The sequence below is a fragment of the Thermobia domestica genome, chromosome 7, assembly GCF_964235325.1.
Source record: "Thermobia domestica chromosome 7, izTheDome1.hap1.1, whole genome shotgun sequence".
NCBI lineage: Eukaryota > Metazoa > Arthropoda > Insecta > Zygentoma > Lepismatidae > Thermobia > Thermobia domestica.
This window is the reverse complement of record NC_137460.1, coordinates 294,992,846-295,281,203: the sequence shown is the minus strand read 5'-3', so window position 1 is coordinate 295,281,203 and position 288,358 is coordinate 294,992,846. Positions and strand designations below refer to the sequence as shown.

General features: G+C 36.3%; 4 protein-coding genes and 1 non-coding gene across 5 annotated transcripts in view; 3 read left to right on the top strand and 2 right to left on the bottom strand.

Annotated features, from left to right (window-relative positions):
• Positions 1-68,442: 68,442 nt before the first annotated feature.
• On the bottom strand, positions 68,443-113,281 carry l(2)dtl (WD40 domain-containing protein denticleless). The gene is made up of 8 exons (XM_081766727.1): positions 113,083-113,281; positions 108,257-108,490; positions 97,111-97,299; positions 93,041-93,157; positions 92,236-92,359; positions 87,919-88,124; positions 81,833-82,035; positions 68,443-76,063 (listed from the first exon to the last, which is right to left on the bottom strand). The coding sequence occupies exons 1-8, from the start codon at positions 113,123-113,125 to the stop codon at positions 75,131-75,133; spliced, it is 2,049 nt and encodes a 682-aa protein (XP_081622853.1). The 5' UTR covers positions 113,126-113,281; the 3' UTR covers positions 68,443-75,130.
• A 38,719-nt stretch (positions 113,282-152,000) lies between these two features.
• CCT4 (chaperonin containing TCP1 subunit 4) lies at positions 152,001-222,775 on the top strand. The gene is made up of 14 exons (XM_081766725.1): positions 152,001-152,251; positions 163,560-163,612; positions 168,549-168,638; positions 170,786-171,037; positions 172,925-173,020; positions 180,313-180,474; positions 187,477-187,616; positions 193,544-193,640; positions 197,781-197,888; positions 205,349-205,479; positions 212,595-212,693; positions 215,743-215,878; positions 218,350-218,463; positions 222,548-222,775. Exons 1-14 carry the CDS (start codon positions 152,140-152,142, stop codon positions 222,563-222,565), a joined length of 1,608 nt encoding a protein of 535 aa, XP_081622851.1. The 5' UTR covers positions 152,001-152,139; the 3' UTR covers positions 222,566-222,775.
• On the top strand, positions 197,285-197,356 carry LOC145691135 (small nucleolar RNA SNORD58). Its single transcript, XR_014132347.1, has one exon. It is a non-coding gene; the product is annotated as a small nucleolar RNA SNORD58 (small nucleolar RNA).
• Bka (FCF1 rRNA-processing protein Bka) lies at positions 222,760-265,690 on the bottom strand. Its single transcript, XM_081766726.1, has 7 exons — positions 265,532-265,690; positions 261,758-261,840; positions 259,060-259,131; positions 253,408-253,556; positions 244,725-244,885; positions 231,377-231,471; positions 222,760-222,890 (listed from the first exon to the last, which is right to left on the bottom strand). Exons 1-7 carry the CDS (start codon positions 265,532-265,534, stop codon positions 222,842-222,844), a joined length of 612 nt encoding a protein of 203 aa, XP_081622852.1. The 5' UTR covers positions 265,535-265,690; the 3' UTR covers positions 222,760-222,841.
• A 3,988-nt stretch (positions 265,691-269,678) lies between these two features.
• Positions 269,679-288,358, top strand: part of LOC145691067 (uncharacterized) — a 28,238-nt gene continuing 9,558 nt past the window's right edge. The window contains exons 1-2 of the mRNA XM_081766724.1: positions 269,679-269,815; positions 287,478-288,358. The exon at positions 287,478-288,358 is cut by the window's right edge and continues 371 nt beyond it. Coding sequence (XP_081622850.1) covers positions 287,549-288,358 — 810 coding nt within the window. The 5' untranslated portion in view covers positions 269,679-269,815; positions 287,478-287,548. The remainder of the gene's footprint in view (positions 269,816-287,477) is intronic.

The window sequence follows — 288,358 nt, the reverse complement described above, 5'->3', positions numbered from 1 at the left end:
GTGCCCTTATTTCCACGTTTTGCGCGTCACCACAAGTGTGTCAAAATGGGCCTCCAAAGTGTGACGAAAATGACTCACTCCTCCGCCACTACCGAATTTCGAGGTCCTTCCTTTCGCATTGACTAGTGCCTGTTTTGTTATGTTTTCTGCCCCTATTTCCACGTTTAGTTCGTCACCAGAAGTGGGTCAAGATGAGCCTCCAAGGTGTGACGAAAATGACCCACTGTTCCGACACTATCGAATTTCTAGATCGTTCCTTTCGCATCGTTTAGTGCCTTTTTTTAAAAGTTTTCTGCACCTATTTCTCGTCTTGTGCACCACGCGAGGTGAGTTAAACAGGGCTTTAAAGTGGAAGTTAAATGGCTCACTGTTCCGCCACTATCGAATTTCGGGGTCAGTTCTTTCGCAACGTTTAGTGTGTATTTTGTACCGTTCTGTTCGCCTACTTCCACGTTTTGAGCATCACCAGAAATGCGTCAAAGTGATCCATCAATGTGTTTGGAAATAGAGCCATTGTTCCGCCACTATCGAGTTTGGAGGTCGTTTCTTTTGCATCGTATAGTGCCTGCTTTGTACTGTTTTGTGCTCATATTTCCACTTTAGTGCGACAACGAAAATGGGTCAAAATTGCCTACAAGTATAGCGGAATATCTTAATGCTGTTCCGCCACCATCAAATGTCGAGGTCGTTTCCTTCACATTTTTTATGCCTGATTTGTGTCGCTATGTGCATCAGTGGGAGAGGGTCAAAATGGACCTTGAAAGTGGAATGAATATGTCTTTTTCTGCCATATTTGTAGGTCGTCTTTAAACCACTTTCGTTGGCCTAGAAAACGTGAAAATAGGCGCAGAAACGGTAAAAACATGCACTAAACAATGCGAAAAAGCAACCTTGAAATTCGATACTGGTGGGAGAGTGGATCATTTTTCTTCCTACATTGAATGCCCATTTTGACCCACTACCATTGATTCACAAAACGTGGAAATAGGCTTACTAAACAGTAGAAAACACGCACAAGACGATGTGAAGGAAACGACCTTGAAATCGTTCCTGACGGAACAGCATTAACTTGTTCCGCCATATTTGTAGGATAACATTGACCCATTTCCGGTGACGCAGAAAACGAGGAAATAGGCGCACAAAACGACACAAAAAATTTCCATGTAATTAAGCTAAATTTCCATTTAAGTTTGTAAGCTTAATTATATGGAAAATTTTATACATTTTTCCTTTACGTTGGTCTACTTTACGTTGATTTGTTACTTTTAAATTTAATTCAGTTTTCCACTGAAAAGTATTTATAATTCAACAAAGAAATAATTATTAATTATAATTATAATTATTATCTATATAATTGAGTTCATTGTAATTTATTCCATAACAAACACTTTACCATTTCGTACTAGCTGTTATGCCCGTTCTTCGCACGGATCAGATAAAATATCAATGTAAACAAACTGAACACCGGGAGAACAATTAAGAAACATTTCTAAAATTGGATATATTTTGTATGAATATATATCCAACAACGTGCATGTGTTTTCATTGGGAAAGGCCGATGGGGGCTGAATTTCAATGCAAACACTATCGGGGGTGTCACTATACGTCTGAGCAACCCCAATAAATATAGATTCGACACAAATTCTACTACTTTTACATGTCCCGGTGAACCCCCCCCCAGACCCCCTTGGTTCGTATTGTGAAAAAATCTCCTCTGGCCCCCACCAACCCCCAACCAATACCGCGAAAACTATGAATGTGACACTAACATCTGCCATTTTCTACTACTTTTTACATATGCCGGTAAAATTCTCTTTAATCCTTTGGTTCCAATTTTGAAAAGAACAATGCCTTTGGCCTACACCCGATGGGGGCTGTATTTGGAAGTCAACGCCTGTGGAAGTATCACCATTCATCTCAGCGACAGCGAAACCTATGGATTTGACACTAATATCGGTCACTTTCCATTATTTTTACATGTCTCGCAATTCCCACCCCCGGTGACTTCCTGCCCGCATACAATGGTAGCTAAATTTGAAAATCATCGCTAATGAAAGTATCACCATTTATCTCAGCCACCGCGAAAACTACAGATTTGATATCGGTCATTGTGTACTATTTTTACATGTCTCGTGATCCCCTTTATAATGCCCCCCTTTCTTAGCTGATGGGGGCTAAATATGAAAGTAAACGCGGTCTTGAGTTTCACCATTGTGCTCAGCTATCCCGAAAACTATGGATTTGACAATAATATCGGTCATTTTCGATTATTTTTACATGTCTCGGAATTCCCCCCTCTGGTGACCCAAGGCCCGCATACAACGGTGGATGAATTTGAGTCATCGCTAATGGTAGTGTCGCCATTGATATCAGCAACCGCGAAAACTATGGATTTGACACTAATATCGGTCATTTTGGATTACTTTTACGTTTCGGTATCCCCACCCCCTTGTTGATTCACGGCCCGCAGCCGAATACGGTGAATTTGGAAGTTAATGCGATCGGAGTTTCACCATTGATCTCAGCGACCGCGAAAACTATGAAATCGACACTGATATCGTTCATTTTCTACTATTTTTACATGTCCCGGTAAACGCCCCTCTGAGACCGCCTGGTTCAAATTTTGTCGAAAACGCTTTGCCTTGGTGTGGGACCTGGACCAAGGTATCTTTGACCAAAATTTGGTAACTCTCGGTCGACTTTTCTGGTCCCCAGGCCGATCCCGGTAAACGTCTCCTGGTGACCCCCTAGTAAGAAATTTTAAAAAAAAACGTCTTGGTCGGGGGCCTAGACCAAGCTACCCGTGACCAAATTTTGAAAAGTTTCGGTCCACTCGTCTCGTCCACAGGCCGCACAAAGGTAGACAGACAGACACACGAACAAACTCTATTTTATTTATATTAGAAAGGTCAGATCCGCCGTTATTGTATTAGTGCTGTGCTTGAGCGATTGATCGTAGAAATTCAAACTCCGATGAGTGATAATTTCATAGGCTTGTTTTTATTACAAGTTTAAACTCTTTGGTCAGTAGAGAAGAGGGCGTGAATCATGGGTCAGAGTTGATGACAATGGGTTTTGGTGGGTCTGTGGGTCAGTGGGTAAGAGTGGTTTATGGTGGGTGGTGAGTCACAGTGGGTCACGGTGGGTCGTGGGTCACGACGGGTGGTGAGTCAATTGGTCGTGGCTAAAGTTTTCACTGCCCCACGCCCTCTCTGAACTACAGTGTTGAAAATTAATCAATGAAAATCAATTGCAATTGATCAATCAATTGAAAGTAATTGCTGTGGAAATCAATTGCAATTGAATCATTTGCCAATTAATTTCAATTGCAATTGAATTACAAAATTCAATTGCAATTACTTTCCACTGCAATTACTTTTAATCGATTGATCAATTGCAATTGATTCTCCTTTATTAATGGCCAACTGCAATTAACAATTAACCATTACTTATTTCAATTGTTAATTGCAATTAACAATTAAATTTACAGATTAATTGTTAATTCAATTGAAATTTGCCCAACACTGGTTGATACTAATTACATTGTTGAAATGTTAGTAAGTTATACCATTGTAAACGGGAGATCTGGCGACATAATGCTCTCTTATACACTGCACGTTTCAATATTGATATATATGAGTCAAGACACAATATTGAAATATATCAGTCAATACACACACACACACACACAAAGACTCAACAGTAAGGCAGCTTGTAATGTGTCGACTTGTCAAACATTTATACCAAGTATATACTTCCCTAATAAACCAAGCTGTAGTTAAGGCATCCTTATGTATAATATTGTACTTTACCTCAACTTCAAGTTCTACAGCTGTTTTCTCAGACATAAGTTGACTGGCATAAATTACTCTCATTTGTTCGTATGTAGTAGGAGAAGTAACTGAAGACTTATGTAAATATGGAGCAATCTAGAACAGATGACTGGAATTTTTCTTAGGTATTCATCTAGCCACTTCTATTACAAGGCAGATTTTCTGTCTTCGCTATTTCAGTAGTAATTGTTATATCATAGGTTAAAAATCCAGACTTAATATTTTAAGTAAATGTGAAACATCAACGAAGAAGTAAAATCATCTACCTGAATCAAATGGATGCGACACGTTAACTTTATTGATTGAATATCTACCTACTATAATATGATGATAACTGTATATGCTCTGATTTTTGCTTCCCATCTTCGAAACAACACGGGATATGCGGCACTCTCCATCTCAAAAATCCCAGTCTTTATAAAATCCCACGTAGATTCCTTTGTAATGGAAGTCTCATTTGTCAAACGCAGTCCTATAATTTGTTTCCATTTAGTAGAGATACCTTTTGCAGGTATCACCAAACTTTTGTTTGCCCAATTACTATTATTTCCTAGTGTTACGTTACCGAAAACCTTTTCCTTCACCTTATTCTAATTTCTCCTGTATGTCTATTTCACCAATGCTTAGCACACTTAATCCGGAAGGGGCGCTCTTTATTATTGGAACATGAGAGAGCGGCCAAGGCTCCACTCCTGAAACGTGTGAGAGTCCCGTAAGTTAAAGCTCTTGTTAATTTGAAGGAGAATTTGTGTGATTTCAACTCAAAGGTACTTGGAACATCGTTATAATAGGATCTCACTATGTACTGCTGAGGTTCATGAGACCCCTGCCTATCGATGTATAGGATCGACTCATTAGCTACCCTTATTCTGACTGAGAAATCTCTACGGGGGTTGTCACAATGTTTTCGCATTCGCTTTGTGTAGTTGATCAAACACACAAGACTACTTCTCTTCAGAGCTGATATCCCGCAATTCAGTTAAACCATATTCTATTCAACCCTGGGGAAATGAGATTGTTTTAATTTTGTCTAACAGACTGTGGATGCAGATTTCACAGTTTGACAATTTTATTACAAATTGTTGATTTCTCTCAGTATAATACTATAACGCTGAATGGTGGCCAATGCTGTCATGAGCTGATTTTGTAGTTGCTTATTCAGGCAATGTTGAACAGAAATTTTCATATCCACTTCAAACATAAACAATAATATAAGGAACTACTTTGTCCTATTTCAAATACAATTCATATTTTCTGGTCGGTGCCAGAAAAATTACTTGCTATTCGTGTGAGATGGCAAATCATGTTATTTCAATATCTACCATAATTCCTCCCGAAAAAAAAAAAATCAAACTGCAATTGTTGCAACCACTCATATGTCATTGATGATGTAGTGGAGAAGCTATTATTTTCTAAGTTTCATGAAGTTTCAAATGATCCATCATTGCAATGCTGCTCCACGATAGGGGCAGGTCAGCATTAGATGCATCGACTATGATGAGCCGTGTTCACCGTATACTGCCTTGCCCCGCGTAGTACAACGCGACTACGGTTTATCATTAGCCGGCGGTGAAGTATCGGCCACTGGACTATCATTGCCCCAAAGAATTGAACTATGTTTCCGCGCTTCCATGGATCCGCCCGATTCCATCGGCACCTAAGTGACTACTCGTGCTTACTCTCGAAGAGAGTGTACTTCATTTTTTAGATATGAAATTTCATGAACAAGATTCTCAATCATAGATGTTTCGTATCGATGTTCATTTGTTTCACTTAATGTTTTGCCACCTGCATCCGCAAATTTCGTGTGATAATCTTTCTGATTTTTACCACTGTGTTTTACCAGATAAATGTTTTTTGCAGCAGATAAGACTTGTATTTTCGTTGTATTCTTGCATCTTTATTCTCATTAAATCTACTTTCTTTACATATCTGTTGTTTTGTGACGCACGACCTTACAGTACACCAACTACATTCTGCCATCCTGATCGCAGCTTCGTATGACTTCCACCACAGAAATCACCACTTGAGCACTACCGGTACATTCCGTATGCACTACTTTTTTCACTTACTTCCTAGGTTAACATAATGTGATTATTTAACAGTTTTCGTCATATCTTATTTACAATGATGCTCACATTTATGCGTTTATTCAAGCAAAGAATGGTTAAGAGTGTATGCTTCATGAACGGAATTGCATTCGTGTCTACTTTTATGAATGTAGATTCAAAGTGAAAACGAAACCGTAGTATAACTATATATTGATACTGCCTAATATGTTCTACAGATACGATACGTTATAAAATATATAATTAAACACAAAATGTCTTATATAACAGAACAACTGTTGATACTAATTACATTGTTGGAAATGTTAGTAAGTTATACCATCGTAAACGGGAGCGGTAGAGGGAGCAGTTGAAAGGAGGCGCTGTAATTCCGTGAATATGATAAGAAGCAAGATAGAACAGGCTTCGTCAGGTGGAAAGAAACCTTGCCGGTTGATGGGATGATCTGGAAGTAGTGTAACCAGCGTGACCATTTCCTAAAATGCGCTAATCCATTCTGCCGTAAGAATCGGAGGTGAGAAGTGGTGAGAGAACCCATCCATGTTGGTTCTGATGTAGTGCCAGAGCTGTCGAGGGGTGGCAGATAACGTAAGGCGATGACAGTTTTAGGCCAGTGTTTTCTTTCTTGGAGTGTTGAATACGGCGAAATTGGGCATGTGCTTCTTTTATCGTAAGTAGGAGTCTGGTTCGAAGACGAAGGAACTCATGTTGTCAACGTCGTCGATAGTTGCAGCTGCGTTGACACTGGACATCCCACCAGGGCGGGTTGCGAATAAGTGTGCGTCATGTGCGAGCCTTAGATAAAGGAGTCGTCTGGATCGAAGATGTACGGCCGGCAGTGACTATAGTATCCTAGAGAGACCGAGCAGCAGGAGGAAGAGTAGCCGGATTCCCATCCAGTGTGGTCTCTTGGAACTTCTGGACATATGTGTTTTTCCTAAAATGTAGAGGCACGTGAGGTGTGTCATATTGTAGCAATTGTTCGAAGTCAGGCTGTCGGTGAAAATCCGGTGACAACTGGTGAGACAGAAGCATCAGAAAGTGATCATTGTCATATGTGTAACCATGGACCTGCCAAGTATGGAAGATATGCAGCTCTGAACTAAATAACGTAATATGAGGAGCGCTAGGCAGTTTCCGTGGTGAGGGCAGACGGGTATAGATTAGGGATGGCCGGATCCGGATCTGGCCGGATCCGAAGATCCGGATCTGATTGGGTCCGGATCCTTTGGATCCGGATCTCGGATTTCGGATCTGGATCCGGATCTCGGATCTGGGTCCGGATCTCGGATTTCGGATCTGGGTCCGGATCTCGGATTTCGGATCTGGATCCGGATCTCGGATCTGGGTCCGGATCTCGGATCTGGGTCCGGATCTCGGATTTCGGATCTGGATCCGGATCTCGAATCTCGGATCTGGATTCGGATCTCGGATCTGGGTTCGAAATTCGAATCTGGATTCGAAATCCGGATCTCGGATCTTGATTCTTATCCAAACCCACATCCCATCCAAATTATGATAAACTTGAATATCTAAAATTCGCCGAAAGTAATTTCACGAAGTCCTGACAGTGAAGAAGAGAACAGAAAATTAAGACGAATATTGACAAGTCTATTTGTTTCCTTCATTCTACTCTAAAGATCAAACGTTTGGCTTACTTAAGAAAAAAAAAATGATCCGGATGAGAGTTCGAATGTCGATCTAGTTCCACTCGGTTGCAGGACCGAGATGAATATTTAAAATTCCTCAATGCACCTATTTCATTGACAGTTAAGAAAACATAAACAGTTAAGACAAGTATTGACTACTTTTTACGTATATTTATCTTGCTCAGTCTGCTCAAAATATCAAATGTATACCCTACAATTAGATTTAATAATTATTTAGTAAATCACAATATGAGCACCGAGAATAAACTATGAATTTTGGTGCCTCTTATCTAGATTTGAAATTTCGGATTCATACATAGAATCAGGCTGAAATATAAATATTTGAGATCTGGAAACCGAAACATGTGCTAGTTCCAAGATCGTAGCCGTTTGTACAGTGGCGTATTTACGATTTTGTTTCGGGGTGAGGCTTTGCTAACTTTCGGGGGGAGGCTTTGCCTGAAAATGTGAAAATTCTGCAAGATATTTCATATAGTTTACTATAGTAAGTAAGATTTCGGGGGGGGCTTAAGCCCGGAAGCCTCTCCCCTAAATACGCCATTGCGTTTGTACCTAGGTAATGCGAGCGGAAGGCACTTGCACTAATTCCGCATGTAGTTTGAGGAACACGAGAAATTTGCGTTTGGGATCATGCTTCGGTGAACCTTGACTATCACCATCAGCAGCTATTAGAGAATCAGAACTTATTTCTGTATTAGATAATGTGGGTAACTATAGCTTTTCGTCTATAGAAGTCGGAGAGTGTATGGTATTATCGCAGGAAATATTTGATACATAAAACTTAGATTGTCAGTATTTAGGAGCAACTTTTAAAATAATCAGTTACTGTAAATGTGCTACAGATTAGCCGAGAAAACCCGACAGCCATAGTCGAGTAGTCTGCAGCATTAGGCTGTGGATCCTTTTACTGTAAATGTCTTGGATTCAAATCCCGCTTCAAATGAACGTAAGCCCGATGGTAGGAACCAAAGGACTGTCGTGCCAAGAATTTAATTTGTTTTAATTATCATAAATGCCTTCTTTATTATTAAATTTTATCCAATATTTTCTTTTCAACCAGTTTGCGAAACTCAGAGCTAGCTACTTGTTTTCTTTTTAATTCATGTTCATAGTTAGCACAACTAATCACTAAGGAAAAACAATCATTTCAATAAAATTCGCCTCGCGTCTTTCGTAGCTCTAAGTTATTTTCAGCTTTTTTTAAAAAGCTGAATGGCGTTTTATCACTTTCCCCTCGCTTTCCCTATTTTTTTTCTAATTTTACCTATGTTTCTTTGCACGGATATTGCGCCTATATGCACGTGCTTAATGTGTTCGTTTACAAAAGCGGGCCATTTTTCTGCCACTATAGAAAGTAGAGTGCCCTGTATCAGAGAAATATTAATTGACGTATGTAAGTGAATATATCTGTGATGAAGTCATAATTTCTCAGTTTTTGCATCGCACATAGTTTCCTCATCCTCATTAATCTCTTCACCCCCGCTTCCTGAATTCCAGTTCTGGTATTCTTTCTTAAGCAAGGCCTATTTAATGGGAGACTGATGTCTCATGTAGGCTTATTAACTATATCATCAGCAATAAAGAAAGTAGTGTTTAATTTGCACTAATTTTAGAACATTACGTTAATTAAATAATAATAATAATACGGAGTGAGCTCAGGCTACTTGTTAGGATTCTTGCTTCGCAATTGGATTATACCGGGTTCGAATTCGGAGACCAGCTATCCTGACTGAGGGTTTTCCAGGGTTGTTCCTCAGTTATACTGGGCAAATGCCAGGTTAGTACCTTGATCTAAGGCTCTGGAGACCTTCCTTCCATTCCTTTCCCAATGTTTTCATCTGTTGATTATTACAGTGTAAAGTGGCCTCTGAGGATGTATCTGGTAGCTTATAGTAAATAAACAATAACGACTTAATATATCTTCACGAAACGTGTGGGTTAATTTAACTATAGCCTTACAGTCCCAATAGATAGCTAAAGTTTTAATATTAATTTCCTGACTTTTAAATACTATTTTCATATTGTTTCAGCTTTCAATTTTCTTATGTATGTTCCACCGAGAATTGAACCTGAGATCACATGAACAAATGCGAATATGTTAAATATTTTTGAACACTTTAATATACAAAACACAAAACGCTTCAAGGATACGATGCATGGATATGTTTTGGTTACGTCCTGCAATGTATGATTAAAGAAACCTGGAGGGTGAAGAAGAAATAACAGAAATCTCTTTTATATTTACTCCTTCAACAAACTCCTAACCTCAGAAGGGCAAGCCATAAGTTAGGTAATAAAGTCATACAACGAACACTTCTATTAATACTAATAATACTACACAACCATATCGCTCTCCTGAAATTCTCGTGTGTATGTTTAAAGATCTACTGTTGTTCCACGCCAACCAGTCTATATTTTTTGTTGTACCTTCGAAGTGAAAGATTTGTTGATGGTTGGACTCTAGTGAGTCAGAAACTACTATTAATAAAGAGTTTGTTTTGTCCAGTATTCCTGCGATTAGAAGGGTCTTATCTAAAAGATATTTCATTTGTATATGAGAAAATAAGAAAGTTTATATAAGAAAGTAAATATTGCAAGGTTAAAATAACATAAAGAACAAAGGTAGCACAAACGTGTTATGGAAACATTTAAAAGCACAGCATCCTACTATATTAGTGAATCTGAAAAAAGTTGTGACGAATTTTAGATATTCAATTTTATCATCACAATTTCAGATGTAGGTTGGGATACGAATCAATATCTGAGATTCGGATCCAGATCCGAGATCCGGACCCAGATCCGAGATCCGAATTTCGGATCCAGATCCGAGATCCGAGTTTCGGATCCAGATCCGAGATCCGGACCCAGATCCGAGATCCGAGTTTCGAATCCAGATCCGAGATCCGGACCCAGATCCGAGATCCGAATTTCGGATCCAGATCCGAGATCCGGACCCAGATCCGAGATCCGAATTTCGGATCTGAGGTTCGGATCCGAAATCCGGATCTGAGATTCGGATCCGAGATCCGGATCTCACTGGATCCGGGATATCCGGATCCGAAAATTTTTGGCCATCCCTAGTATAGATGCCGTCGTTTGCTATTAAGTAGAAGCTAAATCTTAATGCAGTAACCAGTTCTGTGCCTGTGTCATTGATGATCTCATTCCCCATAAATGTTTTTTAGTATTTTGATGATAATTAACCGTGGAAATTGCTGGAAGAATTGAGCCCAATATGCTGTTGGCTGAGGGTGGTTCGGTGTGGGGTACATATTCAGAGAAGTAGTGTCACCAATACGAACTCCTTGAACTTTATTATATAATGATGTAAGGCGGGGGAATCCAGTGAGGGACATATAAGACAACTCTCTCCGTATCCCTAGGACTATTCCACCATAACAATCCTGACGGTTCTTCGGTATAATATAACCTGGTAACTTGAGATGAAAGTTCTGAAAAGATCATACTTCTTGTAGCATGATAACGGTACATTGATAAAGGAAACATAGACGCAGTAATCTCGCAAGTTTTTCTCGTCCTTGTGCTTGGCGGATGTTCCATTGAAGTACTTTTGTCTATTTTTGTTCTGCCATCCTAAAATACACGAGATTGTTCAACGCTGATTTAGGTTGGCGTCACTTAGGAGACTCGTACTAACGAATTGCTGAAAGAGAACATTAGGGATACTTTTGTACTGATTCGTGGAAATAATAGTAGTGACAGGTTTGAAGGAAAGGTGTGAAAATAGAGAGTTCAGTCCGTTGCAGCGCTCCAGGTGCACGAAATCTTCAGGCGATTTACGGTGCGATTAAGAAGAGGTAATCCTTTATGGAGGAGAGGGGACTAAGAATGAAGAAAAACCCTTGCATCTCGTTCTAGATTGGGTGTCTCGGGAAGTGCCAGTTGCAAATATTCGTCCTGCAGCTGTTTACATGAGGTCGCTGGTTGAGATGTTCTCGGAGAGGTCGGTGGTGGTCGCGGAGTAGACATCTAAAAGATTGGGGAGCGTGGGTGAGCACTGAACCCAGTATCCAAACAAGGAGCACCTTCTACTTGTGCGTAGGAGGATTGTCGAGAGTAGTTATCTGGCTTCATTATAAGAGATCTTGGATTTGACCATAATGTCCTGGAGACGTTGCTGGTGCTCCCGCTCAGGATACACTGGGTCATTAACCACGTTTGCCGCAGAGCATTAGAAGACTTGTCAGAGGCATGTTCTTGGTCACATTTGCGGCATCTAGCGGCCGATTTACACGTTTTGTCCAAATGACCGTATCGAAGGCAGTTCCGGCACTGTTTTGTCCAAGGGACATAAGACGTGATCTTAAAACGACAGTAATAGAGGGAACACTTCAAAGGCAAAATGTGACTATCGAACGTCAGAAGCACAGTAGTTGTGGGAACTCGAGTAAAATATTGATGCGGGGAGAGGTGTAAAAGAGGCCGACGGTGGGACAGTCGTAGCTATGGAATCGGTTTCAGAGCATTGAGGTCGCACCAGACATTCAATACGTCTGACATGTGTAACCAGTACGCCACCACACTGTATATCGTACATAAGGTCCCTCATGGAAAGATGAGTAGGGACACCTATAGAGGTCCTACTCCTTCCATTCTTGTTGTAACAATTCATTTTGTAGTAAGACAAAAAAAAAAAAAAAAAAAAAAAAAACATGAGGGGGTTACATGTGACTTTAATGTAGAACAAATTAACTTCATAACTAAAAGTAGCGAATAAATCCATCCTCCACATGTTTGGAAGTAACAGGAGAAAATACCACGGAGTTGACAAAATTTAGTTTACAAACTTTTCAGTCGAAAGTGTTCATAAATTCAGGTTCATCTCAAATAAAAAACTTCTTCCATTTTTGAAGAAGGGAAGGAACTTAAAATGCTGACCGCATTACCTCTCTGTATTGCTAAACTAATACGCTGAAGTAAAAATTGTGCACTTCTCGTATCTCCCGTCTCGAGATTTAAGTTCGACCCAATTTCCTTTAGGAAGTTCCTAGCTTCCCGGCTAAAAACTCCCATAGTTTCTGTAGCAAAGGCGATGAACATATGATCTTTTTTTAATTTCGAATATTTGGTGTATTCTCGTCTACAGGCTGTCTCAGCAGCATTTCCTGCCTCTTTACATGACGAAGGTAAATGAGAAGGGGCAAAAGTGTCAACACATGACGTCCCATACCAGTCGTTGCCCCATTTTCCAAGGGATTAATGTTACTCCATCTGGTCGTTTCCCATCATCTCGGGATATTCCAGATGGTTCTAAAATACTTGGGACATCAATGCTGGCAAGAGCTCGTCTTATTATATTATTCAGTTTTCCATGACGAGAAATTCGACCTCCACTCCTAGAACTACTTAGCGCATGTAAGCCTTTTTCATCAACTTGTTCCTGACATGTGCATTTGAAACTATGGCAGATATTTAAACCGAGACCTAGAGCGATACAAATTTGAAACGTGTTGTTGTCCAAAAAAGTTCCAATATTTTTTGACTGTAGCCTGTAGCCATGCACCAGATTCTTTTCTTTGTAAGGATTTAAAACGGGCTATATCCGATGTATTTTCAGGGACCAATTCTTTATCAATTATTGCTGTTAATATAATTTTATCCCAATTCTGTTGAGAGTCCAACACGGCAGGAGTATCATTATTGTAGATACCATTCCATATCTCCAATCCCTCCGTCAGGTGATGAATTTCCACTTTGTCAACTGGAATGTTTAGTATGTTGGAGACAAGTAGCTTCACTCCAAAATATGAGGACAGGAAAGCTGGAAGGCTGAAATAAGGGACTTTTCTTACGCTTGAATCTCCTAAGCGAGTTGGTAAGCTTTCTTGAGTCCATTGATTTTCATTCAAAGAATATATGATGATTGACTGTAATGCATATTTCAAGCAATTATCAAGCTGAAGTACTTTGGAAGGCATGGACCATGTGGGAGTGGTGCGTAAAAAATAGATCAGTTTCGGTATTCCCAGGCAGTTCTTAAGTAGAAAAAAGGCAATATGCGCTGGTAAAGTCTTCAGACGCTGAGTTATTGTTTTTAATCTATTTAAATGCTCATCAATATTTTCCTCATATCCATCATCAAGGAGAGGTGACTGTGGCTTTAATGAGATTGCGCCTTATAATATCAAAGTGCTGAATGCCGTCTACATTTGCTTTAAATAAAGCTCGAAACTCGTCCCAGTGCTATAGGATGTGTTTTGCCAACAGGCTTAGAAGCGTCTTGAGCAGTTATATGAATTACATATGGGCCAAATTTGTGCTTTTTTATAAGTAGGTTCAACTGACGGGCAGCAAGTGGAGAGTGGGAAGACTCGGCAACTATAGTAACTTTCATAGCAGGACTGGGCAGTTGGTGTAGTGCAGATAGGAGTAAATTCGGTATCGTGGGTTTGTGCTGAGTACTCAAGTCGTGACAACTAGGGACAAGTATAGTGTCTCTTACCCCCCTCCCCCCCCCCGACTGGGCCGCCATTTTTTCTAGTTGCCTCGAAAGAGGCGAAGTCACTAACACCGCACTATGCACTCACAATATACAAAACTTCACCAGTAATAACACACGAGAACACCTTCACTTGCCTCACAATGTTCTTTACAGACTAACCCATTTTTTAAACAAATAAGCAAACATTCACTGTGCTGCAACTTCATCATCTATTTGTTACGTGTCTTGCGTACATGTTTCAGAATTTGCATAGGCTGTGACGATAATCATTTGGGAGTACTTGGAATATGTTTCAAATACTTTGATTTGTAGATAGTTTCTTTCAATCTTTTTCAATGTTCAGCTTTATTGCCCATAAGTGAGAATGGAGTGTCATTACTTACATCTAACATCTATATGCTCTGTTCCAGACATTACTGACGCGCCATCATACGTCTGCGTAATTAATTTCTGTAGGGTTTCTCCTAACCTATGTTTTGCAATTTCTCTTAACAGGCACGACGGCAAAGTTTTTGCATTGTATTTATGAGGTTCGAGGAAAGTCCAAAATCTTTCAACTGGTTTTTCATTCATTCTGTACCGATAAATGACGGCCATTTGAAAAGTATTATCCAAATTACTAGTTTCGTCTGCAATCACACCTAAAAATTCTGATTCTTTTATTTCTTGTGAGATTTTATCTTGGCGAACTTCTAACTCTGAATTGGTTTGGATGTTCTCTTAAGCACAGTAGCTTTCTCCAAATAAGTTTTCATGCGTATATCAAAGTCTGCACTAAATTCAATGAGGCCACGAAAACACCTGAGTTTTAAGATCCTTCTGCCTCGTCATGACCCGCAATCCTAATTCAAATGCACCATAAAACGTACACAATTAATGGTAATATTTAAAATGTAACGATTATGTTTCACTCTTTCGTTATGCAAAACTATATTGCGCCTATACTCATTGTCTGCTTAACTGTATTGGCAGTACCAAATAAACCTGTGATACATGTTTTATGTGGATGTTTGTAGCCTGGAGTGCTGGGCTCTGAAGTGCAGGCTTTTAAAAAATTATGTCTCAAAATCTAGAAAAGCTAAAATAATAGACATGCACCATTTGAAAGTTTAGAGCTTGCTCTTTATTCTTATATATAATATTCTGTATTCTAGCCACTAAACCATTACAAATCACAATTAATATTTACATGTAGTGCAATTAAAATGAATGCGAATATGAGAATTATTATCTCAAGCTTACTTACCTGACATATCTGATATTTCTGTTGCTATATACTTTTAATCATTCTCACAGTCGTCCAATAACTCTGCTTCAAACTAATGACCATCACTGTCGCTCAGTTCCGTTTCTAAACTGAAGCGTATTGAATCGTCCGACAGGCTCTTTCTCGCCATTTTGACGGTGAAACAGTAAGCATATGGTTTTTGAACCCTGGCGGTAACAAGGTGTTAATTAGGATCTTCACGCTATCTATTGACGAAATTCTCAAATACGAAGTCCAAGATATTTCAAAACTGCTGACTCCATATAATAAAGGAGCAAAACCATTGAAATACATTTTGAATCACATCACGTATAAATACGGAATCCGCAGTCTACAAAAGATCAGTTACTCCGTAAAAATATGGAATTAGCACTCAAAAGTGTGAATTCGTTCACTCAAATGATTAATATCTTTTATGTCTATTTCAGTCCAAGGACGTTCATCTCCAAAAAATAAACAAGGAAAACAAAAGAAGGCAGTTTTTTCCTCACAACCACAAAACCGGTGTATGTTGTTATAATAATCAATTTTAAAAGAGCGCTGGAACACTCTTACCTGTTTTGACTCTTTGATTGATTGTTAAGATTGATGTTGGATGTCCTAATCTTTTTATTTCAACCTTCTTTTCCATCGGCCTACGAGAGAACGGGGTCCCGAGAAGACTGCAAACTGGATTCATTTTTACAGTTTTCTGTTACTGGAATATATTTTAATATTAAAGGTATTTCATTTCATTCACAGGTTAAAAATAAAAATACTACCACAATCTATCTATCTATCTATCTATCTCTCTCTCTCTCTCTCTCTCTCTCTCTCTTTATATATATATATATATATATATATATATATATATATATATATATTAACGTGTGCTACAAATTTCTAACTGGAATGATTTAGTATCTACACGGTGTAAGAAACTTTTTATACTTTGGGGTAGAGCGTAGCTCATCTGAAATTTGTAACACCGTGTATTTAGGCAACTCAAGGATGAATTTAAGTAATCATCTTAGGATAAGAAATGAAATAATCAATTTCTTTTGGATATTTTTGACATCACACCACAAGCTATTAGGACTCGAAATGGTTTTAACTATAGAAATCTACTACATCGTAATGGCACAGAAACTTAACCATTATGATTATCCAACATCGTAAATAGATGCAGTACTCACAGGTTGTTCAGCTCAGTTCAACTCCAAACGATGTTCTTCCACTATCCGATCTTAATTACAACTCCCCGAGTCTACTCTCCGTCCTCAATCACCACAACCCCTTTCCGGGATTCAGGTGCTTCCTGGTTGTGGCGTAGAGCTTAGCTCAGGACTCTTTCTGAAATCTCTTACTTAGTTATTTCCGTATAGGTAAACTTCCTATAATTGTGGTGTGATGCCGACGTTATCTGTTTTTATTTTTTCTAAGCAGTTTGAATATCACTTCCTTGTTTTATAGTAAACAAAATAAATTTTAAAAAAATACATGTAAGGATTTTGGGTACTTTACATTACCCCTGCCTCGAAATTTTGAGCACGATTCTATGTGCCAAAAGAAAAAGAAAATGGATTACTGTCCACCTGTATAAACATGAAAAGAAAATAATAATTAAATTCGTCCATTAATCTTCGAACACTCTGTATATGTAAAGTTTTCTTTTGACTCGTATGTATGTATATAAGTTCCACCACCATTATTGTCCGTCACCAATAATATGAATATATGTTGTTTGTATTACATGAGTATTCTGCTGACAAAGTAATATTACAATAAATGTAGGTTAATGTCACTGCATCCTGTCTGTAAGGAAGAAAGAAAGAAAAAAAAACATTGTCACAAAACACTTCACACTCTGAATGAAGCAAAACTTCACACTGCCCTTTAGTTTATTTCACTTAGTTATGTGTGAGTTTGTATTTTTAGTAGTCTGTTCCTTGCTATACTGGAATATATGTTACTTGGAGGTATGTATTGTCATATGTATTTAATTGTCATCATTGAAGTCCTCACTTCGATAACTGGTAGTATTTAATATTCTGTAAGCATAGATTCCTCAGGATCTTGTTGTTCGGCTCAGTCCACGTGGTCCATTGTTGCTATGTAACATTGGAGATAAGACATCTATGGGAAAGTGCTACTGCTGCTGTTGTTCTTTTGTTGATGATTTTTATATGTTGTTGTGTAGGCGTGATCATTTAGTGTTTTTGTTTATAGTAATAAATACATTCATTTACAGATATTAGGACAAGCACAACTGTTAAGTCTGCACCATTACTTAGAAGTAGTGAAATAAGTCACTTTTTAATGTTAGAATAACATGAAGTTAGAAGAAATTATTGACATACCATTAACATTAAGAACTATAGTAGGCGTAGAAGGCTTAATTGTTGGATATTCATTTAATGTATCATCATAGAGGTGTATCGAAGAACAATCTGGGGTTATGTGTGAATCTGTTTTTGAAGAAACACATTTGACAGATCGAATATGTGAATTTGAAACGTTATTTGGGGTTAATTTAATTTTGAATAGTTTGTATATTATAAATGACAAAATTATTAAAATGAATATTAAAATAGTAATTATAGGGATGACGAAAGTATAATATGATTGCATTGTGGAGCGTACCTAGAAAGGCAAAAGAAAAAAAAAGACTCAGAAATATTATTAATCGTTTTATTTCAACCTTCTCTTCCATCGGCCTACGTGAGAACGGGGTCCCGAGAAGACTGCAAACTGGATTCATTTTTACAGTTTTCTGCTACTGGAATATATTTTAATATTAAAAGTATTTCATTTCATTCACAGGTTAAAAATAAAAATACTACCAAAATCTATATATATATGCAATAAAACAGCACAACCGGCTTTTCGATTATGCATTAATTCTAAAATTCACTACACTCAGAATCGAACCCAGAACCCTACAGGTTCATTAAGACGCTTCCATCATGTTATTCTGTGAAGAATACTAAGTACTGGAATGTCAACTGAGAGTCGAACCCTTGATTTGTAGGTTCTCAGTGTAGTAAATCCATGTTTGTCTATTTCTTACAAAATATTGCGAGAGATAGACAAACATGGATTGAAGAGAGTAGGAAACTAATAATTGAGTGATAAAGAGGTTTTAATTTCATAACTTACTCTTATAACGTGTATAAAAGCTGTGGTTGAGATACGAAACAAGGAACCTTGAAACTATCAGAAAAGGTTGATATGAAAAGACACTTACATTGTATTTCTTGTGGTGCCTGAAGTAAACCTCGAAGGTTTTTTCATTTACGTAGCTTATAAACGAATGACAAGTCCAAAACTGAAGTATAGACTTGAAGCGTGTGTTGACTGAACGTAGATGGTCCTTTTATATAAAACTGCAGAATGCAGTCCGCATGCCTTCATATTTTCTTGTCTGGAAATTCTATATGTATATCTGATAGAAGAAATTAAGCTTTGGCCTTATTTCAATATACCTGATTAGATTTTGGAAACAACCCTTAGTTAATTCATTCAATTCGTACGGTTGGTATTTTGTATTCAAGCCAGCCTTGAGTTCTTTACATAATTTTAAATATTTATAATAATTTCGGAGTTTCTAAATTTGATATATTATCAATATTGCATGCGTTTGCAACAGATATATTTGACATATTCGTTTCTAAATTTTTCTGAATCTGTTGTTTACAAAGAGCACAGAAGAAGAAGAAGTTACTGTAATTAGTGGTAAAGGTGTTACGTCTCTAATAGAAGTGTTTCTAGTCTGTTCATGTAAGTGTATAATGGGACAAAATAACATATGCGTGGGTTGGAAATTGTGTGTAACAATTTTGTGTTCACATGGATATAGTAGAACAAGATGGGGCAGTGTCTTCTATGGTGATGTATCATTTTGTTAAACAAAGATAAAAAGACAGAAACAAGAGTGGGCAATACCTTTCAAAATAATAGAAATAATGGTAATATTTATAATTTTGTACGTTTTGATTTAATACGTGTATGTGATAAAAGTGCACATTGAAAATATTATATGAATTATGAATGTGTTAAGCTTATATTGTCGTTATCTTTTGGGTTTTGGAAAAGAAATAATTTGAATCATGAATATTTTTAAAGTTTATTACCGTTATGTCTCTTAAATATAGAAATTATCGCGCAATACTTAACATTATAGAAGTCCGTATAAACAGTATACCTACATCAAAGGAATCGCAGCGCCAGAAAGGGCCTACCCGGTTGCCATAAGGACCAAACTGTGTCACGTGATCAGGTCAAAAGTCACGTTGCTTGCTAAATCGAGTCTGGAGATTCTGAATCCATATGTGAGATTTATCAAGAGAATTACTCAGTGCACCCCATAACCTCCGCATGGGTACACTGAGTAATTTGCAGAAGAGGCATATACTTTCTATCATTATTATTGATTTTACTCAAACAATTTGACTTTTGACAATGTTCTATCCATATTTACCTTACGTTCTATATATCGTTTTTAAGCTTTTTATTATGTCTTTGCAATAAGATTTCAGTTAGCCATCTCCTTATTATGATATTCGAGATATGTGGACGAATTGCAATTTTTTTCACTGATTTTCCATTGACATTTATGTTCATGTTTCGTGATTTTTTTTAATATATTCCATCCATTTTAGGACAATTTGCTTTAGAAATAAGAAATATACATAATCTCTTCTACATTTGAGCTGAATTTCAGCCATTTCCCTCGAAATCTATTGACATCATTGCAACCGGATAGGCCTTTTAATTATTTATAATATTTAAATGGCTATGTTACCTTCAATTGATGTAGTATTTGCTTTATCTCAAATAGACTTAGGCTCAGTTGTGACTGAAAAAACATTATTCTTAATTAGTTCTGCTAAATCCTCCTCCTTCCTCTTCTTAATTTTACTTGTTTTAAGATTTTATTTATTTACTTTTTAAGTTGTTATCCGATTCTAATATATCTTCTGTTAAAGGAAAGGGTTACTTTTAACCTTAAAGCCAGAACTTAATACTAAAATGTCTTTAATGTTGTAAAATTTTTATTTCTCCCCTGTTTAGTGACAAACGTATTATCAGTAAAACAAAAGTATTGGCATTCAATTAAATCCATTTACCACATAAGACGAGCATAATTTCCATACATTCACAGATAAAACGTATCGAATACAAAATAAAAAAATAGTTCAAAAAGGTTAGTATTATTTTTCTCTTGTAATTTACGTGGTTAAGTTATTAATATAAGCTCTTGTTGAAAAAAGGAAAGCCATGAATTGTTATCCATAGATGCATTTAAACTAATGATCGTCAAACCGTCGATCGTGAGCTACTAGTAGCTTGCGTTAACGCTCCGGTTGACTAACCTTGATTCGTCCACTGAGCTGACGCTAACGGTAAGGGACGCTTGTAAAGAATGGTTTTGGTCAAATTTATTAGATATGTAAATTTGACCTCGATTCCTGAATATGAGCATGTGATAATTATTATAATGACATGCATTATGCTCGGGTTCGCCAGATCTGAATAAATTAATATGTAAATTTATATTTGCCTACCAAGGCTGGGCTTTTGATGGTTTGTTTCCGAAGATTGCACCGGTGCGATAGTAAGCTAAATCATGGAAAGCTGAAGTTAACGCCGCGGGGTTTGAACCTCAAGTCTCCAAGTTTAATGTTCAATTAGCGATTCACGAAACGTAGAGAAATTTAAAGGTAATACTTCTAATGATATACAGATCTTGAAGTCCTACTTTTCCCCCAAAACGATATTACCAGGGCGCTAGGAAAAAGTAGTTGCGCAGCTAATTAGAATTTAAGCAAAACAAAATAAAATCTGTTTTATGCAACCTCCACAGAACGGTCACACGCTGCAAAGCTGAAAGAAAATTTTCTCACTAAAGCGGTTTTTATGGGACAGACTGTGCTGACTACCACTTGGAGAAGCAAGTGAATTTTTGAATAAAAATTCAGTTGCTGAATGCTGCAATAGATTTTTGATTTATTTAAATAAAAGATATAATGGAAATAAATCAAATCGAAATAATTCGAAATAACTCAAATTAATTATGACTGTGGTGGTCAGTTCAGGCATCTTCCAAATTACTGGTAATGTCAAGACAAAGACAAAAAAAAAAAAAAAAAAATTTACCATGTCTAGCAGGGGTGAGAAATTTAAATCTACTTTGCTTAAATAAAAAAAAGTTACAAAAAAATTTGGTAATAGCAATAAAATTTTAATTAATTAAAAAAAAGGTAGTTACTAGTGAATGGAATAACAATTTAGAGTAGTCAACAATAAAAAGAAAGTTAAACAACAGAAGAAAAACAAATCTTTTCAACAGGAATCAATACCATTGTTTGATTTTTGAAAATATTAATATCAATACCTGAATTATGTTTATGGAATCACACGGATTCCACCAGAGAACGTTAAATAGAGAATTTTGTTACCTCAGCATACAATTATGTGATTTCCTGAATCATTTCATACTTCTGATTAACAGTTCTTTTTATTAATTTCCAATTAAGGCTCAAAAAATATAATTAATCTGAATTGCTATCATATATGTTTTTGAATAATTTCTAACAGTAAATGATATTTTAATTTCTCTGCTTATAACTAAACAGGGCAAACAGATTGTTATTACTTGAATTGAAGTTTATTTATCACCTCCAGATATTATTAATAAGGAAGAATTTTTTAAAAAAATAGAATAGAAAAATGAATAGACTGTAGAGAAGTAATGATTGGATAATTTTGATTTACTTTAAAGTCATGACTTGCTTGCGAATGCGAATGGAAACGTGAAATTATAGAAAAGATACATTAGGATAGAAATGCACTTGTGGATCTTAATATTCATATATATACATATATCATATAACTAAATATTCATACATATAAACATTCAAATTATTATTCAATTTTATCTAATCAAATTACCAAAGAAAATCAATGTTAATTACCATATAAACAAGCAATAAAATAAACGTATAATATTGATACAAATTAATTAGGATATCAATTGAACATTACTTTGAATCAATTAACTTTTTGTCTTTAGTAATGAGAGTTCGTCTGCGCAACGTGTCAATTAATTAGATACTTATCGATGAATTATTCAAACTTTTATGTATATTATCTCTTCTACCGATAGACCGAAACTCTTGCTTTTACAAAAACCTTTACAGATGTTCAACTACAATTCGTTTCCGTTTACGAAGTGCCTATCCAGACAATTATCATCGAACAACTAATAGTATTGAATTTATATTTTATTCAAAGTGTAACTCCCAAATTTGCATTTCCACAGACATGAATATTATTTTAAATATTAAGACTCGATACAAATATGCTTCTTGTTCTGACCTTTCGTCATCAATTATATAACAAAATGTCATAGTATATGATGGGAAGTTAAGAACTCAAAATGTTATGCAATAAAATGTATTAGTTCTTCAATAAAATAAAAATAAATCGATAAAATAAAATGAATCACTGACATACTACTGAATTTGTGGTAATTGTATAAAAATTAGGGCACGCTAATTGTTCATTTCGTATGGGAACGGAGAATCAAACAATACCATCAGTCTCGACCCGATTGGGGAATGAAGTAACGAAATGGACGGATGACACCTGCCAAAATAGTCCGGCCTTGAGTCATAATGGAGAAGAAATAAAATAATTATATTTCCTACCTTCTCACCGCAACTGGTCGCCATTTCTTTTTATGACTGCTCTTTACCAGGCACGTACTTTCTTCCTTGCGTTATACTTGTTAAAATGTATCAGTGGCACTTAGCTTCTCCTGCTCCTTTCCATATGGGCCATGCTTCCGTCACAGTTCCATGGTTGAGTCCTTGGTTCGGATCCCGACGTGTGCATGTCATGGGCTGTATACTCGGCTAGTTGCTCATTAGCCTCTTCACAGAGCATATGCTAGGGCTTCCATGGGATGTAGATGTTTGCTTCTCTTCTCCTATGGATTTGTCTGACACTTTCCACTATGCTGTCTATTCAAAACATGTGCAGCCTTTTCTATTGTTACTAGAAGCACAGACATTCAGCAACCGATTACCAACTAGAACCATAGGTAGTTCGATCACCGCCGCTAACAACAAACCACTTCTGGTTTTGATAACACTTTTTCTTAAAAGAAAGTAATTCGAAAAATATTTATCAATGTAGTCTACAGCGTTTGAACGAAATAGAAAAAATATGAAGTGTTAGCAAGTCGGCTCCTAACCAGCACCACGACGGCGATGCACTAGCACATAGTTTTTAACTAAGAATCACTTACAAAAATAAGTTCGTCGATATTTGTTAGAGAGAGAGTGTATATATATATATATATATATATATATATATATAAAGTTCGACGAATGTATTGCAACTGCCGCAGCTTCTTTCGGTGTTAGGGCGCGTACCTATCTATAAACAAAAAGATCTTTCTTTTCTTTCAAAAAATTTTGATATTCGCAACTTCGTTTGTTGTGGTGGCGGTTTTCGTTGTTCTCTTAAAAAAAAAAAAAAGTTCGTTGTAACGTTTCAGGTTGAGTTTATGACATGCTTACAAAGCTAAAGGGTTTCTGAATATCTCCAATGTAAAAAGAATGTTTTAGCAGTTCCTCCGAGAATTTTAACTGTTAATTGCTCAGCCTGTGTGTGGGCCACGAGGACAGAAAGAAACGAGATCTATTATTGTCCAGAAAAGTTGGCCTTCCATTATCCGCGATCGAAGCTGGTTGAATCGCAAAGTAAAGATGTTTACTTTTAAAAGAGAAAGAATATTGTGTTTTGGCTAACTCAAATTTTAATGTGAAGTTGATTGCACATAATTTACATATGTAATGATAATTGCTTCTAAGCCATTGTCACACGCTGACAATAAGAACTACTTGTTTCTCCCTCGCAACTGCCATTGTCAGACTTCTCTCACAGTTGATTGTATACGCGTGGGGTTGTGCACGTTACGTTTATCGTGTGTATATTAGATATTTGCTAACTTGAATAATTTGATTTCATACAGTGGCGTATTTACGATTTTGTTTCGGGAGGGGATTTGCTAACTTTCAAGGGGGGGCTTTGCCTGAAAATGTGAAAATTCTGCAAGATATTTCATATACTAAGATTTCGGGGGGCTTAAGCCCGCAGCTCCCCCCCCCCCTTAAATACGCCACTGATTTCATATTTACTAGAAATGTGAGTTTATACGCAATAAACAAATGTAAGATTTTTTAAACAAAAGTTGGTTGTTCTTTTGGTTGGTAGCTCACAGTAGGATTTAAAAAAGGTATGGTAGCTCAGAAGCTTCCATTAAATTTGGCGAACACTGAATTTTAAGCAAACCTGACTATCTTTTGGCCAATTAAAGTTTTCTTCGAACCAATTTAGTACAATTTCCTACAGACTGTTGCTAGATTTTATTATATAAAAATAAAATTACATACACGTAATAGTGTAAAAGGCAAAACAAAAAAATATATTTTTTTAAATGTCAGAACTTCTTTTACAAAGTATATTAAAGTATATGCAATGGAAACTTATGAATCTTACAAAGGAAAGGTATTATTCTGTTGATAACTGTTTGGAACATGATTCCATTTGTACATGTTGTAATTGAAATATTGTAAACAAAAATGTATATAACTTGTTAAACTATTGTGGTGCAGAGTAATTCTCACCGAATTCATCAAATATAGAAAAGCTAGTGGAAAGGAGATAACCCGAATATATTCCGCTACTTCGGTATCAACACTAACTGTAAGTTTTAATGTTCGTCCAGAAAAACGTAAGCGAACTGCATTTTGAATAAAAGAACTGTAATGTTGCGTATTATATTGTGAAAAGCAAGTATGTAGAGTCTTGTTCAATAAAACCTTGCCATTCAATTCTTCTTAGAAAGAAAATAGCTCTGTTCTCATAAACATATTTAGGAAAATTCAATCAAAAATCTTAAGTAGTCGTAGATGATGTGCATTTGTTCGGTTCAGTACCTTTGTGGTGAACAAATACCTTGAGTGCGGGTTTTTTTCCGAGTTCTTCCACTTTCTCTCGCTTTCTGCATCATTCTCTTCATCACGGCCCCCTTTAACCTACACAGCGTAGCCGTGGGACGTAAAACTAAAAAACGAAATTTTTCATTCAGTTCCTTCCATAGATGAGAATGCAGATCTCTTCAAAGACTAAAGAAGACTACCTTGATTATGATTACATTTAGTTATGTATAGAGTAGTTGATAATGCAGGAAGTTCTACTATAATTGGACTAAAAGAGTAGGAAAAGTATTTTGTCTAAGACCGAAATCACCATCATAAGAGTAAGAAGTGTCCATTAATTAAGCGTGGAGGTCAAGCACATCTAGTTCTCTATTGAGCCTTTTTCATGTTGTAAACATTTTTTACATATCGCATCCGCAGAATAAGACTGTCCTAACTCAAAATAGCTTCTAGGTTTTTGTTCATTTTTAATGTGTAATAACTGCAATTTGCATGTATTTAAGAAAGCTTTTCTCTACAATAATTAATACTATACATATTGAAATAATGTTACAATTCCCAAAAACAAAACAAATAAGGAGACTTCGAAACTACGGGAATTCAATACTCAAAGTTGAAGTAGTACATTTATAACTACTGGTTGCAGTACATTGATAAGATCAAAGGTATAACCTGTTTCTCTCTGACTTTGAATCCATATCAGAAAGCCATTACTCACTATGCTCTGTACGATAAACGTTAAAATTGGAAATGACTAATTTGAAGCACTTCCGGTTTGAATAGAGAGCTAACGGAGGAGATGGAACCTATCCTTTAAACGCTAAATCGATTACCAAAAAAAAAAAAAAAAAACTCGTTATATCTAACCGTTTTTGCTTTCATATCTGTGCAGTCTTATTCTGGCAGTGCAATATAAAAGTTTTAAACCTCGTATATCTCTGTTGTAATGTTTTGTAGAAAATGTTCTCTTGTTCTTTATTATAAGAAATAAAGCAGCAGTTCAGCTCCACGTTAAGAGTTGATCCTTTTGATTGCAATTCTCTTCGGATTGCAGTGTTGTCGAGCGCATCTTAAATGAGAACTATTCCCTTGTATGTTAATTGTTTCTGGGTTTTTACTTTTCATGCGTTATATTTAAAGTGCTTTGTCCTGTTGTTTATGAATAGAAGTAGTCGGTGAGGAATAATGTTGTTACATAATTAAAAATAGTTTCCTTTTAAATCATTTTATTTATTTATGTTTTTATGTGTAAATATGGCATTTATAATGTATAAGGAGTACTGCTGTTTTGAACGTGACACAACGATAAAAATATTTCTAAATTTTTGTACGTTTTATAAAATGATTTTTCATTGTACTGTTAAAATCTTGTAATAAATAACTGTTGTTTATAGTTTTGTACAGCGATTGTTTAAAAGCTGCAGAGAAGGCATCATGTATTAGGCACTAATAAAAGGAACCAGCTCACAAAGTTTTTTTTTTTTATTTAAGTAACGAAGTAGGAAGACCCATATATGAAGGATAAGGGGAAAAAAGAAGGAATGTCACAAAACTGTATTTTCGAGAAAACGGCGTTTTAATATTGAAAACCGCGTAAAAAAGAATAGGGTTAGTCAAATCTTTTGCCTTTTTTTACATGAATATTTTTACATCTACGCATACATACATATACAGTCAAATAGTACTAACAGTCACCAACAGATAAAACAAACTACACGATAAAGCACAAACATGGACATTCCTTGTTTTTTCCCCTTACCCTTCATATATTCTTTACACCTTGAATGTGTTTTTATCATTTCTTTAAGTGTTGCGTCAAAGTCAACATTCTGAATAGAAGAAAATGAGGCGCTCTCAAAGTACAAATCACATACCGCAACTGCGCTGAATCGAGCAGTTGGACCCATTTGCAAACAGAAGACATAGAAGTTCAGACGGTTCGTGTGAGTTGCGATAATGTTCAAAAAAATCCACGCCACGTACATAAAAGTCGTGCCATGTGACTTTTGAATGCATGGAATGTTTCAGCAGCTGAAATTCGCCATCGAATTGGTGAAGTGTATGGTGAACGAATTATGAGTGCCTCAACGGTGCGGAAGTGAGCGCAAGTTTAAAGAAACAAGGAACAATATGCATGATGAAGAATACTTATAGACTTCACCTGAAAGACATTTCCTCATCATCCGGATAGCTTAGGCCTCACCCCAGCTGGTTTGATATCCCTTCTGCACCTGACAGCTTTCCATGGAGGCCAGAGCTTCCAAAATGTAAATACAGTGAAACAAGCTCTTACCATTACGTTATCATCAGCGGCGACACCGTTCTTCGATGAGTGTCCTGTTGTGATAACATCTCAACTGGGATAGCAAATACGTTGATAACTATTCCAAGGCCCATATTTCAGTGTTTTGTTCCTGAATATCTCATGTACATCGTTCGGGCCTTCTGGACTGGAGTACGTTTGATGCGATATCCTGGTAATTTGTGGACAGTAATAGGAAAACTCAGACTGATCATGCATTTACTAACAATTATAGAGACTTCCAGTCGAAGAAGAAAAAAAAATCCGCCTTTCAGGAACAGTTCTCTGGATAAACGTTTGTAACATGGTTCTTTGTGACTAAATAGCTAGTTCGCGTTCTTTCTATCATGTGGTCCCGAGTTCGATTCCCGGTAGGAACGCTTGCTGTGTGCCAACACACACAATGGTTCGAATCCTTTTGTAGGCAGTGGACCCTTGTTAGATAGACTTTGTGCTTAAAAGGAGCCAAAGGAGAACCTGCCGTGTTTAACGGCAGGAACTAGTCAGTCTGGAACAGAAGCCTCTTCGGACGAACGCCATTCATGTATCTTGTCTGTTGTGTTGTTAGAAATAAACAGAAAAATGATTCATTGAATTAATTATTGTTTTTCAATCGTCGGCTGTCCATTGTTTCTATTTCAGTTTTTATTTGACCCAGCCCGCACTAAATCTTTGTACACTATTTTCCATTTGCCCATCATTGTTTCTCTTTTCTCTTCCCATTGTTCAAGGTGTTCTTTAACACATCTGGATATTGCACAGTAAGTGTCAAAAATATCATATCACTGAATTCCAACGAACTGTCTACATGTTTTACCTGCTCATAGAAATATGCAAACGACTCCTGAAATTCTTCATAGGTTACTGATGTGTCAAGTAGTAAATCTTTCATCTTGTTTACTTCTCCGAGAAAACGTTGTAACCACATCTCTAAGTATGTTATCACTTCAAAGTAAAACTTTCTTGACACTGAGTAGGCATATTCCTCTTTTATATTCCCTTCTTTTACAAGTTTCGATAGTAAATTTCTAGCAGAACACGGAAAAAAGTTTTGTTCAATTCTATCTTTGTATTTCCTCAGAAGTTCAAAATATTCAACAGAAACTTCAATCGCTGTTATATCCTCCCTCTCAATTTTTGTGTCAGTGAACAAGATTAGCTGAGCATGCAGGAAATACAGCCACAACTTACTTGTTTCGTCTCGAAAGAAATTGGCTGTAGCTATTGGAGCATTTGCATCACTCAAAAAGTACCCCTTAAGTGGTTCATACTGACATATAATTTTTTCTACACACGGAAGCAGAGACAAGAATCTCGTCTTTGAGTGATACCGACGACACTCATAATGACAGCCAATGAACTCACAAAAGTTTTTCAAATAATCTGTCCTTACAGTAAGAATACTGAAATGGTTGTATATTTTAAAAACCAAATTCTCAACATCGATCGGTATTACTCTCGAACACGCCACAGAAATTCCATTGTGAAGGATATGAGCCCCACACCCGATAGGCAAAACATTTTTCTTCAACCTGCACTCTAGTTCGCTATGCACGTTTCCTGTTTTATTTTTTATGCTTCCAAAATTTGCTGGTGCATAACAGCTACAAAACCGATTACCTTATTTTCCAAACAAATCAGTCGTAATGTACCCATTAATACGTTCGACACAGTTTCCGAGGTTTCATTTGATATGCTATGAATTTTTAGAAGACATGTTTTTACATTAATATCAGTATCTACTTCACAGTATCGCACTAAAACAGGCATGAGTTTGGTTGCTTTACGATTGGAAGCATCACAAGCAACAACAACGAAAGGAGCCTTTTTAACACTATTACTTAAAATATTTTTTAAGCACACTCCCACCACATTTGTTAACAAAGCCTCCGTTTTCGTTCTCGCACATGTAAATTTTTTATTCACTGTTTGATTTCAAAAGTGCGAGTGCAGTCCATGCTTCTAAAAGAGTGGTTATGTTTAAAATTATGGTATGACCACACAAGTTCTAGTCGAAATAAATCTAGCTCTTCTGAAGATTCTGTGATGAAAAAACTATCCAACTTACCTGCTTCGGAAGTTGATGAGCATTCAATGTGCGACTTAGATTTTATATGTTGTTCTATATCATATTTCCCTTTATTTTTTATAGAGAACTCCTTCTTACATACCGTGCACCATGCTTTGTAAACATCGTTACTGCGGGCCCTTTTAATGCAAGGAGAGCTTATTTCAAACGCTTGATTATACTGACATTTTCCTCGCGACATTGTTAATAAAATAAATCCTTCCAATCCTCGAATAATATAATTGATTAAGTGTACCTACGCACGTTAATTAGAATACTAATCACTGCGCGATTCCCACTACCAAGAACTGACTCACTTTGAAAGGAAAACAAAACCCCGTGCCATGAACTGTAGGAATACCAGATATAAATTCCGAAAATATAAATCATTCCAGGTACTCAATCAATTTAATTATTAAAACGTTGAAAGTTTGGAAAATCAATCACTTTAATTTTGCCGTCTTTACTATAGTTTTAGTACTTACTAATAAAAGTTTAGTTATATTATTTTTTTTTCTTTTTCAAGAAGAAAATCTGACAACCCTACAATGCAACAAGGACGAGAAACGCAGCGGTGTCAACGTCCAAGTTTTTACACACAAAAAAAAAATGCGATTTTCAATGGGAAAATGCATTAAACGTTAAATGAAATTGAAAATACCACAAAAGAGTATAATTCGATATTTTTGGGAAGAAAAAAGAGTATAGAGTATATGAACCTCGAAACGGGAGAAACCGAAGAAAACCAACAGACACAAAGTCCACTTGGTATGAGCTGAAATGGAACTAGGAACCTCTACCACGGAGCCACCGTGACTCCTCAAAGAAAAAGAGCAAACAATATTGAAAACTCAAAATATACAACATTGTAAGGATCCCCACATCATAACAGAAGCACATGTCAATACAACATGTGTTATTGATTACAAACAATGAAGCAGACGAGAAGTCAACACGGAAGACACCGAGGGAAGCCGAAAGGAAACAGACCTCACGAAAGGACCCGAAGAGGACAAATAAAAGAGAGACCACCGAGGGACCTGGCATCAGTCGACCAACTGATCAACTAACCAACACCTGCTCCGAGGTCGCATTGGACTAGGGGTCCTCACTACAACCAAGTCTCACGAAGCTGCCTTGGGCTGAGGGGGCTTTCCTTCAAGACTCACCAGAACCTTGCAGATGCCTTGGAGAGTGCTTTCCGAGAAGGGGCACCGTGCAAAACACCAATCTCCCTTCATCTGGTCAATAAGAAGATAGACACTATTTACTCTTTGTAATCAAAGACATTTGTAATTAGAACTGTGTAATACAATTGGTGAAGGGAAAATATTCGCCCGGACCGTCATTTAGTCTCTACCTATAAAATCATTGCGATATCTATGAACTATCAGGGATCATCAGACACGGCATGTACATAAGGCAAATCGGGGAACCGCCTGAGGGCCCGCACTTCCGAGTACTACTATTTTTTTTAATATTCCTGGTTAAATGCGGAATTTAATAAAAGCTAACGAAGTTTACAAAATGCTAATCAACCTGATTACGGTTCTGTAAGTATCCCATCCGCTACGGAAATTGTCTAGGGCCGGAAAAGAAAAAAATGAACATTCGGATCAGTTTTATTAGTGAACAGCGCATCACGGGATGCAGTAATGGCGGCTGAGAAGCCTCCGGCCATAAAATGCTTAGAGCCGGAAGATGCTTGAGCCCGACAATTCCTTTCTTTACCTGTATATTCAGTATATTAGTGAATCGTTGGCCTTCAATTTATTCTGTAGTATTCTTATAGGTAGATGGATAGGGATGTAAAATTCAAATTGTATTTTCTGCTCACCCTTGCGCAATGTGACAGCTTGGACTCATCGTCACAATATTTTCTGTCAATTTCAATTTTTGTATCTGAACTTTTGAGGTACCCTGTTGTTTGGACTCTAAAACCAACGGGCATTATTGGATTTAAGAAATACGTTCTGCTATGGGTGTGATATGGACTATTTTTATGCGAAAATAATACAAAAATAAAGAACTTTGTCTTTCTTTAAAAAAAAGAAAAGAAAAAGAAATAAAAGAATAAAGAAGAGACATTAATTGTGAAGAAAAACTGAAAAGAAATCACTTTGAAAAGTAATAGAGATGTTTTGTATAGAGTTTTATGTATTTATACGTCAATAGTCAACTTTGTACCATTGCGCTCTTCCTCGTGGCTGGTGCTTTGCTTTCCTCGCGCCAGAAGCTAGGAAGAATTGAACGTTGCCTGAGGTGCTATCTCGCAGCACCGAAGGAATCCCAACCGTGCTTTCTGTACTGCCACGTCAACGAGTTGCTGTATGCATGTTTGAGTGGGTGTGTTTGAAATCTAAGAGGGACTTATTCAAATTGAATTCATTGCTGTTTTTGTGGTTTTTGCTTTTACATCGCTTGTTACTGTTATCGAAATCTTTGGACTTTTTGAATCATTTTGATTATTCATCGTTTGGATTTATTTCCGATTGAGAAAGATTGTTTGCTGTAATTTCTATTGAGAAGAAAGGAAAAGAAAGCCCAGCAGTTAACGTAATTGCGGTAAGTGAAGAAATATTATTTTTGTATTTCTTTCTCTCTGTTTTTCTTTTGGGTTGTTAAGTTCTCTGCTTTTAAGGAGTGGATTTTTCACAGTTCGTGTTCAATATTCTGTTTGAGGTACTATTGACTTTGGTTTAGTTAGTTGAGTTAATTTAGCGTCTCCATTTAGTTGCTTCAATTACTGTTATTTTTGGTTAATTAGTTTAAAGATTGATTCAATTTAGCGTCCCCATTGAGTTGCTTCAATTACTGTTATTTTTGGTTAATTGGTTTAAAGATTGAGTTAATTTAGCGTCACCATTGAGTTGCTTCAATTACTAGTATTTTTGGTTAATTGGTCTGAAGGTCGTTTTAATTTAGCGTTCCCATTAAGTTGCTTCAATTTCTAGTATTCTTGGTTAATTGATCTTTAGATTGATTTAATTTAGCGTCACCATTGAGTTGCTTCAATTGCTAATATTTTTTGCTCAATTGGTCTGAAAGTTAATTTAATTTAGCGTCTCCATTTAGTTGCTTCAATTACTGTTATTTTTGGTTAATTGGTTTAAGATTGATTTAAGTTAGCGTCCCCATTGAGCAGCTACAATTACTAGTATTCTTGGTTAACTGGCTTAAAGATTGATTTAATTTAGCGTCACCATTGAGTTGCTTCAATTGCTAATATTTTTTGCTTAATTGGTCTGAAAGTTAATTTAATTTAGCTTTCCCATTGAATTGCTTCAATTTCTAGTATTCTTGGTTAATTGGTCTCAAGGTTGATTTAATTTAGCGTCCCCATTTAGTTGCTTCAATTTCGACTATTTTTGTATAATTAATTGGGAGGTTAGTAGTTCTAGTTTCTCGTCTCATTTGTTTCAGTTTCAGGGTCTTTGTAATTAATTAGGTTTGAAGTTCGGTTAGTTTACTTTAGTGTCACAATTAATTCTTTTGATTTTGAGTAATCTTCCGTTAATAGTCAATTCTGTAAAAGTTTTTTATATTTAGCGTCCTTTTTAGTTCTTTCAGTTTTGAGTAATTTTGTCGTAGTAATTTAGTTTGTGGATAGTTTCTTTATTTAGTGTCCCATTCGGATTTTAGTTGCTAGTACTTTTGCGACGTCAGCCTTATTGTTTGAAGGTTTCTTTCATAGTTGGTACATTGGATTATTATTAAAGTTCGGTACTGTTGGTTTATTTGATCTAGTTGAATGAAGCTAGCTTTCAAATTAAAATTACGGAAGAATAAATTCGATTCAGTGCTTTAACGACATTTCTTGTTGTTGGGGTTTATTTCGTATTCAATTTGGTTTTATTTAATTGTTAAATCAACCGTCTGAATTGGTTCATTAAAAATTGTTTGTTACAATTTTTAATCCTAATTTATATTCTTTGAATTTATAATTTATCGTTTGTTTGCAATTAATTTTCCGATTGGTGTTAGAGTAGCAAATTTTATTCCCAGTTCACGTGAGCTTTTTGATTCGAAGTTTAGCTTAGTTCCGTAAAATCTTCGGCAAGATCTAATAGTTTTCTTGGATTATCATTCTTCTCTGAAACTATTTATTGGGAGTTAGCTCAGTTCTGAAATTGTCGGATTCCTTTTTTTTCTGGAGTTTTTTTGAAACTTAATTATATTGCTTTAGGTTCTGTTTAGGGTCTTTCGCATATTATTGTTTGATTAATCTGTTATTGATAACGTTTCTTCTGGAAGTTCTCGATTTAGAAATAGCGTCCCAAACTAAATATTTAGGTTTGAACACCACTCACTGAAAAAAAACTCGTTGATTAACTGTAACAATCTAGTCTCCGAATTATAGCAATTAATTATTTGATTCAAATCTGTTTGGTTCATTTAATTAACTTTTGTTGAGCTTTAAAATAATTATATTTATAATCTAATTTGGTCGGTTGACTATTGGCTTACTTATAAATAATTCTATCAATTTATAATTTGATTAGTTGTAGAAGTTTGTGATTGACGGTGTGACCAAATTAAATCATTCTATTTAATATAAGAATTTATAATAGAGTTGTGAACTTTCAATATTTATTAATTTTTGGAACTGTTGTTATACTACGGATTGAATGAGATCTGAATCATATATAGGGTGATTAAAAAGTAATATTTGCTGTAATATTTTCTTCTGGTTTTAATGCAAACTGTTAAAGAAAATAAATTGTTAAATTGAATTTCGTTGATTTTGAATTAATATATTGCTAGTGTAATTATTTAAGATCTTAATTCTTTAATTGTTAATTCTTGACTTTAGGTAATTTACTTAAGGGATATATATTTATATATACAGAGACTGACAATTTTTCAGGAGCACGGCTGTGATTCTTAAAGCACCCCACTGTATTGTGATTTGCCGAATCGTCCTTGCTTGTAATTCTTATTACCGAATTTTTTTGTGGGATCGTTGGACGAACTAGATGGTTTTTCACTTTTAAGCGCGGGAGCGTTATAAAGATTCTTCCTAGCTTCTCACCATATTATTTTTGTCTAGCATCTCACTATTTGTCTTGCTTCTCACCATATTATTTTTGATTAGCATCTCACTATTTTTGTCTTGCATCTCACCATATTATATTTGTCTTGCACCTCGCCATATTTGGTATTGGAATTGAGGTTGGATTGGTTCAGTTAGTTTCTCATTCTGTTGTTAGGTAATAAATTGTTTATGTATATGAATATTGAGAATTGTTTCTATTTTGCTGACCACATCCATTTAAGATAGTCTGTTAAAAAAATAATAATAATAAATAAATAAATAAATTATATTTGGATGAACGGAAGTTTGAATGCATATAAAGTAGTATATTTATGAAAGCAGCTTATAGTTGAGAGTAGATCTATTTCTTCTTTAGTATAATTAGTAGTAAGTGTAGTGACTAGTAGCCTGTATATTAAATATTGATGTCATTTATGTGTTATTATTTGATTTTTGATTATTGAATTGATTTTTTGTCAATAATTACTACCTTTTTATAACGGACGGGTAGGACAATGCCTCATGATCATAGATGTTTTGATAGATTGCCGAATAATTTTTCTAATTATGATAATCATGTTCAGAGTAATAATGCAGTTGTTAGTACCACTACGCATTACATAAATAAATATTTCTTTCAGAAATCTATTGAATGTTTTGAATCGAAAATAAAAGGGTTTAAAGTTATTGATGGTAGAAATAGTTTTATAGTTTTTGATATATTACTGGTAGTTGAAAAAATATTGGAGCAATTTTCTTGCCCAATGACAGTGATCTATAGTGCTTTGTTAACACGTAGTGAAGGAGATTTTCAAGTGGAAGTACAACATGCCATAAATAATAACTCTTCATGGGAGTTATTTAAATGTAAAATACTTGATAGATTTGTGTCAAATACTGTAAAACATTCTTTAGTATCTGAAAGATTATTCAGAAAACAAAAGTTAAATGAAGCGGTAGATCAGTTTGTGGAAGATGTTTATTACGCATCTCTTGTTTTGAGATTTAATTGTAGTGAATCCCAATTGATTAGTATATTGTTAGATGGAATGAATCCATCAGTTCGATATAGAATGCTTCAGAGGCATGTGCCAAAATCACTGTCTGAATTAAGAGAAATTTGTAGTGATTATTCTAAGCAATTTAGAGAACAACTTGAAGATATGAAAAAGATGGGTGCTAAATCGGGGGCATCAGTAGCAGCTGTTAATAAAGGTCAGCTTTCTTTTAGAAATAATTCGGAAAGAAACATTAGTAAATCTAAATTTAATCAAAAGGATTTGGTCGGAAATAATGTCTTGGCTTCTAAACGAATTTCGTCTACGGGTCCTGAACATCGTTTTGAGTATCGGGCTATTCCCTCGCAGTCTGATGAATTGATTGCTTCTTTTGTTGATGCAATTATTAATAATGTTAAAACTCGGGTTTCTGTGGACAGTGGCTCCTCGTATAATTTAACAACGGAAAATTTTGTTAAGAAGTGTTCTCTGGAGAACTATTTGGTAGAGACTGAGCCTGAAAATATTAGAGCTCCTTTGGGAACTGAATATTTAAGCAATATGGAGATTAGTTTAACATTGAACTTATCCGGGTGGTTCGAAAATGTGAAATTCAGAGTGGTGCCAGAACTTCCTTGTGATTGCTTGGTTGGTATACCCTTCTTGCGAACAACATCGTCAGTAGTTGATTATTCAAAAAATAAATTAATATTACGTAATAATAGAAAAACATTAGTTTTGCATTATGGATTGGAAGAGGCCTCGTTAACTGATACTTCTGGTCAAGTGCAATCTCGAGTCAGGTTTGGAACTCGTTCTGACCAATGTTTGAAATTTCCGAATACTGAAGGAAGGAAAAATAAGAGAATGTCTTCGTTGTTTTTTAGGATGGTTACAACTCCAGTACTTCGTAACGATTGTGGAGTGCAGTGCGATATTGATCTATTCACTATAGAAAAACAGTTACTTGAAATAACGGTTCCTACTGATAAACAATTAAATCAGCTTCGAGAAATATTTGATAAAACTCATTCCACTTCCGGGATAGTTAATGATGCAGAACGAATTGAATATGACGGGAAAGTTATTTCTATTGACCGAGGTTTGCAGGTGTGTGTCGATTCTGATCCCATGTTGTCATCTTTTGTTGAAAGTAAACCTATCGATCTTGGAGATGTACCAAATTTACCGAGTTCTTGTCGAGTGGATCTAGGACTGATTTGTAGTGAAGTTTTTGATGGTTGCCGTACGGAAGATATTAAATTGGAGGGAGATTGTTTGGATGGAAGTACCTGCATCAAACCTAGGCGCAAGAAGAATAGAAGGAAAAAGAAAATCAGGATTTTCTACATATCGGGATAGTCTGTAAGTTTGGAAATGTGAATGCAGTCCAAGCTGGAGGAGCGGCTAAAGATATCTTGTGTTCTTCTGAGAATAGTGTAAACAAGAAGAGGCACTGCAAATCTGAAAGGGGGAAGGCAGTCCATCCAGCAGGAGTAACTACAGATGATATCTTGTGTCCTTCCGATAATATGAAGAACAAGAAGAATAATATTGAAAGTGACTCAGAAGTTTCAGACTTAGACATTGAACAATCTAACAAATTTTATGAACTCGTTAGGAAAAATAGCAAACCTTTCCCCCAAAATTGCCAACATAATAGTGGAGATTTGAAACCTAATTTAATCCCTTCAGCGTGTGAAAAATTTTCGGATGAAAATCGATACGCGGATAATGGCGTTCCGGAATTTGTGGACGAGCTTCGTGAGGAATTTCAAGATGTTATTTCTAATGAAATTGGGTGTTTAAAAAATTTTGAAGGAAAATTATACTTGAAAGAAATTAAACCTTTTAAAGAAAATCCGTTTCCCATACCCAAGGGTAAGGAAAAATATTTGATAATTGTATTGATGAATTGGTTTCTCAAGGGATACTTGTAGAAGTGGACCACTCGAATTTTGGTAGTAGCTGCTTTTTGGTTAAAAATAAAAACAATACGTATAGAATAGTCGGAAATTTCTGTAAAGCAAACAACTTAATTATTGATGACGTTTATCCGTCTCCTAATTTAGAGGAGTGTCTTACCAGTCTAGCTGGTAAGCGTGTGTTTAGTTCTTTAGACTGGAAAAAGGCTTATAACCAAATTCTCTTACACAGACTCCCGAGAAATTACGACTATTGTCACTCCTAAAGGCAGCTACCAATATACGAGGGTCCCAGTGGGAATTAAGACTGGAAGTTGTCTTTTGGCACGAGCCATGGAGAAAATTCTGGGGATATGAAAAATCAAGGTGTAAGAGTATATTTTGATGACGTTTTACTGGCGTCAGACAATGTTGAGGACCATAAGAAAACTTTAAAATTAGTACTTGAGAGACTTAGGGAAAATGGTGTTACTACCTCGCCAGATAAAAGTTTGTTTTTTGTAAGAAAATCAAATACCTTGGCTTTGTGGCTGATGGCAACACCATAGAAATCGATCCTTCCAGAATAGCTGCTATTCAGAATATACCCCCTCCTAGGAATAGAAGGGGAGTAATGAAGATTTGTGGACTATTTAATTATTTTTCCAAATTTGTTAGTGGTATGCAAGAATTAATGGCTCCCATTAGTGAATTACGTTCCATTCGGAAACCTTTCGAATGGACAGTAGAGCATCAAAAACTGAATAATGTGAAGAAAATGTTGATAGATAATGTGGTTTTAAAAACTCCTGATTTGAATAAGAAATTTTTTGTGCACTGCGACGGGTCAGGGAAAGCCATTGGAGCTTGTATTTCTCAGTATGACGACAATAATCGTCTTCTCCCAGTTGCCTTTTTTCCAAAAAATTAACAGAAGCTGACAGACATCGTAGTATCTACGAGATAGAATATATGTCTCGTAAAAGCCATCAATAGGTTCAGGCACTAACTAGTCAATGAGTTTGAAGTCTTTACTGATAACAAATCATTGACTTGGATATTAGGGAATTCAAAACGTCTATTAAAATATGGACCATTGGTAGAAACATTGTGTCAGTTCTCATTTACTGTTAAGCATATAAGATCCCAAGACAATTTGGTTGCAGATTTCTTAACCCGTATGTATGACCCTTTTGAGTTTATTCAAGTGGATGGTCCTGTTGGACTCGCGATAATGAAAAAGAATTTGCGAGTTGCTAATTCATGGTTTCTTCCACTTGTTAAAGAGCCCATAGATATTTTACGACAAGACCCAGAATTAAGAAATCTTATCGAAAGATTAGAGTATGGAGAAGGTATCAGAAACTGTTCTGAATAACGGGATTTTAACGAAGAAGAGTAAGGCATTTAATTATCCTTACAAAATTATGATTCCCAAAGACCTGCAAAAGGTAATAATCGAATATTTTCACGATCATGCTTTGTCCGGTGGTCATACAGGGGCTTATAGAACATTATCTAAAATAATGAAAAGATATACGTGGGACACTATCGTAGATGATGTTAAAAATTATGAGAACTTGTCCACTTTGTCAGAGGATAAAGGATAATAAAAAGAAAATGGGTCTATTGTCATCGAAATATTCGACCAGAGTTGGAGAAAATTATATGATAGACGTTGTTGGCTCTATTCCTGTTTCTAACGGGTTTAAGTTCATTCTTTTAGGTGTCGACAATGCTTCTAGGTTTGTCTTTTTAGAGAAAATGAGAACCTTAAACTCAGGGGTAATCTGTAATAAATTATTGGAAACATTCAGTAGAATTGGCTTTCCGGAAACAATTTCTACTGATAATGCTTCCGTCTTTATTTCTCAGCAATTTAAGTCTTTTCTGTTTTCCCATGGAATACAACATATTAAAATAGCTCCTTATCATGCTGAAGCTAACATTTCTGTAAGATTCATTAAAACCCTTAAGTATTCCTTAAGAGCATATTGCTCCAGCAAACAAACAGAATGGGCTCAATTGATTCCGGAGATTCAATTTTCTTTAAATATATGTGAACATTCTGGGCTTAAATCTGTTCCTGCGGAATTGTTTTATGGACGTCCTGTATCAACTCCTTTAGAAATTCGTTGGAAAATTAATAGTCCTGATTTCACTACTTTTAATAAATCTAAAACCTGGGATTACGCCCTTCAAAATATGGAGAAGGCTTGGAATCGAAGGAAAAAATTGCTATCTAAAATCAGAGGACCTGTAGTTGTTAAGGTTGGAGATCAAATATTGATTAGAACACATTAAATCCTCTCTGGCTGATAAAATTTCGAAGTCTCTAAGTGACAAGTGGGAAGGTCCGTTTGTTATTAGACGATTTTTGACCCCAAATACAGTACTAATTTCGAACCTGGATGATAGTAAAGATTCTTACAAACGAGTGCACGTATCAGAAGTTAAAAAGTATTTTCCACGTAGAAATGTCGATTAAAATAAAAAAATCTTCAACAAAGAAATCTAAATGTAATTATACAAACTTCCGTAATTCTTAGAAATTTTAGTAATACTTTAAGTTTCTTGTTATAATTGGAAACTTTGTAATAATTAGAAATTTTTGAGAATGTTACAGTTCGAAAGAAATATTTGTTTTGTGATATAAATTTTAAAATTGTAAGGTGAGGTAGCAAGACAATTCAAAGTAAGTTTTTAAGTAATTTTTAAAGTTGATAAATTTTAAGGTGTTTCTTAGGTTTTATTGTTACAAATATTGAGAATTCTTCAATTACTATGTTGAAATTAAGTTAAATGAAAAGATTGTATATTGGCTAGCCAAAGAAATATTCCACGTGGTTATTATTTGTCTCATGTGAATAATTTATATAACAAATCATATTTAAATACATTTTTATTTTAAATTTTTGTTGTGAGTTTTTCAGAGAAACTATTTGGATCCTAGTACAAGAAAAATTCTATTCGAATTTTTATTTCGGCCAGGGAGAATTGTGACAGCTTGGACTCATCGTCACAATATTTTCTGTCAATTTCAATTTTTGTATATGAACTTTTGATGTACCCTGTTGTTTGGACTCTAAAACCAACGGGCATTATTGGATTTAAGAAATACGTTCTGCTATGGGTGTGATATGGACTATTTTTATGCGAAAATAATACAAAAATAAAGAACTTTCTGTCTTTCTTTTAAAAAAAGAAAAGAAAAAGAAATAAAAGAATAAAGAGACATTAATTGTGAAGAAAAACTGAAAAGAAATCACTTTGAAAAGTAATAGAGATGTTTTGTATAGAGTTTTATGTATTTATACGTCAATAGTCAACTTTGTACCATTGCGCTCTTCCTCGTGGCTGGTGCTTTGCTTTCCTCGCGCCAGAAGCTAGGAAGAATTGAACGTTGCCTGAGGTGCTATCTCGCAGCACCGAAGGAATCCCAACCATGCTTTCTGTACTGCCACGTCAACGAGTTGCTGTATGCATGTTTGAGTGGGTGTGTTTGAAATCTAAGAGGGACTTATTCAAATTGAATTCATTGCTGTTTTTGTGGTTTTTGCTTTTACATCGCTTGTTACTGTTATCGAAATCTTTGGACTTTTTGAATCATTTTGATTATTCATCGTTTGGATTTATTTCCGATTGAGAAAGATTGTTTGCTGTAATTTCTATTGAGAAGAAAGGAAAAGAAAGCCCAGCAGTTAACGTAATTGCGGTAAGTGAAGAAATATTATTTTTGTATTTCTTTCTCTCTGTTTTTCTTTTGGGTTGTTAAGTTCTCTGCTTTTAAGGAGTGGATTTTTCATAGTTTGTGTTCAATATTCTGTTTGAGGTACTATTGACTTCGGTTTAGTTAGTTAATTTAGCGTCTCCATTTAGTTGCTTCAATTACTGTTATTTTTGGTTAATTGGTTTAAAGGTTGATTCAATTTAGCGTCCCCATTGAGTTGCTTCAATTACTGTTATTTTTGGTTAATTGGTTTAAAGATTGAGTTAATTTAGCGTCCCCATTGAGTTGCTTCAATTACTGTTATTTTTGGTTAATTAGTTTAAGATTGATTTAATTTAGCGTCACCATTGAGTTGCTTCAATTACTAGTATTTTTAGTTAATTGGTCTGAAGGTCGTTTTAATTTAGCGTTCCCATTGAGTTCCTTCAATTTCTAGTATTCTTGGTTAATTGGTCTCAAGGTTGATTTAATTTAGCGTCCCCATTTAGTTGCTTCAATTTCGACTATTTTTGTATAATTAATTGGGAGGTTAGTAGTTCTAGTTTCTCGTCTCATTTGTTTCAGTTTCAGGGTCTTTGTAATTAGGTTTGAAGTTCGGTTAGTTTACTTTAGTGTCACAATTAATTCTTTTGATTTTGAGTAATCTTCCGTTAATAGTCAATTCTGTAAGTTTTTTCTTTTATATTTAGCGTTCTTTCTAGTTCTTTCAGTTTTGAGTAATTTTGTCGTGGTAATTTAGTTTGTGGATAGTTTCTTTATTTAGTGTCCCATTCGGGTTTTAGTTGCTAGTACTTTTGCGACGTCAGCCTTATTGTTTGAAGGTTTCTTTCATAGTTGGTACATTGGATTATTATTAAAGTTCGGTACTGTTGGTTTATTTGATCTAGTTGAATGAAGCTAGCTTTCAAATTAAAATTACGGAAGAATAAATTCGATTCAGTGCTTTAACGACATTTCTTGTTGTTGGGGTTTATTTCGTATTCAATTTGGTTTTATTTAATTGTTAAATCAACCATCTGAATTGGTTCATTAAAAATTGTTTGTTACAATTTTTAGTCCTAATTTATATTCTTTGAACTTATAATTTATCGTTTGTTTGCAATTAATTTTCCGATTGGCGTTAGAGTAGCAAATTTTATTCCCAGTTCACGTGAGTTTTTTGATTCGAAGTTTAGCTTAGTTCCGTAAAATCTTCGGCCAGATCTAATAGTTTTCTTGGATTATCATTGTTCTCTGAAACTATTTATTGGGAGTTAGCTCAGTTCTGAAATTGTCGGATTCCTTTTTTTTCTGGAGTTTTTTTTGAAACTTAATTATATTGCTTTAGGTTCTGTTTAGGGTCTTTCGCATATTATTGTTTGATTAATCTGTTATTGATAACGTTTCTTCTGAAAGTTCTCGATTTAGAAATAGCGTCCCAAACTAAATATTTAGGTTTGAACACCACTCACTGAAAAAAAAACTCGTTGATTAACTGTAACAATCTAGTCTCCGAATTATAGCAATTAATTATTTGATTCAAATCTGTTTGGTTCATTTAATTAACTTTTGTTGAGCTTTAAAATAATTATATTTATAATCTAATTTGGTCGGTTGACTATCGGCTTACTTATAAATAATTCTATCAATTTATAATTTGATTAGTTGTAGAAGTCTGTGATTGACGGTGTGACCAAATTAAATCATTCTATTTAATATAAGAATTTATAATAGAGTTGTGAACTTTCAATATTTATTAATTTTTGGAACTGTTGTTATACTACGGATTGAATGAGATCTGAATCATATATAGGGTGATTAAAAAGTAATATTTGCTGTAATATTTTCTTCTGGTTTTAATGCAAACTGTTAAAGAAAATAAATTGTTAAATTGAATTTCGTTGATTTTGAATTAATATATTGCTAGTGTAATTATTTAAGATCTTAATTCTTTAATTGTTAATTCTTGACTTTAGGTAATTTACTTAAGGGATATATATTTATATATACAGAGACTGACAATTTTTCAGGAGCACGGCTGTGATTCTTAAAGCACCCCACTGTATTGTGATTTGCCGAATCGTCCTTGCTTGTAATTCTTATTACCGAATTTTTTTGTGGGATCGTTGGACGAACTAGATGGTTTTTCACTTTTAAGCGCGGGAGCGTTATAAAGATTCTTCCTAGCTTCTCACCATATTATTTTTGTCTAGCATCTCACTATTTGTCTTGCTTCTCACCATATTATTTTTGATTAGCATCTCACTATTTTTGTCTTGCATCTCACCATATTATATTTGTCTTGCACCTCGCCATATTTGGTATTGGAATTGAGGTTGGATTCGTTCAGTTAGTTTCTCATTCTGTTGTTAGGTAATAAATTGTTTATGTATATGAATATTGAGAATTGTTTCTATTTTGCTGACCACATCCATTTAAGATAGTCTGTTAAAAAAATAATAATAAATAAATAAATAAATAAATTATATTTGGATGAACGGAAGTTTGAATGCATATAAAGTAGTATATTTCTGAAAGCAGCTTATAGTTGAGGGTAGATCTATTTCTTCTTTAGTATAATTAGTAGTAAGTGTAGTGAGTAGTAGCCTGTATATTAAATATTGATGTCATTTATGTGTTATTATTTGATTTTTGATTATTGAATTGATTTTTTGTCAATAATTACTACCTTTTTATAACATTTGATCAAATTTTGTCTTGAGTTAAAATTGAAAATGTTTTCGCGAGAAGAGTCAGCTCGTATTGATAATTCAGAAGATGATCTACGATTGGTTACTATAGATCAGACTGGGCACTTGACAAATATGTCAAATGATAGTTTAGGTAAGGCTACAATGAGTCTGACACCCCCTCGAAGTCAATTTTTCCAGTTATATGATCGTGACAGAGACAATTCGAGAATTTATAGTTTAGAGGAACCTTTTCCTCGGAACTTTAGTTGTCTTGCTCAACCTCCTACACGAATGCCTGCGGAGACTAATCAAGTTACAAGAGAGAACTTAGGTTTTCCTACAGGTGTTAGTCAAAATTCATCATTTAGTCCTGTTATGCCTAGGCAAGTGGGGTTTCAATTTTCTGAGAACAGTTCAGAGTTGCCAAATCGTGATAGACCAACTAACAATTATCAGCGTCTTTCTGATTACTATAAGAGGGTGTCCTTAATTAAAAATTCGACTCCTATAGGCATGTTTCGGACGGGTAGGACAATGCCTCATGATCATAGATGTTTTGATAGATTGCCGAATAATTTTTCTAATTATGATAATCATGTTCAGGGTAATAATGCAGTTGTTAGTACCACTACGCATTACATAAATAAATATTCCTTTCAGAAATCTATTGAATGTTTTGAATCGAAAATAAAAGGGTTTAAAGTTATTGATGGTAGAAATAGTTTTATAGTTTTTGATATATTACTGGTAGTTGAAAAAATATTGGAGCAATTTTCTTGCCCAATGACAGTGATCTATAGTGCTTTGTTAACACGTAGTGAAGGAGATTTTCAAGTGGAAGTACAACATGCCATAAATAATAACTCTTCATGGGAGTTATTTAAATGTAAAATACTTGATAGATTTGTGTCAAATACTGTAAAACATTCTTTAGTATCTGAAAGATTATTCAGAAAACAAGTTAAATGAAGCGGTAGATCAGTTTGTGGAAGATGTTTATTACGCATCTCTTGTTTTGAGATTTAATTGTAGTGAATCCCAATTGATTAGTATATTGTTAGATGGAATGAATCCATCAGTTCGATATAGAATGCTTCAGAGGCATGTGCCAAAATCAGTCTGAATTAAGAGAAATTTGTAGTGATTATTCTAAGCAATTTAGAGAACTTGAATATATGAAGATGGGTGCTAAATCGGGGGCATCAGTAGCAGCTGTTAATAAAGGTCAGCTTTCTTTTAGAAATAATTCGGAAAGAAACATTAGTAAATCTAAATTTAATCAAAAGGATTTGGTCGGAAATAATGTCTTGGCTTCTAAACGAATTTCGTCTACGGGTCCTGAACATCGTTTTGAGTATCGGGCTATTCCCTCGCAGTCTGATGAATTGATTGCTTCTTTTGTTGATGCAATTATTAATAATGTTAAAACTCGGGTTTGTGTGGACAGTGGCTCCTCGTATAATTTAACAACGGAAAATTTTGTTAAGAAGTGTTCTCTGGAGAACTATTTGGTTGAGACTGAGCCTGAAAATATTAGAGCTCCTTTGGGAACTGAATATTTAAGCAATATGGAGATTAGTTTAACATTGAACTTATCCGGGTGGTTCGAAAATGTGAAATTCAGAGTGGTGCCAGAACTTCCTTGTGATTGCTTGGTTGGTATACCCTTCTTGCGAACAACATCGTCAGTAGTTGATTATTCAAAAAATAAATTAATATTACGTAATAATAGAAAAACATTAGTTTTGCATTATGGATTGGAAGAGGCCTCGTTAACTGATACTTCTGGTCAAGTGCAATCTCGAGTCAGGTTTGGAACTCGTTCTGACCAATGTTTGAAGTTTCCGAATACTGAAGGAAGGAAAAATAAGAGAATGTCTTCGTTGTTTTTTAGGATGGTTACAACTCCAGTACTTCGTAACGATTGTGGAGTGCAGTGCGATATTGATCTATTCACTATAGAAAAACAGTTACTTGAAATAACGGTTCCTACTGATAAACAATTAAATCAGCTTCGAGAAATATTTGATAAAACTCATTCCACTTCCGGGATAGTTAATGATGCAGAACGAATTGAATATGACGGGAAAGTTATTTCTATTGACCGAGGTTTGCAGGTGTGTGTCGATTCTGATCCCATGTTGTCATCTTTTGTTGAAAGTAAACCTATCGATCTTGGAGATGTACCAAATTTACCGAGTTCTTGTCGAGTGGATCTAGGACTGATTTGTAGTGAAGTTTTTGATGGTTGCCGTACGGAAGATATTAAATTGGAGGGAGATTGTTTGGATGGAAGTACCTGCATCAAACCTAGGCGCAAGAAGAATAGAAGGAAAAAGAATAAATCAGGATTTTCTACATATCGGGATAGTCTGTAAGTTTGGAAATGTGAATGCAGTCCAAGCTGGAGGAGCGGCTAAAGATATCTTGTGTTCTTCTGAGAATAGTGTAAACAAGAAGAGGCACTGCAAATCTGAAAGGGGGAAGGCAGTCCATCCAGCAGGAGTAACTACAGATGATATCTTGTGTCCTTCCGATAATATGAAGAACAAGAAGAATAATATTGAAAGTGACTCAGAAGTTTCAGACTTAGACATTGAACAATCTAACAAATTTTATGAACTCGTTAGGAAAAATAGCAAACCTTTCCCCCAAAATTGCCAACATAATAGTGGAGATTTGAAACCTAATTTAATCCCTTCAGCGTGTGAAAAATTTTCGGATGAAAATCGATACGCGGATAATGGCGTTCCGGAATTTGTGGACGAGCTTCGTGAGGAATTTCAAGATGTTATTTCTAATGAAATTGGGTGTTTAAAAAATTTTGAAGGAAAATTATACTTGAAAGAAATTAAACCTTTTAAAGAAAATCCGTTTCCCATACCCAAGGGTAAGGAAAAAATATTTGATAATTGTATTGATGAATTGGTTTCTCAAGGGATACTTGTAGAAGTGGACCACTCGAATTTTGGTAGTAGCTGCTTTTTGGTTAAAAATAAAAACAATACGTATAGAATAGTCGGAAATTTCTGTAAAGCAAACAACTTAATTATTGATGACGTTTATCCGTCTCCTAATTTAGAGGAGTGTCTTACCAGTCTAGCTGGTAAGCGTGTTTAGTTCTTTAGACTGGAAAAAGGCTTATAACCAAATTCTCTTACACAGACTCCCGAGAAATTACGACTATTGTCACTCCTAAAGGCAGCTACCAATATACGAGGGTCCCAGTGGGAATTAAGACTGGAAGTTGTCTTTTGGCACGAGCCATGGAGAAAATTCTGGGGATATGAAAAATCAAGGTGTAAGAGTATATTTTGATGACGTTTTACTGGCGTCAGACAATGTTGAGGACCATAAGAAAACTTTAAAATTAGTACTTGAGAGACTTAGGGAAAATGGTGTTACTACCTCGCCAGATAAAAGTTTGTTTTTTGTAAGAAAATCAAATACCTTGGCTTTGTGGCTGATGGCAACACCATAGAAATCGATCCTTCCAGAATAGCTGCTATTCAGAATATACCCCCTCCTAGGAATAGAAGGGGAGTAATGAAGATTTGTGGACTATTTAATTATTTTTCCAAATTTGTTAGTGGTATACAAGAATTAATGGCTCCCATTAGTGAATTACGTTCCATTCGGAAACCTTTCGAATGGACAGTAGAGCATCAAAAACTTTGAATAATGTGAAGAAAATGTTGATAGATAATGTGGTTTTAAAAACTGATTTGAATAAGAATTTTTTTGTGCACTGCGACGGGTCAGGGAAAGCCATTGGAGCTTGTATTTCTCAGTATGACGACAATAATCGTCTTCTCCCAGTTGCCTTTTTTTCCAAAAAATTAACAGAAGCTGACAGACATCGTAGTATCTACGAGATAGAATTTATAAGTCTAGTAAAAGCCATCAATAGGTTCAGGCACTATCTAGTCAATGAGTTTGAAGTCTTTACTGATAACAAATCATTGACTTGGATATTAGGGAATTCAAAACGTCTATTAAAATGCGGACCATTGGTAGAAACATTGTGTCAGTTCTCATTTACTGTTAAGCATATAAGATCCCAAGACAATTTGGTTGCAGATTTCTTAACCCGTATGTATGACCCTTTTGAGTTTATTCAAGTGGATGGTCATGTTGGACTCGCGATAATGAAAAAGAATTTGCGAGTTGCTAATTCATGGTTTCTTCCACTTGTTAAAGAGCCCATAGATATTTTACAACGACGAGACCCAGAATTAAGAAATTTTATCGAAAGATTAGAGTATGGAGAAGGTATCACAAACTTTGTTCTGAATAACGGGATTTTAATGAAGAAGAGTAAGACATTTAATTATCCTTACAAAATTATGATTCCCAAAGACCTACAAAAGGTAATAATCGAATATTTTCACGATCATGCTTTGTCCGGTGGTCATACAGGGGCTTATAGAACATTATCTAAAATAATGAAAAGATATACGTGGGACACTATCGTAGATGATGTTAAAAATTATGTGAGAACTTGTCCACTTTGTCAGAGGATAAAGGATAATAACAAAAACAAAATGGGTCTATTGTCATCGAAATATTCGACCAGAGTTGGAGAAAATTATATGATAGACGTTGTTGGCCCTATTCCTGTTTCTAACGGGTTTAAGTTCATTCTTATAGGTGTCGACAATGCTTCTAGGTTTGTCTTTTTAGAAAAAATGAGAACCTTAAACTCAGGGGTAATCTGTAATAAATTATTGGAAACATTCAGTAGAATTGGCTTGACGGAAACAATTTCTACTGATAACGCTTCCGTCTTTATTTCTCAGCAATTTAAGTCTTTTCTGTTTTCCCATGGAATACAACATATTAAAATAGCTCCTTATCATGCTGAAGCTAACATTTCTGAAAGATTCATTCAGTTGCTTCAATTACTGTTATTTTTGGTTAATTGGTTTAAAGATTGAGTTAATTTAGCGTCCCCATTGAGTTGCTTCAATTACTGTTATTTTTGGTTAATTGGTTTAAGATTGATTTAAGTTAGCGTCCCCATTGAGCAGCTACAATTACTAGTATTCTTGGTTAACTAGCTTAAAGATTGATTTAATTTAGAGTCACCATTGAGTTGCTTCAATTGCTAATTTTTTTGCTTAATTGGTCTGAAAGTTAATTTAATTTAGCTTTCCCATTGAATTGCTTCAATTTCTAGTATTCTTGGTTAATTGGTCTCAAGGTTGATTTAATTTAGCGTCCCCATTTAGTTGCTTCAATTTCGACTATTTTTGTATAATTAATTGGGAGGTTAGTAGTTCTAGTTTCTCGTCTCATTTGTTTCAGTTTCAGGGTCTTTGTAATTAATTAGGTTTGAAGTTCGGTTAGTTTACTTTAGTGTCACAATTAATTCTTTTGATTTTGAGTAATCTTCCGTTAATAGTCAATTCTGTAAGTTTTTTTATATTTAGCGTCCTTTTTAGTTCTTTCAGTTTTGAGTAATTTTGTCGTAATTTAGTTTGTGGATAGTTTTTTATTTAGTGTCCCATTCGGATTTTAGTTGCTAGTACTTTTGCGACGTCAGCCTTATTGTTTGAAGGTTTCTTTCATAGTTGGTACATTGGATTATTATTAAAGTTCGGTACTCTTGGTTTATTTGATCTAGTTGAATGAAGCTAGCTTTCAAATTAAAATTACGGAAGAATAAATTCGATTCAGTGCTTTAACGACATTTCTTGTTGGGGTTTATTTCGTATTCAATTTGGTTTTATTTAATTGTTAAATCAACCGTCTGAATTGGTTCATTAAAAATTGTTTGTTACAAATTTTAGTCCTAATTTATATTCTTTGAACTTATAATTTATCGTTTGTTTGCAATTAATTTTCCGATTGGCGTTAGAGTAGCAAATTTTATTCCTAGTTCACGTGAGTTTTTTGATTCGAAGTTTAGCTTAGTTCTGTAAAATCTTCGGCCTGATCTAATAGTTTTCTTGGATTATCATTGTTCTCTGAAACTATTTATTGGGAGTTAGCTCAGTTCTGAAATTGTCGGATTCCTTTTTTTTCTGGAGTTTTTTTTTGAAACTTAATTATATTGCTTTAGGTTCTGTTTAGGGTCTTTCGCATATTATTGTTTGATTAATCTGTTATTGACAACGTTTCTTCTGAAAGTTCTCGATTTAGAAATAGCGCCCCAAACTAAATATTTAGGTTTGAACACCACTCACTGAAAAAAACTCGTTGATTAACTGTAACAATCTAGTCTCCGAATTATAGCAATTAATTATTTGATTCAAATCTGTTTGGTTCATTTAATTAACTTTTGTTGAGCTTTAAAATAATTATATTTTTAATCTAATTTGGTCGGTTGACTATTGGCTTACTTATAAATAATTCTATCAATTTATAATTTGATTAGTTGTAGAAGTCTGTGATTGACGGTGTGACCAAATTAAATCATTCTATTTAATATAAGAATTTATAATAGAGTTGTGAACTTTCAATATTTATTAATTTTTGGAACTGTTGTTATACTACGGATTGAATGAGATCTGAATCATATATAGGGTGATTAAAAAGTAATATTTGCTGTAATATTTTCTTCTGGTTTTAATGCAAACTGTTAAAGAAAATAAATTGTTAAATTGAATTTCGTTGATTTTGAATTAATATATTGCTAGTGTAATTATTTAAGATCTTAATTCTTTAATTGTTAATTCTTGACTTTAGGTAATTTACTTAAGGGATATATATTTATATATAGAGACTGACAATTTTTCAGGAGCACGGCTGTGATTCTTAAAGCACCCCACTGTATTGAGATTTGCCGAATCGTCCTTGCTTGTAATTCTCTTTACCGAATTTTTTGTGGGATCGTTGGACGAACTAGATGGTTTTTCACTTTTAAGCGCGGGAGCGTTACAGAAAGTGACACCTTTCGGCAAAGGTATAGCAACATAAAACTAGAACAGCAAGTTTATTTTCCAATACTAGTTCAGGTTACTTTAGTATAAAGGGAATTGAAGGGAAAAGAATCTCTTTCGAAGCCATCAAAGTTTGCTGAAAGTTATTTTTTCATGGCCTATTAACGTGCATTCAGTAACTTGCAACCCAATTAATAGTTAAGTATTTTGCCTTTTGGGAGGTTCTGGGACTTTTTTTTCTTCCTGAAAATGTTTTTTCCACGTTTCTTCATCTTTAGCTTAAGTAGATAGCGAACCTCACTTCTGGGCCAAAACTCCAAGTTAACACATTTCGTATATATTTTTAACCAGCGCAGAAGGATCCAGCTAATTATACAGTTACACGGCCCAAAGTATTCCCATAACTACAATGTTAAAGTGAGATCACATAGGCTTTTATGACATTTGAAATCATAAAACTTACAACTTATAGTGCTGTCTTTGATTGAAAAAATAGTTTTTGTTTGATCGAAATCGGTTCAGAAATAGCTGAGTAATACGAACTTAAAGTTTAGTATGTCGCATATGGTTGTTACATGTATATATACATGTATATATCTATTGAATGTCTTATAAATTGCATAACTCTAAGAATATAATTATAAAAAACTCAAATAAATCCCTTATTTATACATATATCTTTCAAATTCAAATGATATTATGTTCTATATATCCAAAGGTCTTAGTTTTTATAATCTTGAAACTATAAAAACACTTATACACTTAAAACATACTTAAAATTACAAGTTCGGCTATTGATAATAAAATCATAAAAACACTTATATACTTATAACATACTTAAAATTACAAGTTCGGATATTGATAATGGAATCTTCTGCAAACTTCGTTCTCTATAGGAAACAATGACTTCTTAAACTCTGTCCACTGATCATAATTCAAGCTGAATAGACAGACGTTAATATCAAAAACTATTTCAACTTCGGTTTGCACATTTTTCACAATTACATTAAAATTATTAGTAAGTATGAATTTCTTTTAGGGATCCATTCTAACCACTCCATTTTTTATTTCTGAAGACATATTCTAGTCATTTTTATTATTTTTTGGATTCACAAAACCGATCCTCATTTGATATTTACATACAGAACTCAACAGTTGGATAATTATCTTTTAAACCAGTGTATTTAATTTTTATTCCATCTTTAACGATCCCATCAATCATTTTATCTGTTAAGTGTTTTGTAAATCTAGGTGGAAGAAATACTTTAAACTCTTCACATTCAACTAAAATGCTCTTTCCAAACTTAGTTTTAATCTTTTCCATTTTCACAATCTTATTCTGTATTTAATTCTAATTCTCTTAATCCAATAACCTGTTTTTGTTCAAGACTTCCAAGTTTATTTTAAAAATCAATGTGTTGAGCCATCTTTTATTATATAGGAAAAATCGATGAGATTACAATCCTGACTCATTAATAAAAACTGTGTGGTTGTGAGTTTGAAAGGGGTCTTGAAACGAGACCCCTTGTTCTATATAGATTATTTTATCTTCTTCATCAATATTTGTTCTAATTTTTTTCTGTAATTTTGTATTTGAGCTTCTTTTTTTGTTTCTAATAGTCTCGAATTTCATTAAGTATATCACTGATTCTATTAACAATAACCTTTACATTTTAATCTGTTAATTCACCATTCATTAACTTAATTACATTAAGCTCATCTTTAAACAATTCAATTTGATTCACCATATTTTTTATAATTTTTCTTCGAAGCTATATTAAACCGTGCTGATAGACCAGTGATAACAGCAGAAGCCGAAGCAAAGGCAGTTGTAATAATTGAATATACTGTAACAGGAATAAACACATTGATGAACCCTGTAGAAGCTGATAGTAGAATTGATAACGTAATAAGAGTAGTATAAACACATTTTATTCTCTTAAACTTCCTTTTGTTTTTCATTAATAACTTCTCAAGATTTAATATAGTATCTTCAATTAACACAAATTCTCACGTGGTATGTTATCTGGAATATTCATTTATTAAATAAGTTTTTATATTGTCATCAAACACTTAGAAACTAAACAGATCTAATAAACATATAATTGATTTATATTTTCTCAATTATTTTTTCTTTTTGTACATCGTATTCTAAATTCTTATTAATCAAAACAACATAACAAATCGTTTTATCTGGTACATCGCTTTCAAAATTAACAGTTTCAAATTAGTTCCATCACTTACAGTTACTGATTTATGTTTGCTTGTATTAATTACAAACAACGGTCTATTTTTTAAAAACTCTTTAGGATAGTAATACATCTCAGTGTTTCCAATTGTAGCTCTCTTATATATCGTATACATTTCGTAAGCTTTCAAATACTTATGTTTCGCAAAATCTAAGTTTAAAGATTCTAATGGAAAAGATTCGTTTCTAGAATTACGAAAATGGATATTCTGAACTTTACAATGATCAAAATAGCTTGAATCTCTTGATTATCATTTCTGTCAGTTTGAAAAAAGGCAATCACAAAATCAGGCATATCAAATTCACTTGAGTTAAATTGTGTGGTTAAATCAAACTAAATATTTGCCACTAACTGATTTCTGTAAACATTGATATGTGTTGAAGGAAATAGGAATCTTACCTTCTTTTAACATATTCAATTTTAGCAAGGTAGCATAGTTAGGTTCATAATTAACAACAGGCATTCTTAACTCCATATTTGTAATCTTAACTTTAAGTGGATGTGGTTGATCATTCTCATATGTTCCATCTTCCTTTTTTGTTTTCCAAATAGCAAATGCATTATCAGAACCACTTTTAAATATATATTTTAATCCACCTTTCCACATAATATCTTTATAATCAGAACAAAAGCCTGGTAAAAGTCTTAATAGAAATACTATTTCGTCATCTGTTCTTCGCCATATAATTCCTTTCCATCCACATTCATCATAATGATTTGCCTCTGGTTTTGAAATCGTACATGTATTTACAGCTGTTGAAGTTAAATCAGGATAATCAATAATATCCAATATCTGTCCATGCTTATAACTTGTATTTGAGAAAACAAATGTGGGAAGAAGTTATTAATAAGTCTAATATTTTGACCAGTAGTATATTCACCATTAGCATCTCTACCTCTAATTTCAAAAGTTAAATAAATATCAGCATAATAAGAATGAACAAACCCATCTCCAACATCCATATCAAACTCAATAGATCTATTCGGTTTATTTAAATTTTCGATGGTTTTTTGATTAGGTTTAAAGGATTGTAATTCATATGACTATTTTATCCATTTATTATAAAGAAAAAGTATTTGTAATCGTTTTATGAATTAAACTCATAAAACAACTTAAATATAACTTCTCCAAATATCCTTATTCCTATTCACTTGACTAATGATTTTTAGAAAACTATACCCATTTGTAAACATTTTTAACACTATAATGCATAAATGCCCACAGATTACCTCGTTAAAATGTTGTATACGGCTGCTATTGTACTCTATATTATGACCAAGATATTTTACGAGTGTTTTTGGTGGATTACCTCCAAATGAATCAAACACATACTTTCTATTTCCTTCTTTCCAATAACAAATCCAATGCGTTCTTATATTATTAGACGTATCAAAATTAACAATACCACATTCATTCTTCCTTGGTTGTTTAGGCAATTCATCACTCATAAATACACCTCTAAAGTTTTTTATCTTAAATTTTTTAACAAGTTGTATTAGGTCTAAATTGCTTAAAGGGTTAATTTCTTTTTTTTTCTTTACTGTTTTGGATTTTACGTTTTTTGAAAGCTTACCACCTTGTTTTTCTTCCATTGCTAAATTATGTCCCTTTTGTTCTTCTAATTCCTGTTTATTCATTTTTACATCATCTACAGCTTTTACAATAGTAGCTACACCTCCAGCAGCAGAACCAAGAGCGCCTATTAAAGCTAAAATTGTTGGCTCCATAGTGAACTTTATTATCGTTCGTCTTCATTTCTTTGTTAATTTTTTTAACTTGTGGTATAGAAAGAGATAAAGACAAACATTTTTCTTTATTTAGTTTCTCTTCTTTTTGTTTGAGTTGTTTCTTAGTTAGAATGTGATCAATATTTAATTCTTTAAGTTCCTCGTGAGGAATAGTAAATGTAAAACTTTTCAACTTCATATTTATTATATAATTAAAAATTTTTGTGAAAAAATTTCCATAAAAAGCACATATAAACCTAAATCTAAAAATACTTATAAACCTAAATCTAAAAATACTTATAAACCTAAACCAAATCTTACTTTTGTGTTCATAGCTAAAGCAGTCCCTAAAGCTGGTAAACGTTCTGTTATCAAGTTTGCATCTTTCGAGAAAACTCTTTCCCATGCTTTATTTTCTAATTCTTTGTCTGCAATATGTCTAGAAGATGTATCTTTATTATCTCTAGTAAATATCATGTTCTCTACAAGCCACATCTAGTGAGTTAATTCCATTGTCTCCTCTTTCTAATCTTTCTTGTAGCTTAGTTCCTGGCAGTTAACCCTCCAAGTTTCCCTGAAGACTGGACTGTATCTTAATGGATCATAGGAGTTGGTCAGACCCCTCACCACCACACCCGTTCAGTCTCTGAGACGGCTCCATATTAGACTGACCATTATATTTGAATGTTGCATAATTCTTTCCATACAGTTTTAAATAGCTTCTCTTTACTTCTTCGTTCTCTCATTCTAAGTTTATTTCTTTCTTTTTCTTTTTCATGCCAAATAGGATCTTGTTTATGTCGATGATAATAAACCCTTCTTACTGCTCTCTTTTTATCCAAATCTCTTGTTTTCTCTCTGTTAAATGAATAAGCTCGAAGAACATTAAGTATAATATTTTTATCAAATATTTCAAGCTCTTGTTGTTCTCTAATTCTTAAATCTTTTGTTGAAGAAACAGTTACTATCTTAATAGGTTCAATGGAGAATTTATCTATTCCAATAGTTCTCATGTATTCGCTAATATGTTTAAGATTATTATTTCTAGCATCATCCTTATGAGAACCCATTCTTTGGGATAATCTCGTTGTACTTCCAATATAAATTTTATCATCAATGCTATTTATGATTTTATAGATAACACCTTTCATTTTTATTTTTTATTTTGCTAACTAAGGAGCTCGCCTGCGGATTATCCAATCCTAATCGTTATTACCATTGTGTTCGGTCATTACCCGAGTTCCCCCTAAGTTTCCAAATAGAGGTGGTAGATTAGGCTCTAAGGACGTTCCCGCAACAAGGTGTGTGTTGCCATGCTCTTTTCAAGCACGACAGCGGCCCAATTGACCGCAAAATTCGTATCCTGGAATATGTAATTCAACTGGAAGTTTATTAATCAAATCATTTAGTAGTCCTTTTCCATACTTCTCACTGTTCCAAAACTTTGGTGGTAACGTATTCAATATCTTTATCAAATAACCTATACCCTTTGGATCATAAGGAATAAATTGTGCAAGTTTAGAATTAATCATACCCACTATGCCTACTTTCTCATTGTAAAAGTTATCATTCCCAGCTTTTTCTTCTCCATCTATAACTATCAACCTATCAATTAACTTTCTCACATCATCCATCCATATATATTCTTTAGGTAATTCGTTATATATTTTTATTCCTTATCCTGACTTTGGTGTTTTCTTTTTCGGTGGTGTTAGTCCTAATGTTGGTTTTATATATTCATCCCAAATGGTTTTAATGATTTCTAGATATTTTTACCTCTGTTAGACCTTTGTTTTCTTCTACTTGGATCGCTATCTTGAAATGCAACATTAGAGTCAATAACTATCTGTGTATATTTTTGTAAATCATCCTCACCATAATTTGTCGGATTGTTTCTTGTCAACAGTTCCCATAAACCTTCTGTTCCTGTATAATGTCGATTGTTTATTATTAAATCATCACCATTTATTTTAACTTCTTTATCTCCAATCATATTTATTATTTTTCCATCCTCATTATATGCTTGTATTCCGAAAATCTTATCATCTCTTGTATATTATTTTGTAGCAACTTTACCAAATCGTGTCCCTTTTTCAATTGGTTCTATACCTTCTACTTTATCTTTAATTTGTTTTCTCATATGCTTAATTTCTTTAGTTACAGGTGAATCATCCTCACCTATTGAACTATCATAGCTTGTTCTTGAAGGTGTTTCAAATAAATCAGAATCTAATCTTGCACTTTTCTTTACAACCGGAACTAGCTCTTGAATTAGATTTTTATTTTCTTCTGTTACTTTTGCTATATTTTGTCCTAAGCCTTCAATCGCATCTATAACAGGCTGATCTTGTTCTTTATATTTCTCATATTTACCTGGATTAGTTCGTTTAATTTCCTTAAATCTTTTCACAAGTTCTTCTTTTAACTTTATATATTTCTTAGCTTCAGCAGCATCTAACTCGCTCATTTATTATATAAAAAAATAAAAACGTAACATAACGTGCACGTTCACCTACGTTGAATCACGTTCTCTATACTTTTAAAAAGTCTTTAATTTTATTTCTGTAATTTCCATTATTCGTTTTCCTAGTCATATCTATTGTTAAGAAACCATGTTCTTTCCGACACCTATTGCAGAGTGATTGTAATTTTTCAAACGACATATCAGATCCAACAAATTCATCATATATGTTTTAAATTTACATTGTCCTGTCTAAAAATACAAAGAAAATTTAAGTTATCTCTTATTAGCTGTTTTGGTACTTTAGAATATGTTTGTCCAAGATAGAAGCAGTTTAAACCTTTATGCCTACCTCGAGTAAAATATTCTCTAACGTGGTTTTGTTGTTCTAAAATGAAATCATCAAACACAACTACAGAATCCTTCTCACACTCATCTAATGGAATAATCTCTTCGTTGTTTCCTTTTACTATTGCAATTGTCTTATTAATATCTCCTTCTACGTCTTGGAAAAGTTGTATTAACCGTTGATATTTAGGTTGATGTAGACTTTTAGAATAGATATAAACATTCGCATATTTAAGCCAATCTGGCGCTAGTAAAAAATTATCAATCATTAACGTCGTTTTTCCACAACCACTAGGTCCTATAATTAAACATCTTATATCATCAGGTAACAATATACCATTCTTCTTTTTTACAGTTTGATCTAATAACCTTACTTGAATATCCCATTTATTCATTTCAACTTTTATTATATAATAAATGAAACTATTTAATTTAAACGGTTATTCATCTGAACTAGGCATGTATTTACATTATGAATTTGAAAACGATTTAGAAGTAGCAGTTGCAGGATTTTACACAACATACTTAACTCCAAACATTACAGAAAAAAATAAGTTAACAATTTGTAGCAATAGTCCTGTACTTTCAGAGCAAGTCATAGTTCAACCTGGTTAATATAGTTTAAAGGAATTAGAATAATATATTAAATCAAATCTTCCAAACGAATTCATATCTAATAGGAGTATTAAATTCACCGAAGATAGAAACCCAATAGAGTTAAAATACTTAGCAGTTTGTGTGATATTGCCTTAGATACTATTAACACTGTATTAGGTTTTAGTAAGAAGAAGTTAGCTACAAACTTAGAACATGTTGGAGATAAGCTACCAAAATTTCATCCATTTGATACTATAAATATTCACTGTGATTTAGCAGAAGGTATGATTTTAAAACATAATGAAACAACACACAACGAAACAGATTTAATAGCAACGTTTAGAATAAATGCAGAGTTTAGAGAACCAATTATATATTAACCTAAAGAGAAGATATTTTTCCCAATACATCACACCAAATTTAATAATATGAAAGTTTCAATTCGAGATGAGAATGGTGATTTGATTGATTTTGGTGGAGCTCGTATAACTGTTCTTCTCGCTGTTAAATAGATATAAATAAATTTTGTATATAATAAATATGGATATCTTTGGTAATGCTACTAATAGAGATCAAAAACCTTAGTGATCTGGATAAAGTTTTCACAACAAATAATAGAACATGGGTTGATTTTAAAAACAAAAGACCTGTTAATGTGTCTGATGCTATTGACCAACAAGATGTAGTAACTTTTCATCAGTTTGAATCAATAAATAGCCAATTTGTTACAAAAGATTTCCAAACATCAAACAGAGAAGCAAATATGTTCATTAATAAGAAAGAAACTATAAATCTATTATGTCGATTGAGAACTAAAAATGTTAAAGACCCAATCTTCAGGATATTTAATCTGTCGAATGGTTATAAGTTTCTCTATAATGGGAAAATAATGCATATGGAATTAAGTATAGATAAATACTACCTACCTATATTTTTGAACGATACTGTAGTAGAAACTTTGCCTTTAGACATTAAGAAAGGTAAAACTTTTCCTTTAGACATCAAAAAAGGTGATGTAATTACGTTTCAAGCAAATAAAAATTCAGTTTTTTAAGAAGGACAATTATTAACTGTTATTATGTACATAGAAAGAGAACTTAAATGATTTTCTATATAATAAATAGGATGTATTGTGTTAAGTGTAAGAAATCAACAGATACAAAGAAAGATACCATTAGGATAGAACGAACAAAGAATGGAAAAACTTTAAAGAAAGGTATTTGTTCTGTATGTGGTATTACTAAATCTCAATTCGTTAAAAAGAAAGATTGACTAGAAGAAGGTAAAGGTATTAGAGAAGACATTATACACGAAATTCACAAACCTTCTAGAAAGAATTATCGTAGGTCAAGTGTTATTGTTAAAGGTATAGATGACTTATGGCAAGCTGATCTTGTAGAAATGGATAGTGGTGTGTTAAAAGGAATCTCTAAGTTAAATAAAGGCTATAAGTATTTGTTAACGATTATAGATGTATTTTCGAAATATGCATTTGCTGTTCCCGTTAAAGATAAGAGTGGTAAGAATGTTACAGAAGCGTTTGAGCCAATATTAAAAATTAGAAAACCTAATAACTTACAAACAGATCAAGGTAAAGAGTTTTACAATAAAGAATTTAAAAAGTTGATGGAGGTAAATAAGATTAATCATTACTCAACCTATAGTGGTAAGAAAGCTTCTGTTGTTGAAAGATTCAATAGAACACTTAAACAGAACATGTGGAAGAAGTTCACAACACAAGGAAATTATAAATGGTTAGATACATTACCAACACTAGTTAAAGAGTATAATCATCAAATTCATAGAACAATTGGTTTAAAGCCTGTAGAAGTTAATAAAAAGAATTAGCAAACAATATTAGAGAAAGTGTATCAAAAAGAATATAAACGTGTTAAGCCCAAATACAAATTAGGCGATCATGTTCGTATAAGTAAATCGAAAGGGTTATTTGAGAAAGGATATACACCTAATTGGTCAATAGAAGTATTTGTTATTAGCGAAGTTATTCCATCTAATCCACCTACCTATAGAATTAAAGATTTAAAAGAAGATGTACAAGGTAGATTTTACGAACCAGAACTATTAAAGACGAAACACAAAGATGAATACTTGGTGGAGAAAGAGTTGAGAAAGAAAGGTGATAAAGTATACGTTAAATGGTTAGGATTTGATGAATCACATAATAGTTGGATAGATAAAAGTAATGTTGTAGTGTAAATATATGTCTTTTATGGTTATTATTACATAAAAGGTTAGTATGAATAGTGAATCATTCCACTTGTGTTTAAGCTAAGATGAATGATGATTGTTTTAGTTGTAAGGGAGTACCAAACTCAATCAACCTTCTAAATAAAGTAAAAGAAAAGTATGATTGTCATGTGGATGGAGAAGATGATGAGATATTTATAAAGGTAAGGGTTATGTAAATATAACTTTTATGATTATTGATCATACAAGTTTAACATTAATCTACACTAACCTAATTCTTCATAAAAACGTGCTATCAATATCTAGAATAAACCGGGTTATCAATTATTATGTATAACCGTTCTACACAAAGGACAAGTGTTATTTCCTAACCAGGTAACCATACACTCAACACAGAACACATGTTCGCATGCTGTTTTACACAATTGAGTTTTTGTTTCTTTGCATATTGGACATTCTTCTGTCTTCTATTAAGCGTAAACCTAATGAAAGTAATATTAGTTTGTTTCTAAGGCTATCGCTAACATGTTTATTTACTCTTAAGAATTGAACTATATTGATCTTGTCTTTGATTCTCATTATAAAGCTTTCAGAAAAACTCCTATTCGAACAAGTATATGCTATCACACTTAAATTTAAACCTTTGCTTTCAAACTCGAGAATGAATTTTTCGCTTTTATCATCTAAGCTAATATTTGGCCAATCAACTCTATTTTGGTATTTTCTCACGTGTTTTATCTAGTTGTGGTGTAATAGCTCGCCAATTGATAAGAGAATTAAATTCGCTCAAGAAGGTTGTTCTTTTCTTTCAATATGGCACTCTTTAGAAACTGCATCCCAACAGAGTTTATCTTAGGAACTCAAGTGTGAGCAAATTTGTAAGATAAGAGATTATTTCCCATTGTAAGTATTCTCTGAATTGTGTACAAAAATTAATAGCTTGTTTCTCTGTATACTTTCTCCAGTTATTTTTTTCAGTGAATGCAGGCCAATCAATCTCTTTAAACTCATTAAGAAAATCTTCTGTCATTTGTCGAGCATATTCATCAGTGTAGTAATGCCATTCTATATGTTGTCTTACATGTTCTTTATGTTTTAATACGAATTCTGGTTTTAAATGAGGATAAGACCTTAATCCATACTTTCGCTCACACAACTTATCCCAGAAAAGCATATCACCATACTTATTAACAATGCTTTCGTGTTGAGTCAGATCTTTTCTTCTTGATAATCTAACCCAATCGATGTGTTCTTTGTGATTTTCAATAAAAGAAAGTGATAGATTATGCATTGATGTAACTGAATACCAATTTATCTTGCTTTGAAAGTATGTAGAAAGTTATCGGATAAATCCTTTATTTCTGAAATTTGTCTCCATTCTTCGACATTTCGATTATTAAGTACATCTATAACTATATTTTTACAAAGTGGATTTTCAAAGTAGTTTACGATATGTTCAGGATTTAATTTTTGAGCCATGTCTTTTATAAGTTCAGTTAGTTGTTGTGAACTTGTGGTAGTTGTTCTGTGTTCGTTGATTAAGGTTATTAGTTCTGCTTTTGTAAGCTTTGAATAACCTCGTATTCCCTTTTCTTTACATAAGTTTTTTAATTCAGCAACAGTATGTTTAATTAAACTCATAATTACTCTATCGTTTTATATATAAATTTTAAAAAATAATGATCATTTTTGCTAATTTTCTATATAATAAATATGAAGACACATTTTGATTTATTACATGATAGACTTAAACTAATTCATCATGATCTTAAACTCATAACAACACTACTAGAGAAGCAAATACTGTTAAAGGAAAAAGAATTATTAATAATGCAACAAAAAACATCTGATTTGGATAGTGATGATGAATATAAATATGGTAGTGATGATTATGACGATGATGAGTAAGTTTACAAAAATGATTTAATTTTAATATGTGTATATGTAACTTTGATGGGTTATTCCCATAAAAGTCGTGTTCTAATACAACGCGTAATATGTAGACAATGGCAGGAGTGTACAATGTTAAGTGTTGCATTAGGATATATGGAAGTAAAAAAAAGTACAAAAATGACTAGAAATAATCCGGCGAAGATAAAAAATTGAGTAATAGTAAGATTTTCTATATAAAACGATAGTAATTATGAGTTTAATTAAACATACTGTTGAATTAAAAAACTTATGTAAAGAAAAGGGAATCAAAAGATATTCCCGATTAAGAAAAGCAGAACTGATAGACCTTCTTAAACAATATGATGATGAACAGATTAGAAATATATTCCCATTTAAACAAGAAGTAATTGAAGAACCAAGAATCAAAGTTGAATCAATACCAATTGATGTAAAACGTCAGAACATTGCATTAAAATCAAGATTAGAAACATGGAGATTTACAACATATTATAAGTCACAAGATCCACTTGAACAATATATTACTACAACATCTAAAGCCATATTAAACCGATTACAAATTAGCTTAAGTAAACATAGTTCATTAAAAGCTAATCTTTATATAAGTTGTACATATAAGAAAGGTAAAGAAACTCAAAACTTCTATTTTAACACTGAAAACCAAAAATATATCAATCAAGTAATTTAAAAGAAGAAATAACTAAGATGAAACAGAGATTAAGATCAAGAATGGATGAGCTCCAAGCTAGAGGTTCTGGCTGGGCTCTTATAAACATTAACTTTTTACAACTAGCAATCGTCAAATATACACCATATAGAGGATCAACATACATAGAATTACCTAAACAAATTCAAAACAAAAAGGCAGTAATTAATGTAAAGAATGAAGATGAAAAATGTTTCTTATATTCATTATACAGAGCCTTATATCCTACAAATTCACATCCTGAGCGAGTACCAAAAAATAATGAACTTTTGTTAAACTTTGAATCTAAATTAAAAAATATTCATTTTCCTGTAAAACTAAGCGATATTCCAAAAGCTGAAAAATTACTTGATATTTCTATAAATGTTTATGCATATGATAAAGACTATTCAATCTATATACTACATCACACACAAAACAAGCAAGAAAATCATGTCAATTTATTATATATAAAAGAACAAAATGAAGATCAAGTTAAAACACACTATTGTTGGATTAAAAATTTAAGCAGACTAGTATGTGCACAGTTAACTAAATGGAGAGCTCGAAAATATTTATGTGATAGATGTTTGTTATACTTTTACTCACAAGACGCTTTAAATAAACATGAGCAAGATTGTTCGTTAAATGAAGCAGTAAAAATAATAATGCCTGAAGAAGGTAAATGTGTTGAATTTAAAAACTACCAATACACAATGAAAATGCCGTTTGTGATTTATGCTGATTTTGAATGTTTGTTACATAAAGTTATGGGTTGTGAAGAATGTTATCCAGATAACGAGCCATATACGAAAAAATATCAACAACATAAACCATCTGGATTTTGTTATTATGTAGTAAAGAGCGATGGAAGTAAAACTAATCCTGTTTTGTATAGAGGTGAGAACGCTGCTAATAAATTTATAAGACTGTTAACAAAAGAAGCTAAACACATATCGAACATATACAAACAAAATAACGAATTACCATTAACAAAAAGTCAGAGAAAAGAGTTCAATGAATCTAAATGTTGTTATTACTGTAAGCAGGAGTATACTAAAGAAAATCATAAAGTTAAGCATCATGATCATATAACAGGAAAATTTGTAGCACCTCTATGTAATAACTGCAATTTAAAAGTCAAAGTACCAAAGTTTGTACCAGTGATCATACATAACTTGACAGGATATGACTCTCACTTGTTTATAAAAGAGCTTGGATGTAATAAAGAAGAAATAGATCTAATACCCAATAATGAAGAAAGATACATATCATTCAGTAAAAAGTTGGAACTATTAAATTGAAATTTGTAGATTCATTTAGATTTATGGCTTCTAGTTTAGACAAATTATCATCAAACTTGAAACCTGAGCAAATGATACATACACAACACTTTTATCCTAATCAAGAACAGTTTCAATTTGTAATAAGAAAAGGTGTTTACCCATATGATTATGTTAACAATTGGGATAGGTTTAGAGAAAGAAAATTACCGTTAAAGGAAGCATTCTTCAACAAGCTTATGAACACACATATAAGTGATGGAGATTATGAACATACAAAGAAAGTATGGGAAACGTTTAACGTTAAGAATCTCGGACAATACCATGATTTATATTTGAAAACAGATGTATTATTATTAGCAGATGTGTTTGAGAACTTTAGAGAAACATGTCTTAAAGCTTATGATCTTGATCCTGCTTGGTATATGAAGGCGCCAGGTTTAGCTTGGGATGCAATGTTAAAGATGACAAATATAAAATTAGAATTGTTGTGGGATTATGATATGGTATTAATGGTAGAGAAAGGTATAAGAGGTGGGATTAGTCAGTGCTCAAAAAGATATGTTAAAGCAAATAATAAGTATATGGAAGATTATGATAAGAATAAAGAAGATTCTTACTTAATGTATCTAGATGCCAATAACTTGTATGGGTGGGCAATGAGTCAATATCTACCGTATAAGGGATTGAGATGGTTAAGTGAAGATAAGAAATAGATTTTACAAGTATAACTGATAATTCTGATACTGGTTACATATTAGAAGTTGATCTTGAATATCCTAAAGAATTACATGACTATCACAAAGACTATCCATTAGCTCCTCAAAATATGTCCGCCTGGTTCAAAACAATCGAAGCTATTAACAACCCTATATGACAAAGAAAAATATGTAATTCACTATCGAAACCTAAAACAGTGTCTTTCACTTGGATTAAAACTTAACAAGATACATCGAGTAATAGGGTTCAAACAATCAGATTGGTTAAATAAATATATTGATTTAAATACACAGATGAGAACAAAAGGAACAAATGATTTTGAAAAAGACTTCTATAAGCTCATGAATAATTCAGTATTTGGGAAGACTATGGAAAATATTAGAAAGAGTTAATATCAAACTTGTAAGTGATGAGAAAAATACCAGAAACTTGTAGCAAAACCGAATTATAAGAGTGCTACAGTTTTTACGGAAAATTTAGTAGCAGTTCACATGAACAAGGTTAAAGTGCAATTTAACAAACCGATTTATGTTGGTATGTCAATTCTAGATTTGTCAAAATATTTAATGTACGATTTCCATTACAATGTGATGAAACCAAAATATCAAGACAAAATAGAAGTATGTTATACAGATACCGATAGTTATATATACCATATCCAAACAGAAGATGTGTACGAGGACATGAAAAATTACATTGATTACTTCGACACGAGTGATTACCCTAAAGATAACAAATATAAGATACCACAGGTTAATAAGAAAATACTTGGTAAGATGAAGGATGAGATTAAAGGTACAATCATAGAAGAGTTTGTGGGTTTAAGAAGTAAGATGTACAGTATAAAAGCACCTCAAATAGATTTAACAGATAAAGACTTTAAAGGTAAGTTCGATAAAGAAAAGTGTTGTAAAAAAGCTGTGTTAAGAAGAGTGTTGTGTATAAAAAACTTACATTTAACGAATATAAGGACTGTTTGATTAGCCAAAGAGAATATTATAAAAAGATGAATTTAATTAGAAGTTATAAACATGATTTGTACAGTATAGAAGTGAATAAGTTAGCTTTAAGTTGTGTAGATGATAAAAGATTGCTTTAAAGAATGGGATAGATACTCTACCATGGGGGCATTATAAGATAGAAGAAAAATAAAATATATACAATTCATTTATATAATAAATGCCTAAACAAAACATAATAAAATTAGACTATTTTCGATATTATTGCACAACATGTAAATCAATTGCAACGCAAACTGAAAAAGAATGTACAAGTGACTTCTGTAGCTTTGGTAGATGTAGTAGATGTGAAGATTATGGATATGATTATATTTGTAAATGCGTAGAATAATTTAGTTGTAGTTTTAGATGTAAGTTTTTTATGATTTTAAATGTCATAAAAGCCTATGCGATCTCACTTTGGGCTATGCAACTTAGTATAGTTTCTTGGGTCCTTCTGCGCTGGCTAAAAATATATACGAAATGTATTAGCTTGGAGTTTTGGCCCAGAAGTGAGGTTCGCTATCTACTAGCTTACTCTTAACTTTCAATATATTCTTCTATTTTTCAATCATCGATCCGTTCTGTTCTTCCTACTCCTCGCTTTCCTTCTATGGCGGTATGAAGAAGAGAATTTCTTCGCAAGATGTGTCCAATCCAATTGGCCTTTCTACGAAGGATGGTGGCTAGAAGCGTCCTCTTCTCTTCTATCTTCACAGAACATCTTCGTTTGTTATTCTCTCTATCCATTTCCCCATCTTCCTTCAACACCACATTTCGAAGATCTCTAAATATATTTTCTCTAACTTCCTTTGAATGAGCTGCTAAGAAAATTTTCGAAACAGCTTTCCCCGCTGGCATAGTGGTTAGCGCATGCGCCTTTGATGCAAGTGGTCTCGGGTTCGATTCCAATTGGAAATACATTTTTAAAAATTGTCTTAATACATTATTTTTTATAGAATTGGTGGAATGAGAATATGGGAGGAAACGGGAGAGCCCACGGACATGATGTTGGATGTTGTCCACCCCAAACTAACTTGGCTGCGGAATGGACCAGGCGGCCCCATTCAAGGTTTTTTTTTTTTTTTAACTGTAATGATTGGAGAACTTACAAAATACAAGCATCAAAATCGAATAAACTTCATAAAAACTGTCGCTGAATTTGTATTATTCTACTTTGTCTTACTTTTTCTGTTCTTGATGAATTTAAACCACGTAAAACTTTTTTTTGTCAAAGAAACAAACAAAAAATGTTTTATTAAAACAGCATAACTTTGACAGGGTGTCTACTAAAATTCCAAAATGAAATTTCGTGACTTTTCCGTGACCTTTTCTTTACCAAATCATAAGATTTCCTAACATTTTCAAGAGCGAATTTGGGTGCGAATTAGGCCGAATTTTCATCCATGCTATAGAAACGTACTTTGCTTGAGATTTGGTAGCGTCTAAAGCCGGCCAGACATAGACATTTTTGATGGTGAATTTTGACGTTTTATAGAACAAAATATTCCAATCTGTACTTACATTTGCACAGTAAAACAAAACAAACAAAAAAACAAAAAAGTGACCCAAAAGCTAAATTTCGTGACTTTCATGACAGTTTTCTGATTTCGTAACTTTTTCGTGACCGATAGACACACTGAAGAACGTTATTACGAAACAGAAATGGCAATACAAAAATACGGGTTGAATCAAGTGATTGAACCTTGCTTTTAGCATTACTTGAAGAAAATTCAAGCCAATATTAGAATAAATATAGATGTACCACAATAACATTTTAAAACACATTTTTCTGACCAGAACAAAATGAATTATTTAATAACTATACGATTTTTGTTACAGTTTCAAGGACCTAACGTCCTCTTCATCAGACATTTAGAAAAGACAGATGACAGCAAATCTTATATCTTCCTCAGCCGTTAGTTAGCATTTGCATTTATATAATTTTAATTGTTGTTTTTATATATATATAATTTTAAATTTGTAATATGTAACAAAATGTAACAAAATGCTAACTAACGGCTGAGGAAGATATAAGATTTGCTGTCATCTGTCTTTTCTAAATGTCTGATGAAGAGGACGTTAGGTCCTTGAAACTGTAACAAAAATCGTATAGTTATTAAATAATTCATTTTGTTCTGGTCAGAAAAATGTGTTTTAAAATGTTATTGTGATTATCCAGAACTATGGAGTATATTTATTAAGATGTACCACAGTGTATGCAAAATCAGCATAATTCACCAACTCATTTCAGATAGACTTACTTTAGAAATAATTACTTTGGGAGTGAAAGATATACAAATTGCTGAAAGATAACGGCTCAGTAACACGCAAATAAGGTAATAACATTAATTAAACAAGAATAGGTCTGATTTTCTGTTAACTTTATTTTTTTAAAAAGTATGAAAGACACGACAGCGTACAATAAACATGACTTGACTGAATATTTTACATCACAAGATAACAAAGTTTATATTCAACAAAAAATACAACATACACATTAAAATTTCATTTAAAAATAAATAATACTTGCAAGTACACATTTATGCACTTCATGTTTATACAAACATTGCTGCTTGTGAAAATTGCAATACCTAGAAATGACAACATGCATCAAAACTCTCGAGATCTGCATTACATTTGTATGACGTACAAACGATTACAATTTCAGTGGGATAGCGCATGCGAGAATACAGTTTCGTCCAGACACGGTATCGAGTCTGGACTAATCTGTGTCGATTGAGTCAGCTGAATGCTCGACTGTCGCCAAACATGCCTTTCCTCTCCATCGGCTTCCAATAATAATGGTCGATGCTACAATGGACTTGTGAACGCCGTGCTAAGTGGTAGACAGTCGTGGTCTCGGATGAGTTTCGCTTCAACCAATCCCACAGTAATGGATATATACACGTTAGATGACGGTATCCTATTAAGCACAATGCACCACCATTTCGGCTGTTGCGCAGTGCAACGTCACCAGTGACAAATTCTAGAGACCGAGATCTTCAACTTCTTTCAAACATCGGACGCCATGTATCAACAGGACAGTGTCCGGTCACATGTATAAGTCTTCTCCGATGAATGACGACCGCCCGTCGAACACGGTCGAGGTCTTGTAGGCTCGCATAGCAGATGGCATGCGATACCATAACAACACATCCAACGTCTGTTTGATTTGATGCCGCGCCATAGAAGCTCCTGAAATTGTAACCATTTTTATAGTCATCAAACGAATCTGTATACATTTCATTCTGCTCAAAAGTGTCTTTCTTGGTATCGCAATTTTCATAAACAGGAGTTATCTTTAGAATGTTGTACCCAGATATCCTTTTTGGAAGTCGGTTTCGCAGTTATACTTTACAAAAATAAGATTGTGCAATTATCAATAATAACACGAAAATTAATCACGTGGTAGTGTAAGCAGTGTTAGCTGACTAGGAAGGCCACACTGAAAACAAACATTGAAGTGTTCGAACCTTTCTTTAAACTTCAAGCCAAAAAATTAATAAGGAAATTATGGAACGAGTGGTGCTTAGGAAATAGTTGTATGGTTATCGTAAAAAGCACGAAAGAGAAGGTTGAGAAAAAGTTTCAAGTTAAAATTTTATATATATATATATATATATATATATATATATATATATATATATATAGGGTGTTACAGAAATGTGGCACAATATTTTGGGAACAGATTCGTCACATCGAAATCAGAAGAAAAAAGTCCTCTTACATATTGTCGAATTCTTCGTTCTGTAAGAGTGACAGGGTTGCTAATTTGGAATCGAAAATCGAATCGTGGCAATTGCGACGGAACAGATAGATGTGCACATACTTCAAGAGGTGATTAGTAACATCAAAAAAAGACCAAAAATCCTCTTGCATGGTGCATTGATATGCACATCTTTCTATTCCGTTCCAATTGTCAGATTCGATTTTCGATTCCAAGTTGGCACCCGTGTCACTCGTACATGATGTGGAATTCGGTAATATGCAAGGGGACTTTTTTCCCCCTCATTTTGTTGTGAGGTATCTGTTCCCAAAATTTTGTAACACCCTTTATACTGTATATGTGTATAAAATTACGTATGGTTATTGTATTAAACTGTACGTTTCATTCATTCCTTCCGCTGCATTCTAGTACTCTGTTACTTTCCTATTTTCCACCTTAAGTTTTATCCTGATACTTGGATACTTCAATATCTTCCGATGTAATGGCTCGCGGATGGATATTGTTTCATTCAAATTTTCAGATCAATTTTACTTAAATAGCACTGGAATGGAGAAAACTGTCAAAATGGATTGTGATTTTTGTTAAAATTTTAGTAGAAAACTTTTCCTCTATATATATGCACATGATGTGAGGTAAGTCTCTCGATGTAACATCATACTGAGTTAAGTGATCTTTTCAGTCTGCCTACAGTATATGTAGTTCTACAGATATAAGGCTTACAAGAAACTTTCGTTGCCCAATAATTAGTTTTTGAATCTGAAGCCACAAAATGTTTGAACGTCTCCTAAATCGAGTTTTCGTATTTTCTACGGAATAAGCACATCATACTGAGTTAAATGATAGTTTGGGTTTGGTTACACTATATGTACTTCTCCAGATGTAAGGCTTACAAGAAAATTTTTGATTGAAAGATATTGGATCTTTTGATCCAAAAAGTTCGTGCAAGCATGTGAAGAAAAGTGGATAGTTTTGGCTATCCAAAAGCGTGAAAATTCATAGCAGCACGAGTTATTTCAAAAACAAGGAACCGTGGAGCTGGCGTTCCCTGAAACTTCTCATTTCCCGCCGAAAGCATTCTGTATTCACTTCTGTCAAGACTTACTTTTTGCCTACGTTGAGCCCATCTTTAAGTCCGAGCGTATCTGGTAATTCTATTGGGAGCATATGTGAAATTATGCCCTGTGAGGAATCCCTTGTGCATCCTTGCACACTATTTAAATATGTGCTTTTATACGGCGTATCTGTAATTTTCTTTATACACGATATGTACCGCCATTGTACGGTTTCCTGTGCTCGAATTAACTTGTATGCAGTGTATTTTTTCCTCACTCCTGGACGGCCCTACCTCTGAAACTGCACTTTTCTCCAGAGGTCCATATGAACTTTTCTCTTATTTTGATATAAGAAATCATACCTCACCGTTTGTTGGTATAGTTCATTAACACCCCATATACGAAAAATTAACAGTTAAAGACTTCGTTAAATGCGTCATCAGATAGGAAGGAAAAATCGAATAAAGAAAAACGGAAAAAAGAAAATTGTAAAGCGTCTACTAGAGTGCCATATTTAAATCGCTTTCCTCTCTGATGAAGCGTTCAGCGAAAGACCTTCCAAAGCAGTAGTTCCCAACCGATGTAGCGCATAGTCCCATGGAATTGTTACCAAATTTTAGAAGTTAAAAACGATGGAGCAATAATAATTAGTATCAATCAACGCCTTCAGCAACATTAACAATGCTCAGCATTTTACAGTCACTACTTTCTAGAAACATAAGATTACACTATTATATTATTAAAAATCAAACAAGTATGTTGCGATGTCGTCAGTGTTTTGTAGTGTGACGTCAGTCAAAGAAGGTTGAGAACAACTGTTCTAAGTTACCATTTTTATTGTATGTTGGACTAAGTTTTCTATTGAGAGTTCGGCAAATTATATTTTTAACCCTTTTTAGTATGAAGCTCCTTGAGAATTGCATTTCAGTCAATACGTAGTAATACTGTACATGCAATTGATTGATAAACAATTTCTGTTCGTTTGAAACAAAATAAAATGATTATTCTTAACTATGATCCAACATTCTTACTCATTGATTAAACCTTTAAAAAAAATCAAAATAAACCTTGAACAGACATCCAAAAACATTCTTTTTAATTTATTCCATTCATTCTCCGATTATCGGGAAACCATGCGAACAGACAGGGAATCTGATGCATCGGTGACAGACAAACAAAACAATAACATCCACCACTCATGGATTTGTAACTACTTGTACACTATCATTATCTCCCTTCTACTCATTCCATACACACAGTGAGGCAATTAAAAAACGAGACTGATGGTCTGCATTAGGATATTTAACCTTTGACTGTTTTGACACTGGAACAAAAAAGTTAATATGAAGTTCTGTGCACGGATAGGGAAAATTCCTCGGAAACACTTGAGATGCTGGAAATGGTTTATGGGGACAATTCTCGTTGTCGTGCTTTTGAAAGGTATAAGGGGTTCAGTGTTAGCAGGGAGTATACGGAAAATGAGAGCAAGGAAGTTTGTCAGAACAACTGAAATGACTCGCAAATTTCGGGATTTTAAATGACCGACATCCAAGTCAAGTCTAAGGATAATAATCGCTTCAATGCGGTGTTCGCTAGATAATAATGGAGGATTTAAAGATTGATTGACATTTAGTGGGGACGTCAGGATCAAGCCTATTTGTCGCCGTCACGATCTGGAAAACTTAAAGAAAACAGCAGTGTCCACGTTTCGTGCTCAATTCCTTAACGGAGAAGCAGAAACAAAAATGGCTGTACTGTTGCCAGGAATGTCTCAGACACAACACAATGATTGTTCATAAGATTTTCGCGAAAAAAGAATAATAATAATAATAATAATAATGTTTATTTGTCAGACCTGCTCCCTGCGGTGTTACCACATCTTGTATACTTGTTAGAGCTGTCTCCCTGTAACTTTCTTTTCCTGAACTTAAAGGCACTATTGAAGGATTGTGTTTCCGATTATGTTTCCATCATCCAGAAAGTAGTGACGCGAACCTTTAAGACCATAACAGGTTAATAGATCGTGTAGTGTAAAACTGTGTGTGGACTAACGACGTTCCATCTTTGCATAAACCGAGACAGTTGATTCCACTTTGTGATTCATTTATTCTTTTACAAACTCAGTATAGTTTCCTAACTGCCACACTTTGTATATCATGCCTATGTTCTATAACCTTTCCTGATTTTTTTTTTTTTTTTTTTTTTTTTTTTATGCTACCTCCTTGCAACACAGATAACAAAATTTAGCTTTGAACAAATAATGGTAAAGTCATTTCGTCGATGCTAATGTACATGAATGATTCTTATTTTTCAAAATTTCCCAGAACTTGAGAATAATATAAAGTCACAAGTTGCGTATAATGAGTAATACATTTTCCCTTCAATACTATTATACAAATGCAGTCTTGTTTTTTAGAAAAGGAGAGAAAATAGCAGCAACCTTGTTCAAAGCTCTTCCTTCGAAAAGAGATTCATACAATGTGCAAAAGTTTATCTGATAGAAAAGAGAGAAATTAACAGAACGTGAAGTTTCTTTTGTTTTGCTTGTCTATTGAAGGATAATATCCTTCTTCAGTACAAGCAGGGATTTATTTGTAGCCAGGGAAGCCTGGGAATTTCCCCCCTTCTGAATTTGACTTCCTTGTGCCTAGGTTTAATCCAGTCTTCCCAGCCTGGGAACATATTTTCCCCCTTTCGTAGGCTATATAATCTGTTTTAAAGTACAATAATTCAACTTCATGTTTTAATAATGTAGCAACCCTTTATAAATATTCCCCCCTTCTACAAAATCCACAAATAAATCACTGAGTACAAGGGGAACCTACAAGGCACGTTCGGAAAATAACCTCGGATTGGTTACTGTGCGTGAATTAGTGGGGGCAGCGCTACTATCTCAGTCTGCATCCAACCGTGGTAGAGTGAAGGTTGTCTGATCACTAGTTCCACTTCTATAGAATCTCAAAATGTGTGGTTCCAATAGAAAAACCCGCCAAGTGCGAGGTACGAGCTGTTATATGTTTTCTTACAGCTATTCATCAGGAACTTTCTGCCGTATATGGACCAAGTGTGATGAGTGAAGGAGTTTGTGAATGGGTTCGTTCATTTAAAAGTGGACGAATAAACATTTATGACGAAGAGAACAGTGACAGGCCATCAGTAGTCACTGATCAACTCGTTCGGAAAATTGATTGAAAAGTTTGTGAAAATTGACGTTTCACAATCTCTGAGCTTGCCAATGAATTTCCACAAATTTACAGGACTGTTATATGAAAAGTGATAAACTAGTGCTCTCTAAGCTAGTGCAGAGTTATGATAAGTGCTTGAATGTTTATGGAAACTATGTTGAAAAATAGAGGAAAGAATTAGTTTTCAGCTGTATATAATAAATTATTCTTATTTACTTTGGTGTTTCCTTTTTTTTTTTAGCCAATCGGAGCTTACTTTTCAAATGGCCCTCGTACAATTTGAGGTCAAATCCAAACCACTATAATGTGTTGAAATTTCTGGGACCCCGTACACCAAACGCGCGCGCTCTTCTAATTTCAGTTAAATGAATATAATAGCTGCTCAGTTGCACTGCCATCCGTTGTAGGTAACATTTAAAACGTGTAGAATGGTCAAAATCAACATAAAATATCACTTTTCTATCATAACAGTTTCATAATTCGTAAAAGAATTACATATTAATCTTTCATTCAACACAATTATTAAGTTTGACGTTCCATTTTGTAGGACATCAGGATTCGAACCCAGTAACGACTCTAACAGGAAGTAAAACTCTTCCTTAACTTTACATCTAGAGCGTTGAAGTAATACCAATACTGCTAGGACTCAATGTAAAAAAGAAAGAAAAAATAAAAAAACAGGTAATGGTACGTTCCATTCTTTAAAATCCATGTATTTAATAAGAACTGTGTGCGTGGTCGTTGGTTTGATACGCGACGAGACTTGCTTTATGCCATGGAGAAAAACTGCCTTGAATTAACCAATGAGCTGCTTAGTTTCGTGCTGGCCACGCCATGTGACGGCAAGTTTAAATAATTGTACTTGAAAGCATAATACGCAACGTCTCTGAACACATAGAATAAGATAAAGCCTGATTGAAGTGTGGGTTTTGTTGCACACAGTCTTGGTAATTCTTAAGACTTTCAAAACTAAGGTTGCTAACATTTTCTTCCATGCAATTGTGCGCTTAGAAAACACTTAGAGATTAACTATCTTACAAACATTCGTAAAATTTCTGAAAAACAAATAATAATGCCATACCTAACGGTTATGACCTTTTAGTGAAAAACTGCAGGAGAGACTCAGTCTTGGCTTTTTTCTTGCCGCTTGAGCGTCCAGGGCGTCGGGGAGTCTTTGATGCTGCTTCCTCCGTCTTCACCCTTTTTCGCTCGCGATTCATTTGTGTCAACCAATCCACCTGACGTTTCTTTTTAGTGCCAGAAGCACAGCGATGGTGAGGCAGCGTTCCGTCTATCACAAAGTTCGGAAGATTAGAAGTCGGAGAAAACTGGACAGAATCTCTCGCTCGCCTCTCATCTTCCAAAGTTTCGGAAATTGAACTAACGCCTAGAAAAACTGATTTCGCGTCTGTCTTCCCTAAATCATCATCATCATCATCGTCAGTGGGACTTCCCCCAAACAGGTTTCGCCCTCGTCTCACTGTCGACGATATATTCCCTCCCAAATTCATTTTCACTGGAGACAACACTTTGCGCATTTGCCCAGAATGACCCTGTCCCTTATCGACGGAGCCCCTGCTGTCGTCCGAGCTCATCTGACTAGTGCTTTCAGGAAGACTGTTCTCGATATCATCAAAAGACACTACGTTCTTCTCACTGCTCCTTCCATACGACTTCCGCTCCTCGAACCCATTTATATATCCTTTGTACAAGAACGGAGAAAACGGGGTGCAAATCGATGACTGCGCACTGGTAACAGTACTGCTGCTACTATTACTGCGGCACGAATCCTGAGAACTCGTGTCAATATGGCTGGCAGTAGGGGTGCGTTCCTGATTCTTCACTCGATGCTTCATCATCTTTGGAGTTTCCAAGGTACTCGGGAGATCGTTACTGGCCTCCTCAGCACTCAACGTGATAGGTTCCGCCCAGCCCCGCAAAAGGGGTCTTGTGCCATCCTCATCTGGATCGGCACCAACTGTCCAGATTCTGTGGCGGAAATCATCCGAACATGTCACTACCTGCAACAACAAGAGGAAAAATGCATTAAGTTTTGCAAATATATATTTATATACACGCATCAAACAATGTTATTCAAACAGTGCATTTCAATATCTCACAACTGATTTCTCGGTTTTTACGACGAACTATTTGAGTTTATATTTAAAGCATAGTACTTATAGAACAGAAACTAACAGAATTGGCAAATGAAAATTTTAAGCTTTTTATAAGTAAATACAAAGTCAATCATTTTGAATTGTTATGTCCTCACATTAGCTTCATCAAATCCCACGACTTAACACCAAAGTGATAACACAAATGAAATATTATTGAGTTTGACTTTTCAAAGAATAAGTATTTTAATTTATTTTGATTAAACTCTAATTCAACGCCTAATTAAGTTGAACGCATTAAATGAAATGTTAGTATAGTGGTTAGCGCACTGACATGGTATACCGGAGACCTGGGTTCGATTCTAGACCCAGGTCATCCTTCAAGTCTTTTTTTGTGTGTGTGTGTGTGTGTTTCCTCCATTTCTCATATACTAAGTAGAATAAAATCTGAACAACGGACATGAGTTTTGTAAGAACCGTTCTCGCAAAGACAAGAAATGGCACCATCAGGAATCAATCACTCTACCATGATACGTCATTATGGACGTGTATAAAGACGACTCAAGAAAGAGGATTTTCCATATGAAAATAACCAGAGAAAAAAGACACGAAGAAGGAATCTTCAGGGGGTACGGGTGTAATTCGTTACATCAAATTGAAGACATTTGTAACAAAAAGAGGTTTCAAAACGTCCCTGTATACGACTTAGTTAAGAAGTACGTCATAACTTTAAAATGAGATAATGAGGTACAATAAAAATACAAGCAACAGTAATAGGCTGTGTATATATAGGGGGAAAACGGGTAATGGCACGCTGTGTATAATTGCACGCATCCCTGTTTATAAAGAAGCAGAAGGCCTGCATGATGCTCAACCCTATCAACAATGTGCCCAACGAACCTCACTTGAGTGGGAGAGCGCTGCAGAGAACGTACTGCGGAGTATGACCATACATTGAAAATCTTTGTTTTTCTTCAAAAATTTCACCAGTTCTCTTTGGTGGTTAAGTTCAAACTTACTTCTGGGGTACGGTATTTTTGTACTCAATATGTATGAATACTCAATTTAGAATAAATCTAGGGTTAGTATTTTGTTATTTTCACGCATGTCAGTCAAGAACCCAAAGAAAAAAAAAAAAAAAAAAAAAAAAAAAGATGGCCTGATTTGGGGTAATAGCACGCAGAACACAAGAGTGCGTATGGTTAAAATGCCTCATCAGGCTTTGAAAACTGTGGCACGTTCCCCATGAATCCAAAAGTTTTTATAGCTGCTGATTTTGCTGCAAGTGATCAGTGCTGTAGTCAGACTGAGGAGAATATGGAAACAGACCTTTCTCATGATGCAATGGACTCGACGAAGCAAAAATTTAGTGACGTTTCTGAACTGTCAGTCGCTGGACCATCAAGGGAAGTCACCAATTCCGAAAAGTTCTCCGCAATAGTACCGTTAATAGCAATTTCTCCAATTCGTAGGCAAAAACCATCGTCAGAAGAGAAGGCACCAAAGCTAAGAAACCCTAACACCAACATGTCTTAAGGCTCTTCTGCAAGACAAAGAGCGAAGAAAGCAAATACATTTAGGGAATATCCTCATAAGCAAGCTTTAAAAAATGAATTAAACTTAGAACTCAACTGTTGCGTGCTATTACCCTCAACTGCAGGGCAACTGCACGCAGTCTAAGGTTTCAAATTTCCGTGTGCTATCTTCTAACGGAGAGTAATTACGCAATAGTTCTGAGTTATTTCATAGTAAACATACGTAGGTATGTACAGCACTATTCATTAGATTCCATGGTGCTCTCTCATTGCTGTTCTGAACAATTAAAAAAGAACGCGTGGCATTACCCCCATATATCTATATCTATCTATCTATCTATCTAGGTTTCAAAAATTTGTTACAATAATTTGGAAATGGATTCCTCAAAAAATAAGAAAAAAAAAAAAGTTCATATGGACCTGTGGTCGGAAGTGCATAGTTTCATAGTTATAGGGGGCCGGAAACGTGAAAAAAATAAACTTTAAAGGTCCATAGTTCCTCTATTATAGGACCGATCGTAGTCGCGTCAAGGCATTACTGAGAGCTAGTATGTGAACTACTGAAATATCCATGTTTAAGAATCTCCGGTATTTGCACAATCACCTTTAGAGAGGCTGTTTAGGATTACTTGAACACTCTGCACCTACCTCTCTAAAAATTGGTGTGCTCTGACTACGATAGGTCCTATAGTAGTGGAGCTATAAACTTTTAAAAGTTCACTTGTTTCACGTTTTCGCCAGCCTATAGCTCCGAAACTATCCACCTTTGAGCTCAGGTTCATATGAACGTTTTTTTCTTATTTTGATGTGAAGAACCTGTTCCCAAAATATTGTGACATATTTTTAACACCCTGTATATATAAATTGTGAAAAATAATCAATCGCATTAGGTTTTGAAGATAATGTCATTCAAATGTCCTCCTTTCCTTCGGGTAGGTCCAATTTTGCATACATATTGCGTGTAAATGTGAATGGTGGGTTCAATGTTTCTTTTGAGTTCAATTCAAGTTGTTCGTGCCTTATTCTCGTAGCCCTGAGATTTAAGATAACCCGAGGGAAAATAATCCAGACGGGAAAGATCATGTAATCTGGGCGCCCACTTCACATCACCATTTTTTTGGCAGAATGCGTCGGGGAAACTTTTGATTCAGTAAGACCAGAGTACGATAGTAAATTCGAACAATTTGTATGCGTTGCTGAATTGTGTGTCTTTCCACGCTAATTTACTACAGAGTACTGCATCTCGCTAATCCAGTCAGTCTTGCCAGAACACGATTTCAAAGTTAGACGTTCTTACTGGTAAACCCTACATAGGTAAGCTGTTGAAAAAAAGGTTTAATCAAATGCTTAAAGCAACCTGATAAATATGAGACTAAAACAAAACGGACTGAAAATTGGACACTAATATCTATGTTTATATGTTTGTCATCAGTTACCTGCATTACGAACTCAAAACTTCGGACATCTTAACTACCAGGTAAAAAGCAGCATAGGTTACCACTACCCTGACACTCATCCATTAGTTTTACTAAGGGAGTGCAGCGTCAAGCCCTTGCCCACAAATGAATGAAAAAAAATGGAAATCCTTCAATTTATCATCCCACGATTATGTCCTTTAAGGCTAAAGGAAACGACGATAAAAGCATTGATAGAATGTGAATGTGGGAGGAAATGATAGAATGTAAATGTAGGAGGAAATGGAAGTACTTCGAGAAAATCCACATATACGATGTTCTCCGCCACAAATTTACTTGGCCGGGGATCGAACCATGACTTCCATACACCAGAGGCACTCTACCACTGAGCCACCGTGCTTTCACTTGCTCGCAAATCATACAGCTGAAATTGGCCAGAGCCAAATTTGGCCCTCTTCTATAGTACACGTCATTGGAGCCAAAATGAATTGTCAAAGCCAAAAATCTTTCAGTTTAACCTGCCACGCTTTTGCCCTTTAGGCCGAGGGAGAGAATGATTAAGAATAATGATGGAATGAGGATGTGAGAGGAAACAGGGGAAAACCCCGGGAAAACCTACGAACATTATGTTCACTACAAACTTACTTAGGCAAGAATCGAACCTGAGACCTCACGCACAAAAGGTAAACACTGAGGCTACCACCATGCCCCCTCCCCTCCCTAGATTTTAGAAGAAAAATGAATCAAGCATTAGGAACTTCGAACTTCCAAGCATTAGGTGCTACATATGGAACTTCAAACACCGTATTTACTTAAAATATAAACCGATGCTAACTGAAAGCCAATCCACCAGAAATCGATAACGACAGTATTTTTTTTTTTTTTTTTTTTAAATATGTAATTTATTGATAGAGCATACAAAGCATACGAAATAAATTTTCTTGCTAAATGCTAATGAACTCTGCTAAATTAATATGCAAAATAACAAATAAATAAATCAGAGACATTTATCTTTATTGCTGCAAATACTTGAAGTATCTGCTAAATCCAAACACACCAGTAGAAAATTTGCATTTCTTTATTGATTAAAAAAAAAAAAATTAAATCCACTACAATTAGAAAAAAAACACTAACTGTGCAACACTGAGCGTACGGAATTCCAAAACCTTACTTGTGGCGGTTTCTGGAGAAATGTTTGAAGCATTTTTGTATTTCGTTGCAACGCCGTAACTTAGATTTTTTCTGGAGGGGCAAGCAGTAATATTTGGGGCCCCCTAGGAAAAGTTGTTTCGGGCCCTCCCGCAAAATTCTAAAATAGACTCCTTCTTCCCATCTCTCTCTTACTCTGGGCTCCTGGAGCCTGTAGGCCCTTCCGCACGTCCCTGTACCCGTTCCATAAATTAAGAGGACAACATTCACAAATCTGAAAGGCATACGAATAAATATTATTTGTAGAGTTCCTAATAGTAATGTTTTATTGAAATGGGCCCACGACTCATTTTTGTTTTTTACTTCTTGTGTGCGGTTTTGTTTATGTAATGTAGCGAAGCTGTTCGATGGTTCATTTATAATTTCATGTTCGTATCGTACATGAAGTTAGAAAATTTTGTCTTAAAGTGGGCTCCCTAGAACGGCGGGGAGCTTCTCTGGGGAGAGGGGAAATTGCCCCTCCTGCCCCCCCACAAGTTACGGCCCTGTTCCGTTGATAAAGAGTGTCGTTTCTTTACCGGCTGATACTGATTTTAAGCCAAGTGACTTTTTTTTTCAAACTAAGCTTACAATTATGTTTTGCGCTGACCTATAAACATTATACTAGAAAAACATACTACGAGAGGGAGTCCGTAAATCCCTTTTTCCCCAGGAAAGCAAACAGCAGCAATGGTGGAAATTAAATCCTGTCCACATGTCGCACCCAGCGACTTCTATTTGTTTCCGGCTTTGAAGAAAACTCTCGGCGACAAGCGCCTTGGAAGCAACCGAATGCTGAAGTCACAGCAGCTGTTCGACGCTTCTTCCGTATGCAGAGCCCTGAATTTTTCCTGGAAGGGTTTTTGAGGCTTATAGACTGGTATGACAAATGTCTCAATGTATGTAGTACTTATGTGGAAAAATAAAGGTTCGTCTGATCTTTAATGTCACATGCTATTTTTAGTCTTGCATCCCCACCTGTATCCACAGTCGCCTGGGGAAACATTTTCGGACTCCACCTCGTATTATTCTTTAAATTTCCTAAACTAGGCACACGAAACTCAAACCTAAGGAAGGTAAGAAATATTGTTAAACTAAATACAAGAACACACTGGGCAAAGCTATGTGATAATATATAAAAAATACAATCACGTAACAGTTTCAATAACTGTCTTCATCGGACTTCCACTCATTTTGGTAGTCTGATGAAGACAGTTATTGAGTTGAAACTGTTACATGGAAACAAGGCCTTACAGAACAGTTATAAATAATAAGTCCGAAAACAAATGTAATATATACTATTTTCATTTATATTTGTGTCGAAGCAAAAACATAACCTTGCAACTGATTTAAAACAGGAGCTGGCAGAACTTGGTAATTTATCCATTCAAGACGTTGCTCGTTTACTCATACTATTTACTGCCTTAAAAATCGTCTTTTAGCCTCGTTTTCAAACGTTTCTATTTGTGAACAGAACACAAAACGACGGACTTGTTTCTTTGAAACATTCGTCCAACACGAATAAATCAAGTACATACCTTAAGCCTATCCGCCGGAGACCAAGCAACGCACGTGACCTCTGCTCCGTGACCAACCAGTTTGGCAATGGGTCGCCCTGGCTTTGACGTATTCCACACATACGCATTCATGTCCGTGGAGCCGCTGAGGAGATATCGGCCGTCCGGGCTCAGGCAGCACTTCACATAGAACGTTGAGTTCTGGTGGCCGTAGTATCTAGCAACTGTGAACAGGAAGCTATCCTTATTTTTCCTTATCATAAATATCGAAATGTTAAATATTATTTTACATTTATTGGGATTGCTACTAGTTTCCAATATAGCATAACCAACTAAACTTAATTTTCGATATACATTAGACACAAACAGCAACACACAACACTTCTACAGGGTTCCCACAAAAAAGTAAAGATCGATTTCCCTGACAAATTCTTGAATATAAATGGGAAGGTATGGGGTAAGTTCTATCATACACTTTTTCTAACGGCTTCCCCCATCCTCATACCCGTCCAACACATTCCTTTAATTACTATTTACATATTTATGTTCAATATGAGTAATGTTATTTACACAAAATTTATCATGTAAATATAAAATAATATATGTATGATACAGTACCACATACCTTGACATTGCAATTTAGACTCTTTTCTTGGTTGAAAAAGACAATAAAAGTAATATAACATGCGGTTAAGAATATATTGCCAACTCTCTGAAACCTAAAAGTCCTAAAACGAAATTAAATCAAATCTTTAAGTTTTACGTCCCACGTTTATGTTGTCTAGGCTAAAACAGAATGTGATGATGGCAAATCAATGAAATGGTGGAATCAAGAAAGTGGAAGGAAATTGGAGAACCCCGAGAAAACCCACGCACAGGTATTTGTCCATCACAAAGTTCAAACGGATCGAACCAAGGACCTCATGAACCAGAAGTGAACTCTACCACTGAACCACGTCGCCCACTATCAGTCCTAATACTGCCAACTCTCAGATATTAATCCTCACATTTACACTTTTAAACATTATATTTTGCTTTCATTTTTGAATTTGTTCTGCGAGAGCGTCTTATTCTTGTTTCTACCTTACTTTCATTTGTTTTTTCTTTGCTTCCAATTTCTTAACTTCAGGACGGTTTTCTTTTTTCACCTTTGATTTAACTTTTCTCTGCACTTTTAATTCGTTCTGTTTAAGGTATTCATCACAGCCTCTCCAAACTGAACGAAGCATTCTTCAACCAACAGAAACAAATTCTACACCTCTACAGTACATAAATGCATTATGCACCCGCCTCTGTGCTACCAGAGATCTTCGATTTGGTTTTCTACAATAAGTGTCTTATTTGAGAATTCGCCCTCCACTGAGGCATTGCTTGGAATGAAATTAAACATATTTTCGCAACATGTCACAAATCAGAATATTCTTATTTCCTGCACATTACCTGTGCAAAGAAGTCATCTAACCTGATGCTGCCCATCTTCTCTTCGTATTTTCTGAAGTCAACTGCAAGAGTCTCCTGGATTTCAGTACAGAAAGACAAACTGATATTTTGCTTTCTCAGGTATAGAATTAGATATTCTGTTGTGCTCATGCTGAGTTTGTAGGATGCGTTTCATCCTAGTCTGAGCAAGTTCTGGATTGTTTTCTTGTAGCCTGGGGTCCAAAGCTGACAGAGCACGTACTAGTTTGTACTTCAGGGGGCTCCTTTCCACAATCTTCTTGATTGTGTCCAGCAAAAAGTTTCGACAGTCAAGCCTTAAAGCTAGTTTATCTGATGCTTTCAGTCCTTTCCGTAGTTTCTCTGTCTTAAAACTTATGTCCACGAAGATGACAAGTCATACTTCCATTTCTGCTTTTACATGATCAATTACCCCCTCTCTGTCTCACACACAAACACACACAGTACCTCACTCCCTCAGCACGAAATAGCAACACTGCATCACTGTCATCATGGGAATGCTATATCATTTGGTCCTATTCACATGTCAATCTGTACAACTGATAGAGAGGAAACAATGTTAGATTTAAAAAAAAAAAGTTACACTTGCACACTTAGGTTTCCTGACATGTTTTCAATTTCCTGACATTCCCTGATTTTCCAGAATGTGGAAACCCCGTTCTAGTACACCGTTGATTTGATATTTTTATTCATTTGTTGTTAAAATGAAGAAAAAGGTAGACAGACAAGAATTTTCAGTCAAGCAGGAGTTACATCCTCAATATTAAGGAAAAGACTAGTAAAAGCAGAGTAGAACTTAAAAATTTGATTTAAACTACTTGCTGAGCAAAATAATACGTTTATTATAAAAATATTAACGTGTAACACCTTCGCCAAGTATCTTGATAGAGTCTGATAAAGCCAATTGGTTAGTTGCCGAAACTGTTACATGTTAATACGAGGGTCACTACGAAAGTTTTGAGATACGCATTGTTGTGGCGCAGTATTTGAATTCCAACAATTGAGTTCGGTAGTGGTATCCAGAGCGAAGAAGCGAAGAAAGTTTCAACTCGCCTCGCTTATCGGCGTGGCAGTATCGCCTTCAAATGTTTGTTGATGTGAGCAGTATTCGGCTATCTAGAATGGAGCTCGAAAGGAAACATTTTCGGGCAATGATCCTTTACGATTTCAAAAGTGGTTTGAACGAGACACAAAGCCTTGACCGTTTGCAGGGGTCATTTGGGGACCTTGTTCCTTCCCGTGCTACAATTTTTCGGTGGTTTGGTGAATTCAGAAGAGGCCGGACATCGCTTAAAGATGAAGAGAGAGCTGGACGTCCGGCAACAGCCGTGTCAGATGAAAACATTGCGCTGTGGAACAAATGATTCGAGAAAATCCTCGAACAACTTTCAAGGGCATTGAATCTACAGTGAACATTGGATCCCCAGCAGTAACAAAAATTCTTCATGATTATCTTCGGCTCAGGAAGGTTTCATCTCGTTGGGTGCCTCACACTTTGACTGAATAGCAGAAGCGCATGCGTGTGGAATGGTGTGAAGAAATGCTTGAAAGATTTGATGAAGGCAATTCTCGACGCGTCTCTGACATTGTTACTGGTGACGAGACTTAGATCTATCAATTTGACCCTGAAAATAAACGCCAGTCTACAGTTTGGATCTTTCCAGACGAAAATCCACCCACGAAAGTGAAGCGACCGCGAAGTGTGGGGAAGAAGATAGTCGCAGCTTTCTTCTCCAAATCTGGCCATGTTGCAAACTGTTTCACTTGAAGAACAAAGGACTGTTACTGTTCAGTGGTACACCACTGTTAACCTAACAAAAGTGTTCCAGAAGCTTCGGGAACGGCGTCCAAGAACTGGATTGCGTGGGATCCTGCTTCATCAAGACAACGCGTCCGCACACACGGCCAACATCACAATTCAGTTTTTAGAATCTACGGAGGTCAAACTTATGACTCATCCGCCGTATAGCCCTGACCTGGCCCCGTGCGATTTTTTTCTGTTCCCAAGGATCAAAGATCGCATGCGTGGGAAGAGATTTTGCAGCCCTGAAGAAGCTGTAGTGGCTTACGAGAATGAACTTTCAACACTTGAAGAAAAAGACTGGCAACACTGCTTCCAAAAGTGGTTTTCGAGGATGCAAAAGTGAGTACAATGTAATGGTGAATACTTTGAGAAAATGTAAGTGTTAAATTGATTTTAAGTTTAAATCAGATTTAAGTCTTCTAAAACAAAGTTTATGCAATGGAAAATATTACAGATGGGAAAACTACATGTATTATGCGTGACAAGTACAAAGAGTATGGAGCGTATATGGTCTATATAGATTGAAACTCCTGCTCTTTTTAACACGGTCGCGACAAAAATTACGGGAAAGAATTTCCTGATTCTCCCCAGCTTTCCAGAACATTTTCTTTCAAATTTTCCCTAATATGTAAATTAGCCATACAGATTTTCCCCAAGTTGATAAGAAAACATGACAACGATTATATATATATATATATATATATATATATATATATATATATATATATATATATATATATATATATATATATGATGAAAATAAATGTTAGAAAGACAAAAGCCATGGTGATTGGAACGAAGGGGTCTGTGTCAAATATAAAAGTAGGAGGGGAGAAAATAGAACAAGTGAATAGTTTTCGATATCTGGGTAGTATTCTTAGTAATAACATGAAGTGCGAACGCGAAATAAAAGCAAGGATAGGAATGGCGAAAGAAGCCTTTAGGAGGAAGAAAAGTCTGTTTTGTGGGACCTTGAATAAAGAGTTGAGAAAAAGACTCATAAAATGCTTCGTGTGGAGTGTTGTACTGTATGGGGCGGAAACGTGGACATTACGTAAAGGTGATGAAAATCGACTGGAAGCCTTCGAAATGTGTGTGTGGAAAAGAATGGAAATAATTAGTTGGGTCGAGCGGAAAACGAATGAGAGAGTGTTAGAAATGGTGGGTGAGAAAAGAACACTTTTAGATATTATTAGGAAGAGGAAGAGAATCTGGTTGGGACATTGCCTAAGAAGAGATTGTATCATGAGGGACGTCTTAGAGGGTATGGTGGCGGGAAAGAGAGGGAGGGGGCGAAGGAGACTACAATTAATGGATGATATAAAAACAGAAGGATCATACGCGAAGACGAAGAGGTTAGCGGAGGACCGTGGAGCTTCTCAGCTGCGGCAAGTGACCTGCCAATAAAGGCAAAATACCTATGATATAAAGTAATATAGTTTTCCCTAATCCATCAGGAAAATGAATAACATAAAAACAAAAAACATATTTTATTATAAAATTACAATACACTTACCTAACAGACATTCCTGTACAGAGTAACAAATTAAATATCTTCCCTGAAACTTTAATCTCTAATTTTAGTTAAGTGATGAAAATTTCGTTATATGTGAAACAAAACTTTCAGTGAGCCATAGTGAAGAAAAATGGCTGATGTGTGTACATAAAACTGTCTGTTCTATATTAATGACACATTTTTAGAAAAAAAAATCAATAATATTGAGTAACTTCGCTTCAAATGTTTTGTTTCCTCATCAATATTGAGCATATCTTCCATTATTTTAGTCTTCTTAGCTTCAAGCTCGTTCTGTATCCCATTCATTTCTTTGTATTCGACATCTGTTTGTTTCTTTTCCTCTCGTAAATTGCTTTGTTGCTTCTGCAAAACGAGTACACGGACACTTCGTGTATAATGAATCACAGATTTCCATACGGATAGTTTCTCAAGACCACCCGAAGAAGTTCTGAATCGTACACAAGCCTGAATTTCTTCTTGTGCATTGACCTAAAATTCTCTTTCTAATCTGAATTTTCATGAGAAAATCAGCATTATTTTACCATCTTTAAATTATTTTACTCAGAAGTATCGAAATTATTTTACTTACAGTTTTCTATAATTTCTGAATTTTACGAGTTCCAATCCCTTGACTCTCCTCTGGAGGTTAAAAACAGGAAGAAAAAGAACAAACATCAAGGAATAAAAAAGGAAGAGCTATGTTGTACGAAAAACACGTTGTCAAGTACCTCAACCAGCAACGGTTGAAAATGATGGAAACTAAAATATGAACAAATTATAAAATATATTTTAGTGTCAATCATCTTCATCTGGTGATCACTGACGCACGTGACATGTGTTTCCTACTACACAGCTCTTTCCTTGGTAAGTCCGTTCAATTTTCCTTCTTGATGTTTCTATTCTTTTTCTTCCTGTTTTTAACGTTCGTGACCAAGACTCCAGGAAGAAAGAGGGGGTCGAAAACTTGAAAGCTTAAAGGAAATTCAGGAATTACAGAAATCTGTAAGTAAAACGATAGTTACAATTCCTGAGCGTCGTTTTGCAACGTCTCTATCCAAAAATAAGGCAAACAATGACCAGTTCCAGAATGCTGATTCGAAATTGTTTCACAATTTGTATTCGCACAAAATTCTTCAAAGCTATAATATTGCTTCAGAACTCTATCTGTCCTATAGCCAGCTAACCAATCATTTTCAACTAGTTCATTATAGATTTGAAAAGGCCAGAATACTTTCACCAGAAACAATGTATGATGATAAAAAGAGTGGCATTTAACAAAATACGCATAAGAAATATTTTCATAGAGTTGGTAGAAACTTGTATACGTACCTGGCTTTTGTTCGAAGGTAGCAATATTATAGCAATAGATATTGTTATCCATGCAGCTAGCATAGAGTTTCAATTTTCCTGGATCTATTTCCATACATGTAAATCCGTTTTTCGTTGTTTTGCCAGGATACAGGAGTTTGTGCTTTGGCAACGGATCCCCTCTGTACGCAGAATAATTCTTTCTCAGGTCCCACACTTTAATTATCCTAGGGAAAAAAATAATAAATTTTAAAACACATGTAGTATGTACAAAACTTATTCAAGAAACTGAACGTACAAATACCTTACGTCCATTATGTTCTCCCATAACATTTAATCTCATAAAAAAAATTCCTGTTTTCTTCAGTATATTTTGAATGATTAACCCTTATCATTCCTAAATGTTTCAATTTATGCTGAATTATACAAATGTTGTTCCAGTCAATCGGGTTCTATTAATACAAACAATTCTACGTTTAGGATTTTTTTTTCTTAGCCAACTTTTCTATTTCTTGAATTATACGCAGCATTTTCAATTACATGCCCTAGCTATTATCTTCATCAGGTGATGAGGTTATGTATGCCAAGAAATCTAAATTAGTTTTATAAAATGTATACACACAAAAATAAAGAATTTCGTTCACACCCAATTATCTTCAGTTTGTCTCTTCTTTTCCCGAAAATTAGAACCTATTTTAGGTGTGCCCCTTATGGCACTGCTGTCAATGTGTGTTTTCCCGTATCTCCCTCGAATGAGTAGGGAAAAGTTGCTTTGACTGAGGTCCTTCAGTAATTGGATGCTTACAGGGTTGCCACAATTAATTATTTCACGGACTTCGCTGTGCACTGTCTTGAAGCCATTCTAAGTAGTCTACGATCTTCACTCGTCAAGACCAAACGACTGAATGACAAACTTCCAAAACAACCGACGTCATTCACTTCTTTTTCCTAAGCAAAGAAAGGGTTTTCTCCGTCAGAGAGTGGTGGAGGTGAGGCCGAAATATGTGTCGCATATTTTCTGAGGACACACCTGAAATAGACAGGCTCTAACAAAGGAAAAACTAAGTCAGCGTTTCATTTTTGTAAAGCAGAAAATAAAGTCAAGACAATCCGGCATAAAGTTTATCATTTTTTGTACATATACATATATGTCCGTACGTCCGAAGATGCTGATAGATTATGTAAGATAATTTATCGCGAATTATTAAGAGAAACAAAGTAATTGAACGCAAAACTTCTTTTCATTAAACATGTGTTCTTCGTGCTCAATCTCAAACTACGTTTCGAGGTTATACGGAGTTCATCTTCGAGATTTTAAAAGGGAAAAAGGAAATAAAAGGAAAGCCTACATGAATCCATTCTACATAAACTAAATACTATTCTGAGTTTCTTTTCCTTTGAATGATTACTAAACGTCCTGCTTTCTGACTGTCAACAGCATCTAAAGCCACGTCTACGTTGCAGTCTATTAGACGGGTAAGTTGCTCTTTTTCTCTCATTTCATAAAACGATTTATAGATACAGGCCCCGAGTTACTTAAATTCGGCTTACAAAAGAAATGATTAGAATTAGGAATTAGATTTCTGGGCTTTCGGCATCTACGGCCGTGTTAGCCTGTCACGTATGAGAGATGACGTCCCTCGGCGAGCACACTATCCGGGGAAAGGGAAGGAAGGAAGCGGCCTCCGACCTATATGTTAGATACCATCCCGGCACTTGCTTGTTGTGAATGAGGGAAACCCAAGAAAACCTCATTCAGGATGGCTGGTCTGAAAAAGTTTTTTTTATTATTTTTTCGACCGAGCGCCCCCACCGGGAAACGAAGCATGAAGTTTATCATATATATCAGATGGTGATCAGAAAAATGGAAACACCTGTAGTTGGCAACACGTCAGATGTATGTATGGGTTAGTAGTGGGCCGTGGCGCCCGCAGCGCCGGACCGCTGGTGGTGGTGTGTTAGATCGGTCTCCATACTACTTCAGGCGCAGTGGAACAGCAGTGTCCAGTGGCTGCAGCAGACGGAGGTAGTGTAAAATGGGAAACCTCTCAGATTTTCAAAGAGGGCAAATTGTAGGTGCGCGGTTATGTGGAGTGAGTGTGACGGCAGTGGCTACTGTGTTAGGTGTGTCGCGTGGGACAGTGTCGAAGGTGATGACGGCCTACACAACACACGGGAAAACCACATCGGGGAAGCGGAACAGTGGGCGGAAGAAAAACATGAGTGACAGGTCACGCCGGGTATTAAAGCGCGTTGTCACGCAGAACCGTCGTGCCACTGCGGAGCAAATGACGGACGAACTCAATCAGCACCTCCCCCACCCTGTTTCGACAATCACAGTCCGCCGCGAATTACATGACATGAACTTACGGGGTCGTGTTGCACGGGCCAAACCGCTCATCAGGGACCATAACGCTTTCGCACGCCGCAAATGATGCCGCGACCATGCAACTTGGACCGTTGAGGACTGGAAACGTGTAATATGGTCGGATGAGTCATACTTCACCCTATTCCCAACCACGGGCCGTGTTTATGTGTGAAGAACGCCCAAAGAAGCTTATGATCTGCAGTGTCTCCGCCCAACTGTGAAACATGGCAGCGGCTCGGTGATGCTGTGGGCCGCCATATCATGGTTTACATTGGGTCCTGTGGTCACACTTAGCGGACGAATCACTGCCAACGATTATGTCGCAATTTTAGGAGACCACTTGCATCCTATGGTCCGGATGTTGTTCCCGGACAATGACGCCATCTTCCAGGATGATAATGCAACCATTCATACAGCTGGCGTTGTTGCAGCGTGGTTTGAGGAACATCGGGATGAAGTTCAACACCTCCCCTGGTCCGCCCAATCCCCAGATCTCAACATAATTGAACATCTGTGGTCCGTCTTGGAAACACGACTCCGGCGACGATTTCCACCTCCATCCTCTCTCACAGAACTGGCCGATGCCCTGCACGAGGAATGGTGTAAAATTCCACTTGCTACCATTCACGATCTCTATGCCTCCATCCCACGTCGCATCAAGGCTGTTCTGAAGGCGAAAGGTGGCTCGACACCATATTAATCTGGTAAGTTGCAAATTAGTTCAGGTGTTTCCATTTTTCTGATCACCATCTGTATATATATAATTATACTTGTTGATAATTCCCACTTAATCACCCGAAGAGTGATGGGTTATGTAGGATAATTTATCGCGAATTATTAAGTGGACAAAGTAAGTTACGTAAACTTCTTTTATTAAACATGTGTTCCTCGTGCTCAATCTCAAACTAGGTACATTTCCAGGTTATAAGGGGGTTCATCTTCGAGATTTTGAAAGGGAAAAAGGCAAGAAAAGGAAGGTCTACATTAATCCACCCCACATGAACTAATACTATTCAAGTTGTTCTGAACCATTAGTAAATTTTCTTCTTCCTGGCTCTCAACAGCATCTTACGCCACGTCTGCATGCAGTCTATTAGGTGCTCTTTTTCTCTCCTTCGAGGAATTATACAAGCAGGCCGCGAGTTACTTAAATTCAACGTACGAAGAAATTTGCTATATTAGTAAAATTACGAACGATACTTACATCTGAAGTAATATTAAAAATTTCTAAATTCTATTTTGAGAGCCAATTGATGAGTGAGGTATGAACTATGTGCTAATTTAGTAACGACGCACTTGTCATAAACTGCATGAAACAAGCTGAGTTCTGTACCCTTTTATAAAGCAGGTTAAGTAACTGAGTTTCTGCGTTGCAGCATTATTAAACAGTACTTTTCCGTATTTTTCATGCGTTTTTGCGGCGAATCTTCCGAGTTTATGATAAAAATTCGACTTAGGAAAGTTGTAAAACAATCTATTTACGAAAGTCGAGGACTGTCTGTATATATAAAACTTCTGATCAAAAGGAAAAAAGGGATTTAAAAAAGTAAAATTAAAGAACTAAATGATAACTGTGAAGTGCCCTCATGTTGAAATGCATGAAATTGCCAGAAAATGGTGAAAACAATCACATACACACAAAACTATATTTTCGGCCCAGTAGCACCATCATGTATGATCTTGCATTCAATTAAATAATAACATCTATGTTTCAAGTTGAGTTGATCTTAAGTTTAACGTCCCGTTCAGCAGCCAGGCAATATGAGACGTGAACCTACTTATTAACGTGGAATCCGAACCACATGAGCTCCCGCCGGGAACATTTGTTTTGTACAATCCGCAACTAAAATGTATTCCTGCACGTATATATGGTCAATTAAAATAAAACTTTTTAAATTCGTTTAAATGTAACTGAAAGAAGACCATGAGTGGCGTATATGTAATATTAACAGCGACTGCAATATGCTTACCCATCTCCAGCGCCACAGGAGATCAAGTTGTTCTCATCTTGAAATGCCAGGCCTGTTATGCTGTTACCACAATTCGCACAGATGTTATTGCGGTTCCTTTTAGGTTTTGGGTATAAATAATCGGCTAAAAAGAAAGAAAAAAACTAATTAACTAAATTAAATGCACACGTTTCTGAAAAAAAAAAAAAAAATACATTATAGAGTTTTATACTTTATCTTAGTCTTTATACGACTGATCAGAATTTCAACATCCAACGTCGTGGCTATCTGAAGATGGAATTTACTGTTTAAACTGGGATCCGGATATATATGTAGTATATCATATCTTTTCCCGGATCACTACTCAGGACTCTATGTTGGAAGAAAAATGTAAGCAGTGAATCACACTGGACTCTCCATTTCACTGCGTGCAATGTACGGTTGCATTTGGCACACAGTTCGTTGACCGTTTACAGTAGTTTTATTGATATTCAAGTAATTCCATGTCCTTTTGCTCGTCCATATTTTAAAAGTGAAATATTCTGAAACCAATGTAATTAATAATTACCTTATTATCTTTTATTATTATGAAGCCTTTTCTTCGAAGTAAGTAATAATAAATCTTCAAATGGAAGAACTGGAAGTTTCACGTTTATGGTCTAACAAATATAAGAGAAACTCGAAAATACTCACGCACTTAACCATAGGCACTGTAAACAGATGGATTAAGATTAAACTAGGTATTCCTGTACCTGAGATGAGCTTTTCCCCACTCGTTAGCAGTCATTACTACACAAAATGTGAAGTACAGAATTTATTGTTTTACCTGGAACATCATGAGCGTTCGAAATGAAATTATCAGGCTTCGTTTGGACTCCCGTGTGGTTGCAGCGGCTGTCCCAAATCATTATCATTCCGTCCCTCGCACCAGTTACAATAACAGCTGAAACCAGATAAAGAAACAAATAGAATTAATAACTTTTACAAAGCAAAACTCACATTTCAAGAAAAGTACTGCAGAAAGTTGGTTGACGTTTATGGTAATGAATTTGATCACTGATAGGATAGCAGCATGGGTGAACACGCCCGAACAGTTTTTGCCTGTAGTCCAAAATTACTGTGTGTTTACTTCCAGGGATGACGGCTATTCTGTGTATAAGAGATCACATGGCTCCAAAAATTACAGCGTTTTCGGAGGGTTACATTTGTGGCGCTTTCATATTGATTATAGTAACAGACGAACACGTAAATACTGTATGACGAAAGGTTTGTGTGTGCCAAAGAAAGGTATCATAGCTATGGAGAATCCCTATTGTTGATGAGCAGTTCACTATTAACTATAAGATACCGGGGCATACTCACGATATGGTGCAAAAAGTCTTCATTGATGTGGCGTGAAAAATTACCGCCTCAGAAAATTGTAGCAAGGGCAATACAACGTTCCGCCGTGACCATAAACAGCATAACTGCGTGGAGTTGACATGCTCTATCTCTCATATTATCTTGAAGAGGAAGGCTCCTCTTCGAAAGCTGTACAGACGCCTTGCACAGGGACATGGCGTTTCTAGTGACCAGATAAAGATGGGTGTAACTATCGGAACGTAATACAAAGATGGTCATCTTCTATCATCCTCATGACTCCAGATATTGTTCTGACTGGTTACGTGAATCCGCGGTAAGTTTCGCACGCAGCTCTACAGTTGATCATGATTACTGCTATAATGGCAAACTTACTATGCAGAGGACTTAAGGCTATAATCTATGTAGCTTATTAGTGGACGAATAATTTAGTCACTATATTGTGATAATATTCCATCCTTGTAAGGCAGCGACATATCTCGGGTTATCGTTACCAGCTTAAGGTATCCAGCCATACAGCGAAGACAACAGTAATGTACATGGAGCAATAGAACATAGAATGGGAATTGCTCTTACAAACATTCCTGTGAAATTTTCTGTAGCATACACATTTCATTTTTGTGGGTTGCCGTTAGGCTGTCGATAGCTGTACACTCTTATTGATCTTTGGAAAGTTTTCCAAGAGAAATGCAATAGATTTGAACCAGCTATGCTTCAACACACTCCCTCAGTAGAAACTGAGATATAAAGCGATAGTTAACAGACAAGGCTTCCACATTCAGCACATCATTTACTTAATTATACATATTTGTGAACATTACTGGCATCTATGGCCTTAAGCCCTTCATATGTGAGGGATGACGTCCCTACACAGGGAAGGGAAGAAGGAAGTGGCCTGGGACATGTATCTTATGCACCATCCCGGCATTGGTGTGAATAACGAAAACCCAAGAAAAACCTCATCGGGATGGCTGACCTGAAACAGCTATTACACCTTTCCGATCAAGTGTCCCCACAGGGAATCGAACCTGGGATATACACAATGAGCACCACCAACCGCTGGTGGCGTCCAGGTATATTTGTTTAGCCGGTAAGGATGCAACCTTCTTTACCATAAACCAGAAAAGACCTTCTACATATGAGAAATGAGAGAAATTTTAACATATTCTTTCTTACATCACATTCTTTACAGGCACTAAACCAATGAAAATTCAGAAAGTCAAACAAGTACGACAACCATGAATCGAGCACAAGTCTCCAGCTTACCATGCCGATGCGCTAACCACTGCTTGCAGACCGGAGATCCGGATTCAAATTCCTTGCTCAGTCGAACTCTTTCACTCTGAATTTTCAAGAAAAGTAACCTGCTTCTCATTCTCACATTTCAACTAAGAAAATTCTACTATTCAGAACATTTCAGTTTTGAAAATCTCCTAAAGGGAAAATTAATATTAAAACAGTTAATTTCTTCTAAATGGCGCCTAATGATATTTTTATTTAAATACAGACACGGAAAATTAACGTTCTTTCATGTTTTGCTAACAACTATAACTCGCACGTGAATTTACACATATTCCCTCTTTAAATGATATTACAGGATTGCCAGATTTTACATTTTCCCATAAGTTTTATGGTTTTCTCACGTTTTTATTTTCCCCGTAAAATTTTCTTTAGAAAAGTTCTTAACACTCTCTAGTACCTTAGTGCAAAATTATATATTAACTATTTCTCACATTTTGTCAACAACACAACTCAACAATGTAACCGCATTCGGAGAGAAAATGCAACAGGTTGTGTTGTTACTCTTATCTAACTGGGATCCCAAACTTTATGTTTAACAACTGGTTTTAGCATCTTAACCTTCCGTCTCGATCATATCGCAATTTCCTGTAATTGACGTCAGAAACAGAAGCTAGTATGAATTAATAAAAGCAGACTAAGTTGTAAATTTGCATAGTCCTGCAAAGTTTTTTTGAACATTATAAAGACGTGGGACTGCTGAGAAATGCAGTCTTCATTAGATACAATTACAAGGTAACGAAGTTTTGTCTACTCTTTCTTTCTTTCTGTGTGTGTGTGTGTGTTTTATGTGTTGCAATTATTTTTAATGAAACTACCCATTTCCAATTAACATTATGTTACTTTACTATGTGAAACCATCCCGTAATAGTTTGTTCATTGTAAATTTTGAATATCATATGTTCCTTTCCTTTTTTTTATAATAATTATTAAACTTTTTTTTCTTTCTCCGAAAAAATTCTAGCAACTCGATAATACTAGGTACTTCCAATTATTGCAAAACACATAAAAAGATAAAACCTGCTCGAATCACAGGAACAATGTTCCTGAATCACTTATCAATAGGGGCACGAGTTTTTCGCACTAAGAATTTGAAAATTTCGTGTTTCGTTTTTCATATTTCACATTTTGTCGCATTTTCCAAATAAAGTTTCCCATTTTGTAGCTCTTGTGGAAAAGAATTCTCTGACATTTTTACAATTGTTCCTTTTATTCATAGATCACTATAAAAATAAACTATTAATTACCTAAAAACTAAAAAAAAAAAAAAAAAAATTACACTGATTATTTCACTTGACAATGTCAATTTCATTTATAGAAAATTATATTTTTTCAAATCAAACTGAGGAAAATCAGTAACTAAACTTCTATGAGTAGGAAGGTTTTGCTGTTTTCTGAAAACACATAGGCACAAGTTACATTTAAGCTTTAAACATAAGCATGTTACATATTTCCACATTTTCCTCCTTCATTGTTGTACGTTTGTCACTCATCACCACTCCATACTTGGAAAAAAACTGTCACAATTGTCATTGCTTGTTGGAAGCCACACATATGTAAGTACATTTATAACAAACTTGAAACAATCATCACTTCGAAACTCCCCATCCTGCTACGATGGTAATAGTTAACGGGCAACGATGTTCCCTATAGTCGTCTCCTAATCACCCAAAATGCACAGTTCATGCCACGTTCTACCATTTCGTTAGCGAAAAACTAGCGTTTTTAAAGTAATTAAAGCTTACTTTTAAAATTTCGCGTTATATCGCGTATTGTTAGAAATTTCGCGCAAAACAGCATATTTCGCGTTTTATCGCGCAACGGAAACCAACGAAAATACACACAGAATATCATAAAACGTCAAGAAACTGAAAATTACTTGATTCTCACGCATTTCATTTTATCGCGCATTGCGAAAAACTCGTGCCTGTACTTATCAACGAAGTCAACGGAATAACAAAGTTTCTGTGTTTGTTAGTCATTCTCTCAGCCTCAAGTTGAGATGTAAACACGATCATAGTATCAAAATGAAGAAATTTAGTACTTGAAGTATTGATCTCTTAAAACAGAGTGGTATTTGGTGAGTATTTTCCTTTATAACTAGCACTGAAACATGTTTTACGGATAAAACAATTAACGAACTATTATTTGTGAATTCCTTGTTAACAAAAGCAACTGACTCATTAATGAACACAAGCAAACATCACAAAACCTTCATCCAAAGACTAAGCTTCTCACCTTTATCTCTAGGTCTGAAGACGGCCGTCTTGACGCTACGGGAGTGCGCCTGAAACCTGATGATAAGTCTGAAGGGAAAACTGGCGGCGTCCCAGAGGACAGCTGTCTGGTCACCAGATGCTGTTACTAGCTTCATCTCATCCTCCATCCACGCCACATCGAAGATTGCATTGTTATGGGCCTGCATACCTGTATCCAGTAAACAATACAAAACATTCTTATTATACAACGAACTTCTGATATCCAACCACCTATTGTGATCCCTATTTTCATTAAGGAAAAGTTTGGCCAATAGTACAACCTTAAATTAACAAGAAATTGGCTACTTACCAATGAATCCTCCCTCGGAAAGCCTAAATATTTTTCAGACGTTTCGGAACTCAAAGCGGTTTCCGTCCTCAGTGGCAAGGTGAAGAGGATTAAAACAGATAGGAGATAAAAAGTGTAAAACAAGGAATACATACCACTAAATAAATAATTGTAACTTAAAGAGTAGATCGTGAAATGTGACGAGCACAGCGAAGTGCAAAAGGAGTGATCAATCGAAGATAGCGTGGTGTCTATGTTACGTCACTATTGCCAGACTCAAAATATGCATCAAAGGTAGGGAATCAAATTATATCAATGTTGCCAGTATCCAGATTCAAAGCAGGTTTGTATTTATGAATAAAGAATGATTCTTTAATCTCCCGTTGTTTCTTTGTTTTTGCTGACCCTATTACACTAACCTGCTTTATATTATGTGTATGTTGTTTTAAATGAAGCGCCAATCCTGACATGCCCTCCTCTTGTGACTTTTTTGATCGTCTAATATTTTCCCTAATTCGAGTGTTAATAACATTATGTTTCGTTTGGCCTATATATAAGGAGTTACATTCGCATTGAACGCGGTAAATGCCTGACTTATTTAGTGAATCAACAAAATAATTTTTAAATCCTGTGAGATATTTTTGTAGACTCTTGGGGGATACTTGAAGCAGATATGTTATGCTTTGCAAGAATACGTTGAATTTTTGTAAATAATCGTGGAAAATAAGGAATTCGTATCTAAGTTTTTGCATCTTTCGAAGTAATTGTTTTCGGGATTTGCACTGATCTACGTGTTTGATTAAACCACTTTTGTAAAGTAAATAACTTTTTTTTTTTTTTTTTTTTGTCCTATTTTGTATAAAAACTGTATTTCGTCATTAAGATCTTTTGGATTATCACAAATTAATAATGCTCTGCGAAAGAAATTCCTCCAAATATTGGCCTTGTACAGTGGTGGATAAGCTGACTGTTGAGTAGTGCCTGCATTAGGTTTTCGATATACTTTTGCTATAAATTTGTTATGTGATCGGGTAATCAGTAAGCGTAAAAATGGAAGACATTGCTGGATTGTTCAAATATTTGTAAAAGTGTATTTTCGTCACGTACAAATAGTAAAATGTCATCAGCATAACGGTAATATGCAATGTTCTTAAATATATTCTGCTGTAAAATACAAGTTTCAATCCGATTTACAACAATATTGGACACTATCGGGAATAGTGTGTTGCCCATGGCTAAGCCATCATTCTGAGAGAAGTAATGATTTTCAAATTTGAATACATTGGTTGTTAGAGACCTCAAGTAATTGTAATAAAAAATGAGTTTTATAGAGTAATAAAAATGAGTTTTATAGACAGATGCACCATCTTGTAATAACCAGGATCGTGTACTATTGATAGTAACTTCCAGTGGTATGGACGGATACATATCGACAACGTCTATGGAAGCAAGTAAAATGGTATTGGCATTTAGAAATGATGATAATTGTTGTTTAACGCCCAGACTGTTTTTCACATATTTGAAGCCACTGTTGTAACCATTAAGTTTTTTATACAACCATTTTGGATGGTAAATAGGCTGGATGATTGAAACCTGATATGATCGGGGAAGGGGAATATCGGGTTTGTGCACCTCCGAAAGGCCATAAATAATGCGAAACTAGGTGCATGTATTTTTATCATATCTTTTTCAAAGTCAGTTAAAAGTGGAGAAGAATCAATTGTCGACTTACCGTCCTTATAACCTCTGGTAATGAAGTACGGGGATATGAAACAAAATTGAATTTTTCTGCTACCTTTAAAATACCGGAAGCATATCTCTGTTTTGACATAACAACATATTGATTCCCTTTATCAGCCTTTAAACACCAGATTTCATGTTTATTACGAATTTTTTTAATTGTATAATAAGACCTTGTACAGTCCGCAGCAAAAAACCTGCAATATGAGCATGTAAGTTTATTGTGAAACTACGCCTAACAGCGCAGGGAATCAACGTAATTTCTAAGTGGCACGAGTCACGCAAGAAGAAACCTTGTGGTCCTCCCCTACACACTTATGTTGGGGCAAAAGACTTCGTAGTTTCACAAAAAGCTTACGTTGCAGGTTTTATGTTGCGGACTGTACATAGCTGATTTTGAATACGTTAGATTTTCAACAGATAATTTGTTCTGTTGAGAAAGCTATTCACCTTGCACCTGGCATAAATTCCGCGCAATCCATTAGAAATGAATGTTTGGCCAATATCAATACATTTTTATACGCGTACAAAAAGGTAGGTCCACATTCAAAATGTCCTACTTTAAAATAAAACCTTTTTATTATTTCAGTCAAATTTCGATGACCAATGGTGTAATCTATTCCTTAATTATATAAAGTAAATACAGGACAATTATTTCATAATACAGTCGACTTCGATTTAGCGGAGACGGCTTCACCGGTGCTCACAAAGAAAAGAAGAAATTTACATCTATGGCAAGAATCATCAACATACACGCTAAATACAAAGAAAGAACAGCAATCGATATGGAATTTGACAGATTTGAGTTGATAACGACTTTTCAGGTCTCCCCCCCCCCTTCCTGTTCCTCAAACTTCTTTTTAAAGCAATATGAGTTCATGAGGTGACAATGATTGGAAGAGCAGTCAGCTGAAAATAAGGCCACACACCGAGATGCACTTCATCACGTCGAGTGCATTCTGGACTACTTGCAAAGGGGGAAGGGGGGGAACAGGAATTAGATTTCGGGCTTTTGGCATCTATCGCCATGTTAGCCCGTCACGTATAGAATGTCTCTCGGCGATGGCACTGCTCAAGAAATTAGAGAAAGAAAAGTGGGAAAAGAAGGAAGCAGCCTCGGACCATTATGTGAGGTACAATCCCAGCATTTGTCTGGTCTGAATGAGGAAAACCTCGAGATAGCTGGCCTAAAAAAGTTTTTACATGTTCTCGACAGAATGCTCCACCGGGAATCGAACCGGGGACTACTCGCACTATAGGCGAGATCTACGTGGCGTCACAGCTATTACTTGAAAGGCCAAGAAAAGTCTGCTAAGTGACAAGATGACACTACGCAAGATAAGATCAGAAAACTCCGGAACAGCAAGTTTCGACCAACGTTTTTAGACGAATTTGAACTCTCAGATTTTTTTTTTTTTTTTTTAATTTCTGTTTGTAGATAGAATTGATTTAAAATTTTATTAAAGCACACATGAATTACCATGTAGCATTTTTCTTTTCACTAAATAGTCTTTATTGTCTCCTGCCTTTGGATTAACAGTGATTCTGAGTTAACCGTGGAAATGTTCCCCTCTATTATCCCAGTAAATCGGGAGTCACCTATATTACGATACACGTGGGCATTTACGTTTAATTATTGCGACTGAAAAGTCTAGAACAAAATTTAACAGCCATTGAATAACAGAAATTGCCCTTTCTCAAGTACACAAGTAACGTGAATCTATTATGTAAATAGAAAGGAGTAATGGAAGTCCGTTTCTGGTGAAGCATTCTAATTACAATGAAAGCTTGAATAACGGACACCAATAGAACATGGATATTTGTCAGTAAATGAGAGATGTTCATTACAGAGACAGTATACAAATTCAGAATATTTACAATCTTGCAATTGCATATATTAGACACTAAATACAAGTTATAAATGTAAATATAGCCTGTTATCAAAAAACTGTACTCGCTGTTCTAATTACTGGAGGGCAGAATCCACCTTGTAAAGAAAGAAATTATCCCAGTTGATTTATATCAGGGTTTCTCAACCTGGGGGTCGCGAAGACAAACGGAAGAGAAATATAATTAGAATCTACTACCGGAATTTTTTTTAAATACTATTTTGAATTTTGTTCTGATAGACATATATTTATTTTTATACACACTGTTAAGAACAACAAAAAATAGATCTGCTAAACATTTTCAACAGTTGCAGAGTTGTTTAAAAATCAATTTAAATGAAAGAGGTACGATATGAAACTAAAGAGAACTGCATATTGAAATACCAGAAAAATACAAATGAAACAAAACTGAAATACAATTAAAATTGAAAGCTAATGAGATACCTGAGCATGGTGTGATTTCACTAGTGTAGCAATATCTGGTTCAATCTTCATGACGCACATTATCAGGTCATTTAAAATACTCAATAACTTTTTTAACAACTGTCCAAGTTTTTTTTTAAAAAGGAAATTGCAAATCACTTTATTTTTTTATCATATGGCCCAAAATTAAGGCAGTTATGAAGTCTTAAAATTTTCAAACGGCCTTCATTTTGAAACACTGGCAGATCGGATTCGATAATTGTAATATGGATGAACTGACTAAATTTGGTTTTAATTCATTCGCTTTTAGGGACGTTACTGTATCCACTGTATACAAAAAATGAATTTTACTATTATAGAAATAGATGGATATCGTGACATCTCCGCAAAGGGTATATTAAAAATCCCACACAAGCTTATTATAAATCAGAAATTATAAGGAGGTCGCTGGCAAGAGAATGTGATAAAATGGGGTTCGTGGTACGAATTAGGTTGAGAACCACTGATTATATGGAAATGTATTTCAAAACAATGCCTAGGTGATAATTTTGTTCTCAGGTACGTCATATCTCTATAAAACCGATTTATTCTCTTATGTAACACAGAAAGAACATGTCATATTATTTAAATACTGAAAATGTAGAGAGTTATGGAATAATATTGGAAGAAATATGCAATAGCTGTCTTCCATGTAATCTGGCAGACACAAGCTTCTGATTGAATGTTGCTTGTTCACCTGAAAACTTATTCTTAAATTGCAGAAAGCATTCTGTGCGCTATTAATCCATGTACGAGTTTATGGTAATCCCTGTGCATTACGAGGAGGTCCCTAAACTGTTTGGGGTGAAAGAAGAGTCCTTGTTTATATTTGAGTGTACCTGTAAAAGGAAGTTTTGTCTCATAATAGCACATATATGTTTCACAGGGCAAAAAAGCGGGTCCATTTTATGAAAGTATACGTTAAGAGAAGTCTGACTGTTTATTGTTACAACACATTTGCTGCTAGCAAACGATAAAGACCTTTCAACTATCCATGAACAGAAACAAAAGATTGAAGACGAAATCACTGCTCCCCCCCCCTCCCCCCACCTCAAGACATGCTACACCGAGCATTCCGCAGTTCCCATAACAGGCTATTAAAATGTGAATGCCAAAAGCGAGCATATCTATCCGATGTCATCTTTGATAAGTAAAGAGACAGTTTGTGACATTTTGTACTGAAAACATAAATGGCATATTGTATGTATGTACTTTCGTCAATAAAAGACGTCTTTCCTGTGTTTACTCGTGCAAATTACGTTACTTCAAAATTTCCCGTTTCCGTGCACCACCCTGTACTATTTTGTGCGGCCACGAAAAACACGTGATTTTAATATCTAAAATACAGTATTAAAAAAAATGTTTATAATGATTCCACATTCTAAGCAGGTAGCCAACTTCTGAACTGTTTACTGCATTATAAAATAGTTATTATTTCGATATTAAGATAATTTTCCTTATCGCGCCATGATGTTTAGGATACCAAATATTGCTGAGTATTTTAAGTACAAACCCAGTCACAGGAATTCAGTAATTATTTCCAATGTTTTGGAAAATGCTTTGCATAATAATTGACAAGAAATTTGTCTAGTAAAGATAAGTAATGTTAATGAATATTTATCGTAGGAAAGCAATTAACGCAATTTCAATACTATTAAAAAAAAAAAAAAAAAAAAAAAAAAAAACAGTAATATAATGCACCTTGTTTATTGCGTTTTGAAGAATTTATCTTAAGAGAACAGCAGCAGGCGACATGTCGCAGAAAGAAAATGCGGGCTGCAGAAAGATGGTCTACATCTAGACGAAAATTACTGCCTCAGAAAGATTGTCTATTCTATAAATAAAAATTATGGTTACAGAAAGAATTTTCTTCTCCGTAAATAAAACACGATTCAGGACAATTCAACGTTTGATAGTCATAATATACCGATAAATTTGAGAGGCGCGAAAAGGAACAATAAGCGATACCTACAGTCGCCAATATAAGCGCTCCAGTGCATGCAGACAGCTGTCCTGTGGAGGGATGTTTGCTGAGCCATTGCGCATTGCTTGGTAGAGCAGCCGTCGAGGTTATGACATGATTCTGGTACTTAGAGAATGGCCACCTCAGAAAAATTTGTGAAAGCTGAGGGTCTCTAATTAGCAATAATGATGGCTAACCGCCCTGCAGCCAGTGATTTTTCTTTTGACGAGATTGCCACAACTAATACCTTGGCTTACATCCAGGTAAATGTATAATCTGCTGGTGACAAGGGAAACAAAATTGCTTTATGTCAGAAATCGAGTAGTCAATACTACAACAATTTCAGAACCTATTTCTGGAGATAAATTAATGTGTAAACAGGTCGCATTCAAAGTTATAAGAAGGATTCAAAGAAACTTAAATGAATCATCGTCAGGTTTCAAGAGTAAAAATTAAATAAGAGACTGTAATTCTATTTGAGTAAATATAACATGGGAATTTCTTGATTGGCTACTTATTCAGTTATTATACAGCCCTATACGCTCTTTGTACATTTCTCCACAAATAGTTTACAAAATTATAAATAATATTTTGCTTTTATGCGCAAGAAAATTTTGTTGTTGTTAATTTACTAACCATTACTGAAATGCTTGCAAAAAGTTGGAAAATGTTCTGCTCTGGGGGGTGGGGGGGATTCACTTACTTATAACGTGATCTTTCTCAGAAGTTAAGTGACTTTTATGAGAGACAGACCCAACGAATAAATTGGATTCAAACTAAATTTTTTAAACACTAATAATGGCCTAAAAACTGATCCTTTAGTACCGGTAATATCAATCATAATACTTAGGCTATTAGAGAAAGCGTTTTTGATGCGTTACCCCTTGTAGCGAATGCGGCCAAGGTGGCTATTCAGTAATTTTACTTTCACCACAGTTGTAAATCATACTGTGAGCCAGTCAGGGTTTCCGGGTCTTTTTGCCAAGTCCAGGTGTGTAATAGCAAAGTTCCAATACTCTGCACAAACCATCTGCAGATGTTTCTTGCTACAATCCCTTTGCCTGGCAACACGTCTTTCCTTTTTTCCTTCCTTTTGAAATCTTTTAACCCTTGGATGCATAAGCAGGGCCTCCGAGGCCCTATGTAGTTTTGTTTCCTTAGTCTTTGAAATATTTTATTGTGTAAAAGGCTGTGGCTTTGCGTAATCTTCGGATTGAGGATGTACATTGTGTATTGTCTTTCTGTACCAATTAGCTGTCAACGCTTTTTAGTAATTTGCATTTATTCATTTATACCCTATCAATGCATATGCAGGGCCTGCGAGGCCCTTGACCAGATTGCGTTCGCATTGCATTATTTTCAAACTTTTTGACGTAAAATATATATTTCTATAATATTTTCAGACCTGGCATTGAATAACTGGGTGCTTTTATACATTTTAAGATTGTCAATAGATGGCACTACGCACGTTGATAGTGATTTTCTTGTAGACTTTTTCCCCAAAGCATTTTACATTGTAAATTCGCAAAGAAATAAAATGTGTTTAGTAAATTGTATCCAACTTATATCAATTTTGGAAAATGTAATAGATATTGAAAAAGAAAGCATCAGACGAAAATGTCAGCAGTTTTGTGCGTATGTGTCTTGACGAAGAGACAGTGATATCCGATAGTAGTGCGACCGACTCTGAAGTTGAGGATTTTCTAGTATTGCTCGGCCTATTAGTGCTCGTGAGGAAAGAGATCAGGACTATTCTTCATCATGTTCAGGGTATTGTAGTGATAGTGAGTGCATACAACAAACAAAGAAAGATGATACCTTCATTAGCGTAAATGGAACAGTATGGAAGAAGAACGCTCCGTCTACTTCACGTACCCGAGCTCATAATATTGTAAAGTGTACCCCCGGTGTTTCAAGGGAAGTGAAAACACCGTGTCCCAAAGACGCATGGGATTGTTTCATAACCCATTCAATAATAGAAGAAATTATACATTGCACTAATTTGGAAGGGAGAAGATTAGCAACGGAAAAGTGGAAGAACGTTTCCGTTGAAGAAATGAATGCGTTTTTCGGTATTCTGTTACAAGCAGGAGTTGAAAAGAGTTGGGATGTACCTATTCGTGAGCTATTCCTGGACGAGAGGTCTAATCCTCTTTACAAAGCAACAATGTCTGTCAACCGGTTTGAAGATATCCGTAAAGCACTAAGATTTGACGACAAGCGTACACGAAGTGTTCGTCTGCAAACGGACAAGCTTGCACCAATTAGTTATGTGTGGAATCTTTTTGATAATTGCAGAAAAGTAATTATTCCCAGCGAGTTTGTAACGATTGATGAACAAATAGTGCCATTTCGCGGAAAGGTCAGTTTCATCCAATATATGCCGAAAAAAACATCCAAATATGGCATAAAGATCTTTTGGTTGTGCGATGGCAAATCATCATACGCTGTTGATGGATGTGTATATACACGCAGGAAACCAAATGAGCCAGTTCAAAGAAATTTGGGAGCAAATATTGTCAAAGAACTCACTCAAACCGTGAAAAACTCTTCAAGAAACGTAACAATGGATAATTATTTTACCAGTGTTAGTCTTGCAGAGGATATGCTTCAGCAAGGAATCACAATAGTGGGAACAATAAGACAAAACAAACCTGATATCCCGAAAGAGCTGAAAGCATCCCCCTCAAGAGAAGTAAGATCTTCAATTTTCGCCTTCAAAAATGACGTCACTCTTGTAAGTTACGTACCCAAAAGGAACAGATAAGTAATTATGCTTAGTACAATGCATCATGACAAATCTATTGTTGAAGACCATCCGAAGATGAAACCGGAAATAATAACTTTCTATAACTCAACAAAGGGAGGTGTCGACGGAATGGACCAGAAAGTTGGTTTTATACTTCCAAAAGACAAAGTCGAAGGTGGCCTTTTGTATTATGGACGAATATGATGGATGTTGCAGCTTTAAACAGTTATGTTGTCTTCTCCACTCAACATCCAGGCTATTTTCCTAACAGAACAGACAAACGTGAAACCTCAGATGATCATGAAACTTCCAATACCTAATCTCTCAAAGTCAGTTCAAGATGCCTTGAAAAGATGTGGAGTTTCCAAGCCAACCGAAGAAGTCAAAGCTCAAGAACCAAAAAGGAGGAGATGCGGATTCTGTCCTTACGATCTTCACAGAAAAAGCACCTTGACATGCTCCAAGTGTGGAAAAGACGTTTGTAAGCAACACAGTAAGTTAGTTTGTAACTCATACTTCTCATAAGTGAACAGTGTTTCCTGAACTACTGAACTTTGCAAACTGGACAGCACATGCTTAGAAAAGTTAATATATTGTGATATAGGAACTAATGTTACTTAAGTCATTGTAGTGATAATATAAATGTCATAAAAGGCTTATAATCCCAATAATAATCAAATCACTAAAGCTCTTGGTATACATGCTGCATAGTTAGAGTTCAAAAGCTTTATATATATATATATATATATATATATATATATATATATATATATATATATATATATATATATATTATAGACTATAGTTCTAATAAAATACATGATTACAAACGCCATAGCATGTTATTTAGGTGAAATGATTTAAAAGCGTATTTTTTCCATTGAAAAATCTACAGGGCCTCGGGGGCCCTGCATATGCATTTATGTATAATTTTCATACCATGAATCTAAGGGTTAAACAGCAGGCGGTCTATTGTTCCGAAACGCACCAAATACGCTCGAGCTGACGTTTTCTCCGCGTTTGTGATTAACCTTCCACATTTGAATACATGGTCAGCGTATTCCAAGCGTACGCATGAGCAATAAATACGCTTTGTGATCGCCTCAAATAGCCGGGTACTTACCATCACTATCATGAAAACATTTTTAATTTTCTACAGGTATCAATAGGTAGTACAAGACTCTAAAATGTCCTTTCGAGACTTGGTTTAGGCTTCAAACCGATATAATTAATGTAGTTTTCGAGATTTTGACCAAGAGTGCGAATTCATACAAAGCACCGGAACTTATTATTTATTTATTTTTTCACGGACTGTTACATCCTGCAAGTTTGCTTCTTTAGATTTATGTCTCAAACTGACAAGTCTATATTTCGGAGATATCACGGTTGTAAACGCAATGTGAAAGTTACACCACAACTCAATCCTTTCTACAAATAAACTATTGAAATTTTATAATACTCTATTGAACTTTGTTCTGATTAATGAAATGCACTGCACTATGGCTCTCATTCAGCAAGATCACACGTTTCCGATTCACTTGTACTAGAGGCAGGCTCTCAAACTTTTGCATTTGTCAGTTATTCATTTTACAATTATGTTGGGAGCTTTTATTTTTAACTAACACAGCTTAAACTCTACTAAGAGAGACATTTTCAAGTAAATTACAGAGAAATTCTAATATATATATATATATATATATATATATATATATATATATATATATATATATATATATATATATATATATATGCATAAAGAAATCGATTGTACAATTGATAATAATTTAGATCAACTTCTAAATGTCTAAAAGAAACCGAAGAAATATAAGTGTCAGTGTTAATATCAAACAAATTCAAAATAGGTTGGAAAAAGTATTGGTAAATATCAGTGTCCATTTGCCGATACTGATACCGATATTCCCAAAAATGGCCGATATTACCGTTACCAATATATCGGTACATTCCTGAAGTTAGTTCGAGTAAAACTCTTATATAGAAATTTAATATAATTCCACTGGAAAGTGTTTACCTTACCTTCTAAATATTCGTTTTTACTTTTCAGCCTCGTGTCCTGAAGAGCAATTTTCCCATCTTCATTGGCCAATGCGAGGATATGTCGAGTGGCTGGAGCCGATGAAAACTTGCACGCGTACATTGGAGGCTCCGCGGTGAAATCCTGGGCTCCGTAGTTCGGCGACATTCCTTGGAACTCGTCCTCCGAGTAACATTGCAGGCGTCGGATAGCGAAGTCATAGTCCTTCGAGATCTCTGCAACAAAAAAACAAATTTAACTGAGTTTCCTTTTACATCCTGAAACTACGGTACATTTCCAAACTACGCTGAACGCTGAAACAGGCCATAGCGAATCAGTAACTTCCCGTTGTAATACAGGAATAAGTTTGGTTTGATCTAGTTAACATTCCACGCATATGCCTGCAACGCTAAAGGAGACGTGGACCTACTGACTATAGTGAAATCCGAACCACTTTGGTCGTTCAACTGTACCTCCACCGGGACCACGGAACAGAAGTCAAGCGTGCTAGCCACTAGACCAAGCGGGGGATTCTAATACAGGAATAAGACTAGAGACAAAACTTATTCCTGGGACGCTGACGAACCTGTTCTTGCTATATGAAGACTGATATTCAAACTGAAAATCTTAGTACATTTCTACATGGAACTCTCGGGTGCTTAAGCGATTGCAGAAAACTGCTTCCTACTGGTTTGCTTTTGGCGCCCCCTAGAAAGAATTGTTGAAAAATTATAATTCTTTTACTAATTTCCTTCTTATTACCCCTAAAAGGTTTCCGCTGGGTGACGTGAAAATACCTCCCTTGACATAGAAATAATTCAAGGAGCCTACCAGAACTAATTGTTGAGAAGATTTAATTCTCTTACGATTTCCACATGAATACGGCTTCCGTATGTGTGACATAAAAACCAGTGCTAAAACCACAAACCAACATGTGCTACGTGGTCACTAAAAAGCACGAATGCTACCTAACCGAGTCGGTGGGATATCGCGGTAGCGCGTCCGAAGGGAGCAGGCGTGTCAGCGATGGTGGGTATACGCTAGCTGTACACTGTCAAGAAATATACCACCTATGCAAAAATAGCATCTAATAAAGCCATCTTTCATATGCACTCATATTATCCGTCGTCAAGCACTTGTAATCCTGGAGACGATGAATGATGATGGAGAACTGGTAGAATGAGAAAGTGAGAGGAAACCGAAGTATCCCGAGAAAACACAAGAATATGATGTTGTCCACCACACACTTACTTGGACCAGGATTGAATCAGGAACCACACGCACCAGAGGTCCCTTCCCCCCGAGACTACGGTAATACTTTAAAATATTCAGATCAAAACTCCTGCATTCCATCCAATGCTGCTAGAATCAGGGTTGGCAAAAAACATGGTTTTTATTGAAAAAAACAGGTTTTTTTTTTTTTTTTGGTTAAATAATTTGCTCTATGTATTTATATCACATATGGACAGAAATAGGCTCGTTTCGCCTTGGTGTTAGTATGCAACAACCGAGTTATGCTGGAAGGGGTCACATAAGCTTAAAACGGAATCCAAACCGCTTCTCGGCTTACATCCAAGAGAAATTGTCCTCCATTTGAACTCGAAACCGGGACTAATTGGCCACAGATGCGATACGTCTGCCAGCTCACTCACGAAGGACTCCTAATAAAAATACGTTGACTGATCTTTACACATTTGTTAACATAATCATCAAGAGTCATTAGGACAGAAGGACAAAAAGATAAACAATTGCACAAGTGGAACCATTATACAGAATTACATATGGACAATTTCAAAGTACTACAGAGTACAGAAGAACTAATTTAGTCCAAGTCAGTTCACTACGACTTTTATTAGTCCAAGTTAAAGAAATATAACGACTTACTTTGCATGTCAGTAAGAAAAGTGAATCAAGATACGAATTATTTGAGTCCACTTTGGCTCTGACTCATTTATACATAAATAGTCACCAAAGATCCTTGTTATTTTAATAACTGCCTCTCGTGGGGTTTGTACGACCCCCCTTCCCAAAAAAGTACGGCACTTCGATGCATTTTATCAATACTAAACATTATTAAAACGAAACAATGTTTAGAATTTTCCTTTGGTTGCATAACAATAACAAACTATTAAAAAATCACAAAAGAAACATACAAAAAGTTACATAAAAAAGTTGTTTTTGGAATATAACCTCTTTGAGTAAAGAATGGGGAATTTAGGTCTGAATATAGTACGAATGATATATGGGAGTGAAACGTGATAATCCACAAAAGTGTGTTTATCAAGATTTTACGAATAGTTACATCTTTACGAACATTTTTCGTTTTGGGGTTTAAACCCTGGCTAGAATTATTCGAATTGTAATAGCACACGTTCACTACCTGCTTTCCCAATCCCGAAGGAAACCCAGCAAATCCTAGAATACGATATTTAAAATAATCAAATGTTGACACCTCAAATATTCATGTTCTCCGTATAAAACACACGAAAATAAGCCACAAAAAATAGCCCTCGCACATCATTTCTACTATCCTTGATCCCAACACTTCATTCGCGACAGGGTGATACGACGGTACATCTTCAACTTTTCTTGATTTCGGCACAAATAACGGATGATTCAGCTCCCCGCCATACTGGCTGCCTTCACACAGACATATTTAAGAGGGACAGGAAGAACTCTGAGCCAGTGTGCAACGAGTACAGATACTAAGGCCCAGGGTTGGCTGGTTTAAACTGTTTCAAAAAAAACAACTCTTTAAACAAACAAAAAAAAAATAAATAAATAAATAAATAAATAAAAAACAACGAAAAATGCTTTAAATCCTATGAACTGCATGGTGACGTTTTCACATATCAAACCATCTGCATTAGTTTTATCTTCTTTTCGTCTTTTATTCAAGGTGTCCCATGTTCAATTCTCGATCGAACCACAACCCTTCTTTCGAGTGTAAACCAAGTAGCGGTTCGAATGTCACTTTAAGTGAGTCTTCCCTTTAATAAGCTAGGTATTACATAAGAATGTTAAGTCTAAACATACGATACGAAACCAAACGGTATATTTCTGATGCCTGCTGTTTTATTTATTATTATTATTATTATTATTTAAAGAAGTTGCTTAATTATACTGATAGAAACTGGCAGAATTTATCGAATGCCTATGTAGCTTCCAACATTACCTTGGATTAGGCTTTCAGTTTTAATTTAATTGAATGATCTCTACATACTACATTTGTAATTTAATACCTTAGTTTTAGCGTAGTGATTATGATACGTTGACCATAAAATTTTACATGCCAAGCAATAACAGGATTTCTCCGTTATTGGTTTGCATTTAAACTAACAGGATTTTCCCAATGGCTAAGGCGGGAGTTTCCCCATTTATATATAATTCTGTATAATAGTTTCATTTGTGCAACTGTTTATCTTTTGTTCTGAAATGACTCTTGACAATTATATTAACAAGTATGTAAAGATCGTATATGTAAACAACGTATTTTTATCAGGAGTCCTTCGTGAGTAAGTCGCCAGACTCATCGCATTTGTGGCCAATTAGACCCGATTTCGAATCCAAATGGAGAACGATTTCTCTCGGATGTAAGCCGAGAAGCGGTTTGAATTCCGCTATAAGCTTATGTGACCCCTTCCCGCATAACCCCGTTGTTGCATAATGCCACGAAGGCGAAACAAACCTATTTCTGTTCATATGTAATATAAATAAATAGAGGAAATGATTTAAACCCCAAAATAAATATTTAAAAAAAAACTGGTTTAAACCAAAAAACCCGTTTTTTTTGTTTTCAATAAAAACCATGGTTTTTCCAACCCTGCTAAGACCTAAAAGAGAGGCATGTTGGTAACTTATCAATATAACTGTATGAGAGAATGAACTGAAACCAGCAAAATTGCTTCAAAGATACATCGTATTTATTTAAAATTTCGAAAAACCTAGCTTGTGTTACAGAACAAAAGAAATTATAATCAATTTAAACAATGGTTTGAAGGAATGTTTAAATAAAAATTTGTGGGCATTGTCCCGCAGATGAGAGCAATAATTAACCTTCCCTAAGCTAACTTAGAAACATCTGGCTCGCCTATGGAAAATATCACAATTTTCTTATATGGATACCATCTTCCAAACCTATGCCGTTAAGTGTGTGTACCTTTAAGTCAGGTCAGTAGGATGCTCAGTACATCTAAAAGATTGGATACAGTAGGGTGATAGTAATCATGTTGCAAATCTTTGGTGAGATAACCTAATTTGTAAAAGGTTAATTTAGTCCTTGGTGAACTGAACGTTTCCTGTAATGGATTGAATGTGTCCCACACTCGAAATGTGTTGCAAATGGACGCGAAGGATATATTTACACAGAATTTTACTTTATTAAAAACTGAGGTATTTCTATTGAAATTCAGAGTAAGCTTGGGAAGACGACAACTCTAACAAATGTAGCTCCCGAAATAATTTCATGCAATATGTTAATATGAAAAAAATACACTACAATAAAACTTCCGGGTTAACTTTACAACCGGTATACTCACTCAGAAACGAGAAATTACACTCTCTTAATTTTATGGAAATGCGTCAGAACTTCGCTAACCTTAAGCTAAGCCGTCTCTCCTCTGCCCTCCTTACTTTACTATATCATTTTAAAGCGATCCTACTTATCGATGCACAGCTTAAGCGTGTACTGTAAAGTTTACCCAAACTTCCTTCTCTTTAAACAACACGTCCCTAGGATATAGTGTACGAGCTTGCCACATTTTCATAATGAACAAATACTGTTTCAATAAAACGAACTCATTTCACATTAAATAAAAAAAATACTTACTTCCAAACAACTCTCGCTGGTGCAATAACCTCAATGAAGTCATCCTTATAGAACAGCAGTCCCAATAATTAGCTTCAATTCTTTACAATAAAAATCAAATATCTTGAAACATCCTCCAAAATAAATCACATACACACAAAAACACACTACATTCCACAAAGCGTCATTCCATTGGGGACAGCGTCGGATTGGAAATTGCAATTCGCGCGGGAAACAATTTCGACTTCGATCTATCGAGTAAACACATCACGAAAACATAACAACAATTGAAACACTATATTAAAGTAAAATTATTATATAAACTTTAATAAAACTAGATTCGCCACATTGTGCCTCTCATTCCTTATTGGTTAAAATTAGGCAACATAAAATTTACTATTACCTTTCGATAATTCACATAGCAGTTATAATTAATTTTTTGCATTTTTCGCGTTGCGTTCCAATCAGAAAATTTAGCAAAGACTCATACGGAATGAGACTAATGGGATTATTGTCACTATAAAAATAATCTCATACTTAATCTCACAGTTTAAAATATCTCATACTCAAATAATCTCATACTCAAATAATCTCATACTCAAAATAATCTCACAGTTTAAAATTGCTTATCCTATTAGCAACTTCCCGTATAGACATTAGTAAAGGTAGACATGAGTATACCTACCTCAAACCTGTTTATTATTTTCGATGCCAATGTTTCCTTTCTGCTTACCTTCACGGACCCCCATAGATATATCAAGAGGGACCGCGCCAAGGTTGGACGACGACAAGGTTGGACGACGACAAGCCTGGACACTTTTTGTGTCCAGGCTTGTCGTTGTCCAACCTTGTCGTCAGCGACCCAAAATGAGATATGCCAAAGCATCTCTGGGTCGATCCCGACAAGCCTGGACACCTTCAGGAATGTGTCCAGGCTTGTCGTTGGCCAACCTTGTCGTCAGCGATCCAAAATGAGATGTGTCCAGGCTTGTCGGGATCGACCACGACAAGCTTGGACACCCCAGGAATGTGTCCAGGCTTGTCGTCGTCCAACCTTGTCGTCAACGACCCAAAATGAGATGTGTCCAGGCTTGTCGGGATCGACCGCGACAAACCTGGACACCCCAGGAATGTGTCCAGGCTTGTCGTCAACGACCCAATTTGAAATGTCTGTTCCAACAAACTCTACCAGTTAAGGCGTTTACAGTTCATACATACATGCCCTTCAACAGGGTGCGAAATCATTTGAAAATGGGGGTGGGGAGAAGTTCAACGATCCACACTAATGCTTCGTGGAGCCTCCAAAAAATTGAAATATTAATGGATTATTATTATTATTATTATTATTATTATTATTATTATTATTATTATTATTATTATTATTATTATTACTCTGCTATAAAATGAATAGAAATTACTACTCACGTAGTTATGAATACTGGTGTCAATTTTGGGTATTGCAGGCATTGAGCGACAGGAAAAAAGTTATTGAAAGAGATTTTATTAAGAAATTACTAGACAATAGCTATCATAGTGAATATTGCTTGCATAATATAGGTATAAGGGTACCAATGTATAATACAAGAAATCAGTGGCGTAGCACTCTTTTGCGGGCCCCCCCGCAAAGTATAGAGAAGGGGCCCTAGTTGTAAAGCCGATAGAAGTAAGATTGAATTTCTACTTCTTTAAATCTTTATTCATACCAAGACTTCGGGGCCCCCTATACCTCGGGCCCCCCCCCGCACTGCGGGGGTTGCGGGGGCAGCTGCTACGCCACTGCAAGAAATATATCAACATTAGTTCCGTTGAATCCGAAATCTGTAATTTTAAGAAGACTGACCAATTCTTTTAATTTTGTTTAATTTATTTTTATCAGTATAAAAACATGAATTTTTGAGCTTGACAAATATTATTGTTACTATTTATGACGACTATTTTGATACTTAAAAAAATGGTGTTAATTTGACAAGGAATTATTAATCCGATATTATTTTACTTTATTTTATCGTTATGTTTTATTGTTTCAGTATATAGCTTACATTGTATGTAATATGTGTTTATATTGTCTGATAAAGTGCTGTATTTTTGCCGTTAGGCTGTTCATGGCACAGAAATAAACATTATTATTATTATTATTATTATTATTATTATTATTATTATTATTATTATTATTATTATTATTATTATTATTATTATTGTTGTTGTTGTTGTTGTTGTTGTTGTTGTAGTTGTTGTTGTTGTTACTACTACTACTACCACTAATAATAATAATAATAATAATAATAATAATAATAATAATAATAATAATAATAATAATAATAATAATAATAATAATAATAATGATCAAACTAGTCGTCATTGTTATTTAAAAATACTATAATGTTATTTATTCATTTACCCAAAATTGGTAACTTATCTACTGCATTTAATATATACTTCGGTGCATATGGTCCAGGGTTAGACTCTCGTGGAAGCACAGTACCCTTGTGTTTACCATCATATTGAAGACTGCATTCACGAAAATAGCGGTAGAGATCTATAAGTCAGAAATAATAGTCCCTGAGAACCGATGTCCTAACCAAGCATTGGAACTACTAACTTGAAGCGCTCCACCTGGCCAACCATAGAACCTCATGAGCTGTAGAATCAGAGTATAGTTTTTATTATTTTTTATGAAATTCTCGTTTCTTCGCTACGTACGTAGTGTTTCAGTTTGGTCGTTCAGATATACGGTCACCTTTGTAAGTCTAAATAATACTATGTATCTATATTGTATTATTAGCAACAATATATTATTATAAATAACAGATATGATTTCAATACAAATACTTGATAGACAACAAAAAGGCGTGTTGCCTCAGTGGTAGGGCGCTCACCTCAGGTGCGTGGGATCAATGGTTGGATCCTAGCTCGCACCAAATTCTGCTTGTGGTATACAAACAATTGTGTTGGGGTTTTCTCGGGGTCTTCCCGCTTCCTTCTGTCTTAATCCACCCTTATAATTCATCTCATCATGACCGTCTTCCTTAGCCTTACTGAATATTCGTAGGACGTTAAACTTTAGAAAATAAAAGCACAAACACTATAATACGATTGATTTGCTGATTTAAGTTTGATGACCCTTTTCTGCAGCGAGGCAACGAGATGTTGACTTACAGTTCAAGGTGGAATCCGAACCATCGTAATCGTTTAAATTTTTTAAGGCGCTCCCACCGGGAATCGAACCCAGGACCCCGTGCACCGAAGTTGGTGCGTGCGTGCTAGCCACTAGACCACCGAAGAGAGCCACAATAATACGAGTATTGAATGATTGTGTTACTGTATATATAGACCTAAAATATGGTTTGCAATAACGTATCTTACATTAGAGAAACTTTTTAAGATTAAACTTCACTTTCTTTCCGTGTGTAACGGGAGTTGAAAATGTGATGGCCAGAAGAAACTCACGTATGAGCAGCAGTAATAGCATCCCATAATTTTAAAGGAAACCCACTGAGTTTAATTATCAATAAAGATTTCAAGGTACCCGCCAACATACGGTTTCTTTCGGAACTTTTAATATGAACAACACTGAATCCACGTTCACAGGCAGCAGTTGATAATGGCACAGAACGAACTTTCCGCGTTAAGGCTTTAAGAACTTGAAAATTATTTACCGACTTAGAAATTGACTTGTACTCTCTCCATTCTGACACTGTAGAACCCCCGCTTGGTCTATTGGCTAGCACGCTTGACTTCGGTTAGCGTGGTCCCTAGTTCCACGGTGGGATACAGTTGAGCGACCAAAGTGATTCGGATTCCATTATAATCAGTAGGTCCACGTCTCCTTTAGCCTAGCAGGCATATCCGTGGGACGTTAAAATAAATCAAACTAAATCATTCTGACACTGCAGTATCAAGATTCAATCCAAACAATTAAGCTGCTTTATGTACGCCTACGTTACCGTATAAACCATTCAGGCTATTACGATCTTTATTTTCAAACATTGAAAAGCACTTTAGCATATCTTTAAAAGGAAACCTTCTTTCCACTTCGTCTATTAAACCCTGGATTACCTGCCCCCTTATTTGATCAAACTCACTATCATCACTCCCTGTATCAGATGCTTATCTGCAGTGCACTAAATACTTATCTTTACAAAGACTTTGGTTGACATCATCTTTCATACGCATTTCTCTCAGAGCTTGGATTGTAGAGCCAATTTTTTCTCTATTTCAGTGTACGAAACTGCTTCCTTTTGCATCATTTTACTAATATTAGACAGAATGGACGCAATATTCAGAAGAAAAGCGAGCAATAGAATGTTCTTTTTCCCAGACAGTTTATTATTATTATTATTATTATTATTATTATTATTATTATTATTATTATTATTATTATTATTATTATTATTATTATTATTATTATTATTTGTAAATACCACTCAGTTTAAAACTGTCTCTGTTGAAATGGTCAGTATTTTCATACTCCAAAAGTAGGAATTGCATTATACAAGAAAATTATGTAAAGACTGCCAATAATGCATCCTTCTCATTTGAAATCCAACGTATCTGAAACAATCTTTTGATTTTCAGCAGTCCTGCGACATCTGTGACTGTCGTGATACTTTTAAGTGTTGCAGATGTAGATGACTTACTGAACACCTTGTAAAGTTCGCCTAACAAACATTTGAAGTTGTGAACAGCATTCACAACACCAAAAACTCTTTCAGAAACAAGATCAATTCGATGTGCCATGCAGTGTACGCTAATTAGGCACGGATTGACATTTCTTCTAATTTGAGCAACAACACCTTCGTTTCTCCCAGTGTACACTGCATCCCCGTCCGAACTAAATCCAACAAGTTTTTCTTTAAGATTAAAAATATCTATACCATCTTCGGAAAATGCTTGAATAATTTTCTCTTCAAGGGATTTTGCATCGGCATTTTCTACAGGAACTAATTTATAAAAACGACAACAAGGTTTATTTTCTTCGTCCACATATGTTCATATAACAGCAAGTGCTTATCCGCATACCTGTTTGTAGATTCGTCCACTGAAATTGAAAAACAATCTGTTTGTTTGAGAAATTTTACCAATTTTGCATGCAACTGGTACGCTAGAGAATAAAGGTCTTCATCTCGTCAACAACCGAACAACCGAAAAAGTTAAACACCTGATCCTTTTACAAATAAACTACGTTTTCTAAAACAGCATGCATTTAAAATTATTGTTTGTCTGAAAATTTTCATTATAGACCTACTTATATTTTCCTATTAAGGTGTCCCTCCTTACAGATTTTGGTGAGGGAGAAACGCAAGTGTAAAATTTTTGGTGGTGGGGAAATCCCTCCCGTCTCCCCGGGATTTCGCACCCTGCCCTTCAATATAGAGTTGCATGGCTCGCATCTATATCGCTATTGGCTGATTCTCGCCAGTCAGCTACTGCCCTCTACTAGAGAATTTTCGAATTATTTTAAATTTATTTATCTTTTATTAAAAGAGATTATTATTATTTACAAAATTTACGTTTTACTTAAATAATTACAAGCAGTATTTAGCAATCGTTGCAATATTTCCGCCAAAAAATCATGGTAAGTACGGACCGTGCGACTCTGCCGTGAAAGCCACGTTTCCATGCACCGCTGACTCTAGGAGCGCGTTCTTAAACACCGATCAGGTTAAATGCTTTCTTTGATCAGGTTAAATGCCTAGTGTTATGAAATTCTTTTCGTGAAAACGCTTATTTCGTTATGGAAGGTGAATCAATTATTAGCGTGAGTAAGCCTACACTTCGCAAAAAAAAAAAAAAAAAAAAAAAAAAAAAAAAAAAAAAAATTGGACTTATTTGATGAACAATTATGGAAGTGAGTTATTTGGGGAGATCATCTGATGAGCAATCGTAAGCAAATTAAGTATATCTGGTTTCTGGAAGACTATCTGATAGAACAAGGAATATCACACATTCAGTTTTAACAAAGTTCCCTTTTTTCGCGATTTTCCTTCCTCAGATACATGATGGAGACATGTGAATGGTACCGTTTGAAAGACTGTTTTGTTCTAAAAAGAATGATGTACGAACCATGATCCTAGTATAAATAGAGATGTCTCAGGGATTTTTAACTGAGATCCTTTTTTATAAGGGAGTCTGGAATATTGTAGAGATATTACTTTGGCGGGCTTACTTTTGCACCTAGAAGATTGAAATTTTGTACACACATTTAGTACAACCCTTAGTATTTTTCAGATTGGTTTCAGATCTCTGCGTTAAAACAGAGGGGCAAAAAAGTACAAAGAAGGAATATATTTTTAAACAATTAATCCATTTTCTCATGATTTTCCCACCCCAGGTACACTCATGTCCAAAATGATTGTCGCATATCTATAACTGCCTTCTTGTAAGAATATAATTTGATAATAATTTTGCAGGGTACTTTTAATACTGATAGTATGTGTATAATCGGGAAGTGTATATTTGTGGTGAATAAAACAAAATATTGCTAAATGGACAATAAAGTTTTATTTTCGTTTTATTGTTCTTATTTACTGCTCTTTTGACATGAAATTTGATACATACATGTATTTGCTGATTACACAGATGCTAACATTATGAGAAATACCGGGTGAATTCGTTATCAAATTATAATTCTACAACAACATATTTATAGACATACGACAATGATTTTGGACATGAGTGTGCATGATGAAGACATGTGAGTGGTACCGTTTGAAAGTATGTTCTATTCTGAAGGGAATGATGTACGAACAATGATCATAGGATCAATAAGGATGTCTCAGGAAAATTTTATATTACATCCGGTCATCTGGGGCATTGTGGGAATGTTCTTAGCTCATTGGTAAACATTTTCCCGCACTTAGTTTTCAAGATAGAAGCTTGAAATTTTTTATACACATTTAGTACACCCCTTCGTATTTTTCAAGGGGGGTCCAGAGGGGATCAAAGTTTGAAAAAATCAGGAAAAATCCAGATTTCCCTCAAAATTTCCCACCTCAGGGACATGATAGGAAAACGTAAATGAAACAGTTTGAAAGATTGTTCTATTCTGAAGAGAATGAGGTACAAAACATGATCCTACGATAAATAGGGATGATGCTGTAGCTGATTGACTGAAATTCAATAATTTACCTTTAAAAAGCCATAATTTAAAATGGTTAATGTACGGTATATAGTTTCATTTGGAAATATAAAGTTTTTGCATATATTACTGGTTCATAGAAAAAAATGGTACCATATAAGACAGCTACAGGAATTGCGTTTTAATTGCAATTCAAAGGAATTAATATTACAATTGTGTTGTAGCATATCCTTGTATTTACTGTCTTTCATTTTCTAAGAGTAATAACATACATTTAATGGCAAGTGTGGAATTAAAAATATAAGTTGTTCATTAATCCCCAGTTTCAATATAACTTCTACAAAACAAGCCTCATTATTCATTAGTTTGATTAATAATATCCTTTCTATTTATTTGTTTTACAAATATGTTGTTAAATAATCTGATCACACAATTTTCCAGACAGAATTTTAAGATGTTCATGAGTAAGGAATCAAGGGTTAGTACCAGTGTGCGTTGCTCTTGTGAATTTATTTAATTAAATATGAAACACGATATACGGCATTTTAACTGAAAAAGATAGTATCCTATTAGTTATACAACCTTTCTTCAAAGTGTTAGAAACAACCAGAAACACTAACATTGATATACACATATTCAGATCATATCTTGCCCCCCCCACTTTTAACGTCCAATCGCCGCCACTGTGTATATTCATACCAAATTTAGATTCATCATCTACAACAGTTTGTGTGATCCAATAAGAAGATCAAAAATGTTGATATTTATTGGTTAAAATGTAAATACTTTGCCATGCACGAAAGTAGGTTGTCCTATAATCAGGGCTCGACTCGGACCGGAGCGGACTACAGCGTTCCATAACTTGTAAATTTCCATTTCCAACCCTGTCCATATGGGTTGCTTCCACAATATTATTTTCCATTACATCATCCATATATTTTTATTTTTTTTTATTTTTTGTATCCATAAAATATTTTATACAACCCAGATACTTCATGGATTTAGAAGCAAATGTATTCATTTGAATCCTACCTTCATAATAATGTCTAGACTAATGATAGGGTAAAATAGGACCTGCAAGAGATAATATATGTCATTACATATCAAAACATGCCTTAAAAAAAAAAAAAAAAAAAAAAAAAAGTAGGCCTACTGCAGGACTTAAATAATTTATACCATGCATGTCTCATAGTTTTTTGTGGAAATACAACTATTATAATAATTTCTTGCATTGAAGGTTCCTGCGCCGAAACTTCCTAGCTATAAGTGAGAAGGATGGGTTTCTCAATAATTTTGAAGGGATGTTAGGGGGAGTTTTGAGGAATATAGAAAAATCCCTGCCCTGCAGATCTTATGGTAATGCTTTATACCTTCAAGCGGGGTGAATACGAACAAAACTTTCATTTTTTTTAATTTGTTCACTCTTAGGTTTTATAAATGCAAGAGAAACCCTATATTAATTGTTTGAGGTACTCTTCACACTCTAATCTTGCTATGCATGCAATAATAGAATTGGCGACTTGCTTTAACATTTTTTCTCTGCAACTATTTTTAGCTACATTACTGTTGACAATTTTTGACCGAGCTTGCGAAGTCTTCTAGTCGAAAGTTTGGCATTTGTGTTGTCTGTCTGTCTGTGTGTATGTCGCACGATAAAAGTCGAACGCGTGAACCGATTCAAATGAAACTTTCACAGATTGTTTATTTGTTCAAGTTACAGATCATTCGTTGGAGAACAAAATCGAACCAAGGGGAGGGAGTGGAACCCCATTAAAAGTGCAAAAATGTAGAAAAACACAGAAAATTAAAAAAAAAAAACGAATTTAATGGTCTATTTTCTGTTGCAAGAGCTTTATAAATCAGCAAATATACTTCGGGGATCTGGAGGTATTTCTTCGGAAAGGGGGGGGGGGGTAAATCGGACAAGGGTGTAGCTAAAAAATTACAAAAGGGGGTTATCTAAAAGTGAAAATTGACAAATACGAATGAAATTTTCGCAGGTTTATCACGAGGTCTATTGTTCGTTTCACAGAGTGTTTATTGGTTCAAATGACAGGTCGAGTTCGTTGGGAAACAAAATCGGACCAGGGGAAAGGGGTGAAATTCCCTCTTAATAGTGCGAAAATATAGAAAAACGAAGAAAACCACAATTAAAAACGAATTTGATGAACTACTATCTGTTATAAGAGCTTAATAAATAAGCAATTATGAGCTATTGATTCGGAGGAAGGGGAGGGGGTAAAAATCGGATAAGGGTGTAGCCAGAAAGTAGAAAAGAGGGTTATTTAAAAATGAAAACGGACGAATCAAAACGAAATTTCCACAGGAAATGACCAAACATATTTCGGCCATTACCTGTTACTTCGCAGGTGTGGGGGGGTCGGATAAGGGTGTAGCCAGAAAACGGAAAAGAAAGATCTAAAAAAAAAATTAAAACTGACGAATCAAAACAAACCTTTCACAGCAAATGAGCAAAGATATTTGGGGATTACGGCCTATTGTTTCGGAGGAAGCGGGGTAAAATCGGATAAGGAATAAAATCGCAAGAATACAAAAACGGGGGTGATCTAAAATTGAAAACTGACGAACCAAAACGAAACTGTCGCAGCAAATGAACAAACATATATCGGGGATTACGACCTTTGTTTCCGGAGATGCATGAAATCGGATACGGTGTAGCCAGAAAATGAAAAGGGGGTGATCTAAAAATGAAAACTGACGAATCGAAACAAAACTTTCCACGCAACACACAATGTATAATATACGTATATTAAACGTATAATAAACATTCTAACGTGTATTAGACGTTTAATATGCGTATATTATACATTATGTGCTGTGTGGGTTTCACAGAAAACGAGCAAACGTACTTCGCGGATTACGGCATATTATTACGGAGGGGGTGGGGGTAAAATAGCTAAGGGTGTAGCCAGAAAATGAAACAGGGGTGATCAAAAATGGAAACTGATGAATCGAAACGATACTTTGACAGGAAATGAACAAATATGCTTGGAGAATAACTTTTGTTTCGGAGGAAGGTGGAGGGGGTGGTGAAATCAGATAAGGATGTAGCCAGAAAATGAAAATGAATTATCCAAAAATGAGAACTGACGAACCTAAGTAAAACTTCCAGAAATTTATCGCGAGGTCTACTGTTCAAAGAATCTTAATACTAATTAACTTAGTTTAACTTTGTTCACTCCAAAGGTGGCGCTCCAAGCAATTTGACTTGTGGGACTTCAAAGAATTTGTTTTTGACTGCATTTCGATGTTTCATGTGCAAAACTAGTTTTGAAATTTCATAATTTGATTTAAAGACATTTTTATATATTAACAACAGCATTTTTGAGAGTGGCACGTGAACAGGTACGTAATGTCTTTAAATAAACCATAACCCCGTGCCAAAAAATATCGCAAATACCCAAATGACCTAACTGAAAAAGCTAAAAGGGCATTATGGTTAACAAACTAACGTAAAAGATGTGTTAGTAAAAAATATGACATACCCAAAACAGTTTTACAGAGACATGTAAACCAATATAACGTGAAGTCTCAAGATCGAATACTGTAAAAAAAAAAAAAAAAAAAAAAAAAAAATACAGAAGAAATGATTTTTGATAAAATTGTGGAGTGTGCAGAGTAGGGTTATTCCGTACAAGAGTATGACATAACACTGATGTTCAAAAGATATCTTAACAAATAAGGGAAAACATTTCCAAAGTTCAAAAATAATTTGCCCGTAAGTTTTCTTCAACGTCATTCCGAAAAATCTCAGATATCGATTTCGTGTGTGGCTATCCCGACGTTCCAGATGTGTTCGATTTCCATTTTGGGCAGGTAAAAAGGAAGCTCTCGCAGCCAAAGCCTTACTGTAAGGAAATGATGATAATTCATGTCAGTTGCAATGCAATAGGAAAGTAACACCAAAAAATTAATGCTTGTTCCTATTCACCCCACCAGTTGAATAGAAAAAAACAACATTTAAAAATTAAAAATATATAACTAAGGAAGAGTATTTTCATTTAATATTTGCAACAGTTTCATTGCCTCAATAAAGACTGTCATTTTAGACCAAAACTTTATTTTCATTGGCCAACTAGTACTAAAATAATTTGGTTTAAAATTTGCGCAGTGCTGACCCCACGGCCATCACTCAGGTGGAAATAATTGCACATGATATTGGGGCAGGCTCAGGGCCGCAAGGTCTGTCACGCCAGTGATATATATATATATATATATATATATATTCATATTAAAAAGTAAACTGCCGATGTGTCTGAAACGAAAAGTTTTCAATGAATGTATTCTTCCTGTTTTGACATACGGGGCTGAGACATGGACACCAACAAAATCAGACATTCACAGTCTGCAGACTACACAAAGGAGCATGGAGAGATGTATGCTCGGAATAACCCGAAGAGATAGGAAAAGAAATATGTGGATCAGGAAGATGACAGGAGTGACGGATATTATTGCGAAAATAAAGGGACTGAAGTGGCAGTGGGCGGGACATATCGTAAGAAGAACTGATGGCAGATGGACAAAAGGCAGTTCTCGACTGGATACCTAGAGACAGGAAAAGCCCAGGAAAGCGTCGTAATACAAGATGGAGTGACGAAATGAAAAAGCACTGTAAAATAGCATGGAAAAGAACAGCAGAAGATAGATGGTTATGGAAAAGAGTTGGAGAGACCTTCATCCAGCAGTGGATAGACATAGGTTGAAAATGATGATGATGATGATGAAATTATATATATATATATATATTTAAAAACTATTTTGCACAAGAATTGCTAGGAATGATGGATTGCTGATACAACAGGTCCAGGGTCTGGAAGCGTCCACCTTATGTCCAGGGCCTGCACCGAACTTCCCTACACCGAATCTTCATATCCCCGCAAAAAATACCCTTTCTTGCAATTTGTCCTATTTTTAAAGGACGGTAAAGTCCCTGGACCTCAGAACCTTCATATATATTTCTAGGTCAAATGGCTAAAGCTAGAAACATCAAAGACAAATGTTGATTATGATGAATGGGAATGAGAATGAAAATTAGAAATACGAAATTTGATATAAAAACCTTTCACCGAACGTGTATACTTTCTTTAAAAAGTTCATGAAGTCGCCATCCTGAATCCAATATGGTGGATGAGAATGTATTTCACAATCGCTGGGGATAGAAATACCAAATGAAATACACATATTGATTATCAAGATGTGATCACGAAATGATAAATAAAGTGTGAAAAAGTCGTTGTCTTTAATCCAAAATGGCCTCCTATAATAAAAATCGAAGGTACTAAATTTGGTAGAAATATTCATGAGAATGGGCAGGTAAAGGGAAGAATACCAAATGTAGAAAAGTTCCCATCGTGGATCAGTATGGCGCCCTGAATAAATAACGAAAGTATATGCACAACCCAATAAATGGATGAAGGCAGAAACACTGAATTTGGTATAAATGTGCATTATGATGACTACGTAAATGGGATAATATGAAACTTTGAAATGGTTTTCATTTTGGATTCAATATGGTCGCAATCACGAAATAGGAACTTTTCCCTGTATATGACTTTAATCGAAACAACTACTAATTGCCATCTGAATTTAACCAACAAAATGAAAATACAGAAAAAAAGCGAAGATGTCTGAAAAGCCCTCGAAAAAGTGGACGAAAACAAACTACGCTTACATTGTACGGAAATGGTGGCTACTTTGAAATTGTATGTACGGTTGCCGTATTGAATTCAAGATGACAACATTTTCAAAGTTTCCAGTGATGTCATCCTAAAATTTTAGGTGGGATACGCTCTGACATTTATTACACACTCTACAGATGCGGTATATAGACTTCATAAATTTTAGGTAGCCATACAATGGTGTCTCAAAATTGAAGGTGAGTATACGCCGAATATCCTCGTATTCCCTCCATTGCATTCTTGGTAATATCCAATTTACCTAATGGATTTACCAATTTATCATAATGCACATTTATACCAAATTCTGTGTTTGTATAGCTTCAGCCATTTGGTTTGTGCATATACACTCCTTATTTTATTTAGGCTCCAAATAGGATCCACGATGGCAATTTTTTCAAAATTTGTCGTTGTTTCCTTGACTTGCTCATTCTCAAAAATATTTCTACCAAATTTGGTACATATAACTTCAGAACTTTGACTGTACATATAGCTTTGATTTTTATTTTAGGAGGCCATATTGGATTCAAGATGATGATTTTTTCGTACTTCATTGCGTGATCACATATTGATAATCAATATTTGTGTTACATTTGGTGTTTCTATCCCCAGCGACTGTGAAATATATTCTCGTCCGCCATATTGGATTCAAGATGGCGACTTCTTGAACATTTTTATTATTCTTTTAATGCACGTTTGATGAAAGGGTTTTATACCAAATTTCGTATTTTTAGGTTCAGTAGTTCGGGCTGTGCATATACTGTGCTATCGAATTACGAGGGGGAATCAAATGAAAACCATAATTATTTTTTTAAATATTATTTATTGGTCACACAGGGTACAGAAGTAAATCACTTTTCAACATAGTCCCCTCCTCGTTCAATGCAAGTCCTCCAGCGCTTCGGAAGAGCCTGAATACCTGCAGAAAAAAAGTCTTTTGGGCGACGGCGCAACCACTCGTGCACCGCGTTGCGTACCTCTGTGGCTGTGTCCGAAACTTTTTGGGTTTCAGTGATGAGGAGTGGCGCCACTCCTTGCTCGCTCGCTTTGTTTCAGGCTGATGGTAATGCACCCATGTTTCGTCACCAGTGACGATTCGTGACAGGAAGGCATTACCGTTACGTTCAGCACGCCACAAAAGGTCTTCGCACGCATCAACACGTCGCTGTTTCAGTTCAGGCGTCAGTTGTCGGGGCACCCATCTTGCAGACACCTTATGAAACAGGAGAACATCATTCACGATATGATGTGCCGATGATGTGCCGATCCATGATTCATGTGTACACATGCTGCAATTTCGTCTATTGTCACACGGCGGCTTTCCAAAACGATGGCTTCAACGGCTGCAATGGTCTCTGGAGTCACTACGCGCCGAGCCTGGCCGGGGCGTGGAGCATCGGCCACAGACGTAACACCATTTGCAAATTTTCGGCACCATTCATAGATTTGTGGCTGTGACAAACACGCATCTCCATATTGAACCTTCATTCGCCTAAAAATGTCAATCGGTTTCACACCTTCAATTCGCAAAAACCGAGTCACAGAACGCTGCTCCTCGCTGGTGCATGTGGCTAGTAGGGCTGCCATTTTGGAACTGTTATTGCGTCGGTGTTTGTGCATCTGCCGGCTGCTGCCACCTAGGAGACATCCGGCATACTATCGTAAACAGGCATGCCAACTTACAGCTCACTGGCGCCATATGCGCATTTTTATTTCTACTTTTATGGTTTTCAGTTGACTTACCCTCGTATATAGGAGTGACTAGTGTTTTTTTTTTTTTTAACTTTTATGGTGAAAATGTTTTCAGTAATATTTAAAATTTTTGGCCTCCCCTTGGTCACTGTTAATCAGAGCCGTAGCTAGAGATTTGGGCTCCAAGAACGAAGTAAAATTCGGTGCCCCGTTACACTGACGTTACCAAGCTTTTTTATATTTTGTTGTTATGCTACGATGATTTTTTATCAAGCTGCTTGAGCAGAGGATTGCAACAGCCAAAAGCGATCATTATGCATTCTTTTACAAATAAAAAGTGTTTTTAAGACGCTTATTTTGGATTATTCGTTAAACTTGACAAAGCAGCCTTTGGTTATATACAAATCTACTTGGAGAACAGTTATAGAAATTTACAGCAATTTAAAACGTTTCATACTATCGATAAGAAATGAAACTTCAATACACTTCAAACTATGTGTTTTTAAAATATTTGAAGTGGGTGATAACATTAATTTCCATTGATAATTGTAAACTTTTGAAATTTTATTCTGTATGTGATCACATAAATAACAGTTTAGTTTCGATTGTTTTACAGTAAAAAAAAAAAAAATTGTGAAATGTAACGGAAATTCAGAAAGAGTCTTCTTTGCGAATTTCTAACTATTGATCAATAGAGGTGTAGAATTTGAAATTATAGTAATTACATACTTAATTTCTTAATGAATGATTATATACTTATTATTAATCTTATTATTAATTAACATATCAAAAATACATATATATACATACAAATATATATATATATATATATATATATATATATATATATATATATATATATATATATATATATATATATATACAGGGTGGGCCATTTTAATTAATCCACGGAAATATCTGAAAAATGATAAAACATAAAAGAAATGTTTGAAGTACACGTTATATACTGCTAAGGGGGAAAACCAATTCCGCCAAAAGTACCCCTCCTCGCCCCCCGTAAACGGGGGTAACGGAGGGTAACTTTGAAATGTCAAATGGGAACATGGGTCGAGTAATACCTCGTTCGAAAGGTCTTGGAAAACTAAGTAACGCTGTACCAAAAGATGTTTCATATTGTGCACCAGTTTCAAAATGGCCGCCATGATATGGTTCGGAAACTCCAGTACCCGTAGTATGAAAACCATGGAAGGTAAATGAATGGAACAAAATGGAAATACGTAAATATCATAGGATGATCCCTGTGATCCCAGTGGCCTCCCTGAAGGGGTCTTGGGGGCTAACTTCAAAATTTCAAAGTCCGACCGGACAACGGTTCGGGCGTACGCTTGACCTACCCAATGCTGTTTGGAAGGCAGACTTCATGGATAGAGAATTGGTGCACTGAGTTAATGCGGATGGCCACAGTTACATTTTGAGTAACTATTAGCGGCCTTTTGAGAACACTGCCATTTCATTTCAATCGTTTTCTCCTGCAAGATGTTTGATTTTGCAAGATTTATCGAACGAGGTACCACTCGACTCATGTTACTATTTGAAATCTTGAAGTTAGCCCCCAAGACCTCTTCAGGGAGGCCACTGGGATCACATGGATCATCCTATGATATTTACGTGTTTCAATTTTGTTCCATTCATTTATCTTCCATGGTTTTCATACTACGGGTACTGGAGTTTCCGAACCATATCATGGCGGCCATTTTGAAACTGGTGCACAATATGAAACATCTTTTGGTACATCCTTACTTAGTTTTCCAAGACTTTTCGAACGAGGTATTACTCGACCCATGTTCCCATTTGACATTTCAAAGTTACCCCCCGTTACCACCATTTACGGGGGGCGAGGAGGGGTACTTTTGGCGGAATTGGTTTTCCCCCTTAGCAGTATATAACGTGTACTTCAAACATTTCTTCTATGTTTTATCATTTTTCAGATATTTCCGTGGATTAATTAAAATGGCCCACCCTGTATATATATATATATATATAATGTGTATATGATTGTATGTTAGATAAAAATATCACACAACTTGATACGTATACACAAAAAATATCCTGGCTATACAAGTAGTTGATGGAGAAATGATCCCAATAAATTCCTTCAAATTGGAAGCATTTCTTGTTCAATGGAATAAAGAAAATCAGTCTTTGAAAAAGACGAAATTCGTTAGGTCCCTATTCCGAATTTCTGACCCCTTAAGTCCCTATTCTATAGCTGCTTCAAGTTCGAAAATGTTATTATTCCCTTTGTTTACCTTCATTTTTAATATTCCCTAACAAACAGCGGCTTGCGTGTGTCTCTTGATTCCTGTCGTTTTCATACCCTCGTTCTCACCGTCGTGGTTATTCCGACTTGGTAGAAAAGCAAGATTAACTAAGGACACTCATCACCACGAAAACGCCGAACACGTATTTCAGATTTTAACTGTTTGATTTCGATAATGTTCCTGCGAACACTATAAGTCATTACTCGGCCTTCTATATCACATCGTCATTAACAAATCATATATTATAACTTTCTTTAAGTAATAAGTAAAAACTTGTAACTTTTATTGAAACGTTTGGGTTGCGAGAGAAGCGACGAAGATTTTTTTCCTTTGCAATCCGTCAACAATATTGATTTAATAGGGCGCCAATACTCTTCGGGGCATGGCGTCGTTAATTCATTTCCAACACTTTCTTTCTTCTTGCTCGTTTCTCATTCTATTGATATCGCTCGCCCCCTAGCTACAGCTCTATTGTTAATACATGACAATGAAGAAGTGTTGCATTTGTTTAAATTATAAATTACTTCTCATGCTTCATATATTTAGTTGTATATGCATCCGGAGCGCCTATGAAGGTTCATGCCACAGGTGCGGTAGAGGAGATGTGAAGTAATCAAGCTTTTGCAGATGATTGTACAGTTGCAAAAGAAAAATGGAGGATTGAACATTACGTCAGATCAGTCAATGTCAGAGAAGAAATTACTGCCTTAAAAAAGTTTTAAATCTGCATTTTAAGACTTTTCAGCATACTTGGTCCGAGTGACACTTCAGACTCCTAATTTTATTGTCGCGGGAGGGGGTAGTACGTACATGTGAGTGGGCACCCTAGAAAGTACATTTCCCGGTGGGCCCTTGTGTTACAGTACGGCCCTACAGTATTTCCAAGGGACTCTTCAAAGGGACTGTAAAGTCGACAGTGAATTGATTGTTGGTTCGTCAGTCCCTGTGGAAAATCCCTTGCCCATACATTGCAAAGCTTTGAAACACGCATTTACAAGTAGACCAGGTACTACTACATATTTATATGAATTTCCCAGGATTAAGGTTATTGTCTTTTCTTCTGTTTGGTTAAACAATATAATTTTACAAACAATATGCAACTTAAAAATATAAATGCTTTTAAAATATGTACCTTAAAAAGGTATGCTAAATGATGTGCTTGTATGTCAAAAATAAAAAGGTGATCATGTGACCAACATTTTACTTTTCTGAGGGGGCCCCTGGCCAATGTCGCCCCGGGGCCCCGCCTGGCCTTGTTACGCCACTGTCAAGAACTCTGTTATAATCATTTCACAGCCTAAATATAAATATAATTAATATTACTTATATGTTATTCTGTCGTTAGTAAATAAATAAAATTAGAATAGAATATTGAATATTTTGTACTTCAAAATATTGGGAGGGACGCGTCCCCTTCGTCCCTCCCCCGCCGTGGATATGGAAGAAGTATGAGAAATTTACATTAACTGGGGCTTTCTTCCGTAATGGTCTTCGTAATATCAGAATATCACAGAGCAACAGAAAAATTTAAAAGTAGAGTTGTAAATAGAAAAAACACGTATGTTTTCTTTTAAAAACATGTTTTTGGATGAAAAGATCCATTATATTTGTCAAAAATTTTGTTATGGAATCTTATATCCGGAGAACTACATATAGTGTAACCAAACCCAAACAATCAGTTAGCTCAGTATGATGTACACTCTTGTCCAAAATGATTGTCGCATATCTATAACTGTCTTCTTGTAAGAAAATAAAATGATAATGATTTTGCAGGGTACTTTTAATACTGATATTATGTGTCTAATTGGGAAGTGTTTATTTGTGGTAAATTTCAAAGGAAAAGAATTATAAATACGAAAATTAGAATGAGTAAAACAAAATGTTGCTAAATGGACAAGAAAGTTTTATTTTCGTTTAGTTGTTCTTATTTACTGCTCTTTTGATATGAAATTTTCCACATACATGTCTTTGCCGGTTATACACATAATTACATTATAAGAAATACCGGGCGAATTTGTTATCAAATTATGTTCCTACAACAACATAGTTATAGACATGTAACAAAAAAATAATGTTGGACATGAGTGTACTTATGCCGCAAAAGAATATAGGAAAACTCGATTTAGGGGCCCTTCAAAAAGTTTGTGGCCTCTGATCCAAAAACCAATTATTGCCCAAAATCGCGACTTTTTAATGCATTTGTTGATCATTCCTAAAATTGTTTTAAAAAAGCTTCATGAGTCGCCGTTTTTCTTCTAAAACAATTTTTTTAAGTAAATGTGAAAAATTGTGTATAAAAATAAATAGAAAGCAAAATGATGCTTAGAAAGTGCTAAGCTAAGCTTCTAATGTAGATTTACAAATAAAGAGCAATAAAATTTGTACTTTTCACCAGGGACGTAGCTAAGGGGGGGCATGGGGACACCAGCCTCCCCAAATCTTTGCGTGGCCCCCTCAGATATTTATTTAAAATTATAAGTTACAAATCGTTTTTATCCGACAATAAATGAAAACTTATTCACAGTAAACTGAAATTAATCATACTTCTAAGAAAACGTTATTTTTAAATCAATTTTTAGGCTCTTTCTTAAACGTTAAGTGAACAGTAATAAGAATATAAGATCAGTAACTTTTGGGGACGGGCGTCATCTTCCTTAACATTGCGATGTTCTTCCAACCCTTAGAGTGATTCCAGCCTTATAGTCGCCTTGAGGTACTAAGAGCTAAAAATGTATGCAAATGCACTTTTTGTAACCGTCTTAAATAAAATTGAAAGGTCGATTTAAGTCAGAGGCTAGGAAGATGCTCCCCACTTCTCGTTGCTCGGTTTTCAACAAAGTATTTTATATTTTAATTCTTTTACGAGAAGGTTTTGAATGTAGATTTACATACTTATTTTTATTATGTTCAACAAAGATTCTGGCAAAACAGAGAATAGAATATGTCAACTATTTAGACTCTTATCTACACTGCGGCTGAGAGGGAAAGGGTCCGCAAATTATCGAGATTACACTATATATATATATATATATATATATATATATATATATATATATATATATATATATATATATATATATATATATATATATATATATATATATATATATATAGATAGATAGATAGATAGATAGATAGATAGATAGATAGATAGATAGATAGATATGTGTGTGTGTGTGTGTGTGTTATTCCATTTGCAAATATGCCCCCCCAAACTCAGAACTCTGGCTACGTCCCTGGTTTTCACCCTATATTTTGTGTAATTAAATTAATGAAAAAGTGATTACTTACATTGTATTTTCATTTTAGTTACATTAACCATTTGTAGTTCTTAAAATTATAATAGAGCAATACTGAAGAACAAAACACATCATTATTTCTATTGACTTACATTTTTGGCATTTCAGAAATTGTGTACAGTGAATAAAACAAAAACTCATTTTAATATAAAAATACATTTTTGAAGTATCTAAAAGCTCAAATCAAAAATGAAAACATAGTATTCATTATTTCTAGATTGATTTTTAGAAATAATACCTATAAGTGAAATAAAAAGATACTACAGAAATTTAAGTTACTATCCTTCTGGAAACTAGAAAGACATTTGCAACAAATAACTATCGGATTCAGTTTGCAGAATGTTACAAGAAAAAAGAAAGAAAATTAAGATAACAGGATACTTCTATATTTTTGTTCCATTGCTTGCTGGTCAAAACAAATGAACAGCTATTTTGAAATGTACAGTACAACAGGGACCTTAATGGTGTTTCGCTGCTAAGAGAAGTGAGACAAATATGGATGTTTTGAGTACGGTATCTTATCTGGATCTATCGTCATATATGGAAGGGGGAAAAGAATAAATAACTTGCTGTAACGTTTCGTTGCTAATTACCATGCCGAAGTGAAAAAAAAATAAAAAAATAAACATCGTATGCGAATTATAAACCAATATTCATATTTATTATATTCGATATTCTTATATTTATGTATTACCGGTACTATAGTGCAGTAAATGAAGCTCAAATTTTAATGAAGAAAGGAACAAATTAGTAACAAGCTGAAATTTGGTACAGATGTTGGGAACGACGTTCTAAACAACATACTAAAAGTCCCCTCAAGTCCCACGTGACCTTCGCCGCCATATTGGAAAATGGACGCTGGAAGTGTGAAATGATCAATACCCAGATAAAAATAGCAATATCTTCGCTATGGTTGAAAATAAAAACATAAACTTAGTGTCGTTTTATACAACATAGATAACACAATAATTTTCATAGAGAAGCAATTTTTCATAAAACGCATACTTTTAGAGCCCTAAATTCTAAAATTCACAAAACTACCGTCAAACTGATTTAAAATTTTATTGAACTTAGGAAATGATTATTACATACTAAAATCCCACAATTTCTTCGCTCGCCATATTGGAAAATATCCAAATGTCGGAAGTAATTGAAAGATGATATTTTGTTAAACGAAATACAAGATCTGCACCGGACTAAATATTTGAGAAAGTGTAAATACAGTAGATGCGGAGTCAATTGGGATCAATGCTGGTGCAAGGGGGGGACATTATGATGTGTCTAAAGTTGTTGTCCGCCATCTTGGAATCAACTTATTTTAAATGGCAACATGGTCGTGTGACATATTAAACAATATCCTCGTTCGAAGATAAACCCAACGGTAAGGTTATTTTTCCAAAACCTGCAAGTTTTGAAGTTGTGAATAGATTTAGGATATGTTATGTGTGAAATGCTGTGAAAACTGCTGTGCGAAGTTTCGAATTGAATTATAAAGTAAAAAACAAGCTTTGTAACATCTCACATCGCGTATTCTTTAATAAGCAGAAAGAAAGAGCAAACACACATAAAATAAAGAAAATCATATGACATGTTTCAACATGCCCACCGTTCTGTTCTATGCACGTCCTTAACCGTGAGACCCAGTGATTGTGCATTCTGCAAAGCATAGTTGGTGATATTTGTTCACAGGTCGTAATGATTCTCCTTTACAGGTAGCCAATGTCATTTATTTTCCACTGGTAGGCAATAGCTTTAAAGTGCTCCCAAAGATAGAAATCCAACGGAGTTAGGTCGGGGGACTTTGCTGGCCACTGAATAGGTCCATGCCGACCTATCCAGAAACCGGAAAAATGTTCATTGAGCCATCGATTACATTACGACCATAACGCGTCGGTGCCCCAATATTGATGAAATCACCCATCCTCGTTCAACAAAAGTGGCATAACAGTGTTTTCATGCATATTTCCATATTGTGCAGCATCCGAGGTCCTATCAATGAAAAAAAAACCAATAGGTTTTTCGCCTCATATTCCACACCACATCAGTACCTTACCTGCACCTTGCATCATTGATGCATCTTCCACAGTTCCTGTTTTACCAGTCTGCCCAGCCTAAGAATTCCGACGTCTGTAATAAGGTTGGGGCGCCCAACCCCTCGACGTTAGGACGTCGTTTCCCCTTGGTTTCGCCACTTGTTGAAGTCACTTATCACAGCACTCTTCGAACACCCGAGAAGTCTTGCAGTTTCCGAAATTCTCGTGCCGAGTCTCCGAATCATTACAACCTGCTCTCGGTCAAACTCAGATAGATCGCACCCATTCCTCATTCTATACACGGCCAGTACTTCACTAATTAAGTGAATTGAGTTGAAAATTAAATCTTGATCTCGAAATATTAACTATAAAGTTTATGCGTTTTGTACGTTTCTAAAGTAATAAATGAGGCTGTTTCTGAGTGAATACTTTCTTCAAAATAATATTAAAAATTATAGAAAGATTTTCTAGACATTCGAGTCGAGAGATACGTTTGTCTCGACTCGTCACGAATTTTACAAAGTGTGTCTCGACTTGAATCTCGATTCGAATCCGAGTTAAGTCGAGTCGAAATTCGAGATATGTCTCGACTCGTGCGCATCCCTAACCCTTTACAAAAACAAGTGAAAGACGTCTTGATAAAAATCGGCAAGAGTTACCATAAACGGGATTTTTTTATTATTTTTACAGTATCTCCCATCATTTGCAAGATTAAACCTACTTCCGATTGAAGTTTCTAATTCATGTATGACCAGTGTTTTCCTTCTTCTTGCATGCAGTATGTAATAAGAAATACATTACATACTCAATTAATTATAATATCGTGGGGCCGCGGTGGCTCAGTGGTAGAACGTTCACCTCTGGTGCTTGGGGTCCCGGGTTCGATCCCAACTCTCGCCAGTGAACTTTGTGGGGGACAAACACATTGTGTGGGGGTTTTCTCGGGGTTCTCCCGTTTCCTCCCACTTTCTTCATTCCACCATTTCATTCATTACTCATCATCACCGTCTTCTTTAGCCTAACCGGCATAAACGTGGGACGTAAAACTCAAAGATTTCATTTCATCTCATTTAATTATAATATCAGAGACATATATGGTGTTTATTGGGCAAAACACTCCAAACAATAAAGATTCATTTTAGACTGGAGAATAAAATGATTATTCTTCGGTGTTCATTATCATTATGAATGAAACAAACGCCTAACGGATATACAACCCCTGTATACAAATATGTGGTGTTGGAATGTATAACTCGTACCATATGATGCTTTACTGTTTTAAAATTTCAACACTTTCAGTGCACCTATAAAAAAAAGTAATAAAGAAATAGTCTTTTTTAAAAAATATATTGAATTAGAAGTGAACAATCAACACAAAATTTGGAATCGACCAGTGAAAACGACACGTTTCTAGCACTTGTAGTTTTCGATCTCATTGTTGAAAGAATTGAAGACAAACATAAACTTTTCTTTGGAGACATACATATGAACCTAACATTTTATTGTGTCTCGAAAGTGATTACTGATTGGTAGAGATGACAAATGATGTAATGTTATTTATGATTTCAGTTGGAATAGTAGTCTGAAGAAGGAAGTGATATACTTCCGAAACTGTAACATTTCTAGTTAATTTATAATAAAGATTATAGACAGGCTTGTAAGAAAATATATTTAGCTTGTGTCTAACATTTTAATATATAGATAAAAAAAACTTGATCTGTTCATCATTTGGCTGCAATATGAGTCAGGAAATTAGCACTTGTATGAAATTAAGTTATTGATTTTATGTTATAAAAATATAGGCCCACCCTGTGGACTGCTTGCGTACCAATTCCCCGTTTCTTGACGCATTTCGGTTTCAGCTCTTAATATAAAGTTCTATGTGGACACATTCAAAACCCAATACATATTAATCAATCTTCAGAATGACAGGGTTAGTACTTGGATTAGATTTCAGTTTAGCATTCCGTTCAACAGAGAGAATATATGAGACAGTGACCCACAATTTAACGTTCGATCCGAACCATATGAGCTTCCGCCGGGAATCGAACCCGCGTCATTTATGCCAAAGGCATGTACGCTTTCCACATAGTCATTAAAAGCTATAAAGGTAGTATATGTATGCCATTTTCGTATCGAAAACGTTCATTTGCACAGCCAAGTAAGGAAAACGAAAATAGGCAAAATCGAAGTATTTCTAAGCTTTTGTCGTGTAGTATCGGACACTATACTTAACTATAGTTAAGTTCGTAAAACATAGAGCTATGCGTTTCTAAGACATTGATTCACAGTTCTTGCGTACGTAAAGATCTGGACAATGCTCTAGATTTGTACAGTTTTGATGAGCACACCCACTGCAACGGTAACATTGTATCCAATCTTCTTCAAATGACTCCCCACAAATTATGCAACGCATATCTTCGGCCTCTTGAGCTGGTTCCTATGGTTCTTTCTGGGATCCATTTTGGTTAGTGCGTTCTTATTTACATTGACTTGTTTGGCTCAAATAGATGGCACCACTCTAAAGTTGGAAACTTTTTCCTGTATACGGATATACTATCAACTTTTACTTGATAATAGTGTAAGATGTTATGTAGAGACACTAGTGTTGTCAAAACTCGGAACATCATTTCTTGCTGGTCGATGCCGATCTTGTGGTCCATTTTATAATCTCTGGTATACGGTGTTCATGTTAGTAGTATAGTAATCAGTTGGTCCAACTTTTCTGCTCCTGGGTCCTGGTCCAGGAGCCATGAAACATGGTAACCTAGGACCTCGATGGCAGAACTTTCTTTGTCTTTCTATGATGAGCTTTTGTAAGTGAAAATTTTCTGCAGGAATTCCAAAATAAAAAATCAAGATGTTTTTATTTCAGCGTTACACTAAGCATGGTAAAGTGTTTTCAGTGGTGTCCCTAGTTCGAGTTACAACCTGTGAAGTCACCTTTTTTGAAAGAAATTTGCTAAAAGAAACAGATTTAAAATATTTATGATACGATATACCATATTTTGTAATGAGAGCAACTTTAAGGAATTTTCTTGTTTTTTTTTTATATATATATATCCTGATGAGGTCCATATAGGATAATGTATGTAAGGTGGTTTGTTATTCCTGTTGCTGCTGCCCTTTTCTCCATCACATTAGTAACCCACTGAACCCCAGCTTTCACATATCGCCTCAGACAATCGTATACTCAAACAAAGCATCATTAGCTTTACTGCAACAGAGTATTTTTCTCGGAAATCTGTTACTGCAAATTAAACAGGCATGTTTTTATACTTTTCTGTTGGCTATTTTTTTCCTCTGGCAATTTTTCTGCACAGGCGCGGTAAATTTTTTGCGATCACATCGCAGATCGCGGCGTGTCAGGCCTAGGACTAAACCTTGTAAATTTTGGCAATGTATATGTTGGCCTACCATTTCAAATTTTGAAAGAGTGAATGAAAGCACATTTTACATTTTTGCAAATTACTTAAATTAAAATTTTGGTGTCGTAGTATAGAACCGAAGTAGGGCCTATGTAGCTTTGTGCGTTTAGTTGATTAATTTCATTCCCTTTCACAGGTTAACAAAAATTTCAATTTCAGAGAATTTGTTCTATTTTATCGTCTTCGACGAGCCTTTATCACGTTATAAAACTATATAATTAACTATGGATGTGCATTCTCTTTTATAAGACATATATATATCAAAACATCATTCTAAAATTTGAAGAGAAGTACAGTATATTGACCCACCCCTTAATTTTGCAACGTGTGAAAATGACAAATTTGGTAAATGTTCTCTAAATCTTGAATATTTGTAAATATAATTTCTGCAAATTTGGTTGGTACTGTTTGTTTACTTTATTATTTAAAAAAAAACCTCTTAAAAGTTGAAATTTCGGGCTTTTAATCTATTATACCCTCTTTGGTGACGCTTTAGTATATTACATGGTTATATAAATGAGTACAAGAGTCAGTTCTCTCTAGTAAGACATGGATACATTGACGCCTTTCTTTTACAATTTGTGAGAGGGTATATTTGTTAACGTGTTAAATTTGGGAATTGTACGTTATATCTTCTCTACGACTTTCTATGTATTAAATTTGAGAACGTTAAATGCAATGGAACTATTTTAAAACCTCAAATGATATTAATGTTAGGGTATATATTTATGTCTTAATTTTGAAATAGTTTCTCTCCTGACTCGATGGATGTAACTAGTGCTCTCAACGGGTCGGGTCGGGTCGGGTTGAAGACCGACCCGACCCGACCCGTGACCCGAATTGACTGACCCGACCCGATGACCCGACCCGACCCGACTGACCCGAACCGTGATCCGATCTGATTGACCTGACCCGATAACCCGACCCGAGCTGACCCGGTTGACCCGACCCGACAACCCGACCCGAGCTGACCCGATTGACCCGACCCGACAACCCGAATAACCCGACCCGAGCTGACCCGACTGACCCGACCCGACAACCCGACCCGAACTGACCCGACCCGACAACCCGACCCGACAACCCGACCCGAGTTGACCCGACCCGACCCGACCCGAACTGACCCGATCCGAGTCGGGTCGGGTCAACCCGACCCGTTTGAGAGCACTATGGTCACGACACTGGGTGAACGCCAAAATGCACTCACATTGGGAAACTAGTTTTAAAAGCATAATTTTAGAAAATAAAGCATAAAGCATAATTTAAAATATATAGCACAACTAGCAGCGTTCACCCCGCTTCGCTGCGGTCACCCCGGAACGCAATAAACTTTGTTACTTAGATAATTTTTACTTTTTCGCTTTCAAGTGATATGATAAAAACCATAGAAGATTGCAGTAAATCTTAACATTATATCGCCTGTCATTTATGTTAACCCGCCCCGCTTCGCTGCGGTCATCCCGGTGCTGGCATATTGTAAAAGTGTCTGTAAAAATAAGCAAATCAATTAAAAAATATTAAACAGAAGATTCAAGCTATTTTCCGCTGTATATCGCCTGTCATTTATGTTAACCCGCCGAGTGACACGGTCATGCGGGTTGCATATAAATACGTTTATTTTTACCTATGATGAACTAATAACAAAGGATTTGTACGTTATGGACACTTGAATGGTCAATTATCTCAAGACACTGGTAATTAAAAATTAAAGTGATATGATAAAAACCATCTAGGGTCCAAATCCTAATAACCCCCCAAAAATGAAAGAAATTGGTTCAGCCGTATTAGCGTGATGAGCGGACAAAGGATTTTGTACGTTCTCTTTTATATATATAGATAGATAGATAGAAGATAGATTCTTGGAAAGTTCTCTTTAACTGAAAGTTTAACATACTGTGTTAATATTTTTTAAAGCCGATATTTACAATGCAAAATCATTGAGAACATACCAATGCAACAATGAAGAGCTTATTTTCATTTCTGTAAACTTTCCGGTGCAATCCTTTGATGTGGAGAAAAGAAAGTAAAAGAAATTTTTCCGCCAACAATGAATAGTATGCAAGAACTTCATACTATATTGTTACAGTGACGACGCCAGCTTTAAGTTCTTAGGAGGGCAAAGGAGGGGTAAATACATTTTCGGGGGGCGGCTATTTGCCATACCAAAAATGACATATTTTACATTACATTGTGTATTTCGTTGCTGTTTTTATGTTAGATCTATATGATTATAAATTAAACTTACTTCAAATAAAATTTGTAACTAACAAAAAGTAACGTCTGCGCATGAAATATTTTTCAATGAAACTTTTGAAGCCTAAACATAAATTGAATTACTTTCGCGTATGCTACAAGTAACACATTCGTCTATATGCTACGTATCTCTCTCTCTCTCTCTCTCTCTCTCTCTATATATATATATATATATATATATATATATATATATATATATATATATATATATATATATATATATATATATATATATAGGGGAAGGTAGTACACAGTGGATCAATTTTTAAAACTTTCAGCATAAATCCATTTAATGCAACTATTACTGGAATTTGTTTACGGTAGAACATGGACACATGTCTCCACTACATTCGTAAGTAATTTATTAATATGAAACACTGCTCTGTATTTTACAGTTACAGTTAACGCTAATGCTTGTAAAGTGATTCACTGTGTACCACCATCGTACACAGTGGATCATATATGCGTACACAGTGGATCAAAGGAACAATGTATTGAAAGTAATGAATAGAAACCGTATGATAGGGGCCCATCATCTGAAAATCTCCAAATCTACATAAAGTTGTAAACATTATTGTCAAAATCTTTATTACTCACAATACAAAATAAATTTTAAAATTCTAAATGAAAATTAGAATCGAAGTATTACAAGCATCTTAATAACATAGTATTAATTTCAGAAATTGATTACCAAAATAAACAATACAAACGACTGTTATAAAACAAACTTTTTAGACAATTAAATTGATATCTTGTACAGAGAATCTTTAATTTTGGATTAGTAAATTTAGTAGTTATGCACAATAGCATAATCAATTTGTTATAAAATGGAGAATTTAACTTTCTGTACTGAATTCAATTAGTCTGATTATGCAAATTATTAGTTTCACTATGACGACAAAAATATATATCCAGCTCGACAATATCATCCTTTGAAACTTCAAAAGGTTAGCGGAGATCAATTCCATGGAACTCTACCGGGAACCTGATATTAACAGACAGTATTTTATTCTTCACAGTAAGAGGTTTTGGAAGCCGTCTTACTATTCAAATATTGTGTGTGGGTGAAATATCTGGATTATTTGGGTGGACGAAACTTTCGTGTATCTTCTCACTTCTTAGAAACGAAATCTAAAAATCATTTTCTTTATTTTATCCGTTTTGCTTCAGATTGCTGCTGAATTTGAACTCCTTTTATTCACTGGCTTCTTTCTCTGTTATTACTTTCTTGGATGTCTGATCTGTTCTAGTTCATGTCCAAGTTGAAAATACGTGAAAGACTACAGAATTTGGGATATTTCGTAGATAAATTACGTAAATTACTAAAGAATGCCTCAACATTATGTTTGTTGAATGACATCAATCTTGAGAGTCTAACATTGACGCTATTCAACACATCCTCGGGATTTCAAATACTAAGATCTTTATTACGATTCATTCTAGACCTGAAATTTTGCTTTTTTCCCACTAAGCAGGTATCGATATATTGTTGTTCTTGTCAATTTCATATGCCAAACGCCTCACGGCAACGTAGACTAAGACATCTTGTTGCACATTTTTATGTATTTCGGAAATAAATGCTTCAACTCTGAAGTGAATATTTGTCGTATAGAATAATTTGATTTCATTTTAACATTGTCACCTGGTACTTTCTTTTTTTTTTTTTTTTTTTTGACACATCTGCTCAAAGTTGTGTAAGCAATGTTCTTCAATTTACCAACGCTGCTAATAGAATCTCCCTGCTCCACCACTAATTGCACTGCTTCTCTCATCTAAATAAATGTCTTTCATGTTGCCTTGCGTATATTTCTTTGTGGTTAAACCATTAATCTGTAACGTGTAACATGATATTAAAAGCTCCGTGAAATGCCAATAATATGACTTGTTTCTAAACGAGTATGCCAAATACACTGACTTCTATAAACACAATGAGGTACAGAGGGATCAGTCCACTGTGTACCACACCGATGTGATCCACTGTGTACCACACCGATGTGATCCACTGTGTACTTGTTGGTGTCAACCCAAACAGTTTCCCACAACAAGGAATTATTAAAGTAGAAGAACAAAATAAACAATGCTATATTACAAATACATTCTTACCTACCTCCTGTGTCCGTGATATTCTAAATTACAAGATAAATCACAGCGTCAGAGCATTCACTCCTATTACTTCATTTTTTACTTCAGCATAAGGAAAAAAGATTTTTCACTTCACCACAAATGAGAAGCATCCATTGTTGTTGACATTTCGTTCATAAGTGTGTAATGTGAAAACAGAATAACTGACATGCGCTAGGTGAATTTGTGCAATAAATAAATGAATAACGCCTTCTGATCCACTGTGTACAATGATCCACTGTGTACTACCCTCCCCTATATATATATATATATATATATATATATATATATATATATATATATATATACGAGGGCTATCCAGAAAGTAGATTACGTTTTCGTCTGTGTCCGCTAGGGGCGGGGCTAGCGCGGCCATCTTGGGGTCAGAGCGTTGCGCAGCTCAGTCGGCATCTAGCCGTGCTAGTGAGAGTTTCGTGCTGTGCTCCGTTAAGATACTGTGACGGTTTGAAATGTCTGCGTTAATTGAAAATCCCGCGAGCTGCGAGGTGCGTGCAGTAATAAGGTTTCTGACAGCAAAAAAATGTAAACCGATAGAAATCTATCGGCAGCTGTGTGAAGTGTATGGGGACAACATTATCACTGAAGGTGGAGTGCGACAGTGGGTCATAAGATTTAAAAATGGCCGAACCAATGTTCACGACGAAGATCGAAGTGGGAGACCCAGCAAAGTGACTGCCGAACTTGTCGAAAAAGTCGATGTTAAAGTCCGTGAAAATCGAAAGTTCACAATAACGGAACTTTCTTTGAGTTTTCCACAAATTTCGCGAAGTTTGTTGCACGAAATCATCAGCGAAAAGCTTGGTTACCACAAGTTTTGTGCAAGATGGATTCCAAAAATCTTGACAGAGGACCACAAAAATCAGCGAATGGCTGCAGCGTTGCACTTTTTGGACGCCTACAATAAGGATGGTGACTCTTTACTCGATCGCATCGTTAGTGGTGACGAAACATGGGTGAAACACGTGAACTGTGAAACGAAATTGCAATCAATGCAGTGGGGGCACACAGGTTCTCCCCAAAAACCCAAGAAATGCATGCAAACAATGTCGGCAAGGAAGATGATGGCGACTGTTTTTTGGGACAGAAAAGGTGTGATTTTGGTGGACTTCCTGGAAAGAGGCACTACAATAAACGCTCAAAGGTATTGCCAAACTCTGCAAAACCTCAGAAGAGCAATTCAAAACAAGCGCAGAGGAATGTTGAGCTCTAAGATCGTGTTGATTCACGACAACGCCCGGCCCCACACGGCAAATGTCACGCGTGAAGTTCTTGAATCTTTTCAGTGGGAGTTGTTTCCTCATCCGCCGTACAGTCCCGACCTGGCACCGAGCGACTTCCACCTCCCAGCAATGAAGAAGTGGCTGGCTATGCAGCGTTTTGATTCGACGAAGGAATTTCCAAGCTCGTACATCGCTACGATAAATGCCTTAATTTGAATGGTGACTATGTCGAAAAGTAGTATTTGTGTGTGGCTTTCATCTGTATATAATAAAATTTGTTTCCTATACTTTGTTGATTTTTTATTCCAAAACGTAATCTACTTTCTGGATAGCCCTCGTATATATATATATATATATATATATATATATATATATAGAGAGAGAGAGAGAGAGAGAGAGCGAGAGAGCGAGAGAGAGAATTTACGAGGAGCTGCTGAAAATGTCGTAGTCCAATCCAGAAGGAGTGTAGATACTAGGTAGAAAAATGAAACCGTACTTTAGAAAAACATATCTCTGTATGTACAAATATAAATTTTCATATTAATAATGAAATTCTTATTGTTTCTCAGGCCTCTGAAGTGATTGTGTGTGCCCAAACAGATAATTTCACGAACATCCAGATCCTTACTGTTATAACATTTTTGTTCCACCAAGGAAAGTCACCGAAGTAAATTAATTAGGAAATCAGTGAAACACCGCGGGACTCTCCTCCGTTATATATAGTGTTGAAGAAGTAATTGGCTTAGTATAAACGTAGCAATTTCTCAACAAATTATGCTTTACATCCAGGATGATTAAAAGCACTCTTCCTGGAACCATGGATGCAATTTGTGACATTATTCTTGAAAATTGCAGCATTTCAGCCAGTGGTGGATATAGCCCGGGGCCGGAGGGCCTAGGCCACCCCAGTTTTTGTGTGACAAAAATAATTTAAGCTATTTATATTTATTATAGTCTGAGGTCTGCACCCCGCTTTCTCAGTTTTTACCTTCTCAGCAAAACTTGTGTCAGGGATTCTTGGCATTTCTTTGGAACTCGTCGGTAGCATAATTCAGAATGGCTTGGGTATGCGCAAGTTCTCGGCATAATGGGTTCCCAAAATATATGTCAGGAGAATAAAAGGGTAACGACATTAAGAGAAGTATTCTTCCAATTTGACCGTAATGCTGATCAATTTCGCTGACGAATAGTAACCATAGATGAAATATAGTTGTACCACTATGATCCTGAACAGTCAATGGAGTAGTAGCACTCATTTCTCCATCGCCCCAAGAAGTTCAAGACACAGAAGTAGGTTGAGAAACTGTTTGGAACATTCTTCTGGTATAAGTATGGAGTGCTAGACTACCTCTTCAATGGTCAGATATTTAATCCAGAATCTCTACATTACTTACAAAACTGAAAGAAAAATTCAAAGTTCAACGCTGCGGAAAATGAAAAGAAAGGAATTCTGTTCCTTCAGGAGAATACACCTATCCATCAAGCCCCTGCGAACATAACTGACATTGCATAATCTAGGATTTCAATGTCTAGATCATCATTCTTATTCCGCAGATTTAGCTCCGTCTAACTATTACGTGTACTTATTTCCCAAACTTAAATAACACTTGAAAGATGCCATTTTAGATCTGATAGGGGTAGTGCTACGAACAGTGGTGCGAGGAAATCTAGATTTTTTAAACTTTTTTGCAAAAGCTGGAGCACTGTACAAGGTAGTATATTGACTCTCGGGGGAAGAGAAGAAGAAGTAAAACTTCACCAATCCACGTGCACTCCTTCTGGGTTGGGCTACTAATTTTTCAGCAGTTCCTAGTCAATATGGTAGACGTCACGTCAGTACTTTGCAGTGGTGCCCACCCCCCCTTATGTCCATGACGCACCCCCCCAATTGTCTATCCGTAGGTGTTCTTCCATGAAAAAATCTTCTTTTCGATTAATTTTACCCCCCCCCCATCAAACATATTTATATGGATTTTTAACCCCCCCACAATATTTCAATGACGCAGTTTGCGTCATAGCCCCCCCTTGTGGGCACCCCTGGTACTTTGAAACAAAATAAGTAAAGGAGCACTAGTATAAACCAATTACTAACTAAAGATCAGCACTCTGACAATACATTTTATTGGGAATCAATTTCATTCCATAATTTTATTATTATCATTTGCAGGAAGGGAAAACACAACTCTTTTTATCTCCTTCAAAAAACTAAGCCCTAGTAGTTGCAAACTAAGCTGTTATAAGCACATCCTCTGAATATTGGAAGCCGATAATAATGTTTCAGAAAAAAGAAGTTTTAAATAAAACAAAATACGAAACTGAAAACTTCAAACCTGGACAAATACAAACAAGTTACGTAACTGATTTTACCTTTCTTTTGTTTCCAATCGAAGTTGATCCAATGAGAAGAAAACAAGTCGACCAAATCTACTATTGTTCTCTAGGCACAATTATTAAAAATCATAAGAAAGAAGTATAACTAAAATTTACCTCAAAAGGGGCTAAATTAGAAAACAGAAATATGCGTGCATACCCAGACGCTCAAAGAAGAAAGCTTGAGGATTAATCTGCCACATAGTAAATTCATGGAAAGTAGACTACAATTTGTCAATGAGATTGGTTATGATACTGATATATAATACTACATGAAGAATGTTTAAAGATTGTACGAGTCTGGGGGGCAGTCTAGGCTGCAGTCAGGGGGGCAGAAGTAGCTACTAGGGGGGCGCTCGCCCCCTTTGCCCCCCTCTGGCGTCATCACTGTATTGTTATGTTTACTTTTTGAACTTAAGCACTTTCTGTACTTCGGTGGCATCTTTTACTTTCCCTTTCTGAATATATGTACCTGTAAGGCGCACACAAATGATAGAAAAAATTTATTCGAGCAAAGCACCTCTTTACAATGAATTAAGTAGAAAGTTCATTAAATATGAGAGAAACTAGTTGCAAAAAAATATCAATAAATAGATCAAGATATTTAGAATATTTGATGTATAATAAATATACATTATACACGATTAATGTAAAATAATCATTGAAATTAACAATAAAGCATAATTTTAAAAAAAGCATAATTAAACAAGAAATAAAGCATAATGTGGGTTGCTCTAACAATTAAATTGTATGAAGACGAGAAGAAAACGAAAGCTGATTCCTTAACAAATTTCGTTGATCATCTTTGTGTCTACAAAAACGCATTCCTAGAAACCTACAAGCTAGGTATCATCTCTGTGATTATATCAGTTTCTAGTGCTACATGTGAAAGGTCATTCTCTTCTTTGAAAAGATTAAAGACTTGTATATGCAAGTCAATGACTCATGATAGGTTGAAAAACTTAGTGTTACTTTATATTGAGAAGAAAATTGCTAAATCGTTAGATCTTTAACAAGTTGTGGATATGTTTGCTGCTGCCAACACGAATAGAAAGATCCTCTTCAAGTAGAGGCATGAACCTATAAGTTATTTTCTTTACCTGTAAAAGTGTATTTGCTTCCACTTAAGTCAACCAGCTACACATATTTTAAACGCCATGATTAAATAACTATTTACTTATATTAGAAATCAATTGCATTAATGAATCCTAGTTGTTTGAGGTACTAAATTCTTATATTTTCACTGTTTTCCAAAGAGTAAAATCATGAACAATAAAGATGGAAACATTCACCTTGAATACACACACACACACACACACACACACACACACACACATATATATATATATATATATATATATATATATATATTGGAGATGTCCCCCTCAAAATCCTCTTGGGCCGTTCATTGCCCCCCTTTCCCCTGAAAAAAACTCTAGCTACGCTACTGGACACCATGCACCAGAGATGAATTCTCTACCACTGAGCCACCGCGGCCCTGCTTGGGCTTGGTCGTCCATATCCAATCTCTCTTTTGGCGTTGCTTAAACAACTTCTAGTTTTGTTCTAAATCCAGACTCCATATTGGCGTAGATATTAATATTAGAGTCGATTGGTAAAATCAATCTTCCACATTTAAAAATTAAAGTACACACAAGTAGAAAAATAAGCATTTATCATAAAAACACTAGCTGCAAGTGTTCAAAATAGATTTATGGTTTCTATAAAATCAATTGAAAATTGCTATTTTTAATTAGGCAGCTAGTGAAAAACAGCAGCTTTCGACTTTAGCCGAGTTTAAACTCAACCTAAACTCAGTTGAGCAAAGTGAACTGACCCGACTGACCCGACCCGACAACCCGACCCGAGTGACCCGACCCGATAACCCGACCCGAGCTGACCCGATTGACCCGACCCGACAACCCGACCCGAGCTGACCCGATTGACCCGACCCGACAACCCGACCCGAGTTGACCCGATTGACCCGACCCGACAACCCGACCCGAATAACCCGACCCGACAACCCGACCCGAGCTGACCCGACTGACCGGACCCGACAACCCGACCCGAACTTACCCGACTGACCCGACCCGATAACCCGACCCGAGTTGACCTGACCCGACCCGTTTGAGAGCACTAGATGTAACTCTATTCAACATCGTCAAATTACTATAAAAGAGCGTAATTACAATTATCCTAATTTTGGCATTTTTAGAATTGCCATAAATGACATTTTCTTTTTCTGTTAAATTGATTAACAGTAAAAGATTTTTAGTTAAAAGTGTAGTTTCTTTCTGTGTTGCATCAACATCAAGTACTTTTTTCTCACAAGTTTTGAATAAGTTGGGGAGAGAGGAGTCACATCTCATTTTTGACTGATTTCAGCTGTACACAGAAATACGCAAATGCTTCTTTTCTAAATAAGATTTTACAGTTCAAAAACTGATCATTTATAAAATGTGTTAGGCATATCTCTTTTTTACAGGTGGCCAAGTTGACAGGTTTCACTGTATATAACACGTGGATGAGAAATTGTTCATGATTCTCTCTTGAAGGCAATTTTGAAATCTGGCTCCTGCTCTATTTCGCTCAGTACCATTGTAGTACATAAATCGAAGGACTTGTAGCAAAAACAACCCTTGTCGAAACAAGATTTTTTTTTCAGAAAAATGAATAGAAAGTTGCATGTTTGTGCATGTTTTAGAAGGTATCAAAGAAACGTATAAAGAAACAGATTTGCAGAGTTTATCATATTGTGTATTAGGGAAAGCTCTCTTTTTATTCTTCAGAGAAATTTTGTGTTTTGACAAGGGTTATTTTCCGAAAAGCCCCTCAATTGATATTAAAAATAGATATTTTTAATTAGGTTATAGACAGACTTAATCATCAGGATTATATACTTGCAGGCAGACAAGATAGATATAGATAGATAGATAGATAGATAGATAGATAGATAGATAGATAGATAGATAGATAGATAGATAGATAGATAGATAGATAGATAGATAGATAGATAGATATAGTTATATAAAATATTAATCATCATCAGCTGCTAATATCTACCGTTTGTAGGAAGCTAACTCTTGGGCCGCACCGTGATCAGTTTCGCACACGACAGAACAAAGTCGCTTATAATTCAGGCACTATTAATCCTACACTTACGTAACTATACATTTTTGAAAGAGCATAAAATGATGAAAATTTTTAGAGGAAACATTTTTCCGAATTCGATCTTGTAAAGAATCTGTGGCTCAAAAACTGACGTCACGCGCAAACAATCTGAGAACAAATGAAAATAACTAGAAAACCATTATATTTAGCTCAAAAATGTGCTAGAATTAAATTATAGAAGACAATTAGACAAACAAAATTTAAAAAGTTTGGATGCTCTAGCCCCAATGGTTACGGAGATATAGTGAATAATAGAAACTGCTAAAATTTCCGCTTTCTCCCTCTCTCCCACCCCTTCAGTGAGATTTTATTTCCGGCATCTGGCATTTTTGTGATCAGTGATCGGTATATATTAAAAATTATCGGTTGCCAAATTGTTACATGATTTGCCCTTAAGCTCGAAAAGGAGAGCACTTTTATCAAGTAGACGCCAGAGTGGAATAACAATAACAATGACACTTTTAAAATTTACTTTCAATGCATAGTATATTGCGTTTCTCAAAAAGTAGTCCGTGGGTCACTGGTGATCCATAGTGTGGTTCCAGGTGGACGATACCGAGCACGATCATTTTCCAGTAACATCCAAAAAATGCATGATAAAGCATTAAGTATAAACTAAGAATTGAATTTTGTTTTACTTGAAATAGTGTTGAAGTGATTACTTTTTTATTAGTATAGGAATGAATATTTTATTTGAAGCAAAAAATAAAATATAGTAATATATGAAATTCGATTACTTAAGGTTTGTAAAACAATTTCTGAGAAATTATTTCAGTATCTGCAACTTTCACAAAATCGCTGGTAAGATTCCTATTGAATGTTTAATATCTAAGTAGTAGTATTTCATGTTAACACTTTTAATCCTACTTTAGTTCCGGAACTACAGACCTTAAACTTTAATTAAATCTGAGTGCCGTTCGGGAACAACACAGCCATTTAAAATTTAAAATACCCACAAAAGAATGAATTTTGCATACTATTTTATTTGAGAAAGGAATTTTGAGAGCTTTTTGAATTGTCTACTGGCGAACCTAATCAAAGAATGCCTTTCAGTGATTGTAGAAAGAGAACTAAAGAAGGTATATCATTATCATTCACTACACTCGCGCATTATTACTTTGCAAGAAATAAAGTTATTATTTGCAATGATTATTCACATGTTATTATTTGCAATGATTATTCACATAAGTCTTGTACGGAAACCGGCAAGCCTTCTAGTAAATTGATAATATTTTTTTTTTTTTTTTCATTTCTGAAAGTTTCGATTATTTAGAGTAGAAACTTAGGAAGGCGTGAATTTTCAAAAGAATCCTTATTTTCCCCAGGACACAGTATTTTGTCAATTTAAATACCTCTAGGATCGAAATGTTAAATTAAAAAATAATTAAACATTCTTTCTTTTCTCTTTTTAAGTGGCTGCATGTCAAGTGCAGAGCCGCTGTAGCGTAGTCAGTGAGGGTCTTAGATTCAGTCCCTCTTCAGAACGGGAAATTTTTTCCCATGCTATTCTCGTCACCATGTTCTCCTGAAGTTGACCCAGTCTTTGTTAAAAAAGTACATGCAACGGTGCCGACATTCCAAAATTTCTGTGGGTGCATATCAATGGCAAGACGTGGTGCCGGGGCCCTGGAGTATCCACGTATTCAGCGCGCATGTTTGCTACAGTACATTTCACGCTTTGACTTCTTTCTCATTAACATCTATTACTTCCATTTTCCAGTTATAAGTTTCATAAAATACTTTTCAGTTGAAAAGAAAGTTTTAAAAAAGTAACTCCATTGAGCAAATATAATTTAAAGTTTAGCATTATAAGTTAAAATCATTATTATGTCTTTCCATGTGTTGTACAGCCACACAATTTGATTTAGTGTGTTCTCAGTCAATAATTAGCAACTCCTCGGCATATGATGGGACTTCATTTCATGTTTCATTGTGTTGCTGAAAGCAACGCTGAAATGACGGCATGGCCGTTAGTTAAATCTGGCCATGGCTTTGTCCTTAGTCCTTAGCCTATTGCTGTGTAGGCCTTTTTCCGTAACAGTTTACGTCTATGTAATCTGCGTTCTAGTTGGCGATAATAGACATTTCAGTTATAATTGTTTTTAGCGTTCTGTTATTCGTTTTGAGAATTTTTGCGACCGCTGGTTCGGAATATGTCTGTTGTTCAAAGTAACCTTACTCCGAGATTCCCTATAATACGTATTCTGATGACTCAAAGTTCTGCAAAACAACTGTAATACTGTTGATATTAAAGTCAAGAGAAGCTGGCAAAACTGTTGGCACCGGAAGTTTCTCGAATGTTGTGAGGCGATGTTGGAGGATGGTAGTAAAAGTGTGGAGTTAAGTTGTTTTTGAGATATCGGGTATAATCCTTTGTCATACAAGTCTAGATCAATTCCTTTTTTGAATAAACAAAAATGACTATTCCTGCAGGTGCAGGTGGTGATGGGCGGCGTGCCCAGAGTAGTGCATATAAAGATAAAAGTAAACCGGCTGAAATTAGAAGTAGTAACATTACGGCCGCTAAGGGTAAGTGTAAATATTGTAAATTCGAGAGTAGAAATTCATTTAAAACTAAACAGTAAAAGAAACTTAAGTCTGGAAAAAGTTACGTTTCACAAATTTTATATAAATTAATAACTTTTTGTAACAGTGGAGATGTGAATTATGAACAGGTGCTTGCTTCGTGGGCGTCACATGTAGGTGATTCAGTTTGAAAATAGCGATTTAATCGGAATCAGTTTTCCTACGCTACATTGAGAATAGGTTCTGCTTTATAGAATCATTACTTACATGGTATCTTTAAAGAGTTAGGCCTACTTAATACTATAATCATATCGACGCTGCATTTCTCGGTGCAGATATACTCTAGGAGGATAAGCATTCGAAAATGCTGCTTTTTATAGTAGAATGCCACTAACTCACGACCCTTCATTGCTTCCGCGACCCCCCGAATTTCCAAAATTGAAACTTTGTTATTTAACAAGAAGTGTAAGGTATGAATTTTTTTCTTGCAGTTTCCAGTATTGATTCACAGTTTGTAAAGTTGAATACAACAGAGCTCCCTTGTGGTCGAGCGGTTAGCTTACGCATCTTTTACCATAAGAAAACCGGGTTTGATTCCCAGTGGGGCCTCGTGTGGTTCGGATTCAAAGTTTCATACACCCTCGATTCTGAAAGGGACTCTAAACTCAAAATAGATCAAATCGAATAAAATTCCGAACCAAAATAGATGATACACCATATTACAGCGCCTGCCTTGGTGGAAGATTCGGATATAGTATACGAGAGTGCCTCATCATTTAGCGAGGACTCACGAAGTGCAGTCTTTTAAGGATTATTCATTGAGGATATAGGAACTTGAAAATGAGGTAAAAATGCGACTTTCATTTAATTACTGAGTAATATAAAATAAAATGTACGTCGGTTTGCGTTGCGTTTCGTTGTGTTTTATGGTATGCGAAGAATAATAATGTGCCCTTGTACGTAATGTATGAGTATATGTGGGGGATTTGAAACACATATCGCATGTCACGTGCACGTGGATGCTTCTTACTACTTCTAAATGTAATAAAATCATTTTTATACGTAGTGCAACAGTAGGAAGTATCCACGCGCACAGATCATGAGGCACTGTTGTATACTATTACCCTCAGTAATTTACAATGGCAAATTTATCAAACTGGAAAAAAACACGAAGCAAATTAAATATAGATTAAGAAATTAGATATGCTTAAAGTTAGATTATAGGCTATAAGGATATCTGTGTAATTCATAAACTTCCTCTTGGCTATGTGGATAGCGTACACATCTTTGATGTGGAACCTAGGTTCCTCGTATACTATATCCGAATCGGTAATAGTTAAGAACAGCTACTTCTCATCTCCCGTGCACGAGAATACATCTTACTGTTGCACTACCTAAACACCCTAAGTACAAGGGCAAGAACTCAGTCTATTATCTACTTTTTAACATCCTAGATAGTCATTGAATAATTCCTGAAAGTATGGCGTTTCTCGTCCATCCCTAAATGGGAAGTACGGCTCCTTAACTATAACCAATTATACTCCTTATTATCTATGGTTATGTTAATATATCTTATTCACAATTACTCCTGTTTTTTAAATTTTTCATTAGCCACATATGCATCCTTTTTATATTACTGTGCAAAGTAGTACCTTTCAACTGTTCTATTGCACTCACTCATCGAAAACAATGGATCGTTGGGAATATAAACTTGTTTCCTTACCTTATCTTTGTAAGGGAGGATGTAGCCTGACATGCAAAAGTTACAGTGCATGAAACACGAACCAATTTACAATTACACAGACCAACGTGTGGTTGCTGACCACTGAAAAGCACGAATGCTGACTAGCCGAGTTAGGGTACGAGCGCAGCAGGATCCGCGCGGGAGGGGGGTAGGCGTCCGTAGGGAGGAGGCGCGTCAGTGACTTCTATCACTTTGTACAATGTCTTCACATAGCCTTTCACTTTGTCATATCTTATTCAGTACAAGTATAAGGAGCACACTTTGCATTTCGTATTTCTAACTTTATACATCCGAGGGACAAGATCCCGGTATGTTTTACAAATTTATGCCCCCCTAAAATAGGATAGCAGAAAGAGTGATATGTTACAAGGGACATCGAGTGTTGCCAGGGTTAATTTGACACCTTTCTCTTCCAAACTGTATCTCACACTTCCTTGGTTGGTTACTAAGACAGTAGATTCAACATATTGACCAGGGTTTGCCCAAGTGGGCCCAGCCCGAAAAAACCCAGCGGGTTTTTTCGGGTTGGACCCACCTGAAAAAACCCACCTTAAAACCCACCTGGGTTTTTGAGCTTTTTGTTAGTATATTATTGGTACAACTAAGGTGATCACATTGAAAGTTATTTTTATCAGATTTTGAACTTTCTTTGGGCGAATTAGATGCTCTCATTTTAAGGTAGACAACAACATTCAACATAAGACCTTTATAAAGTTCTGAATAAACTGAATGAATGACTAAAAAAACTCCCCTTAGCTTGAGATAATTATAGAACAAATTAATGTGTGGATTATGCTTATAGCCTGTTTGAAGTAAAATAAGCAATTCTATATTTTAGAAAAATACTTTCTGTGAATAGTGTGCTTGCTGACTCGGCGCCGCCGAGAGACGTTATCCCTCATACGTTGACGGGTTTAAGGTCATAGGTGCCGGTACTAACAGTAAATATGTAAATACATTAGTAAAACTATTAGTATTATTCCTTACCTTTGGTGGTAACAAAAGTATTCAGTAAAATTTGGTTTTCCAACAACAGTCATTTGTTGCTACCCTTCAAATAAGCATTCTGTAGAACAACACCAGCAATAGCATAGATTTCTTGTCAAAATTAAGAAACTTAATGCTCGGAGTTCCCAAGACTATGTAACTGTTACTATTTCAAGTGCTGAATTCAAACTTCAGTATTAATTGAAGTTTCGATGTACAGTAAAGCAAGCTTCATTTTCAGGGAAAACCTGTCGTGAAAGAAGTGTTCGGAAAATTCCCGCAATGGAATGCGCAAAGCATCGGAAGTGAATACTTCAACAATAAAGCTATTTATTTTACGCTGGAGGATATTTCATTTCGTTTATTACATTTTGAAACATTTACTTTATAAATTATAAATTATAGGCTTATCTTTGTTAATTGTTTTAAATTAATTTTCGGAAAAGAATAGGGTTGGTTTTTCACCGACCTGGCCGGAAATATTGCTGTTATTTTGATTAAAGCCGGTGACCGGTGCAAACTTCGTACCAGCCCATTTATGACCGGTTTTTTCAAACGTGTATCTAGTTCAAAGTATAGATTTAAAAAGTAACTTTTATTCTGCAAATCCAAAACTCACCTTTCACCATCTATCAACGATTAATATATTTTGTTTCTGCTTACATAATTTTGAAGAGATGACAGGGACTGTATCACGGAAAATTTGAAATTTATTTGTAAGGAACTCTATACATTTATTGAGGGTAAAAGAAAAAAAAGGACTTCTTAAAGCAATTTCCTGTAGTTGATGTGTAAGTTTAAAGAATAAATTTCATTTTCCAAATCCAAAATTGTCACGTAAAGATTAATTTATTCATTTGTTTCGATAATTTTAAAGAAGTGGTGATAAATACAAAAAAAAAAAAAAAAAAAAAAAAAAAAAAAAAAAAAATGATCAATGCAGATTTCAGTTTCTCATTTATAGTAAGGATGGCCAATTCTGGAATTCGGAAAAATTTCTGAATTCTGGAATTTTCCGAAATCCGGAAAGTGAAATTTCCGGAATCCGGAAAATTTTGGCCATTCCTAATTTATAGCATTAAGCTTATTATTGAATGTACTAAGGATATGCAGAATACAGGTGCTAATGCACTGTTGTTCACGATAGTATTTTCCTTCCCATGGGGGAAGGGGTCCGAACAGAGATACGTTACACTTAGACCTATATCATAGGGAATTTTGCGGGGGTGCGGTTTTTCTACTTTCCATAGTTAGCAAACACTAGAAAAGAACCGTCTTGTAACAAGTGCTCGGGAAATTCCCGTAATTGAACGCACAAAGCATCGAAAGTGAACTTCAACAATAAAACCATTTATTTTACGTTGAAAAATATTTATTTCATATAAGACATTTTGATGAATTATGTCTTAAATTAATATAGCTATTTGGTATTCATATTTGCCGAACGTCACTCAGGCTCCTGGGATGATCTACATTTGTTCGTTTGTCTGCCTGTACTACACAGTGTTCAACTTTCTGTCTTTTAAATTTTCAGGATACAAACTGGAGACACTCTAAATTTTCTGCATGGATTTTGGCGGCATACGAACGTAAAATTACAAAATGGCTCTTTAAAAAAATATAGCGGATATCCACGCTACAAAAGGCAGTTTTCGGTCTTTCAAGTTGAAATTTTCAGAGTAAAAGAACGAGAGACTAAATTAGCTGTATATATTTTGGCGGCATAAAATTTCAAAATGGCGGCCATTATTTAAAATAGCGTGTATCCATGCTACAGGGTACAATTTTCGGACTTCTTAAGTTCAAATTTTGAGGGTAAAAGCACGAGACATTCTAAATTTGCTGTATAGATTTTTTTCGGCTATCCAATAAAAAATTTCAAAATGGCGGCCATTTTTTCAAACCAGCAGAGAATAGAAAAATGTTGCAAGTTGTGACAATGACAATCTTGAAATGTAAATCATATTTTAACATTTTTACCCCAAAGACATTGAAATATTTCGAAAAAACCCACATGGGCCCAGGTGGGTTGGGCTTTTTCAAAAATACCCGGGTTTTTTCAAACCCTGATATTGACACATTATGCTCTATTGCCGGTTTACATAAAGCCTCACCACATACTTTCATATAGTCCAAGATTAAACTTCATTTTTCTCTAATTACTGTTTAGTGCTGAGCTTTTGCCTTTTTAGTTTGTCTGATGACGAAGTCTCGTATAATTCTATTAACTCCTCGTATTTGTAATTTTATTTTATTTTTTCTAGGGGGTATGTGAACCAGGATGTTTTAAGCTACAAGTTGTTTGAAAATGTAATGAAGAAATCTTAACTATGTTTGTTAGATTATTGTAGATTAAGTTATGTTACGGCTCACGTCTGCGGAAACTAACCCCGTATTTTATTTTGGGACCTACGCGTCAGGCACGTATTTCCAGTCGGTATGGCGACCTGGTACCCAGAATATTTTTGAGCCCTGGTTATATGTAATGCTTTCCGTAGCAGTATTTTGATATTTGTTACGGTATGTTGAAGTCGCGATATACTTACCTTGCATACTTGAAATGATCTCTTAATAACTTTGCAGCAGTATTATTTCCATCTATGTTTATTTTGCGCTGTAGCTATTTTCAGCAAAGCGCTTTGAATTGGTGTATAAGTTCCATTTTTCTTATATTCCAAAGCAAAACGTTTCTCAATTTTGTGCGATTGGTTACGAATGTGCGATTGGTTACGAACAAGTCAAAAACATTCAGCAAGCATTTTAGTAATCTATTAAAATCCTACAGTAACAGATAGCAGCGCCTGAGCTCCAACCTATAACTTCAAAATCTTTCATTTACGGTTATATGTGATTTAACGTTTAACTTAAATATTTTAAGTGTGTATACTTTAAATAAGTTATTTAAATAGATCTTTTTCATAAAGTTAATGATTTAAAAATACTGTTCAAATCCTTTGTATTTTGGTAAGCCTTCTCCAGAATCAATGCAAATGAATTGTGCTGCCATCTTTGGAATTCTTTTAGACTATATGTTTGTGAACGTTTATATGTTTGTGGCCATTCCTTTCGACAATGAGATCTTGGAAATTACAGGCTCTAGAAAGATGACGTTTTCACTGATCGATTGCAAATTTTGCGGAGATTGTCCAGTTCTAATTGAATATTTAAAAAACATGGCAATTATTTCTTGATTACATTTTTACGGGTATACTGGAAGTGTTGGAATTAAAAGCAAAATCCTAAACCATCATATCCTACGCAATCACATCCTACGCATTATACATTCCAACATCACATAGTTCTATGTTGGGGTTGTATATGCCTCAGGCGTTTGTTTCATGGCCAAATAATAATGAGAAAGGAAGAATAACCATTTCTCCAGTCTAAGACGAATCTTTATATTTGGAGTGTTTTGCCCAATGAACACCATATAGAACTGACATTATAATTAATTGCGTATGTAATGTATTTGCTTATTACATACTGCACGCAAGAAGAAAGAATACACTTGTCATACATGAATTAGAAACTTCAACCGGAAGTAGGCTCAAATCTTACAAACGGTCCGGAAAAAGTAATCGAAAAAATCTCCCCTTTATAGTATGATTTGCCGATTTTTATCACGTCTTTAACTTTTGTAAAGAGACATGTACAAATGTTGTGAGGAATGGGAAGGAGATTCATGCTCATTTGCGAATGATGCACTATGTAGAGAGCGCAAGTTCAGCCAGTAGAATAGTAAAATTATAACTTACAATTTTCAAGCACAAGATTTTTTATAATTATTTTATGAATGGAGAAATATACAGGGGAGTATAGGGCTGTATAATAACTGAATAAGTAACCAATGGAGAAATCCTTGCATGTATTTACTCTAAAAGCATTTCAGATTTTATCATCATCTAAAACATGGGCTTGAATTAGAGATGGCCACAAAGTTCCGGTTCCGCGAGGAACCGGTTCTCGGAGATCCGGTTTTCAGAACCGGTTCCGGACCTGGATACGTAAACCCGGTTCCAGAACCGGATCTTAGGAACCGGTTCCAGACCTGGATCCGAAAACCCGGTTCCAGAACCGCATCTTAAGAACCGGTTCCATTTCTGGATCTGAAAACCCGGTTCCAGAACCGGATCTTAGGGACCGGTTCCAGACCTGGATCCGAAAGCACCCAAAGACCCGTAAAGGAGGCACAAAGTTCACCTTCAAAAATAATGCAAAGAGGACCATGCGCTTGTGCCTTCCCCGCCCAGACCCGCTTGTGCCCCCAGAAAAAAATTTTGGTCCACCAGTGGGTGTTTAGCCAAATGAGTTGGCCAGTTTGCCTGTTTAGCCAATGAGTTTCCCAGTTACCGTTTATTTAGCCAAATGAGACAAGCTGCCGCCGCCGAATGTCGCTTCCACCATTTCATCTAGCATACTGTTCACAGCTTGCCAGCAGCTCGCGTTTAGGTAGGGATGGTAACAAAGTTTCGGTTCCAGCGGAACCGGTTGTTTTCAGAACCGGTTCCAAACCTAGATTTGAAGAACCGGTTCCAGACCTGGATCCGAAAAACCGGTTCCGGAACCGGATCTTCTAGAACCGGATCCGTTCAGACCCGAAAACCGGTTCCACCAAGAACCGGTTCTGGCCATCCCTAGAATGAATCATTTCTCTCCAGAAACAGGCATACTCAATAATGACTACCATATTTCTGACATCAAGCTAGTTGCTAAAATTTCCTGTTTTCCTTGTAACCAGCAGTGATCTGTTTTACTTTTCCATTTATCTGAATATAAGCTAACATAAAAGTTGTGCCAGTATTTTCAAACGAGAAATCAGTGGGTGCAGGGCGCTTAGTCATAATATTGCTAATTAAAGCACCTATCTTTTATAAATTGCTTCAGAATGCTGGATGCTGGGCAACCATTTCAGCAATTGGATTTCAAGATTATGGTCGTGTTGAAAATCCGTTACTGCTTGCTTGAGTAGATATAAGAACTCCAGTATGTCTCCATTTGCTCTTGCAGAGTTCTATTTTTCAAACATCTAGAGCAGCACTTGATTGAAATAAAAAGAAAAATAGTTAAATTTTATCATCAGTTGTCAAAAATGACTCAAAACCCCTGATAATGTCGAAAAATGTAGTAAAACAATCTAAACTTCCCTCTGCTACATTATTTCATGGAAATGAGGGAGACATCGTAGTTGGACTTAACTTCCGCGTGGTCCCGGGTTCGATTCCCAACCGATGCTTCTCAATTTTCGGCGTCCACCCAGCGTCATGAGGCAAACTGGGGAGTTGGTGAAGGTGTCGGTTTTTGGTTGGTTTTATTTGTTGGAAATATCAGGTGGTCCAAAATATCTGCTCTTTTAATAACTGTGATGGACTGATTGTTGAGTTTATTTGTACGCAGGTAAGTCTGGCATTTCTTCTGTCAGTGACGCTAGAAACTTCAAGAATTGAACGTTTTACAATTTCATGCACTACTTCGTTGCCAGTTGCCTAAGTTCATTATCAGTATATTATTATGAGTATCAAACTTTGTATTGTTCTGAATCATGCTTTATTTATAGAGAAGAAATATCTTTCTGTAGCCATAATTTTCGTCTACAGGTTAGCTGATCTTTGTGCAGTCTGCATTTTCTTTCTGCGTCATTGTCGCCTGTTCTGCTTTGAGTCATTATTATTATTCTTATTGGTTATAGTTAAGGAGCCGTACTTCCCATTTAGGGAAGGACGAGAAACGCCATACTTTCAGGAATTATTCAATGACTATCTAGGATGTTAAAAAGTAGGTAATAGACTGAGTTCTTGCCCTTGTACTTAGGGTGTTTAGGTAGTGCAACAGTAAGATGTATCCTCGTGCACGGGAGATGAGAAGTAGCTGTTCTTAACTATTACCTTATTATTTAGTTGTAACTCATAACTTGTCACTAGGTGACTGTTCTTGAATACTTGTATGCTGTGTGCGTTGCAATGATGACCCAACTTAGGACACCTCTGAAAGGGTTCTGAAGGAAAATTAAGCGATTCTTAACTGAGCAAATGCACCAGCAGTGAATTGTGTGGACGTGATATATAGGTAGTGTTCTGTTTTCAATTACAATGTGGTCCTTTGCAAGTTGTCTTGTTTACAATATAGGAGATAACTGATAACAGGTTTATCTTATTTCCCAGTACGAAAGAAGATTGATTTGGGAATTGAGGAAATTGGGGAGTACGGAGAAATTGACGTTGTAATTAAATGTACGCTTGATGTACAAGGTAGTTTAAACCTTAAGACCTAAATTCCCCATTCAGTACTCAGAGATTATGCTACAAAAGCAAGTTTTGTTCTTATTAGTTTATGTATGTTTCTTTACTATGTGTGTTTTTTTTAATAGTTTGTAATTATTGTTATGCAGTTTCAATCAAAGAAAAGTTCTAAATATTGTTTCGTTTTAATAATGTTTACTGTTGATAAACTACATCGAAGTTCTGTACTTTTTTTTTGGGGGGGGGGGAGGATAGGGTCATACAAACCCAACGATAGGCATTTATTGAAATGGGTCAGAACCAAAGTGGACTCAAATAATTCGTATCTTTATTCACTTTTCTTACTGATATTCAAATTAAGTTGTTGTAGTGAACTAACTTGAACTAGATTAGTTCTTTTGTACTGCAGTATTTTGAAATTGTTCATATGTAATTCTGTATAATGGTTTCATTTGTGCAACTGTTTTTTTATTTTTTTTTTAAATTTTTTTTTTTGTGTCCTTCTGAAATGACTCTTCACAATTATATTAACAAGTATGTAAAGATCTGTACAACGTATTTTTATCATGAGTCCTTCGTGAGTGAGTCGGCAGATGTATCGCATTTGTGCCCAATTAGTCCCTGTTTTGATTTCAAATTGAGGACAATTTCTCTCGGATGTGAGCCGAGAAATGTTTGGATTCCGCTTTAAGCTTATGTGACCCCTTCCAGCACAACCCGGTTGATGTATAATAACACAACGACGAAACAAACTTACTTCTATCCATGTGTGATACAAATACATCGAGCAAATTATTTAAACCAGAAAAAACTGGTTTAAAAAAAAAAGTTACATAGCTTGATGCGAGAAATCGGTTGATACAATTCTCTGATTTCTAAAAGTAACTGCAGTAACCTTGAAACGCTGAAAGACGCAACTGCTGCATCAAGGCTTTAAACCGTAATAGCTCTGCCCCAAATTAAGATACAAAGATAAATTCGATAGCAATGTGTTCTTGAAGGATGAAGCTAGCTGCCGAAATGCATTTTATGTATGTAGGTAGTACCACGGCTAGAATGGGGAGAGTAAATTTCGTTATTTTTTTGCATCGGGCTTTTTTGGGAGGGAGCATTCCTCCTCTTGGGGGTACAGACATAAAAATTGGTATGATCCATTGCAGTAGCCCACGACACGCTAATAACCTACAAAATCACTTGTTGTTTATATGGGGGATTTGAGGGGGGGGGGGAAGACAAGTTTGGTCTTTTTTTTTTTTTTTTTTTTAACGTAAATCACATTTATTTTCTGGATGACTCCATATAAGACGGGAATTGCAAAAGTGTTACCTCATTGGAATCTGTGATCTATATGCTTTGCAACGATGTATGCATCGTGAGTTTGTGATAATTATGTAGGTTACCAGGTCCCCCAACGTGAGAGAGCCTATAATTTCCTTCATATCAATACCCGGTGTATAACAGTTAAGTGAAATCGAGGGTCAAATAGTTGGAAGTTCTCGCTACGCTCTCACACGAGTTTCAGGTACCGGTTGCGTGACGGAGGTCGAAAAAAGATCGTCCATGGATCTTTCCTCCCTCATTCCACGAGTTCTTTCGAACCGGTATGTAATCGAGCAGTCTGAGGTGTTAGGCTGACCATCGTGAGACTAAACTCATTGGGAATTGGTGTTGGTCTAAAGAGCATGCGCGTTTTTAACTGTTCGTACTTGTCGAGTGTAGTAGTCATGGAAAATGTAAGAGAGAGGAAATAAGTGTGTAAGATTTTTTATGGTACAGCGTTCGTCTCTACTGCATAATGGTCCTTAGTTCAATCTCTGTGGAGACTTGGCCTTGTCTCGTTCCTCACCCCCCCCCCCCCCAGCTTTCATATTCCACGAATCCTTCCTTGTTTTTCACTTTCATTAATCACCCGCTTCTTTTAGTCGTAAAATTCAAGTACTTATTTTTTCCAACTGTTATTTGAAAGAAATCTATATACAATTGAGAACCTGGAAAGTAGGGCTTAACTGTTGAGGTCGTCGTAGTTTTACGTACAGATTAACAGATGGGAACCATTGAAAACAAACTTGAGAAAGTTAGAAGTTTACACAGCAGGTTAGGTTTTAGTTTATCTTCCGTTATACTCTAGATTGCTTAGGGTGTTAGACCTCCATAAAGTTTTGATCTTGGAATATGGTTGTTTTCGTCATTTCTCGCCTGAGTGTAGAATCTGAATCATATTGAAAATAGAACTTAGCTTTCCCACACTAAAACGGGAAATGAGAGAAGCCCCTGCATACTAATTTTGTTAAGAGCTACAGACTAAGCCGTACAAGTTATAACAAGTGTTTAACTATTTTTTCAGCTGTAGCAGATGCCATTAGAACGAGTCTTGGACCCAGAGGAATGGATAAAATGGTAGGTATTGAATTTTTTTTTTTTTATTTTATTTTTTTTTTTTTTTTAGATAAGGTATTTTTAACTTTCATAGGAATAAAAGAAGGGAGAGGCGCTTAAATAAGAGGGGGGGAAAATTACCAATGTTCATATCTCTGGAACGATTTCAGCTGTCAAGTTGCCCTAAATGGTATTATGACAGGGATGCAAATAACCACTCGCTCGGGGTGAGTGGTTCATCGGTGCGGGCGAGTATTTACTATCACACCGAAGGTAAGTAAATGATTTGTATTGTGGGATGTGGGCTAGTAGCTGTTTTCTTGGGCAAGTAAAATTTTGTTGCTTATTTGCATCCCTGCATTATGATCTTTATTGAAAATTATTCATTAATTAGGTGTGATGCTTACGTAAGATTTTTTTTTTTTTTTTTAATTGGAGGTGATACCCATCTAAACACTCTCACGAATCAAAAACCTTTTGTAAAAAATTCGGTCCGTTATAACTTTCTTCCTAATTATTCAAATTACCCTTGTATTCCATTCTAAGGTATTGTAGATGAGCAATCCTCTCCGTCTTTCATTCCGTTTGAATATAATTGGTTTTATATATATATATATATATACATATACAGATGGTGATCAGAAAAATGGAAACACCTGAACGAAATTGCAACTTACCAGATTAATATGGTGTCGGGCCACATTTCGCCTTCAGAACAGCCTTGATGCGACGTGGGATGGAGGCATAGAGGTCGTGAATGGTAGCAAGTGGAATTTTACACCATTCCTCGTACAGGGCATCGGCCAGTTCTGTGAGAGAGGATGGAGGTGGAAATAGTCGCCGGAGTCGTGTTTCCAAGACGGACCACAGATGTTCAATTATGTTGAGATCTGGGGATTCAGCGGGCCAGGGGAGATGTTGAACTTCATCCCGATGTTCCTCAAACCACGCTGCAACAACGCCAGCTGTCTGAATGGGTGCATTATCATCCTGGAAAATGGCGTCATTGTCCGGGAACAACATCCGGACCATAGGATGCAAGTGGTCTCCTAAAATAGCAACATAATCGTTGGCAGTGATTCGTCCGCTAAGTGTGACCACAGGACCCAATGAAAACCATGATATGGCAGCCCACAGCATCACCGAGCCGCCGCCATGTTTCACAGTTGGGCGGAGACATTGCAGATCATAAGCTTCTTTGGGCGTTCTCCATACATAAACACGGAACGAGGTTGGGAATAGGGTGAAGGATCACTCATCCAACCATATCACACGTTTCCAGTCCTCAACGGTCCAAGTTGCATGGTCGCGGCACCATTTGCGGCGTGCGAAAGCGTTATGGTCCCTGATGAGCGGTTTGGCCCGTGCAACACGACCCCGTAAGTGCATGTCATGTAATTCGCGGCGGACTGTGATTGTCGAAACAGGGTGGGGGAGGTGCTGATTGAGTTCCTCCGTCACTTGCTCCGCAGTGGCACGACGGTTCTGCGTGACAATGTGCTTTAATATCCGGCGTGACCTATCACTCATGATTTTCTTCCGCCCACTGTTCCGCTTCCCCGATGTGGTTTTCCCGTGTGTTGTGTAGGCCGTCATCACCTTCGGCACTGTCCTACGCGACAAACCTAACACAGTAGCCACTGCCGTCACACTCACTCCACATAACCGCGCACCAACAATTTGCCCTCTGAAAATCTGAGGTGTCTCCCATTTTACACTACCACCGTCTGCTGCAGCCACTGGACACTGCTGTTCCACTGCGCCTGACGTAGTATGGAGACCGATCTAACACACCACCATCAGCGGTCCGGCGCTGCGGGCGCCACGACACCACTGCCAACCCATACATCTGACGTGTTGCCAACTACAGGTGTTTCCATTTTTCTGATCACCATCTGTATATATATATATATAAGAGTGAAAGTGACTATGTTTGTGACTTAATAACACGAACCACATGACTGATTTTCGGTCAAATTTTCAACAGAAATGAGGTTCGGGCCTAGGATGGTTTTACCGTTTCACTTTGACGATGCAACTTAGCGGAGGGGAAATTTTTAAAAATGATCGAAAATCACCGATATTACTGTCGAATCCGTAGTTTTCGGGGTCGTTGAGACGAACAATAAATAGCACTTCCGCCGCCGATTAAATTTAAATTCAGCCCTTCAGTCCAAAATGAAGTGTATTCTCCCCGTGCGAACAACGAATTGAGTTGGTTTTGGTTTTACGTCCCTTTCAGCAGCGATGCTATATGAGACTGGACCTACTGAATACGAACCACATGAGTTCCTGCCGGGAATTGAACCCGGGTCTTCACGCCAAAGGCGCGTACGCTAACCGCTTAGCCACGAAGGAGTTCCGCTGTGCGAAGAACGAGTATTCTGCTAGTGTATAGCTATATGTGTGAATAGACTAAATACCTATATTGGGAAGGAAAAACATAAAGTTTGTTGCACTTAAACATCATTAGCAGGGTGTCTATCGGTCACGAAATCAAAAAACTGTCATGAAAGTGACGAAAAAGTCACGAAATTTAGCTTTTGGGTCACGATTTTTTTGAACTGTGGAAATGTAAGTACATATTGGAAAATTTTGTTCTATAATAAAACATAAGAATTCAACACCAAAAATGTCTTATGGTCGGCTTTAGACGCTACCAAATCGCAAGCAAAGTACGTTTCTATCGCATGGATGAAAATTCGGCCTAATTCGCACCCAAGTTCGCTCTTGAAAATGTTAGGAAATTTTGTGATTTGGTAAAAAAAATTAGTAGACACCTTGATTAGGCAACACATATCTAAGTTGTAAACTGAAGCACGTTTCTGTTTAGAGGTAACGTTGTCGTAGATGTAAAGCTTCTTTCCACATCCTACAACTGCGAGTCATTTCATGTCAAATCAACACAGTTTCGAATTGACCCTTACAGACTTCCTCATTAATTTTGGTCACAACTTACTGAAGTACGTATTGCGAAACAGGTGAGCCCATCAAAATATCATAAAAAGATTTATTTTTGTTTCTTGATGCTGAACAACAGGTTTTGTTCTACTCTTTGGTAGTGCATTTGCAGTGATGATATAGCTTAGGACACCTCTGAGAGGTTATGATGGAAAACTAAGCGTTATATAACTGAGCGAATGCTTCCCCTTTAAATGTTAAGACATGTTATAGCAGGGCCAATAAGAGATGGTCTCTGAAGTTTCTTACTACATGCGTTGAGACAATACAGCCCCTATTTTGGTACTAGTGTCACCAACCATGGCCACTCTTGCACCGTTAATTAAATTGCCACTGTAGATGCACCGAAAAAAGCCTTGATACGTAAGTAGTGGCAACGTCATTGCGAGCTGTCAGAGACCTTCTCGTACTGTCTTCTCTATAGACACACACAAATTTTACTGAAAAAATAATAAATCAGTTGTTTGGATTTTAGAAAAGTGACTCTGCTTGCATGGTCTGGCTGTTGGTGGAAAATACAAGTCGCGGGTTAGTGCACATTCTAAATCATGATTAATATATAACGGATTACTTACCTACTAACGTTCCTGAGTCAATTTTTGTTCCTATATTTCGTGTGTTACATTCGGGACTCTGAATGGCTTAGACTTTTTCTTTTTTTTTAATTATCAACAGTGGTTATTCAACAATTAGAAAAAATTATACTGATTTCTGTATATGTCCTACGTTTAGTGCACTAACCTCTTATACTTCTTTTTGTAACGTATTTTTTATGTACTAGGTGTGATCATAAAATAGGTGAATAATTGTATTAGAAAGAAAGTAATGTACATGGAATTTGATTTAATCTCCTTCACAGTACTGTCCTTGGCTAGCAATGCACTTTTCCCAACGTTGAATTCATGGCTGGAAGCATTTCTGGAAAGCTTCTTTTGGAAGGACGTTCATCATGACCCACTCAATGTCAGGAATGGTATCAAAACGTTTTCCTTTAAGCACTATTTTAATTTTTGGTAAGAAGCAGAAGACGTATGGTGCTAAATCTGGGGAGTGCAGTGAATCTGGACAGACAGGCATATTTTTTTGGCCAAATACTCGCGGATGAAGAACAAGATGTGGCACGCTTTTGTTTTCCTGATGAAGAAGGAAGCCATTTGCTCATTTAATCGGCTGTTAAAATGCTTCCAGTTAAATGATGTTAAAATGCCAGACGGACCCATACGAGACGTTTAGTTCATCGAAAAGCTTTTGACTAGTCATTCGCTTGTTTGAACAGTTTGTGCAACTTTTTGCGTGTTTATGTGTTTTTGACTTTGAAGGACGTCTCGATCGTTGCTCGCTTTTAACCGATTCATTGCTGCTTTTGAATTATTTATAGCACTTGCAAACAGTCGTCAGTGCCATCGTTTCATCGCCATACATGGATTTTGACATTTCATGAACTTCATTGGCACTTTTTTGCAGCTTAGAACAAAACTTAGTGTCGAAGCGTGACAGATACTCCTAACAAGTTCTGACTCTTCTGCCTCTGGAAGCCAACTAACATGTCACAACTCGTTCAAACTCTACATTGACTGTACGAAAAGTTTAGGCTACCAGGCTTACTAGTTGAAATGGATACAACATCGGCAGATGGCAGTATGCAACTACATTCACCTTACTTTTTGATCACACCTTATATATATATTTGTTCAAGATAAGGATTCATAGTCCAAATTACTCCCGAAGCAAGTTGCTTAAATCGGAGTTAGTAGGTGACTAATCCATTATGTTGTGTTTCATACACTTAATAAGTAATTATGGGTATTCAATGTTATTTCAGTTTCATTTCCATCATTACCGTTGTAGAGAACACGCATTGTGACATGGATGTTAAACAAAGTAATTAACAGTGAAACTTCGTGTTATGCTAGATTAAGCGGTTAGATTGTATTAGTATTTTCGTAACACCTATAATATAATAGAGTATTATCTTTTCTTTTTTTTTCATCCATAGATACAGGCCGCCAATGGCGAAGTAACTATCACCAATGATGGAGCAACGATCTTAAAACAGATGAATGTTACACACCCAGCAGCGAAGATGGTAAGAATTGAGTACTTTAAAACTTAAAATAAAGTGAAACTATACATATGTCACATACGGGGCTCTTAATATGTTCTGAACGAACACACGCAAAGAAACTAGGAATTAGATTTTTGGACTTACAGCATCTATGACCATGTTAGTCCGTCACGTTCGGTGGAGGAAGGATAGAAGCGGCCTGGGATCATTCATCCCACCTCTTGCCTGGTGTGAAGAAAGCATGACTCAGAATGGCTGACCTGAAAAAGGTTTGACTTTCGACCGACGTCTCCTCAGCCAGGATTTGTCTCATTTCACACCCACTTGTCTCAGAATTTTTGAGTGAAAATTTGTGTGGTTATGTAGTTTATGATGCCGAATCCAAAACTGCAAACTGGTTGACAATCAATCCATTGGTTGTGGACTTCGGACCTTTCAAATTGATGTTTATAACGTGAGAAATAGTAATCGCTTGAGCGAAGAACACATTGAAAAGAGGGTGTAACTATCTTCAAAGTTAACGTAGAAACATGAACTTTACCTTGTTTCCTCTATAAATGTACTTTACAGATACGTAAGTTATTTTTGCAACGGTAAAAGGAAAAGAAAAAAATCATAAAATAAAATAAAAAAAAAAAACGCAGGAAAGAAACGCGTAACATTGTAATTGCAAGAAGTCATCAGCTCACATCTTAATTTGCATGAAATTTTGTGTAAAAAAAACCGTAGCAACATACCCATTCAATAGTAAAAAGAATGGTGATGAGCAGTTCATAAGAACCATAATAACAATAATTTTAAAAAAATGACGTTGAAAATATGCCACATGATGCTAGGCCTGAATTATCCTGTAACTGGTGTTAGGAAAAGGAAACTATATATATTTCCTCAGGGGATTGGTAATATTACATTTGGTGACTTCGTTCTTTATCTTTTTCCTTTATCTGATTGAACAGAACGTTCTTGGAGTTTGTCATATTAGAGATTAACTGTTTGGAACATTAGAGTATCACTTTTATCTGGAGCTCTGTAGATAAAATGTGTATTTACCTTGTCTGGAACTATCTAGAATGTTCGTCATTGATCTGGAACTTACATAAATCGAAAATGCAGTTGATAACACAAGATGGTTTTAGATTTCAGAAATATTTTGTCGCTGTTAATAAAAATTGCGTTTTTTTGTACATTTCAGCTTCAGTTGTAGATGAATATTTGTGTGGCTGAGGATTTACAGAACTGTTTTAGTTGACTTTCTGGATAAATGCAATTACGTTATGTGTATATATCAAATTGCACGAAAAAAATATTGTATTTTACATTTTAATTACAAGCAAATGCATTTTTCATAACTAATTACTCACCTGCTTGTGTTGTCAGGTATTTAATATTTCCAACGCTTCACTCTGGCACTCCTTTTCATACGGGTAGCTATCATAAATATGTGAAGTAAATGTATCGATTGATGTTCATCAGGATGCTTTAAATCTTAAGTTGTGTTACGTAATCGCTAATCGCATACTTGAAGCATGGTTGTTCAGTGGTAATAAATCAGTTTTCAGTTTCAGGAGTTCTTAAAACCAATAATTAATCATACATGATACGCAAGTACATTAATGGATTCTGTACAAAACATTGGTTAACAAGTTATCACAATTCTGCAGTTGGGGTACAAATATGTATTGGTAACAGTGACTCGAAGGCAATATCTTAGATGAATGCTGGTAGTTTTTTTTTACAGGGGTTGAAGAAATTTCAACAATAGTATTATTAATCTGTAAAATTGAACATAGTAATTAATTATTGACTTAAAATACTGCACGATTTAGTCATTTATATAATAACTGGAGCTTGAAATAAGAGTATATAAAATATTACGCATATAGAGGTTTCTGTTACTCAGTTAATTACTGGAATTTATGGACCTTATAATTGACTTATTACCATATAAGAACCACATCTCAGTATGCGAAGAAGCAAGCTGTGTAATAAGATTTAAACTTATTTTAAACATAGATGATGTGTTGAATTTTTTAATCATAAGATAAGTATTTCAGGGTATTATTGTTCCTTACGTTCAGTTCGTAATAATTATTTTTATTAGGTATCTCTAAACCTTGGATTGTGAATAATTTGAATTGGTGTATTTATGTAACGGGTTTTTGGTGTAGCTTGTGGAGCTGTCGAAGGCGCAAGACATAGAAGCTGGGGACGGAACGACGAGTGTGGTGGTTGTGGCAGGTAGTCTGTTGGAAGCGGCTGAAAAGTTACTCATGCGAGGGATCCATCCAACCATCATCTCTGACGCTTTCCAGCGGGCAGCCTCCAGATCTGTGGAAATTCTTAAGGAGATGGCAACTCCAGTCAACCTCACGGACAAGGAGAGCCTCGTCAAGAGCGCATCTACAGCTTTAAATTCCAAGGTAATTGGTTTCCAAGGCCTAGAAATAGAAATTCTTTGACAAAGATTTACTGTAAGCTATGATGAATATTCATTGTCTGATAAACATATTGATGAATACTTTTTTCCTTCTCCACATCCTGAGCTTACAGCTTCGACTTCCATAACAGTATGTACTGAATTTTCTGGTAAATTGTTATGCGTTACGTTGAGATTTTGGGGTGTAAAATGAAAACCTTAATTTTGATTTACCTTGACACTTTCGAGCTGATTTTTCTTTTAGAAAAGGTGGGCTTAGTGGTAAGAGCGCTCACCTCTGGTTTGTGGGGTCCCTGGTTCGATCCCCAGCCAAGTTAGTTTGTGGTGGACAACATCGTGTCCGTAGGTTTTATCGGGATACTTCCATTTTCTTCCACATTGTCATTCCACCGATTCACTCACACTTTTTTTTTCGTTTAGGAAAGGTTTTATATAGACTTTATACATGGGTATTGTATACTAGTTTTATTTTACTTTGTGGTGGTCGGGGATTTTTACATCCAACTAAATTAAAAGACTTAAAAACATTAATCGAAAATTTTTCTTTCAGAGCTATAAATACCAAAATTATATATTAGATTTCTATATATATATATATATATATATATATATATATATATATATATATATATATATATATATATAAAAGTAAAAATTGACGCATATTTGTAGTACTTAAAATTATCACACGTCCGGTGTAATTTTCGTAAACAAGTTCCGATACTCCCACCTACCTTCCTCGGTATGTGGAATCTTGGCTTGAAAATCAGCTGTCGTTTTTGTATGCGGATACTTGGAGAGGGTCACAAAGCTATATACAAGATTTTGGGTCTTCAGAAGCTCTTGAGGTAAAGTGCAGTGTCCAGTATAAACTTTAAAACAATCAGTAAGTACTGAAAAAAAGGTACACTAGCTGTTGATGTTTTGTAGACTAAGGTTTTAAGGTTTATCAATTACACACTGAAACTCACCTTAACAGCAAATAAGGTTTATTACTTTAAATGTATTAGCAGTTTGTTCGTTAGAACATTCCTTTGAATAACGGTAATGAGTAATGTTTTTGTACACTAGATTTACGCGAATATAGGCTGCACCTAAGCTCCTGACATGAGATTATAGAAAAAAGTAAATCTCGAAAATAGACCACACTACTAAATTTACAAGAAAGTTCAATTAGACAGTACTTTGAGTTGCGTCTTTTCCCTTCCCTGTCTTCAATTCTCACATAACTAAGGGTGACTCATCACCAACAGGGTAGGTTTTGCGTATTGGGAGGTCTAATGACATCACTAATTTAAGTGAAAGTGTAAGCAAGTTCAAAGTTGATTTATTCGAGAAAAGTTGATCATTTGCTTTCTGGGTGACTATGAGAAAGCGTACTAGTTACACAGCGAAATTTAAATTTCAAGTTATCAGTTATGCAAAGGAACATGGAAAGCGGGAAGCTGGACGCAGATTTAATATTGATGTGCAAGTGAAAAGAGACTCTTAATTAGTTTGAAAAGTGGGTGTTCATTTCAAAGGCAAAAGTTCAAATATTCAGATGTGGAAAAAGATTTGCTTGATTTTGAAGTTTAAAACAGGAAATGTGGATATGGCGTTACAACTGAAATGATTCAAATTGAAGGCTGCAAAATAATACGTGTACATGTCATTTTCAAACTGACAATTTATGGTCTGAGGGGGGAAATCTCAATTATACGCCGCACCATGATTTTTCAAGCCAAAATGTAGGTAAAAATGTGCGGCCTATATTCGCGGAAATACGGTATTGTAACTTTGGCTGTCATACAACATGATACATTTAATGTTAACTCTTTGACAGCAGAATAAACTGTATTAGAGATCTTTTTCCTTTTTCTTTGGACAGGTAGTTTCCCAACATTCGAGTATGTTAGCTCCTTTGGCTGTGGAAGCTGTTCTGAAGGTAGTGGACCCCGCAAAGGATACGAACGTTGATCTCAAAGTAAGTACTCCTAGCTTTCAAATGGAAATAGAATAAATAATTTTGGATAAAGCAGAAACGCTGTTCTCGTTCCGTATTGATATTACTGTTAATGATTTCAATATATTTGGTCTAGGAATTAATTCGTGCGGTTGGTACGCACACATTGAAGCTGTAGTACAAACACAAAATACATAAATACCGTAAGAAAAATATTGTCCATCGCTAGCCACCACTTTCGCCCATCTGTCAGGCAATGTACGGATTCCGTGGCGAAAGAAGTCCTCATCCTTGGAAGCGATCCAGTCAGAGACCCATGTTTCGATATCTTCTGAAGAAGTAAACCGCTGTCCAATCAAATCGTTGTTCATGCAATCGAACAAGTAGTAGTCCGAAGGAGCAACGTCTGGTGAATACGGCGGGTGGGGTAAAACTTCCCATCCGACATTTTCTAAATAGGTTTTGACCGGTTTTGCGACATGTGGGCGAGCGTTATCATGTTGAACAATAAGTTTATCATGTCTGTTCTCCCATTCTGGTCGTGTTCTGGCCAGAGCTTGCTTCAAACGCATTAATTGTCGTCGATAACGTTCTCCATTCATAGTTTCACCCGGTTGCAGCAGCTCATAGTACACCACACCTTTCATATCCCACCATATGCACAGCATAACCTTTGCACAGTGAATATCTCGTTTTGGTTGTGATGGACCTGGTTCACCTGGTTTCACCCAGGCCTTTTTTCGTTTAGGGTTCTCGTAATGGATCCACTTCTCATCACCCGTAATAATTCGATGCAGAAACCCCTTTCTGCTCTGTCGCTGAAGCAGCAATTCGCAAATGGTTTTTCGTCTTTCAACGTCTCTGTCTTTCAATTCATGTGGAACCCAATGTGACATCTTTTGAATCATTCCCATGGCTTTCAAGCGTTTGGAGACTGTTGTTTGATCAACGCCTAATGCTGCTTCAAGTTGTTCCTGCGTTTGACACGAATCCTGCTCGAGCAATGCTGTCAATTCTTCGTCTTGAAATTTTTTTGGCTGTCCAGTTCGCTCTTGTCTACCAAGCCGAAATCACCACTTCGAAACCGTGCAAACCACTTCTGACACGTTCGCTCAGCTAGAGCATGGTCACCATACACTTCCACCAAAATACGATGACTTTTCAGTCGCACTTTTCTGCATGTTAAAGTAATGCAGCAGGACACCCCGCAAAAACACTTTATCAGGCACAAATTGCGCCATGTTCACTTAACTACAAACTGGTGTTGTTGACGCTTTAATCCACTGCCCTATACTACGAACGATACGCGATGACAGGGGTTTGCAACACATGTGTGGATACACGGAACTGTGGGACGCTCCGTTCGTTGCGCCATCTCTTGTCCACCCGCACGAATTAATTCCTAGACCAAATACATTGGCCTTTCAAGCTGTACATGAAAATTTGAGAAATAAGCAAATTTCATCCTTTTCTGAATGATTTGGAAGAAAGGGGATTACTAAAAAGCGGCAGAACACCAGAAGTGGCAGGCAAAGTGTAAAATAAATTTCAAAAATAACATAAGTGTCACCTCATATTGTAAAAATTGATATATTGTACTTTTCTTCCATTAGGTTATTAACAACTAATATTGAATGCATTAAGGATTCTAATAGCACTAATTAATTAGTACTATGTGTCTTTAAAAGTAGACGGACGAATAAAATCACATATCTTTGAATTGTTAATATCAAACATATACAGAGAATACGCTAATGAACACGTGTGACTAAAATAAAGGTAAACGCTACATAGGCAGTTGTTAAAAGCATTCGCACAATACATCTAGTCCATTCCTGTATGATAGCATTTTCTTTAGGTTGTCTCAATAAGTTAAATACTCATCATATTCTATATAGTTTTACAAACAATTATCGAAGCATATTGTAGATTAGTCTTTGAAAGTACTGAAATTTAATGTTATTCTCAAGTCTCGTAAGTTTCTGCTGCTAATAGAACAGCTACACATTACGCTCAACGGCATAGTTTGAATTTGCACTATGAACGCACAATATAAATGTATATACATACAGATACAGAGTGAGGCATTTATTTTGAGGCAAAGTTATAAGGGATTGAAAATTCGACTTTTTTCAAAGGACTATTTCTGAAAAATGTTTATGTAAGTATTACATCCAATTACGTAAATGGTTTACAATAGACAAAAATCATACTGCCGTTTGCAGCAATTTGATATCTCAAACCATTCTGGTGGCTCAGTGATAGAGCGTTCACCTCTGGTGCATGGGGTCCCGAATTCGATCCCTTCTCCCGCCAAGTGAACTTTGTGGTGGACAAACACCGTATGCATGGGTTTCCTCGGGCTTCTCCCGTTTCCTCCCACTTCCTTCATTTGACCATTTTTCATAATCACAATCTTCTTTAGCCTAGCCGGTATAAGCTTAAGACGTAAAACTCAAAGATTTCATTTCATTTTCAAAACATTTCGGAGATTTGAAAAACAGTTAAATTTGATATATTGCTTAAAATGTCATATTTGTGGACACTTTTTAAAACACTTTGTATTTTACTTTCCTTCTATGACATTACAGCAATACTTTTTTTTGTAGGTACAGTGATAAGTCCTCGGAATCACGTAATTTTAAGCAATATTGCAAACTGCAACAGTTTTTATCATATCTCCAGAACGAATGCCGATATCAATTTGCTGTAGATGGTATTATGATCTTACAAATCTATTGCAAGCCGTCTATGCAATTCGATGAAATGCTTATCGAAGCAGTTTTTCGAAATAAAGGCTTTTAAAAAAGTCAATTTCTAATCCCTTCTATCTTCATTTTTATTCATTCGAAATTCGGGCCGCGGTTGCTCAGTGGTAGAGCGTCCACCTCTGGTGCTTGGGGTCAAGGGTTCGATCCCAGCCCCCGCCAAGTGAACTTTGTGGTGGACAAACACCATGTGCGTGGGTTTTCTCGGCGTACTCCCGTTTCCTCCCACTTTCTTCATTCCACCATTTCATTCATTACTCATCATCACAGTCTCCTTTAGCCTAACCGGCATAACCGTGGGACGTAAAACTCAAATATTTCATTTCATTTATTCATTCGAAATTCTTTATATCGTGATCATTGTATTAGTCGTTAAACTAGTTTGGATGTATATTACCCCGTCCGTCCCACTTGAGTTGCAACAGGTACAGGAGCCACCAAAATTTGGATGTTCATGATAGCATAGTTAGTTTGCAGTATCAGTAACTAGAATGATAGTGCTCAAGTATTCACCAAGATAATGCATCAAATCTGAATCAGGACTGGCCAAACAGTCGATCGCGATGGATTGATCGATCGCCACTGAGTGTCAGGAAGATTGCGTAACTTTCAAGAAAGAAAGTGATAACTGAAAATGTTAGATACCATTTGCGAAATAAAGCAATACAGGCGGAAACAAATGAGTGAATCCTGTTGCTGAATGTGTTTGCTGTTTTTTTCTTTCTTAGTTATGTTGCTATTAAGGAAGTCGTTGCCTTTTTCGGTTGAAACTACGTTAAAAAAAAAATAAAATAAAAATAAAAAAAATTTTTCTTCATAGTGTTGCATAAAGACTGATTTTTAAAAGTAGAATGCACTTTGCACAAGTAACGGACTTCCCTCATGTTCTGCAATCTACTAGGGTTTGAAAGAATTATAACAGCAAGAAGAGTTTGGCAGCCTTCAAGTATGTCGGCAGTAAAAATGTTAAGCCGCAGTTTTGGCTGTTGCTGCTCGAAATTTCTTCATCCAACTAAATGTATATATATCTTCAGCTAAATGTATATCTCCTTAGGCAGACAGATCGCGTTTAAAGAAAAATTGATTGAAATACCATCACCAGCTTCATGTATTAAATAATTATAGTAAAGTTATTGGTAAACAGTATAACAAACTCAGAATGAACATTCCATCTTAAAAAAAAAAAAAAAAAAAAAAAAAATACAGAAAAGTTACTTCTGAAAGATGAAAAGAGGGTGACTAATTTATCAGAAAAGCAGAGAAAACGTTCCGCGGTTTTGACCTTTTCTTTTTAATTAATTGTTGGTAGGTTTGGTTGGACATCAGCTTTAATTAGATAATTATGGTTAATCTTGCTGAAAGAAGTTGATTGAAACGTTATATATTCTTGTATGGAAAACTTGAGTACATAGTCTTTCTTCGGTTGTTACATACAAACAGAGGAAGTCTTATTGACTGCTGGGTGATAGTTAATTTCAGGGTGTCTATCGGTTACGAAAGTCATGAAAAAGTCACGAAATCAAAAAACGGTCATGAAAGTCAAGAAAAAAATCACGAAATTTAGCTTTGGGTTCACGATTCTTTTTTATCTGTACAAATATAATATAGGCTGGATAATTTTGTTCTATAAAACGCCATAATTCACCACTAAAAATGTCTGTGGTTGGCTTTAGACGCTACCAAATCGCAAGCAAGCACACTTCTATCGCATGCATGAAAATTCGTCCCAATTTGCACCCAAATTCGTTCTTGAGAATGTGACTAAATTTAATGGTTTGGGAAAAGAAAAGGTCACGAAACTTCATTTTGGAATTTTAGTAGACACCCTGAATTTCTTTGTAGGACAATAAGGCATCACTCATATTTGCAATTGTTGGAGTAGAATCATCTGTTATACCTTACACCCTCCATTCCAAAAGAAACCGAACTTTTGAAAACAAATAGTACCACTAGTGCCATCTGTTGTAATATTTTACCGGTAGATGGCGTAGTCCCTCATTGACAACTGGTATAAATGTCATGACATTTGGATGCACGGCAACAAAGTTATTGCGTTTCAGCTGTCAGTGTGTTGTGTACATCGGTCGGAAAATGAGTTTCAAACAACGAGCTGCAATTGAGTTTTGTATTAAACTGGGTAAAACTTTTAGTGAAACTCACCAAATGCTACAAAATGTATATGGTGATGAGTGTCTATCCCGTACGCAAGTTTACGAGTGGTTCAGGCGATTCAAATCGGGTAGAGAGACGCTGGATGATGAAAGATCAGGCCGTCCCAGAACCGGATTATCGGAAGAAAACATCGAAAAAGTGCGTGAATTCATCAAACATAACAAAAAATCGTCGGTGAAAGTTATTGAAATGGAATTAGGCATTCCTCAAACAACCGCATACCGCATTTTGACCGAAGTTTTGGGCCTTAAGAAGGTTAATTCGCGGTTTGTACCACACAAACTCACCGAAGACCAAAAAGTTGATCGAATTGCGCATTGCAAAGACATCGTTAAAAGTGCTCGGCAGGATCGAAACTTCTTGAAATCGATTGTAACTGGTGACGAGACGTGGTGTTTTGAATATGAGCCCGAAACAAAGCGGCAAAGTGCTGAATGGAGAGCGCCGGATGAAGGAACACCCAAAAAAAAGTCGCTTGGTAAAGTCAAAAGTTAAGGTGATGCTGATTTGTTTTTACGATTCAAAAGGAATTATCCACAAAGAATTTGTTCAGCCCGGCCAGTCAGTCACTGGAGAGTTTTACTTGGGCGTCATGAAGCGTTTGCTGGCAAGAATTCGTCGTATTCGGCCCGAATATCGCGAAATCGGCAGTTGGATTCTTTTGGACGATAATGCACCATCACATCGTTCGCGACTTGTAACTGAATTTTTGGTCAAAAATCACATTATTCGGTTGCATCATCCGCCCTATTCACCAGATCTCGCTCCGTGCGATTTCTATCTGTTCCCGAAACTGCATTTGGCGATGAAAGGAAAGTGGCACGCATCGATTGATGCCATTGAGAAGGCGACGACCGCCGTCCTAAAGACCATTCCAATAAAGGACATGGAGAAGTCGTTTGACAACTTGTTGGAGCGTGCAAATATGTGTATCGATGCAGAAGGGGAATACATTGATTAATAAAAATGATTTGTTCCAAAATGTACATTGCTTTTTTGTTTTTTTAAAACGTTCGGTTTCTTTTGGAATGGAGGGTGTATCTATTAATTCTTTAAATGCTCATTACAATGTTTGTGTCGTTAGTTGTAAACGAAACCCCACAACCCCGAAACTTTACCTCTTTTTTTCGATTATTATCCGACCCTCAATTAATGAAGCATACAAAACGTAAGGAATAAATTTTCACGAATGAATTGTCAAATAATATGCTTTGTACGAAACAACAAAAACTGCGAATCCTTAAAATATCTGCAAAATTTAAGTTTGAGCAATATGCAGTTTGCATTTCTTGATTTTTTTCTTTAAAAGAAAAAAAGTAACATTGAGAAAATTCACTGACTACACGATAATAAAAACTTAATGGTGGTAACTTCTGGCAATATTTTTCGGAACTACTTCCTGTTGCGTAGATAAAGAGTGTCATCTACGAGGGTGATTCAGAAAGTAATGCCTTTAAGGTGATACCTTTATTTGTTTGATAGATAGCAGCGATACAGGTATCAGTGGAAAGCTTGCAATGTCTTACAAATGGTGTCATCATTCTTCAACATAGTCTCCATTACGGGCAACACACTTCCGCTAACACGAAACAATGTTTTTCATGCCGTTGGCGAACAATTGTGGTGACTGCTGGCGACACCATTGCTGAACTGTTGCTTCTACCTCCGCGTCACAACTGTAGCGTTTGCCCTGAAGGTGATCCATAAGTCTCAGGGCGCAAGATCCGGGCTAGGCAGGCTGAGACAATGGCAACAGCACTTTGCCAGCAGATGGGACAGAGGAGGAGAGATCGTGTGGCGGTACTCCATAGACTGATGCTTCGTTTCCAGGTCGTAATAGTGTATTCACGACTCGTCGCTCGCGATGAATGTTCTTCGGCGCACAGCCTTCCGCAGTCAGAAATTCAATGACCGCCCGCTGTTTCAACCGGACGTCATCACTAAATGCCATGGATTGCTCCATTACTTTGGAACGAGAAGAGGTAGGAAGGTGAAACAAGCGACATTATATAGTTTAAACATCAGTGCATTAATGATAAACAGTTGAGAATGTTTGCAGTATTATTGGCCAAGCAATTAGCTTGGAGGCATTATTTTCTGAATCACCCTAATACTTGACCGACTGTGTAAGCGAGAGGTTCCTAATTTTTTGAACCAAGAAAAAGGTCAACATCTAATCAGGTAGTTGTGTTTATCTTATGTTTTATAGTGATAAGAATGAAATTGTGCTATGATGATAATTTTGAATCTGATCATTTGGTGTTGAAATATCATACCCTTCTCTACATACTGAGCTTTAACTTAACTGCAAATAGCAAGTAAAATGTTGTTGTTTTGTCTGTGCTATTGTATCATGAATGAATATCTTTTCAGGATATTAAAATAATCAAGAAGCTCGGTGGAACTGTTGAGGATACGCAGCTCATTGATGGCCTTGTGTTTACACAAAAATCTGCAGGTATTAATGGACCAAAGAAAGTGGAGAAAGCTAAAATAGGACTCATACAGTTTTGCATCTCGCCTCCTAAAACAGATGTAAGTAAAATTTATGACTTTCCCAAATAGACTAAGTAATTCATTCTTGGATTGTGTACATTTGCAATGATGATATACTTAGGACACCTCTGAGGTATATTTGATGGAAAACTATGCGTTATTCACCTGAGCAAATGTACTACCACCTTCCCACGAAGTAGAATTAACTTGTTGTGACGTGCCACTGTACTCAATTTTTTTTGTTTCGTTCTTTAACAGACCAAGATGTTAGTGTTTTTAAGGTATCAAATGGTACCCTACAGTTACTAGTGTTGTTTTCGGGCATAGAACATTGAATCGTTATACGGAAGTGATGTAAAGTGCAGATGTAATGCGTCCACTGGAGTCTGAGACCCTTGAATTTCAATTTGAATGGCAAAGCAAGTGCTTCAGATTTTCTTGGTTTTTCAGTGTCTAGGCGAAATTTCACTTCCTTGCATCTGAAATAAATAATAATAATAATAATAATAATAATAATAAAAAACTTTTCATGAGGGTGTTAAACAGGGTTCTGACCATTCGTAAAATTTTATGAAAACGCGATAAATGAGTGAAATACGTTTATAATAGTAAAGGAAAGGAAAAGTATGACAGCTGAAAATTTGTTTTTTCAGTTATATGCAAACGAAGTTCAAAGTTATGATGTAGGAATTGAGCTGCTAAATTTTACCTTTTAGGAATATGTCGTCCGTAGTAATAAACTTAACTTTACTTCGTGGTTTTAAAATATTTTTGATTATGATACTACTAGTATAAGCGTGAGTGTGAAATTTATTTTTAAAAAATGCAACAAAACACGAATTTACTTATACAAAAATTGAAGTTGCCGTGAAATTTGATTGATCATAAATCGAAAAACACGGATCTTTAGTTAGAGAAGTCCTGAGTCAACCTTTGGAAGTTTTTTCTCTTTAAGGACTTTTTATTTGCAGTAGCAGAACGAATCGAACGCTTCTAAAGTTTCAGATCATGGATACAAATAATAAACGAGAGTAAAGAGTCCTTATGGAAGATAAAAAATTAACCGTAGATGTACCTGCATGATCCGCACTTAGTTTGTTTTTGCTTGGCGCATGATATTATAACAACACCATCTCAGGGTATTGTAAAAAAACTTTCAGGTTATATTAGCTTTAGATTTTTTAACTATGAAATATATGATACGTTTATCTTCAGAGGAAAAAAATAAAGTGATTATCTACTAGGGCTAATCTAACCCAACAGAACCAATCCATATGCGCAACGAATTTATCAGAAGATTTCAAATTCTTGTTCAGTGGCCAACCAAGAATGAAAGAAGACTCAACGTCGTTAGACTTAAATTGTACATTGAGAGAAAAGAAAAGAAAGGAAAAAAAAAATACAGTTAGAATTTTATAAGCTTAAGTTTATGAACATTATTTGAAATCATAAAATCAAATTTTTGTGACTATTTTATTCGTGCCAATCATCAAAACAGTTACATCATAACAGATCTTTAAAAAAAAAATATTGTCAAACATTTGCCTACATCGTGGTATGTCAAAGACATTTTATGGAATTCTGTTGTTACATTAATCTAGTATAAAACATTGTCTAGATTCTCAAATTTTAATATTTCCAATGATACATGTTCAATTCACGATCACTCATGAACTAGTGGTCCATCCTCTATACTTATTCATTTACCAGAATATTATTATTATTATTACTAATTGGACGTTCATTACTTATAACCCTGTCATTCATTAAATAAAGCGACAACATAAGCCTGTGTTATTGCTACTACATTTTCATTACAACTTAAGGTAAGTAAGTAGCATATGTTACTTTATTTTAGCTTATGAATCAGCACATAATACATCTACTACGAAAGGAAAAACCTACTGTTAATGTGAGATGAAATATTTACAAATGGATTATGAAAAAAAAAAATAAAATAAAAAAAAAAACTCTACGTCTACTTTTCTACGACAGGGTTTACATATCTTTAAAAAAAAAACTAGAACGTCATTATCGAAACTACTATCATTTTTAATTCCACAGTGTCATTAATTCTCGAGAGCGATGGATACACATAACGAATTACATTCTGTTCAAAACGACAAATTGAGTGACATTTCAACTGTTTACTTCCGACGAGGCAAATATGTATTCAATACGTAGGCACGAACAGCTAAATTTCATACTGTACTAATGGCACGTTTAAATTAAACCTCTACCTAACCTACAAAGACAAAACATAGCACGAAGTAGCATTTTTAGAAACAATAATATTGAAATCCAGAGGTACATCCAAAGTGATGTTTTACCGAATCTGCACAGACCGAATATATGCACTTATATCACGATGCAGTATCAATAGCAAAAGACACATTAATTTAAAATTTCCCTAACCTACAAAACTAAATATATGGTACAAGGCAACATGAAAAGACACACGTAAAAAAAAAAAAAAAAAAAAAAAAAAAAAAAAAAGGCACGTTCACAGTACAATTTTCCCTAACCTACACAAGTCACCGACATAGATAAAATATATTACGAAGTAATATTTAAAAGGGCACATTGATACGTAAAGGCACACACAAAGTAAAATTTTCACCTCTGGTGCTTGGGGTCCCGGGTTCGATCCCAGCCCCCGCCAAGTGAACTTTGTGGTGGACAAACACCGTGCTCGTGGGTTTTCTCGGGGTACTCCCGTTTCCTCCCACTTTCTTCATTCCACCATTTTACTCATCTCTCATTATCACCGTCTCCTTTAGCCTAACCGGCATAACCGTGGGACGTAAAACTCAAAGATTTCATTTCACAGTAAAATTTTATCATGCACTATTAAAAACCTAACCTAAACAATCCAAATATATTTCGAAGTAATATATTAAATGCACATTGATATCTAGAGGTGCGCTCAAAGTAGAATTTTACCATAACATTCGCAGATAAAGCATTTAGAGGTACGTTCAAAGTAAAGTTTTCCCTAACCTACACAAACAAAAATATTTCACAAGGCAATACGAAAAGGCACATTGGACTTTAGAGGCACGGTCAAAGTAAATTCCCTAACCTAAACAATCAAAACATGGTATATTATGGGACACACATTCAAAGTTAAATCTTACCTAACCTACAACGAATATATCACAAGACACTGTTATGGGACATAATTTAGGAGGATGCTTAAAGTAATCCTACCTAACCTAAACAATCAAAATATCTCAAGGCACATTAATATTGAGAGGTACGTTCGAAGTAAAAGTTCACCATAATATCTACAGACAATTTTCCAAGTGCACGTATCAAACACATCAAATTTAGCAATTTAATCACATATGCTTATGACATATTGTATGAGTGGATAAACGTGATGAGTTATGGAGACGCGTAACGCCTTCCATCTTAGCTACACATATTTATCCTGAAGAACTCCATTCGGTAAATTTGTTATACTGTTTATAATCGGAAAAGGAAAACAAAGAATTGATATTACCAGTTCAGTAGAAGTTCCCACAGAATAGCCCACAGGGTAGACTAGGTTGTCAAACCTGTTTGTTTAAAACGTCGAAACTGATGTCCTCGGATTACCAGCTCCACGTCCTACGGTTATAGGACGCTGGTTCCGCAATCCGACGAAATTAACTTCGACGACTATACCTCCTGGCCTATCACTTTATATCACTGGTAATGACGGAGCTGATACTCGGTGGCCTTCGGCCTAAAATGTTAATAATTAATTTTTCAGTCAGGCTCCTCTGTTCTCTTTTTCCAAATAGTAACTTAAGTTGACCAAATTAACACTTTAGACAAGGTTTACTTCCAAATTGATGTTTTTGGTTATGAAATTTCCAAATTTAGGGGAGCTGACCTAGGCCACCGTCTTTATACACTGACATTATGATTAACTGCGTCATCCCCCTCTTGAAACCAGACCTTAATAAATGCGTTTTTAAATATTATATCTTCGACTATAATTAACACAGTTTTATCACAACTATATAGCAATATAAGAATCTAACCTCAGGAATTGTAATTTCATATATATATTGTAAATTTCTAGTCACGGAAAATTTATATATATAATGCAAATTATAGACTCACTTATACCTGCCATGTCGTTATTTAGTTATCCCCTTGGCAACCTAGCTCATCCAACATTTAGCTAGGCGCCATGTTCCAAAACCAACTCTATGCATAGCGATTCAAATGCCCTCTCACGGTAATAGTCAGAGAGATCGCCATGATCTTGACAGAAGAGTAACCAATAAAGCAACAACATCAACAGTTATCAACAATATCATGATTATTAGCAACTGTGGTATATCAGGTAATAACAAAATTTAGTATTATTTATATTAAGCTCGATTTTAAGAACACCATATATGATAGGCATGCAGTTATGAGTGTGACTCGAAATAAATCTATAATACTGGTTTTAACGAAATGTTCGAATTATCATGTTAAAATTCTTAATGTGTGTTTTACGTGTGTATCTCCTATAAAATAGAGTACATTTATTTCTTCTGTGCCATTTCTTTTACTAACAACAAATACAAATTAGCATTAGAATGAATATCAACCTACACATAACACTAATAAGAAAACAATATAAAGGTACAGTAGTACAATACGGGGGCCAACTTCAACGAAATGTAAACAACCATTTATTGATTCTTTAAAGCGCCAAAATCTGATGAAAGTTATTAATAGAACCCGGTTTTTTATATACTAAAAAACCCGATGCAAATATTCATTAGAAAGTTAGAAAATCTGCTCTATAAGTATAAAATAATCACTTAACCCTACGTACAGTAAGCTGGGTTGACAATGTCCACTTTTTTTTTTTTTTTATTAGGGTAAGAATTTTTGTGGATGTTTGTTTAGTATCATGTTATAATTCAGGTTTTGTGTCAAAAATAATAAATATTTTATTTTCTGTCATTCAATAGTTTTAAGGAAATAACCCAAAATTTTCAGAAAAGTTATCCTAAAGTACCCTCCCTTGGTGTAACGTATTACCGTAATGTGCATGCGGTTATTTCCAGTTTAAGTTGGCTGACACTACGCGTCACTACGAGTGCAGCTGACGCAAAGCGTCGTACACCTAAACCGAAAAGACTTGCTTGTCTCAGAGTGATATTAAAATTAGAAACCTTACTTGGACAAACGGGTTACGCGTAACACCGCACACCAAAGGGAGGTTAAAAAATGTCCACCACATAAACCATTATTGTCTGTCCCAGAAAATGTAATATTCTCTTCTATTTTGTAATAACTATAAGACAAGTGAACGCATGTTACAAAATAGAGAAGCATGTTACATTTTTAACAGTCTCTTTGCGGTGTTACGTGTACAGTCATGTCCAAAATTGTCGCATATGTATAAATGTGTTGTTGTAGGAATATAGTTTGATAACGAATTCACTCGGCATTTCTTATAACTTTAGTAAGTGTATAATCGGTAAAGACATGTATGTGGTAAATTTCATGTCAAAAGAGCAGTAAATAAGAACAATATAACGAAAATAAAACTTTCTTGTCCATTTAGCAACATTTTGTTTTACTCATTCTAATTTTCGTATTTTTAATTCTTTTCCTAGGAAATTTACCACAAATGTACATTTCCCGATTATACACATAGTATCAGCATTAAAAGTACCCTGCAAAATCGTTATCAAATTATATTCTTACAAGAAGATATAGATATGCAACATGAGTGTACATAGGGTTTGGAAACAGCTTATTCATTTAAAGTTCACTTGTTTAGTGTGTGCAGAATGAAATTACACATTACACTACTGGAAGTATTTTCTTTAAAGCTTTTTAGTGTCAAACTGCGCCTGCTGTTTGTTGAAAGAAGTTTATAGATTAAAAATGAGTTCATCATGATTGGACAATATAGTTATGATGACAGGAAGTTTGCAACATTCATCTGGCAAAGATTGACTGATCTCTCACATGTACAGGTTGATTGACTAGCATCTTACCCAGCATATCTCTAATCTTTCTTCCAGACGAAGTTATTTTCTTAAGTTTGAGTGAATTCGTGGATGATAACGGTGAGAAGGCTTTATTTTGTTGGCAAGGCATGGGATGTCCAATACACATGGAACTACTGATTAGACGTTAAGAATTAAGATTTTTAGGAAAAGTCGTTAAAATTTCATACCTATGTAGACTAGTTTTTAAACCTTTTTGCACGTCAACAGTGTTTTCAGTAAAACTTGACAATTACGTGCTGTTTGAAATTGTTCATTGAAAGATTCTCATCATTAATTCCAAATTCCATTATACTTTGTTAGATGCGTGCGAGGTCCCCCGTGTAGCAGCTTAGTTCGTAAGCATAAATTTTTGTGAGTTTTTCCTCCAACCCACTTTAGTTGACTATGTTCTTTTAAAATTTAGTTTTTAAAATGATCTTAATTTTTAAAAGTATCCGTAGAACATTTCTTAGGAGGAGGCTCATCGTCGTTGAATGGGTTCTGTTCCAACTTATCTCTTTCATTATTATCAGTTTCTGCATCGTTGCGTACAGTATGAAACGGGTGTTGTAGCATTTTATAATGTTCTGTAGGTATGTCGTGATGCTTTGCAAGACTTTCACACTTACGTGAAAGTTCTTTTCTGTGCCATATTTTTATACAAATTTCTGTCCTCGGGCCATCTTCTCGCTGTTTTTAATCCAGATACTAGAAAGTTTCTTCTAATCTTTAGTAGTTTACAAGATTACAAGCTTTACTTGGTGCATAAATAAAGCTGTCTCTTCTGTTTGCCCAAGCATTTGGAATCTTGAACGTCAGCGAATATACAAAAACGTTTCTATCGCTTTTCTTTATGCAAAGTTCTAACTTAAATGTTGGTAATACAAATGCTTATTATTTTCTCTCTCTCGGCGTAATTTTTATGTTTTGTGACTAAAGAATCGAAAGTGTATGATCTCTCTATATGGATATACTGTTAAACTTAACATGAAAGTAAGTATGCTTGTTTGACGTTTTCCTCAAAAGATGAAACTAAATTCTCTTACAGATGGACCACAACGTAATAGTGTCTGATTACGCAGCAATGGATCGAGTGCTAAAGGAAGAGAGAGCTTATATTTTGAACATAGTGAAGCAGATTAAGAAGGCTGGCTGCAATGTTCTCTTGGTTCAGAAGTCAATTTTAAGGTAGGAGTCACCTTTCCTTACGCGAAGTATCTGTAATATCCAATCATGTTAAATATTTAAGTATTTAGTCGAGACATTTTGAGAATATGTTATTGGCGTTCTCAGCATATACCTTTTCACTGGAGGACTACTGTAATAAGAAGTATGTTATTTGGAAGAAGATAATCAACGGCATGTAGTCTCCCACATTAGTTTTCCGGAAAAAAAATGGGCTGAGGAAAGGAATTACATTTTGTTGAAATGTCCACAAATAATTTGAGGTGCGTTTGAGCTAAATACTTGCTAATAAATTTAATGATGGTGCTTCCCATTAACTTAATTATCAGTTTCAGCAGTATAATGAAATTTTACATCGTACGAATAATTTTCCAAGCTCTTTCCGCTGATCTACTGGCTAGCGCTTGCTCCTCTGATGAATGCGGGTTCGAGTTTTATTTTCGATGGAAGAGCATTAAACTTGGAACACATTAGGGAGGTTTGAATTTCACCTTAAACTGTGGTTTCAAGTCGCACAGCCTCAGCGCTAAACTTCATAAATAAACTAATAACTTCTCAAAATCCGATTAACAGATCCTTAATAGCTTTCACTTTGAACGTTAACAGCTACAATAAGTTCAGTGTCAAATTCTTAAATAAACTCATTGACTGACCTCTTACTGATGCACTAAATCATGCAGAAATCACACTTTGACAGTTTGAATTGACACGTAGGATCAGAGGTTAGCGGACTAATCGCGTATTCCCTATTTATATTTCATGAATTGGTGCAAAACACTTAATGTTTCCTTACGCGAGATTTTCTTTGTCTCGAGATAAAATTGTAGGGCATTGACCTCCGGTTTGAGGAGTCCTAGGTTCGATCCTCGCATGCATTTTAATGTGGTTATAAGAACGAATAGGGGATGGAGAAAAATATGGAAACACCTGAAAAATTGCAATTTACTTTCATTAATAGCGGCACCTTTGGCACGCACAACGGCTTGCAGTCGCCGGGGAATGCAGAAATACAGGTCGCGTATGGTTGTCAAAGGGATATTGTACCATTCTTCTGCCAAAGCAGGTGCAAGCTGTTGCAGAGACGACGCTATTGGGTAGCGGACTCGCACCTTGGTCTTCAAAACTGAGCACAAGAGATCATGATATTGAGATCTCATGATTGTGGAGGCCGTAGCAAATGTGACACTTCGTCTTCGTGCTCATCAAACCAGTCCTGGACGATGTGAGCTGTATGAACAGGGGCTCTGTCATCTTGAAACAAGGCACTACCATCTGGGAACAAAGTTAGCACCATGGGATGCAGCTGGTCACCCAGAATGGTTACGTAGTCCTTGGCAGTGACATGTCCATGCAAGTTGATGGATCTGGCAGAATATCAGGATATAGCTGCCCGAACCATCACTGAACTACCGCCATGCTTCATTCTTGGTAACACAGGTCTGTATCGTACGCTTGTGTAGCGTTCTCTCCACACGCAAACTCGGCCAGGAGTTGGAAACAATGTAAAGGAAGATTCATTCGACCAGGTGACATTCTTCCGCTGCTCCATTGTCCAGTTTTTATGGGCGTTGCACCACTGTCTCCGTATAGCAGCATGGTTCAGATCTGCTATAAATACCCTGCTTGTGGAGTTTTGTAAGCACTGTATTCAGCTCAGCTGTGACTTTCGGCGTCGTCGTGATCTGCTTGGTCACAATCCTACCCAATCTTCATCTGTCTGTCACGCAACACACTTGAATCCACGCTGGTGCTTTGTTGATGCGGGTTTTCCTGAATACTCGTAGGCAGTCATGATCTTCTAGACTGTGCCTCTTGATACACCAGACATTTCCGCTACTTTTCACGGAAGCTCCCACCATATTCGCACCCACAATTTGCCCTCTTTGAAACTCTTGTCAGCTCAGACATGATCCACGATAACCTATATGGACTGTTGCTGAATTATAACTGGCCCTTCTGGTCGATTTGCCAGGTTGTATACCTTACAGGATGTGCCGGCCACCGCGACACCAGTCACGCAAATCGTGTTTGAAATGGCTTCCTCTTTTATACCAGGTGTTTCTACATTTTTGTCCATTCCCTGTACATACGCCAGCTAATCCAAAGCATATTGACATTCATTTGTTTGTCTCTTGAACATCCGAACTAATCTTAATATATTATTAATACCACATTTATAACAGAAAATAGTGTAATAAGACACTTCTGTATTACAAAATATTGGATGATAGTAAAATGAGTACCTTTACTACATGCAGCGTTCGCCTGCTGAAAGCAGACTGCTATTGCCACTAGCTAGTAGGAGCGATTGTAAAAGATTATCGTTGAAAAATGAAATTGTCTGCATCATCTGATAACGGAGAAGTTTAAAATTAGAGGGAGGTTAGGCGAGGGGGAAATATCAAGTTGAATATGGAATAGATTCTCGGTTTTAGGAGATTCGAGTGCACTAATTTTGAGGATACTTGCGTAAAACCAGGGGTAGCTATTTCAGGAAAAAAAATGACAAGGCTTAGAACTTAGAACAAAGAAACTTTATTTTTTTAAAAAAGCTAAAGTTATTGAAGTTGAAGATAACAGTAAAAATTATTTCAATTTACAAGAAAGGCGACAAAACTGATTGTAATATTTATCGAGACATCTCTTGCGTCAGCATCCTATAAAATCATCTCAAAGAATTTGATAGAGTGACCTCATACGCAGATGAAATTGTTGGAGATCATCGGTGAGAATTTAGGCGAAATCTATAAACTATCGGTCAGATATTTCTCATTTGTCAAATACTCGAAAATAAATGATAATACAACAATCTGATACGTGAGTTTATTGAATTCAGAAAGATCGACGACTCGGTTAGGAGGGAAACATTGTATACCAAAAACGTTAGATTAATAGAGATGTGTTTGATGAAACCCATTGAAATTCGAGTAGGGAAATAGTTATCCACGAGCTGTCACGTTGAGAATGGTCTGAAACATGAAGATGCATACCGCCATTATTTTTCAGTTTTGTTCTAAAATACAGTATAAGGAAAATTAAACATAGAAGCCAGGGCCTAGATCTGAATGATACACACCAGGTTATGGTTTATGTTGATGTAAATCTGATACGAAGACAACTGAAATGCAGAGGTTTTATTAAACGCTTGTAAAGATATAGGTTTAGAAGTAAATGCAGAGAAAATTAAGTACGTGGAAATTTGCCGTGACAGTAATAATGAAAATTATGGATATGCTCAAATATTAGGTAACATTTTCGAGAAAGTAGACTCCTTCAAATATCTAGGGTCATTAAATTAGATGGCTCAGGTGGGCAGATCGTGTAGCCATATGGAAGAAAGGAGGAACACTTTTCAAAATTTTAAAAGGAAATGCAGTCAAGAGAAAAACAATTAAGATCTAGGCGCAGGCGGAAGAACAATATTAAAGTGGTTCCTGCAGACATAGGAATCCAAAGTAGAAACTGGATCCAGTTGGCTGAAGACAGAAGAGTTCTAGTGAACCCGGCATTGAACCTCCAGATTCCATAGGCCTTAGTGGTTGGGTATTTTCTCGGAAGTTTTGTTCTATGAAATATTGTAGGTGGAGAAAGTTAGATAGCCATGTGCAGAACAGTATTTATGAGGAAGGATGTGAGGAAATAGGGAAACATATGAGTGTGACATATATGAATGAACTTTATCAAGCATGGTCATGACGGGAGAACTTTTGGCTACTCCGGTAACGACCAGAAGATGCATTTGTCGTGTTCTATTTCCACTAAGATGACGTGACTTTTTTTTTTCTTTTGTATTAATGAAGTGTCGTATTCAGCTGATGTAATGAATTAGTAAAAAATGTAATAACTTACTAAGTTCAAACGCATTTTTAATTGTACTGAACTGTTTGAAGAATAAATGTTGTCTTCGTCAGTAGCTCTTGAAAGGTTTTTGCTTTGTTCACTTCTGAGAATTTCATTTTTGCACTTTTTCTGAATTTTCCAGGTAAAAGAGAAAATAATTTTCAGAAGTAAGGAAAACAGCTAGTTTCATAGAGCTACTAAGGAAACAGAGATTACAAAACCACTTTAGTGTAGTTAAAGTGCGTTTAGGTAGTAAATTCTATTTTATTTATATGTATGGATTCACGAAGGCTTAGATGCAGAGAACTTCTGGGTAGGTGTGTTTTGAGGAGTACAATAACGTTCTGAAAAACATAATCACTTCAAAATGTCAGCATATATTGGAATTATTTACAGACCTATATACAGGGTGTAACATAAATGCATGGCCAAAAGTGATGTGATTGCGGACATCCAAATAAGTATATGGGTCCGATGCCGCTTGGTTTCCGAGATACAAGGTGTTAAAATGTCGACTCCCTCTAATGGCTCACTATGGGAAAGAGAATGAAAATGTTCAAAATTACAGGAATAATACAATTAAATGGAATTATGCCTGTGCAAATACATTTACACTAACATGGAGAACGAAACTAAGCAACATTTGAGGTTATTGGGTTGTCAGTGTTGCCAACCTGGTACAAAGTGTTGTTTTGAAATAGCACTAGATGTCCACACGTTAGCATGTGATTGCTGCTAACAAAACGTTCCTAAACATGGAACAGATTGCGCTTCGTTTTCGAAAGACGAAGTTATTTGAAAACGTAACACTTGCATCAGGTTGGCAACACTGACAACCCAATAACCTCAAATGTTGATTATACTCTGTTCAAATTAAGAAACGAATTAACATCTAGAGAAAAACTTACTCTGTTGCCACATGAGTACGCCGATAAGACCTCCTCTATAACTTTACCGTCTCTAATGAAAAGTTGCTATAGAGGACACTTCAGCGGCATACTCATTATGAGGCAGCAGAGTAACAGGTTTTGTCTAAATGACAATTTGTTTCTTATTTTGAACAGAGTATAGTTTCATTCTTTATGTTAGTGTAAATGTATTTGCATAGGCATAATTCCACTTGATAGTATTATTCCCGTAATATTGAACATTTCCATTCACTTTCCCATAGTGAGCCATTCGAGAGAGTCTACATTTGAATACCCTGTATCTCAAAAATCAAGCGGAATCGGGCCCATGTTTATAGGAACATTTTTACTTATTTGGATGTCCGCAATCACCCCATCACTTTTGGCCATGCATTAAGCGAAAATGTTGTATGATAATATGCCTGCCCTCTGCGGCCTCCTTCAGCCGTTATGTGTAATCAAAATTTCACAATGTAGCAACATCGCAGATAAACTTTGAGCCATTAGCATTACTTTACGAATACAACAAGCAGTTGAATCGATTGCTATACTAGTAAGTGATGCTAGTGTCAATCAATATCGACTTTAGCTGCCATCTGTAAAGAATCAGTTTTTTGATAGATTTCAAGATCTAATCAATGGTTCTTTATTTGCAACGTTGCCACGTAGTGCAATTTGTGTCTCCAGACGAGAACTCGAAAGGTATAGAAATATACATATTTTTTTTACTTTATTTTGACTTGTAGAATAATGCTCTATGGTCCGTGGGCACCGTTTTTAGAACACCCGATATATATAGGCAATAAAAATGTAAAATAATATAGAATTTAATCAATTTAATCGATACCATTAATCATGTAACTTCTAGTATCCTGTCATGATTGTATACAAGAATCAGTCTCATATTAACCTTGGATGTGTGTCATAATTAGTAGTCTTTATCAAATGCCGAGGTAGTGGATCGACGTTCGTTTTTCGTAGAAGTACTGTACTTTAAGACACGAAGAAGGATGAAGATTTAGATAATGGCCATTCGCAGTGATGAATCTTAACTTAGGACACCTTATGATAATTCAAATGAACAAAACATGTTTGTTACCTGAGCGAATGACCCAGTGCTTAACGATGTTCATTACACACAAAGGAACATTTACTAATTCTGTACTGCTTTTGTATTTTCAGAGATGCAGTGAGTGATTTGGCGTTGCATTTCCTGGATAAAATAAAAGTTATGGTGGTAAAGGATATTGAAAGGGAAGATATCGAGTTCGTGTGCAAGGTATGTAGAATTTAGAAATACTTAAATTTTGTCGCCTCACAACCAAATTGACGAAAAATGCATTCTCACAAAATGCTCGTAATAGTTATTACGAGAAATATAACAAGTATGAAATCGTTAAAACCTTCTCAATCAACGTGTGTTTCTTGCTTATGAAAAAGCGTAACTACGTTTGACTCATTAACTTGGGGAACTGAGGCTCAAGAGTGTTCTCATGGTTTGATGAAGTAGTTTCTGCTGTAGTCTGTAGAAGCTGTCCACATTTTGTGTTTAACGGTCATATTGTTGAATTCTAGATCTCAGGTATCACAATTAGTAGACGCTTTCCTTTGGAAGGCATTGTTTTTATCACATATTTCGCATAAAATGAGAACTCCAAACTGAACAACTTTTGTGTCACTTTCGTAGAATTTCAGAGTATTTCGGGGGGGGGGGGCTTTCACTGGGGATAAAAAAATAAATAAAAAAACAGGGATACATTAACTTGCTATTATTAAGAATAAGTTACATTCCAAGTGAAAAATTGTTATTTTGCTACTTTTATTGTCTGGAGCTACCAGCTTCAGTGTTGTACTTTTAAGATTAGCTTCCATCGACCTGGAAAATCTCCAAAAAGTCAAGTAATTCAGCTTACCCGTAAAAGCCCTGAAAAAGTCGGTTAATTTTCTGAAAAGCTGAAAAACACTGGAAAAATCAGGGAATTTTTAAAGTACGCATTGTTACTTCTAAGAGCCCATTTCTCTCTCTGCCTTATCCGGCTATTTGGTAAGGGATATTTTATAAAATAAATTAATTTTGCAAAACTTCTCTACCTACACGTGTATATACCTATTAGACCAGGAACTGCTGCTCGGAAAAATTATTTCCTTTTTTACATTACGTATAGACCTCGAAATATGTAAATCGTCACCTGGAAAACCGGGAAATGTCAGGGAATTTGTGATCGCCAAATAAGTGGGAAGTCTGTAAGGCTAAAGGGGACTAGAAATGAAGCTTTACAATGACACACGTATAATATCAGTGCCGTGTCACCAGAATGACTTCCAAAGGACCCACAATCATCTTAAGAAAGTTCTACGTCAAAGTTGCTAAAGTAATGTGTTTACGGCAGTCATCATTAATATTCGCAGTACGCATAAAACTGAGAAACTGATAGTGTTGCTGCTATCGTCTGACAATATTCATGATTTGATATTATCAAGAGGCAGACTCTTAACCGTGCAGCAGAAAAAATTCCGAACTTTGCACAATTGAGGGGTTGATTAGTCTGGACCTCACAATAAGTTATACCAGATCAGCCATAAAGTAAATGTTCAGAAAGGTTGACTTGAGTTTAATTTATGTTACATTGTATCACCCATTGTTCCAGATATAGATAATTTATGTAACAATTCTCATTTAATGAAAGGCTCTTCGTTTTCATTTTTGTACATAAAATTTCCTTTAAATTGACTTATATTTCATTGTATATTTTGCGTTATCTAGAAACTTCTTACTAAAGCTTGTGAATGCATAAAAGTGCGTGAAGTTGCTATTTATAAAATATTATGAAATATAAAATTGTTGCTTCGGGGAAGATAGAAGGAAGAAAGGAATACCTGAAACTCTCCTTCGAAAGAGGACAACAGTATTTTAACACCTCTATCCTTATAGCATACGCATCGACGTGAAAGTATAATAATAAAAATCCGTAATACCATCTCTGTCCACCTCATCCTGTGCCGATGGAGGATGAATTTGGGGTTAAATGTCATCTGGAGTGTCACTGTTCTTTTCAGTGCGCCCGGAAACTGGAATGGACATTGATATCGGTCGTCTTTGATTATATTCACTTGTCACACTCAATTTTTAGCTGGGGCTGCGATGACTCAGTGGTGGAGCGTTTACCTCTGGTGCATGAGGTCCTTGGTTCGATTCCAGCTCGTGCCAAATGAGCTTTGTGGTAAACAAACAGCGTGTACGTGGATTTTCTCGTTCCCCCGTTTCCTTCCACTTCTTATTCCACAATTTCATTCATTTCTCATCATCATTGTCTTCCTTAGCCTAGCCGGCAAACCATGGGACGTAAAACTACAGATTTCATTTCATTTTCAATTTTTAGTATAAACTATGGCCCTCACTCCTCCTCTAAAAACTGTAATTTTCAAAAACTTGGACACGGATCCGTTTATTTTTAATGAGTTTATACACTGAATCTTACCGTGAGATGATACATTTTTGGATAAATAATGATCCGTTCTCCTCCTTAAGGTTGATAAGCATTTTAATTGATTTACCAGGTGTGTTAGTTGAAATTTGCCGGTTTTTCGAGAAAGAAAGCACTTAATATTCAGGGAATCTCACAATTTTTTTTATTCAAAATGATGACCATTTGATTCTACACACTTTGCTCATCTTTTAGGCAAATCATGGATACCATCCCAAAAGAAACTTTCTCTCTTTCGAGCCAAACCATTCGACGAGCCAATTTTCGACGTCTTCAAAATTAGCGAAGCGCTGCTCTGCAAGTGAGTGTCCCATCGAGGCGAAAAGGTGATAGTCCGACGGGGCGAGGTCTGGAGAGTACGGTGGGTGCGATAATATTTCCCAATTAAGTGTTTTTAATGTGTCCTGCACCAGTTTAGTGGTATGAGACGGCGCGTTGTCATGTTGCATGATAACTTTGCCATGTCTTCGGGCCCGTTCCAACCGTTTTTCGATAAACGCATGATTCAAATTAATAATTTGTTGTCTGTAGCGATCAGCATTCACTGTTTCACCAGGTCTTAATAACTCGTAGTACACCACACCACACTGGTCCCACCAAACACAGAGCATTGTCTTACGGCCAAAGCGATTTGGCTTTGCCGTCGATGGGCCGGCTTCACCAGGTGCAAGCCATGATTTTTTTCGCTTCGGGTTCTCAAAATAAATCCATTTTTCGTCCCCCGTGACAATTCGATGCAAAAATGATTTCCTTTCAAACCGTTAAAGCAGGATTTCACACACGGTTTTTCGCTTTTCCATTTGTCTATCCGTCAGTTGGTGTGGCACCCATTTTCCATACTTTTGGGTCTTTCCCATGGCTTTTAAACGTTGGGAAATTGCTCCTCGAGTCACATTTAGTATTTGTGCTAATGTTGCTTGCGATTGGGTTGGGTCTTCATCTAATAACGCCTGCAATTCCTCGTCTTTGAACTTTTTCGCTGCACCCGGATGTTCCTTGCCTGTCAAATCGAAATCTCCACTTTTAAATTGACGAAACCATGTCTCGCATGTTCTAATCACTGGAGCATGTTCACCGTAGGTTTCTACCAGCAACCGATGAGCTTCAGCTGCTTTTTTTCTTTTGATGAAATAAGAACAGCAATGCACGCCGCAAATGCGATTTACTTGGAACGAAGCTCGCCATATTCACTGAGGTAAACAACTCTGACGCTATTCTGTTGGCCAAATGTGACTTGTGTATTTTTGAAGATTAATGTTTACAGAAACAAATGACGTACATGCCGCATCATAGAAATGTATACATATTGCTAGAGAAATCTAACGGTAAAACCGGCAAACTTCAACTAACACACCTGGTGTTGGTTATTGCGTGATGTGATCAAACTGACATGCATAATTATTATATAGATTTTATCTTTAAGAATTCCAGTTGTCATTTGCAGTGATGAATTTTACTTAGGACACCTTATGATAATTGAAATGAACAAAGTTTAAATAATCTGAGCAAATGACAGAAGGAACACATGTAGACCCATATTTTTGCCTGTATTTTATGAATTTTTGCGCTTGTACAGCTTAAGAAGCACTTGAATACAAATAAATGTGAGGAGTGTACGTAGATGTAATTATGCTGATACCTTAAGTAAAGTTTAATATAAAATGTAAGTACGACTAGAAAAATTTCTTGTAACATGTAGTTTTGTTATTGCTGTTCAAGTTTGAGGTTTGCAAGTCGTACTCGGCGTGAGTTTATATATATATATATATATATATATATATATATATATATATATATATATATATATATGATGATTGAAAAAAAGCTGTATATGTTGAAGGCTTCGTGCCTTTAAAAAATGGCAAGCTTCGTAGCAAAGCTGTATATTAGAAGTTGATTGAAAATTCATTGAAAAAATGTTTGTTCTATTGCAGACATTAGGATGTCGACCAATAGCTAGTTTGGATCATTTTCTGCCGGAACATATGGCAAGTGCAGAGTTGGTGGAGGAAGTAATGACAGGAAATAGTCGATTCGTTAAGGTAAGAGGTTGTTTCTTCGCCAGCAGTTTATTGTAAGGGAAGAGGAAATATTGTCTGTGAAATTGGAAGCGATTTATTACTGAGTACAATAGCAGTGATTATGGTCGAATTGAGACATTAAATATGTATAATTTCTTCATGAAAATTCATAGTTCGTTTCTGTGTCAAAATTAATCTGGTTGTTAATCGTACATCGTTTCTTTTAGGTTCATTTATTATTAATACTTTGTAAGTTGCATTATACAGGGTGTTTCAAAACAACACCGACAACGTTTGGGAGGTGATTAGTGACATCAAAATAAGACAAAAAGTGTAGACCAACCTGGGTGCACAAATGCTTTCTTTCGGAGTTATAGGCTGCCGAAAACATGAAATGTGAACTTCAAAGGTCTATAGCTGCAAAACTATGGGACCTACCGTTGTCGGGTCAAGGCTTGGGAACTAGTATGTGCCCTCTCCAAATGTCCAAGTTTCAGAATCCTGCGGTAACTTTAGCAACAATTTTCATAGAGGTAGTTGGTGAGTACTTCAAATTATATTCCCGTAGACAAACTCCCTCTATAAAAATTATCGCATAGCACCTTAGGATTCTGAAACAGGGATTTATGGAAAGCGCACATATTACTTCCTAAGTGAAGTCTTGACCCGACTACGATAGGTCCCATATTATTGGAGCTATGGACCTTTAAATTTCATTTTTTCATGTTTTCAGCAGCCTATAACTCCTCGAAAGGAAGCATTTGTGCACCCAGGTTGGTCTACACTTTCCGTCTTACTTTGATGTCAGGAATCACCTCCGAAACGTTGTCGGTGTTGTTTTGAAACATCTTGTATACAATAAAATTGAGATTGAGAGCCGTGATTCAGTGGTGTTCTTCTTCTTTTAATCCCTTTCAAAGCTTTGTTGTAATGTTGAGATACTTTGTAGTAGACTGATTAAATTATCCAACTTTGAGAGCTGACGTGAAAGTTGTAAGTATGTGGGTTAGGATTGAAGCATTGATTATATAACCATACTCATACATAGTTTTATTGTGAAAACTTCGGACCTGTAAACGTTTACAAGAAATCTTTCGTTGTAATGAATTACCACTTCATACGACAAAGTATGATTTTTATAGTTTGTAGAGAAAGTGTATTAGGAAAATTAAAGATCTTCTGATAGTATATTCTGTGTAATAACTATTTGCTAAAACTTTCTTGTTATTGCAAGGGAAGTAATGATGATAGAAGCAAGCACCAGACTTATCAGATGAGTTTCAGTGAAGATACTTTACCCTCCTGATGTCTGAACTTCCTTGCAGAGCGCTAAAAGTTTTCTAACTACAGGTTTATTATTTTTTTTAATAGCTATCAGACCAAAAGTCCTGAATGCTATCCCTCAAGTGTACATTGTTAGAATTCCCGCTCTAAAATAAATTATAATAGATCATATTTATTGATTACATACTGCCATTAGTGAAATCCAAGTTAATAAAACACATTGTGACTGTTTCAACTTGAAAATTTTGTACATAATTCACCACAAAGCCCATTGGCCGCATGCTAGATCTAAGGATCCCACATGCCACCACTCTACCACTGACCCAACTTGTCCCTACCCCCAATTCACTAATTTGTCCATGTTATTTTTCTTTTACTAGCTTATAAGAAATAATCGAAGGATGTTTAAGGATTTCATTCCATTTTGAAACTTGAGCGTTTTGTACTGTTACAAAATTACATTTTTTCCTCCTATTCTAACGGCTAAGATTTTCCCCGTATAAGAGTATTTTGAGCACATCATGGAGATGACCATCTGTAAGGGTTATTTTTATAAGCGGGAGTATTTTGGGAAAAATCCCGACGGTAGGCATCCAAATAAGAATAAATCCTGTACGAACGGATTTTTTCATCACTTCCCGCACTGAATTTATAGACAACATTAATTTGAGCGTGTTTTTCAGGTATGTACACCTATTTGGAGCATCAATTAGAAATGTGAAGAACATAGAAATTTCTTACACACATATGTCAGCAACATTGAAAAATGTGTATACTAATCAAAATCATGATAATTTACATTTAAAAGAAATGTTTAATGTAACTATATTACACTTCTACATACATACTTACAACTGAGTAAAAAAGAAAATCATGCAAGTAACATGTAAGTACTAATTAAAAAATTACGCGGCACAAATAAAATTATATAGGGCTCGCTGTGCAAGCAAAAGGACGCTTTTCATAGTGACGTCTTCCTGGGATTCTGGCTACAGAGAGACTTTGAGTTCTTTCGCGTTTACTAATGTGCAGTGTTGAGTCTTGAACGCAAGGCGTTTTCCTGTAACCCTTTCCTCTCTATCACCCTCAAATGTTTATTACTTGCGTCGCTTACAAGAGCTCTCATTGGCTGTTAGTTCCGTTGCTCTCAGTGTACTTCCAAGAGTTGGGGGGGAGGGGACACGGTGGCTCAGTGGTAGATCACTTATCTCTGCTCTGTGGGGTCCCTGGTTGAATCCCGGTCAAGTAAGTTTGTGGTAAACAACAACGTGCTCGTGGGTTTTCTCGGGGTACCCCGTTTCCTCCCAGTTTTTCATTCCACCAACATTTCCATCTTCATTCACTTGCTTTAATCATCGTCTCCCTTAGCCTAACAGGCATACTCGTGGGACGTTAAAGTCAGATTTCATTTCATTTTCTTAACGGACTTCCTGAGAAACTCATTATCAAATTTCCCATGGATTTAGAGATAATACAGAACATTGCGCTATTGAGCATATTAAAAAAAAAAAAAAATAAAAAATAAAAAAAATAAAAATAAATGAGCTTCCAGTTGCACAACAAATTGTCCCAATAATTCCAATTCACCGGAAATAAAGCTGTTGTTAAAATTACGTAAAATACAACTATTACACCTGTAGTTCTCTAAACCAGTATAACCGTATTCCTTAACCCTTAACACTATTCAGGCAAACACAGTACTTCGAAAATTTGGGATAGAAAGTAACAGAGAAGAAACTATGGCTGAAGCAAAGTAATGATGAATTTGAAGCACCAGACTTGGCAGATTGTCTGTGAAGAAGTTGAACCCTCTCGATTCTGAACTTTGCTTCAGTTAGATCTTTACCTATCACAAGTTAACGAAGCTTGTATAACGTCGTGTGCAGCGGATTCCAGTTTACTTGGCTTAAAGCCAATCTATATTTCAAGTTTAGGGGATTAGTGTAGTTCGCGTGAAATCCGTAACACAACCAAATATAACAAATAGTAAGATACTTAAGATCCTTAGACTGGTAAATGAGTATTCAGAAATAAATTTTTCAATTTAGACATCACAGCAATGTAGGACTGACACTGCAGAGGATTGGCCATTCTGCTTGTAATGGGACAAGGCTTAACTGTCATAGCTACCCCAGTATAGCAAAGAGAATATAAGGTACTCTTACGTTACTATTGGCGATGATTGTCAACTTTCTGTTGACCTTTCATTATTACTATGTAGGACTTGCTCAAGTCCCTATGAAACTCCTATGTTACATTTTCCTGTATATGAGTATTTCCTATACATGTGGTATGATACTTTTCAGTTTCATTTCCTGAAATAAGGTAACTTTTATTTCCAGCTAAGTTCAGATCACATTGTCAAAATAAATTAAAGAATAATGATTTATTTTCAGTATTGCGTATTACCTTTGTCCCATAATTTTATATGATATATATCGTTGGTATTTTGCAAAAAGGGGGTAACTGACATTTTTGGTGAAATTGAGATAACATCATTTTTGAATTTGAAATAAAAGACCGCATCATCATGCGAAACGATTATAACTATAACCCAACCAATCCATAGATAACTAGCGGTAGAACTGATACAAAAGTAGACTGTGGTACACAGAAGTCAATCCATTTTGCCTTCTTCGGAGAAATTTATAATTTGTCAGTTATCCCCTTTTTGCAAAATAGTGACGATATGTAAAATGTACCTCCCATCACCAGTATAATTAATCCCCATTTACACAAGGAAACCAAGGAAGTTCTTGCCGTTCGTGATTGTCAGAAACACATCCATCGCATGGTACTCAGCGTCGGGTCTCGAAGTAATCTCTGTCAACACCCAGCAACCTTTGACAATGTTCTTATGGGTCTTGTATGCAAAGAAGACCGTGACTGCGTGCTGCAGATCTAACTCATCGTTGCAGGGTTTGTTATGGAGGTGGTTGTCCAGGGAATGGAACAGGTGATCAAATGGCGCTAGGTCCGGCGAGTATGGTGAATAGTACTCAGCCTAGTCCGGAGTTTTTTTTTTTTCCTTTGGAGCACATCGAAGTACGTTTCAAACTTTCACGACACCCCTGCATGTGATTTTTTCCTAGATGTAAAAAAGCAAACACACAAGAATAAATTTTTCTTAAATTATGGAACGACTATCAGATACAAATCTCAGAAGCAAATTACGTAAGACTCTAAAAGAAACTTACGACTCTTAAGCGGGAACATGAAAAAGAAATATTACTATCAGAAATATAAGAAGACATCAAACTTAAAACTAGTGACATATTTGTCTGGCGATTTTTGCAAAGCATATCTATGCGTGGACGAACTCTTGGCAGATACACTCTTATATCCAGTATTTCTTTTCAAACAAAAATGAACAGCGTTTAAAGCAAACTTTCCGGCTTTGAACTTGGAAGTGTGAAATCAAGTCGATTGGCGATAAATTTTTATTTCCTTCTAAACATAATTTCTTTACAGAAGATCTTGGAAATTAAAAATCTCGCGACTTACCTGACGTGTATTTGCGACACAGCGTTTGAAAAACGCTAGCCTAATAAGTGAATAGTACCCTTGACATCCTTGCCACGTGTAATACATATTGTAGTCGTTCCAACTACTGCAAGTACCGGTTCACAGTGGTGGTGTAGCCTGTAGTAGGAGCTCGTAATGTGCCACTTGGCAATCAGTCCACCAGATACAGGGCATGATCTTGCATGGGTCCAGAGATGGTCTTGAATTGTGAGACAGGCTGACATGGTGACAAAAGAATGCGTTGAGTGTCATATTGGACCCACTTTCGTCGCACGTAAGTACTCGGCCAAATCTGGTGTGTTGCGGTGCCGATGCAGCAACGACAAACAGGCTACCTCCTGCTGTTCTTTGTTGGTTGCCAAGAAAGTGTGAGGTACCCATGCTTAAATTGTATGACTTCCGTATGCGATGCAGTTGAAGTCTTGTTTTCGGAAAGCTGGAAGCGTTCGACAAGTTCAAAAACAAGTTTCACTTCTGTTCTCTATGGGTGCTCTCAAGGTCTTATCATAACAATTGTGTCACTCACTTCGGGGTTCACCATAAATGCTCAGATCTCCCGACCTGAACTTTGGGAACCAATGCCTGACGGAATGCCAGGGTGTCTATCGATCACGAAAGTCTTGAAATAAGAAAATGGTCACGAAATTTAGCTTTTGGGTCACGATTTTTTTTATCTGTACAAATATAATTGCAGACCGGAAAATTTTGTTCTATAATACGTCAAAATTCACCACCAAAAATGTCTATGGTTGGCTTTAGACGCTACCAAATCGCAGCCAAAGTACGCTTCTATCGCATGTATGAAAATTCGGCCTAATTCGCACCCAAAGTCTCACTTGAGAATGTTACGAAATTTTATGGTTTGGTAAAGAAAAGGTTACAGAAAAGTCACGAAATTTCATTTTGAAATTTTAGTAGACACCCTGAATGTTTGTTCCACGGCATCCTTCTCAAATGTCTGGCACGTTTGACGACTTGATGCTGCTGCTGACACACACCTTAGTCATACAGAAAACCGCGAGCGAGCTGTTTGGAAATCTCCATTTCTCTTCATGTGTCTGTATTGACGCAGGCCAATAAATCCCACTCCTCTCACCCTCCTCTATTGCTTTTCCGGCGTGAATATTGTTTTCTCTGTGAGCGCTTTATCAAACTGGATATCAAAAGCGGCAAGAGATGTTTTGGTTACCTTGTGTGTTTTTTTTTTTTTATCCGTGAAAAAAAAAAAAGTTAAACGAAGTAATTTTCATTGCATATGCAGTTATCTATTTGAAATTCAAAAACATGTTAAGGCAAAAGTCAGTATTGGCTTTAATAATTGTTAAATCATCCTTTCTGGAAAAAGGAAGCAGTAACAGAGATTAACTATACTATAATCATTAGTTACATTATAGCAAAGGAAACTGATACCTCTTCCTTTATATATTTCCGACTATATTTCTGAATTTTCACAATTTGTATGAGAATGTTACTTGTTTGATTCGTGTTCTGTTAGAAAATTATTGTTCACTACAATATGAATGAAAAATTATTATTCATGAATATTCATAAAGTAGATAACTTCAGGAAATAGAAAGTGTTTAAAATATAACTTTTTCAGTTAATTCGAGCAACGCAGGTACTGTTTTCATGTTTGCAATTGTTTTGGAATGTACAGAAACTAAAAATAATAGAAAAAAAGAGATTAAGAGGAACTAATATGGCTGAAGCAAAGTAATGATGAATTTGAAGCACCAGACTTGGCAGATTGTCTGTGAAGAAGTTGAACCCTCTTGATATCTGAAGTTTGCTTTAGTCATAGATTTTCCATTCAGTGACAGGTTTTTTGCCGAAAGCTTATTCCTCAGAGAAACCTATATACACAGCCTTCACAAAATGAGAAACCGAGTGGATTTAACTTTTTATGCCAGATGAAAATTTTCTTGTAGCAGGTGAATATCAGAATGATGTCTGAAGATGATTTTGAAATAAATGGGAGCGGCTTATTATTTTGATTTTTTTTTTCTTTTAGCTTGCTTGTAGTGAACTTGGAAATTATTGAACCGATTTCGATAACTCTATCACCGTTGGATAATTCTCTCGTGAAACTAATAAAATAAAATTTGGCAATATTGATTCTTACGTGGCAGGTGTACTTATTGTAGCATTTTGTCTTCAACCATTGGACATACGCACAGAATCTGCTTTATGTGGATATTCAAGGTACTATATGAACTCAGACGCAGAAAGAGAGTCAGGTTGTTTTTATTATTATTATCCACTTGATATACAAATACATTTGGTGATGATAAATTGGGTATCAGCATTTTACTAACTTCGTACAAATTTCCAAAATTTCACCTGCAAGATATTTTTTCCCCACTTGAAACTAGCCATGAAGTTTGTAATATGGAGATCTCTCATACATAGAATGTGAATATGTTGGCTTAAATTTGCGAAATTTCATTTCGAAAGTGGAAGTTGATACTAGCATATTAATAGACAGTGCTGTTAAACTACTGGACATAAACGTATAGAGCTTGATGTATGAGGACTTATAGTTTCATAGAATTAAATTCATAATCCACTAGTATATTTAATAGGAATAAACTATATCCTGGTATGTAATCATGATCATACTAATTATACTACATAGCGTATTAATCATGATCAACATTGATATGTGATGTTAGGTGACTGGGATCCAGAATCCAGGTCGCACAGTGACGGTGGTGGTACGTGGCAGCAATCGATTGGTGCTGGAGGAAGCTGAAAGATCTCTACATGATGCTTTGTGCGTCGTTAGGTGCCTCGTTAAACAGAGGTAAGTGTTTGTTTGTGATTTGTAGGTTGTAGTAATGTATTAATATTGAAATCATCCCATTTATCTTCTTACCCTAATCGTGTTTACAAATTAGAAGAAAGAGACAATTGAAGACCTTGTGTCCAAAAATGGCTAATTCTTTCATAATCGCGGCTTCCTTTTCTGGGTCATTCTTTAGTAACGTTGCTTCTAGTTACTTTTCTTTCTCTACATATTAATATTCGAGAGGATTTTCCTCAAATATTTGAAAATCGTATTAAATTTGTAGTTCAGTAAAACCTGTGAACTTGGCCACCTAAGTTGGTCACCTGCTCATCTTGGCCTGGTTCGTCTTGAACCTGCATTTTCCCATAAGACATTGGTTACTTATTATTCTGTTAAGTTAACGACCTGTCGATCGTGGAGGTTGGCCACATTAAAGCAATGTTTACACTATGATGATAATAAATTTACTTCCGTATCTTGGCCACGCAAAATACCGTTTTGTTATTTATCTTAACTCTTTCGTATTCCCATGTGAGAGGCAGATGTTCTGTATTTGTGACTGGAGACAAAGAAGCATGGATTTCCACGATTTGTTCTTGGAGGCCAATGGCCAGAACACTACCCTGATAAAGGTTTGGGGAAGGAAGATGTGAATAAGAAAAGGCACGTACAGGAATTCTGCTTACCTTGTTTTGGTAAAACCATTAGCCGTATCGGCTCCTTTTATCAGTGGCGAGCGTTAGTAATTCCGGAAAATCCTGAAGGTTAAAGGTAACCATCTTAGTTGTCAACTATTGGCATCTGACGGCTTGTCTAAAGCTAGCAGAGATTTTGAGAGATGAATTCCTTTAAAATGTTCTCAAAACATCTTTTGCTCCAAGGGAAACACTGTAGCTCATTCATAAGACGTTACAATGCGTATATGTGCGAAAAAGAATAAAAGAAATGTGTCTAGAATGAACCACCATGAAAAAATTTGTTGTAATTCGCTATTTTTCGAAAAGTATCTACAGAAAATATTTGTCACTTAAATCAATTCAGATGAAAGATTCTTATTCTACAAACACATATTAAAGATACTGTAGTTATTTTTTCTAGTACTGTATATTGTTAGGATTACTGTATAAAATTTATTTAGAAGTAGCCGTCGTGCCATTCCTTATTAAAATTTTTGAATCAAGTAATACTAGAAATGTTCTAAAAATACACCAATCACACTTAATTTGTGTAAGTTGGTCGCTTCAGTGGAACCGATGATAGCCAACATAGGTTTCACTGTATTACCTGTAGATCTTCGTACTGCCTCAATCACAGACATCTGAATGTTGAATATTGAATTTTTAAATTATAAATGCCATTGATAGAGTTTACAAGTGTTTTACAAATGGCTGAAAAAAAATTTTCCAGCCCGCCTCTTGATTTTTTTTTTCCCAGCTTTCTAAACTGAACTCAAGTGCCAACTTGCCGTCAATAGATTTAACCAAGAAATACTTAAAACGGAGCTAAGAATGTGTAATTTTCAAAATTAACAACTTATAATTACTATTAGTACGGTAGACTCACGAGTATCCGGCTCGCATCTGTCCGTCCTAGTCTTCTTTCAGCGTTCTACTCCTTGTTCATTGTTTCGTCAGTGTGTAACGGACGTCAATACAGTTTCTAATTATAACTGTACAGTATGTACAATACTGTATTCGTAAATTGTTCTTGGAGTATGCTTAATGTTTTTTTGTACTACAGCGAACTCCGGCCTGCCCTTCCACCACATTAGGCCGGATACTCGGTAGTCTACTGTAATAGAATATTCCAGAGGAAAAGATCTTTTACGCAAATTGAGTTTGGACAAGTGTATAAAAATGTTTACTTTGCAAATTAAACTCTCAGTGCATCGCTGGGATGGAAGAACATTGTGAAATACATTACGAAACTCTTATCAGTAGTATTTGTAATTTAAAAATTGAATACTCAAGAATCGTAAAGTGAGGAAGAGCGGGGATCTAAAAGTGATACTAAAAATTTAATAGGATTTTCGAATGATCCTTTGTTCTTCAAACATTTTACCAAAATCCTTCCGGGGATGAATATATAAGGACTGAAGAGTAACTAGAGGTCCAGAGAAAGCCGAAATTATAAAATAGACATTTTTGGACATAAAGTGAGTGCCTTATTTTAATTATAGATTATTATGTATGAAATATATTTAATTATATATATTCTATAGTATCCAGTAGGAAAACTTGAACTTCTTGCAATAACACAGTAAATGAAAGTAGTAGTACCCGCAAGCCTTCCGCTCTTCAAATTGCGAGCTCATTCGTGGCTAAGCGGTTAGTGTATTCGCCTTTGGCGTGGGAGATCCGGGTTAGATTCCCGGGTGGAGCTCATGTGGTTCGGATTCCACGTTAATCAGTAGGTCTCATATAGCCTTGCTGCTGAAAGGGACGTTAAACTCAAAATGAGCTCAGCTCTTCAAATTGCCTGCTCGCTAGCCACATATCTTGGTGTCAGGTAAGAGACAGCGCACGTGATTGACAGACTAAGAAATCTTACGTTTCTTTACTTTCACTCTAAGGAAAAATTTTGCTTGTACATTATTTTTGTATAATCCTCTTCCAGTTCAATGAACTCTCACCATCAGATATAAAGTGCTTCGACATCGCGTAAGAAAAGTTCTTTTGTTTGATACTGTAACCACTTGTGCATTGGCACATGGACTTTATCAGACTTGAATTTGCCCTGCAGAGTGCTCCTTTAATAAACCAAAAATGTCGAAATCTGATACTGACAAACCTGACGAGTATGGCGCTTTGTAGTAGGCACGTGAAGCGCAGGCTGTAAATGGTTTTCATGGTTGCACGAGCAGAATGAGGACGGGCGTTATCACGTTGAACCAAAACACCTGGATTCAGCAATCTCCTTCGCTTTGTGTGTATTACTGGCTTCAAATGGTTCGTGAGAAGGTCGGTGTAGGTAGCACTAGCCATTGTGATACGTAGTATTCCAGAATATGTCCATTCTTATCCCAGTCAACATTATTTTCCCTGCAGAGGACTAGCTGCGAAACTTTGATTCGGCGAAGAATGTCGCCATTCTTTGCTTGCATATTTCTCTCGTGTTGAAAATTGTGCACCCAACTTTCGTTCTTAGTTCGATCCTAGGTCGCGCCAACTCAGCTTTGTTTTGGACAAACACCATGTGCGTGTCCCGTGCGTCGGGGTACTCCCGTTTCCTCTCACTTTTTTATTCCACTTTTTTATTTTTCTTATCACCGTCTCCTTTAGCCTAGTCGGCATAATCGTGGGACGTAAAACTGAGATTTCATTTCTAACTTTTATTGCCAGTGACAATGTGAACTAGAAAATCTTCACCCTGTCTTTAACGCCTCAGCAGCTCTTGATATGTGTCAACCCGACAATCTTTCAGTTGTTGGATCAGCTGCCGAGAAATCCATCTGAAGACTTTTCTATAGCAGTTCGTGATGCACCATGTGTTGTACTGAACCGAAACTGATATTCAGCAAGGTTTTCCATTTTATCCGGTTTTCCAGAATAAGTCGATCTGCTGCGCCTATGGACTCTCCTGTCACAACTTGGTGAGCCTGACCCGGACAGCAAAGTCGTATCATCCGTGAATTTCTTGCACTACTCGGAAACTTTCCATTGTGACGGACAGGTGTCCCCATACTTCATTCTCTGAATAAGCATTCAGTTTCACAAAAATCGAATAGCTCCACGGTGTTCCTCCTTGGTGCAACTGCGTATTGGTTATTGAATCAGCTGTTACTCAGCTCCGTACTACCAAGCTCGACTGTGTCTGCGAATTTCCAAACACGGGAAAAAATGGCAATTGCGGTTTTCACTTGATTCTCTGTCGTATATAAGTAATCCGTAACTGTTAGTTTCGAAGTGTACATGTTAGCGTTACTCAGTGTTTTCGTATTGTAAATAGGATATGTGACAATGTAAGCGTATATATGAAATAAGTGAATTTCTTTTCCTGGGTAATGCATAACGAAATGATAGCACTGCCTTTTACTATACGTATAGCGGGCGCCACACCAAGAAAAGTAAAATTTATTTTATTGTATAAAAAAGAATGTAAAAAGCACACCTTCGTAATTTTTTTTTTTTTTTTTTTTTTTTTTTGTGTTTCTCTCCTCTCTTGTAGGTGAAAAAATGAGTTTTACGTACATATGATATTTCCCTTTGTCTTGAAATTGCAATACTTTCGCCTCTGCAATATTTGTTCACTATATACAGCAAGTAAAATTAATAAAAACTTAATTGATACGAAATTGCCTTCTAGTGTGTTTAAGTGGGGTGTAGTTAAATTTACACCAAAGTTGCACCATTCGGTCGTGACGTAATGTCACGTGGTAATTCACTTTGCACACGCAACTGTATTGATAGAAAAAAGTGATTTATTTACGTTACGAAACATAGCTGAGCAAGCGTCAGCGAGCGAAGGGGGTTAGGAACCCTGCAGGGCTAGTTTTTTCCATCCTTGCCTCCATGATAATACCACTTGACATTACGTTACACTTGGGTGGTGCAACTTCGATATAAATCTAACCTCACCCGGTTAACAGACACATGTCAAGGGTTAACATTTGTGCTGCAAGCTTCATTTGAAGACCTAAGGGAAGGGGTAGGTATTTTGAACCATGTAGCATAGAAGTAAACGCAGGAAATTACCTTTAAGTCTTACATTGTCGGTATTCTCCAGATTTTAAGTGAAATTTACGTTTTAAGGACAAGCGAATCAACATTATGATGTTTGACAGTGTTCATTAGCCATGATGTCTCCCAAATGTCATACAACACAACTGATGGTCTGTGATCACACTTAGACAACTGAGCTAGAACATTATGTAGATTAACATAGGTAAAAGTTCGTAGTAGAGAAACTTCTTGTATACATGCAGGGAGCAACTTTTAATTCATTACATAACACTTTCGATGTTCCATCCGTGTTTAATTTATTTTACTGATGTTTCAGACACACTAATATATGCAATATACATGTTGTATCAAAAAGGACTTTCAACTCATATTGATTTATTTATTTAGTTTATAGACATGGTTTTGTTGTCATTTTGTACCAGAATACATCAAGTTTTTACCTTATACCTAAAGAGGTTCAATGTGGTTTCCATTGGTGATGCGGCACTCGGCACACATCCCATCTGAAGTCTTACTTGCTCTAAAATGTCTTCAGATGTACGGGAACGACCTGAAGATTTGTTGTCTTACCGAACATCCAGTTTCAATAATACACTTTTGCCACTGATAAATAGTAGGCCTACTGGGAGGATCTTTACCATAGTTGTTGTAGACTTGGATTTTTCAAACCAAAGCAGCTAGCACGCTCGGGACCAGTAAAGCTAGTCATCTTTGGTCCAACTGCCGCTAGCGCTTGCGGTGGTTTGTTTCTGAACTAGTGTACCACATGAGTCAAAACTTGATGTGTTTTGCTACAAAATGAGACCAAAACAATGTCTGTAAGATAAATGAATAAATCAGAATTTTCAAAGTTGTAAAGTCCTTTTTCATACACCCTGTATATAATAAAGCTTTGTTTACTTGTGTTTGTGTATAATTTTCTGTCCTTTTAGTTTTGTAATTTACGTTATCAGGGTGTCTACTGGTCATGAAAGTCATGAAAGTCATGAAAAAGTCATATATTTTGCTTAGTGGTCATGAAAGTCATGAAAAAGTCCTTTATTTACCCAACTGGTCATGAAAATCTGAAATCTCAGAGTATATTTTTATACTTCATACTTTTATACCTCATACTGCATGTACTGAAACAGTTGTATCAGGTCAGTAATTGTGAGAATTTCCCCCACCATTTAGTGCTGGCTAACTGGTACTTTACTGTCTTCCTAGCTGCTCCCCATTTCATCTTCTAGTCTTTGTAATATAGTAACAACTTTTTACTGTCCAACTTTGTGATCTGCTATTTCTTTACTTCTAAGAAATGTAAATTGTGTATTTTTGGGCCTTTAGACTTATGCAAATAATATTATTCGTTTGAGTTTGCAGATTTTAAATTTGATTATCTATTTTTTTAAAACGAATTTCTTTTATAATTTGTTTTGTCTTTGGTCAGTTCTCTGAGTGCTTAATTTTAGACAAATTTCTGCTAGATGGATAATTATACTCAGAATTAAAACTTCAAATACAGTATAGAGTGATTAACTGGTAAGAGCAGGCCCGTATTTAGGTAAGTGCTATTCTGTGCTCGAGCACAAGGCGGCAGAATTTGATTCTTTCTTCACAATAAGTGATATTTAAGACTAGCAACCCGCATAGTTCCGATGCACCACTGATGGTAGGGGCTTATTATTACTAATGGTAAATTTTTATCGCCATGGTCATGAAAATTTGAACAAAAAGGTCATGAAAAGTCATGAAAAAGTCATGAATTTACTTTCTGGTATTCCAGTAGACACCCTGGTTATTTATGTTAAAAAAAAAAAAAAAAAAAAATCAATATAAATTACACCAGTATCTCCTCGAACGTGCTAGTCATTTTTTTTTTATATTACATGTTAAGCAGGTAAAAAGGCTACAATTTGTGTGAAATGAAGTTAGTTGACTATTTAAGAATATGTTTACTGCGTGATTTTTTTTTCCCCTTAAATTTTCAATAGCGGGCGCTTTAAAACCCTGCGTCTCGTAAACTACGAAGCCATTTAAACCGATTTCGTAGGGTTGAAAAAAAAAAAATAACTTTTAATCTTTAGTTTAGCTGGAGTCAAGTATTTAGGCCTCTCTGTTCTTTCCATTCTTCAAATGTGATATCAGAAGTCATTAGAGTTCTTTGCGTGCGATAATAAACAGGATTGCCAGTGGTACAAAAGTTATTGTGGTTGTATTTCGAAAATGAAATATCCGTAGTTGGATCTCTACATTACGAAAACGAAATGTTGGTGATTTAACGGTTAATGTTGAGGATTACAGTGTAAAAGCGAACAAATTAAATGTTTGACTGTAGGCTGAAAATATTGTTAAGAGCTTGTAAGCTTTTAATAGGTGTATTAGGTTATTGAACTCCGTAGGAGGAAATGGATATTTCAAAGTTGCTTCAAAATATGAAAGTTAGTTAATTTGGTTTTTCTTTTGTAGAGCGTTGATCGCCGGTGGCGGAGCACCAGAGACAGAACTTGCAATGAAGCTGGCTCAGGAAGCCCAGACAATCACTGGCGTCGATGCCTACTGTTTCAGGTAATTCTTACTCCTCATTATAATCAAGTTTTATACGAAAAGTGTCATACGATGATGGGAAGCGAGCCCCTTACCTAGTAAAAGAAAATAAAAGTAACGATTTTACTGAGAAAGTTTTAGGAGGGCAAAATATATGTAATATTGCGTAGAGTATAGTTTTAGTAAATTAATTCTGTAATAATATTACAGTTTAACGAAAAAAAAATGTACAAAGGTGAGAAATACCAGTCGACAAATGTTACTGATCTGAAGGAAATGGCAAACTAGCATCAACTAACTGCTCCTAGATATTCTTACAGATTTGCGTGTAGATATTAAGTAAATACGGAGGTTGTTTCCTATCTATGGCGACGATTTCAACCTGTATTTACCTTAAGAGAAACCATGTGACCACCATCGAGAGTGCTTTATTTGGTGGCTCTGAGTCTGGACAATTGCCCGACAGCGAAGTTTCCAGTGTAGGAAACTGGCACGCAGTGCAGTAATGTCAAACCGCAATAACTCCTCCTGATAAGCTTTCCAGACCCCTTCAACGGTTCTGTGAGACATGGCTCGTTTCAGGAGACCGAAGGCACAAAAGTCCATCGATGATGCATCAGGGGACTTCACTGGAATCTCTGTGAATGGAATGACACGAATTCGTTTCTGCTGCCATTTGTTGGAGGAAGAGGCGGATTGAGCGAAATGTGTGACTTGATGTCTTGTCTTGAAGCACCTACACACAATTCTTGTCCCTTCCGTCCATTCCGTGGGGAATGTCATGGCGGTAAACGGGTGTCAGGATGTTGGCCTGATAATATTCCGAATTCACCTTTTTTTTTTTTTTTTCTACACGATGTATGGTCAGCTTGCCCTGGTAAGAGTATCCAGCAATGGTCATGAAATCTGTGCCAAAACTTTCCTTGTATTCAGTGAACCATCTTTGAGAGTCCCTTGCACCTGTTGAGCGATAAAAAGTTGTACGTGGCTTCTGACAGACATCCAGATAAACATACGCTTCGCCCAGTGTTACAACAAACTTCCACTTTTCACCGGCCAGGTACCGGTCATACAACATTCGACAGTCGATGCGACGTTCCTGGATATGTTTTAGCAAGGGCTTCCAGATTTACCAACCTCAAATCGCGGTGAATGATGGTGTCCACTCTCTTCAGTGATGTCTGTAGCTGGTTCACGATACTCCTTTGTGTGGGTGAATTATCCATGCTGATCACAGCCCCGCCCCGACTTCCCCGAATTCTAGCTCATGTGCGGCTAGTGACAGGCCGGAGGTTGGCTTGTTGTGCCCCACAGGAATTATCCCACGTCTCGCTTTACTTGTCAACAGGGTTGCCAAAAACCATGGTTTTTATTGAAAAAAAAATTTTTTTTTGGTTTAAACCAGGTTTATTTGGTTTAAATAATTTGCTCTATATATTCATATCATATATACACAGAAATAAGTTTGTTTCGCCTTGATGTTATTATGCAACAGCTGGGTTATGCTGGAAGGGATCACATAAGCTTAAAGCGGAATAAAAACCGCTTCTCGAGTTACATCCGAGAGAAATTATCCTCCATTTGAACTCGGAACCAGGACTAATTGGCCACAAATGCGATACGTCTGCCGACTCACTCACGAAGGAATCCTGATAAAAATACGTTGTACTGATCTTTACATGCTTCTTAATATAACTGTCAAGAGTCATTTCAGAAGGACAAAAAGATAAACAGTTGCACAAGTGAAACCATTATACAGAATTACATATGGACAATTTCAAAATACTACGGAGTACAGAAGAACTAATTTACTTCAACTTAGTTAACAACGATTTTTATTGATCCAAATTAAAGAAATACAACGACTTAATTTGCATATCAGTAAGAAAAGTGAATAAAGATACGAGTTATTTGAGTCCAATTTGGCTCAGATTCATTTATACATAAATAGATACCAAAGATACTTCTCATTTCATTAAATGCCTCTCGTGGGGTCTGTATGACCCCTTCAACACACAAAAAGTACGGCATTTCGATGTATTTTATCAATAGTAAACACTAAAACGAAACAATATTTAGCATTTTTCTTTGGTAGCAATTACATAATAACTACAAAAAAATCACAAAACAAACATTTATAAACTTATATATAAAAAAGTTGCTTTTGTAGTATAATCTTTTTGAGTAATGAATGGGGAATTTAGGTCTGAATATAATATGAATAATATACAGGAGTGAAACGTGATAACCCACAAATGGTGTTCATCAAGATTTTACAAACACTTACACTTTTACGAAGATTTTTCGTTTTTTGGTTTAAACCACCTTGGTTTAAACCAGCCAACCCTCTTGTCAACACCCGTGATATGCCATTTTTGGACAAAATGAATCCACGCTCCTCGCACAGTTTGGTAATGGTACTATAACTGTAGTTCACGTCGGAAAGGACAGTTATGTAGCCCTCCCAATAAATACTTATTTTTGGCGGCATTTGTCCCGATATGCACTTCCCACACCCGTTAGTGGTCCAAGGTGCCCATGCACTGGCAGCTTCTTTCTTTTCTCGCTTGGTGGTGCTGCACAAAGTGGGTAATTTCGTCACCATAGATCGGAAACAACCTCTGTATAATTTTATCAAGACAGTTTTTTTTACAACGTTCCTGTATATAAATGAAGATTCCCATTAAATTTAAATGTCATGGAAGAGGAGGGAATGCAGTAGAAGAAAGATTATAATTAACAATTTGAATAAGTAGATTACATAAAGAACGTAACGGACACATACTTTATGTAATTTTCACTCATTTCCATGTTTCCTGAAGACAACAAGATTACTTCTCTCATATTTCTATTTCTTACATATTTTATTAAGATTCCTAGATGTATGCATTCACTCAGTCACATATTTGTAATTAAGACAGTGTTTGTCTTGTCTGAGAGTGACAGCCTTCGCTACCAAAAATTCACCAATTGCAATATTTGGAATAGGTAATACCGTAATTAATTAGATAGAAGTATATGCTTTTTTGTAGTATTGTAAATTAAAGTATGAAATGTTTTCTTTTTTCAGGGCTTTTGCTAATGCCTTAGAAGTCATTCCATCTACCCTTGCTGAGAATGCAGGTTTGAATCCTATCGCTACAGTTACAGAACTACGAAACCGTCATGCGCAGGGCGAAAAGACGGCTGGAATCAATGTTAGGAAGGTGAGTGGCTGTCATGGTGCATAAGAACGAAACATTTCTTACGGAGTTGTTTAATGTGTAATATTCAGTTTTTCATATCTACCTGAACAAGTCATAATGGGCACAACCGCCGGAAATCTCGGATCGATTACAGCTACTTAAAAAAGTAGTATTTATTTTTACCTATTTGGTACTGTGAAGGGGACAAAAGTTATGGGAGTATACAATCCTTTTCATTCGTTGTATGAAGAAATTTTGAAAAATGGAACCATTTTGAGTTCTATTGTCTTCGTATTTTTGTTTCTTGGAACTAGATTTCTCTTTCGTCTAAAGAACCGCAATACCTTATATAATAATCTGGATACTAGTAATTTCAAGAATATAGCTTCCCGTGTTCTTCGCTGTGTGTTGCTGACTTCTTTTTGTGGTAGGTAGCCCAGTCACTATTCACATTTGTATTTTTGAGAGCTAGCCGTTAGTGTAAAACTGAAAACTCAAACTGCATGTTCTGAGTCAGTACTCATCTTAAACCACTTTAGTTTTTTTTTTTTTTAATTATTTTTTTTATTTTAAGGTCTTAAGTGTTTTTCGGGGATTATGATCAGCATGACTTATGTACAGGAGGATGTGAAGAATCGGAATATCACACATTTCGGCAATTTAACGGAAACAGCTTTCTTATAAGCGTTCAAAAAGTCTCTATACACCTGAATCGTGTGCAAGCATGTTTGAAGGCTCATGAGAGACATTTCCAACATTTGCTGTGAAAATGTGTGTGTATATGCTACGCCCTGTACATAGTGCTTTTATGCCATAAAATATAATAAATTTTGAGCAAAATAATTTTCTCGTTGTTTTGAATATGTGACAATTCAAATGTATAGACTTCTTGAACGCTATATATATATAGTCAGTATTTTCATCTTGGCAATAGAAATAACCCTTGAATTTCATGTTGAACGATCAAACAAAATGTCTGAGTTTCTGGTACCTTTCGGTTCCTAAACAGATTAAAATTTTGAATTCGAAAAGAATGCTATTTGGCGAGAGCGTAGAAAACGTATAATCAATACTGAATATATTGATAAGAAGTTAGCTTCAGTATATCTTCTGAAAGATTAGGTTTCTGTCTCTTGTAAAGGGAAACTATTAATTCAAGCAATTTATGGATATATAATTCGCAGTTTGTTTTAAACTTACAGAATATGTACAGCAAATTAAAGTGTACAGAAGATAGTTTCATCCTTACAATACTCAATTGCAGGCGCTGCATCATGTACATGGTACACATAAACCAGTCAGCTACAACATAGGAGAAAATAGTGTGTCTGCGATCATCCGTTTTGGAAGAACTACATAGTAGCACTTTCCAATGTGGGTTATAGCCAAACAGTGTTTGATCACGGGAACAATCTTAATGTGTCCATTTTCGAAGGACACAATGTCCGTTCAAGCGTTAATTGGGTCATTGAGAGGAGTTAGATTTGAACACGATAAGTCAATGCTCTAACACTAACGTAAATCGCCCAATAGAGAGTGGCATGCAGATAGCTAAGAGTACTAGGTAGCGGGCGTTAAATGGTGTTGTCACCTTAGATAAGACGTGGAATTATATGACCATGTCAGAGCAGGTGCGTACCATTTATTGCATAGTAGATTCACACGTGCAACGAAAGTGTTCATTGTAGCGGCGGGTTTCTGTACTAAGAGGAGGCTTCTTTTACATAAAGTGGCAGCTAATGTGAACGTAAATGCTGCTTACTATATACAGCACGTCATAAACCTCATATACAGCCAATATGTCCCTGCTTTGTACAAGAACGAGACCTCCGAAGTCCAGATCCATCAAGAATGAAATCCTTCAGTTTATAACGTCCCACGTTATGCCTGTTAGGCTAAGGGAGACCGAAGATTTAGGCCGATGAATGATGGTGGAATAAGAGTGAGGAGGAAACGGAAGTACCTCTAGAAGACCCACGGACAACACGATGTTGGCTACCATAAACTTAATTGGCCGCGGATCAAACTAGGAACACCACACACCAGAGGTAAGCGCTCTCCGCTGATCCACCAAAGCCAACAGTCAAACATGCCTCATATGGAACAGTTCCATTTAGACACATCCCTGTTCAGTTGCCACCCACGGACTTCTCTGTCTGGTCTGTTAGAAAGAAATATTACAAGAAGGTCGAGCAACAACACTTGAAGGGGTCTGGAAAGTATACGAGGACGACTGGGCTAAACTGAATCAGGCTGTGCTGAATAGAAGCCCCTTCCGATGTCGTGCAATTGTTCGTCAGGACAATCATATTGAATATGTTTGGTGGTGGAAAAGAGGTTTCACAACGTGAGCAGGCGGATGCCATTCACGGATGAAACAACCTTCTATATTTTATCATGAATATAGATTACGGTATGTCACAGCAGCAAAGCGTAACAATAATGGATCCTTATATTTGTTTTACAACTTCAATGCTATATTTGTATTTCAGGGTGCGATCACAAATATATTAGAAGAGAACGTAGTGCAGCCGTTGCTAGTTTCTATCAGTGCAGTGACCCTTGCTTCAGAAACTGTTCGCAGCATTTTGAAGATCGATGACATTGTAAGTATAGATGGATGGAAACAAAGGGTTTTGCACATAGTGTCTTCTCTGAAGTTTCTTACACATTTGAAAGGTTTTAGAAATTAAAGCACCCTTTTCTCTTCGTACAATACCATTTGTCATACTACGCGAGTAATTACTTACGTCATTGAAAATACTCTGGTATAATGATCTGAATTTTTCATTGTAAATATAGAAATGCAGAGTAAGTCAAATTATTGTATAGTAATTTACAGATCATAACCAAAAACAGAGCACAGATACGACTATTAAAACATCACTTTTTATAGTGTACTAACCCAGATCTATTATTATTATTATTTAAGTATGTAGGAGTTGAGGGTATATAGGAAGGTTGCATTGTAAGGGAAGTCTCAATATACAATTGGGCTTTGCATCCGAGGCTTTGTGCTTCATTAGGAATTGAAACTTGGGCTACACTTAAACCAAAAGCATTGTGTTATCAGATTAGTACTTGCAAAACAGGCTTCAGTGCTGAGCTCCTTCGTGGCTAAGTGGTTAGCATACGCCCCTTTGGCGTGGGAAACCTGGGTTCGATTCCCGGCGGGAGCTCATGTGGTTCGGACTCCATGTTAATCAGTAGGTCTACGTCTCATATAGCCTCGCTGCTGAAAGGGACGTTAAACTCAAAATTAACTCAACAGGCTTCAGTGCTTTCTCATCTCCCATAATTGAGGTTTCGTCCGCAGTAGGCTATTTTTTGTGTGCAAGTGATAATGCGATCTCATGTTGTGTGGTAAATCTTAGATTCGGTTGTGTATTCGTTTGTCTTCCATAATCACAACTTAACACCAAGACAAATGGTGGAATGCAGTTCATTCGTAGCCTGATTACTGGAGCGAGCGTTCGTTGGGTAAACCGATATCCAAAATTATTGTCGCATGTCGATAAATATGTTGTGGTAGGAATATAATTTGATAAATTCGCCCGGTACTTCTTATAATGTTGTATGTGTATAATTGGCAAAGACATGTATGTGCCGAATTTCATGTCAAAAGAGCAATAAATAAGAACAATAAAATGAAAATAATATTTTCTTATCCTTTTAGCGACATTTTGTTTTACTTACTCTAATTTTCGTATTTACAATTTTCCTATGAAATTTACCACAAATATAAATTTCCCGATTATGCACATAGTATCAGTATCAAAAGTACTCTGCAAAACCATTATCAGATTATATTCTTACTAGAATACAGTTATAGATATACAACAATCATTTTGGACATGAGTGTACATCTCCAAATCAACGCTCTGCTGTGAGCGTAGTTACTCACACTCTTAAGTCCCTAGATATAAGAATCAGTCGTTTATACACATTCGTAATAACTTAAAGCAATTTACGCCTATATGCAAACTTAGTTATTAGTTTTGTATTCACATGTAGTCAGCGACAAAAGTTCTTTCTGTTTTATCAAATTAGTTTCGTAAATAACTTCAGAATGGAAGGACAATTAATACAGTGTTCAGTGAATTATAAAGAATGCTACATTCCAGCTATACCACGGTTATTCCCAAAATAAATTTTACCAAATGGAAAGAACTTTTGTCGGTGACTGTACGTTTAGTTAGTGCCAAAAACCTGAAACATTATAGTTGAATTTCACTAAGAGAACAGTGTGGACAATGTGTGTTTGAGTACAGTTGAGTACAGTACAGTCTGCTGTGTAGTAACACGGAAAAAATTTAAAATGTTCTTGGTGCTCTATGTTTATTCGAAGGCGTTGTTTGAATCGATGCCTCGCATTTTATTTTGTTGAAGTAGATTATGCTTTTAGAAAATAAGTTCTTACATATCTTGCGCCTGTTTGTTTAATTTTTCCTATTTTTCATTTCCTGTGCGGGCTATATCTGAGGGAAAAGCCATACTAGATCACATGCTTGTCTAGTTACCTTCATCTCTATATGTAGTGGATACTTCTTTTTCCTATGCACTGCAAAATTCTTACACTTATTTACAAACTATTATAAAATATCCTTGCTTAATACATGCCTATTTACAAAAATATTTTAATGTTATTAACTAACACAATGATTCTTCCTTTACGCCACCATGAGTCGTAGCAGTGATTTTGTTTGAAAAAAAGAAAATTCTCAGTGGTAAGGAAATTTTTGCTGTTTAAATTTTTGATTGCAATTTAAGCATATTTATTGGCGTTTCTTAGGTTTATAATATATGTCAATATATTTTTGTATATAATTACACACATTTTATAACAGTTTGTAAATATATGCCTGAAGATTTTTCAGCGCATACAAAAAAGTAGTAGATGTTACATACACGGATGAAAACTAAGAATATTTGTATGAGGCAAATCAGAGCAAACTAATTGCTTAGGTTCTTTTTATGTCCCAACACTCTACTATCCCAAATATACTCTTTATGATGTAAGCAGGGGAAAATTCAACGTAAAATTTAGCAAATACTTTTTTCAAATTGAAATCAGAAGTATGAAGTCTGTACTCGAAGCAAAATTAACGAATTGACGTTTAGAGGAGCACGTGTCCACGTCGTGAATATTCCGCTGAGGCGTACGCTTTACTACTTCCACCGTGATTGACAAAAACTTGTGAACATGTTACAAGACACCGCACAGAAATGATGGTTGTAACTATCAGGGTTGGCTGGTTTAAACCAAAAAACGAAAAATGTTCGCAAAAGGTAAATGTTCATAAAATCTTGATGAAAACACATTTGTGGATTTTCAAGTTTCACTGCCGTATATTATTTGTATTATATTCAGACCTAAATTCTCCATTCATTACTCAAAGAGATTAATACTACAACGGCAACTTTTGTTTGTTTTATAAGTTTATGAATGTTTCTTTTGTGATTTTTTATAATGTGTTGTTATTGTTATGCAATTGCAAAGAAAATTTCTAAATATTGTTTCGTTTAATGTTTACTATTGGTAGAATACATCGAAATTGGTAGAATGCATCGTACGTTCTTTGGGGGGAGGGGGGCGGTCATACAAACTACGACAGGCATTTATTGAAATCAGAAGTATCTTTGGTATCTATGTATGTATAAATGGGTCAGAGCCAAAGTGGACTCAAATTCGTATCGTTATTCACTTTTCTTAGTGATATGCAAATTAAGTCTTTTTTTTTTCTTTTTTTTTTAAATTTGGACTAATGAAAGTCGTAGTGAACTAACTTGGACTCAATTAGTACTTCTGTACTCTGCAGTATTTTGAAATTGTCCATATGTAATTCTGTATAATGGTTTCACTTGTGCAACTGTTTATCTTCTTGTCCTTCAGAAATTACTCTTGTCAATTATATTAACAAGTAGGCAAAGATCAGTGCAACTTATTTTTATCAGGATTCCTTCGTGAGTTAGTCGGCCGACGTATCTCATTTAGAAGCGGTTTGGATTCTGCTTTATATAACACCAAGGCGAAACAAACTCATTTCTGTTCATATGTGATATAAATACATAGAGCAAATTATTTAAACCAAAAAATCTTGGTTTAAACCAAAACGCCGGGTCTTTTGGTTTTTTCAATAAATACCATGGTTTTCGCCAATCCTGTTAACGACCACCATGACGCTTATGATTGACCGTTGCTTCGACAACTTTCCATAATCCCATGACTGACAGGCGCTGGAGACCACGTTACGCTGTACGTCCACACACTATATAGGCTCGCTGCTAAAAAGGACGCTAAATTTATGAGCCAAGGAACTTCCCACGTGAATTTTTGTAGTTCCTTTCTAATTTTGCTTGAATAATTTAGCCTGGAAGCCAACAGTGCTAACTGAATTTCAAAAGAGAGAATTTGATACATGAACCCTTTTGTTTCAGTGAATACGAATACATATTATGGGTAACGCACTGAAATTTACTAGACTTATTGTACGTTGGTATAGAGGACTTGCTATAGGAAGAGGTGATGAGCAGCTTCTGCTTTGGGCTTGATATTACCTTTCATGGTGCTTTTGTTCTATCGAACTATGTTGTGAGCTCCAGTGTAAGTTTAGTTTTTCAAGTGTTAATTTTGAATTTTATTTATGTAGATAAGAATCATGTTTAAAATGTTTTGTTTTTATGTTCCAGGTAAATACAATCCAGTGATAAACCAGAAGAGGTAGCAATGGTTACTGAAGGAAGTCAGAACAAACCTTTCACTGAATTCTCGGGAGCTAACTTTCAAAGTCACATTGCCTTTATTTGTTGCAGTTACGTGTTCACTAGATTTTAACAAGTTTTGTTATTTTCATGAAAATTTTCTTGTCTTGTCCTTATTTATAAAGCTAAAAATAAAATAATTCTTCTAATACAAAATGATTTTTATTAGACAGTATGTACAAAACTTTCTTATTCTGTAAAACTGTTTCATGTCATCCACTATCACGTCTTGGGCGCACCATAGGCATCTGGCATTCTTTCAATTGTGTACCTGCAAAGAGTATTTCTTTTAGTGTTAAAAATCCAAATATAAATGCACGCGTAACATTTCTGTAAGAAAGAAAAAATAATCATGCATTTATTATAGCTTGACAAATTTGAATTCTTCCTTTTCGCTCGCGCCGTAGGGGGAGGGTACTTCTCCCACCCCGTTAGCATAGTAAAGGAAGTGAGTAGTAGTAGATATGACTTCCACTATTGCCAACTGGAAAAGCATAGTATTGCTAGTGTACACTTTATATATAAAAAGAAAAGTTGGCTTCAGTATCTCTACTCACGCATGCAATGCTGTAAACTAGGAACGTTCACAGAATATCAGCGTTTCAGGATGTTCATTTAGTATTAGTTTAATGTCCCATAATGATGCACCGAAGCTGACACACACAATGAAATTACTAAAGAAAGAGGATATTGGAAGAAAAAAAATTGCAGCGGTCCACACCATAATGTCTAGTTGGTGAATCCCATGCGCCACTTGTGGATTTTTGTGTATATAATCATATCTTATTCAAGGACGCTTTGCGTATAGAAGCCCAAGGTTTGCGTTGAGGTCACTTGAGTCCCCTTGAAACTTCTGTGTGCATGAATAATGTAAGGTGAACTCGAGAACCCTCCCCTTGTCTTGGTGTTCTGGCGCACTCTATATACAATTTTACGAGTATGTCCTCTCGTAGGATCACCTACCGTGTTCTTAGAAGTCATTATCTACTCATTTTTTTTAACCCCATCCACTAAGATTTATTTTCTGAATTGAAGTTATATAATGATATATCATCTATAATACACTTTTATAACTTTCAGAGCTTCCTCGTGGCTAAGCGGTTAGCGTACGCGCCTTTGGCGTGGGAGACCCGGGTTCGATTCCCGGCGGGAGCTCATGTGGTTCGGATTCCACGTTAATCAGTAGGTCCACGTCTCATATAGCCTCGCTGCTGAAAGGGACGCTAAACTAAAATCAACTCAACTTTTATAACTTTCAAAACATCAATATAGTAACCCTACGTGATGCTACAATAGTTTAAATCTTATGACGAGTGTAGCTCGTCATTTCACTGTACGGGGTTTACAGCAAGCAATTAATTGCAGACCGGGAAAGATATATATATAAACTCCATGGTTCTGTGTAATCACAATAACATTTAAAACACATTTCTGACCAGAACAAAATGAATTATTTAATAATTCATTTTGTTCTAGTCACGCTACAGATTTTTTCTTCTTCAAAAATGAGCATCTTATCAGTGATTTCAGGTTTCCCCCGCAAGAGTAGGTGGGTATCCCAAAAGTTAACCCCTGAAATAATCACGGCATCTCATGCTTTACATCGTATCATTATACAGAACGAATAACGAATTTACACTACAAACAATTGGTGGTCAGAGTAAAAACGCGGTGAGAGATCAATAGGCGGCTAACCAATACACTTAATGAGCAAAGTCCTTCACTGCTCATTATTGTAAAGCTGAATTTTTAAAAACAACGCTATTTATTATTATTTTTACTTCTATAAAATACAGGTTCAACCAAGCTTAATAATAACCAGCGTGACTTTCGCAATTTCAAGTTACTTAACTGAAGAATTGTAGGCTTACTTCTCAGCGATTGAATTTCGAGCTTACAATCTCAAATACGATTTCATTCTTGCTATAACTTACGAGAGTACACTGACTGAGCAAAACTTATGGCACAGCAGGTCACTGATTCGCGGATGGATACCACGTGTGCTCAACGCCACTTGCAGGGCTCCGCGACGGTTTCAGTTGTCTAAGGCGTTGTGCGAACTGGCTGTGTGAGTGATTCAATAAAATGCTACGCACTCGTGAGTTGACGGCATTCGAACGTGGCATGCTGGTGGTTGCCCGACGCATGGGACATTTGATTTCGGAGGTGGTGCAGCATTTCGGCTTTCCACGTTCAACCGTGTTGAGGGTGTACCGAGAATGGGTGAATGACAGTGTCACAGACCATAACGGGCGTCCAGAGGCCCTCAATGACCGAGACCGGCGACACCTGGGACGAGTGGTCAACAGAGACAGGAGAGCAACTGTGCAACAAATCACGGTCCAATTCAACACGCCGTGCTAGAAACGTCTCCCAGTGGGCAATCCACCGGAACATGCGTGTCCTCGGACACTCCGGCGTGCATTTGCCACCAATCACCACGGATGGACACTGCAACAGTGGTGTAACTTCATATGGTCCGATGAGTAGTTATCAACTATACCATGTCGATGCGAGGCACCGTGTGTGGCGCAGACCGCATGAAGCGATGAATCCCGCATGCCAAGAGGGCGTGGTCCAGGCCGGTGGGGTATCAGTCATGGTGTAGGCTGCATTTTTCTGGCATGGAATGGGGCTCCTGGTTGTTGTGGAAGATACATTGACTGGTCCGAGGTATCGTCAGCTGCTCGGAGACCATCTCCACCCGTTTGTGATGTTTCAACACCCTGGCAACATTGCAGTCTTTCAACAGGACAATGCGGGACCACATCGCGCCAATATCGTCCGTGACTGGTTCGACGGGCATGCAGGTGAGATCCAACGACTGAACTGGCCACCCAGAAGCCCTGATATAAACTCCATTGAGCATATCTGGGATGCCCTTAAACTGAGGTTCCGGGCATTGGACCCTCAACCCACGAACAGGCCACAATTGACTGCCACTCTGCAGACTGTGTGGTGTCAATTGCCTCCGGACGTGTACCCAGGACTTGCAGACTCTGTTCCACGCCGTATCGCTGCGCTCCACAGGGCTAGAGGGAGCCCGACCAGATATTAAATGGGTATCCATGGGGGTTGCTCAATGTATATTCTACTAACTTATAAAGTGTAATTACCTACGTAAAATTGCAAAGTCCATTGACTGTTAGTTTGTGACTTCTTAGTGCGGGAACTATTCAACAGATTTGCCGGCCATAACTCAAGCAGAATGTGTAGCGACCTCGAGTTTGTTTTAAAACAGAATTCACATATTTCTTCGTATTTCATTAACTGTATATGTATGTACGTGGCCGTTCGAGGAAAGTTTCCCTGCGTTGCCAAAAAAACATTTCTTATCGTACAGACAAAAATCAAATTGCGGCACAAGCATTTGTCCTATCTGCAAAAAATTCGGGATCCACGAGAAAGACCAGTTTTCACAGCTGTCTGAACCTCCAAATTATTTCGAAAACATTGACCTTGCAGTTGGGACTTCATCTGAGGAAACGTTTCTCGAAGTTGGCTGTATTCGTGCTACCTAATGTGGACGAGCATTGTCATCCAGAAAAGAGTCCAGGATGTTTGCGTTTTTCGCTTTCTCCAATGTTCAGCAATAACGTGCAGCATTGACTCTTCCCTTTTATTGCATCACGGGTAAATGTAGAAGAAAGACGAAACAAGACATTGGTACTTGCATGTCAATTATCGGGCTCGTACGACCACCCACGTATATATCTTTTCATACGGAAAACGTTCCTCCTATAGTCTAATTTCCACGTTGCCAGGATGTTACACAACAATCGATTGTTCTTTTTCATTATTTCTGAAGGTTAAGATATTTCGACATATACCGAAAAACCAGACAACTGAAGTGATTTTAAAGGTTGAAAATGGAACTGCAAACATGATTAATTTTTATTGAAAAGGAACTGCGAACCATTGTTAAACGCACAATAAAATTTCTTCAGATGGTAACCGCTCGCAATATGGTGGAGAAATTGAAGGAAAAGATTGGTAGGGGAGGCCTGGTAGTTCGATCAAGCTAATTAAAAAAAAAAGTCTCAGAATAAAATTAAGGTAGACTTCCTAACCATAGTAATTCAATACTTAAAACTTGAAGGAGTACATTGTAACTATTGCAATAGATTAATAAGATCAAAGATAAAACCTGTTCCTCGGACGTTGGATCCATATCTATCTATATCTATATATATATATATATATTGCCATGCATTCCTGCTTTTGTTCTATGGCGATAAAGATTGAAACTGGAAATAGTATATAGAAAATATTCTTAAGGAAGTGTTTATCGGAGTTCTACCACTTCTTACTACTCTATGTGATCAAAAGTATCCGGACCACCCCCCCAAAAAAACATACGTTTTTCATATTAGGTGCATTGTGCTGCCACCTACTACCAGGTACTCACTATCAGCGACGTCAGTAGTCATTAGATATCGTGAGAAAGCAGAATGGGGCGTTCTGCGGAACTCAGACTTCAAACGTGGTCATGATTGGGTGTCAATTGTGTCAGAAGTCTGTACGCGAGATTTCCACACTCCTAAACATCCCTAGGTCCACTGTGTCTGTTGTGATACTGGTGGAAACGTGAAGGGGCACGTACAGCACAAAAGCGTATAGGCCGACCTCGTCTGTTGACTGACAGACTGCCGACAGTTGAAGAGAGTCGTAAAGTGTAATAGGCATCTATCCAGACCATCACACAGGAATTCCAAACTGCATCAGGATCCACTCCGAGTACTATGACAGTTAGGCGTGAGGTAAGAAAACTTGGATTTCATGGTCGAGCGGCTGCTCATATGCCACACATCACGCAGGGACGGCTCGCTTGGTGTAAGGAGTGTAAACATTGGATGATTGAACAGTGGAAAAACGAATCACGGTACACAATGTGGCGATCCGATGGCAGGGTGTGGGTATGGCAAATGACCGGTGAACGTCATCTGTCAGCGTGTGTAGTGCCAACAGTAAAATTCGGAGGTGGTGGTGTTATGGTCTGGTCGTGTTTTTCTTGGAGGGGGCATGAACCCCTTGTTGTTTTGCGTGGCACTCTCACAGCGTAGGCCTACATTGATGTTCTAAGTACCTTCTTGCTTCCCACTGTTGAAGAGCAATTCGGGGATGGCGATTGCATCTTTCAACCCATCGAGCACCTGCTCATACTGCACGATCTGTGGCGGAGTGGTTACACGACCATAACATTCCTGTAATGGACTGGCCTGCACAGTGTCCTGACTTGAATCCTATAGAACACCTTTGGGATGTTTTGAAACACCGACTTCGTGCCAGGCCTCACTAACCTAAATCGATACCTCTTCTCAGTTCAGCACTCCGTGAAGAATGGGCTGCCATTCCCCAAGAAACATTCCAGCACCTGATTGAAAGTATGCCCTGCGAGAGTGGAAGCTGTGTTCAAGATTAAGGGTTGGCCAACAACATATTGAATTCCAGAAGTACGGATGGAGGGCGCCACGAACTTGTAAGTCAGGTGTCCGGATACTTTTGATCACATAGTGTAATTCCAAATTTATTCAAAATACAACTACACAGTTAAGAAAGGTAGACATGCTACGAACTAAATTAATGATGCCGTGCATTGTTGAAGTGGGCGATCTCCCCTTAATTCAGGGTTCCTACTGGTCAGGAAAGTCAGGGAAAATGGTGCAGGTCAGGGAAACTGAAGGAAAAAGACTGGAAATCAGGAAAATTCAGGGAAATTTTATAAAAATATATATTTTTTTAACATTAATTTTACACCGATTTCAGCTTAGCCAACCATTAATGATCACGGTATGGGACTTTGCTGAGACTTTTTATGGGTGGTAACTGGAATGTACGTATGAGCAATTGATTATTATTTGTCTCAATAGAAGAAATGTTCTCATATATAAATATTCACCGTTATTTGTTCCTTATTTGTATCTCAACGTCTTCCGACACCAAGACCGGTAGCTAGCCCAAAAATGTACAAACATGTTATAGTTCATTTGCAAGTCTATCGTGAAAATTGTAAGGGGAGGCCCGGCTCCCCTAGACCCCAGTGTATACAGGCCTACCGACACCTCTCATGAAAGTCAGAAATTCCTGCCAAAAGTTAGGGACAGTCAGAGGGAAAAAATTACCAGATTAGTAGGAACCCCGTAATTTCATCCCCAAACTATAACAGTAAGTCTTTCCTAACACCCAACGAAGCGCACACACTGTTTTATAAAAATTTGAGCGTGTTTAATCCATAATCCCGAAAATGTTCTATAAAATTGGGAAGAGTTCGAATTCGCTCCTGCAAGCAATGCAGACTATTGGAGATAAAACAAAAAAAGTTATGGAAGGATTTTTATTTAAATTTTCGGGGGTGCAGGAGTTAAATGAGACTGATATTTGATTGACTTAAACTGGAACAGTGGGTTTTATGCGAAAATCGAGTATTTACGAGTCATCGAACATTTATTTTTTAAACCGGTTCACTATAATTTTCGACTGATTTTAAATGCAAGTAGTAGGAATGATTATGAAGCCTTAAAAAGTATACGCCATGTTCCATGAAAATATATTTTTTACGGAAGAAATCTTAAATCATATTTTTAATCGGACGGGAGGAGGGGTAACTCATACCATATCAGACAGAGGCTCAATTCATCGTTCGTTCTCCACTCATTTTATCTTTAACACAGGGGATTACGGAAAATTCAAAGTTAATATTGTAACAAATTCGAAAGAGCAAGCCTTAAAGAAAATGTACAAATATTACACGAAAACTGAACCAATGCAACGGAAATTGTGTAACTTTTTTTTTTTTTTTTTTTAATTTAGAAGATGTAATCTATGCCACATAAAGTGCTGAATTCACCACTCATTCTTGACTGATTTTCTTCCAAAGCATTGGATTTACTCAACTGGAAAAGTCAAGGAAAACGTAGATTATATTGTATCAAATCTGAAAGAATTTTATAGACAGATTGTGGGAAGAGGGGTAGGAGTAAAAATTCATTACTTTATTTTTTACTGGTTTGCAGCAAGGATGACCGGGAAGCTTCGAATAAAATGTACGACATATTACGTCAAAATAGACCATTTTTTTAAAGCAATAATTATCGTGAACATTTTTAAAATTGCATGTGTGTGCTGGATAAATTCCACTTTCATTTTTCGCAGATTTTAACCCTAAGCTGTGGGAATATTGCCAAGGCCAGAAAGAAAATGTACATTATGTTTTGTCATAATTGATTTTTTTACGTGATTTATATTGGAAAATTGACTTGCATGTACATGTGTAAACTTGCAACATGGGGTACATTTTATCCCCCTTACACTTGCTAGATTGCAGTCTCAGGTAGTAGATATATTTCTATAAGTGGAAGGAAGGCAATTAGTACCATCAAAATGGATAAATTTTTGCCAGTTATCGTGAAACGGCCACACACACAAATGCCAATAGAGTCGAATAGAAGCTTTGCTAACGTTCGGTTCAATTAGTGTACAATTTATTGAAAAGCGTGTGCTTTTGAAGGTGTGTGTGTGGGGGGGAGGAGGCGTAACTGCCCCCTGCCCTATCCAAATGACGCCTCTGTGCTAAACCACAACCAACCAATGTTGAGGTCTGAGAATTGGGCAGGCCAGAAGAAGTGTTAACAGTTCATGAAACTACCGAACAGTATGGATTGACGCATTGACATTGTGGGATATTATGTCATTGCAGAAAAGATCTGGACCATACGATGTACCTGATTATCTAAAATGCCCACATAGTTACTCCCAATAATTAGTTCTGTAAGCGTACGCTAGGAAATTGTGGCCCATACCATCAGAAAGCCGTCGTTGATATGGAGAACACAGTTGGAAGCAAACACGGCCTATTGTTGGAAATAAAGTGAAAGAGGGTCCACGTGTTTCCACCTCTCAATGAGAAGTCTTGTATTTTCTTGTTCATAAAAGAACTTGAATGAAACAAAGATGAATCACTTTCAAGCCAAGGGATTAACACTTCCTTCGTACGAATGCAAGAAGAGGAGATGAATTTTGACGAAGCTTCTTTCGTTCATATGGCTGGTTGGTCTCAAAACGATTCAAACCAACAGGAGCTATTCATATTACTTTCAGTTTAGCTTAAGTTAAGTTGACAACACGATACCAGCGAGTTGTTTGGAAATACTAATGAACTGGCGGGAAGCGGCTCTCAAAACATGAATTGTAAGAATCACTTTGCTCCTGCAAGCCTGTATTATGTTTTCGTTACTTCCATTTCCATATGTAATCTTTGTGTCTATTTTGACATCAATGCACATTTTCCGTATATTTAAAAGAACAGCTCATTAGTGCTTACATCAACTAGTTGGAAGATTTGCTAGGACAAATATATTTGTATTACAATTAATACACAAGTCAATGCCAAACACAATTTTACGAATAAACTGAATAACACAAAAGGACATTATTAACAACGATCATATTCAAAATTTCTGGCTTACAACTAAGACAGAGTTCTTTATTTATTTCTGGGCTTTAGATCTCACCTTTTTCCCCTTTATGCTCAAGGAAACAAAAATAAATGAATAATGATTAAATAAATGCTGAAAGGACAATACCATGCCGTGAACGGGATTCGAACCAGCGAAGATATATCCTGCGATCCCTAGCCTAACACCTTACATTTCTCGAACATGACAGCCGGTATAAAATAGAAAATGCCAGTCTAATTTATCTAAAAATGTTTTCCTAACACAAGCTAAGAATGAAGAAAAATTTCAGAAGAAAACTTACCTGTGCTGAGAGATATACATGATGGGAACGCCAGGAATTTTTCTTATTCGACGCTTGAGGTCCTTATCACAGGTGGCAACAATGTAGCATTTATGCTGGAAAATAACAAATATCGTATTTTAGTACTCCCAGAGAGAAAGTCACTGCACACAAATATTTTAAAAATTGACAAACTAAAACAGTAATCATTATTGTTGTTTGTCTGCTAGCAGGAGTGTTGATCTAATGTTAATCTTTAACAAGAATTTCGATAACTTGTATTTCAGAAGGTAGTTCATAGTTTTAAAATATATTTCCTGAATGTATCTCCGTTAATAATGAGTCGGGTATAACACTTTTCTTTTGCGCTTTAACACAAAGATCATTACCTATACGATTCATCATATGATGCGAGAAAGTATCTTCTACTAGGGAAGTGGTACAGACACAAACCATAACTTTAATAGTTGGTTGATCATGAAAATGCCACAGTTTCTACTTTTCCACTCCTTTAAATTTCTCTATGTACAGCATTTTTCAGATGGGAAGCGGCATGGCCTTGAGTTGGCTTTACGCGGCGTCCAATTGGCTTTGAGCGGTGTTGACAATTCGCGACAAGCAGTTCTGCACGCTGACTTCTCGCGCTACTGCGAATCTTGACAATAGCAGAGGCGCTTATTAGAAATATTGTATTAGCACATTAACTGCTCACTTTACGAAGTAGAGAAAAGAATTACGAACACATACGTGAAAACTACATCTTTTTATGACAACTGGTTGTCATGATACACGCTTTGAAAGGTTTCCATATAAAACAATTAGTAAAACGAGCGTTGAGTCCCGTCTAATTTCCAATGGATTTTTCTTCGATTTGGAAATGGAACTCAACTTTTATTAAAGGATAATCAGGGGTGTAACCAACAGGTTGTTCTAGGGGAACATTACTTTCAGGGGGAGGAAAGCTTTTCACGCATTAAAATCAGAACAAATGACCTCTTTCAGGATATGAAAGCATTTTAACTCACCATGTATACTATACACATATGTTTTCTCGATGCTACCTTAACAAAAGACGGATCTTGACAGTACTGAAGTTGAAAAGCGGATTGTAAGAGATAAATCAACAAGCTATTCATAAGAAAACAAATGCTGTTTCTAGCAGTCTGTTTATCCGACTTTGTGTTTATGTAGGTTAAAATACTAAAGGGAAAAAACTCGAAAAAATATCAACTCAGATATTATTATGCAATAATATAGTAGTGAAAGATCCTGGGGGGACTGAGGGAGCCAGGGCCCTCATTTTATTTGTAAATGTGCAATATTAGGCATAATTTGAATGCAATTTGTCACAAAATCATCATATATGCTTTCTGCATCTGAATGCACCCCCCCCCCCCAATTTACAGAGAAATCAGCGTCCTTGTAATTAGGTACAGAAACTGTATTGATGATGTTTTCCTTTTTCTTTTTTTAAAAATCTTATTTTATTATAAACGTTCCTAATTTGCATTAACTATTAAATAAGTTTACTAAACATATACTAGATGAACCTCATTTCGGGGCTGGAAATAGTTTGGAAAGTCAAGGCCCTCTTTTCCCCCGTTTCTACACCCTTGAGAATAGTAAGCGATCGAATTAAATAACAAGCCTCTGCAATTTGATTCATTTATATATATTCGATTCCCGGCGGGAGCTCATGTGGAAGAACAGAAGGTATGGGACATTCGTAATATTGTTTTGAAATTGCCTTCATGCAAGATTCTTCCTTATTCAACAGAAGAAACGCAGTATGATTTTTTTTCTTCGTTTCAATACCTTACGTATGTGTGGCCAATTACGTAATCCTTCTTTACTCCTCTAGCAGGGATGCAAAAGCACCAGGCGTCTGAGTGGTGTCATAAATTATTGTAACCCAAAACAAACTCGACCATATCGCGTTGCTTACGAATCAGATGGATTGTTGTTGTGAGACCTACATCAAGTATAAGAGTATGTTATTATAGGAACAGACATGGAAGCAAAGGAGCTTATTGTGTGTGTAGGAACGCAACTTCTCTTCTAGCATAAACAGAATTCATCAGTGTCTAGATTGCTTTTTTTCGTGGTAGTTCATTTGTTCTCCAAAATTATAGTTGACAGTGTCTTTAAGGAAACCGAGTACAAGTGCGGAATTTTCTTCAAAAAAAAAAAAAAAAAAAAAAAAAAAAGTGCTACGAAGTGAAGCTCGAAGAATTATTTTTTTGTGTTTATAATTTTTGGAACTCATAATAAAAAATTTACAAGAGTCAGATTCAGACAATGGCGAAATATTAATTGACATAGACGATAGTGAAAGTAGTGTTGAAGACGAACGTTTAGCAGTTCCACTGGAATAAGTTAATAGGTAGGTTATTCAGTTGCTATATATACTTCTAGGATACACAGCCAAAATCTTTGAGTTTGCTGGAATAGTATATTTACATTGTGAATAATGTTGCCAATGTATGTGTAATAATCTCAACTAGAGGAAGAGCGAGAAGGGAAAGGGGAGTCCGAAATTCGGCAACACCGCGCGGAATATCCCACAGCATTGGCTACTGCCCGTGATGCTTTACATCTGAAAAACACAATAAAAGGGTAAATATACACCTGATTGACTGATCCAACACTCATGCCAAACCACTTAAGGTTAAACAATTGAAACTTAGACGGTGCATAGGATTTGTAACGATAAGGTACCACGAACGAAGGACATTTGCAAACGCCGTGCGACTGGAGAGAAATGGGGGCTTCAATTATTATAAGATCTCGGAATCCCTTAAGTTTAGAGACATAAAATATTTTCCACCGTACAAGCTTTGCTTTCGACAGACTTAAATCTGATTTAACCTATTCCCTGAGCAAAACAATACGTTTATTCTTTATTAAAAAAAAAAAAAAAAAAATCAACGTGTAACAGTTTCGCCACTGAGTGTCTGATGAAGCCAAAGTGGATAGTTGGTTAAACTGTTACACTTTTTTTTTTTTTTTTAATCAACGTACTGTCTTGCTCAGCAAGAAGTTTAAATCAGATTTAAGACACAAAATGTAACATTTGCACTTTTCATTTAACTTGGAATTTGGTATTAGGAGTTTTCATTTTAAAATAGTTGATTAAGCGTTCCAGCGTTTTTTGTTATTTGAGTTAGAAGGAAAGAAATAGGGTGCAAGTGGGTGGTTCAGTTTTGTAGTTCAAATATTAAAAAAGAAATCAAACAGTAGTCAATTATTTGAAATAAAAAATTGATTCTTAGCAGTTCAGCCCGGCAGAAGTTTGCAGATAATGCGCGAAGCGTGCCACGAAAAATGAAATGAAATCTTTAAGTTTTACGTCCCACGGTTATGCCGGTTAGGCTAAAGGAGACGGTGGTGATGAGAGATGAGTGAAATGAAGAAAGTGGGAGGAAACGGGAGAACCCCGAGAAAACCCACGAGCACGGTGTTTGTCCACCACAAAGTTCACTTGGCGGGGTCTGGGATCGAACCCGGGACCCCAAGTACCAGAGGTGAACGCTCTACCACTGAGCCACCGCGCCCCCCACCGTGCCACGAAGATTCATACACGTGAAGGTTTAATATGTATTAAATGTTACTCTCCCCGTGCGAAGAACGGACTTATGCTAGTTTCCAACACAAGGACTGTATCTTTCTTGAAAGCACTATATGAAACAAGATAGCAAGTAAGCGACGGAACGTGTCTGTTCACTATAATACGACTTTGTAAAAAGAAGCACGTCGGATAGAATGGTGCAATATTCTTTACGTGTAGATAGTGGGGCCATATACGCTCTTTTGTTTTTTTGACGTCTTTCCACTCCCTGTTATTCAATATAAAATTCTGCAACTTGTGTATATGTACAACTAGCAAATGGCCTCACGTGTTGCTATAGACTAGTGTTGTCAACAGCTCAGCTCAGTTGGGCCGAACCGAGCCAGCTCGAGCCGAGGGCTCACCTGAGCTGAGCCGAACAAAACTTATGCCTTACCCCAACAGAGCCAGCTTGAGCCGAACTGAGCCAATGGCTCATTCGAATCGAGCCGGCTTGAACTGTTGGCTCAGCTGAACCGAGCAGAGCCGAGGCGTTTGACATCACTACTGTAGACAATATTTTTCGTTCTTTCTTCTGCACCTTTCATATACACAGTGTGCTCCATAGGTTCCCGGAGTGATTTTGTTTACCGCGTTTTTACCAACTCTATTTGTGGGGGCAGTGATTGAATTACGCAGTACTGAGTGCAAATTGGCGTTAGTGTAGTTGCAGTAGTTTAGAAAACAACACTGGTGATTCCCACCGTTGTTGTTAGTCTGTGTCAAAGTGTGAAACGGATGAGACGGATGAACAACGTGTAGCGATTAAATTCTACTGTAAAACAGATATGTCTGCAACAGACACGCTAAAGTTATTCAGAAAGCTTTTGATGATGCATCATTAAGCCAAACAACCGATTTTGAGTGGCACAAAGAAGTCTCGACAGAGTAAGGAGTCACTGAAGGACAACGAGCGCAGTGATCGGCCCACAACACCACCACCACCGTCGCCAACATTGCCACAAAAGATCGAAAAGTGACTTCGCAGTTAATAGGAGATGCACTTAATATATCAAACACTTTAGTTTCACGGCAACAAGGACTTAATAGATTCTGGATCGAAAACTAATCGTAACCTTGCATGATCCCCCTTACTCTCCATACGTGTCTCCGCCCGATTTTTATTTTTCTGTTCCCCAAGGTGAAGTTGCAACTAAAGGGTGAAACATTTGATACCATCAAGGAGATTAAAAAAACTGGACCGATCAGCTGAACAGGATTTCCGCAGCAGTTTTTCCAAGGCCATGAAAAAAAGCTGCAGATACGTGCTCAGTAGTGTATTGCTTCAAATGGAGCCTATTTTGAATAAAGAAATTAAAAAGAAATGACAGCAGCTTCTTTATTTTACTTCCAATGGCATTATTCCGGGAGTCGCACTGTATACAAATCGTCTTAACTCGAAGTTGCGCATGGAATTCGAACGTCTACTATAAGCATCTCAGTGAACTATCTTATTCCTTTTCCTTGTAAGTCACTCATCAGAAATGCCGAAACACGTGTTTAATTACTAGATTTGCAAATTATGCTACGCATACGTGTCGCTAGTCTTATAAAACGGGTATGTCCATCCGTCAGTCTCACTGCAGGTATTAGAGCAAAAACGGTATGAGATATCGGAAGCGGTCTTTTGCAATCGATTCGGCTTTCATGTTCTCTGTTACCCTTCACTCAAACTGGAAAAGGTTGAAATCAACCTTTCCGGTTTCAACGTTGATCGCCCTTAATAATATTAATAATAATAATAATAATAATAATAATAATAATAATAATAATAATAATAATAATAATAATAATAATAATAATTAATAATAAATAAATAAATAAATAAATAAATAAAACGGTTAGAAAGCGACAAGCAGTTCTTTTGGACCGATTCAGCGGCTCAGAAAAGCGTGCATTTTCGACCTGTAACACAGCTAAAACCAGAAGTGGTAGATCAAGTGGTATCAAGTACTTCTGGTCAGAGCCGTAGTTAAGGGGGGGCAGCGGGGCGCCCGCCCCGGGCGCTGATAGCAAGGGGCGCCGCACGAGCAAGGAAAAGAAAAAGTGGTGTTGAACATGAGTAAAAGACGAGTCTCCCCCAGAAAGTATTGGCGACCTATTAGATAAATATTGCTGTAGGTTATCAATGAAATACATATATTTCTTAAAAATTTTCTGCTCGCTTCGCTCGCAATGCAAGAGTTTAAATAAGTCACAACAAGTTTTTACTTATTACCTGAATATTTATTATACATGATTTCTTAATGATATGTGGTATACAAGGTGCCGAGTAATGACTTATAGTGTACGCATGAGCATTTTCAAAATCAGAAACGAGCAAAGTCGTGTTCGGCGTTTTGACAGTGATGAATTTGCTGACTTTAAAACGTTTTTCTACCCAATCGGATTAATCACGAGGCACAGTGGGGCCAAAGCACTGAATTCTTGGCAAAAATAAGAATTCGCAATATGAAGCGGAAAGTTAAAATCAATTAGTTCGGCGTACGCAGTGGCTACAATAATGTTATTTCGACATTATTTAATCAAAAACATAGAGTTTTACATCATAAAAGGAAATATTCCTTGTATTCGCGCCTAAATTATATAACAGATTATATGATTGGCATAAAGAAACGCGTGGGCAATATGCTTTGATTTGGCAATTTACGATTGGCTTATATGCTTATGTATGAAAGGAAAAAGTGTACTTATTCATTTTACAACTGAAGAGTAATAAAACTGAAGAAAAGTTCTTGCTTCTCAAAATTAGTTCAAAGTTGTGGAGGATTCGTTATGACAATGAAGATGCAAAGACGCTTCAATACATAAAAAGTATCTCATCACAAGTTCTCGATATGAATATATTATCAGATATATTAAACATATTATGATTTACAAGCATCAGTAACCTGTTCAGGTTGTTTCATATATTGCATCGTGCATTACGTGAGCTAATTTCAGAGCTTGATTGGAACACTGAGCTGGAGCGAGCGGAGGCTCATTACAGTTGATTCCAATGCCACTTCTGTGCACGCATCACAAAAAACACAATACTGAATTGATCAACACCATTTTAATATGGTTATATCTTATGGTCCATAGATTGTTTAGCATTGGCGTTTCAAAATGTCGCCACCATTAATCAAATATGTTTGACTAGAGTTTAGTTCTGTTGGTGAATGACAGAGAAGTATGACTAGATGTTGGAAACAAGATCTATCTGGGGGCAAAATTCCCAGAATAGACCTATATTCAACTTTGTCACTGCGTGCATGGGGATCACACGTCTAATAACCTAACACTTGTTCTCACATTCATCCCAGTTCAATTCAAAAGCAGCATTGCATCCAGAATGCGGTTTTTCTCAAACATTTTCATGTGCTATATTTTCCAAACGTGCAAATATGTGCAGGTTTTCTCTTTGCATACAGTAAGAACAATGTTTCTGTTACGACATATTAAAAAATCACAAACATATTATGCCATATGTTCTAGTAAAATGCCATTCTATCGTTTGACCATAGTTTATATGCTTTCAGTACCACAGCATTTTCCAAATATGATATTAAGTAGGGGATTATCATAAGGATATGATGATGATATTAGCATCATTGCTAATGTGATTATTGACTACACATCACATCAATATTCTAAATATACAAAACGATACATACATGTCGGTCGTGTCACCATGTTTACCAGCCACTGAATATCTACACGCAATGTAGAAATAGTCGCATTCAAAATCAATTTCCTATCTTCTGTCATTCCTATCTTCTCTCCGGCTTCAGCGGATAACCAAATTTACACGTCCCATGAGTTCATTGTAAGTTGCTATCACTTATTTTCCTGCACACTGTCTTACGTGTACACTATCAAGGCTTCATTATAACAAATTATATCGAGTCAATCTTTTACTTCATTCTTCGAGTTTTTGCTACGAATTGCCTGGTTTGGCCCCACTCTGCAACGGTGAGAATGAAGGTATGAAAGTGAGAAGAGTGTAGAGACACATTCAAGCTGCTGTTTGTTTGATAATATTAAAAATAAAGGTAAACGAGGGGAACAATAACATTTTCGAACTTCAAGCAGTTGTAGAATAGGGGCTTAAGGGATCAGAACTTAGCCCAAAGAAGTTCAATTTTTTTAGATACTAATCACTACCAATGATTTACTTTTAAATTCCATTAACATATGAAATTCTTCCAGTTTGAAGAAATTTATTGGGATCATTTTTTCATCAACTTTTTGTATTGCCAGCATATTATTTTGTGCATACGTGTCTAGTTATGTCATGTTTTTATCTATCTACATACATACAAAACATAAGTACGCACACTCTTAATTAAAGTACGTGTTAGTGTATTTTAATATGTTAATTAATAATAAGTAGCTTAAATTCGGAACTTTCATTCATTAAGAAATTAAGTAATTACTATAATTTCAGACATATGTAGTAGCCAAAGTATATTTTGGATTTTAAGTACAAACATTGAACATATTCTTCACCTCCATCGATCAATATTTAGAAATTCACAAAGAAGGCTCCTTCTGAATTTCCATTACATTTCACAAAATATTTTTTACCGTAAAAAGATCGAAATTAAAATGTTATTGATGTGGTCACATACAGAATAAAATTAAAATGTTTACAATTATTATTGGAAATTAATACTGTCACTCATTTCGAACAATTTAGAAGCACATAGTTTTTAATGTATTGAAATTTAATTTCTTATCGATAGTATTAAACGTTGTAAATAGTAGTAATTTTCCTGAACTGTTCTCCTAGTGAATTTGTATACAACCAAACATAGTTTTGTCAATCTTAACAAAAAGCCCAAAATAAGACTTGAAAACAGCTCTTATTTGAAAAAGGATACATAATGATCGTTTTTTTCTTATTGCAATGGTCTTTCCAAGATGATTTATAAAAATTCAGCGTAGCATAACAACAAAAGCTGCTTTTCTTATATATAATGATTGGTAAGACTGGTAAGATGAGTGTAGGGGCGCCGAATTCTACTTCGCCCCGGGCGCCGAAATCTCTAGCTACGGCTCTGCTTCTGGTTTCAATATTGATTTCCACAGATCAAAAACGGTAAGAAATATCTAAAAGTTGGTTTTGGAATAGGTGTAGCGTTGAAACACTAGATTCCATCTCCTTGATTAATTCCCTATCAAACCGGAAACCGCTGAAATTAAGTTTTCGTTTTCAAAGCTGATGGCAATAGAACAAAAAAGATATCAGCGACTAGCTGTTTCTTTGGAACCGATTCACCGTTTCAAGAATAGATTTCATTTCTTCCGTTAGCCCTCTATTTAAACCGGAAGTGCTAAAAATCAAGCGTTTCCGGTTTCATCGTTCATCGCCATAGAACAAAAAGGGTAATAAGACCGACGAGCGGTTTCTTGGAATCGATTGACTGTCTCAAGAAAATAAACTATATCCAAGCATAATATCCTACTGAAACCGGAAGTGGCAGACATTTATTAGTACTTCCGGTTTCAACGTTGATCGAGATATAATAAAAACGGTAATACATAGCGGTAACCCGCTTTTCGGAATCGATTCAGCACTTCAAGAATAGGTTCTATTTTCTCCGCTAGCCCTATCTTCAAACCGGAAGTGGTTGAAATCAAATACTTCCGATGCACAGTGGGGCGAAAACGCAAAAAGCTGGCCAAAAGTAAAAAAAAAAACGAAAGTTAGTAAAATAGGAATTTTTTATGTAGTTGGCTAGAGTGATGTTAGAAGGGCCCAAATCCATAAATAGAATAGGGTTTTTTACTTTATTCCGACTACCTGAGCCACTCTTCAGCAGGTCCAATGCGTAGAGAACAATAGAAGAATTGTAACGCGTCCGTTTAAACGATTGTAACTTTCGAACGCGTTCATAGTTTTTAAATCTGTAAAGTTTTCCTATATCGTACTGGTAAGTACAATAAGTGTATGAAGTGAAAAATTAATAATAATGATGTAATAATTTATAATTTGAATCGCAAGTCAGGCAAAATTTTCACATTGTTTATATATTTTATTAACTTAAAGCGTTGAAAACATTATGTGCACCCTCGTGCACCACGTTCATATTTTGTAGAACGGTAGTCTGAATATTAATTATTGCTGTCGACAAAAACGTAGCTGCCAAAACGTGCCAATTACGAAGCGTGTTGATGTTAATTATTGGTCATTAATGCTACAGTGACAAGCCGTTGCAGTTATCATAACCGAATCGAATACCACTAATTTGTGTCATTTAAGTAATAATACATTTCTAATAAATAAGAACGTAAGTAACAAGTAATTGTTCATCAAAATATGTGAAAAAAGTGAATGTTGTTAAAGATATATTGTGAAAATTACGAAGTATGTTGACATTCTTGTTATTCCGCCATTGTGTTTTTTTCAACTTTAGTTGCAGAATCGTAATCAGCAACCTCAATGACCCCTTTATCGCCACTTTTGAGAATATTTCTACGACTTTTTCGACTTTTGCAAATTTTATTCCGCCATTTTGGATTCGCCATTTTGTTTTTTTGAACGTTAGTTGCAGAATCGTAATCAACAATCTCAATAACCCCTTAATACTAAATTTCATTCAATCTGAATATAGTTATCATATTTTGGCCAGCTTTTTGCGTTTTCGCCCCACTGTGCGATGTGAACGCTGTTGCCATAGTATAAAAGCGGTAATAAATAGCAAGAAGTCTTTTTGAAATCCATTCAGCGTCCCAAGAAAAAAACACTATATTCACCCGTAATAGTATACTAAAAGCAGAAGTGGTGAAATGTATTAATACTTCCGGTTGTAGCACTCATCACCGTAGAGAGAAAGCGGTAAAATATCATGAGTAATGGCTTCCTGATATGGATTCAGTGCCCCAAGAGCAAGCTTTATCTCCTCTACTTTTACCCCTCTAATAAAAACCGGAACTGGTAAAAATCTATGATTTTCAGTTTCACCATACTGAGAAACGGTAATAAATAGCGAGAAGCAGGTTTCGGATTTAAGACCGCAAGAACAGTTTCCATTTTTGACTTATTCCTCAATTCCAAACAGGAATGCTAGAAATCTACTATTATTTTCAGTTTAATGTTGATTCCTATACAGCGTAACAGTAACGAAAGGCGACCAACGACTTTTATATTAATTCAGTATCCGAAGAATAAACTTTACCCCAGCTTTATTCCTCTACTAAAATTGGAAATAGCAGTAACTACTAGAATTTTCGGTTTCTATATTCCTTCCTTCCCCCCCCTCTCTCTCTCTCCCTCCTTCTCTTTCTCTCTCTCATTCTCTTTTTTTCTCTTTCTCTCTCCTTTTCTCTCTCTCCCTCCCTCCTTCTCTCCTATCTCTCTCTTCTCTCTCCTTTTCTCTCTCTCCCTCCTCTCTCTCTCATTCTCTCCTTTTCTCTCTCTCCCCCTCCTTCCCTCCTTTTCTCTCTCTCTCATTCTCTCCTCTCCTCTCTCTCTCCTTTTCTCTCTCCCCCTCCTCTCCTTTTCTCTCTCTCCTTCTCTCCTCTCTCTCTCTCTCTCTATATATATATATATAAATGAAAATGACTATATTCGTGACTTCGTACCTCTTGAACCGATCTCGATTTAATTTTAAGATTAAGTTCAGGCGTGGGATGGTTTTCATTATTTTAATTTGACGGTGTACCTTAGGGGAGGGGGAAGCGGAATTGATATATAAAAATCATCGAAAATGAGCGATATTCGTATCGAATCTATAGTTTTCGGAGATTATGAGACGAACAGTGACACTTCCGATGCAGTTTAAATCGAAATTCAGCCTTTTATGTCCAAAATGAAACGTATTCTCACCATGTGAAGAACGGGTATTCTGCTAGTATTGTAATAATTGTAAATTAGAGTAAGAAACCATTTTTGATATGGCTTCGGCGCTGGAAGAACAGCTTTCATCTCTCATATTATACTTCCATTGCAGCTGGCAGTTATATATCTCTTTCAATATTGACCTCGCATAGTTTGGGAGGCTACCGAAGTTTCACAACCATGAAATGGAATCCACTTCTTTTAAATGAACACTCCAAATACCACATTTCACATCTGTAACGTTAAGGGATTCCGAGGTACTGGTAATTTTTTTATATATATATATATATATATATATATATATATATATATATATATAATAACCGCAGACTCCATTTCTCCTTCCTGCCTTCGCCATCTTTTCTTTCTTTTTGGGTTGTATATTTTTGACCTACTGCACGGACAATATTCAACACAAACTCTATTCAACTTTCAGCGTCTCTAATGTTACATTCTAAACGCTGGCAATATTCCTCCCTCTCCGTCCTCTCTGGTGACTCACTTTAACCTTTATACATCGGGCAGGGATACTGGTGATCCCCCTAATTATCACCGGGTAATGAATGATAACTCGTTGGATAGTTTATGGAATGGTGATTCCAACGAGGTAACACTTGTACAATTCACGCACTCTATTCGTAGAAGAAAAACAAGAAACAAAAAACCCTTTAAAAAATAAAAAATAAAATTGAATTTGGGGGGCCATGGCAACACTAACAGTCACTCTACGCTGAAACAATGAAGCTAATGTGTAGACAATACACTTGTGATAATAATATTAAAAAATGGTAGTCACTGCAACTATACAAAGCGAGATAAAAGTTCAGATAAGAATTCTTATAAAAACGCCCTGCATATCATTTTCTAAGGGCTGTTGCAGACCTTCACGTTGTGGCCCTCGTGACCTCCCTAATAACCACGGTGTCATAATTCATACATCGTTGGAAACCTTATGGATTACAGATTTCAACGAGGTAATTATGTTTTTAGACCAATTCAGTGAAAAGATATCTTGTCTTACATGGAACCGTCCGGAAAATAAATGAAGGGTACGGAGAAAAAACAAGGAATGTCCATGTGTGAGGTTTTTCGGGTGCTTTGTCCTATCTGTTGGTGACTCTTGGTACTATTTGATTGTATATGCCATGCATGCGTAGATGTAAAAATGTCCATGTAAAAGGGGCAAAAGATGTAACTAACCCTATTCTTTTTACGTGGTTTTCAATATTAAAACGCCGTTTTCTCGTAAATGCAGTTTTGTGACATTCCTTCTTTTTTCCCCTTACCCTTCAAATATAATTTACGTTAAAAAACTGAGACTGAAAAAGTTGGCTAAGTTTGTCTCTCCCGTTCTTCCCTCACATAACCAATAAGCACTTTTGTAGGGTATTAGCGTGTACTGGACTACTTCATTTCTTCACATACCAATTTTTATGACTATGCCTCCAAGTGTGGGGAATGGTCCCCCAAAAGAACCCAATGCAAAAACAAAAAAACACGAACTTTACCGTCCCCTCTCTGCCGTGGTACCCCCAGATGCATAAAATGCCTATCGGCGGCAAGCTACATCCTTCAGGAACACATTGATACCAAAATTATCTTCCTAGCTTAATTAGAGGCTGAGCTAGTAATGTTTAAAGCCTTGACGCAGCAGGTGTCCTTTGGCGTTTAAAGGTTAACACAGCTTCTCACATATCTGATATCGCTAGACTTATCAAAGGCAAGTTACGTAGGCATCCTGAGACCTACTGTCTTTAAAAAAAAAAAAAAAAACTAATCACATTTTGTATTCTCCAGAAATCCTACGACGCTGACTTAATCCTGCCTCTATACTTCTTATCTAATGATCGATTGGAACAAAATTCGCAAACTGTTACTGACACATAAGTACAAAATACAATTAAAAAAAAAAAAAAAAAACTGTTAAGTCTTATTACCTGTGAAACTCTCAGAGTGATGCAGTCATCGGCATACGTTCCTTTATGCAGACACGGCAGCCGCTCAAAACGTGGGTCTTTTATTATCCTTAATGCCACTCGGTACTTGCTGCCCAGCTTCTCCAGTTCACCCATCACGCAATCTGTTATGTACGGAATGCCTGAAACAGCAACAGAAACTCAGTTTCTAGCTTCTTTTAGGATATAAAAATAAAATATACATGATAGTTATCACAAAAGCACTAGAAAAAACTATATAGGCACTTTTAAGCTTTTTAAGCAGTTTTCTGTCGTAAATGTAGGAGAGAGAGAGAGAGAGAGAGAGAGAGAGAGAGAGAGAGAGAGAGAGAGAGAGAGAAAAGAAGGAGAGAGAGTAAAATTTAGATGACGACGATCACGATCCGACAGGGGTTTGGTTCAATGGCCACGGGATGTTGAAGCACTTAGTTTTTGTTCCCATCACCTAGGCTTAGTACAATCCTCACACACACTTATAGTTGATATGTTAAACTCAAGAACTATGTCCGACACTCCTTCCACATTATTTCATACCTACAATCTGGCCTCTTCTGAAGTCATCTATTACTTGCCACGGCTTACTGTGGTTCAATTCTACCCAGCGCACAGCAAATAACTTGCCTTGAATACGTTTACTGAAGTGGTTTGGCTACGATGTTTACATATCTATATCTATCTATCTATCTATATATATATATATATATATAGGGTGTTTCAGATAAAACGTCCAGTGCTTATAAATCCGAAACTGCTGAGAACAAAAAGATGAAACAAAAACTGAGATAGGAAAATGTCATAGGGCGCATCACATGGTGTTTTTGTGGTGACTCCCAGGGCACTCCTTCAAGGGGGCCCAGGGGCCAACTTCAAATTTTCAAATAGGAACATGTATTGAATCATACCTCATTCAATAGTACTTGAAAAACGAAACAACTTTTGTAGGAAACAATTTTCGATTTGGGCCACCGTTTTTAAATGGCCGCAAAAAGTGGGTCCTATATCAGATAAAACGTCCAGTGCTTATAAATCCGAAATGGCTGAGAATAAAAAGATGAAACAAAAACTGAGATAGGAAAATGGCATAGGATGCATCACATGGTGTTGTCGTGGTGACCCACAGGGCCCTCCTTCAAGGGGGCCCAGGGGCCAACTTCAAATTTTCAAATGGGAACATGTATTGAATCATACCTCATTCAATAGTCCTTGAAATACGAAACAACTTTTGTATGAAACAGTTTTCGATTTGGGTCACCGTTTTCAAAATGACCGCAAAAAGTCCTGTATCAGTTTGAAGTTGGCACCTGGGCCCCCTTCAAGGAGTTTCCTGAGGGTCACCGCAACAACACCACTTGATATGCTTTATCATCGTTTGTATCTCAGTGTTTGTTTCATCTCTCTATTCTCAGCCGTTTCTGATTTAGGTCTATAAGCACTGGACGTTTTATCTGATACAGGACCCACTTTTTGCGGCCATTTAAAAACGGTGGCCCAAATCGAAAATTGTTTCCTACAAAAGTTGTTTCGTTTTTCAAGCAGTATTGAATGAGGTATGATTCAATACATGTTCCTACTTGAAAATTTGAAGTTGGCCCCTGGGCCCCCTTGAAGGAGGGCCCTCGGGGTCACCACCAACACCATGTGATGCGCCCTATGACATTTTCCTATCTCAGTTTTTGTTTCATCTTTTTATTCTCAGCCGTTTCGGATTTATAAGCACTGGACGTTTTCTCTGAAACACCCTGTATAATGGATGTTATTTATCTTATAAACAACATATATTCATTACTCTAATCTGGATGCCTGCAAAAGGTTTGTTTTGAATTTTTCAGGTTTTCCAAGCCTTTTTACGTCTAGATCTGATTAATGAAGTAAGGAAGGTCTAATTTTCTTTAAAACAAAAATGGGTAATTTTGTTCTATATAAGAATAATATAGGAAATAGTCGATTTAGTCACACCAGTTTCTCAATCGGTGCGAATTCAATGATATATGACGAGTGAAAAAAGCACGACTGGGCCGGAAATTGAACTAAATGTCCAGATTACCTTGCAGTACCCAGTCCGCTCCGGAAACAATCATATATATATATATATACTGTCTAAAATGCGGTGGTCGGAGTGTTCAGGAAATACGCTGGGTAATGTAGTGGCTAACGCAACAGCATGGTAATTTGGAGACCCGGGTTCAATTCTCAATTCAACAGTACATTCTTCACTCTTTGTATAATATTAGTTTTTTTTTTTTTCAATTAGTGTATACACCATAAATACTCTTCAATTAATTATTGTGCAACCACGAGTCAAAAAATCCATTATAGTAAATATTTTATGATACTATAAAATTGATGTAATATAAAACCGTCTAGCAGCTCATATAGCCTTTGGAGACTGTGAAGATTGGCAATATAGCATTAGCAGAATTTGTTAATTTTTAGTTTATAGCTTTAATATCTCACCTATTGCAGGTAAAAATGAAATGAAATCTTTAAGTTTTACGTCCCACGCTTATGCCGGCTAGGCTAAAGGAGACGGTGATGATGAGAAATGAATGAAATGGTGGAAGGAAGAAAGTGGGAAGAAACGGGAATACCACGAAAAATCCCACGCACATGATGTTTGTTCACCACAAAGCTCGCACATTATTGCAGATGTCCTACATATTAATTAGACTAATTTTTCGGTTGATCGTGCTGCAACGCAAAAATTAGCCACCATTAATATCTAAAACATTCAGAATAAGGGGAAGAATTCATATACATAAAATTTTCGTACTCAATACGTTGGTGTATAGTATAAGATAAGTCCTTGTTGATTTTGAGTTTAACGTCCCTTTCAGCAGCGAGGCTATATGAGACGGGACCTACAGATTAACGTAAAACATGAACCACATGAGCTCCCGCCGGGAATAGGACCCGGGTCTCCCACGCCAAAGGCGCGTATGGTAATCGCTTAGCCACGGAGGAGCTCTCCTTCAAATTGTAAAGTTGCAACTATGTTTACACTGTTTCCTGTCATACCCCTTCAATGACTGCTCGATTTTAATGCAACTGTTTGCAGGTTCAAATCTGTGCGGAATGTAACGACTCTGTGAAATTTCGAGATGCAGTTCAGATCCCCTCTAATAGTATGTTCTGTCATTCATAACCTGAGATTTCTGTCGTCACTATATGGTTATCATCTTAGAATGGAATCTTGGTTCAACTCTCTGTAGAATAAAGTTTCATAAGTTTCAGGGCTGAAATGAGGCGTTAAACAAACGAATGTCCATGACGTAAACGTACATCACGAAAAGGAAATGAAATGAAATCTTTGAGTTTTACATCCCACGGTTATGCCGGTTAGGCTAAAGGAGTCTGTGATGATGAGTAATGAATGAAATGGTGGAATGAAGAAAGTGGGAGGAAACGGGACAACCCCGAGAAAACCCACGCACACGGCGTTTGTCCACCACAAAGTTCACTTGGCGGAGGCTACGTACATCACGAATGTCAAGGATTGTCTAAAGGAAACTAGTGACTGTGAAGAAGCAATTCAATACCAAGTTATACGAATGAGAGTTTCAGTTAACTTGGATGGGCAATGATTATGTCCATATATAAAAATGAAAACTACTATGTTTGTGACTTAACCAACTCTTGAACCACTCGACCGATCTCCATCAAATTTTCAAGATAGATGAGGTTTGGGCCTGGGATGGTTTTTATCATTTCACTTTGACGGTGCAACTTTGGGGAGGAGGAGTGGGGAGATACATAAAAATGATCGAAAAGACCGATACTAGTGTCGAATCCATAGTTTTCGGGGTCGCTGAGATGAACAGTGACACTTCAGGTGCCGTTTACATCCAAATTTACCCCTTTATGCCCAAAATGAAATGTATTCTCCCCGTGTGAAGAACGGGTATTTTGCTAGTGGCTTAAATAGAAGAGAAAAATGAAATTTATTATTCTGATTAACTCAAAATTCAACAGTCTTACCTTGCATTCCAAAGTACTAGAGCTACAATGATATAGTTTCGGAGTACGCTACCAGTTTTTTCGATGATTTCTGAATACTGCTACACTGAATTCATATGTGAACCTTTCTGCCTTCCTAAGGAATCTTTTTGAGACATGAATTAAACAACTTTACTTCCCCAAAACAGTAATGAACTTGGCTTCTTGGGAAAAGTATAATGCACACTTTACAGATTTATCAGGACTGTTTTAATTTGTTTCCCTGTCTGGAAGTAATATATGGAACGAATGTCTTGAAATACTGGAATTCAGTTTTCAGCTAGTTACAGGAAGTATAGACAAAAATCTGTGATGCATAAAAACTTAACTTGAAACTTAGTTTTTCAGTTGCCATCAATGTGCTGGTGAAATAAACGAAAAGCGTCTTCCGCAACGGCTGATAAATTTAGTTGAGCTCGTGAAAAATGCTCTGTTTCCTAAAGAGAAAGGGAATTATTATTACAATTTCCTAGACTTATGCTTCCATTAAACTCAAAATAATATTATGCCAATTGTCGTCCGAATTTTCTTTGTTCTGATTTATGTCGGGGTCTTCAGTTTTAATGAAAAATTGTAGAAATACGCTCCTGTTGGTGACGGAAGAAAAGTTCCTGAGAAAGGCAGAAAGTTTCAGGTATGATGCCAAGTTAGCAGTACAAAGAAGTCATTGATAAAGGTGTTAGCGTATACCGAAAGGGTCAACGCTATGCAGTGCAGTATGACAGTAGCTTTAATGCTTCGGCATATAAGGAAAGATTGTTCATATCTAAGTTATTCATATGTATCCTGTATCATCGATTAGCAATTATTATTTTTCATATTAGCTCTCTCCGAAACAGTAGCGTAACTAGAATTTTTCTCAGGGGGGGGGGGCAATGAAGGGCCCAAGAAAATTTTGAGGGGGCCATCTCCAATGAATTTTTTTCATATATATATATATATATATATATGTGTGTTTGTTTTCAAGGTGAGTATTTTCATCTTTGTTGTTCATAATTTTACTCTTTTACGGTGAAAATGTATGAATGTACTACTTCAAACAACTAGAATACATTAATACAATTGATTTCCAATATAAGTAAGTAGTAATTTAATCGCTGCATTTAAAATATGTGTGGCTGGTAGATTTAAGTGGAAGCAGAGAAATACACTTTTACAGGTCAAGAAAATAACTTAGAGGGTCATGCCTCTACTTAAAAGAGGATCTTTCTATTCTTGTGGGCAGCAGCAAACTTATCAACAACTTCTTCAAGATCTAACGATTTAGCAATTTTCTTCAATATAAAGTAATCCTAAATTTTTCAACCTATCATCAGTCATTGAATTGCCTATATGTCTTTAATCTTTTCAAAGATGAGAATGACCTTTCACAAGTAGCACTAGAAACTGATAAAGTCACAGAGATGATATCTATTTTGTGGGTTTCAAGGAATGCGTTTTTGTAGACGCAAAGATCAACGAAATTCACCAAGGAATCAACTTTGGTTTTCTCTCTCTTCATACAACTTAATTGTGTTTGGGACGATTTTGAGTTTACATTTAAATATTTCCAGATCACTTTCATAATACTGGCCATATGCTCCACAATGTTGTAATTTAGAAAGTTTTCATCTTTTTAGAGTGGTGATTGATCTAATGATTTTGCTACATGATCCAAAGCGTTTTTCCGTCTCAGTGATTGCTTTATCAATAGTAGGCAGAAAATATCTCTTAGTATATTATCTTTAGAAAATTCATTTTCTGCCTCCAATGAAGGAAGAGATTCATCCAAAATGAATTTGTGTTAATTTCGATGGCAAATGTCTAGTTCATTTCCACGAGGAACCCCTATAGTCTGTCTGTTTCTGGCTCTGGAATTTCAGGACCATTTTCTTTGCATACCCACAAATATTCTTGATAAATTTGTTCGAATGTTGTTCGTTGAGAGTCATATTCTCCAGACCACATTTTCGACAGCGTTTGAACTAGTGACTCTACAAGAATCAAACCTTCCGACAGGTCTGCATCTATTTAAAATAAGGCGAAGCTCAAAGTTACAGCATGGCAGCAGTCATATTAAATTTTACCCGAAAACATTCCATCTCGTATAGATGACATTTATTTCCCGGATGGAATGATGGAAATAAATAAATATCACAAGTTCCAGATTTGGTTCAATACCGCATAATAATATAAATAGTTGTTTGGTAGATAAACTGTATTGTTATTAATAATAATAAAGTAAAATGTGATGTACGAGGACAAAAGTGCTTACGAGACAAACGTCGCACAGAAACAGGAACTGAACTCTAACAGGACAGTGATTTGCCGTTCCACCCCACTTTAAATTATAAGCCTTGCTCTTGAAGCTTAAGTTTCACTTTAAAGTAAACTGCCAAAAAAATGGTAGCCTAATCAGTGACGAAACTAGACATTTGGTGCCCAGGGCAAATTTTGCGATTAGTACCCCTTTCATCTATGTACATCTACAACAATAAACACACATATTAGTTTGCTGGCGCCCGGGCAACTGCCCCAGTTCCAGAATCTTGTTTTGATCTGGCCGTAGTTCAATTACTTTTGGTTACTTTTACCCTTGAGCTCTGAAACTGAGTAATGAATGTGCCTGTATTAAAATAATGAAGTGAGCACTCTTTGAAGCAAAAAGAGAAAATATGTTTTTCTTTCCCTAATATCAAACAGTGTTAGAACAGACATTTAAGTCGGGACTCCTTACAGCAAAAGAAGTATACGTGGTCCTTTTCCTTTCTTTCGTTTGTTTACCTTCACTACTTTTTAGAATTTGACGTGAATTCAAATACACAAACACTTCACACCCACACTGAATGGCGAAAGCTCAGCGGTAGAACATCAGCTTAAGATTCGGAAGATGGTGTGATTGATCCCTCGTGGATAAATATTTCAATTGAGGAGATTACCAAGATTCTTTCTCGGTGGCCCTATTCACTAATTTCCCTTATTTCTATCCTCTGAGTCTCGGATGTTTCAAAGCCTTAAAATAAATTCAAATGTAGTTGAAATAACGCTACTATCCTGTAGTCGATGCTAAATTAATATTGTAAGTTTTGAGATTAGATCTGAAAGAGGGGCATGGACTAATCGATGGAAATTAATTACTTAGTGTACGAAGACTTCTTTCGTCCAACACGAGTGTAAAGTTTTACTGCAGTGCATGCTATTTGTAAGTAAGCATCTCTTATTTTAGTATGATTTTCAACATTGAAGCAAATCAGAATGCAGACTGATTTTGCTTTTTTTTTCTTTCTTTTTTTTCTTTGTCGAAAACAAAGAAGACAACCAGATAAGGGACAGAGGTTAAAAGGAACGTTCAGATGCTGAGGTCAATGCATGCACCTTACAGATTTCGATAAATTAGATCTTGCTGTACTACAAACAAAAAGGAGCCTGAAGATTTTTGCTCGGAACGCAGACTATTGCAACATACGATATTCTGCAGTTGGTAACTTTGTTGTCGAGATATGTTTCGGTAGTAGTTTAATTTGAGGCCACTATTAACTCACCGTTTGTCGACCTATAGCAGTATCACTCTGTGTGGGGGGGCCGCTAGGGGGGGCAAGATTTTGAGCAAGGGGGCCTGGCCGTCCAGCCCACCCTTGGCTCCGCCACTGCTCCGAAACAAACAAACCAATAAAATGAAAAAAAAAAAAAGTTTCATTTGAACGAAGTTAGTATACTGTCTCTAACACGCCAGAATTATTATTTTTCAAGTTAACATTTTCATGATAGCTATTTCAAAACAAACTTACTGTTCCATATATATATATACTAGGACAGTACGAAAGTTCCTGGAATTTTGTAATAGCTCTTTTTATACATTTACTTAATCACCTTCGGAACACAACACTTGCTTCACTGCTCTTGTGGTTGCTGGAAATACCGACGAAAGTTCTCTTTTGGTATCTTCCTAAGTTCAGCCGTCACGTTAGTTTTGATCTCTTATACGATGGCCAAACGGGTATCTTTGAGGCCCATTTTAAGCTTAGGGGTGACCCAAACATCCGAAGGTGCTAAACTGTTTTTAAGACTATCTAAATCTCTGAAGCAGTGTTTTCCTCAGTTTGCACAGGAACTTGATGTCTGCGTGTTGCTCCATATGTGAAACTGATCACCAAACACTCCTCCGTTCAACTACACTTCTTGTATGCTGCCTGTTATGACCTGTCACACTTGTCAAATACATAAATAGGCAACTTAAGAACCGAATTGTACAACGTTCATTGTCATTGTATCACAAACACCAAAACCACAACATTTCGGGAACTTTTTGACTGCTTGCTCTCTCTCGCTCTCTCTCTATAGGAGGCGCGATGGCTCAGTGGTAGAGCGTTCACCTCCGGTGCTTGGGGTCCCTGGTTCAATCCCAGCTCGCGCAGTGTGGACTTTGTGGTGGACAAACACCGTGCTCGAGGGTTTTCTCGGCGTTCTCCCGTTTCCTTCCACTGTCTTCATTCCACCATTTCACTCGTCTCTCATCATCACCGTCTCCTTTAGCCTGACCGTGAGACGTAAACCTTAAACATTTCATTTTCATATATATAAAACACCAAAAAGAAAAGAGAGAGAGAGAGAGAGAGAGAGAGAAAAAAAAAAGAAAACATACGAAAAGCTGAAAGTATACTTCTCTACGTAATGAAATTGATAGAATACTTACACTTTGCATAGAGGCAGTCCATCATACTTTGAACAATGTCCAGTTTATTTTTAATGGAGAAGTTGATGAAGTTTGTATCCACCAGCACGTGGTACGGAGGCCCCAACTGAGTGTTGTACTGGAAGAACAGAGCGGACGACGCCTGAGGCCTAAGAGAGAAAAAAACAATCCACGTCAGTAATTCTGCTAAGAACTATTCAATTTCACTCCTCTTGTGCTCCTCTACAATTGCTTATTTGTATCTATCACCAGCGGTAGCACCTCAGTAACAGTAACGCATTGTTTAGGAAAGTCAATACTTTATTCATAAAAACTCGCTACACGAAATGTGTTTAAAAAAAATATTAAAAAAAAAAAACTTTTGGAAAAACATCTTTATTGCTCACTGTACATTTTAAGTACTGTCTCCCTCAAAGTAGTCCCCTCTACTGGCAATACACCATTCCCAACGTTTCTGTAATTTTTGGAAAGTCTTCTGGAATGCACTTTCTGGAATGGTACGCAGGATTTCTGTCGTATTATCCTGAATCTTCTGTGTGGTATGGAAACGACGTCCTTTCAAAGTGATTTTAAGATTGGCAAACAAGAAAACATCTTCTGGGGCTAGGTCCCGAGAATATGGTGAATAGGGCACAAGGGGAGTCTTATGTTTGACCAGATAACTGGGGATGAGAAGTGAATTGTGAGTACGTGCATTGCCACGGTGTACCACCCAAATCTGGTTTTCCCACAATTCAGGCCTCTTCCTACGCACAACATCCTTTAACCGCTGTAAAATATCTGGTACAACTGTTTGTTTATCATCTGACCACATGATACAAATTCATGATAGACAACGTCTTTCCAATAATAATAATAATAATAATAAAGCAATATTACCTTGACTTTTAAGCGACTCATGTGTGCTTTTTTTTTCTTTTTAACGAGGAGACCCTGAATGAATTGAAGAGCAATTCAAATGTCTGTAAATGTTTTGCAAAGTTTGTAGCAAATTTCACATTGACATGTTATCCTTCAATTTCTTTCACTGTCACTATAACATTCATGCGGGGAACAGCTTGTGCACGTGCTCACTTCTGCGCAGGATTGGCTGGTTTAAACCAAAAAACGAAAAATGTTCATGAAAGTGTAAGTGTTCGTAAAATCTTGATGAACACACATTTGCTGGTTATCACCTTTCATTCCTCTATATTATTCGTATTATATTCACACCTAAATTCTCTGTTCATTACTCAAAGAGATTATACTACAAAAGCAACTTTTTTTTAATGTTTATGAATGTTTCTTTTGTGCTTTTTAAATAGTTGATTATTATTGTTATGCATTGCAATCAAAGAAAAATTCTAAATATTGTTTCATTTTAATAAGGTTTACTATTAATAAAATACATCGAAATGCCTACTTTTTGTGTGTGGGGGGGGAGGGGGTCATACAAACACCACGAGAGGCATTTATTGAAATCAGAAGTATCTTTGGTATTTTATTTATGTATAAATGGTCAGAGCCAAAGTGCACTCAAATAATTCGTATCTTTATTCAAGTTCTTACTGCTATGCAAATTAAGTCCTTGTATTTCTTTAACTTGGACTAATAAAAGTCGTAGTGAACTAAGTTCTTCTGTACTCTGCAGTATGTTAAAATTGTCCATATGTAATTCTGTATAATGGTTTCAGTTCTGCAACTATGTATCTCCTTGTCCTTTTGATACGACTCTTGACAATTATATTAACAAGTATGTAAAGATCAGTGCAACGTATTTTTATCAGGAGTCCGTGAGTGAGTCGGCAGACGTATCGCAGTTGTGACCAATTAGTCCCGGTTTCGAGTCCAAATGAAGGACAGTTTCCCTCGGATGTAAGCCGAGAAGCAGTTGGATTCCGCTTTAAGCTTATGTGACCCCTTCCAGCATAACCTTGTTGTTGCATAATAACACCAAGGCGAAACAAACTTGTTTCTGTCCATATGTGATATAAATACATAGAGCAATATGTGATATAAATACATAAACACATAGAGCACTCAACGGTGAACACCTGTTGAGTATATTAACGAGTGTAACACATAAATATATGGAATTCCTCTATTTTAACATATTTACAGGTAAATGCGATTTCCTCTAATCTCGACTAGCTCATAAAAAGCATATGAAGAATAATATTTTTTAGCGGACTGTATATTTAAGCGGACTGTATATACACATTTTCCCCTCACTTGTCAGGTTTCCTAGGTTATTCTAACTGTATATGCATAAGAATACTGTAAGGGACGAAATGAGAATGTTTCTTCTTTGCGTGATTTGTGTGCTTTTTCTCTCTCTCTCTCTCTCTTCAATTAACTACTGTTATCACACATTCAATAAGCTATTGTCCAATTTAATTTTAAGTTCTTTTGTTAATATTGAAAAATATATTCTTCGAGGTTTATCTTTCTATTACTTTGAATTCTTTATACTTTTATAACTTATACAACTCCTTTTTCGTTTAAGTCATCTTTTACGTAATAAGTAACACATTTCAGCGCGTTTACCTCATCAACTTTCGCTCACCCAAAGAACGCAGCTTCAACTTGGTAGTGTGTGGTCACCACATCGAACTCCTAATGTTCTTACTTCTGGCTTTGTTGTCTCCAAGTCCGTTATTCCTTTACTGAACTAGCTTCTCATTAGATCAACAGAGGTTTTTAGAGGCGTGATAGGGTAATTGGTGAGGTGCGTACCTCCCAACTGGGCGACCTGACTTCGACTCTCTGTGAGACGGGAAACTTTTCTCGTTTTACCCTCATTCCAATGTGGATCTACAGCTTACCCAGCCTCCTTAAAATGGGGAAGAAACGGTGTGTTAGACTATATTATCTGTGTGAATGCTAGTCAAACTGTGGAACCTTTACCCCTCACACAATAAATCATGGGCCTTCATGGCCTTTCTCCAAAGGAAGGGGAAGGAGGTCGCTTTTAACTCTACTTTCTAGGAGATTACCTTCAATTATATTAATCAAAGGAAGAAAAAAACTTTTTTTTTTTTTTTTTTTTTTTTTTTACACACTACATCTTTTGTAGGTGCGAAATCAATAACACAAAAAGTGTGAAAAAGTGAATGATTGCACCGGGACTCAAACTCAGGAATATGGAGCCGAATATACCGGTTCCTCGATTTTTTCACTCTTTGTGTTGATTATTTTCAATATTTATATGTTCACTTATTACACCAATCAGAGAAGTGCTTTTCAATTACAGAATTTTAATTAAACTACAGGGTGCTTTAAAAAAGAACAACTTTGTTAATTCATATAAACTGATTCAGGATCCTTACAGAGATGGTTTTTGTGTCATTTTGTAACAAAATAGACTTTTTTTTTTTTTTAAATCTCGCTAGAAGCACGCGGGGCTAATTTTGTAGGACTGTCAGCAAAGCTTTACTTCACTCGCTCTAGGACATCGCCGCACATGGGGACGCCCTGAGGCTTTCTTATGTCTTCACTAATAAATGATAGACCTAGTGGGTGGATCTTTGCCATATTTGATACAACTCCGTTACACAATTATCACAGATTTGGAATTTTCTTGGCCACTTGTGTGCTGTTTGACGTCACAACAGCAGAAGTTGGAGATTTGATGGGATCAACAGCCAAACATGATACAGCTCTAAGTTGCTGCAAATAAAAACAAGACAAAACACTCGTCAGTAAAGAGACTCGCATAGATCCAGATGTACCATCAAAAAGTAACAGGAGAGAAATATTGCTTAACGTTCAGAAACCGAGCTTCACACACAAAAAGCTCACGAAAATGGAATGAAATCTTTCGGTTTTACGTTCCACGTTATGCCGGCTAGGCTAAAGGAGACGGTGATGATGAGAAATGAATACAATTTGGTGGAACGAATAAAGTGGGATTATACGGCATGACTCCGGGAAAACCCACGGACACGGTGTCTGTCCACCACGAAGTCCACTTGGCACGAGCTGGTATCGAACCAAGGACCCCATGCACCAGAGGTGAACGCTCTACGACTGAACCACCACGGCCCCAAGGTTCACGAACAGTCAGTGATACAGCTCACATAGGCAGCATAGTTCTGACGGAGTCTCTGATAACGTAGCCTAACGTTTATTCGTCTGCTTGTACATAAAAATAAAAGCAGGACTAATGCGGAAAGCACTAGTAGCTAGGCAAATCCCACTGTCTAGAAACGAATAAGCAATACAATCATACTTTCTACTTGGAACGGAAAAGACGAGGGTACACGCGTAAGAAAATGACATGCTTAGTGGCAGAGAATATGAAAGGAACTGAGAACTTGGAAACAATACTGCATTAGATACGATTGAGCGAAGTCCACGCTAAACTGGACTCTATCTACATATCCAAATCAACAGGGCAAGTGCACTGGCGACAGGAAAATGGAAACCTTGTTTTACTATCGAATAAGACAATATAAATACAGTTGAAGCTCTTAAGAAATGCTGCGGAAGTATAATGAGCGATGGAACATTGCTGACAACGACAGGAAAAAACTGCTTCGAGCGACATACTACTTTTGTAGAAACAGCTTTGCGAGACTTGGACTCACACACTCCAGGCACGTAGTCAAGGGAGGGGGGATCCGGACCCCTCCCCCTTCGAGACCAGAAATGGAAAAAAAAAAAAAAAATGGGGAAGGATGAAACAAAATGAAATGAGAAAAAGAAGGATCAGCGTTGGTTTTGGTTACTCTTTCTTATGAGGAAATTTGTATTACTTGCAACACATGGTTGCGAGGTGAGTGGTATATCCTGTAAGAGTCAGGGAATTTGAAATTTCTAGATAAGTTGCGGAATTCTCAGAATTTCTGCTACTAGTTAGGGAGATTTCAAGCTTCCGAAAGCATAGTGCCGTTGTGTACCAGCGTGGACATTTTTTATCATAATTTTTCGTCATCGCATCCTTGCAATATCAAACATGTTATTTCAAAAACAATTTTCTACTGCTCCTTTAACCTGTCATTTGAAACAGACAGTAGTTGACGGAATAATAAAAACAAAAATATATATGGAAAGAAAGTTCTGTTAGCTTTTGATTCAACAGAAAAAGGAACGCAGATATTGCAAAATATTTTACAAGACATTATTGAGTATCTACTTTTTATAATAGTGAATATGTACTTTTTATAATAGTTGAATGTAAGGAAAATTGTTATATTTGAATAAACAGAGGAAGGATGTAAATATTGTATAATCTTTTTCAATACTTTTTTTTTTTTTTTTTTTTTTTAATTTTACTCGATATTTCCTCATAGTTTATTAAAGTACTTACGAACATATCCTCACAAACCAATATGTTGATAGTAAAGTAGTTTAGATTGATCAAGCTCCTGGGCCTTCAGAATTTCATGTCACTGCCTGCCCCCCCGTTACGAAATCCTGGCTAAACGAACCAATATATGTTCCAGTAAAATTGTTTAGAATGATCGAGCCCCTGGTGTGATGACCACAGTATTTCATGTCACGGACCCCCTCTTCAAGAAATTCTGGCTACGTGCCTGCACACTCCTTGTAATTTTAATAGATCTGGTAAAATAAAAAGGCGCTACTCTTCCAAACGTATTGAATTTGTAGACGTCGTTACTTTTCAGAGACCACATTTAAAGGAAAAACAAAAGAAAACGCTTTACTTACACCTCGCGGATTTTTATCTCATGAGGGTCGGGTGGCTTCTGCTTTCTCGGTGGCTGCCGATCCTTTTCGTTTCTGAAATTAAAAGCAATTGGTATTACGTCAAGTCTTTACGTTAAGATTAAAATAATTACAAATAAAATTGGACCATTTAAATTGGAGCATCATTGTAACAATAATAAAAAGAAATGACTCTTTGTACGAAGCAACTACAGAGGAAGGGAAATAATTTGACAGAATCTGTAATACAATTAGATTAACAGTGTTCCTAATCCAACATAAAGTTGAATATTTTCTCAAATGGCGCTTCGTTCATATTATGACATATTTTAAATCCACATGTTAAACGACAACTTCAGATACATAACACATTACGGTTTCATGCGAACTAAGAACACTACAATATAACAAACGTCAAAATTCTAAAGACTTAATGACAATAATACGACTGAGATGGACGATGCAATGCACATCTAAAGCATCTTAGTGTCGAACACTATGGCCGTGACAGGGAATACTATGAATGTAAAGCAGCATAGTTACAAGAAATTGAAAATGTGTCTTCTTCTGCAAAAGCTTGGACTATATGTATAATGGGTAGAAAGCAACTTGAAAGCAGCAGCACAAATAAAGTACGAGGGAGAATCAGGAACTAAGGTTACAAGGCCAATATTTCTGGAATTTCGTCTGTTACAGAGAAATGAGAAGTATGCGGTAATTTTAAAACATGGAGTTGGTAACTATACAGTTTCAGCACCCGCCAGCTAGTTGTAGCTAAACACAAATGGCAATCCGTTTGGAAAACTGATCTCGCGAAGAAGTTCGCTCAGTTATTCGATTTCTATTGGCGAAACATATAACTGCGGCTGAAATTTACCCGGAACTGGTAGAGGCTTACGAAGAGATTGTAATGTCTCGTCAGCATGTCGCACAATGTTGTCGAAAGTTCGCGGCTGGTAGAGAAAACGTCACCGACGAGAAGCGCAGTGGCCGAGCCACACAGCTGTTAAAGTACTTTCGCCAGAATATCATCGACCACCCTCCCTACAGCCCGGACATTGCGCCAAGCGAATTTCACCTGTTCCCGCTCTTGAAGCAGCACCTAGGAGGGCGTCGCTTTGCTTCAGACGAGGAGGTGAAACATTTCGTACAACATCGCCCAATACGTAAGGACAGGATTTTTTACCAGGAGGGAATCTTCAAACTCATTGCACCATGCGAAGAGTGCCTCAGCCGATATGCAAATGTTTGAAAAATAACCTAATATATATATATTACCTGTTAGTTCTATACGTTGTATGAAATAATATATACACATTTCACTGCAGGCTTTGTAATCTTACTTTCAGATCACCACCTTCCCCCGTGCTTACCAGAAAATAGTGAGAATATAATCACAACACTTTGAAAAATATACTTGACGTTTCCACTGCCATTTCTAAACTTAAATCATACCATGCTGCAGTTATCACTAACATATTAATTAACGAAATGCAAAGAAAATATACAGGGTGGCCCAAAAGAAGGTATATACCCCTGCATTGATGAAGTATAACATTCTAGTTTGTGGGTTTATTTGCTTCGGCTTTTCCGAGCGTAAGATGGAAGTAAAAACACATTAAAAACAAAAAAATAAAGAAACTAACCCTACCTGATGGATAACAATAAGAAATGATATAAAATGCAATGAGCTGATCAGTACTGGACAGTATGCCTACTTTTGGGCCACCCTGTACAATACGCGTTTCTGGAAAACTTCGTCCATAAAGAAATTAATTACGGCATATTTTAAGTTTAATAACGAATTTCTCCACCACAAACGATCAAGAAAATTATTACACACTTTTCAGAAAGTCATTAGTATGAAACAGTTACATTAATATATCAATCTTTCAGAAATTTTGAGATTTAGTGAATGAGGTATGGCATTTTTTTACGGTTGTTAATCAGATGAGCTGACAGTTACAGTCATTTTAGAGAAAATCACAGCTTTTGATTTTAATTTACTAGTAAACTATTCCTCCTATTTTCCCCCTTTGAAATAGAAGGAAAATAATTGAAACATTATTATTATTATTGTATCACTTTCAGTTTAACGTCCCACAGTTATGCCAATTCGGTCTAGACACGCTGTGCTCATATTGCGAATATATACACAATATATATACAGAAATGCAATATGAGCACTGAGAATTAATTGCATATATAAACTTTAAAAAACATGAATTTGAGTACCTTTTATCTGAATATGAAATTTCAAATTTATTATAAAATCTGGTTCTGGGTACGAGATTTGGATCTCACACCCAAAATCTTTTCGCCTTCCCTACTCTACAGCAATAATAGTGAATAACATTATAACATCATCAAAGGAGAATATCGAAAATAACAAAGAATGACTCACGTGTTACCATTACTACTTTTACGTATAATATGTAAAACCGTTCTTTCCTGAGGCCGCGATGACTAAGTGGTACAGAACTCAGCTCTGGCGCAGAGAGTTCTTGGTTCAATCCCAGCTCCCGCCAAGTGGGCTGTGTAGTCGACTAACACCGTCTGCATGGGTTATCTCGTTTTCTCGCAGTGTCATCACTCCATTATCATCACCGCCTCCCTTAGCCTCAGTGGATAATCGTAGGACGTTAAACTAATTTTTTTAGAAAAAAACTTCTTTCCTGTGAGTGTCAATTCTAATACTTACATCCTGGAATCACTCGGGCTGATCATTTTCTTCATCTGCGCAAATCTCTGCAGCGCGATCTTCCTCGTCTTCCTTGCCTTCCCCTGAAAAAATAAATAAATAAAAAACTAAGCTAAACAAAAACACTTGAGATACATAAACAGTTTCAGTAACTTGAAACAATGGAAGCATATCTAGTTGCCTAGTGCTTGGCTTCATAGAGGGGGAACGAACAGAAACAGTGCATGTACAGTCAGCGACAAAAGTCTTTCCATTTCGTAAAATTTATTTTGGAAATAATGGTGGTAACGTACAAAAAAATTACATTGTTTATAATTTATTGAAAACTACTCAAATTGTCCTTCCATTCTGAAGTTATTTACGAAACTAATTTCATCAAACACAAAGAACTTCTGTCGTTGACTGTACCAAACTACAAACACAGCCCATATAATGCGTTCTTACAATCAATTTCATACCTCGTAAGTGTTCAGAGACGATAATATATTGTGATTTCAAACGTTGAATGGACATCTTTTGTTTGAGGGAACGGATAAAGTTGTTCGAAGATACGCTACATCTTGGCAATCATTATCTGGTCTTCAAAATACTGAGTTTAAGATTAAAGTTGTCGGAAAGCATCCGTACATCCACACCTGTTGGATGTCTAAGACACTGGTTTCACTAGAAATATTTAGGATCGAATTTAACAGTATGGAACGGATACGCAAGCCTTAGCTTCACTTTAAATAGTATAAATATAAGCTATCAGTTCACTAGGTTTCAATAAACATTATAGAAAAAACTAGAACATTCAATAATTGCCCACAAATAATATAAACCAATATAAAGGGAACAAATTCATACCTTTTTCTCTTTGTCATGTACGAATTTTTAATTTTTGTTTACTGTGAATAATTATTTCTGGAGTTTTCTTCCGAAGTAATTTAATTGCATTTCACAAATTTCTTCATACAAGACAAGATACTTTTTTAGATTGCATTCAGTACCTCACCTAATCCATCGACGGTTCCGGAGCCGGTGCCGTGATTCATAGTGAGCCGTTGTAAACGACCTCTTTTATGAGTATTTCCACCTTCACTGACACGCCATACATAATATGTACTACTTTGATTAGGAAATCGACTCCTCCTACACGCCCTTGGCAGACGGTTCTACCAAATTTTGACACATTTCTGGCATTTTCAGGCTTGGTTAGAGCTTTGTATTTCTATTAGCAGAGCATGCACTAAATGCAGTTTTTCATTACTACTTACAGATTGAGTTCAGGCGGGCTCAGAATAAATACAATGTGAACGTATGGCACAAAACTACAGTGCGCAAAACACGAACCAACTTGTTATATGTGGCTACTAAAAGCAGGAATGCTATCTAACAAAGTCAGAGGGAGCGCAGCAGGGGGCCCGAGCCTGAGCGTCAGTAGTGAGCAGGCGCAACAGCGATGTTGCGTGCAAACCAAGATGTTGAGAAAGAGTAATTTTGAATTTAAACGCTACATGGAGTTTCAATGTTGTAGTTCTAACTTATGTCTGCGGAAACTAGCAAAATTTCCGTACGTGATATTTACGGTGCTGGTTTAGTTTTGACACCACATTTAGAAGATTTACAGGTAAAATTCAATATGTAAAATATTCATTGCAGCTTTGGAAAATTCAAGATTGTTAATAAAACTCCAATTGACCAAAGCACGATATATAATCTTAATAAATAAATATATATATATACACTGCTTCGGTCAGTTGGAGTTTTATTAGCATTCTTAAAATTCAATAATTCGCATGTAAAGACATATTATTAAATAAAAAAATTTCTGCAAGCAATCGAATTCAATACAAAGTAATACACCTGTATTTTATGTTTACAAATGCAGGATTACTATTGTGAAACTCTTATAAGATCTTTACTAAGGGTAAAATAAGTGACTGCATATGAAAGATGACAGTATTAGAAACTATCTCCCACAGGCGGTGTTTTTCTGCACAGTGTACATGTCTTCTATGCTTACATGTGGAACGCTACTACTACGAAAATATGACAAATGGTATTGAAATTCGCATCACTGCCAAAACCCACTTGCTTTCAATACCCTTGCGTATACCCACCTTCGCTGACATGACTGCAGTCTTTGGACGCACACGCTCGGGCCCACCAGCTTCGCTCTGCCCTGACTCGGCATATTAGTAATCGTGCTTTGTAGTGGCCACTTAGCACAGGTTGTTTCTCAACAATTGCTTTTGATGACCCACTTGAATTTTAACAATGCCATGCGAGATATTTTCATGTTACCCAGCGCAAATCAATGAAGACACAATAAGAAGGAAATTACTGAAATAATCGTAATTTTTCAAGAATTATTTCAAGTGCTAAGCCAAAAGTGGGCCTGCACAGTATCTGTGATCTTAACATCAAAAACCAGTTCCGCAACTTTCCGCTATAATGACAACACGTACAGAGGTACATTTTTAAATTCGACACATTGGCGAAACTGTAAAGGATGAGTTGTCTGCTTGACTGCAAGTCTATAAACTGATTTCGGCCCATACCCTGTGAAGAGAAATGGTTTTCAAGACCGCACTGGATACCTTACTTTATTCGTGCAAGTGTAGTTTTGGCGTACCACTAGAAATAATTGTTCAAAACTTGTAATTATTTCACTAATTTAATTCTTACTGTCTCCTAAAAGATTTGCGCTGGGCAACATTAAAATGTCTCACTTGGCATAGATAAAATTCAAGGGCCCCACCAGAGATAATCGTTGAAAAATTACAACTCTTTTTCGATTTGAGTATAAATACGATTTCCATACGTACGGCATAAGAAGCACAGTGTAAAAGCACAAGCCAATCTGTGTTAGGTGTCCACTAAAATACACGATTGCTGTCTAACCGAGTCAGGGTAGGGCAAAGTGGTGGGTTCGCGATGTAGCGCGTCCGAAGGGAGCAGGCACGTCAGTGGTGATACGCGTAAGCGAGCACAGTGAAAAAGAAGTGGATTTTGGCAAATATGTGAGTTTCAGTAGCACTTGTCACGGCTTTACACTAGTAACGCTCCACGTATAAACATAAAATACAGCTTCTGTACATTCTGCAGAAATACACCGCCAGCGGAAAATAACATCTAACAGCCATCTTGGCTAAACTTTCACAAATGGCGGCCCGAATTGGACCTGCAAAGTTCTAGATTACTAACTAATCCCCCTTTCTGTACCAAAGTTTATTAAAGTCAGATAGTATTCCTGAGCGGGCCTTAGCGAGTGAAAGCAGGTTAGAGCCCCGCTGGGCACGTTTTGTCCTAGTACTTTGAGGCCGCCATCTGCGGAAGTTAACCCGTCATCTTTGATATGCACTCACTTATTTTCTCCACCATAAAGCACTGGTAATGATTTTACACTAGAAACCCTAAACTTGTAAACCTGAAATACAACTTTATTACTTTGTATAAAATTTTGTCGTCTGCAGAAATATGGTCCTTATGAAAATATCTTTTCATAGAAAATACTCAATTTTATCTGTAAATCTTCCAAAATCTGGTGCGCTAAAACTACACCAGTACTTTTTTTTTATGCCTTATTTAAAGCTGGCCTACACGCAGTATAAAACGACGCTTATTGAAAAATTTAGACTTATGGAAATCAAGCATACAAAAAAAAAAAAAAAAAAAAGTTTTCAAAGTTCAAGTGAATTATAGGTATCAACTTGAAAGGAAAGAAATTCTTTAAGTGCTTCAGAAAGTTCTATTACATAGTCTAATGACTACTGTAAACGCTTTTCTTACCATGCTATTATTTCCGTCTCTGATTTACTAATTTCTAGTTTTCTTTTAGTTTTGTTTAAAAGTTTTGTTCTCTTCAGTTATAATAATTGTGTACTTCGACTATCGTCTCACATATGTTAACAGTGTGCAGCACAAGTGGCATGCGGTTATCGCTAGTCTTTTATTTGTTATTACTGTTCATTTAGTTTTTTACTTCTTCTCAAATCTATCTATTAATGTATCCATCTCTCTCATTATGTTGTTCCATGAAGATATCAGATGAACAATCTGAGCGGTAAGATGCAACCTATTATATTATTATTATTATTATTATTATCAACGATGTATTATTCCTTTTAGCATGTCCTGGAACTAATGAGGATTTTTTGCTACGTTTGGGCCTATAAATGTTTATTCGGCATTTCTCAATCTTCAACTTTCTCTTTTAACTTCCAATATTTTCTTCTATTTTTCAAATAATCAATAAGTTGTGTCGTTTTTCTTTCTATTCCTCACGTTGCTTTCATTTTCCTTCTACAGCAGTATTAAGAAGCCATTCCGCCTCCAAGATGTCCAATTGAATTTGTCTTTTACGAAAGACGTCTAAAAGCGTTCTCTTCTCTCCTATTCGTTTTAAAACACATTCATTTGTTACTCCCTCTTTCTATTTTACCTTTTCCATCATATAGACTTAGAATAAATAACTTCCAGCGTCTGTCTTATTTCACAAAACTATCGTCTAATATTTTTCAAGCTACAAGCTACGAGTTCAAACTTTACAAGTACTTGTAATTTCTATTTCTCAAATATTTACAACTGTGAACACTACAGTAGCAGGGACCACATTATATGTAGCTAAGTCAGCACAATTTTGACGATTCAGATTGGCTGATAGAGGCCACTTGGTCTTAAGCCCAGCTCTCGCGGGAAATTTAAAATTAATCCCTCACCTATTTTGCGACCAGGATTATTGAATTAAGGGTTATGGGGTTTATTTCGTACCCTTTTTACAGCTTTAAAATTTGGACATGGTTATCCTCTTTGATGAAGGTTTTCTTATCTTATCAATGTCATTGATCATCATCCCTGGAGGGGTATGCTCCGCTCTTAAATTCCGGGATGGTTCCTTAAAATTTGGCAAGGATACCTCATTCTGTAGCATGATTCAGATAGTTTGTAAGTTTTCAGTTTTTAAAATTTTTCAGTGTTTTTCAGTGTTTCAAATTTTGGTTTGAAAATTCTTGCACTCCTGGAACTGTTTCGTAAAGAATCGGAACAGTTTAAGTAAAAGATCTGGCAACAGTCCATCAACTAAGCACTTATTTAATAGAAATGAGCGGGTAATAACAATATAAGGTAATGAGGCGCTCATCAAAGAGGATAACAATCTCCAAATTTTATGCGCATAAAAGGGAACGAGAAAAAGAAGCTGAGTCTATACATAATCTCTCCTTAAGGTGGGCTATACATACCCACTTAATCCTACAATGCATGATTTTTTTTATTTTCTGTGAAAAATAGTTTTGCAAGATAAAAAAAATTAACGGAAGTATCGGTACGTTTAATAGTGCCATCTATGTGGAAACTATGGAATTACAACTAGCTTGGAACGTTCCCAATCTGTTTCAACATGCATTAGCAACTTCATACAATTATGTAAGAAAGAACAGATTATTTACCACTATGACCCATATCTGTCCCACTATGCATTGTAGGGTTAAGATGGGCTACATTTGTTTACTAGCTCATGGCGTCACAAAATATTATTGGTAATTAAGAGAAAGTTGCCTCATCTCTCTCCCTCCGTCTCTTACCATTTTATTAAGTCATATTGAAAATAAAGTATTCGTTAGGAGAACAATTGATTTAGCAGCTAATGATATCAGACTTGTCCAGTGACTAGGCTAGCGGTGTGTGGGTTCTCGTATTTGGTGGCAGGAAAGGGGAATCTTCAATTTAACGTCCCACGTTTATGCCCTACAGGTTAAAGACGGATGATTGTGGAAAAATTGGTAGGATGAAAATGTGGGAGGAAACAGAAAAATCCTGAGAACGCCCATAGATACGATGTTATTCACAGTAGTATAGGCCGGAGTATAGGAGACTTGTCTGTGATTGGTAAATTCTGATCCCGTGACGTATTGTGATTGGTTTTTGGGGGTCACATGACCTGAAGGTGGGGAATTCAGATTAGTCTCTCCCCTAGGTCATATGGTATGAAGCGGAAAATTTTTATCAGAGGTTACTATGTACCTGGTGCCCGGGTATCACGGTCTGTGAATGGTCCATGGAACCGTTCTCTTTGATTATGTTTAGGAGGTCTTCGTTCTCTTGGATATTGTTTAAAATAGTTCTCAGGATATTTGTACATATCATAGGACCTTGCTATATATCTTTAAAGGTTTGGGTGGACTATTTCTCTCACAAATATTGCTGAAAATTCAAATTTCGGAGCTTTTTGACGTATTTTATTCTCTATAAGCAAAGTTAATTATGATATATGGTCCTATGGATGGATACATAAGTTCATTCTCTCTCTCTCTCTTTTTTTTGGGGGGAAGGGGGGGTTATTGCTGTGTATTCTGCCCTGACAGTAACATCGAAAAAATTTCATTCAATTTGGGAACTTTTTGCTCTCGTCGTTATGGAATCTTAAGGTATATATTTCAGTAGATACAACTCACAGCATAACATAAGAATTTTTCAGAGTCCATAATCTAAGTTAAAAGGGTGTATATAGATTAAAACTGTTCGTTTATTCAAGATGCTATTTGTTTCACTTCACATGAAAGAAAAATGAAATAATTTTCTGATATTATTCTAGAAATTCTGTGATAGAAAGAGGCGTTACGAATCGCTTTAACTTCGTATATCTATGTAATGATTTGTCAACTGATTTGTCTATGTTAAAGAAATATAGCCACCCATATTCCAGATATAGGGCTATTAGTATTGGCTCCAAATACAAACTACTTACATATAATGCCCATAAACGTGGACTTTTTCGTTTAAAAATAGTGTTCTTTGTAGCAGATTGGATTATTATAAAAACAATACTAGAATATATGGAGCAAAATAGGATAGTAGTAACCGCGGTGTTCGCAGAATTTTGTCAAGCAGGTTCAATTTCCCAAGTTCAGGTTTCGGGTATTTGAATACTCTTAATATTGGAAATACTTAGTATTGGATATTATCGTGCTCAAAGAAGGGGTTAAACCCCGAAACCCTCCCTCGCGTACGCCACTGTATAGCAGAGTGGGTAAGGAAGTAGTAGAGTAAAGTAGTATAGTGTAGGTACGGTTGAGAGCGTCCCTTTTAGCACCAAAGCTATATAAAAGACATAGACTTGCAGTTTAAGATGGAATGAGAATCATCGGAATGCATTTAAATTTTCTCCGGGAATAGAATCCAGGCCTCCGATACACTAGCCATTAGATCAGCAGTGAGAACTAGTGTATGATAAAATTATATGGAGGCAGAGTATCGTCGATTAAAATTAGGTATTAGAATTAAGATTATATTTAACAGTTATATTATGATATGTACGTTTACAGAAATTATATCGTTTTCTTGAAGTAATACATTTCGCACATAAAATTTTCAAGTTTGTGATAACGCATTTTGTATCAGCACCTTGTCTTGTTAAATAAATTATTTTGATCAAGCTAGAGGCTAAGCTGATGTTTTCCACAACATTCACATCCTTAACAATAGTTATACGTTCTTACTCAATTAATCACAGAAATGTAACACTTAAACAATAATTTGCAGCTGATCATAAAGTAGCTGTAATACTATATTAGACATATCTAGTAAACATTATCTCTTAAAATAATTATTACCATAGAGAAGATTTCATCAGTATTTTATATAAAAGTCGCATAAATACATTGTTGTAGTAGCAGTCAATTACTTGAACTGAACAAAATAAACAAATAGAGAAGCGTTTATGAATTGCAAGAGAAAAATGAAGAACATTTGAGCTACCAAGATTTATGAGGTGGCAAGTATTTATTTAAGTCATTTCATCTCCTTATAGCATCATTTCTATATTATTATGTTTGTCAAATAAAGTATAAATTTGTCAATAATATTGGTAAGAAACAAAAGTGCATAAAGTATCCTTGAAGTATTTTTCACCCAATGAAAAAAATACACGGAAAAGATAGTTACTTGTTTTTGAATTTAATCTTTGCAAGACATTGTAATGGGCGCTGTTTCTAAGAATATAAAGGAGTGAAGTGTATTATCACGAATTTATTTAATCGTATGGACATATAGTGTAATACATTAAAATTACTGCTGGTAAGTAATCCCACAAAAATAGTTTAATATCATACTTTCTTATGTATTTGGCAAAAAGTGTTTAACGCTAACAAATAACTATGGAAAAGTTATGTAATCAAATTAAATTTACGAAATTACTTGGTGAAAGGTGTTTGAGTTCAAAGAACAAACCTTGAACTTCAAGTAAGAGGGATGAAAGTGCATATTCAAATAAATGCATTGACTCACAATTGCATAATAATTGAAAGAATTTTATTGATTTACAAATAAAATACTTACACATTTAAATTTTTCCTTTAGATGATTATTGCAGTTCTTTTTAGTTGATGAGATAATTAAGATATTTGTACTTGAACTAAAAATTGTTATGATGGATCTTAATGCAAAAGGGACAGTTATCAAACTTCGTGATGGTTATGTTGCTATATTTTCGATATGGCTATCTGACAGATTTTAAGTACCCTTCCCCATACTAATGTTCAAACTGCAAACCCTGTATTTTACCACACGATTCTCAAGTAGATATTTCAACCACATTAAAAATAAATATAATATGCGGAAAATTTCTGCAGATACCTCAGCTATATTATTTTTTACACTGATTGTTTATTATGGTCTATGTTTAGTTGAATGGGGCCAGCCTTTTTTAAATGTCACAATTTCGCTGATTTCTGTTAATATTAGGTTAGGTTAGTTTTAACTACTTCCATCATTGTATTGATAGTCCTTTATGTGCACTTCCTATAAGTACCTATATTTTCTAGAGTATGGCCACAAAGTCCTGTTACCAATGAAAATAAGTAACAAATTACTAAATTTACGTAAATAACTACACGGAAAGAACTGAATGCCATGAACAACAATGCTTTTGAGAAGTTTTATTGAAATAGGAAACATTAAGTGTCCAAAGGGTCAGTCTATCAATCGTCATTTTCATGACAAAGGATAATACGCCACCAGGTTGTATGCGACATTTTGCGGAGCATTGCAGGTGTAACTTAAGAGGGTTCTCGACGCCGAAATTAAATTGCCGCAAATTTTAAACGATTCCCTAAATATTTCATAAACTTATAAAGAGGAGAAAAATTGCAAGTTGTTCTTTTAACAATGTGATTTTTTAAATGATAGCGTAGTTACAACTCCTCTGAATGTTTTGGTTATGTAAAAAGCTAGGAACGAATTGTTTTTTTCTCGTTAAAAAGTTGACTTCCTAACTTTCAAACAACGGAAAACATTCAGAGAAGTTGTAACTACGCTATCATTTGTAAAATCATATTGTTAAAAGAACAACAACTTGCAATTTTTCCCTGCTTTATACGTTTCTGAGATATCTAGGAAAAAGTTTAAAATTTGCGGGCAATTTAATTTCGGCGTCAAGAGCCCTCTTTCACAGCTTCTGTCAGGCAGTGGTATCGTAACGGTTTTGTTCAACGATGCCCTTTATGAACCCCCATAGCGCATTATCACAAGTGGTGAGGTCTGGGCTTCGTGGTGGCCATGTTTCTGCTCGTGTGGACTCTCTTCCACTTCTTTTCTTATCCTTCACTCTTTCTGTGGCGAATAGTTTTTGTTCCCATCGTAAAAGTGTTTGTTTCGGGGAAGGATCTCGTTGAAACCTGATCCGAAAGTCTGAACGCACTTCTGGCAGTATCTTACTTGTGGTTTCTGTCATGCCCCCAACAACTTGCGATAACACGTTCTTCAATACTAAAGCTAGAAGTATCAGCCATCATTGACACAATCTGAAACAATGGAAAATCTTACATTAGCATTTATCAAGGCGTAACGGGACTTTGTGGCCAACAACATTTCGCATTTCTGATTTCTACATGTACTTCTATTCCATTCTTAAATGAGGCACAAATCAGTTACGTTCCCTTAGGTCAACTCAATTCTCCTGTAAATCTTAAACTTTTTTTTGTATCTACTTTAGACCCCATTCATCTAAACATAGCCCTTTGTTATTTACTGAACATGGTGACACTTTTATAGGGGTAGACATAATACAATGAAACCTCTGAATAGCGGACACCAATGGGACATGAATTTTTGTCCGTTGCTGAGAGGTGTCCGTTACAGAGAGGCTACAGAAATTTAATTTTTCACAAGGGTAATTGTATGCAGTAATATACAGTAAATACATTATGTGTGAGCGTAAATACGTAAAATCCAATATGAAAATATTCTTTTGCACTGCATCAACTGATGAAGAATAATATGCCAAAGATGTTTGGATATTTTTCTATATGGAAGGGGAAAAAGGGAGGGGAAGGTTTTTCATTTATTTCAAATTTTCAGAACATTCTCAAAAGATGCATTGGGTGCCAACTAACATATTAAACTCTATTGTTTAGCGAAAAATGCATACTTTTTCCTCTACAAGTGTAATTAAACTCATTAGCAAGTGTCCTCTGAGAATCCTCAGTACGCTTGCGGAAGAAACTCTGTGTGTGTGTGTGTGTGTGTGTGTGTGTGTGTGTGTGTGTGTGTGTGTACTTGCGCGGTAGCGGTATTTTCGTTGGCGCAATGGATGAAAAGGCATATGGGAGTGGATATGTTTATTGACCCAACCTCAATGACAAAGAATATCCTCTTGGAGAAAGTGATGAGAAAGACGCCGGGAAAACTCCAAGCCAAACTTGTTCCAGTATCATAAGTAAAAGAAAAATGTTGCTTTTCCAAAAAAAGTAAGAGAAGAAACATTGCTCGTTGAAAATGTTATTGTAAAACAAATAATGTTTCTTCTGTGATCTATGAAATTGTCGGGAAAGATTCAAGGCCGAGAGGAAAAATGGCTAAAGTTTTTAGGGATCGTAAGAACTTTTTCATAGAATTCTTGGTCATCGACTGACCCTCTGACCCTGCATGAGTGTTATTGCTTATTAAAGGTTTTCTAGAATTTCCACCAGAAAGCAATTTATTGCGGGCAGAAAAAAAGAAAAATATCAAGTTCAGCTTGAAGCTGTTCTGTTTGATTGTTCACCAGGTCTAGACTTATGATAGATACGCTTGTGAGGAATAATACATCGCAGAACCAAGAATAATTCCTGTTCATTATGAAGAGGTTATTGAAACGTTTGGGGGAAAAGAGGACTGTCCGCGTCCGTATCTGAGTGTGTCCGTAAAAGGGAGGGTTTTGTTCCGTAAGAGAACATATATTTCTGTCGGGACAAAAAATATGTCCGTATTATAGAGGTGTCCGTTAAGGAAAGTTTCACTATACAGATTTTGTAAAGAAGATTGTTCACAAACTTAACTTCACAGACTCTATCGACCAAAGAAACTGAATGCTTATCGCCGTAAAACCAAATGTGATAATTTGATCCTAGCATGTACTGCGCCTATAGTGCGTCCAGTAAGAGAACGTCTCTGACAGCTCGCAGTGACATTGCCACTACTCGCGTGTCAAGGTTTTTTTTCGGTGCAACTGTAGTGGCAATTTAATTAATGGTATAAGACAGAGTGATCGTGGTTGGTAACACTGGTATCAAAGTAGGGGTTGCAATGTCCCACCGCATGTGGTAAGAAACGTCAGAGACCATCTCTTGTTGGCCGTGCTATAGTCAATTCAATGTGGTTTGCTTTTGCGTTCCTTCATAAAATCTCAGTTTGTATTATGTTTTCATTTTGTTCTTAATTTAGTCAAAGGGCTTTCGGAATAGGACTTCATGTAACTCGCGCGCGTTTCTTATGTGTGTCTCGTCCATTACATGATTTCCCTAGTACAGAGTGATCACAAAATCCTGTTACCGCGTGTCGCGTGTCCAGATATTAATAGATGGTCGCATTGCATTAACGTGGCATCATGGCAGAGGACAATTTGAGGTAGTGTGACTATCCTTTACTATTTATTCACAGCGTCTGTGTGTACACAATCGCTTTCATAGCAGAGGGTGATTCTTCTCCATGAACGATATTAAGTTCTCCTCAACATTGCTGGCGTGATGGCAGTAAATGCACATCGAACAGCATCCTTAAGTTCGTCAACTGTTTCGTAACGTGTGGCAGCAACCTTTTATTTAACCCTTTAATGGGCAAGCATTGACAGCATTACCATTAAAATATTTAGTTTGCTTTTATGGTTGAATCATGTCTTCCTGATCATAATTTCGTAATTTTTAAAGTATTTTTATACTTTGGTTTCAAAATACAGGGTGTTTATTTCAAAATGACATTGCGATAAAATAGGTCTTATGTGTAGCTACTGAGCAGCATTGTCCTATTATGGTCAAATATCGTAAGAATACTCTCAGTAATTACGAAGTTTCATTGAAATATTTTCCTACAAAGCGAAATAATAATAATAATAATAATAATAATAATAATAATAATAATAATAATAATAATAATAATAATAATAATAATAATAATAATAATAATAATAATAATCTTTGACGGAACGTAGGAGATAAAGCTTCTACAATACTAAATTTGACAGTCCCCTGTTAACGAAGATTAGAAGTATCTGAAGAATCGACCCGCAAATCATGTATATGAATATTGTATGAAAGCAATAATGCCAATTAAATGATCACTGAAGTTATAATTCGTGTGGATAACGCAATAGAATGTGATGTTGCTTGAACTCAACACTGCCCAATAAAGATTTAATGAACCCTCATAATGCATTGTCGCAAGATGACAGATTAAAACTTCGGGGTGACTACTCCAAAGGTGCAGATAAATGGACAGAACCACGTCCAATCCATTTATCAGGAAATACCTCACTGGGATATTCTTTAACGGGAATAGCATAATGGGTTGATGGTCCATCTTGCTGGAACCATACGCGACTGAGGACTTCCTGATCTTGAAGATGTGGAATAAAAGCTATCACGTAACATGGTGAGATACGCAATGTGATTCACAGCACCGTCAAAGAAATATGGACCTACCAAGTGTGTTGCAGACATTGCTGCTCAGATCATGACATGTGGAGCGTTGTGTTCATGTTCTTCATAAAAATGTGTGTGTTTTTTACTCCAGAAATAAACGTTCCTGGCCCTTATACTACGATATATTGGACGTTCGTCTGAGAAAAAAAAAAAAAAAACTTTCTCCCTTGAAGAAAGAGTTGCAAAGACATCCAGCATTCTCCCAGAAACCTGCTGACGTTTTTGCATGTCATGATTACTAAATTCGTTTACAAACGAAGGTTTAAATGCCTTTAACTGCAAATCTTTCTTCATATATTTCTGTAATGCCGAATATGGAACACCCAATTCCTGTGTCCGCTTACGAATGGGCTTTTTTGGCAAACGTTCGACAGACATTGTAGCCTCCAGGCATGTTCCAGTCATGCTGGTAGTTGTCCCGATCGGAGCTTATCTTTTATGCAACCAGTTGCAAAGAGCTTCTTCTGCCACTGTAAAAGTGTTGGTTTTGGAAGGGAAGGTTTTTGAAACCTTACAGTGAAATCATGCTGAATGTGTCTCATTGATTTTCCTCTATGGGATTTTTCGTGAACCCACGTACTCATTACGATCCGTTCCTCCATTGTGTAAGTGGACTCATCAGCCATGATTTGTACGTTATATCAGCACCTGCAACAATAAGAAACGATTCATTAACATCTATGTAATACATAGAGTTAACGACTTCGTGATCACTCTATATATTCTGGTGGTTTACAGTTATTGTAAAGTTCCGTGTTGTGTTTATGACCAATTTCAATACAAGCAATAGCCGCAAATCCTAGTTCTTATGTCTATATCCTTCATACAATCGCAGAACGTTTTCCAAATTTATGATGGAATTTGATTTACCAAAACTACATTATAAACAAAGTAAACATAAAAGTTTTGTTGCCGTCCTAGAGCAGTGATAAACAAAAAGCAATGCAGTGGACGGTGCGTATGTTTAGGTTTCGAAGTAACCTCCATCACCATCCAACACCTTTCGCCAGCGTTCCTGCAGTTGCACAGTAGATAGAACTCGGCAGTTGTGAATGCAAAGAAGTCCGTGAGTGTATTTTCCAGGTCTCCCTTATTTGCGGGGTATCTTCCGCGGAGATGGTTGTCGAGGAAATGAAACAAGTGGTAATCTATTGTTTCAAGTTCCAATGAATATGTTGCATGGCACAGTGTCTCCCAGCTAAGTTGCTGAAGTATCCTCGGATCCTCTTTGCCACATGTGGCTTGGCATTGTCGTGTAGGAATAGCACATCCTTGCTACTTACCAATGCCGGCTTCTTTTGCCGCAATGCAAGATGCACCCTGCGGAACTGCTGAGAGTAGAGGTGGAAAGAGCTCATAATGCGCCACTTGCCGATATTTCCACCATACAGAGAGCATATCCTTTCGTGGTTGCAGAAGTAGTTTTGAGGTAGATCACATGTAGACAACCAATGTCTCGTATGCTTGGGAGTGTCGTAGAAGACAAAATTTTCGTCACAAGTGAGCATATAACCGTCACCAGGTTATAGAAGTATTTTTTGTGGACGCTCTGTATATTTAGTAAAGACAGTAATTATTTTTCGATTTATACTTTATTCTGCGACGCAAATAACTCCTTTCTTAGATGCGAACTGTTTTTCTTCCCACGCAACAGGACAAAGGAGTCTTTTATCGTTCACTCATATATATATATTGATTTGTAGTGAGAATATTTTAGTTAGCGACAAAGAATCTATTCATTTTCTGAACTACATATATGATAGACGTACTTTTCTTAAGTTGCAGTGTTTCTTCCTTACCTATGAATATGCATAGACTATGTTCTGTAGTTATTTGGAATTGATTGATTGATTGTTTGAGTTTAACGTCCCGTTCAGCAGCGAGGCTATATGAGACGTGGACCTACTGATTAACGTGGAATTCGAACCACATGAGCTCCCGCCGGGAATCGAACCCGGGACTCCCACGCCAAAGGCGCGTACGCTAACCGCTTAGCCACGAAGGAGCTCATTATTTGGAATTGAATCAAGTGTATTCTCCAATCATTTATGGAAATACTGCGACCCAGAGCACACCAAGACGCCAGAACGACGACAACCACATCGATTTACCAGTTCGTTATCTAAACGTTCCAACCCAAGTTATCGCAACGTCTTGTGCGTCGTGGCCAGTGGACTAAACGTTAATTCTTTTTTATATTCGATTTGCATGTACATACAGGTGATTTAACCTGAGTGCTTTTGAGAATGAACTGCCAACATTGAGCAGACACTCAGTGCAGCTCGTATTTCGAACCTTTGAGATCGAGGAGGTTACTCCGTATTTTGAGGCAGCAACCACGTACGTTGCATCGGGCATCAATCATAATGTTGTGCTAAGGGGCATATATTATTAGCCAGTCAAGGTCCTAGTTATGGCTAGCCCCAATCAGTGAAGTCCCAGGTTCATATACTTAGTGCGTATTTGTTATAAACGCGCTCTCCAAAATTCTCATTCCATTTTATTGACTGTCTACATACTTTTCCTGAAGAGTAACGTTGACCTGTAAGGATTTTTTTGAAGTAGCGACCATACTACTTCGTGGGATTATCCCAATATCACCTCCATAGTGCTATTTCCCCATGTGCATTAACGGTATGAGAAAAGTATCTATAGTGGAATCCCAGCCATAAACTTCCATACAGATATATAGAAGCGATAAAAGGGCTGTAGTGTAGTGAAAAAAGCAAAGTGTGATCTTATTAGTGAAAATAATTATATATACCTAGGTATATGTATTCAGTGGTGAGTGTTGTGGTTGTTTCTCTCCGTTATTTTTTAAATAGTATTTTAATAAATAAGCATAGTGTCGTTTAATCCAGTGTGTTTTTGTTACATGTATGAGTGATGTGTGTGCGCGTTGTGGTCTGAGTGACCATCTGATCGTCCGTGAGGGTTTTCGAGACGAGACAACCGAACATCTCGGTGTCTAATGCTCATCTCGTTATTGAGACTTGCGGGCAATTTGGGAACGATTCTGTAATCCCTTTTTGGAGATGTCCTTCAACGTCTTACTCAGGTAAGTCCAGGTCTCCTGAAAATACTCATTGGCAGGACAATGGACGACAGACCCCGGAAAGCGGTTATAAGCAAGCGATCAAAGATGAGCGTGTTGAAGTGCCGAATGAGGAAGGACAAACAGGCTGTCACTCGTTTTTGTTGGCTGCCGACAATGTGTGGAGTACCCTGTTGCTTAACTTATCTGACTTCCCTATCCCATGCAGGTTCTGTCTAACTGTTTCAGAGGACAAGGAACCTTTCCGGAAGTTCATCACACGTTAGACCACTGTTCTCTACGATGACTGCTTTCGGGTTCTCGTCTTCCAACAGATGTGGTCGTCCACTGCGAGCTTCATCCGAAAAGCTCACATTTCCGGAACGCAATTTCTGGAAACAGTGCCTGGTGATGCGTTCGTTTATGGAATTCTTCCCAAAGGCCTAGCATAAGCGTCACCTTGATGCGGTAGCTGACAGGGCCACTTTAAAGCCACACAACAAACTCACGCGAGCAAACTGCTTCGTTAGATCCATTTCCCTTCGAAACTGGACGAGCTATGACTTCTGTATGTGCGCAACATATGCCTGTATTGCTGAAGATCGATGCTCAGACTAGATCCCGATCGCTTGGCAGTCACATGTGGCATTTCGTTTCCTATTTGTGAGCGCATAATTAATGGGACTTCATAAACGGGAATAACTTTTTCGCTACCTTCCGTTTATCTTCTCTGTTCTGTGTATAATTCCATCCAGCCGGGAGACAAGAGATCTCAAGAATTGGTTGAGGGATACCCACCAACTTTGGCCAGGATATACAGAGTCTACAGTTAGCAATCGAGGTCGTCGATAGAGATGATATTTAAACCGGAAGTCGTACAAATAAACTATTTCCGGTTTTAACGTCAAGTACTACAGAGCAGAAACGGAAATAGATAGGGAGAAATGGTGTCCTGCAATCGATTAAGTGTTCAAAGAATACATTACATTTCTACTTAACCCGGAAGTGATTGAAATCCAACACAACTTCCGGTTTCAATATTGACCAATAGAGATCAAACTCGATAAGATATAGCAAAGAGACGTTTCTTTCGAATCAATTTAGCATTCGTCTTCTATCTTATCTCTCTATTGGAACAAAGGCTGGCAGAAATGACTACTTTTGATTTTAACGTTGATTTCTGTAAGCAAGACCGTAACATGTGAGAAGGCAGGGGGACAACTCTCCCTCCAGGGAAGCTCCCGCTATTCGAGTGGGGCCCACTTTAAGACACAATTTTCTTACTCGATATACGAACGAACATGAAATTATAAATGAAGCATCAAACAGATTCACTACGTTACTTAAACAAAACAGCACATAAAAGTTAAATAAAACAAAAATGAGTCGTGGGCCAGAAAATATCTACTATTAGGGGCTCTAGAAATAATATTTATACGTATGACTGAGATTTGTCAATATTGTCCCCTTAATTAATTTGTCAGGTATGGAACGGGCCCAATAACGTGCGGGAGGGCCCACAAAGAGTAAGAGAAAGATGGAAAGAATGGGCCTGTTTTAGAATTTTGTGGGAGGGCTCAAAATAACTTTTTCTAGCGGGTCCAAATATTAATGCTTGCCTCCCAGAAAAAATCTAAGTGACGGCGCTGGCCGTAGGGTTAAAATGGTAACAGCTAGCAAAAAGTGCCTTCACTCACTGTCAATAACTAAAGCGTAATAAGAGCATATATCATCTCTATTGTCTGCGTAGCAAGAGATGGCCTCCGACAGATAGCTGCACGTGTTATAAACTAAATGAAAGGGAGGATTGTTAGCCAATCACTGCAGTATTCTTTCACTCTGTTACTAGGCAACGACCGCGCTGTTGCTGTGTCGGTAGCAGAGTGTTTGGCAACAGCGCCTCTGATTTCCACGCGCTCTAACCAACTGCCAGAAGCCAGCTATTGTTGCGCCGATAATACTCTAATCTATTCGGTTTGAATATTAATTGACAAGACATTACGTCAGAGAAACCAAATTTCTTTACGTGGTGTATACGTGACACTGTACTTCTTGTAAAATAGGGGAGGCGAACACAACCATGAGAGGTTTCAACATCAAGCAGTGGGAGTGATCGGAAAGCCATAAACTAAATATACTTCATATTATATAAAAATGATGTAGTTTCTACTCAAGTTTCATGAACATGGATAATTTTGATGGGTCTAGGATCTAGGAGAGATTTACTTAATACATTTTTGCTTGAATTAGTGAATTTAGCTCTTGCCTTTGACTCACTTTCATCCAAAACAATAGAAGTACAGACATTCCGCAAAAGACAGTTTGGCGAGTTCTACGTAAACGCTTACACTTGAAAGCATGCATAATTACAATGGCACAACAAATTACTGACGTAGATAAGGTTGCTCGTGGAGAATTATGTGTGGAAATGTTGGTTCGGATAGAGAAAAACGAGATATTCCTTAACACAATTATCTTCAGCAATGAGAGTACATTTCATATCAGTGGCAAGGTAAACACCCACAACTGTAGAATCTGGGACAGCGAAAACCCACGTCAAACCATTGAACACATCGGTGACAATCCAAAGGTGTTTTGTGCCGTTAGCAAATTTAAAATGTACGGTCCTTTTTTCTTCATGGAGGACACTGTCACTGGTATTGTGTATCTTGACATCAGGGCGCAAAATTTCAAAGTCAGATGCATTTGCCAATCCAAAAATGGTGGTCGCCAGTATCTCTGACGTACAAATCATGAGACCCCCCGGCCTTTGGTTTGACAAAGAAAGAGATTACATCAGGATTGAGGATAATCAATTTTGAATTGGACGATTCATATACATGTTAAAAATATCTTACCTTAAGACTTCACGTTTGTGTAACGCTCTCTCTCTGCGCTGAAGTACCAGCTGTCGATTGCAGTTTTCGGATTAAAGTCCTTAAGTGAAGGGCCGTTGATGAAAATAGTCAGTAAATCATCCAGTGTGTCAGTCTTCAGTGAATTCCTGTAGGAAGTCTTAGCTCTGTTGAGAGTGCTGAAGCCTCTCTCACATGGAGCAGTACTCACGGGTAAAACTGCACAAAATATGACAATTGGAAGCAAATTTGGGAATTTCGTAATTCAGTGTAAATTCTTTCAGTGTCTGATTGAACGCCAATGAAGAAAACAACCATTGGAGGCAGACCATTTCTATTGAGGGTGGGAAAGAGAGGCGAATTGTAACGTTGTAAAGACTTCGCTTTCTATGTCCGTTGTGAAGACTTCACATTCCGTGTTTTCTCTCACTCAGTGACAATTATTTTCGTGCAAAAGAAAAACTGCAGCCCTGTGAGTTTAGGCAGAAACCATTCCTATTGAACACTAGTCGCCAGGTCTAAATTTCTAGTCACCAATGGCGACCGGAAATTTTGCGCCCTGTTGACATGTTGAATTTTTTAATTTCTCGGATAAATGAAATCTAACAGCAACAAGGCGCGACCTATTACTAGCGGCAAGACGACGCACCGCCTCATTTCCTCAAGGAAGTTCGAGATTTCCTTGATATTCACTTCCCACGTCGGTGGATTAGCCATGCAGGTCCAATTGCATGGCCACCTCGCTCCCCCCTGTTGACATTTATGGATTTCTCCCTGTAGGGTTTCGTTCAAGATCAAGCATATGTTCCGCCCTTACCAGACAATGTTGCAAATTTGAGAAATCACTACTACGCTGCCGTTGCAGAAGTTACGCCCGATCAGCTGGAACGAGTGTGGGAGGAAATTGAGTTTCGGTGGGATATTCCCACATCACTAACAGCAGTCACATCGAATCAAAATGAGACTTTGATGTTTAACTTGAAGTATTTTGCTACAAATTGACAAATCTCTCGTCCCTTAAGGTGGATCGCCACCCGGAAGTAAGTACATATTTTAGCTCATTCCCTTAACTAATGCGCAATGAAACGTTACATGTTATAAATATTGTACTATAAGATAGAGTATTGTTTCTGCTATAGCACAAGACACTGATTCATTTGCTTGTGTCTCCTGATATCGAAAAATATAACAAAGAACAGAAAATATTTGATTCGTTTTACAATGAACACTCAAGCTGGCACTTGCTGGTAGATCTTACTAGAAGTGGTCTGTTTTATGAAATATTTGTTTGTATGTTTAAAGTATTTTAAGGTAACAATCTTATAACAAAATAGATATATTGTTTGACCGTTTTACGTGTTATGTTTCATATTTATTTAAATATTAATTTACATTTAAGGAAACACATTTTGAGACGAAACTTGCGCGGAACGCCATAATGCGTTGTTGCCAAATTTCTACGTTTACTGTAGTAGTTACAAAAGAAAATTCCTGGATTCTAGCGTTGCAGTTCGAGAAGCGGAATCGCGGTAAAGGTCGAAAACTAAGTTCTGCAGTGAGTATCTAAGCAGGATTTCATGAGCACTCCCTTTAGTATTTGACATCAGTAAACAGTAGACACTATCTGGCAATGCCACACTATTCAAGCAGCGTTTATCATAGCACTGAGAACACCTAGCGATCCACCTTAAGTAATGTCAATAAATTTCTAATATATTTTCAAAGTCACGTCAAAAATGGCCTGAGTCAAGCTTTCACGTCGAAAATGGCCTGAAACAAGGAGATGCGTTGTCGCCATTATTATTTAACTTCGTTCTGGAATACGCTATAAGGAAAATCAAAGATAGCAACCAGGGCGTACAGTTCAACGGTATTCACCAGGTTATCGCATATGCTGATGATGTAAATTTAATAGGCGATGATAGGAGAACAATAGAAAGAAATGCAGAGATCTTATTAGACGCTTGCAGGGACATGGGTTTAGAAGTAAATGCAGAGAAAACTAAATACATGGAAGTGCGTCGGGACCGGAATACAGCAAATTATGGATGCGTTAAAATATTAAATAATACTTTTGATAAAATAGATAGTTTCAAATATCTAGGATCAATATTAACAGAGGAAAATCATATTCACGAAGAAATTAAATGTCGACTAAAAGCAGGGAATTCGTGTTACTATTCGGTTCAAAATCTCTTGTCGTCGCGAATTCTGTCGAGGAATTAGAAGCTTAAAATATACAAAACGATAATTATGCCTGTTGTTCTGTATGGCTGCGAAGCATGGTCACTTACTCTGAGGGAAGAACATAGACTGAAAGTATTTGAGAACAAGATCCTGAGACGAATATTCGGACCCAAGAGGAACGGGAATGGGGAATGGCGGAAACTTCATAACGAAGAACTACATAATTTATATGGTCTACCCAACATTGTTAGGGTCGTAAAGTCTAGGAGGCTTAGGTGGGCGGGTCATGTAGCTAGAATGGAAGAAAGTAGAAACGCTTTCAAAGTCTTGACTGGAAGACCAATCGGAAAACGACCATTAGGAAGACCTAGGCGCAGATGGGAGGACAATATTAAGATGGATCTCGCAGAGATTGGAATACAAAGTAGAAACTGGATCTAGTTGGCTAAGGATAGAACTCAGTGGAGAGCTTTTGTGAACGCGGCACTGAACCTCTGGGTTCCATAGGCCACAGAGTTAGTTAGTTAGTTATATTTTCAAAGTTGCAAATTCCTTTTTGACTCATTATGTGAGCCACGACAAGCGAAGCGCCCAACTATGCTTTCGGTGCCATACACCTCCCTTGGTACATACCTCCATTATCTCGCTCAAAGTCCCCACTATGAAAATGGTTACTTACATAAATCCCGTAGTCCAAGTATAACCATAAATGAAAATTGCTTATAAGAATTTTATGACAATTAAGAAAAGTTTTATGAAAAAGTACAGTATGATGTTTTGTAATGGCTCTCATTGTTGAAATATACGGAAGGGATTAGTTGTTTGTAATCGTTTCATAGTGGGTGCTATAATGAAATTATAAGGAAACTACCGTAATTAAAAGGAATATATGAAAAATTTAATAAATGTATAGAGATAAATTGACCTGCATTAGTCATCACTTTTAGTCAATTAACAAAAATGCCAAACGTACGGGAATTGGTATATTACGATACTGCACACATACCAACTGCAAGAAAATATGGTAGCCTTAAAAGAAACTTGTTTGTTTAGGATGAAAACTAGAAAATGAAGCCTATAGACCACCAATTAACATTTACAGTTTCAGCTGTAGTCGTAGAGTAATGATTAATATAAGTATTTACTATTTTATGCTGTAGCTTAACATTTTATTATAATTTATATGCCATTTCCGTATTTGTATTCCAGTTTGATATTCCGCTTGTAGAATCACTAATTTGCATTTTCTCGACGAAATTATTGTAACATCACTTCACAAAAATACTCACTTCAACAACAACAACAATAAAATAAAATAAAATAAAATAAAATAAAATAAAATAAAATAAATAAAAAATATGCTTTTTAAAATTTTTAAGGAAGCATTTTTGACAATATAGTTGCTCCTAGTATGAGGAACCGCCATGCTACGTACACAACTGTACTAACGTTTGTATATCCTAGTACTTACGCACTATGTACTCGCAGCAGGGCGATAGAAGTTTTGCCAGCCTGGGAGGTACTTTCACATGACGCCCCTTTATTATTTTCTTTCTCAAATTTTGCCACCCATGTATTCTTTTCTTTTTTTAAATTTTACCGCCCATCAGACTTGCCGCCCTGGGCGGTGGCACGGCTCGATCCCCCTTCGCGCCGAACCTGACTCGCAGACATGTGAACTTGAAACTTTTGAGGCACACTAGGTGACGTCAGTTCCGGAAGTAAGCGTATTTCGAATGCGCATTTGTATCTTTTGGACACGACCACCATTTCGAAGACCTTGAATTTAATTCTTTTGCTCAAAACGTTTACTCTTTACCATAGGCGTCTTTGGCAAGTTAAAATGGGGGGGGGGGGTGACCACTAGAATGCTACTACACTCTTACTGAATTTACATCAAATTTATGAGTAAATGGTAATTTACTTGAATTATGAGATAACTGTATCCTCATACTACCTTTACCAATACAATCGATTGGTTGAACATGACGTATTTCGGCCAGTATTCGTTGCTCATTTGTTTTCGATGGGTTTCAAAGTCATGAGCTGCATATGGAACTTACAATGATTATATTTTACATTGACTTATAAATATTATAATGAAAGAATTACTTTCTTTTAAGTTTCTGAAAGATGGAACTTTGAAGTCCAATAGATCAAAGATAAATAAGGGAGGGGAAACTTACTTGCATGAGAATAAAGTGGAATATCCACCAGCATGTGCCGCTCTGTACTTCTTCCATATAGATCAGCATTGGTCATTTTCATCTACCCAACAAAATATTGGGGGGACACGTCCCCCTGACCCCCCGCCAGAGACGCCCATGCTCTTTACATCTCTTAACATTTTACTTGGAATCAACTTCAGCGTTCTCACTTCTACAATATCTGAAAGTTGGGTTCCATTCGTTTCACGGAAGCATTCAGAGAGTCATACTTATTTTTCAAGTTATTCGCTACTGTCATTGTACTTGAGCAATGAAAACACTTAGATGAAGACGATGTTCCTTGAAACGAATGTTGTTATCGAAAGTACAAGATCTTGTAATTATCCAAACAGCAAAGTATTGTCACTGGTAATTATAGCAAGCGATGGTTCCCAGTCCTTATGTCACACTACCACTGCACTGCGGCCATCTTCATCAACTTATTGGGTGCAACAGGGTATATAATAAGCACAATAAAAATTGACAATGCTTTCATATCTGACCATATCAAATACTTCAAGACGACAGAACGAACTTCGAATATTTGTGTTTCCATAATGATTAATCATACTATATTACAATTTGGCAATTCTCAAATTTCTTGTATCAATATAAAGTTTCTTTTCTCTCAAAGAGAAATGTGGATCACTCCCCCTCGAAACAAGATATTTTCAATTTGTGCCCTTTATGTTCCCAAAAGCTTCAAATAATGAGATTTAAATCAAGCTTCGAATGGCCATCGCGCCCAAAATATTTGTTGATGCACCAAAAAGCAATTTCGATAGATCGAATGTTTTTTCAACACAAGTCAAACCCTATTTATCCTGAATGGTTGTTCTTGTTAACGTGCTTAACAACTGCTTAACAAGTAATTGTTAAAAGAAAATGGAACATTCGTTAAACTAAATTAATATTCTTATTGTGACAATTCATTATTCATAGACTGTGATGAAGAATCGTTTCTTTCAACACAATGCTAAATATTATTTATGAATGTTAATTTTGAACTTGTAGTGGGTATGATAGAAGATATTGTGATAATTTGAAGGTTCATTCAACAGCTTTTATGCTTTACTATTCAAATTTAGAAACTAATCAGTAAGCAATAGAGACGAACTATAAGTAAATAGACACTGTCACATTTAGTTTATTTAATTTTTACCGCCGAAAATAAATCGATTTATGCACAATCAAGTTCAGTTGTCCCACCATTTGGTTCCTTCAGAGACCTAGCCCAATTGAGTATGGTATATAATGAATGAATTCTGCTATGTTGACATGTGGAATGTTGACCTACGTGTTAGGGAAACCTACACTACCTGTTGAAGGGAAGAAGACTTTTAGCAGCGTCATCTCGATGCATGATCAGACAGACATAGATAAGACGTACCGTATTCAGGTTATGTGATGTGTCTGACTCACGGAAACTTACGCAAAACTAATTTTACCAGTATATATCTGTTACATGGAAGCTCGTCTTCGATCAACAGATTAGACACATTCATAAACCCACTTGAGAATAAGAAAGAAGACCCTTCTTCAGTATAGACGTACTTTTACCGTTAAGATTATCCACACTTTTCACGAACCTAATCGCTTTCTATACCAGTTAGCATCCAACACCACACGGAAAATTAACTACGTTTTACTGTTAGTTAAGTCGGAGCAGTCTACATTCTTGGCAAGGGTTTCCTTAGATGTGTATGGAACTGCTACATGTCAACAGAGCTCAGAAAACCAATTTTAAAATTACATGATACTACAAGGGGTGTTTCACTGTCTCAGTTTGGCAATATTGGCTGCGGCGGAAAGTGGCTGTTATTTAGTAACACTGCAAACATATAATTTGTTTGTTGAAGTTTAGAGTCCCTTTCAAGCACCGATACTATATGAGACGTGGCTTTATAAAGTGTAAGGTGGAATGTGAACCACTGTATTGTTTTCAGTGCTCCTTCACTAGGAACCCATACACCAAAGGCTTACCACTAGGTTAGTATGGTGGATTGCAATGATAGCCTAGCTGATAGGTGACAATTGTTCTGATACTGTAACAGGGTCTAACTCATTTGCAGCTTTTCAACGATATATTTCCTGTCCTGTAATCCTTAGTTATTGACATGAATGTGGTCTAACAGCTGACTTTTGCGCTAATATGAACTGAAAAATGACTTGACCGATGATGAACAGCAAATTTTAAAAGTTTTCGGGAATTTTCTCCAAATTCATATCACCTTCAGTGGATGCGCTTAATTCGTTGGAACTTACTCAATTTTGAGATATAAAAGGTTTGAAGTATTTCCCTTGATTTCCACAGTATATCGCAATTTCTAAACCAGCAAAGATTAGTAAATGTGGACTGCTGTGATATTAAATATTTTCATGTTTCTGAAATGCTATTTACTTACTATTTATTTACAAGATGTCTCCGTATATATTAGTTACATTAAATTTTATATACAGCATTTACTTCTATTATTTTTGTACTTTCCTTTATATTTTCAGGACGTCCATGAAGTGTGCCCAGAGGAAATTTATAGTATAAAGTGCGCATTTTCATTATTGTACACTTTATAATGATCGAAATAACGAAAGTTGAGGATGAAGGTAACGAAACGGAGACGTTCCCATCCAGCTATTTGCCAATCACAAACGAGTGCAAACATGAAGATTCAGACTCCTCAGTGTGTTCGGATTATATTTCAACTCATATGGAAGAGAAAGAAATGAAAATGTTTCTTGAGGAAGAGCAATCTTGCATGAACTCTGATGATGAGGGTTACTATGTAGTGACTGAGGAGGTACCTGTCGAAGGTAAATTTAAAATGCCGTATGTGAAAAATGACTTTGATGAAGATAACATCCTCACTGAAGGTAAAGTTGAAATGGTGTACGTGGGAAGCAATGGCTTTCAAGAGAATGAAATACCGGCGGAAGGTAAAGTAGAAATGGCGTACGTGCAGGACAATGGTTTTGAAGAAAATAACATCCTGGCTGATGGTAAATTTGAGGTGCACGTGAAAAACAATGACTTTGAAGTGAATAACACCCTCGCTGAGAACAAATTTAAAATGCCACACGTGCGAAATAGCGACTTTAATGAGAATAACACCCTGGCTAAAGGTGAAGTTGAAATAGGGTATATGGAAAACAGTGGTTTTGATGTGAGTAACACCCTGTCTGATGGTCAATTTGAGGTGTACGTGGAAACTACAGACTTGGATGAGAATAAGATTTCTCAACTTGAAATAACATACATAGACCATACTGGGTTGTATAATAATAGCTCTTCGGATAAAGGACAGTCTGAAATTGTGCAAACAGGTAGCAATGACTTTAATGAAAATAACATTTCTGTTGAAAGTCAATTTAAAACAACGTACATA

Bases quoted from the DNA above. Each gene is read 5' to 3' on its own strand.
- CCT4 (XM_081766725.1), top strand. From the start codon at position 152,140: ATGACTATTCCTGCAGGTGCAGGTGGTGATGGGCGGCGTGCCCAGAGT. The intron at 171,038-172,924 runs GTAATTGGTTTC...TTCTTTGGACAG, and splicing joins CTACAGCTTTAAATTCCAAG to GTAGTTTCCCAACATTCGAG. The intron at 187,617-193,543 runs GTAGGAGTCACC...TTGTATTTTCAG, and splicing joins GTTCAGAAGTCAATTTTAAG to AGATGCAGTGAGTGATTTGG.
- Bka (XM_081766726.1), bottom strand. The intron at 259,132-261,757 runs GTAAGTATTAGA...TTTTAATTTCAG, and splicing joins AGCCCGAGTGATTCCAGGAT to AAACGAAAAGGATCGGCAGC. The intron at 244,886-253,407 runs GTAAGTATTCTA...TTGCTGTTTCAG, and splicing joins GGACTGCCTCTATGCAAAGT to GCATTCCGTACATAACAGAT.